The following is a 287465-nucleotide window of genomic DNA, read 5'->3' on the forward strand; positions in this document are numbered from 1 at the left end:
CTCTTTTTGTTGCTAATGTATTCACAGAAACATTTGTTGTTGTCTTTTATGACAGTAGCCAGCTTAAGTTCTAATTGGGCTTTGGAGCTCCTAATTTTCTCCCTGTATAAGCTGATGATGTCCTTGCAGTCCTCCAGAGTTGCCTGATCCCTTCTTGCAAAGGTAATAAACTCTTTTTCGGCCGCTCTGTTCCCATCAAAGCTCCTCGTTCTGGCAGGCTGCTCTGCCTCCCCTCCTGCTCATCTCTTTGCCAGGTGGGAATAGGCTGCTCTTCTGCCTTTAAGATTTCTTTTTTTGAAGACTATCCAGCCTTTCTGGACTCCTTTGCCCTTCAGGAGAGACTGTCTGGTCCTGTCCACTGGGAGTCACACTTCCAGAGGAGTGGTTTATGAATTATTCTCTTTTTTTCCTCGTTACTGCTTTTGGTTTTGAAAAATTGTTTTAAAAGGTCTGATCTTTCAGGCTGGGGAAAGTGACAGCCTTTGACTGGGGCTTTGTCCTGGTTGAAAACAATCATTTTGCCTTGTGGCTGGGAAACAGCAAATCTCTGGGTTTTGAGTTTTGCAGCCTGAATTGCAGTAACGTTAAATACTTGGACCCCTTGGTCACAGTCATCTTGTTCATGAGAGAGTTCTCTACTGCTTCACATTATTTAGCCTGTCTTTAGGTCTTAATTGTTTTTTTTTTCCCTTCATATGCCATGTTCCTGAGATTAGTGCAGCTCTCCTCTTCATGGATAAATAATTCAAACACCTGGTCTGATGCTTTTGAGCTCAGAACAACCATGACTACTGGTTTTGTTTTTAATTGCCTGGCTTTTCTGAAGGGGATTCAAAGCAACTGAAAAGAGCTGCATCACAGAAACATCAAGCATAACTTGAAAATTATTGCTATCATCTCATGGATTCTGGCAGTGTACATTTGCCTTCCCATTAGTTATGTCTCATTGAACAATCAAGGGTTTATTGACAACTCGTTTACTTTGCCTAATTGTATGACTTACTGGAGGGCAGGACTGTCCTTCCTTTGGCAGAGTGCTGGCAGAGACGTCGATGCAAAGTGGGTCTGTCTTGCACAGTCACTTGATTGCTCTGTTGGAGGCTGTTTCCTGAGGACAAAATTGACTGCAGATGTTTCGAAGCAACCTCCAACGTTGGGTTTGGCCATGCATTGCCCCTCTTGCCTGGCGTGGCATGGGAAGACATCAGTGTCCTTTGGGCCAAATGTGATGCTCTGGGGAAGTGGCAGAGCTCATGATGGGTGGGTGGCTGCTTCACAAAGTCTGGCATTGGCTTGGTGGTGCTAGGAGCCGCTGCTCAGGGGTGGCAACAGTGGGTGAAGGTACGAAGAGAGCTGTTGGACAGGTTTAGGAGCCAAGACATGTCAATTCCCCCTTTATTGTTGCTGTTCCCACTGGTGTGGCTCATCTGAGGGTTCATACAGAACCCTTGTGCTGGTGGGGGCAGATGTACATCTTGCCAAGGAGGGTGGAGGGGCTGCAACAGTGTCTCCCTATCTGGGAAGAATGTCCTGCTAACTTTTCCCCAAATGTCTTTTCAAAGAGGAGCAGCTCTCCTGTTTTCCCCATGTAAAGCCATATGTGCTCCACAGCCTCCTGTGGAGGACTGCAACCCAAACCAAGTACCTAAGGGAAGGCATCGTTTTTTCCTGATGTGAGAGAGCCATCTCATCCTGCATCATTATCAGTCAGTGCTCTGCTGTTTCATCTCAGACTGGCTGACAGTAGCACTATCAGATGACTGGAGTTTCCTCTCCCTTTTTTGTAAGAAATACTCTTAGGAACTACCTCTGTAGAGCAACTGTGTATCTATAGGCTAAAGTTAAACCACAGCTGGAAAACATCTCTCATCTCTCACTCAAAACATCTTACATCTAGGGATTTAAAACCTCCTGCCAGAAAGCTGTGCCCTAATACTTTGCCCACAGTTTCCTGCTTATACTAGTGCTCCTCTACAAGAACGTGAATACCTTGGTTGCCTGCATCTTGTCTGCCTTATTCTCAGAGAAGGGCATGGAGAAAAGTAGTGAGGTTGTGAAAATGTCACTTTGCATTTTGATTCTTCCCCTGACTCCTCCCCTTTTTCATTTATTTTTTCAGTAATCCAACTGATTCATCATCACATTAACCCTCTGTCCATCTGACTTTCTACCCTTTCTGAAAAGCACTGTTCAGTCAGCCACTAGGTTTTCATCAAGCCAGGGCAATTCCTGCTTGGATCCAGTTACTGCTTATCTGACAGACCTATGCATTATCATAACAGCAGGCATTTTTTGTTGTTTCAAATGATCTCTTACCCTAGTCCATCACAGGTAAGTTCCCTTTGCTTCTTCTGAAGCAAATTCTATGCTTGCTTTTATCTCTTGGCACGGTTTGGGGAGAGATGTGGGTCTCCTCATTAACCCCAGGCAGGCTTTCTGACTGTTTCCCATCTGATTTCAGCTCTTGCCATCCCCATCTCTAAACAAGGCCCTCTCTTGACTGTATGCCACCTCCTCCCACTCCAGCACTGTTTTGATCTTCCAGGCCATGAAAATCCCCTGAGCTTTGACAGCTTACTGACCTGCTGCCAGCCGTTCCTTCACAATGAATGGCCCTGAGAATGGCACTGTTTGTGCTCTATCCCACCACTCTCTTCTCTGCTTTCCCTAGGACTTGCTGCCCTCAGTCACCAGTGAAGCCTTGGGCAAAAAGCATCTTCCTCCATGTGCCAGCAAAGGGCATCTCCCTCTGTGTCTCAGCCTCAGCAGGGCTCTGTTCAGTTGCATCAGCTCCTCAGCTCAGTTTGCTTACTAAAAGCATGTCTTAAAACTAAGAGTGCTGCTTCCTAACCACCTTACTAGTTCCTGCAGAGACTTGGTGCTGGTTGAAACTTTTATGAACGCTGTAATTCATGCCCCATCTGCATTTCTGTCCACAGCTGCATAACTTGCAGGAGGCCTCCTCCTGGAGCTTGTTCCTTCATCATTGACCTTCCCTAGAGTTTGGGTAGCTGCCTGTGTCACACATGATTGCAGAGGCACTTTAAAAACTGCTCTCCACTGGCTGTGTGACAGGTGATCTGAAGAGCCACAGTAAAAAATGCAGAGAGGGCTGGTTAAATCAAATTTTTCTTCTTCCTATCACATTCTGTTGTCATCATGCTTTTTTGAGACAACAGTGAGTTTTGATCCAGAGGGTTCGATATAGAATAGAATAAACCAGGTTGGAAGAGACCTTCGAGATCATTGCGTCCAACACTATCTAATCAACTAAACCATGGCACCAAGCACCCCATCAAGTCTCCTTCTAAACACCTCCAATGATGGTGACTCCACCACCTCCCTGGGCAGCACATTCCAATGGGCAATCACTCTCTCTGTGAAGAATTTCTTCCTAACATCCAGTCTAAACTTCCCCTGGCACAGCTTGAGACTGTGTCCTCTTGTTGTGGTGCTGGTTGCCTGGGAGAAGAGACCAACCTCTGCCTGTCTACAACCTCCCTTCAGGTAGTTGTAGAGAGCAAGAAGGTCTCCCCTGAGTCTCCTCTTCTCCAGGCTAAGCAACCCCAGCTCCCTCAGCCTCTCCTCACAGGGCTTGTGCTCCAAACCCCTCACCAACTTCACTGCCCTTCTCTGCTGTGCTGGGAGACCGAGAGCTGTTGTGGTGACATAGTAGCATGACAGTTAGCAATACTTGTTCCAACTTGGGAGTGGAAAAAAGTTAAACATCTTCCCTAGAGAGACTTGGCTTCCCTGCAGTATTAGCCAAGACCAAGTGAGGGAGGAAAAATGCAAAACAATGCAGAAAGTGCAGAAATTAGATGTGAAAAACACTGAGCTGAGGTTGTTGGTGTCCCCACTTGGTTAGTAGTTTTCTGTAAGTCACTTCTTGGCTGCTCAGTTACAGCTGAAGCATAAGAGACTCAAAGGGATCTCTGCCACCATTGCTGCCTCTCATACCTGAGCTGTCTTTTTCAGATGAAACAAAGGTTTTCATCCTGGCAGTGTCCTACATTGTGTATCTCCTGTGTCTGTGTCAGCTGCTGTGATTTTGGAGGCAGGAAGAAACCAGAGGAGCTTGGCAGATATGCTTGTTTAGCTCCTGGGAAGGTTTCCCTAGAGTTGTACTGGTGCTGATGTCTGCTTGTACGTGGGGTGAGAGGTGCAGGATGCTCAAAGGACTGATTGATTTGGGCCATGCAGGTCCAAGTTGCTTATCATTTTTGAGAGCTGCTTTGTCAGGATTTTTGTCCTAAAGGTAAGTAGGAAGAAAGACTGTCATCATGAAGTGACTTTTGGGCTTTCCCCCCTCCCCCCACCACATACTTGTCATGTTTTGCTTGTAGGCATTAATGGACTTGTGTAAAAAAACATTCAAGACTTGTTAATGGGGTGGTGGTTGATGAGGTACAGCGTGGTGATAGGGAGTGCAGGAGGAGAAAACCTCCTTTGAAGACTCAGCATGTGGCGGTGACACTCCTACAGCAGAGGAGGACAAATGTATCTTCCACTGACTCTGGGCTATCTGTGTGGCTGTCTTGTGTTTAAGAAAAACTGAACATAAACTGTGCTACGTTTGTTTGCTGCTAGTAAAACAGATTTCCTCGCTCAGTCCTCATTGTCTCCTGGGAAAGCCACACCAGTTGTGTCAGCTTGATGGCAGATCGGCTTCATGGAGCCACTGGGTTTGGGGTTTCACCCCACGACGCAGAAGGCTGTTTATTCTGTTGCTATAGGCTGTGGGGTTATAAAAATGTGATTGCTTCGTGCTGTCAGCTTGCAAAAGGATAGTTGTGAAGAAGGAAACTTGAGCTGACAGAATTACCTGCCAAAATAATTAAGTGCATAGTTAAATGGCTATAAAAAGACCAGACAAGTAAATTGCTTTTGGACAAATAGCCTTTTTGCTTCATTCCTTCTCTTTTTTTTACCTTCTTTTTCCTGTTGAAGCTTGCTGTAGTGCAAAAGACCCCTCTGTGAAAATAAGGTGAGCAATTAGTATTAATTGATTTGGTTTTTAATATTGGTTGGAATGAACTTGGTGCCGATTAGTGTGCAAATGTAGGCAATTTCAGGAGAAATTGATTGCATTTCATCTCTCCCATTTGTAGCTTTCCCTTAAACTGCTGATGGAAGTTCAATAACTAATGAACAGAAGGTTTCATTAAATGTGCTCAGCTCAGAATGGTTACCAAGTGGCTTTTTGGGATCCCTTTTTCTTTCTAGGCCCCTTGTTTGCTGGAACGTGTCTAGAGAAGGGCAGCAAAGTTGGTGAGGGGTTTGGAGCACAAGCCCTGTGAGGAGAGGCTGAGGGAGCTGGGGTTGCTTAGCCTGGAGGAGAGGAGACTCAGAGGTGACCATATTGCTCTCTACAACTACCTGAAGGGAGGTTGACAGGTGGAGGTTGGTCCCTTCTCCCAGGCAACCAGCACCAGAACAAGAGGACACAGTTTCAGGCTGCACCAGGGGAGGTTTAGGCTGGAGGTTAGGAGGAAGTTCTACACAGAGAGAGTGATTGCCCATTGGAATGGGCTGCCTGGGGAGGTGGTGGAGTCATCATCATTGGAGGTGTTCAGGAGGAGACTTGATAGGGTGCTTGGTGCCATGGTTTAGTTGATTAGGTGGTGTTGGATGATAGGTTGGATGCGATGACCTTGAAAGTCTCTTCCAACCTATTCTATTCTATTCTATTCTATTCTATTCTATTCTATTCTATTCTAGCCTTTTGATATATTTTTCTTTTCTTTGCCTTTTAAAGATCCAAGTGGAGATAGTAAGACTTTGTGTCCATTCCTACATTCCTCTTTGGGGAGCATTTTGGATGGAAAGGCTGGGGGTTTTTTTTTGTATGTTTTGCCTGTGGTAGCAATTACTGCTGCTTGCAGTTGTGGCTTCCAGTTCAGAGCAAAGCTCTTTTGTGAGCCTAGGCAGTAATAACTGTTGACAGTTGATAAGGTCGAAGACCTCTCATTGTGGTTAGGATCTGAATTATACCAACTTCTACTGAAGCTAAATCACAGGTTTTTAATTCTGACTTCAATATTCCCATACTGGAATATTCTCTTTCCTCTGGTAATAAACAAAACAAAACCAGTGTTGGTGTTAGTGGTGTTTTCTAAGCCCACTAGGTGAGACACAGACCTGAAGTGTTGCAAAGACTGCCTAAGTTTCCATTCTTACCCTTGTCTGCTCTTTCAGACTTTCCTGCTAACACCTAGTTATTGCATCTCATGGCTTGGTTAAACTTGTTCACTCTGTGTTTAAATCTGCACTATGTATGTTAGGTGCAATATATTGAGCAAGAGAGGAATTGCTGTGGGATTTCACATAGCCAGTTCCTAATGCAGCTTACGGACCACAAGCCACTTAAAAGCCAGCCAGAGCAGCTGAAGAGGAGGGTATCCACTGCAGTGGTCAAGGGTGGCTTGACCACGAGAACCCTGGAGTGGGGGAGCTCTTGGTGCCTGCACCAGCCACAGTGAGTTGTAGACGAGGCCTTGGTTGTGAATTGTTCCTGCTTCTAGCTTTGAATGAGGTAACTGCTGCTACTTGGGCATTTTCCAATTGATTGTTTTAGCTACATCTTCACAAGTAGGATGGCATGAAAATGAATGTGTCCTTAACAAATGTCCAGGAATGCTGTTTGCTCAGAAGTGATTAGGAGATTAAGTAATGGATTAACTGTAATTATTCTGCCAGGACCCTCCTCATGTGTGTAGACACAAGGCATGTGCCCTCTCTGAAGGGGCTGTGCCTGCAGCTTGCTCACGTGGGGATGTGAGAGGGGGTTGTGTTACTTTGGGGAATTCTTTATTGACAATGTCCATTTTCATCCTTGTTTCCCAAATTAAAATGGTTTAGCTTTCACCTTTGAATTGGTCTGAATTTTTTACTTTCTAATGCATGTAGAAATGGGTTGTTGGCAAGGCAAAATGTGACTTCAGGAAGATGTTCTTTTTGCTTTGTGGGAAGGCTTAAAAAGCTTCTGAGAATACAACAGTTTTTCTTTAGTCACTTGTGAGTTTCCAGAGCTGCCTTCTTGGTCATGACATGAAGGACTCAATGCTCATTGCTCAAACTCTCACATCATGTTTGACTTTTTTTCCCCCCCTTCTCCTCCGTGAAATATGCCTGTGGAAGGCTACTAAATAGTGCCAGACTCTGCTGTCATAGGCATAATGCCAGGGCAGGTACAACTGACACTTCTCTGAAGTGCTTTCCCAGCACTGTGCAATTGGAGGATTTCACAGGCCAGCAGCAACCTTTGTGTTCAAGAGCTTTTTTCCCAAGTGAGCCAAGCAATGTGATGTTTTGCCCTTCCTGTGAGTGGCAGTGGCCATGACACCTTTGAGTGGTGGGAGGCCCTAAGGTGCCCTGACTGGCATGACTATGGAGCTCCCCTAGGTGCACCATCAGTCAGGTTGATCCATCCCCAGTCCAGCTGCCGTGCAAGAATGGGTAAAAAACTATGCTTTAGACATGAATGAAAGTTTACTTGTCAACCACCTTGGGTTTTTATGTTTCAACTAGCTGTGTGAGCAGTGATGCTTGGGTTAAACAGCTGCATATCAGCTTAGAATCAGTCATTTTGGTTGGAGGAGACCTTTAAGATCCCAAAGTCCACTTGTTAACCTAGCACTGCCAAGTCCACCCCTAACCCATCCCTATGTGTCTTCTAAGCACCTCCAGGAACTGTGACTCAGTCACTTCTCTAGGTAGCCCATTCCAGTTTTTCACAACCCTTTGGCAGTGCTCTCATCATGTGTGCCATCCATATCAGGTAAAGGTTATGTGCACGTCATATAATGGGCCAAGGAAAGGCCTGGATGGCACTGGCCATCAGTCATCAGTTTATTTGATGACCAAATCCATGGTGTGGGTGGGGTTATTGTTGTGCCTCAGGTCAAGGATGAATTAATTTCCATGTTACAAGCTCAAGCATAGCTGTGGTGGGCCATTCACAGCTTTCTGAAGGCAGTCACCGAAGCATGTGACTGTGGCGATACTTAGTGGTTCACTAATTACATTACTCACTTCAGCTTGCTTGGGCCATCTGTGGCTGATGTACTGCTGGCTCTATAGGACGGTGTTAAATGGCATAGATGCTGCTTATGCAGTTCTCCCATGGCAGTGCTCAGAAGAAGAGCTGGGTTTCAACTGTCTCCTGCTCTCCACAAATTGACATCCTTTGACAGGCAGGTGTGGGACAAGTCTGAACAGAAGATGCTCCAACCTTCTAGGAAGAAACAAAGTATGAAAGAAATCTGCAAAATGCTTCTGAAATATTAATACTTTAAACAAAGGCTGGTGGTTTACTGAGGAAACTCAGTCTCTTTCCTGTATTTATTTGTCTGCCCACAAACAATCCCTCTGTCTCCTATGCAAGTGTGCCTGGATGGGGCCAGCTGTGAAAAAGTAGAGGGACTGAATCATAGTATCATAGTATCAGTCAGGGTTGGAAGGGACCACAAGGATCATCTAGTTCCAACCCCCCTGCCATGGGCAGGGACACCCCACACTAGATCAGGCTGGCCAGAGCCTCATCCAGCCTGGGCTTAAACACCTCCAGGGATGGGGCCTCAACCACCTCCCTAGACAACCCATTCCATGGCTTCACCACTCTCATGGGGAAGAACTTCCTCCTCACATCCAGCCTGAATCTCCCCATTCCCCCTAGTCTTATCACTACCTGATATCCTGAGAAGTCCCTCCCCAGCCTTCTTTTAGGCCTCCTTCAGATACTGAAAGGCCACAATTAGGTCACCTCAGAGCCTTCTCTTCTCCAGACTGAACAGCCTCAACTCCTTCAGTCTGTCCTCACAGGAGAGGTTCTCCAGTCCTCTGATCATCCTTGTGGCCCTTCTCTGGACACCTTCCAGCACCTCCATATTCCTCTTGTAATAGGGGCTCCAGAACTGGAGGCAGTACTCCAGGTGGGGTCTCAGCAGAGCTGAGTAGAGGGGGAGAATCACCTTCCCTGACCTGCTGGCCACACTTCTCTTGATGCAGCCCAGGATCTGATTGGCTTTCCAGGCTGCAAGTGCACACTGAGAGCTCATGTTGAGCTTCTTGTCCACCAGCACCCCCAAGTCTCTGAAGGACAGTCCCTTCACAGGGGACAGGTGAGAAAAGCCCCAAGCAAGTGCAATTAGCAGCAGCTGGGGTGTGTGTGTCTGGTAGGTGAAGTGGGAGTCCTGGATGTGCACTATATAAATAAAGTATTCTGTCAGTGTTACATTAGAAAGTACACTTTTTAACAAAGCAGATCCTGTTGAAGGTGGTGAGTATGGGCACCCTTGAATTAATACAGAAAGAAAAAGTTCCCTGTTGGGTGGTGCTTGGATACAGTTGTGAAGCCAAGTGCTTGACTTAGCTGAGGGGTCTCCCACACCGCCCCTTTCCCTCGCCTTTTCTTCCCTTTGCAGTGTGTAATCACCACTGATGTCCTCCACCTAAGTCCTTGACTGGAGGATGAAAGAGCCTGGGGGACAGTGAGGAGGCATCTAGAGAATGTGATGAATCAAGGGTGAGCAGAAAAAAGCACTTCTGGGTTTGGCCAACAGTGAGTAGGTCTCAGTGATTTATGTATTCATTTATTTGACTAAGAGTGGCAAAAAGGCCTTCCACCTTCTTTTCCCTTCCTGGAAAACAAGGCAAAAACAGCCTTCAGAAGGTAACTCTCCCAGGTGTGATAAATGAGCTGTCTGCATTTTTGTGGTAGGGAGGGATCACCTTCCTTGAGCCCCTACCTCATGCAGGCCCTTGTCTGTTCCCCATCTGAGTCCGTGTGCTCTCTAGTTTTACTGTCATTTTTAAGGAGAACTAAGCTGTTGGCCAAGTCCCACAAAGCCTTCTCATGCAGATGGATATGACTGTGGCAGCTGCCATTGGGGTCCCAAAATGCTTGAAGGCCTCTCCTGTCTTCTCTGGTTTTGTGTAGATCTGTGTTGGGCAGGTATGTGACGAATACAGAATGCTACTGGAAAGAAAAGCAAGTCCTTTGCAAGTGTTTTTCTTCTTGCTGGACATCTGAAACACCAGATAGGTGAGCTTGTGCTCTTGATTACTTGTGGCTGACCTTTGCTGGCTGTTTCTGGCTCTGGTCCTTCTAGTTTGTTTTCTTGATCTGGCCTTCTGTTTCTGTGGAGCTCAGACATGAAATACAGGCTTGCCAGGGGAGTATCTACTCTCTTTGCCTAGGATTGTTCCATTCAAATGGAAGAGTCTTACAAGTTTAATGACTTTTTTTTTGTTCCCCAGCACTTGGCCTGTTGTTCCTTTTGTCCTGCAGTGGGAGCAGCAGCATCAACAAAGATGACTGAACCTTATAGTTAAAAACAACCTTTCAGCTTGGTGTGGCTGTAGAAGTAAATTCGTACTTTTCCTGCAGTGTAATTAAATCATCTTGAAATATGAGAGGAGAGGAAGAGAAATTGTGCTTCAGGTTGCTCCTTGGGTTGAAAGTGTGGGAGGGCATTGTAGAATCATCATGGAGTGGCTTGAGTTAGAAGGGACATTAAAGATCATCTAGCTCCAGCCCCCTGCCATGGGAAGGCACACCTCCCACTAGACCAGGTTGCTCAAAGCCTCATTGAGCCTGGTCTTAAACACTTCCAGGGATGAGGTGTCCACAACTTCTCTGGGCAACCCGTTCCAGTGTCTCACCACCCCTAAAGAACTTCCTCCAAATGTCTCATTTAAATTTACCCTACTCTAATTTAAAACCATTGCCCCTTGTCTTATCACCACATGCCCTTATAAAAAGACCCTCTCTAGCTTTCCTGTAGGCCCCCTTCAAGTACTGGAAGGCTGCTATTAGGTCTCCCTGGAGCCTTTTCTTGTCCATGCTGAATAGACTTAACTTGCTCAGCCTGTCCTCGTGGGAGATGTGTTCCAGCCCTATGATCATCTTTGTGGCCCTCCTCTGGACCCTCTCCAACAGATCCAACATGCCCTTAGGCCTGGATCTTGCCTGACCTGTTTGTGCCATCCTGGGTTGAGGACTCAAAAAACCCCAAAGGTATTAAGAGAGTTCTATGTCAGAAAAAAAAAGACTGTTTTTCTGGAGTGATTTGAGCTGTGCCCTGTTGGCATGCTGTAAGGATCAGTAGCAGTGGTGGAAGCGGGCTCTCAGGATCCATGCCAGCTTAAATCCTAGTTGAGGTTTGTGGAGGAGGTGGAAGCACTCTGTTGGGAATCATCATGTGGCAGAATTGGGAATGGCAGCACATGAAATGCCTTGGGAGATTTGCCAGCTGCAGATGCCTGAGGTCTCTGGAATCAGTGAACAACTGAGTCTCAATCCACTGAGAAGTAATTTATTCCTTCTCTTGATGGACAGGAGGGGAAAGAGCTTGTGCATGGTCCCTGCTGGCAAGCGCAAGAGGGAGCGAGCAGCAGTGTCTTGTGCTGTCGATCCTGCTCAGCAACTTGCACAGCCCAAGGGCTGTGCCCTGTGACAGCTAGCAAAAGCAGCAGCCCTGAGGGGAGCTCCCAGGGCTCAGATTGACGCTGGGAGCCGTGGCCACAGCAGGCATGCCCATGTAATCCCAGGTGAGGGAACAGCACTGGCCCAGGTGGATTGTTGGGTGTGGGTGAGAGGGAAGGAGGCTGCTTCGGGAAGTGTACAGACCTGCTCTAGGATGAGATGTCCTGAGCTTGTCAACTGGACAGGTAAAAAGGACAGACAGCAAACCGACGCTGCTGGAGCAGACAGAGCTGGGTGAGGGGTGGAAGATCAGAGGGATGCCTGGTCTCTGAGCTATGCAGCCCGTGGGCCAGGAGCAGGCTTGTTTATGTCAGCACAGTCCAACACATCTTCAGGGGCTTTCAGTCATGACCGATAGCAGTAGATGTTTCTCTTGGATCTCCCCAATCCTTGTTGACAGAAGGAATGTGCTGGATTCTTGCCTCATGCTGCTTCTGTTCCAGTACACCCTGTATGCACACAGAGATGAGGACCTGTTTATCTACCTTTCCTCTGGGCCACCAATAACCTTTAGGTTTTGGGGCTGGGAAGCCTCCTGCTGCTCTCTTGAACAGGAAAGGCTCATTTGAAGAGGTATCACAGAATGTTAGGGATTGGAAGAGGCCTCTAAAGATGATCTAGTCCAAGCCCGCTGCCAGAGCAGGGTCACCTAGAGTAGATCACACAGGAAGGCATCCAGGCAGGTTTTGAATATCTCCAGAGAGGGAGACTCCACAACCCCCCTGGGCAGCCTCTTCCAGTGTTCCATCACCCTCCCAGTGAAAAATTTTTTCCTCATATTTACATAGAACTTCCTATGCCTCAACTTCCACCCATTGCCCCTTGTCCTGTCATTGGGCATCACTGAGAAGAGCCTGGCTCCATTCTCTTGGCACTCACACTTTACATATTTATAAACATGAACGAGGTCACCCTCAGTCTCCTCTAAGCTAAAGAGCTCCAGGTCCCTCGGTCTGTCCTCATAAGGAAGATGTTCTACTCCCTTAATCATCTTTGTGGCTCTGTGCTGGACTCTTTCAAGCAGTTCTGTGTCCTTCTTGAACTGAGGGGTCTGGAACTGGACACAATATTCGAGATGCAGCCTTACCAGGGCAGAGTAGAGGGGGAGGAGAACCTCTCTCAACCTACTAACCACACCCCTTCCAATCTACCCCAGAACAGCATTGGTCTTCTTGGCCACAAGAGCACTAGGTCTACTAGGTCCCCTAGGTCCTTTTCCTCTTCACTGCTCTCCAACAGCATACAGCTGCAAACATGGGGAGTCTTGCAGTGTTGTTGCTGAGCAAGGGTCTTTTGAAGATACCTGTACTATGTATCTTCAGATATTTGTACACAGATCTGTTTTTTGCCTGCAAGGATGCTGTGTACTGAAGCTGCTGAGAGCACACCCTGTGTTGGAATGGGGGAAAAAAATGATGGGACAGATGAGGATTCAACGTGTCTATGATGGACAGAAGTCTCTCTTAAAGGCTGGTGACTATCCTTAAAAGGATGCATACTTTCTCTCAAGCTGATGCTACAAATTGCTTTTATTTTTATACCTCTGAAAGGTTTCCAAGGAAGCAACAAGAGTTGTCAAGCATGTTGAAAATCACCCGAGAGTGTTGCCCTGCCTAAAATCTACATATGACTTTTCCAGCACCAGTGTGCTCGTTAGCTGATCTGCTAAGCTAGGCATCTCTCTGTGTCACTCACTTAGTTGTTTGGTCCTTGCTGCCAGTTATATCTCAGTGGTAAAACTGCTTCCTTTAGAGATGTGCCCAGAATTGCTTGGAGCTGAATCTGCTGTAAGAGAGGACTAGCCATATTCTGTAGAAGTTAGGGAAAGAACACCACTGCCTTAACTGTGCGGTTACAGCAGGTGACAAACAACAGGCCAAGAGTAAGATTGGTAACCCCAAACTGCGTGCAAGAAGTCAGCCAATGCCAGTGGGTTGCAATGTGGACAAATGTGGAGGCCTTCAAGGGTCAGTACTGGGACCAGTCTTGTTCAAAATTTTTGTTGGTGACATGCACAGTGGCATTGAGTGCACCCTCAGCTGTGTGACACCAAGCTGTGTGGTGCAGCAGACACACTGGAGGGAAGGGACCTTGACAGGCTGGAGAGGTGGGCCCAAGACAACCTCATGAAGTTCAAGGTGACCAAATGCAAAGTCCTGCATCTGGGTCAGGGCAATCCCAAGCACTGATATAGGCTGGGCAGGGACTGGATTGAGAGCAGCCCTGAAGAAAAGGAGTTGGGGATGCTGGTGAATGAGAAGCTCAACATGAGCCAGCAGTGAGCACTTGCAGCCCAGAAAGCCAATCACATCCTGGGCTGCATCAAGAGAAGTGTGGCCAGCAGGTCGAGGGAGGTGATTCTCCCCCTCTACTGCACTCTGGTAAGACTCCACCTGGAGTACTGTGTCCAGTTCTGGAGCCCCTATTACAAGAAAGGTATGGACATGATGGAGTGTGTCCAGAGAGGGGCCACAAGGATGCAGGGCTGGAGCACCTCTTGTGTGGAGACAGACTGAGGGAGTTGGGGCTATTCAGTCTGGGGAGCAGGTGCTCCGAGGAGACCTTATTGTGCCCTTCCAGTATTTAAGGGGCCTACAAGAAAGCTGGGGAGGGACTTTTTGGGATGTCAGGTAATGATGGGAGTAGGGGGAATGGAAAAAAAAATAGAAATGAGTAGATTCAGATTGGATGTTAAGAAGTTCTTCACCATGAGGGTGGTGAGACACTGGAAGAGGTTGCTTAGGGAGGTGGTATAAGCCCCATCCCTGAAAGTTTTGAAGGCCAGGCTGGATGTGGCTCTGAGCAACCTGATCTAGTGTGAGCTGACCCTGCCTATGGCAGTGGGGTTGGAACTAGATGATCCTTGAGGTCCCTTCCAACCCTGACAATTTTATGATTCTATGTGTGTTTCTGAGATGGGGAGAAAATCTGTGCTTGATTTGCTTTGTTTCTAGCCTTGCTTTAGTCTTTGTGAAAAGGAATACTTTAATTGCCATGACCTTAGTGTTAGCTTTAAATGTATTGTTAGTGTAGTTTTCAGGTGTCAAGATGGCCTTTGTTTCTGAAGTGATTAAAAAATACATAAGCTCTTGGGGAGACAAGATGTTTGAAGTGCCTTTACCCAGCTGGGCCTGGCAGCTCTGGATTTCTCCTCGCTGTGGATAGAATGAATAGGTTGTCCCAAGGTGATGGCTGAGTCTCAGCTTTTACAGAAAAGAAAACACTTGTAAAATTATTTTCTCTTATATCTGTGCACTTCAACAAATACCTTGGTAACAGGAAGTGAAGTGTGTAATATCAGAGAGGGTGTTTCACTATGTTTCTGTATGCCAGCTTCCCTTTTGCCTTTCTCTTCCTGCCCCTCCATTTGCCATGGTCAGCGCCTACCATCGTTGCTACATATGTGATGCTGTAAAAGACCTTGCCTTACCCAGCAGCTCCAGCATCCTGAGTTGTTCTCCACTGTACACATTGCATGCTGTGTTTAGTGAGGCCTGTGGTCTGTTTTCACTCATGCATGGTAGCCATAGTCATCTCTTTAATAAATGTAGATATATAGAAGTGTTTATATCATCAAAGTGTTTGGGCAAATATACAGTCTTCTCTTGGCACATCCTTCCTTCCCCTGAGTGCTTTAAAGCCTCCTGGAGATGGTGGGAGGAGCTGTATGTGAAATGCTCTGTATCTTTCTGAGAGATGGTGTCTGAACCTGTTTGTACTTCAGGGGCAGGTACTATACCTCCTCCTCTTATCCTCGTGAAAGACCAGCTTTTCTTCTTTTGCCTGCAGGATGGTTTGGGCTTTCCCTCTGCTTGGTGGTGTCACAAGCCACACAAGATAGGGCAATGCCATAAATGCAGGAAAGGAGAGGCAATTGTGTGTTGGGGGTTGTTTTCTTCTTCCTTGCAGTTGACTGTGGCAGGTAAATTGATCTCTGATCTGTAGCTATATCTGGCCACTAAATGCTTGCCTGATGGATTTAAACCAGCCAGAAATTTGAAGATAACAGGTGTTGAGAAACATCACTTGCCTCTTACCCTGCTATCTGGTGGGGTAAGGGTGGGAGTTACCTTAGGGTGTCCCTGGAGCATGGGTGAAGCACTATGCACTCAGCTTTGTCAAAGGTCGTGGAGCACCCCAACCTACTGCTTGCCTGTTGTTCAGGCTGATGCTTTAAGAAGAAAGCACCGAGACAGGGCAGATTTTGTTGAGAAAGGGGGATGTTTCTGCTGAAATTCACCTCTGTGCCATTTCCAGCCTTGTCTTTGGAGGAAGCACTCTATTTCCTCTGCACTGTGCCCTGTTTGCTAACTGCTTGCTTTCCAGGGATTCTTGGTATGTGTTCCCTTCCCTCCCAATGTTTAGATACCTCTTGAAGAAAATACTCCTTTTTCTTCTCTCTTACCAAGTGCTGGCAGCTGGATGCAGCTGCAACGGCCTCTTTTCTGAGGCATTAAAGGTGTCTGCCTTTCTGAAGGCATTAAATGCCAGGTTCTGACTTGTCTCTCAGATCAAGTTGATCATATTTTGTTCATGTGCATATTTCAAGGCTAGGATGATAATTGTTGCTGGTTTGACTTGGTGGCATATTGAGATGGAGGATTTGGCTGAGTCCATAGACTTTAGTGCTTCAGTGGGACACACCGTTCCTACCTAACGCAAGCTCAAAACTGAGGTCACTTTGTGCGGTGCCATAAAACCAGCCCTGGCTTTGTGTGAGTGAGTAGACAGTTGATATTGATGGAGTTCCTCCAGCTTGGCAACAAAACTTAATCTAGCCTTAAATCTTGTCTTTGAATTTAGGCATAGCAGTGTCACTTGTCAGTGGCTGCTGTCCTTTAAAATTGCTTCCATAGTGCTTGGTGGAAGAAGATAATTTCTGCTCTAAGCTTTTGAAGAGATTGAATCAATTTATCTTTCATTAACCCATGCCAGTGTTTTCTGTATTTGGAACACTATTTCTCCTAGCTGAGGTTAAAATCATAGAATCAGTAAGGTTGGAAAAGACCTCAAAGATCATCAAGTCCAACCTGTCACCCAACACCTCATGACTACTAAACCATGGCACCGAATGCCATGTCCAATCCCTTCTTGAACACCTCCAGGGACGGTGACTCCACCACCTCCCTGGGCAGCCCATTCCAATGGCTAACAACTCTCTCTGTGATGAACTTTCTCCTCACCTTGAGCCTAAACTTCCCCTGGTGCAGCTTGAGACTGTGTCCTCTGTTGAATTTCCCATTCTCCTTGAATGTAAAACCACTCTAGATTTCAGAGGCTGAAAGTGTGCGGCATTGCCAGAGGAGACCGACATACCTGTAGCCTTTGTTGCTGAGCAAGCATCCAAAAGCAAAGTCAAGTCACTTTGTGAAACTTCTTTTTACAGAATAAAATTTGAAATCCTCAAGAGAATTAACCACTGATATCCATCCATCCATCCACAGCTACAGTGATGTCAAAGTGATTGTCAGACCTTGTGTTTCCCCCTTCAGATTCTTCAAAGGTTTGTACTAATAGATGAGTCTGTTTTAATCTCCCTGTCTCATTATCAAGAGTCCTGTTGCCACTTAGGACTCTGTACTTGGGTTGTAATACCTGCTCCCACTTCAGATGCCTGAAGTAAACCTGCTCCTTTTGCTCAAGTAGTCTCTTTAGATGTTGTTTTGGAGGTGAATATAACCTGACATGCTCTCAGTATTTATTTGTACTGAAGCGGTGTCAGGCTGGCGACCCGAAGGCCCAGTGTGCTTAAACATTTCACATGAAGCAACTAAAGAAAACACTAATAAATAAATAAAATAAATCAAAACCTAGCCCTGAGGTTGTGTGGATCACAAGATGCTGCTGCCCCATGGTTCAGTTTCATTGCTTGTGTACTAGGTAACAACCCTGACAGGGATTGCAAGGTCACAGTTCTGTACAAGGAGAATAAGGGAGTCGTCTCTCATGCTGGGTACGTTTGTTATCTGCCACAGTGAGTGAAACTTCTCATAGTGCCTGGAATGTGGCTGCTGCTCCAGGTGTTGCAGCCAGCCCCAGCAAGGGTACAGGAGACAGTTGCCCTGCCTGCAGCTGGTGTGGGTTTACATGACCCCATGGCTGTCATGGCAGTTTGGTGCAGATGAGAGTCTGTGTGCCCCGCAGTGCTGATAGGGCCTCATCTGCAAAAGGAAATGAGATTTGTTTTCCCCACTTCCTCACTGTCTTTTGAAAATGCAGCTGGTGGTTCCTTCAGTTCTGGAAAGCTTGTCTGAGAAAGAGACTATTGAACTTTCTTAAAACAGCTAATTAAGTATGAATTTAAGCTTGTCTGTGTAAGAAACTAGCCAGCATAGCTGTAATAGGATTGTTCTGGCTCGTTTTCATTGTGATGATCTAACTTGCACGGGTGTTTTAATACAGGGTAACATTAGGCAGCAGACTTCTCTCTGAAACCTGCAGTCAAACCATCCTACCTTGACAGTTTGAACCCTTCTTGGATGCCTGGTAGCTTTGAGACCTACCAGCAGTTCTGAGTGATCCAGTTAGCAAAAAATAACTTCCGACATTCCTTCTTGCTAGTTGAGCTGTGGATCTGGATGTCTTTGCACTGCAGATGACCGGTGTCAGGGGTAATGATCATAGTCTTCCATAACTATTTAAAGTCAGGAGTTACTTGTGCATACAGTATTCACTTTGATTTATTTATTGTATTCTGTGTTAAGAGCAGAAGGGTTGAACACTCAGAAGTTCAGAGGAAACCCTGCCTGAAGACTGCTTGTGTGTATTCATCACAGTGGTCTTCAACAGGTGGTATGCAATTGTGTAATGAAATTATTGATTTCTTCTTCCTGGGACTTTCATTCAGGATGCTTCCTTTTAGCAAAGAATTATTATTATTATTGGATTTTTTTTTAAAATTAAAAACCATTCCTTATATAACCTCCACACAATATTTTAAGCAGTAGAGTTTTGTGGTATTTGTTTGTTCGGTGGTTTTTTTTGTCTGTTCCCACCCCTTTTTTATTTCTAAGAGTAGTTTGGCCAGAAATAGCAGGATGTATCCTGAAGGGAGGTTGTAGCCAGGTGGGGGCTGGTCTCTTCTCCCAGGCAACCAGCACCACAACAAGAGGACACAGTCTCAAGCTGTGCCAGTGGAGGTTTAGGCTGGAGGTTAGGAAGAAGCTCTTCACAGAAAGAGAGATTGGCCATTGGAATGTGCTGCCCAGGGAGGTGGTGGAGTCACCATCACTGGAGGTGTTTAGGAAGAGACTGGATGGGGTGCTTGGTACCATGGTTCAGTTGATTAGATAGTGTTGGATGATAGGTTGGACTTGATGATCTCAAAGGTCTTTTCCAACCTGGTCTGGTCTGGTCTGGTCTGGTCTGGTCTGGTCTGGTCTGGTCTCTTCTCTTCTCTTCTCTTCTCTTCTCTTCTCTTCTCTTCTCTTCTCTTCTCTTCTCTTCTCTTCTCTTCTCTTCTCTTCTCTTCTCTTCTCTTCTCTTCTCTTCTCTTCTCTTCTCTTCTCTTCTCTTCTCTTCTCTTCTCTTCTCTTCTCTTCTCTTCTCTTCTCTTCTCTTCTCTTCTCTTCTCTTTGCTGAATTGTGGTTGCTCTGTTTTGGATCTCCTTTGTGCCTTACGGAATCGCTGTTGCTCTCCCTTACTCAGCTTTGAGAGTTCCATTCAGAAATGATTTAGATGATGTGAGAGTTTGGGCTGTACTTCATGTCAAATCTTTGCTGGCCTAAAGAGAAGGCTGTCTGTCTATCTGTTAAATTCCTGCGAGGAGATCAGTACTAACTCCTAGGTCTTAAAGCAAGGAGGATATGTCGCTGAAAGAAGTTTATAGCCTCTTCCCTGGGGAAAGAGCCTGGCTCCGTGGCTGGGACTGCTGCATGATGGAGGGGTCAAAAATCTCCTTCTAGAGCTTAAACAGGACCTCTGTTGGTATTTTTCCCTTTGGGATTTAGATCAAGCTTTTGATAAAACACTGTCACCAACCAGAGAGAATTAAAACAAAAGAAAAAGTGAAAGCCTCAAGACACTACCTCTTAACACTTCACTGCAGAATTATTTTACTTTAATGGCTTGTTTTCAAACTTGGCTTCTGAGCTCCTTTCAATTCAGATGTAATGCTGAAACCAGTTTGCAATATTTATAGAGCTTTGCCACTGAGTTTGCTGTGTGTGAGAGGGAATACCTTTATTTTTCCGCTGCGAATGAATTGCTAGCAAGTCGGTTCTCTTCTTTTTTGATGGAAGAAGGTTTGCTCCACAAGACTAAAAATACAAATTCTCTCTCTCTCTTACTTGACTTGAGTGGGTAGAACTGCTAAAAAATTAATGGACTGTAATGGCCTGGATGATGATTTCTCTTCTGATGTGAAGAAGTTTTATATTCTTCTCTTTCTAATTGCTCAGTGAGGTTTCTTCTTAACTATCCATATATCTAATTTTTCCTTTGCATCCAACTTCCTTTGATTCTTGTGCTTGTGGTGTGGTTAGCAACTTAGTCTGCCAGCACTGGCATTGCTTCTAGAGATCTGACTGGGCCAGCTGCTGATGTGTTTAATATGGTTCTGTACGTTTGATGTTTGTATTGATAACCCCAGGCAGTTTGGAATGCTTCAACTGTATAGAAATGGAGCTGAAATAAAAAGTTTTTATACTTGAAGACAGCTTTCTGCACTGGCTGTAATAGTGATTTCCAGTCTTTATTTTTTCCCCTGGTGTATTGGCTGCCCTTTGGTTGCCCACTGTCACACCATGAGCAGCTGTGTTGGCTTTGTTGTTGTTCCTGTGGGGATGTCCGAAAGCCATCCAAGGTGGCCCCAGGGGTACCTCTGTGACAGGTGGCATGAGCTAGACTGGCCACAGCATTGCTTCTGCCTCCAGCCACACCCCTGGGTGCCCTGGCATGAAGGATGGCAGGCTCCCATAGGGAGCAAAAGGCAGTGTGGCCCTTTGTGTGTGCTTCTGGAGGGAGGTGGTACTTGGCCTGGGAAAGGGAGAAGGGGTCATCATCTCTGCCTGTGTGAGGTTACCCACTGTTCATGTGCACATAGATTTTACAGTCTTTTTCCAGGGAGCAAGCAGGACAGGGCAGAGACAGATTTTACCCTGAAACAAGTGGTTTATGTCCCTTTGCAACATCTATTTCTCATGCATAACTACCTGGTAGATTGCAAAGAAATGTTAATTTCTGTTATAGATGACTCCAGGTAAAAGTTTAGTGCACTCTGAATTTTATACTTTTAACACAAATCACCAGCATATTAATCACAATTTCTGTAACATATTTGTCTCTGGCTCAACTCTTGCCATTTTAAAAGCCTTGAAGTGGCATTTTCCATAGCTTGGATTTGTTTGTGTGTGAAGTCAGAGTTATACAATTAAACCAAACACATTTGCCCTTTAATAAGTACTGTGCATAGCTGGGTAAAAATAAGTAATCTCCATTGAAGTTATTTTTCTTCTTTGAAGTTTCTTTTTATATATATTGTACCTAATTAGCCATTTTCAATACTACTCTTTGCAATTGTTTTGTGGCCATTGTCTGCTCTGGTTTGAAAAGGCTTATTAGGAAGAAAAGCACTTGGTCCCCAGCTGAAGAGTGGTATTTATGATGTGTTATGTGCTCTTAATTTGGTGAGGGTAGTTTGCAGAAGGTATTTTTGCTGCTTTGGGTCCCATCACTAACAAAAGCAGTACTGATGAGGAAATTGTTTCTTTTTCCTCTCTGCTGTGCTGCTTAGAAATGGCAGACTGTCCTGGGTCTGGGCTTCCTGACTTGGAAGGCAAGCAGTTCTGCTGCATGCAGTCCCTTGCTTCTGGAGGACCTGACCAGGATGGCAGTGCTGTTGGTTCATTCAGGCTGAACAGGGAGCTCAGTGGGCTTCTGAGCAAATGGGAGTCCACATGGTTGGGATTATCAGGTATTAAATGAAACAGCAAACGTGCAAATGACATCTGAGTGTTTGGTATTCTTGCACATCTCAAAGGCTTATGCTGTGCCATGGCAGGTCTGAGGTCTGCATGGCATGTCCATGTGAGGCTTGTAAGTAGCCTCCTTAGGTTGTATGTTTGTGCACCAGGAATGGGAGTTGAGGATGTGTTTTGCAGGAGCAGGACTTGTTTTAAACCAGGCTTCACAAAACAGTGTTTTGCAGAAAAGGCTATGTTGGCAGGGGAGTGTGGAAACCTCTTTCTTTCCTGTTGCCTCCTAGGAGGATACAGATATGCCAGCAAGCAGACTGGTTTGGTGTCCCTGGCTGAGGAAGCAACTGTGGAAGGAATAGAATAGAATAGACCAGGTTAGAAAAGACCTTTGAGATGATCAAGTCCAACCTATCTAATCAACTGAACCATGACACCAAGCACCCCATCCAGTCTCTTCTTAAACACCTCCAGTGATGGTGACTCCACCACCTCCCTGAGCAGCCCATTCCAATGGCCAATCACTCTTTCTGTGAAGAACTTCTTCCTAACATCCAGCCTAAACCTCCCCTGGTGCAGCTTGAAACTGTGTCCTCTTGTTCTGGTGCTGGTTGCCTGGGAGAAGAGACCAACCCCCACCTGGCTACAGCCTCCCTTCAGGTAGTCGTAGAGAGCAATAAGGTCTCCCCTGAGGCTTCTCTTCTCCAGGCTAAGCAACCCCAGCTCCCTCAGCCTCTTCTCATAGGGCTGTGCTCCAGACCCCTCACCAACTTTGCCCTTCTCTGGACACATTCCAGCTACTCAACATCTTTCCTAAACTGAGGGGCCCAGAACTGGACACAGGACTCAAGGTGTGGCCTAACCAGTGCTGAGTACAGGGCAGAATGACTTCACTGCTGCTGCTGGCCATGCTATTCCTGATACAGGCCAGGATGCCATTAGCCCTCTTGGCCACCTGGGCACACTGCTGGCTCTTGTTCAGCCTACTATCTACCAGTACCCCCAGGTTCCTTTCTACCTGGCCACTCTCCAGCCACTCTGACCCCAGCCTAGCCACTCTGACTCCAGCCTAAGGAGCTAAAGCAGGCTTACAAAAGGAGTGCTTGGGAGGCATGCACCAGCCCCATTGCTGTGGCAATCTGCCTGCATAGCTAGGGGACAGGGACAGTACTTATGGTGGCTCTCTGGGTTGGGGTCTGTGTTTGGACATGTGTACACCTGGGATATGGCTGCAACTCTTGGGGTCTTCAAGAGAAGATATGTCTGCAAATAACAATAGAGCTGCCTTTGAAGAGGCTTTTCACTTTTCTCAGTGTTACGTTGATGTTTATATGTGGTATACCTTTTGAGGTACACCTCAGCTGTTCCCTTTTCATACACATCTCCTTATTTTGTAGTGTCTTGATGCTGGTATCCATTTGAGCCACCTCTTTGTATGAAATTTTGTAATTCATTCCAGCTGGAAACCGAGAGCTTCATTCACCTCCACTGTGGTAACCAAGCTCACTAGAACCATACTGTATTTGAGATAAAGAGATAAGCTCCTTTGGATGTGGTATTAAAATACCAACTGCCGTCCTGCTAAGATTTAGGCATCTGCTTAACTCTGAAGCTTATGGTATGTAAACACAGACCAGGCATAACCATGTAAAGCCAAACACATCTTGGCCTCTACAGGACTTAAACCATCAAATGCAGTAGGGATCAGCCTGAACTGAAATGGAAAAAGCAGCTATGCTTGCATTACATCTAATGGATATGCATCAAGAAACAAACTGCAGGTCTTAAAATCTGACTATTCCACAGTAGTTGCATTTCTGTTGGTGCAGTTATATACCTCTGCATGTGTGTCTGCAGGCATGATGGAAGTGCTAGCCTCTGAACGGTGTTTATGGAGCAGCAACCCATCAGGAAGTGACCTGGGGTCCTACAGAGCTGAAGGCATGAATTACGACAGCCTGTGAGATAGGGATCCTTAATTGAGGTTTTGCATCCTTTGTGCTCCAGCAGCAGAAGGGGACTTAGCAGTTGGCTGGATTCACAAAGACAGCGAGTTCATGGAGATGGGCACAGGAGGAAGAGAGACCAGACGGAGCAGTTCTTCTTGTTCCTGCTATCCACATTCTCCATCTTTTCAGAGCTTGCATTTTCAGCAACAAACATGCCTGTGCTGTTACTTGGCTGGGTGGTTTATGTCTTGTCAAGTGAAGAACTGATCCTGAGAGGCTCCTGTAGGGTACTGTGGGGAGTGTTCCCTTGTTCCTTCTGTAAGGAAAAGTTCTGCATAGTGTTAGCACAGGCATCGACTCAGGCTCTGCTGTCATCAGTGAGACATGAGGGTGTTCAAGGTGGGGCAGGGAGGGGGGCTGAAATCTAGCCCTAAAACTTTCCTGTGGTTTGTGCATTGTTATTTTTGGCTGTGCAGAATCAGAAAGGTCTATTAACCTTTTCTTCTTTGCCTAATTTCAACATGGCTGTTACACTTTCGGCAGTCTGGCTGCCTGGCTGAGTATGCTAGCGTCTTGGGACACATCTGTTTCCTGGTCTCTTTGAGTAACCTATACAGCCCATCTTCCTACTATCATCTCAGCCTATATAGCTGGACAAACTGGTAGCTGAATCTAAGGGTAAAAGATACTTTTGCTCTCTTATTTTTTTGATTGCCCATTGGAATGGGCTGCCCGAGGAGGTGGTGGAGTCCCCATTACTGGAGGTGTTCAGGAGGAGACTTGATAGGGTGCTTGGTTGCATGGTTTAGTTGATTAGGTGGTGTTGGATGATAGGTTGGACATGATAGTCTTGAAGGTCTCTTCCAACCTGGTCTGGTCTGGTCTGGTCTATTCTTCCAGTACTGACTGCATCAGAGGGCTGTCAGGGATGGGAGAACGTTGCCTTTGAAACTGTCATCATCATCCCAAACACTGATTTCAGATGCTTTTTGCCATTGAAACAGGAAGGAAAAAACCCACTTTCCAGACTCTTTCCCTTCTGAGTTGAGAAAATGTTCCTAGCTGTAGTATGTATCCTAGTGTTGTTGTTCTTTTTACAGCAGAGCTGTGCCGTAGATGCAAGTCTGAATTCAGTGGTAGCGCTGATCTGCTGCTCGCTCATCCCATCTCCCTCCCTGACGCTCAGGCACTCAAGTGAAATATGCCTTGTGTTCAGTGCAGGGCCATCTGTTTCCCTGTATGTTCTCCCTTTTGCTGTAGCCTGATTTGAATCGAAAGGTGAGTTTAAATGCACATGACGAGGAGCAGCTCTGTTGTGCTTCACACAGCTTGTTTCCCAGCAGAGGAGGCAAGCAATGAAAGAAAGGCTGTGTTTTCAGCTGTCCTGCAAATGCACTCCTAGTGCAAGAGCCCAGGGAAATACTGGGAGTAGACCTTAGGGGCACCTGAATTCTGGCATTAATTTGGCACCTCAGAAATAAATGACTCTCGTGGTTGAAAACCTGCTCAAGCCCAAAGATGCTGAAATCTATAGGATGACCTAAAGCTACTGCCAGATAGCCCCCCACCCCCACATGTCCTACTAATTCATGCAGATGAGAGAGTTGTTGATGCTTTTTAGGGTTTTCTTTGCTCTCTGCTTTTGCACTGTAAATGATAATTTAATTTCCACATTTAGACACCTTAATTAATTGTGAACAAAATAATTGGTATGAATTTTAGAGCTGAAAGGTGATAGATGAACTGCTTCCTGGAAACATGAAGGCACTTTACCAGAAGGGATTCAGCACAGGAATAGCTGCACCAGCTTTGCCCTCTTCTGCCCAATGGAACATTGAGTGGGGGGAGAAGGAGGAGGATTTCTATCCCCTGACATCCTGGAGAGGCTGGTGCAAGGGGGAAGACAAGAAAAGTGTTAGCGACCATAGGGTGAGGTGTGCAGGGAGCCAGTCCCTTGAAACCATACTTGGTAGAGTTGATTTTCATCAAGGGCTCATTTCCACCTGCACACCTTGAGCTCTGTGGGTGTTGCATCCAGGACTGCAGAAGGCAGAGTCCAGCACATGAGAATACATACACAGAATAAACCAGGTTGGAAGAGACCTTCAAGATCATCGTGTCCAACCCATCAACCAATCCACCACCTAAACAACTAACCCATGGCACCAAGCACCCCGTCAAGTCTTCTCCTGAAAACCTCCAATGATGGCAACTCCACCACCTCCCCAGGCAGCCCATTCCAATGTGCAATCACTCTCTCTGTATAGAACTTCTTCCTAACATCCAGCCTGAACCTCCCCTGGTGCAGCCTGAGACTGTGTCCTCTTGTTCTGGTACTGGCTGCCTGGGAGAAGAGATAAACATCCGTCTGTCTACAACCTCCCTTCAGGTAGTTGTAGAGAGCAGTAAGGTCACCCCTGAGTCTCCTCTTCTCCAGAAGAGAAGGTGCAGATGGGAGGACTTGTCATCTCTGGCAGGAGTGTGGGCTTTGAGCAGCCCAAGACACCTGGAGTAGCAAGCATCTCCATCTCTGCTGTGCTAGGGAAGTGGTCTTGTGCGCTCATTTTCTACTTTCTCCTGTGGGTGCCCCTGCCTGTCTACTCTGATGTACCATGCAGTCTGATAGACTCCATGGCCCAGTGCCTGCTTGTTTTAAGTAGGTTGAGGCTTCCTTTGATAGTTGGTTTTAGTAGGCGTGATGAAGTAGGAATTTGGTTCCAAATGCATATTGTTGTATTTTATGCATGGTTGGATTTGCTTCCTGCACTTCTCAGCACTGTGTACATCAGCTCTAGTTGTCTCTTTCTGTGCCTTTCCTTTTTGATTTTCTTTCTTTCTTTAGGAATCATGGAGTTCATTGAAACTTTTAGGCTTGGTCCTGAGGTCGGTACAGGCAAAACTTCCAGTGATCTCAGCAGTCACCCCTGATTTTGATGCAAGGCTGGTTGCTTGTTTGATGCCTGCAGGCATCAATCATTTCACAGCTGCAGTGTTTATCATGTGCTGCTTGAATACCTCTCTTCCTCCAAGAAGTGTTTTGTATTGTGGAGATCTTTACAGTTCCCTTTCTCTTTTGTTACCGTTCTGTAGAAGCCAGTGGGCCTAAAATTACTTCTGCCGTCTGTCTGCTGGCTTCTGAGCAGCAGTGCCTGTTTGATGCCTGTGTGCACATGCATATTGCACTGTCCTTCTGTCCTCCCTTCCTGGTCCTTTTGTTCTCAGGGACAGGCAGGGTACAGAGCTGAGTCCAGGTTTTGTAGTCCAGGCACTTCTAGGACCAAAAAGGGTTTGTTGTCTTTTCCTAGAAGCTTTGCTTGCAAAAGTGATCAGTGAGCAATCCAGCTCCCAGCAGTTTTACTTGGCAAAGTTTCCTTCCCTGGGTTGTCTTCAGCTCTTCCTCTGCAGAATCAGTGGAAATGTTATTGTTTAATCTCAGCAGCCTTCCCGAAGTCACTGTTTCGTGTTCCTGGCTCATCACCTTCCCATGTGCTGCGAGTGTTTATCTGCAGTTAGCTGTCCTGCCGGGGGATGCCTTGGCTGTGGGCTGGGTGTTGCGCAAGGTCTGTCTTGTCTGGCGGGCAGATTGCCATCAACAAGCTGCAGTATTTTTTCATGAAACAATACTTAATTTCCAGGGGTCAGCCGGAGGTGATGGTATTGTGCTGCCTGGAGTGACTGACAAGGCAGTGACAAAGCCTTATGCTGCACAACTTGTTTTAGCATCACCAAGTGTGACAAACGGCTCATTTGGACCCAGTGTCGACAAGCTGCGTTAAGATTTTGAGCTTTTTGTTAGAAACCATCAGAAAAATAGTCTGAAGAGCACCATTCAAATTATTCATGGGGCCCCCTGGTTGTATATTACATCTTCATACCTCTTCATTTATTTTCCAAGGTAATAATTTCTTTCACAAGATTTTGAAACAGAGGCTAAGTGAAACAAATGCCAAGGGTTTGCTGAGATTTTAGATGAATGCAGGGGCATAGGTACTACACATCTGTGCCTGAAGGCTTCAGCTGGTGCTCAGGGGACTGAAAATTCACCTTTGGTGAAGCTGGGGCCAACTCTTAGGAGTTCTCCGTCAGTTTTCTTGTTGCCCTGGCTTACCCATCAGGGAACAGTGGTCAGGGAGAAGTCTCAGCAATGGGGAGCCCCTTGTCCTGTTGTGTGTCTGGCTAGAGCCCCACCAGGTGATGGCCACCAGCTCCATTAAGTGTTTTACTCTTTTGACCTCTTCATCCTCATACTTCAGTGCTTTTTTTGCACTTTGTCCCTGGATATCATCTGACTGCCCAAATCTTTTTCACCCTCTTTACAAAATCAGCTTACATTGTTCTTTAACACATCTCACTCCCAGACCATTGGAATTGTCACCCAGGCTACTTTTGGTGAAAGAAGATTCCTGACAATGAAGCTGAGGCACAAAGTGGAAGGCTTTACTGGGTTTGTGTGTATTTACCCCAGTTCTTGTTGAGCTAGGCTGTTCTTAAAGTTCTCTTGAAGGTTTAAAAGGGGGAAAAAAAAGCAAGCAACCAACCAAAAACCCAGGACATGCTTGCATAAGAGTATTGAACTGATAAGCAGCCTGGTCTGAAAAGAAGACAACAAGACCTGTTCAGCTACTGGGGTATCCACTCTAGCATATAGCCATGGCCTCCCTACTGAATTATTCAGCTGCTTTGTGAACCTGATGGTAAAGGTCTAATTTACACTAGTTACACTAGTAACTGTAACTACTGCTATAACCTACACTAGCAGGTTATACTAGCAACAACGACAAAGTCAGAAAAAGCTGAGCTTTGAAGCTTTCCTCTTCCTCTCAAATCCTGCCGCTTTTCCAGTTACTTCTTGACAATTAGAGTGGTTGCTCAGTCTTGTTTCTATTTAAATCTGTAGCATTTTAACCACTGGTTTCTATAGGACAAACCCCAAGTAACATGCCATCGTGGTTAATGAGACAGTGATACATGAGTGAAATACTAAGATGAGAATCACAGAATTGTCAGGGTTCAAAGGCACCTCAAGCATCACCTAGTTCCAACCCCCCTGCCATGGGCAGGGTCACCTCACACTAGATCAGGTTGCTCAGAGCCACATTCAGCCTGCCCTTAGAAACTTCCAGGGATGAGGCTTCTGCTCCCTCCCTGGGCAACCTCTTCCAGCGTCTCACCACCCTCATGGTGAAGAACTTCCTAACATCCAATCTGAATCTACCCATTTCTATTTTTTTTCCATTCCCCCTAGTCCTGTCATTACCTGACAACCCAGAAAGGCCCTCCCCAGCATTCTTGCAGGCCCCTTAAGATACTGGAAGGCCATAATAAGGTCTTCTCAAAGCCTTCTCTCCAGACTGAATAGCCCCGAACTCTCTCAGTCTGCCTCCCCAGGAGAGATGCTCCAGCCCTCTGATTATCCTTGTGGCCCTTCTCTAGACACATTCCAGCACATCCGTATCCTTCCTGTAACGGGCTCCAGAACTGGATGCAGTACTCCAGGTGAGGTCTCACCAGAATGGCCAGAGGAGGACATGCTTCTCTGAGATGATACAGCACAGTAAGTATGGCTCCTCTTTTTTCAAAACAGACAAAAAGAAGAAGAAATGGAGGTGGCGTTCACGGCCCTCTCTAGCTATCTCTTGTGCACATAATGTAGTTTCCTAGAAGACTGAAAATCCCAGAGTTTTGAGGTCACTCCCTGCAGGCCCTGAGGAGCACAGCAAACTCATGAGTATTCAGGCTCCAGCCTGTTGAAGGGAGTAGCAAAATTAGTTTGGCTGCATAGTGGGCCACTTGTTTGGCCCCGGGTTGGGTGCTGGCAGGACGTGCTTGCCAGCATAGCTGCTGACAGGGTTGCTGGGAAGGGAGGGCCGTGGGCTGACATGGAGGCAGAAGCACAGGCCAGACCATTTCTACCCTCTACTTGACTGACTCCACCTGATGATTTCTAATCACTGGTCTGGAGTGCCTGCACTCCTGGCTGGAAGAGTAGTTATATTCCCATTAGCTTTCAAGGAACAGTGTGGTTTTCCCTAATAAAACCCTGTGCGTGTTTCTGAAGGCTCTTGTTTGGTGTGGTCCTTTGTGTGCTCACGAGCATTGGTCTGGAGGACATCTCCTGTCACCTATGGGCTCTCTTTCAGCTGAAGATGTTTGGGCTCATCACCCATGTGGGCACAGAGGGGTATCTGCCTCCTTAAACCTCCTAGACATGGGTGTGACTCCCTGGTAGGGCGACCACCGATGTCTGGTTCCTCATCTGGAAGGTGGTTGTAGCCAGGAAGGGGTTGGTCTCTTCTCCCAGGCAACCAGCACCAGAACAAGGGGACACAGTCTCAAGCTGCGCCAGGGGAGGTTTAGACTCGAGGTGAGGAGAAAGTTCTTCACTGAGAGAGTCACTCATCATTGGAATGTGCTGCCCAGGGAGGTGGTGGAGTCACCATCCCTGGAGGTGTTCAAGAGGGGATTGGACGTGGCACTTGGTGCCATGGTCTAGTCATGAGGTCTGTGGTGACAGGTTGGACTCCGTGATCTTTGGGGTCTCTTCCAACCCTAGTGATACTGTGATCTCTTATCTTCTTGTGATGGCAGTCCCACAGGAGTTAGTTCAGAAGCAGGAGGCAATTAATTTTGCAGTTCAGATGTGTGAGCTGTGTTGAGGCTGCAGCAAGACTTCTTTAAACAGTGTTCATATGTAGCAAAGTGGCACTGAATATTACTACTCTTCTCATAAAGGTGTGGATTAGTCTCACATGCTTCCTATCCTTGCACCTCCACCTCAGATCTGTCTGCAATAGTCTCAATATTCACTTTCTTGACTTAAAAACTGACTTTAAAAAGTATCTGGAGCAAAACCAGGTTGCTTAGCAACCTGCTCTGGCCAAGGGCTGCTGGAGAATGGGTCAGTGATTAACAATTATGTACAGTCGAGGTTAAAAATGCAGGACGCTCTGCAACATTGCTGCTCTGAGGGCTGGAAGTTTTCAGCATTACAATGCTGGGATTTATGGTGGTGGTAAGTAAATTTATACCAGTTGTAGTTGTGACCTCATGAACACAATGATTCAAGACTTTGGTGTTATGAAATTGGACTGAAGTCTTTTCTTCACCAGCATATTACAAAAGAGAAGTGTTAAATAACCATTGTGTGAGTAACAGGCATGGTCTATGGTTTACATACATACTCTTTTCTTCCCCCAAGGCGCTGGGCTTTCCCCATGCTGTGTGACATCTCAAATAAACAGAAATAGGTCTGCATGAGAGAGTGAAAAAGGAGAGTCTATAGAGCAGAAATGTGGAGGGAAGGTGGGTTTCTGGTTTTGGTCACCCACCTGAAGGTTGATGCACTCTTCCTCCCAAGCAAGGAGACAATAAATGCCACGTGAGCTTGATGAATACATTTTGATGAGCCTTATTTTGGCAACCTGATAATTTTCTTAAGTCCTTTGTTGGTGCTTTTGTTTTTGGATGAAGAGATCCTTTGCAGTTTTTTCTCCTTTCACAGAGAGAAAAAGAGGTTGGCTGGGTTGTGATTTCATTTACCCCAATAAACGTCCCAGTACTTAACCTTTCTGTGGGAACATACAGTGAGATTATCAATCATTAAAATGACACTCCATCTCTTAGATGTTTTTATAACTCTGGCAGTGAAATCAAGATTGTTTTGCCAAGTCCTTTACTTTAATTGTCTAATCAATTTCTAAAGGCTGTTGCCCGTTTCTTCTTTGTTTAATTAACCCTTCTTTTCAGCCTTATCCCTTGCCAGTCATCATCTCAAAGTTGAGAAATAAGGATCAGCTGACAGTGCCTCTTAAGCAGTCATGGGAAGTGCTGAATTCCAGGAGTCCTGACTGGAGGTGATTTATATTCCTAAGGACTAATCTTCCATCAGTGTCTGAAGCTGACAATGTCACGAGCAAGTGGGCAGCTCTTTCCTTTCACTCCCTTGATCTTTCTTTCCCCCCCCCCCCCTTTCTTTCTTTTTTTCCCCCCTTTTTCTTCTTCTCCCACTGAATAGGCTTGTTTCCTGCCAACTTAAAAAAGACACACTTATTTCTAAAAGGTTCCTTTCAGGGTAATATTATTAATACCTTGCTTGCCATCACTGGTCCAGGAGAAAAATCACAGCAATGCCCCTTTCCCCAGGAGTGAGAGGATGTCTTAATGAATGCTTTATTCATTTTGATCATTAAACATCTTTACCATTACTGGCTCTTTGTGGCTTTGGACTAAGTGGTAAAATCCATACTTGAAACTTTGCAGATGCTTTTAGGTGTCATTAAGGATCATTAATATGCAGAACAATGCCACGCAACAGAGGCTGCTGGGGTAGGGAGTGAGATCCATTGTCTATTGTTAGAACTGCAGGAGGACTTGAGGTCAGCAGAAGTCAGTTACTTGGACTAGATTTGGGCGAGGATTCCTCATTAGTATACTGAGAGAGGATGGGGATGGAAGAAGGCAAACCTGAGGAGCTTTGGGGTTCTTTTTATCCTTCGTACAGCAATGCTGATCCTAAGCATATTTTGAATCTCATAGCTCTTGCAGTCACTCCAGTGTCTCCTGACTACAGAAAGACTATGCCTAAACTTGATGGCTTGGACTACATTTGTATAAATTGAATTAATATCCAGTTCCAGGCTGTCTGCTGCCTGCTTCCACAGGCCAAAGACTTTTTTTTCCTTCCTGGCTTCTTGATTAATGTCTTAATTTCAGTCTTCTGAGGCTTCTCCTGGTTTTGCTTGTTTGTTTGCCACCAGAGATTGATTTCTACACCCACTTACCCGAGGCAGATGGTTGCATGGGGAGGGCTTGCACATGTTTGTGGTGGTACTGAGACATTTGTGTAATTTTACTGTCAGATCAAGTTGGCAGCGACCACTGCTCACTTCCCCATGCCTGCCAGCCAGTTGTTTGCTCACCTTCCTGGGATGAAACAGAAGTTTCAACCCCAAAAACTCTTTCTTTATTGAAAAGGAATCAATGCTGCTGCTGCCTGCTGTGTTTCCAGCTTGCTTTCAGTAGTGCATCACAGTTTATTGAGGCTTTCCATCTCCTGCAGCACAGGCCTAGTTTTCTGTTGGGCAAGCACTTTGTGGCTTGCAAGCGTAGTGTGGAGCGGGTGCTCGTGATGAAGTGTCTGCTGCCTGTTAACCTGTGGCTTGCTCAGTAGCTGATGTGAGCTTTAAGTCTTTCTTCCCTTGCTCTGAAAGGACTGGGAGTACTGGGGCTGGAGGTGGGAGGGAGCAGAAGCATTTCCTGCAGTCTGTCATGGGTCAGCAAGGAGTGGAGAGTGGCTGAACAATGAATGATTTATCTGCTCTTTATTTACTTCGTGAGCACTTCTCTACCTTGCAAAGTTCAAAAGATTTTTCTGTGTGATGGTTCTGATACTGAACAAGCTGGAAATGTTAGTGGTTATGTTAATGCTGCTTCTTGGTGCTTGGCATGGCAGCTTTGCTTTGAAATGAATACTGTCAGCCATTATTAAAAAGAAGATAAATTACACTGAAAATCATAGAACCATAGAATTGTTAGGGTTGGAAGCGACCTCAAGGATCATCTAGTTCCAACCCTTCTGCCATGGGCAGGGACACCTCACACGAGATAAGGTTGCTCAGAGCCACATCCAGCCTGGCCTTAAAAACCTCCAGGGATGGGGCTTCTACCACCTCCCTGGGCAACCTGTTCCAGTGTCTCACCACCCTCACGGGGAAGAACTTCTTCCTAACATCCAATTTGAATCTCCCCATTTCTATTTTTGTTCCATTCCCCCAGTCCTATCACTACCTGACACTCCAAAAAGTCCCTCCCCAGCTTTCTTGTAGGCCCCTTAGGATACTGGAAGGCCACAATAAGCTCTTCTCAGAGCCTTCTCTTCTCCAGACTGTCCTTATAGGAGAGGTGCTCCAGCCCTCTGTTATCCTTGTGGCCCCTCTCTGGACACACTCCATCATGTCCATATCTTTCTTGTAATAGGGGCTCCAGAACTGGACACAGTACTCCAGGTGGAGTCTTACCAGAGTGGAGTAGAGGGGGAGAATCACCTCCCTCGACCTGCTGTCCACACTTCTCTTGATGCAGCCCAGGATGTGATTGGCTTTCTGGGCTGCAAGTGCTCACTGCTGGCTCATGTTGAACTTCTCATCCACCAGCACCTCCAGGTCCTTTTCCTCAGGGCTGCTCTCAATCCAGTCCCTGCCCAGCCCATATCAGTGCTTGGGATTGCCCTGACCCAGATGCAGGACTTTGCACTTGGTCACTTTAAACTTCATGAGGTTGTCTTGGGCCCACCTCTCCAGCCTGTCAAGGTCCCTCTGGATGGACCCTTGTGTTCATTTGTAGAAGCAGCACATGTAAATAAAAGAAGAATCATTTAAAATGCAGGTGTTTGCCTCTCCTGGCTCTTACCATGCTGTGCTGCACTGTGTTGTCCCATGGTTGCTTTTTGCTGGTGGTAAAGCCACCACCCTGTGTGATGTCTCCTAGTCATGTGGGGCACGGGGCATGGCTGGCAGCAGGGGTTGCCATATTATCCCTTGTGGCCTTTCCCCAGGCTTCCTCCTCTCTTCTGTGCCATGAGGGTTTCTGCAGGCATCCTCAGCGTGTGAGCTCCCTTGCTGTTGTCATGTTGGATTTGGCTTTGCACTATGTCATGGGTTGAGTTGAATCTTCTCATTATCTCAACTCTCTTGTTTCCTGCCAAAATAGACTGTCTTGGTTAAGACAGCCTGCTTTTCAAGCCCCATATTGGGTGCCAGATGGACTGTCCTGGGTTAACACAGCCTGCTCTAAAAAGCCAGAACCCCTCCCCCACACAGACAGGAGGGAAATCAACACAAAAAAGCCCTCTGGCTTGAGATAAGGAATTTAATGAGATCACACACTATACAATTACCTTAGCCAGTGATAAAACAGTTCCCCCCACCCAAGCACACAGAAGCCAGCCCAGTGGAAAAGACCAACTCCCCAAACTGGAAACTGGAAGCAGCAAGAAGAACAGGAAGCCTCTCCTGTTACAGTCTGAACTGCAAGCCCCATGGTGCTTTGCTCTAGCCAGCACTTTCATTTTGAGGCTGGCATGTTGGCAGCATGGTGTTGAGTATACATGAGCAGATTTAACTTCACCCATAACATACTGGTGGTGGCAAAAGCTCTGTCACCAGACAGCCTAGGACAGGGCTGCACCTGGGCTACTGTCTGCTCCCCTGGAGTCCTGCTCTTGGGGCTGTTTCTGCCTGTTGCTGGTTGCTTTATGTGCTCATTGAAAGCAGTGGGAATTCATAGGTGAAAGAGAAGATAGAAAATGTAACCCAAAGTAAGCTGTAATGGATTTGTTGAGGAAATCCAACTTGAGATATTTCTGTGTTTGAGATTTATAATCCAATCATTCCTTCAGCTGCACAGCAGGGACTGAAACAGCATGTAGTTATTTACATATAGGGAACATTAAACAGCCATGTCTTTAGACCATATGTGAGCATAAAATCCAACAGCCACTGCTGAGTAATGAGTATCTGCAAAAATGAGAACAACAACAAAGCAGAAGAGCAGAATGGAAAGGTGTGATTGCAAGAACTAGCTGTGACAGCAGCATTATTGTAGCCCAATACTGAAGTGAAAATATGACTGTGTAAATCTGTATGCACTTGCCTCTTGAATTAACACACCGAACACATGAAGGTGATTGGCTTTGTATTCCTTTCCAACTGTAGTGAGCTGGTGGGGGGTTTGTGATGGATGGCATGCCACATTGGTCCAGACTGCTCCAGACTTGTTGTCATTGCTCCTTTGGGGCAGTTGTGACCCCTCAGGAACCTGAAACCTTTTTCAAATCTACCATCAGCTAACCTCGGGGCTGGGCTTTGTTGCTCAGTGAGCTAACCTCCTATCCAGTTTAATGTCTGCCTGTCCTGAGAGCTGCAGTACTAGGTAGCTGGCTCCTGAAGCAGCTGTGGACCTTCAGGGATTAGGATTAATTTGTCCAGGTGCTGAGACACACTCCTGTGACTGTGATGCTGCCCACAGTGCTGGCATGGACACCTTGGCTTTGCCGTAGTTCCTGTGGATACTTGATGGCTCCCATGGCTATCACCAGGCTGCTCCAATATAAGGGTACATGCTTCAGATGCTTTAGTTTTGAGATTGGCCACAGGACTAGGGGTTGTTAGTGATTCTTCCTTCCTCTTTCAGGAGAGAAGCATGCAGAAGGGCACTCTTGGAGAAATCACTACTCTCTCTATGTCATATTGAGTAAATACATGTAGAGGCTTTCCCTAAAATATCATGGTTTATGTGTTCTTCACATTTGTTGCTTAGGTTCTTGAAACCTATTCTCCTGTCCTTTTCCATTTCTAACACTAATTATGAACAGGAACTTGGAAATAATTCCCTCCTAAAGGGTAGGCATCCCTAGATGAATGCAACTGCATCCTCTGGAAACCGTGCTTATCCCATCGCGTGTTTTGATGGTAGGTCTAGATGCTGGGGTCTCAGCATGAAGGTTAGATTAGAAAGCCATTGTGAGGAATGTATTCCCTCCCAGTAAATGCACATCTGAATCTTTTCATTGCTGGAGTCCTCTGTGGTACTGGTAATGGTGAGCCTGAGAAGAGTTACCTTTTGTTGGTTTTTAGGATAAAAGCAGAAGCTAATTTCTGTGATACAGGGGGATCAGAGGGTGACTTTCTATCACAGAACTAACTCCCTGCTTTCTACTACTAAAGCACTGTTTCTGCTGCAATTCATCAAAATACTGCCCTTTGTGCTTCTCTCATCTTTTAACCCTCTGCATTCCTATGCCCTGAAGGGAGAGTGACTGAAAATGTGGATGACGGTAGGCTTAAGGAATTTCTCGTTCTTAAGTCCCCACTGCTTTTAAGTAGGCTTTTGGAAATCTCAACTGGATTTGAGTTTGGTTTGTCAAAGTATAATTACCGTGAATGAGGTAAGAAACTAATTTAAACACAGCAAGTGTAGTGAGGAATCCAATTTTCAGAAATCAGTGGAAATATAATTGGAGTCATTAAGTGCTGACTTCAGTAATTAAGAGTCAAGTTTTGACGTTTCAGGCTTGCGTTGCTAATCATCTGCGGAGAAGGTGGAAAAAGATTTTGTTCCCTGTGAACCTGGGCTTTTCCTAGACCTGTGTAGCTGACAGCCTGGACACTGCCTGGAGGCTCGGGTGAACCTGCAGCATTCAATATTTGCCTGCTCATATTCTGAGCAACTTGTCCCTCCCTGCCTGCCGCTGGCTACGGCGGGGAACACCTGGGAGCACTTTTGGGGACTTCCCCATGTGCCAGAGCCTGTGTTCCCTACGGTATGGGAGGCTAATGCTGCCTCTGCTCCTGCTGGGCAACATGAGGGCAGAGAGGAGTTGCTGCACCCAATGTTGAGGCATCTTTGGGGTGGAAAAACCTGTCTGTGGCTGGGCAGGCATGGGCTTCAGCTGCCTTATGTCTGATCTCGGCCAGTCAAGGCAACTTGACTATGCCATGGATCTTCTGTGGTCCAGAGTAGCCCCTGGCATGGGAGCTGGACAAGCTGCAGGAGCTAATCTGTCTCAAAACAGGGCCTGGCCACACTCAGCTGAAGTTCTTTGATAGCATGGCAAAAAGCTACTGAGAGGTGGCTTCCTTGATAGATGACACCATGCAGTGCCATGTCACACAGAATATAGAGCAAAAGTGAATCCTTTATGATAATACTCAGGAGAAGATTTTTCTAAGCCAGGGATGGATGCCCAGCTCCTTAAGCTAGCTTGCTTTCAAACTTTGGCTTTGGATTGCAGTCCCAACTTAAACTGCCATCAAAGTTATTAGTTTAAGAAATCAGTGGTGGAAGGGCATTCTTGTTACTCTTTGTTTGCAAAATTATCTCCAAGAAGCCTGGCTGTGTGCATGTTTAGCTCCTGCTGTTCAACCGAGGTGCTCAGCACGCTTTTGTTATGATAATGGGGAAACCATAAAAAAACCCAGCCCTGACATGCTGATAGTTATCAGCACATAAAACAAGCCGTATGTTTACTTTCCTATTAAAAATGCTGATTTTCCAAAGCAATGGCATTTATAAGGCTTTTTTTCCCCTCCCTTTCTTTTCGTTCCCTCCCCCCCAGCCCCTCAGATAATGCTGCTGTTTGGGCCTCCAGCATGGAAGCTGAGCCAATAGTTTTTTGTGCTTTTGAGCTTTCACACCCACAAACGAATTCATTGGCAGCTGGGATCTCTTGCTCTGTGTTTCAGTTTGTAATTACTTTAGGGCCCAGAGGAGGTCGAAGCTCAGATAGGAAGATGCTTAAAACGTGCTTTAAAAAGCTTTGGCTGTGTTCGTTTCTTGGGTGTGTGAAAACTGCTGGCAATTGAAACATTTAACCAGAAACCCTCTGTGTGCAGTTGTAGTGTTTTCCCAGTGCCTTAAAACATTGTCTCCTTTTTTTCCCAGGGGTTCTGACCTTTGAAACCGAATGGATGGTTTCACATGCACTCATTCACGTTTTTGCTAGGTAGGGGGCATCCTCCAAAAAGCACTGGAATCCTTTCTGAGGTTGGGCAGTTGGGTTGGGCACCCTGAGGAAATGCTCATGGGAGCAGCCTCTGCCACCCTGCGATGTTCAGAAGAAGTAGTCTTGGTGTCACTCCCCTGTCCCTTTGCAACCACATGATTTTCTGGGTAACACACCTGGCAGTGGCTCAACATGATACAATAAAAGCCAGGGAAGCACTTTGAACAGCTAGGTTGGAGAAATCAGGACAAGTTTTACTGACCAGGCTGTCTGGAAAGGACTGACTTCACTGCCTGCTCTTCCATACACACAATGAGCAGCAGTTGTGTTTGGTGGCTGGGGGTTTCCAGGCTGGAGGTCAGGCTGGGCTTTCTGTAGCACGTTGTCTCCCTCTCCCAGGCACTGGGTACCCAGCTAAGCTCCTCCTTGCAGCTGCAGATTAGAGGAGTAATGAGGATATGCTTTGCTTTAGGCATGATTTCTTTCTTGTTTCTTTTCCCTTTCCTGTTTCCTTTTGTTTTATTTCTTTAGCCAGGCTGTGTTGCTGCCTAATTGGATTACTAGGTCACTTACCAACTGACTGTGGGCTCGACAGGATCGGGACCGGTCCCTGAGGCTTAGCAGTTTGGGGGACTGATGTGGGCTGGCAGCCTGCTGAGCCTGCTAGAATCCTGTGGGGCCTCAGTGGGAAATGGCATTTCCTGCTGAACCCTACCATGGCCCCATATAGGAGCTGATCGATTCTGTTTCACCTGGCTGTTTGTCGTTAAGGAGGCCAAACTTGAAAGTTCTTTGTTTTAAAGTGTGCCACACAGTGCATAGCCTCCAAGGAGGGCTGGCTGTCTTCTGGGAAACTTATCTAAATGTAAAACCTTGAATGCAGTTCAAATGTTTGCCCATTAGAGATGAACAGCTCTTACTTAAAAAGCATGTAGTGTATCTTAAACAAAATACCTCCTTGCAGTTTCCATGGAAAGCTCTCCTTCATAATTGAATAACAGTCATAAATGGTTACATAAAGCACCAGCAAAATGTCTCACCCTAGCTGAAAGCTGCACTTGTCTCAGCAATGTGTTTGCTGTTTGTGCTGGGGAGTGTGCTGGTACCTGAAGGCTAGGCTTGACTCAGAGTGCAGCCATTTGGTGCATCAGTCCTGCACCCCTGACTGCCAGAGCCCAGCTCCACTGAGAGGTCTCTTGTGTTTATCTCACAGCTGCCCCACAACTTGTCTCCAGATCCTTCTGCTAAGAAGCAGCCAACTGGAGGACCTGTGAAGGCCAAAATCTGTTAATGGGACTACACAGAGGAAAAGCTCAGACCCTCTTCTTTCAAGATCTCTCTCTCTGCAGATAGCACTATCAAACTCTCCCTTCCTGGAGCTGCTACATTCATCTAGAAGCTGTCAGACCTTTGAAAAATAAGAGTCTTGTCAAGGTGAGTAAAAATGTGTCAGACTATGTTTTTCAAACTGTTTTTTGTGGGTTTTTTTAAGTGACTGAGGTGTTTTCAAGAAAGGAAAAAATAAAGCTTTGCTGCTTCTAGGAGATGAACTTGTGTGCTATTCTGCCTCTTAGATTTTTACAGTTTAAGTGTGTGGGTGCCTGACATGTCATGGTGTGTTCCCTGTGTTTCCTTGCCGCTTTAATTATGAGGATTGGAGTTTTGCATACTTCAAATTTGCCACAAGACCCAGCAGCTGTTAAAACCCCCCACAACAAACATCCCCCCAAAACCCCTTGGAAAACCTTTGGAAAAGTAGACCTCAAGGCTTGGCAGTGCTGCATTCCCACTGGTGAACCTCATAGAATCATTTTGGTTGGAAGAGACATTTAAGATCTTCAAGTTCAACCCTTAACCCAGCACTGCCAGGGCACCACCAAACCCTGGCCCTCAGCACCACATCTCCATGGCTTTGAAACCCATCCAGAGATGGAGACTCCACCACTGCCCTGGGCAGCCTGGGCCAGGCCTTGAAAACCCTTTGGGGAAGAAATTGTTCCTTGTTTCCAACTCCAACTGGTGCAACCTGATGCTGTTTCCTCTTGTCCTTAGGTGTAGAGACCAACCTCACCTGGTTCCCCTTTCAGGGTGTTGTAGAGATCCAAAAGGTCTCCCCTCAGCCTCCTCTTCTGCAAGCTGAACATCCCCAGCTCCCTCAGCTTCTCCTCCCCAGCCCTGTTCTCCAGACCCTTCGCCAGATTCATTGCCCTTCTCTGGAGCTGCTCCATCAGGGAGGAGCAGGACAGGTAAAGCCAGGTGCTTCAGAAAGCTCATCACAGCTACAGAGACAGACAGAAAAACTCCCTTCTCTCCCAGGGTTTTAGAAGTCAAGGAAGAAGGGAACCCAAAGACTGAACAGGAGCAGTTTGCTGTGGCAAATTAACCACCCCCAACCAAACCTGCAGCTGTGGGAACTGCTCAGCCTAGTGAAAGCTGAAGTGAAATTATCATCCCCAGAGGCAACAGAGGGACAGCCCAGAGCCACACCAGCTACAGAGTGCAAATGATCAAGGGGATGATATAAAACAGACCAATACTGACTGCTTTAGCCCCAAAGCATTCCTTTAAAACCTGCTCCAGTCCCATTCCTAGGACACCTCCTGGAAAAACAGGACTGGAAACTAGGAGAGAAGCTTTGCTCTAGTGTAGTGCCTCCAGTAGATTGATGTGGCCACAGCACCTTCTCTGATTGAGTAAGCAAGCCCTGGCAGGGGAAGCATTTCACAGGTGGGTCCCTGCCAAAAACGACCATGGTCCCACTTTGGTACAGAAAGTGCAGCCCAGGCAGAGGGAGATGTAGGAGCAAGGGCAGGAGAGGGGTGAGATGAGCCATGGTAAGGCAGAGCTCAAACCAAGCACTGACAGAGAAAGGGACCATGGGGGTGTCACCCTGGCTGATGAACAGGTTAGGAGTTCCCTTTATGCAAGGCAGGCTCCTTCCTTCCAGTGCTGGGGAACTGAAGCTGTGGAGAGGAGCTCCTCTGGCACATGGGTGACTGCAGCCTTCACAAACCTCAATCATGACCCCTTAATGATTTTTCAGGTAGTAATGTCTACCCTGGAGGGCTTGACTTGGTTTACAGGTCTTGTAGTGATGCTCTGGCTCCACCAGGGAGTCAGGGCTGAGGGAAGGAGCCTGACCGCCTGGTGCATCAAGACACCGTAGGGCTCTTCCAGCCCAGCTGACTCCTCTTGGATCTTCCCAACACATCCACATGGGTTTCTCCCCACTTCCCTTTGGTCCTAGAAAAAAACCTGCACCCTCCCCACCTGGCATCACCATCAGTCCAGTCTGGAGGAGGGGAAGAGGAGTCAAGCTGTGAGGTCCACAAAGATGGCATTGGCAGTGGTCTGTCCAAAACTGAAGGCTCCAAGTATGACCACAAACATCCCGTAGCTGACTCAGGCCCACCAGCTGGTTGCCCTTAAAAGGGAGATTTCTTGTCCTAGGCATGAGGATGCTCAATGCACCTCCTGTGTGCATTGCTGGCCACTGCTGAGGGCTCTTCTGCTGGCACCCTGCTCTCATGCCTGGAGCAGGTCCCTGTCCGCAGCAACCCTGGAAACGTGCCGGTGCATTTCCCAGACGGAGGTCCTGGTGGTATCTCTGTAGGCTGGGGGGACAGAGCCACTGTGCTCAGCTGGGCATGGGATACAACCATCAATGTGTACAGTGCCCTTGGGTCTGCTGGCCAGACCTTGCCTGTCACCGTGTGGGATGCTGGACCCTGTGGGCTGCGTGGTGGTGCATGCTGTATTCTGGGTTTATCACTGCCAGTAGTGCTACAGGTGCAAGTGGGTGATGCTAATACGTGCCCTTTGTCCCTGTGCCTTTCATATTGGGCTGGGACCGTGTCTGGGGCTGTTCTGTTCCCTTGGAAAGACTGTGTGTGACAGGTTTCTTGTGGAGGTTGTTTTGCTGCCTCTCCTTCCCCGTAGCACCACTGATCTGCAGGCAGTGGCTGCTGCTCCAGCCCTGTGCTCTTGGCGCTCGCCGATTGTGGTGCATATGGCGTGTGAAATTACCCGGCGGCCCGCGCGGCACCCCCACAGCCACACCAGCCAGCAGCAGAGTGGCAGACTGAGCTCTGACAGGTGAGAGGTTTTGTTCTTTTGCTCATCTGAGTTTGTATCACAAAGCGTGTGGGAGATAAGCCTACTGCCTGTGTGTGGAGGGGAGAGGAAGGGATGCAGGGAGGGTGGCAACAAAGGCGGTGTCCTGCTTTGCTCCATCCAGGGAGCAAGGTGTGGCAGGGTTTCCTAGTTTCCACTTCAGCAGCGGGTGCAAATTGCTCCTGTGCTGAAGGGCTGGGTGGCATCTCTGTGCAGTGAGTCCCAGTGCTTTGGGCCAGTGGTGGGCTTGCCCTCTGACACAGGACTTGGGATTTTCCCATGGGTTTCACTAGCATTCAAGTAAGGTGAAGATGGCTCTTGACAGTCTGCACTTTTTAAGGTCGCTAGTCCCTGCTTGTGGCACCAGGGGCTGGGTGAGGAGTGGGATTCAAAGCAGGAGTTCTGCAGCTTGGAAGTTTCCATGTAACCCTCACTTCTCCTTTTTTGGAGGGCATTAAGAGGAGGAAAGCGAGGAAGGAGGATGGATGGTGTTGCCTCCATCCATCTTGTGGGCGTCGTGTTCCCTCCACAGTGCTGCATGCCTCCAGAACACCAGCCTTGCTCTGGGGGGGCTTCCCTCTGCCAGCTCCCACCCCTGACATGTTCTGCACAGCCTGAAAGTGTGGAAAGCTGAAGCCCTGCTGAAAAGGGAGCATTCTCTGAGAAGGCTTCCTGGCCTCGGACGTGTCTGAGAGGGGCTGCTGACCCCTCCTTGCCCCCGTCCTTCTCTTTTTTCCCTTGGGTTTTTGCTAACTGCAGAGCTGCTAATTTAAAATGAAGGCATGGAAATTTCATATTGTAGCAATTAATCAGCCCCCCCCTAATACTTTCCAGTTGTAAATTGCCAGCACTAACAGATGCGTGCTGTTGCAGCCGAGCAGCTGATCCTGCCAGGAGCCCACGGTGGGTTATGTTTGCTTGGTTACGGTGTCCTAGGAAGCCCCTACCCAGGTATAGTGCTCTGATTAGTTTAACAGAAAGTTTCCAGTTATTGGTTATATACATTTTTACTGATTGATTTATTTTTTCCCTCCTGTGCTTAAGTGAAACTAAAAGAGAAAAGGTGTTGTATCGCCACAGGACAGCCACTGTAAGTTTCTAGGCTTTGACTGGCTCCCTGCAGTGCATGAGAGCTGGTCAGTAAATTCCTGTTTGATTTTGGTAGGTGTAGGATTATTTCTGCTGTGGACCATACACACACAGATCTCCTTGTCAAGGATTTGGAGGAAAGAAAAAAAAACCTGAGGAATTTTCCCTTTAACAATGTCTTGTTGCACAGAAGCAGGATTTCTTGCCCTCTGGCATCCCCAAGTCAGAGACCTCTGAGCAGCAGAGGTCAGGATTTGGGGAAGAAGGGGGCCGTTGGTTGAGGCTGCACCCTGCTGATGTGACTTGTCCAGTGCAATCTGTACCAAGTGGTGCTGTTCCCATCTGCCCCTCTGTCTGCTGGATGTGGCTGGCTGGTTTGTTTTGATTAAAACGTTGCAGGGAGGGGAAAATGAAGCATCTAAGCGCATTTCCTATCTTAGATTTTAAGGAGACGCTTAAGGGAGTACACTTGGGTGAATAAGGGCAGAGGCAAATTGCAGAAAGCACTTACTGAACTTGTCTGGGGATTTCAGCCCTGTAGTTTGTAGTGTGAAAGCTGGGCTTTTCTCTAAGAAATGGCAATAAAAGCTGACAAGCCTGAAGACCCAGATTAATTTAGAAACTCTGCAGCCGAGGGAGAAGGGGTGGAACCAGAAGTGTAGAGAGGCAGACTGACCTTTCCGTCACCTCCACTGCTCTTCTGAAAACTCATGCGGCCTCCAAGCTGTGGTTGAACTGCAGGGTCCCCTGGGCAGCACAGGGCAGGCTGTAACTTGGACACGGGGGTACCTCCTTGCTCCCCACATGGTATTGAACCTCCATATGCACAGCTCTGTGGCCAGTGTGGCTGAGGCTGGCTGTCAGTCTGAATGGTACAGCGCTGCTGAAGCTCTTTTGTACAACTTGGAGAAGCTGGCTGGCAGTGACTCGTGCTGTCTGATGTGGATCGGTACTTGTGATGAAGGATTTAATGAGCCTGGTGACCCAAAAGCAGCAGGCCTCTTCACGTCAAGATGTGATGCTGAGTGTGGTTACTTTACTTCCCTCTTTCCCTCTCCCTCCTCTCCAACATAAAGTTACAAGGTGAAAGATGATACCAGCATGCCTCTTTCCTGGGCTGCTATATACAACTGTTTCTGTGCTCTTTGTTTACATAGATTTAAGGTAGACTAAAGCACCGTTTAAAATGGGAGTACTTGTCAAGACACTGGGTAAGCCTGTGTATGTATCTCACTGAAAATACCTCAGACCTTCTGGTACCTTCCATCCTCCTTCCCTAATCTTACATTTGTGCAGCTGTGCATTTTGTGTCCTCCTCACAAGCTTCCTGCTGCTCTAGGAAGATTTTAATCAGTTATGCAATCCATTAAAACTGCAGGCAGATTCCCTCTCAATATTTATTAAGCCATGTTCCCTTCAGTGGGAAGGAGAGAAGCCAGCTTATCTGTCTGTGGGGCCCTTTGGAGGGAGAAGAGAACCTTAATGCAGGTAAATGCTTATACCCCTGGCAAAGATGAGCCCTTTCCATAAATAAGCTGCCAGCCTGCCTGTAAGGATGACTGGAGGACTGGCAGGGGCTTGGGGGGACGTAGAGGGGTTGCCCAGAAGGAAACAATCACAGAATCACAGAAACATTCAGGTTGGAAAAGACCCTTGGGATCACCCAAGTCCAACTGACAACCTTACTCTACAAGGTTCAGTGCTGCAGGACATAAAAAGTGAAATTCCTCATTTCCTGTCTGATCTTTGTCAATAGGTTAAGTCTCCTGCTTGTGATAGATTTCCCTTGGACTGAAGGTTATCTTCCCCTTCAGTCTTTTCTGTGCAGGTAGATCATCCTGGGACCAAACTCTCTGCTGGAGTTGTTTAAGAAAAGCTATACATTGTGCTGCATGCATGTGTTCATATGGAAATTTCACTTGGGTATATATAATGTAATCTATAATGGCATTTTTTCATCTTTTAATCCTCTTTTACCATCCTATTGTTATTTTTGAGCCAATGTTTCAACAGTAAACCAGGAGTTTTTACTGACAAGTGTCTTGAAGTCTTCTGCTCTTCAGTTGATGATTTGAATAAAGAAAAGCTTTCTTTAGGAGCATGCCAGAGAAATCCTGTTTTGAAAAGCTTTTTGGTTTCTTAGGAGCATGTGCACATGTGTTATTTCCTCTTTATGATCTTAGGTTTCAATGGTATTTAAGTTCTGTTTAAAGAAAATAGTTATTTGGAAGCATTTAGCCTCTTTAATAGTACCTAAGGTGCAAAAGACCACTTTTTAAACTGCTACATGCATGTGCCCATGTGCACAGTATGGTCCTTACAGGGCCTGAGTAGAATCTTTACATACCTACAGAAACTCAGGAGCACCTTACTCTTGCTTGTGCTTTGCCTTCAAGGTGACTGACTGGAGCTCACACAGCGGAATGCGGTATGGGTATGGAGAATTGCCAGGGTTTTGTGACTGGCTAGGGAAATTCCACATATAAAGCAGTCCCATTTGAAGAGGTTTTTGGGAGGCAGCTGGAAGAGCACAAAACCTTATGATGGTATTACACTTGGTAAGGGTGTGAAGGCAGCTGCAGTTTGAGCTCTGAATAGTAAGAGTTGATTTGTTTTCTGAGCAGAGGGGCAAAAGGAGGGCTGCGGCTGCAGCTCTGAGTGGCATTGAAGCTCTGCATATTCAGGGCAGACTTGCTGCCTGATTTTGGTGTGCTGATCTGTCCCTTGGAGACCTGTATCTGTACCTTCTGGCAGGGCTGTGCCACTCTGGGCAGAGATGAACCTTGAAGGTGGTCTCTGTCACACACGTGTGCAAGGAATGTGCAGCCCAAAGGCAAATGAGTCAGATGGACCTTCATCTGAAAACTGCTCTTTCATAAAAGCAGGCAGCTGCAGGTATGCTGTGTTGGCACAGGAGAATGAATTGGTGTCTCACATGTTGCTGGCTTCATGGTTATTCCTGTGAAGAGGGTTGCAAACCCTGTTGACCAGAGGCATGTGAAATGTGCCCAGGACTGCTGCAGAGGTGTTTGTCCTGCTGGATGTCTCTATCCATTGCCTGTGGCTGAGGTTTCTGCTTCAGACTTGGTGGTCATTCTGCTCTTAGCACCATTCCTCCAGATTACAGCAGTAACCTTTTAAGTCTGGTGGCTCTATGAATTCCACTTAGTTCGTGGTCTCTGCAGTGTTTAAATGTCTCATCAGTTTGACCATTTTTTGTTTCAGGAGTTAAAATGGAGGGAAAGAGCACAATAATTCAGTTCTAATGCTACCTTGTGTTGGGAGTACTATCTGTTACCAGTGAGGCATGCTTAAATTTGATTCACTCTTGGTAGACACTGTTCATTTGACTGTGAGGTCTAAGTGACATTATTATACAAGTCTCTCCTCAGCAGCTTATAGCCTAATTAAATATTCTCTGTTCTCACTTGTAAGGGAGATGCTATTTTAATTACAGAGCCTTACTTCTGACACAGAAAGTGCTCAGCTACCAAGAAGAGTACTGGAGTACTGCATCCAGTTCTGGAGCTCCTATTACAAGAGGGATATGGAGGTGCTGGAATGTGTCCAGAGAAGGGCCTCGAGGATGAGCAGAGGGCTGGAGCACCTCTCCTGTGAGGACAGACTGAAGGAGTTGGGGCTGTTCAGTCTGGAGAAGAGAAGGCTCCAAGGTGACCTAATTGTGGCCTTCCAGTATCTGAAGGGGGCCTACAAGATGGCTGGGGAGGGACTTCTCAGGATCTCAGGTAGTGATAGGACTAGGGGGAATGGAATGAAGCTGGAGGTGGGGAGATTCAGGCTGGACGTGAGGAGGAAGTTCTTCACCATGAGAGTGGTGAAGCCCTGGAATGGGTTGTCCAGGGAGGTGGTTGAGGCCCCATCCCTACAGGTGTTTAAGACCAGGCTGGATGAGGCTCTGGCCAGCCTGATCTAGTGTGGGGTGTCCCTGCCCATAGCAGGGGGGTTGGAACTAGACGATCCTTGTGGTCCCTTCCAACCCTGACTGATACTATGGTAAGAGTGTGGTGTTTCCTAAAGCTGTTCTGACAGGCTTTCTAATCACCTCAGTTAATTTCAGTGTGAAGCATAGCAGAGGCCAGCAAGGTATAAACTATACAACTTTTTTGACTTTGCATTGTCCAGAGCTGGTGTTCTTGAGCATTAGCATGTAAATTTCCACTTGTCACTGTTCATGGAGAACATGGAAAATAGTTTATAATGTCCTCCCTCCTCCATTTGTAATTTTTTTACCATCTTTGCCCTGCTAACATTCAAAAGAGACCTTTTGAGCTGAAAGTTTGGAATTTAGGTAGAAAAGCTGCCCTGGTCTTATTTACAAAATCCATAAGACTATCCAGATGTGTAGCAGGTTGATGTGAACTGAGGCCCCAGTGCTTTTGGAAATGAGAAGGTATCCATGCATATGGCTCCTACAAAAGGGATCCATCTCTTATTTGTGGCTTTTTGAGCATCCCCAGTGATGCCCTAATTTTGCAGGAGACTTAGTCTGCAGCTGAGGCCTAACTGCTTCACTTCTGTCTGCCTCATTTGCTCCTTTGTGTCAAAGGCAAATAATATTGATACAAGAGAGCTGTATGAACAAATGCTTGTGATTCAGTAGTGGTATGCCCTGCATAAGGTACTGTTTAGATATAGTTAATCCTGCCTTGGGGGCAGCAGGATGCCTTGTACAACCTTTTGAAATGTCTTTCAAGCCTGTGATCCAGGCTCTAGGTTTGCTTGGCTCAAAGCGGCCAGGCGTGTTTCACGTAGGAGTTGAGCTCAGTCTTGATGGAAGCTGTAGCCACGTTTCTCTACAGCATGGCATTTCTTCTGGTTTCTCTTGTTACCATGGTTAGCCATCTCTCATCTTAATTTTCCTTCCTCTCCTGACTTGCTAACCAGATTCTGTTTGGTGGATGGTGTCTTGTATTGTTAGAAGAATTTGCCCTAGCAACCAGACAGATTTCCAAAAATAGCTTATGGCATCCTTGCAGAGCCTCTCTGAACCTCAGGATGTTGTAGTGCAGTCTCTCAGTGGTTAGAGGCTGTTGTTTTGTTTGTAATGGTCAAACAAAAATGAGCCATGCCATGAGTGGGCTTGACTTTGGGCACAGAGCAGTGCTATTTGAGACAGGAGAGAAATTCCTGCAGTGTTTATGTGTTGAGGAGAAATGCTTTTGAAGCCAAAGCATTTCTTCTGTGTATCCATGTGTGTGATTTTGTTTACAGCTTGTTATCTGAACAGTCATATGCTCGGTGAGCACCTGATCTTGAAAGATGTGTGGTGCCTTGGTTGCCATGCCAGGTTTGAAGTTACCTGCTTAAGTGGCTGCTCTTTGAACTTTTGCTCGTGGAGCAGCCGTGCAGGGCACTTCTTAGACTGAGGAGTGGGATGGCAAATTAATGAGGGTCTCCCTTTATGAGAACATGGCTATATAGGTCTCTACTTCTATTTGTTTTTTCTTTCTGCTAGTTAACACAGGAAGTATTTCACAGTGTGGCCATTTTCTTTGCCCCTCCATTCTAAGAAACCTCCATGATCTGGGACATCATTGCATTTCCATAGCACTGCAGGAGCATGAGAATTTATGGAGCTGTGTTTAACTGCTGATAATCTTCAGCTGTGGCAATGCTTTTTGCAATGATTATCTTTTCATTGCTTTTGGAGGACATTCTGCAGTCTGGCTTGTTGTTATATTCCTCTTCCCTGATTACCAGCTTCACTTCTCATCCAAATCCTTTCCTCTAGCCATCTTCTTTCTCGCTATATTTAAAACTATCCCTTGCAGCTCATACATTTTAAAAAACCTCTTTCCCTAGATGTTTTCCCTTTTAATGCAAACTCAAAATGAGGAATTTGAAATAACTTGACATTATCCCTGTGTTTTATGCATAACTTTTAAGTGCAGTTGCATTGACAACGTAAATGGTCTCCTATAAAACTTGAAGAAATCAGAAATGTTCTCACTGTGTGTGGATTTAAAAGTGGATTTGAATCACAGAGGGAGTAAAGAAGCTGCTCTGGACTTGAATGATGAGCATTGTCTTGGCTGGAAAGTGGGAGCCTTGGGTCTAGATTCCTGCTCTAGTTCCTGAGGCATGTCTGATCCCAAGTGAATGGGCACAGGGTGGATGGATCTCTTGAGATTTCTCTTCTTTAAGAAGAAACTTTCATCCCTCAACTGAAAGACTTTTCATATTGAAAAAGTGAAAACAAAAAATGTAGCTCTTGTTTTCTGGTGTTGTTTTTGAGAGTCTCTTTCTTCTGATGCCAGCTAGTTTGCCTGGAGGAGTGCAGAAACTTCAGCCTTCAGGTGCAACTCAGTCTGTAAGCAAAAAAGCCAAATTGATGAGGGTTTGATGGTAGAACCCATTGTGACATGCACTTCAGAGAGGGTGGAGGAGAGAGGCAGTCATGGAATATACTGTGCTGAAATGCCAAGTGGGAGGCCCTTTATGCAATCACAAAGCATATTTACTCTACACATTTTGCCCTGCAGTTTTCAGGTAGAAGCCATGTTTTGAAGGGATGGTTTCTCTTGTCTGGGCTTGCTTATATGCTAAGGGAAGTGGCTTGCCAAGTAACTTGACTGTTTAAACAGCTTGAATGAGAAGAAGTGCATTCAATGAGAAAATGAAATAAAGACAAGATGTGCTAGGTACCAGCTTTTATTTAGTATCATATGAACCAGTATTGCACTACCATTTTTGATCATGCCCTTATGTTTTGGGTTTTTTTTTATGGCAGACTTTGCTGAAGACTCAAGATGGTTCTCTGGACATTTTGCTGCGATCCCTCTTGTGCTTTATCTGATCAGTTGTGAACTTGAATCTCATGATGCAAAAGGATGTCAGTGAAAAATGACATTGTGGACCTGGGCCAGAGCTACATGATGCCCATGGAAAATTCTTAAACTTGTGTTGGTGGGCTCTGTATTTTGTCCCAAATGGCTTAATTTGTTTCACATTGACTACTGTAAATAGCTTTTAGACAATGCAAAGAATAATGAGTTTGTGCTTGATTTATTTTTTTTCTTCAGTGTGGCAAGTGTGGGTCAGAAGATCATCTGCTGTTAGGAACCAGGAAAGGAAAACATATGCATAGTACCTGAGGGCTTTGCTTCTGATTTGATCAAGCTGTACCACACAAGCTTTTCTTACTCCTCTCTTTGGAAAGTGAAAATGTTCCTTTAATGCCATCTGCCTATTTAATTATCTGTCTTCCTTTATTGTACAGCTGTGATCTGTAACCAAACCAAATCAAAACACCCCCCAACCCCCACACAAACAAAAACAAATGAACAACCCCCCCCCACAACAAAAACCAGTAACAAAACAACCCAGAAGTGATTTGAAAACAGTGGCAGGTAATTCAGTTTCAGTGTGTGATGACATGCACAGTATAGGTTCTCAGGGGCTCAAAGTTCTGTAGATTGTTAGTAGAGAATCACAGAATATAAGGGGTTGGAAGGAACCTTGAAAGATCATCCAGTCCAACTCCATTGCCAGAGCAGGATCACCTAGAGTTGGTCACGCAGGAATGCATTCAGGGGAGTTTTGAATGTCTCCAGAGAAGGAGACTCCACAACCTCTCTGGGTAGCTAATTCTAGTGCTTTGTCACCCTCACAGTGAAAAGTTTTTCCTTATGTTCATGTGAAACAGCCTGTGCTCCAGCTTGCACCCATTGCCCTTTGTCCCATCATTGGACATCACTGAGAGGAGCCTGGCTCTGTCCTCCTGTCACTCGTATTCATAAACATGAATGAGGTCACCCCTCAGTCTCCTCCAAGCTAGAGAGAGACAGCTCCCTCAGCCTTTCCTCATAAGGGTAATGTTCCATTCCCTTAATCATAGAAGATGGAGGACTGCTCAGATTAAAGTGGGATGCCAAACATTGATATACTTGTATGCACGTAGGAGAGAAAAGACAATGAGATGTAAAGTTTACACTGAATGACGCAGAGAACGCTTTCATTCTGTGCATTCTCTAGAGTTCTCTATATTCTCTAGCATATTCTTGCCATGTGTGTTTAGTTTCCAGAAGTTTATATACATTATCTGCTTTTTGTTCCAAACAATATAACATTTATTACTAGTTTCATGAGTTGTTATTTCAAAGGGGGAAAAAATCTGTACTGAGTTCTGCTCTGGCACCATACCATACACAGTTACACCATCTGTGTCGAAGAGGATGATTAGAGAAATGCAGATCAACCAAGTCGCTGTGTGCTTGTCTTAAAGTCATTCAGGGCCATGCAGATCTTTCTGAGGAGTGTTCCTGGTGCTTTGCTGTTGGGTGGTAAGGTGGCTTTTAACCCTTAACCCCTCCATGCACTGTAGAGAGAAAATAAAGCTTGTGTTTTCAAAGTGTTGATGCACACATCCCTGCTTTGCAAGTTGAGTGGGTGACAGGCAGCCCAGGTCTTGCTTTGGGGCTTTGTCCCTCCCTGCCCCCTCTGGAAGGTCCCTGTGCTCTGCTACTCAACAGTCAGTGCCAGAGATGGGGTTCAGCCCTGGAGAGAATCTATAGAGCCAGGGCTGGGTTGTCCCCTAAAGGGTCCTGCAGAGCTGCACCATCCCCTCCCTTAGCACTGTGCTGATGGGTCCCAGGTGAGGAATGGTGGAGATGGTAGCACTGCCCAGGTCATTAGTGTGAAGAAACAGGGGCAAGGGGCATGTGTATGTGAAGCAGCTCAAGAGTTGCTGGGAGAAGCTGGGGTGTGAGGAGATGGGGGTGAGAATCTTGTGTACTGCAGCTTCTATAGGGTCTCTTTTCCAGTCTCCTTCCCTAACATAAGGAGAGAGGACCAAAAATGAAATGACAAGATGTTCTGGAGCATCAATGCAGATGACACCAAGCTGGGGGCAAGAGCTGATCTGTCAGAGGGTAGGAGAGCTCTGCAGAGGGACCTCGACAGGCTGAACAGATGGGCAGAGTCCAACGGCATGAGATTTAACACATCCAAGTGCCGGGTTCTGCACATTGGCCACAACAACCCCATGCAGAGCTACAAGCTGGGGTCAGAGGGGCTGGAGAGTGGCCAGGCAGAAAGGGATCTGGGGGTACTGGTTGATAATAGGCTGAACATGAGCCAGCAGTGTGCCCAGGTGGCCAAGAAGGCCAATGGCATCCTGGCCTGTATCAGGAATAGTGTGGCCAGCAGGAGAAGGGAGGTCATTCTGCCCCTGTACACTGCACTGTTTAGGCCACAGCTTGAGTCCTGTGTCCAGTTCTGGGCTCCTCAGTTTAGAAAGATGTTGAGTTGCTGGAATGTGTCCAGAGAAGGGCAACAAAGTTGGTGAGGGGTTTAGAGCACAAGCCCTGTGACCAGCACCAGAACAAGAGGACACAGTATCAAGCTGCACCAGGGGAGGTTTAGGCTGGATGTTAGGAAGAAGTTCTTCATAGAAAGAGTGATTGGCCATTGGAATGTGCTGCCCAGGGAGGTGGTGGAGTCACCATCACTGGAGGTGTTTAGGAAGAGACTGGATGAGGTGCTTGGTGCCATGGTTTAGTTGATTAGGTAGTGTTGGATGGTAGGTTGGACTCAATGATCTCAAAGGTCTCTTCCAACCTGGTTAATTCTATTCTACTCTACTCTACGCTATGCTATGCTATTCTACACTACGCTACGCTAGTCTGTTCTATCAAAAAGGAAGCTTCTTGTTAAGGAATTACGTAGTTTACAGGTTGTGTGCTTGCAGCCTTGTGAGTGATGGATAGAAAGACTGTACTGGACATAACTGTAAATAAATAGAGGCAGCACTGCAGGGCTGTAACATTGTTTTTCATGCTCACCTTTTTTTTTCCCTTCTGAATTACTTACGCTTGATTGTTGCAATTGATGCAATTGTGAGAGCTAATTTTAGTGCATAAAATTTCTAGTGGAAGCCTGCCAAGTGTTTGTGTGATGGAGGATAACAACAGCACAGGATTTGGTACAGGGTAGGCTGGTCTTCCTTTCTCTACCGAATGCTGGCAAGCGTTTCGTGGGCTGGTACATTTGTACAGAGTGAGTTTGCTCAAAGGGGAAGATTCAACCAGCTCCTGCCTGTGAAAACACAAGAGCTGGTTGGAGAACTGCAATGAGTTTTAAGAACAAGCTGAATCTAATGCTGATAATAGTGAGCATTGGTTCAGTTTTAGAACAAATAGCAAAACCTATTGAGCTCACTTTTAAACTTTGCATGGTGGAGCAGAGGGTAAATAATATTGTTCCAGCCTTAAGAATCAAGTCCAATATGTTTAGCTGATGAAGTTAAAGACCAGCATATGGGTATATAGAAAATGTCATGACAGTTTTCTTAGCAGCCTGGTCCAATTTCCATGAAATTCAGTGTCAGGGCTTGCAGTAAGAGGAGATTTAATTAACACAGGATAAAAATCAAAGCTTTATTTCCAAGCAAACCGTTAACTTGGGAATACATTTTCTTTCCACATCCACATCTTCTTTTAGGTGCATTTGTCCAAAGAGGAGGAAGAAATTTGAAGAGGTGAAAAAGATGCAATAAATGCAGGTGGGTTTGTGGTTTTTTTTGCTGATTGACAGCCGCCTAAACATGAGCCAGCAGTGTGCCCGGGTGGCCAAGAAGGCCAATGGCATCCTGGCCTGTATTAGGAATAGTGTGGCCAGCAGGAGCAGGGAAGTCATTGTGCTCCTGTACTCAGCACTGGTTAGGCCACACCTTGAGTCCTGTGTCCAGTTCTGGGCCCCTCAGTTTAGGAAGGACATTGAGACACTTGAAGGTGTCCAGAGAAGGGCAGCAAGGCTGGGGAGAGGCCTTGAGCACAAGCCCTATGAGGAGAGGCTGAGGGAGCTGGGGTTGTTTAGTCTGGAGAAGTCTGGAGAAGAGGAGGCTCAGGGTTGACCTCATTGCTCTCTACAACTACCTGAAAGGTGGTTGTAGCCAGGAAGGGGGTGGTCTCTTCTCTCTAGCAACCAGCACCAGAACAAGAGGACACAGTCTCAAGCTGCACCAGGGGAAGTTTAGGCTCGAGGTGAGGAGAAAGTTCTTCACTGAGCGAGTCGTTCATCATTGGAATGTGCTGCCCAGGGAGGTGGTGGAGTCACCGTCCCTGGAGGTGTTCAAGGGGAGATTGGACATGGCACTTGGTGCCATGGTCTAGTCATGAGATCTGTGGTGACAGGTTGGACTCAATGATCTTTGGGGTCTTACAACCTTGGTGATACTGTGATACTGTGTTTAAGGGGCAGTTTTTATAGGGATTGAAAATTGATACTAAGAAAGAACAGCAGCACATGTAATAGATTAGCTTTGATACTCAAATTATGAGGTGAGCTCACTTGTAAGGTAAGGTACCCAAAGTAATTGGAACTCATATCCTCTTTCTCCTACAGATTTCTGGTGTCTTCTCTAATTTGTTTTTTCACCCTGTCGTTCCAGTTGTGGTTTGTCTTACATGCTTGTCTGAATACGAGTTACATTCATTATACAAACATTCGTCTTGGTCATCCTTCTATCATTATTGATGTGTGTATGTTTTGGCAAAGTCAGGGCCAAGAATCATGACAGGTGGAGAATCCATGTTCCTGCAACGTTGCTCCCTCTTTTGTGTTGGTTTTGGGAATTTTTAGTTCAGCTCTCTGCCGTATGTGTTTTACTTAAGGAAGTAGTTTGTCCCTGCAAAAAGCATCTTTAAAAAGGATAGAACAGTTTAAATGTGTTCAATATAATGGGAATGAGAGCTTGTGGTGGTGGTGTGGTTTTTTCCAGCCCCCCCAAAATAAAGCTCCAGTCTTGTGAAACATTTTGCATCAATTACAAAGGAGACTTCAGTACATTTTTCTAAAATGAGGGATGAGCCAACTGCATCTGCTAGGTGTGGGAGTGACATTTCAAAATCCCACTGACAGATACATTATCAAACTAGACTCTCTCTTACTGGTGCTAACTGAAGAACTCCCTATGCTCTGGGGCAAAATTGTCCTTTCAGAGAATGCTGCTGGAAGGCATGGGCACCTTCAGGCCTGAAACAGGACAGAGCCTGAAAATCCTACCATGGTTAAATTTTGCTTTCTACAGGACAGCAAACTTCAGAGCACCTTGCCATTAACGACACCCCAGCTGGGGCCAAGAGAGGTTTCTGATCTTAGTTTGCTCAGTCTGCTTGGTGACAGCACCTTTGTCTTCCTGGCACCAAAGAGGCAGCTGTGGTGCTTGGCACTGCAGTGATGATGGTGGACCTGGTAGCCTCAGTCCATCCTGCTCATGTGACCGGTGGGGTGGGACCAAGGGGCTCAGGCTTCAGCCCACAAGCTCTTCTCCAGTTTGTACACATGTCATGGCCAGCTCCACTCTCTTCAGGAGACTGTCAAAATGGTTGTCAAAACCACCTCATTTAAATAGCACATTTATGTAAGTCAGCTCTCCTTACCCCATCAAGGAGAGCTGAAGAAAGGGAAAAGTCTGACATGTTTTTGAGCAGTGAGGAGCTTAACTGTTGGGTTATAGTGTTTTTTCAGGTGATACAATAATGTCATGTTATACACTAATGATGTTCCCTTGCATAGTTGCAATTATCTGCTTATTTACATCACAGTTTTAATTGGTAAATTACTAGGTGCATTGCAAAAGAAGATCTTTGATGTCAGGTGTGCATTAATGGGAATGAACTCTGATTTCTTGGGAAGTGAAATGCCACAGCAAAGGTCACACTGTGGTGGTACAGCAGAACTGTAAGAAGAAGACCTCTGCTGCATGCTGTCAAGTGAGCAGTGCTGTTTCCATTTCGTCTTTATTATTTTGCTTGCAAGAAGATGACAGGATTGTAGAATTGTGTAGGTTAGAAGAGCTCTCTCATCCCACCTCCTTCTCAAGAAAACATTTACAAGCATTTCAATGTGTGCCTATGTGCATAAATAGTGAACATCATGCATACTGCCAACGTGTTCGATGCTGTTGCACGTGTTCTGAGAGGATTTATTTGCTACATTGGTCTGCAAGGGATGTACTCAGTCTTGCAAAAAACTCACATCTCACAGCCCTATCATAAAGAAAGCAGGAACATGAACTGGAAGAAGGTGTCTTTGGAGAAACTGACACAAAGAGTGAGTTTGAAGGAAGAGAGAGGCTGGGTGGGCACAGAGAAGATAATACTGGCAGTTTTGCAAACAGTGTAATAGAAGGTCAGTGCTGTGGACAGGACCAGGAGACAAAAAGAGCAGTAATGAAAGAGGAGCAGTAACATCAGGAAAGGCAAGGAGAGGGTACATTGTCCTCTGATCTATCAGATGCATAGATTCATAGAAATTTGAGACCAGAGCAGTGGCAGTGATCATCTGCACCTGTGGCTTTTTGCCCAGGAATCTTGTTTGAAGTGGGCATCTTCCAGAGGTACTTGTGAAAGCAAGCTTATGCTGCTATAAGCATAGATGAGTTCCTCAGCCAGGAGGTGTTTTTGCAAGGTCTACTCTTGCTCTGGAGAATTGCTTGCAGAATGGAAGCCAAAGGTGAAGACCCTGATCCAATCTGGTCTTCTGCGTGACGTCAATCATAGAGTCATCAAATTGTTTCATCTGGCAAAGACCTCCAAGATTGTTGAGTCCAGCTGTCAACCCAACACCATCATGGCCATTAAACCATGTCCCAGACTGCCCTGTCCACACATTTCTTTAACATCTCCAGGGACAGTGACTCCACCACCTCCCTGGGCAACCTATTCCAATGCCTGATCACTCTTTCTGTAAAGAAAGTTTTGCTGATACCCAATCTCAACCTCCCCTGGCACAATTTCAGGCCATTTCCTCTTCTTCTATCACCTGGTACTAGGATCAACCCCCACGTCACTACAACCTCCTTTCAGATAGTTGTAGAGAGCAGTGAGGTCTCCGTTCAGCCTCCTCCAGACTGAACTATCCCAGTTCCCTCAGCAGCTCCTCGTAAGACTTGTTCTCTGGACCCTTCACCAGCTTTGCCCTTCTCTGGACGTGCTCCAGCAACTCAGCGTCTTTCATGCAGTGAGAGGCCCAAACCTGAGCACAGTATTTGAGGTGCAGCCTCACCAGTGCCAATACAGGGGCATGATCACTTCTCTGGTCCTGCTGGCCACACTATTCCTGATACAGGCCAGGATACTCTTGGGCTTCTTTGCCACCTGAGCACACTGCTGGCTCATGTTCAGACAGCTGTCAGCCAGCACGCCGAGGTCCTTTTCTGCTGGGCAGCTGTCCAGCCACTCTGTCCCAGTCCTGTAGTGTTGTGACTGAAGTGCAGGATCTGGCATTTGGCTTTGTTAAACCTCCTACAACTGACCTCTGTCTATCAATTTAGACTGTCCAGATCTCTTTGCAAGGCCTTCCTGCCTTCCAGCAGATCAACACCCCCTTCCAGTTTAGTGTCATCTGCAAACTTACTGCGGGTGCACTCAGTTCCCTCATCCAGGTCATTGATAAAGATATTAAACAGAACTGGCCCTAGTGCTGAGCCCTGGAGAGCACCACTCGTGACTGGCTGCTAACTGGATTTAATTCCGTTTACCACCACTCTTTGGGCCTGGCCATCTTTCCAGTTCTTAACCCAGTGAATTGTCCACTTATCCAAGCCATAAGCAGACAGTTTCTCCAAGAGGATGCTATGGGAGATGGTCTCAAAGGCCTTACTGAAGTGCAGATGAACAAAATCCACAGTCTTTCCCTCATCCACTAAGCAGGTCACCTTGTTGTAGAAGAAGATCAGGTTTGTCAGGCAGGACCTGCCCTTCATGAACCCTTGCTGACTGTTCCTGGTCACCAGGTTGTCCTGCACATGCTGCATAATGGCACTCAGGGTAATCTGCTCCATGACCTTCCTCATCACTGAGCTCAGACTGACAGGTCTGTCATTCCCTGGGTACTCCTTCCAGCCCTGCTTGTAGATGGGCATCACACTTGCCAATCTCCAGTCAGCTGTGACTTCTCCACTTAGCGAGGACTGCTGGTAAATGATGGAAAGTAGCTTGGTGAGTGCTTCCACCAGTTCCCTCAGTAACTTTGGGTGTATGCCATCTGGCCCCATAGACTTGTGTATGTGTAAGTGGTGCTGCAGGGCACTAACCATCTCCTCATGGACTATGGGGGCTTCACTTTGCTCCCCATATGCCTCTTGATTGTGGTTTGGGGTGGTCTATAACAGACTCCCATTGGGATATCCACCTTGTTTGCCTGAGTCCTGATTCTTACCCATAAACACTCTTGGCACATCATGGTACATCATGTGCTTTCTTCCTCAGGCCAGCAGTGCTGCAGTTCAAGTGGTGGCATATCTCTTCAAATGTTCAGTTATTTTGCCATGGCCTTGTTTGACAACTATCAGCCATGCCCCTGGGTGAGCCCCTCTGGCACCACGTTGCTGCTTCTGTGCTGGGAACTCTTGCTCAGTTTGGCATGCATGGAGTGGCTGCAGTAATGCCAGAGCTGGCCAGAGGAGCTGCCTTTTCAATATGGTAAAAGGCAGGAATCTGTTGAAAGGGTTTATGGCTGCTGCAGTCGCTGTCTTGTTGCCCCGTGCCTGTGCTGTGACCCTCTCAGAGCTGGGGCCACGCAGGCATGCGGCAGCTGCTTGAGGAGTGAAGTCAGAAAGAGTGGTGGCTGGTGGGAGCTATGAGGAAGGCAGGCAGCGTGGGGTGAGCCAGGTGATAGGGCAAGCAAATGGTGAACAGCTGGCACCTTGGTGGGGTGTAGAGGAGGGCACGAGTCAAGCAGACATAATAGTCGAGTGTGGCCAGCGGCCAGGTGAGGGGAGAAGAGCGGTATCTGCAGCTGCTGGTGTCTGGATTCAGCTGTAAGCTGTGCTTGAAGTGAAACTGCTTGGCACACATTCAACAGCTATTTTACTGTTTATTTTATTTTATAATTTATTTAATGTAGTTTTATTTTGTTTTATTCTCTTTTGTTTTATTCTGTTTTTGGTTTATTCAGTTTTGGTTTATTTTGTTTTGGTTTATTTTATTTTAGTCAGGTTTGGTTTGGTTTGGTTTATTTTGGTTTATTTTAGTTAGTTTTATTTTATTTAGTTTTATTTTATTTTTTCCCTCCTGAGCCTTTTGTATGTTCCTAAACATTGCAAAGTTTGAATTAACCACGGTGCAGTTAACAGACCTGGGTGACTAAGGGGAGCAGGAGTGAGGAGGGGGCACAGGGATCAGCGCTGCTTAGAGGAGAAGACAGTGTCTGGGTTTGTAGGCTTGTGGGGAGGTACTAAATGAAAGGCAGAGGGACAGGGAGAGGAAGAGGATGAGAAATGGGTGTTGGAAGTGGTGGGTCAGGGGTGAGGTGCTGCAAAAGGCGTACCTTGGGGTCCAGCTGCAGGGGCAAAGTGAAGCAGCGCAGTTAAAGGAGTCGCTGCTGCTGAGGGGAAATGGGCTGGGATTACAGCAATGTTGTTAGTGAAACTCTGTTTGATTAATGGAAATGGCTCATTGTGGGGTGGGATAGTCTGCTCACAGGACAGGATGGGACGTTTGCCACGGGTGCCGAAGCCAAACCAGCAATCTGCCTTAGAGGCTGGTTGAGAGGAACAGAGAAGAAACTGTTCTGAGCAGCATGGGTTGTGTTAAGGGAGCGTGGCTGAGGCCAACTGCAGCCTGCTCCCTGTTTCTCTTGGCTTTCTTTCCAGGAATAATAAATTATTTTCTTGAGCATCTAGGTGTTAGGGTTTTGTTTGGTTCCCTCCCCATGCTTTTGGATTGAGTTGTTATTGAAGGGGTTGGTATTATCCCATCTCTTCCTTTGCTGGGCCCTATTCCTGCTGCCTTGCCTGTGTTAGTACGAGCCATGTGGTTGAAAAATGGCCTCGTTGTGGTAGTTTCAGGCTATGCCTTTAAAATTTTTCACAGATCTTGAACAGAAAGTGGTAAAATGTAAATAAATCACTATTGGGTGTAAAAAGGAAAATAATCATAGTTCTGAACTCTTCCATTAGAAGAGCTTAAACTAGTTGTACCAAAACAATCTCTCTTCTCACTTCCTCAGGCTGGGAGATACTAATTTGCTTCTGCCTGATCTTGGCTGCATTGTTTTGGCTAAGTCTAATGTCTCTGCTCCTTTCTCTTATTCCCTTTTTTGTGTACAGGGGCATAAGGGGGGGCAGGGAAGGGAGAAGCTATTGGCAGCTCCCCTGGTCCTTGGCCAGGGGGGTTCTTACGCTGCTTATTAATTGTAAATATCTGTAAAGATAGTAAATACTGTATATTTGTACATATTAATTGCATTTCATTGTAGATTGTAGGTTTGCTTGTAAATACAGCTTTCATTTGCTTCCAACTGAGCTGGTCTGGCAAATTTAATGTTGGGGGGGATATTTTCAACTCACCACGCTAGCTATATTAGATGCACTTTCAGGCAGCTTGATTTGACTGACACACAACTGCAGCTGTGCTCAGGTGCCAGTGGGAATGTGAAGCCTCAGGTTGTGCTGTCCCTGTCATGGTCTTGGTCTGAACTAACAGTGAAAATGTGCTTTGAGTGACATGTCCTGGCCTTCAGTTTCAGTGTTGCTGTAAGTATTAAGCTGGTGGGGTGATCAGTGCAGAAAAACCCACCTTACAGATCCCATTTTTCTTGATCCTCCCTTTCCTCAGTGTATGTTGCAGTTAGCATTCCTTGAGTGGAGCTGCTGCAATATGAATCAAAAGCATTTCTAAGTACCCCTGTTACTTTAATACTTGTACATAGAGGGCAAGTCTCTTGAGAGTTCTGCCAGCTCCATGGGCTGTTCCTGGGCTGCAGTGTCAGATGTGCTGAGAGCTGCATCTTTAGAAAGCCAGGCTGATGTTCTCACGGAGATAGAGCTGTCTTCCTGGCAACTGTTTCATACATGAGGTTTAGACTTGCTAATGGTGACTAAACTATGAGTTGTCAAGAATGTGTTGGAAGCATGATATGAGGAAAAAATGAGGTGAGGTAAGAGACAGATCTTGGGCAAGAGGACAGAAACAGGTATTGCAGTGAAAGACAGAGGATATCCCTGGCAGGTGAATGACAAAACAGCATTACAGCTGAGTTTCAGTAATAGAAGTAGGAAATGATGATTCAAGAAATGTATACATGCATCGTGGGGGATAGGGCTGTAGGGAGAGTGCACTTGGAATGAATGAAGCAGAAGTCTTTTAGCTCTGAAGTGTTTTTATGCAGGAGGTGGGTGTGTTGCTGAGACGTGGAGGCAGCCCAGTGGTGGCTCTGTTTGCTGACAAAAGCAGTGAGTTGGCATGAATAGTGTTGGGCAGGGGAAGGGCCACAGGCAGCTGGCAGTGCCCCTGATCTAAGAATGTGCATGCAGTTTGGAGGGATCAGAGGCAGAAGGGAGCAGGATGGGATGATTTCCTCCTGCCAGTATCATAGTATGTTGGTGTGGTTTTATCCCACCACTCCAGCCCAAAGTTTTAGGGAAAGTCACTGGAACATGGAATATGATTTATTTCTATCCATGCATGGGTTTGTGTTTCTTGTTTTCCCTTCATTTTATTGCTTTGCCATCTCTGCTCTTGAGAGCTCCCCTTATGATTACTCTGTCCTAGACAGAGTGCCTTTAGCTTGTTAGGCAGGTTCATACTGCCATCACTCCTGAAGCAACCTCAGGCCCTGTGAGCATGGCACAACTTCCCTCTGCCCTGCACTCCTTGGGAGGGGATTGAGCAGACTCCTTGATTAGGCAAGTTGTCTTTCTGATAGCATCACTTAGAGATGGGACTGAAGGGAGAGAGCGTAACTGGCTCTTCCCACTGCACTTTGGAGGGGTGGCTGTTGAAAGCTACAGTAGGAAGCTTGACAGAGCAGTGCAAGCTACGTGATGGTTGCTTTTTCCCCCCAGATTTACAAAGAGACAGCAGAAGCATTTGGACATGACCTGCCTGTAGCCTGGGATAATTTCTGCACTGACAAACATGAAAAGAGATAAAGCAATGGAGAGCTAAGAGCTAAATCTCTTCTGTACAAATGCTAGAAGCATATGTAATAGGATTGTTGAATTGGAGTTACATGTTTCCAAGGATAAGTACTGTATGATGATCCCATCCTGTTGCAGCCATTCTGAAACCAGGAAAAAAAGAACTGGGCATTTACAGGAGTTGCTGGGGATGCTTGGGTTTCACTAAGAGCTTCTAGAATAGTGAAAGAGAAGAAAAGGCCTTTGCAGGCTGGAGCTCTGTTTGAGGGGAGTCCTTTGGGGGAGAAAACTGGAGCACTGTGACCTCAATGTCATCAGGTGTCACAGATTGTCCATACCCAAAATACAAAGGTAAAGGCACCGTCTGGAGAACTTCTAGCCAAGCTACAGTTAATTTACATGGAAACATTTAACACTTCAAAAAACATTGTCATTTGTTTTTCTGTGGACCTTTCAAAACACACACTAAGAACTGCACATCCTAACCTTTGTGTTAAATACATAGTATTGAAACTGCAGTTTTAGGCAAGTTAAACTCGGGAGACCCCAGAACTGAGGTTTTCTGCCTAATGTTAACTTATCCTTTTACATGTGGGTGTTTCAAGGCAGTATTTAACTGCAGGATGCCTGATACCTTGCAGGCAGCACATTTGCTTTATGACAGGGCTGGTGGCAGCAGCCACAAAGTGAGGGCTGCCTCCAGCCCCTGGTTTTGTTGCAAGAGGGACAGGAGAATGGGTAAGAAGAGCAGGCTTTTTGTTGCTGTTCTCTCTAGTTTGGGAAACCCGAGTTCTGCTTCTCCCAGAGATTTGTTGGCCTGGATGCATGAAGATCTGGTCTGGGCACGGTCTGGCCTGGTCAGTGTGTCTGTCACTTGTGCACTTCAGCCCCTAGCCAGTTGAGGTATGGAAATGCCTCATATAAGAGGGAGGTTCTTGTGGGGCAGATGTCTGTGGTAAGGCAGGGGCTGGCTTATCTGGGATGGGATAAGGATGCTTGCATGCATGCACCGTGAAGGCTGCCACTGTTTGGTGTGTGTGTGGCCAAGGAGCTGGACTGCACTGAGCATGTGGCAGTTGAAACTCTCCAAATCCAACACTGACTTGAGTGTTGGACCAAGACCAGTGCAGCCTCTGGAGGTGGTGGGAAATGGGGGGCCTGACCTGGGCATCAATGCAGACTTTAATTGTAGCAGAGTGACTGTTCTGCCTGTCATTAGCATTGATACCAGCATGTTTTAAGACTTCCAAACTTCTTCTGTGCATGTGGAGTAACACAGATGAATTTCTCAGAAAGGTTCCTGATCTACTACTGGTCCTGCCTGAACTCCTTATAGACACAGTTCCTTTTCTGCCAAGTCCTCCTTGCTCTGCTGGGTGTGTGTGGTGAAACAAGGTAAACGAGACTTCTTAGTGAATGGCTGAATGACTTTGTCTTGGCCCAGCAACCAGTGGGAGTGTCTCAGCCAATGTGAAGATGGATCAGGACCTGGGTTAATATTTGAAGCTGCTGCCTCATGCAGGGTGAGGGTCCAGCTCCAGCCCCTGCTCCAGCCCCTCTGCCTTTCACCCTGGGTGGCATGGTGACAAGCAGTCTGTGATAAGAAGCCTGCCTGCTTTATTTCTAGTTCAGCTAAGGGGATTGCTATGGGTTTTGCCTTTTGTTGTTGCAGTTGCTAATTATTCAGCAAGCTGATCATTCTGGTGTGTTCTTTTATTTTTGTTTACTTTTTGATGACAATCTCTCACACACACCCCCTCTTTTGTGTTGTTGTTGTTTTGTTTCTTCCTTCCCCATCCCTGCCAGTGCTGGTGTGAATAAATGGGAAGATGCCTTATTTTATCTGCAGCATACTGGGGCATCCCTTTACCTGCTGTATAGTGAAAGGAGATGCTTTTGTTTCCATGAGAGGCTTGCAGAGAGGGGGGGGAGGTGTAGCTGGGCATCTGAGACTCAGATCCAGGCTCCACTCCAAAGCTAACTCTGGGCTGAAGTGGTGTCCCTCCGGGGTTGTTGGTGGAGCTTGTGTGGAGTTTGGTGGATCCTTGCAGAGCAACCCCAGCTCAGAAGTTTTCATCTGAGAGCTGCTGCATGGGCCAGTGCTGCAGTATTTGGGCCGTTTGCCCTTGGCAGCGCCCTCCTCTCTTTCTCAGCTGCGTTGCTCTTTGACCGCAGCTGATACATTGTCGACTAGCAGAAAAACTTCCAGGTGGAATTTATTTAGGTGGTGGGCTGTTCATTGGTGGCTGTTCAGAAAGCAGGTGCTTCCTCTCAGGGTTTAAGTTACCAAATTCATCAGGGTATTTCAACTTCTTGCATTTTAAATTCTCTGATCCTAAAGAACAAAGTAATTTTCTCAGCTTTGCAGGCTGACATCTGCTTGCATGGATTAAGCATGTTCCTGTAGCAGCGGGCACAGATTTTCTTTGTGGAAGGGGATACATGGAAAAGAGTGTTAAACCCTGGTGCAAGTTCCCATGCTGGATGGAAATTGCCGTGCAGGTTTGGAGGGAGGCATGTTGGAGCTTGCTTATTTATTTGGCAGGTGTCTGATGGTGTTACATCATCTGCAGCACTTGGAGCCTGCAAGGGTTTTGAAAGGGCTCAGCGCATTGTAGTGAGTTGAATAGGAATGGTAAGCTCTGCTCTTCCCCTTTTCTTATTGTAGGAAGACAACCATTTTAAATAATGAGCCATCAGCAAGCTCTCCCTCCCTCAAACATGTGTTTTAAGGTGATATGAAGACAATAGTTCAGGAAAAAGTGCCATAGGAAATCTCGGTGGGATAATGTTCAGAGAATTGTCAGTCGAGCTCTGTTTCCAATCTTCGTCCAGCGTGTGGTGATGATATTTGCTGGGCAGAAGTGACCTTTTACCACTTGGACAGGTATTCTAGAGATGCACGTGTAAAAAGCACTCTGTTTCACCACCTTAAACCTATATCAGGTCTTCCTGTTTACTGCTTTGTGAGAACTGGGCTAAACCAAATTTGGCCCCCAAGCAGAATTTTGCTGACAGCACGCAGTCAGGAGCCAGGCCTTTTGTAAAACTCAGGATCGATAGAAATGGTACAATTAGCTAAACCCAAGTCCAGTGGAAAGAGTTGCTTTTAAGCAAATAATTGTTCCCTCCAGGACTGGAAGCCCCAGATACCACAGCCCTGAGCATCTGGAGCGGACTGCCTGCGAGCAAAATGGAAACCGACTTACTGTGTTTTGTGGCTCTGGTAAAATATAAACAACAACAAGTAGTGAGAAGCAGTTTGGATTTGAATTACTTCCCCCCTGCACTAATAGGCTGAGGTGATGTTAGTAATAAAAATCTGGGCAGCACTTTGGCTCTCATAGTTTGGCAGAGGTCTGTTGCAGGCACCGAGAGTCGTGCAGATTAACACCAGCTGTATGCATCTGGCTTGATGTTTGAAGCTGACCTGTTAATCTTTCTCTTCCATTCCAGAAGCTACACAGGACAACAAATGTTTCCTTACCTTCCTGCTTACTTCAGTAACACCTTCATGTGAGTAAGCACCACAGTGGCTTTGGTAAAGAATTTTAGTGTCATATGTGCAGCCCCTGCCCACTCTCCTGCTTTGCTTATTTGTCCCTTTGTTTCTCTGTCCTAGGGCAGTGCTTCACAGCTTGCAGAGGAGAATGAGCAGTCCCTTAGAAATAAAAATGTTAAGGCTTCTTTGAGATAAGCAATGTAATACAGAGTGAAATGTTGATGTGAAAAACCATGTCAGCAGCTGCATGTTTTATCAAAGACAGTATATTCAGAAATGTTTGTAGAAACATGACAGTACTAAATATGGGTAGTTGGTCACTGATCTTTGCAAAGATAGAAAACTGATTAAATAAAAATATTCCCCTGAGGCACCCTGCAACATACAATGTATGTATGACCCAGGCTTTTAGAGGGCTCCTTGCCTGCCCTTGTTCTTCTCCACACTTCCTCCATGTGGTCACTCCAAATTGCTGCCAGCTGGCGTATTTGTCCTGTGTGTTTGTTTGTGCTGCTTCTAATTTTTGACCTTTCAAAGAGACAGACAAAATCTGTGGCTTATGCAAATTGTTAAATTTGCAGCTAGCCTAATAGTGGGAAGGAAAAATACAGGGAGTTTAAACCACAGAAGGGAACAGATTCCGTTCTTTAGTGCCTCACTGTTGAGCCTGGAACTAGTGTGTCTATAAATCATAGTATCATAGTAGTATCAGTCAGGGTTGGAAGGGACCACAAGGATCGTCTAGTTCCAACCCCCTGCCATGTGCAGGGACACCTCACACTAGATCATGCTGGCCAGAGCCTCATCCAGCCTGGTCTTAAACATCTCCAGGGACGGGGCCTCAACCACCTCCCTGGACAACCCATTCCAGGGCTTCACCACTCTCCTGGGGAAGAACTTCCTCCTCACGTCCAGCCTGAATCTCCCCACCTCCAGCTTCATTCCATTCCCCCTAGTCCTATCACTACCTGATATCCTGAGAAGTCCCTCCCCAGCCTTCTTGTAGGCCCCCTTCAGATACTGGAAGGCCACAATTAGGTCACCTCAGAGCCTTCTCTTCTCCAGACTGAAAAGCCTCGCCTGTTGTGTCTGATGTTTTCTTACCTCTGTGTAGCCTTCCACCCTTATTTCAGATGTCAGGATAGGTTCCTTCTGGTATGTTTTCAGCTTGACAAATATAATCTCTTTGGTTTGTTCCAGGGTGATTTTTTCTTTTCCAACTGAGTAGTTTCATAGTGTGGTACCTTCACAGAGACTAAAGCAGAACAAAAATTGGGTTTAAAAATATATCAGCATTGCAGGGACAGAGGAATGAAACTGGAAGGCTGATCCATCACCAACCCCAACGTGCCAGCCTGTGAATATGTGGCAGAACAGTCAGTTAACAGAAAATGATAGTGAAATTGGGTGACATTACCGGTTTCCCTAGAGTGAAAGCACATGCAGCTCACAATGGGTAATGTAATGTTATGGTTTTTATGTCTACTATGTTAATTCTGCCAGTGCAGTAATCCACTGCAAGGCTGACATTTATGTTATAGAGATGCACAGACATTTGTTGGGGATGCAGACTGACAGTGCATCTAAAAAAAGAAAAAGAAGAGAAAAATGTGAAAGGTCTCCTTTTCATAGGCCTCCTTTTCATTCTCTCTTCCCTTCTCTCCCAGTCCATCATATCAAGTATTGACTAATGCCAAAGGGCCTGCTGCTCTGAAGGCTGCGTCTCCTTTCCAGGCAAATTGAAACGTTAATTCCTTGTTCTTTCTGTGTGTGAAGGGAATATCATGTGTGAAGTTTTCATGCTTGTGTATAGCTTGGGTTTTGTAAGAGCAAATCTGAAGTACATCCAGCGTGGGCTATCCTGCCCTGTGCATTGTTTGAGTGGTGGTAAATCAGACCAAGGTTCTGATCCAGTATATAGACCAGGCGTTGTTTGCCCAGTTATCTGTAAACTGGCCCCATTTCCCTCCTGTGCTTCACTGCTGAGTGGTGGAGATATGGCTCTGAGCTTGAGCTGTGCTTTTAATCAAGGCTGTGTGTTCCTGCTCCCCCCTTGCAGTGGCAACAGTTCTTTCCTTGTTGCACAAGAAGCAAGTTCTTGGAGCTAAAGTGGCCAGAAAATAAAACTCTTCTCTTTTGACCAACTGCGTTTTGTAAGCCAGGGTGCTGGAAGAGGGCTGGTGTTTGGCTGGAGGTGGAGGCAAAGCAGGACTTGGCAGCCCTGATGTGTAGTAGTTTAATTGGGGCAAAGAAGGGCAGGGATGGGGGTGCAGGTGGCTGCCTGGGAGTGTTGTCCCTTCCATCCCTTCCATCTCTTGGTGGCTGTTGAAGCAAAAATGTGTCTTTACCTGTTATTCCTAGACAGCAAACCTATAAGCATGATGATCAGCTTTAAGCAGGTACCAGAACTCTGATTAAAATCAAGGGTATTTTTTTAACATGTCCCATGGCTAGGTCTTTTCCTGAGGAGTGATGGGCAGTTCCCAAGGTTGCCTGGAAGGTTTTGCTGTCTTGCTTAACAAGAGTAAAAAGGAGAAGTGGAGATCATGGGCAACCTATGGAGCACAACTTCAATAGGATTAAAGACCCACTATTTCCTTAGTTCACTAGCAATGTCCCTTGGAAGCTTTGACACAGAGGAGGAAACTTCTCTTGCAGCCTGGTGTGTCCTACCACTGTCTGCAATCTCTCTTTGCCAGTGCATTGGAATGGCTTATCCCAGTGCTATTGGACTCCCCTGAAGGCTGTGAGGGAAGCATTTCAATGAAACATTATGCAAAACTTGGACCTCTGTGTACTTTGAACCAACCCTAGGTTGCTTCTTCTGGTATGGCCTGGAGGTCTTGGGTGCTGAGCTGCTGTGGAGAAGGCTTCTGCTTGCAAGGAGCCACTACTTGTTTTGCAGCACATGCATCCTCTTCTCAGAGCACCCTGCTTCTGACACGGGTGTATCTCTGAGTGCTTTAGTGCATCCTGCTTTTGAGCTGTGCATCTGTCTGTTGCCTGCAATGAATAATTTCTCAAGTGTTGTTACTGCATAAATATGTAACCACTTGGAGATCTGCCCCTCCTTTCCTTTGTTCTAGGGCACGTACAGCTGGGGCTTTCTGCTCTTTGTCCTTCTGCATCACCTGGCTTTGTCATTTTTGAGGAGATTTGAGGGGGAAAAGGGTGTGTTGGAACCTGTCTCGCTCTTTCATGGCCTCAGCATGGATCATTCATTGGATCATTCACTCCAAAGCTGTGGATTTTAGAGCTTCTTCACTTGTGCCTGCAAGACGATGCCCCAGGAGATACCTGCTTTAAGGACCATCCAGAGATCCATGCTAAGAGAGGTGAAGAATGAAAAAGAGGAGGCACCTTCCTGGAGAGGCTCTGGATCACTCATGTTTAGGATCACCGAATGGGAAGTGTGCAGGAGTCCTGAGGCTTTTTGTGCTTTTTATTCTGCTCTTGCAATAGTCTATCCAGGACTTTCATCCATGGCTGATGTAGGAGGCTCCCTTTCCTGTGGCTGACTGAGTCAATGAAATGGGTGAGAAGATCAGTGCTCCCACCCTCGGTGCTGGCCCAGTTTCAGCTATCCTGACCTTGGCTGGCTTCCAGATAGTTCAGGGTTTTGTGAAAAGTAGCTGAGCTGTGGAACGTGGTCATTTAAGTTTGAAGAGTTCCCTTATCTGCTGAGTGCAGCTACAGTGGAGGAAGTGGGCAAAGTTATAAAAGTAATTTCTTCAAGTTTCTGAGTGCAACATTCTTGCCATAGTTAAGCATGCAATCTCTGATGACTGCTTTTGTGCAACCGATGCATCTGATGGAACATTGCTCTGCAGATGTTTTTCTGTGTTCCCCTTGCAGTTGCCCTATTTGTTGCCCCCTTAGTACGTACCCACTGCTCTTCATACCATGCAGCCATCCCACTGCATGTTAATCATGGGGTTTTTTTTTGGGATGGGAGGATAGAATAGGGGAGAAATAACTTTGGTCACACAGATTATGCAGAGAAGGATCTACCCTGATACGCTGATGCCTCCCAGAGCTTCTTACAGTTGGAACAGTGACAGCAGGCGGCATTGGAGTCTGCCTCCCAAATGTTGTGTTTAATCACAAATCAGGCTTTAATGTTCAAGTAGCAGACAGATACAGAAAATCCTCCCAAGAAATAAAGGGAACAGGCAGGACTTTAAAAGGGTAAAAAGCCCTACAAGTGAGGAAAATTAATCAGCAGTTCTAGGACAGTTACGACTTTGAGTGTGGGACTTTTGTTAGTGAAAGAGACCAGGTCTTTGCCCTTGAGCTTGCTTAAGCAGTTAATCTGCACATGAACTCTTAGTCTTAGGGATCATTCAGAGAAATGATGCATCTCTGAGCATTCAAAACCACATTTGTTCAAGTATAAAGACAAAATTCAGTGTTGGTGGCATTAGAAAGCTGCAGGATCGTGTCAGACCTTAAGGCAGGTTTTCCAAAGGTGAATGTGTACACCACAAATGTGTACTGATGTCTGTGTTGTCTGTCAGTGTAGACACCAGTTTGCAAATACTCAGGAGTAGGCTCAGAGGAGCAGAACCATTGTTTTGAGTATCACAAACCATGTATTCTTTATCTGTAAGAAGCTGTGGCCTTCTTCCAAATGGTAGTTTGAGACAAGATTTGGAGACTGTTTTCTTTTGAATGTGCTGGTATCACAGAAACCAAAGACTTGAGACTGCAATTCAGAGAAGACATTTCTTGTTGCTCCATGCTTTTCTTCTGCTCTTGTTCTGTACCTTCTTTCCTTGCCTGCTAGCCATGAAAAAGCCTGAAACTGAAATGTTGATGCTTTTCAAAGCAAATTGCACCAGTGGCATTTCTCAGTAGTATTCTACCTTAGCGTACCTCTGCCACTCTTTGCTCTTGGCCTCTAAGCAATACACAGAAATCACAGAATGACAGAATGCTAGGGGTTGGAAGGGACCTCAGAAGACCATCTAGTCCAGCCCCACTGCCAGAGCAGGATCACCTAGAGTAGGTCCCAAAGGAATGCATCCAGGGTTTTTCTGAACGTTTGCGAAGCGGAGCCTGGCTCCGTCCTCCCGACACTCCTGCTCCACGTATTTGGAAACACCAGTGAGGTCACCCCTCAGCCTTCTCTTCTCCAAGCTAAAGAGACCCAGCTTCCTCAGTCTCTCTGGAGGTTGTAGTCAGGTGGGGGTTGGTCTCTTCTCCCAGGCAACCAGCACCAGAACAAGAGGACACAGTCTCAAACTGAGCCAGGGGAAGTTTAGGCTGGAGGTGAGGAGACAGTTCTTCACGGAGGGAGTAATTGGCCATTGGAATGTGCTGCCCAGGGAGGTGGTGGAGTCACTGTCCCTGGAGGTGTTCAAAAAGGGATTGGACATGGCACTTGAAGCCGTGGTTTAGTTAGTCCTGAGGTGTTGGGTGACAGGTTGGACTTGATGATCTTTGAGGTGTTTTCCAACGTTATTGATTCTATGATTCTGTGTTCCACTCCCTTAATCCTTTGTGGCTCTGTGCTGGACTCTTCCAAGCTGTTCCCTGTTCTTCTTGAATGGAGAGGCCCAGAACTGGATACAATGTCCCCCAGATTTTTTCATCTGTGGGTTATGAATGAGTGTCTAGATGAAAGTGTGCTCTGCAGAATGTCATGGACTCAGAAGAGGTTACCATTTTTCTGCCACTGGGTAGTACTGTAAATCTGTTGGAAACCAGTGGCTTTCAGGTTTGCTGGTGGAACCATGTTTGTGAATGCCCCTGGCAATTTGATACTTGCTGTTGTCCAGTTTATCAGAGACCTGTTCCTTTCAGTGTGGCCTCATCCATGGGTTGCAGGTGCTGTGGCTGTCCCTAGAGCTATGTTGGTAGGCATGTTTGACAGCCAGTGTGGAAGGTGGCAGGATCCAGGCTTCATGGTCATAAGTATGGTTTGACTGTATCAAAGCCTTCCACAAAGTGTGAGGAGGCTTCAAAGCAGTGTGACAGAGTAGACCCAACACTGATGAAAGGCTCATCTCCTCTTAATGTGGAGTTTTGCCCTCTCTGCCAGGCATAGTCTCAGCATTTGATTTGCAAGTGTTTGATTAACACTTTCAGGGTGCCCCACAGCCTGAGGTCAGTGCATCAGAGTCACTCAGTTGGGAAGGGACTTGCTGGAGCAGCCTTCAGTCCAATCCTTGTCCAAAGCAGGGCCAGCTCTAGGACCAGGTCTGACTCCTCAGGGCTTTTCTTGAAAACCTCCAAGAATGGAGCCTGTACAACCTCCCTGAAAAACATAACCCTACTTTGCTTTTCACCTTGAGTATCTCTGTGGTGAAGATCTCTATCCCAAGGGAGCTGCCAGTGATTCACATTGTGTCCAATGTTACACAGTGTACCTAGACTTGGCATGGGCTCCACCAGTATTTCAGGGGCTGTAGATGGATACAAAGTATGCCTTGAAATTAAAGGTTTGATGCTTGTGTGGAGTGCGGCATTGGCAAACAAGCAGACAGAAACAAAGTTACGTGAGATGTGTCACAGCAGTGAACAAGGATAGTATAAAGAGCAAATGTAGAAAAACAGCATGTACTTGCTGATAAACTGGTGTTTGTCTTGCAGTTAAGTCACTCAGTGTGGATTTTAGAAGGGAAGAAGACCTGAAGTAGCTAGAACAAGTTAATGGAAAAGGAGAAAAGGGGAAGGCATTAAGACATAAACCAGAGACCTGTATCCCCATAAACCTTTGAGACCTCTGATGGTTGGCAAGTCCAGTTGTGCCAGCCGTGGCTGCTAGCTGTAGTGTTTATAACCTTGAGTCATCCTGTGAAAGTCAGTGGTGGCAGCCCTTCAGGTAGAACCTGAAGTCAGGATCTCTGCTCACATTGGAGGGCTTGAAGGACATTGAGACTCTTGAATGTGTCCAGAGAAGGGCAACGAGGCTGGGGAGAGACCTCGAGCACAAGCCCTGTGAGGAGAGGCTGAGGGAGCTGGGGTTGTTTAGCCTGGAGAAGAGGAGGCTCAGGGGAGACCTTATTGCTACAACTACCTGAAGGGAGGTTGTAGCCAGGAGGGGGTTGGTCTCTTCTCCCAGGCAACCAGCACCAGAACAAGAGGACACAGTCTCAAGCTGTGCCAGGGGAAGTTTAGACTCAAGGTGAGGAGAAAGTTCTTCACAGAGAGAGTTGTTAGCCATTGGAATGTGCTGCCCAGGGGGGTGGTGGAGTCACTGTTCCTGGAGGTGTTCAAGAGGGGATTGGACGTGGCACTTGAAGCCATGGTTTAGTTAGTCCTGAGGTGTTGGGTGACAGGTTGGACTTGATGATCTTTGAGGTCTTTTGCAACCTTATTGATTCTATGATTCTATGGCTTTGGATCAGACTGTGAGTGAAGCGTGTCAGGTCAGGGGCCCTCAGAGATATTATTTGAGCAGTGTGATTCCCATGATGTGCTCTGGTCTGGTTAGGCTGAAACCAGGTTGTGGCTTCTTTTCATTAAGCTGACACTGAGGGGAATTTGTTTGCCAGCTGGCAAGAAATTTGAGCTTGTTTTCTAAAAGGAAAAAGACACAGCCAACCAGCATCTTTTATTTTTGTGCAGCACATCTAAAATAGACACAGGGCTGCCTACTGGCTTAACATGGATCCAGTGTAAAGCAGTAGTAGCAGTTTATGTTTCTTTACTATCTCTTTCAGTGAGGGTCTCAGAGTACTTCACAGGGAGTACCAGCTGATGGCAAACCATACTTTTAGCCTGGATCTGCCCAGTCATATGCTCTGCAGCGTGTGTAGCGGTGGAAAGGTAGTGTGAGGGCTTGCAGCAGGAGCTTTCTGGGACAGTCTCATTCCCAAAGCCCAATTTGGGCTGTGCAGGCACCTGTGTGAGAGCATCCTTGATGCTGCTGCATAGTTGTGCAGTTTGGAGAAGCAGAGTACGTGCATTTTGCCTCCATGGCTCAATTCTCCTGCCTGTTATGTTGGTTAGATTGCTCCCTTCCCTGGCTTGCCTGTTCCCAGCACTTGATGGGGAGCCGTTGAGCAAGTAACATGGCTTAAGATGTGTCAATCACCTTGCACCTTGAGGATGGGGTGGCAGTGCAGTGACACGAGGTGGTGTGTGAATGGCATTGATGTTGCTATAACCATCTCCTTCGATATAAAGAGTGAGAGGAAGGGAGCAAGGATGCTCGTGGTAGCCTTCTGTGAAAGGTGAGATTTGGATGCACAAAGAACTGCTGCCAGAACAGAATTACTAGAAGTGTGCTTTCTGTTGTGCTTGGGGCTGGAATGATAACCAAGGAACACCTGCTTAGTGGCCCAAGCAGAGGTCTAAGGGAGAGGAACACTGTGACTCATGGTCTGATGGGATGGTAGACGTAATGAGCAGGCTCCCAGTTCCCTCCTCCTCTTTGATGCCCTATTCCAGTGCTTGAGCAGGTCAAGGCAGGGAACCATTTGCCCAAACTTGGCCTTTTTTCTTTGTTTAATCCATCAGCAGCAGTTTTCACCTCAAGTTGTTCCCTGAACCAGCAAGGCACTGGCCTGCCACAGGCAGCAGTACTAGAGCAGGAAGGAAGATGTTCTTTATAGTGAGAGTGGGAAAAAGCTGGAACAGGCTGCCCAGGGATGTGGTTGAGGCCCCATGCCTGGAGACATTCAAGATCAAACTCTATGTGGCCCTGGGCAGCCTGGTCTAGTTGGATGTGTCCCTGTTCACTGCAAGGGCATTGGACAAAACAACCTTTGGGGTCTCTTCCAACCCAATGCAATCTGTGGGAGAGGGTGTGTGGCTGCAGGGTGAAGTCTCTCCTTAAGGCAGTGGCATGGACTTTGGCAGGTTTAAGCCAGCTGTGCCACCACTGGGCTTTACGCTGAGACGGGTATCTTCTGTCCTCTCATTGTTGTCATCAAAACATAGATGGCAAGTCAGGTTCTCTGGCTAACTTAATATGAGCATATTTAGAAGGCAGGGGACCAGGGTGTCTGCTGACCTCCCTCTGCTCAAGGACTGTGGCCGTGAGCACTCGCTCTGTGCTTGGCTGTGCAAGAAGATGGGCATAATGCTTGCCTCGCAGGGGTGTTGTGAAAGTTAATTTGCTAACTATTTATAAAGCACACTGGAGTGCTGCTTCAGTTCTACATGGTGTTAGGATAACATCTAATTAGTTATTCCTTGTGATGCTTCATTTTCTCTCTGCTATAAACACTGGCTTAACGCAGGGACAGCTCTGCCTCCGCTAGTCATCTCAGTGACTCAGAGGGAATAAACAAGGTGAATTTGGTTTGTAAATGGTCTTTCCCCCCCCACCCTTCTCCCCATCTCCCCCATGCCATCTTACTCATAAAAACAATGTTCCCTTTGGCAACCTGCTTCCTGGCTGGTGTCTCTTGGTGAGTTGCTGCTTGGGGAGAAGTCATCCTTTGAATGGAAATGTCAGCCCTCCAGAAACCTACTTGTTTTTTCTGGGCTTTTGCATTTCCCTCCAGCCTCTTAGCTCTGGGCCCTTCCTTGTTGGGCTGACAGGCTAGGGATGGCAGGAGGGAAAGGAGGACCTCCTACGGGAAGATCTTGTCCCTTACAGTGTGATCTGGGCCAAGAGCTGGGATAATAGGATGCAGGATTTTGTCTCTCCTCTCTTTATTTTTTGTCTTCCTTTGGATGTGTTTGCATGCCGTACTGGGCTGTTCTGTTTCATGTCGTGTGCAGTGTCTTGTCTTTGCTTTGGCTGGTGTTGTTAGAAGATTTCCTATGGCACATGTTACTTTTCCTTCTCAAAATAAACCATGCTCAGAGACCTTTTGCCGAGCATCATGCATTGCTGCTTTCACCTGGCTTTGGGCTCTTCTGAAGGTGTAGATATCCTGTGTGTTTAATACTTCAATGTGGTGAATCCAAAAGCTTGTGATAATCTATTTTTAGTGTTGAACAATGTTGACAGCTAACATAAACTCAGGTTATTCATCCTCACCAGCGTGCAGCTTGTCACCCTCCTCTGGAGCTGATTTTTCCAATGAAATTAAAACTATTGGCAGGGAGGTGGTGGAAGCGTGTCAGAGCACAGCAGGAAAGCGATAGCATCTACCACCTTTCAGAGAAATGAGAAGAGGTATTTAGATTAGGAGTCCTGAATAAGATGTTCCTCCTTGAGCTTTCGCTTAGAAAGAGGAAACAGTCCCTGTTCTGTTCTCTGTTTACCATTGCATCACACGGCAGTTGCGGTAAGGACCAAACAGGCTTGCGGATCACAGGATGTCAGGGGTTGGAAGGCACCCAGTGAGATCATCGAGTCCAGCCCTCCTGCCAGAGCAGGACCATGCAATCTAGCTCAGGTCACAGAGGAGCGCATCCAGACAGGCCTTGAAAGTCTCCAGAGAAGGAGACTCCACAACCTCTTCGAGGAGCCTGTTCCAGTGCTCTATGACCCTTACAGTAAAGAAGTCCCCCTTTGTGTTGAGGTGGAATCTCCTGTGCTCCAGCTTATATCCATTGCTCCTTGTCCTATCACAGAGAGCAAGTGAGAAGAGCCTGTCCCCTCCCTCCTGGCACCCAGCCCACAGATATTTATAAACATTTATTAAATCTCCTCTAAGTCTTCTCTTTTCCAGACTAGAAAGCCCCATATCCCTCAGCCTCTCCTCATAAGGCAGTGCTCCAGTCCCCTAATCATCCTCATAGCCCTCCACTGTACCCTCTACAGCAGATCCCTGTCTGTCTTAAACTGGGGAGCCCAAAATGGAACACAGTACTCAAGATGAGGTCTCTCTCAAGATGAGGGCAGAGTAGAGGGGAAGGAGAACCTCTCTCCATCTGCTGGACACATTCTTCTTAATACACCCCAGGACCCCATTGGCCGCCTTGGCCACCAGGGCATGTTGCTGTCCCATGGGTAACTTTTTATCTACTGGGATTCCCAGGTCCTTCTCCATGGGGCTGCACTCCAGCAGATCACCTCCCAGCCTGTACTGGTGCAGTTTATTTTTCCTCCCCAGATGCAGGACTCTGCATTTGTCCTTGTTGAACCTCATTTGGTTCCTCTTTGCCCAGCTCTCCAGTCTGTCCAAGTCTCACTGGATGGCCACACAGCCCTCAGCTGTATGAGCCAAGCCTCCCAGTTTGGTGTCATCAGCAAACTTGCTGAGCAGACACTCTGTTCCCTCATCAATGTTATTGATGAAGATGTTGAACAGCACCAGACCCAGCACTGATCCCTGGGGGGCTCTACTAGTTACAGCTCTCCAGCTGTGAAGCTTGTTCAGTGCAGGGTGTCACAGTGGTACCCAGTTGTGTGGTTGGGGGGAGCTGGGTTGGAGCCACCGTGTGCAGCCAAACAGCATCAGGCACTTTATAAATTCATCCCAGCACTGGGGAGGTGCAGAAGCTTGTGGTGACTTTGTGTGTGCTTGTGCATGTCCAGAAGAGCTTCACCATTGCAGGTATTTCCTTGAGGCTGGGTGACTAGAAGTAAGCTTGCTCTATAGCGATTAATCCTGCATACACAGAGGTGTGTGTTTTCCCAGCACACACCTGGACAGTGCCAGTAGAAAGAGAAGGAGCTCTGCCTTTGCCTGGGAAGTTGCCTGTGCTGAGTGTCTGCGAGCAAGGTGCCCACATGTGAGCTGCAAAGTCGGTGTGAGAGTTGCCAGCCGCAAAGCAGCACAACAAAATGCAAACCTTGAATTTCAACTTGTGCCTCTTCCAGAGGTGCTTCGTGTCTCTTGCCATTTGTCTTGGTTTCACAGGCAAGGGTGCTGGCTCGTTGCCAGCATCCACTCCCTGTAGCTCATTAGAAACCTTTTTTTCAACTACCCTTGCAATGCAACAAGGAGGATCAGTTTTCCCATGAGCTGATGTATCTGCTGACCTCTCCAAAGGGAAAAAAAGGACCTTGTAGTTCATTACTTTACTTTTGTACAGGCTGAAAGAAAACTATTTGTGCCTGAACAATACTCGCCTTTCACAGCTCCCTTCCAAGTTCCAAATAGAAACATGAAGCTGAGAAAATCTTTCTGCTAACAGTGAGCATGGATACATTCAATCTAGTATAATTTTTCATGGTGTTAATGCTCTTTAATTGTTTAGGATTGGTTTGCAGATCTTTGTTGGGCAAAGAGAAGGCAGTCAGAATTAAATATCGCTTTGAAGGGGTAGAATTGATTCTGATGGCAATGTGGTGGCTTTCCAGCAGTACCTTCTTGTGAGGGCAGAGATCCAGTTTGAAACCCAAGGCTTTAAGAAAAGGAAAAGCATGCAAAGTTAACTTTCTTCCTAAATTTATCACTGAATATAAAGTAACTTGAACCAAACTGTGTCCCCATCTACAGGCACAAGTGTGGGTGATGCTCCCAGGGGAAGGGGCTAACAGGGTGAAAGCCAGTGCATGGCTTGCCCACATTGTCCACAGTGTTGTGAAAGAACTGACTTGAACTTTGAAGCCCAGGCCGTGTTTGTAGGACTGCAGTTTACAGAGTTATGTGAAAAAGGGATGTAATGTTGTAGTAACATGTGCCAGGGTGCTTGCCTGTGCCACCAGATTAGTCTGTGGTTGTGGGATGTTTGGAGTAGTACCAAAGCTGTCATTAGGCTTTAGCACATTGGTGTTCCCTTGGCATCATTCCAGAGCAGGTGGTAAGTGCCTGGTGGGCACTGGATCGTGTCCTGAAATATGCTTGACCAAAGCAGTCAATACTCATGGTAATTGAACCCATTAGAAACTCCACCGTGGCTTTAACATCTTGAAGAAGGACCTGTGTGGCTCCAGTTGTCTGGGGGATGGAGACAGGATGCTTCTCCAGAGCCATCTGTTTGTGCAGGTGGAAAATAAGACAGATGCAATCATGAATTTTTGAAGCACCTTGGCTTTGTAAAGTAAGCTGTAGTTAAAGAGATAAGGTCTGTGCAGCCCTGTGCAAGCAGAACCGATGATCTTCCTATCTTACCTTGCTGCTGTGCTCAGGGTGAGTCACTGTTCTGACGTGACTCACACTTTTCTACCCAAAGTGATAATCCATTGTTAAAATGATATTAACTGATGTGTGCTAATTAGCAGGTGTGCCAGGGTGTGAGAAGCCTGGGATGTTAATTAGGGTTGATAAATACACCTTTATGCAGGATACAGACCTGGCTTGTGTCTGATGGGAATCCCTCTCCCTACTTTTCGTCACTGAGAAGGTGCTATCCTGCAGTAGGCTGTGCTACATTGGGAGTACCTTTCTCCTCTGGGCTCTCTGGTGGGGTCTCCATATCTCAGCTGGACAGTTCAGAGAACTTGTGGACTCCTTGGAGGGGGTGCTGGGATTCTTTCTGCTGATGCTGGGAGGCTTTTCCCAGTGGTAATGTCTTTACTTAGCTAAAGGGAGGGTAATGTGTGCCCTTGTTCAGCTGCAGGGGTTAGCTGATAGCCTCTTCTTCGAGTTCCTGGAGGTGATGACCATCCAGTCTTCTGCCTGATTTGGGCAGAATTGTGCTAGGTTGTCTGAAAACAGGTTTTGGTAGGTCTTTGGTAATTGCTTAGCACAGGAGAGCACTAAGATTTATGTAAGTTGGCTCAGGCACCTTGAGAGGAAGCCCGCATCAAAAGGTGTGTATCCAAATGCATCAGCTGAGCCAGGGTGACGGGCTGGGGCCTGGAAATGCCTGTTCTCCCACAGCGAGCAGGCGTGAACTGACAAGCTGTGGTGCTGCCCGGGAGGACTTCTGGGGAGGCTGTTGTCAGCTGGCCACTCCATGACTTCCTTGAGCAGCCTGGGCCGCCTGCTCTCAGCAGCCCTGGCCCTGAAGGCTCACTTGCCCCAGCCAGGCTTGCCTGAAGGCCTGTCATCTTGTTTCTCTGCAAAGCTTTGGAATAGGGTAGGTTGGTTGGTTACACGTCTGGAGAAGAGGCTTCCCTTACCTTTCCCTCCAGCCCCTCTTGAGGACTGCAGCCACAACCAAGTGCTGTATATACAAAAAATCCAGATCTTGGCTACATGATGGCTCCTGTAATTCTTCTGTGCATTTCTCTCCATACATCAGCCTTGCTATTTATTACTTGCTGTTTCTTATTCTGGTGCTGTTGGTCACGACTGGAAGGGGAATTCACTGCTTTGCTTTTACCTGTCTGCACCGATTAAAAAATCCACTGGTGGCCAGACTGACTTGGGACTTAGGACTTGCTTGTCTGAAACTTTCTGAAAGCACAGAGTTCATGCTTTCCTGGGAGTCCTGGCCATGCTGAGGATTTGCTACAGGCAGCAGCGAGTCAGCAGGGAACGATGTCCCAGACTGCAAATCAAGCCGATGGCGGCGGCAGAAGGGTGTTGCCTCCTTCAGTCATGAAAAACGCTTCAGACAAAAGCTTGCAATCTGTTGTAGTAAGCATATATGATCCTCTTTTAGGACTAGAGCATAATTGCTTTGTATCTATGGGAGATAGTGTGCATGCACACCTGTGTGTACGTACACACCGGCTTCTGCGTAATGGTGAAGCCATTTTGATGGGAGCGATTAGGGGTGGGTGGTGTTGGAGCGCTGAACGTGGCTTTGCCTGCCAGGCTCTTCCGACGGGCTGAAGATGGTGAGTGCTGGCCGTGCCCGAGTGAACTCGAAGGCAGGTAACAGCAGCCCCCATTGCCTTCTGAGTCACTCACTGCTTGCCAAACCTGCTTGCCTGCTTGGGGTTTGCTGGTTACTGGGGCTGAAAACTTCTGGAGGGGATGGTATGCCCCCCTGGGCTTTCTCCTGTTTGTCTGTCCTGCCTGGCTCACTCTGGCTCACGCTGTGCCTGTGCTCATTCTGTGTTTAAATTAACCGTGAGGCTAAGGATTGATCATTTCAATGCTTTCTGGTCCAAGTGGTCCATCTGATCTGACCCATCCATCAGCCCTTTTATGCTGTCAAGGTGAAGGACTCCAGTGCTTATCAGGAGCGCCTGCGGTCATGGGGGGGACCTGGTGCTTTCTAAGCGTGGGCAGATCTATCAGAAACATTTGATGCTGCAAGTAGTCAGATGTCAAACCTGCTGTTTGAAGTGGGCTAAAACTAACTGCTGTACCAGGAAGCTCAGTCTGCATGCCTGTTTGTGCAAGGGTGCATCAAATCACTTGTGCAACTACCTCATCACTAGCTGACCCAAAATAGAGTCGTCTCCTCCCATCCATTCCTCCAGCATCCATAGCACCTGGGTGTGTGGAGCCCCACGGTCTCTCTGCAGCTATTTTAATCACTGCAGTCACACAACAGTCTGTATAGTCCTGTGAGAGAACTGGGCTCCTGTACATACCTCTTGCCATTTCATTTTAGTATTGTATTGCCTTTTTTTCTGAGTGTTTTGTCCTTTTCCCAGTTTGTGGTCATTGCCGGGTTGCAGAGGGCAGAACTGCAGGAATATGATTATTGCTTGATAGTCTGTATCTCTGAAGTACCACCCAGAGTTTTAAATGTTAAAACTGAATTAATTTGACTTCTGTTTGTAAAAAGTACTGTGTTGTCTGCTTCATTCTGGGAGTAGTTTGATTTGTTTTCCTTATGTATGAATGGTGCAGAGTCAAGGTGGGGGAGGCTGGAGGATAAACACAGATGGTTTAGGTTTTGTACTGGTATTTCTTATTTATATCAACAATTAACCAACCCTGATCTTAAGGAGGATGCTGCTCAAATCATAATCCAGAGACAGTTACATGGAAGTAGTGAACTAAGTACAACCAGATCCATGAGTAATTCGTAATTTCCTGTAGTTTCTGACTCTGCAAACACTTTTGCACCTGTGGACAGTTTAGAGGGAGGCAACTGCCTTTGCATTTTTGAACGTGTGTCCTCTGCAGAAGCACCTTCCAGATATGTACCCAGGGAGAAATTCACTGGGATGTAAGGGAGACGAGGGCAGGGGCAAAAGGCATGGAGTGGTGCTGGTGAATTGCTCCCTGAAAATGCACTGGAATGCTGGGAATGCTGGAGTTGAGCAGTGTGAGGAAGGGGACCACATGACTGCTTCATGTATAGCTGATGTGTAAGTTGCCTCCGTGGGTTGACAGGGTATTTTAGTTCTTGGCTCCTCTCACAGCACACCAGGCTGGTGAGTTAAAGTCACCCCAGAGGAGTGTCCTTAGGAATTCAGATTTCAGGAGCCAGCGGGGCTGAGTGGCAGCTCGTCTGAAGCCTGTGATGGGAGGAATTAATCAGGAGAGGGAGGGAGGAAGGGAGGGAGGAAGGGAGGGAGGGAAGGATGGCAAAAACCCAAACCTTCAAACACACCCAATTGACCCATCTCATGTTAGTATGAAACTTGACGAGTTACACCCACTCTGAAGCAGAAGGGGAATGAAATGCTGGCGCTTCCTCCTTTCTTTTACAGGCAGCTGGGTCTTGGGAAATACAACAGGCAAAGATGTTTGTGCTGTTGATGATGAGTGGTAAGCTACTTCACAACATTAACTTCTGCTTGTGCCGTGTGTGCTGGGCTGGGGGAATGAGACCATCTGACGCTTGGGGAAAGTGCGTTCATGGGCTGTAGCACTGTCACGTTGTCTAAGACACAGTGTGCCCAGAAAGCCCTGTAAGGCTTTCCTCTCCTAGCTTCTCTCTTTCCCCAGCGTGGATGGATGTGTTGCTTTCAGGTGGTCAAGTGTTGTTTGCTTTTCTGGAGTTTTACACTGCTCACAGGTAGGAGAAGAAGCACACTGGGTTTCTTGCAGACACTGAGAGCTCAGAGTGATAGCATGGGAGCTGGGGACTTAATAGCTAAATTCCTTAAGAAAGAAAATGTAGTATCATGTTACTTATTAAAGATGCTTCCTTTCTCCAGCTGTCTGGCTTTATTTTCAGTAATTACAGGTTGCCATGCTCTTTAATTGGTGAAAATGAGCCTGTGAAAGGTTTCAACTTGAATTGAGCTCTGTTAGGTGTTTCTGTGAGGTTGCAGGAAGCTGAAACACTGTAAAGGGCAATGTTGTCTTGCTTTTCAATAAGCATGGGAAAGGTGGGTTTGGTGGGGTCTCCCTTGCTGAAGATCTGATAATGTTGCAGAACCAGGGGCTGGGGAAAGCTTTTCTGTATCAGGTTGCTCATTTTTCTCCTAGTCACTTGTGATCACTTACAAAGTTATTTCATATACTGGTTACTATCTTTAAATCTAAATTGCCTAATTCTTTGGTTGGTGACAGGAAATGTGAGTACAGAGCCCTGGCCCTGCAATTACTGTGACTAGGCATTAGGGCTAATAACCAAGTGGGCAGCATTGTCTCCTGGCCCTGCTATTTCCCCAGCAGCTAGCTGATGTTGAGGGCCTGACTTGCCATCCTTTTCTGACTTTCTGTCGCTGTCTTCAGGGCTCACATAGAAATGTCAGAGAAGGCTTCTGCTTCCTGAGGAGCGCAGGCTTGCTTTCCAACGGGCAGGGTTCCGACCTGATTCAGAGCTGTGCTGCAACCCATCAGCCATGAGTAATCCTCCTATGCAGAGGCAAAGCATAACGTGTACCTTTTTGGGGGAATTAAGTCACGCCGTTGCTGTTGGAAATGTGCTTTAATGATTTCATGTAATACAGCAGGCGCCCATTGTCAAGGCAGCTATTAATGCCTTTGACGGCGCTTTCGTACTGCGGGAGCGATGGAAGCGTTCACATGTGATCAGTGCAGTGGAACGAAGCGAGCAAGCAGGTTCTGTGGGTGTTGGTGGGTTGCTTGTTTTTCCCCAATCCTTTTGGAGTTAAAAGTGATCTGTGCCTTACGAAAAACCTGTGGAAAATTGCTGCGTTAATCAGGGCAGATGCGGCTAAGGAGCCAAGGGCCCAAGTGTGGCGTGCCTGGTTGTGCTTCCTAGGGGAACTTGCTCTTTAAAGGGTGCACGTCTGGTTTCAAGAGGATTCCAACTTGTTTGGATGCAGAAACACTTCATTTTTCCAGAATGCCTGTTGGAAAAAATCTACCAAACCGCAAATTTGCATCATTTGAGCGTTTGTGTGAGCTGTGTGCTTTTGCTCTGGGAAATCAGGGGTAGGATTCCTGCTGGCTTCGACAGCGTGGAGAGCCGCTGATTTCTGCACCATTGCGGCAGTGGAAGCAAGCCTACTAAGTATCAGTCTTTGGAGCAGACTCATTTATCTTTAAACAAAGTTATACATTATAGCTTCAGTTGTAGGTAGTGGCTGTTTGGAAAGGAATCCGGAGGAAAATACAGAGAGTTTCCTGCAGGATCAGTGACCTGCACTGGCCCAGGGTCCACTGAATGCCCAGGCATCCTGCTGCCAGAAGTTGGGAGCAAGAGGATGGAGGGGCAGAAATGAGAGGGAGCTCCCTGCTTGGAGCAACATACTAGCTCTAGTCTAAATCATGGACTTCACTCTGTATCAAAGCCCCCGTGGTGTATAGCAACAGCAAGCCCTCTTTCACTCCCCCTTTACTTTGGCTCTGATTTAGTTATCTAGTGTTGGTCTTTTGCCATGCTGTGAGGATTAGTAGCACACAAAAAAAAGAAGTCTTTGATGAGGGAGAAGGGAGGTCAGTAGAATAGTATATCAGCTCCTAACTTATTAAAAAAGTCCAATGCAAAAGTAAAATGGTGGTGCCAGATCTTTAAAAGAACTCAGCCAAAAAGAGGACAACTCTACTGATATGTCTTTCTCAGTGCTAGTTTGTGAAATTGGTGATTGTGTGGTGGTTTTGAGTGAGTTTTATGGCCCAGTAATCCATGGCTGGACGAGAGCAATACATTATTTATAGAGTGTTTTAACATCCTAGCATGGAGTTGTTTCAGGAGGTCAGCATACAGAGCAGTGGAAATGGGATTGGCCCAGTTGTGCTGCAGTCCAGAAGCGGAGGAAAAAAGGGAAGTTACCCTTTTTTTGTTGGTGCCTCACGAAGCATGGATCACATCAGATTCAGGAGTTTCTAGAACCAGAATGTATTGTTCTTTGTGGTCTTCATTGATTGGGACATCTCAAATTTGAATTGAATTGTAAACATCCTTTCTCCCTGGCTCAGCAGTCTTGCTCTCTGCTGCTTGTTTGCCTTCTCAGTGGGATGGTGTTGAAGGACTTGAGGAAGGGGGAGCATTTGTGATGACTAACAAACCCGTCTTCCTTCCAGAGGGAAGCTGTTGTTTTGTACCCATACATGAAGTATCCCTCTGTGCTCAGCAGCCTGTGCAGGTCGTGGAAGTACATCCCCACAGGCTGCTGCTGTGGCTGGTGCAAGAGGCTTGCAGGCAAAAGGGTAGTTAGTTGATTCACTGCAGAGTGTTTTTAATGTAATTGCTTTTTGAGACTTCCAGTTATGCTTTCAACAAGAGTGTTCTCAGGTAACTTGGAAGGCCCTTGTGAAGCAAATAGAATAAATGATCCCAGCAGTGGTCAGTGGTGTGCCATCAGGCTGTGCATGTATGTGGGCACACGGCTGGCTGAGGGGTCCCATGTAGCTACCAGCCCGTGAAGGGTCTCTGTGCCCAGTCCTTGTCTGGGCTCAAATGCAGCCTGCTCACGAGGCTCAGTGGTCTTGCTGCTGCTGACATGCACAGCAGATTCCACACTCCCTTGCTGCCTGTGGTGGTCTTCCACCCAGCAAACTCGGGGATGACAGGTTGGAGGTTAGCTCATAGGACATTAGCAGGGGCTTAACTTTCCAGTTTTCTAGCATTGGTCTAGACAGTTAAGAGCTCACACTCATGGCGGTGTTAATAGAGTTTAACAAATTGCCTAGCATTAGCTGGGCTGCAGGAACTGTGTGCATACTGTTAGGAGGAGCAAAGCAAATGTGCTGTGGTGCAACTTCACCAAGAGTGATACCAGATAAATTGCATTACTGTACATTGCTGTAGGTGCACCTGAGTTACAGCTAATGAGCAGTACCTCCATAAGCTGACGTGAGCCTAATCACTCACTGCTGTAGTGGCATGAGTGTTTGCAAGCAGGGACATTTCAGGAATAGTTTGGGTCTGGATTACCTGGGGACATAGGAATGTGTTGTCACTGTAGGTATGCTTTTCTCAAGATGTAAGGGGATTGAGGTGATGCTGGTAGGTGACTGTGGTGGTGGGAATGATTGTGTTTGTTTCTGAAGAAGCAGAAACATTTTTTTTCTCATGAAGGTTGCTCTGCATTTCTCTATCTATTTTCCCTTCCAAACAATTTGGAGCTATTAGGCTTGGTTTCATATGACTGCTGCGAGGAAACGCCTCCCTTATTGAGGGAATTTTGCAGTGGAGGATAAGTGCAGATACAGCTCTTGAACAGTGTTGGCTTTGTGAAACAGCATTGATCTGCTTTTCCCTATGTCAGTTCTTGAAGCACTAGTATTGTTGCCCAGATGCATTTCAGCTTATGGGGATGGATGTGGGGGGCACAGCTGCAGGCAGGACAGGCAAGGACCACGGCAGCCGTTTGCTAGAAGTGAGTGGTTCTGTTGTGCTTGTCTTTTCCTTTATGGAGCCAAAGCATCCTGTGTGTAGAGGGAAATGTCTCTTTCAGGTAGTGTTGTAGTTACTGCAGTAGTTGCCCTGGGCACTGAGGGTGACCCCCTCCAAAGCTAAGGCTCTCTGAAGTAGGCAGTGTAGGGCCCCAGTGAGTCATAGCTGCAGATGGATGAGTCAGGGAAGTTGCCAGACCTTGTCTGTAGCACTTTGAAGCCGGAAAGCAGTGTTTGGAAGCCTATAAAATAGCAGAAGTGAGAGGAAAAAAGGCAAGCTTGTAGATTTTGCGTTTGTACCTGCCTCCAACATTTTGGAAGGTTGCACAGAGCTCCTTGTGTTGGTCTCTCCTTCCACACACTACATTACCCTGTGGTTGCTGAAACTACCCTAGCAGCAGTTGGGTTATTGGTGAGAGGGGGCTTCACGGCTTATGGTAGCAACTGCTGCAGCACTTTGAAAGTCTGATGCATACTTTCCCAGGTGAGCAAACAGCCCTCTGTGGTCCTGCAGCTGAGTCCCTCTAATCCTCAAGTCTAAGGGAAAACAAATAAGCCTTCTGTTTGCTTCCCAGCTGAAAATTGCTTTTTTTTATTCATTTACATTAACCTGGGCGGGGAAAGTATATTCAGGGAGTGCTCCAGGCCCTTAGACACTGAAAGGGAGACAAAGACTATTGCGCAAGGCCACCGCAGGGAAGGGAGGTGGAAAGCTGCTGGGTGCAGCCGTCTCCCTGCGCCCAGGAAGGAAAGAGGACCAGATCTTGGTCAGGACAGGGAGGGATTTTGATCGTGGTCTGGATTGTGCAGGTGAAGGTGTGTTTAATGGTTACTGCAAAACACAATTAATTCGAACAGCACTGCTTTATGATAGACACATTTCCTGCAGGTTAACTGACATGCTGACTAGCTGCAAAAAGCTGAAATGATTCTAACAGCCCGCAGGGGATTGTGCTAACTATTGCCCAAGCCCCCAGATTCGGTGCCTCAAAGGTCATCAGCTGTGTGGTATAAACTTCCCAACCTGAAATGAGTGAACAGTGAGTGATAAATCTGAGTTTAAAAAGATGAAGCTGTATGACTGCTGCTTGCCAGCTCCTGGCTTGCAGCAGCTGAGAAGATGATTTTTTTTTTCTTTGGTTTATCCCAGTTATGGGAAATCTGCATTTGAGGCTGAAGTCTCATCTCCAAAGGGATCAGACATGTCCTTGCCTGCACCTAGGTTTTGCATGAACACTGGCAAAACCTGGAAGACCCAAACCAGAGGTTGTCCACTGCTCCTCGCCTGCAGAAAGGCTGCCAGCCTCCCTTTGTGAGTCTCTTTCCACCTTGTCTGGTGAGAAGAGATCCAAGCATGAAGCCAGTCTGCAGCTGGAAGAGCTGGTGTGGCACAACATGTGTGGCTGCAGCCCCAGGGTTGCTGGAGAGAACCTGCTGACCAAGCTCCAAGGGATGTGAAGCATTAACTATTCCCAGGGTTCCTGGGGGGGGAGTGTGGGGGTGGTATTATTAAGTAATCATTGCAGGTATATGCAGTGAATTAAAAGGATTACTGAAAACCTTTGACAAGCCTCTGAGGACTTTTACTGTTCATGATGTGTAGTACATACCAAAGGCTGTTTTGGTTAAAAATGACCAATGTGCTTTTTTTGATCAGTAACAAAGGGGTGTGTGTGTGTCCCCAACTTCTCCCCCCTCCTTTTTTCCCCCTCATGTGCATAACTGCAACAATGAAAATTATGAGGGTTTGTTTGTTTGTTTGTTTATTTATTTGCTCCCTTAAATGGGAGGAAAATTGCAATTTTATAGACTTTCAGGGCATCCCAGAGTGGAGCTAAGGAAGTGCTGCTGTAAGATGCAATCATAGGCAGCAGGCACCAGAAGTGCACATAGACTTGGTGTAAGACCCCAAAGCAGAATGCAGAAGTCAATTCACTTGAAGTTGTGGGATGAAACTTTTGACCAAAAAGCCAGTGGGAGTCATTTCCTTGCCATTTCCTTGCCTTTTCCTTGCCTTTTCCTTGCCTTTTCCTTGCCTTTTCCTTGCCTTTTCCTTGCTTTCCTTTTCTGTAATATGTTTTTTTTAAAGCAAATTAATCTCAATGCTTCAGTAACATCTGGATGATTTCTTCTTAATGTTTTTCTGGGAAGCACTATGTTGTGTGTATGCTTTGTTATGGAATGAAAAATCACTGTCATTTACTAGCCTGTTTTGTTGGGGTTTTTTAAGTTTAGAAAGCCACCCTGTTTGATGTATTCCTTCAGACTGTCATTGCTGAAGGCATATGAATGAATGCATGACATTTCAGCTTCTGTTTACTGGTTAAAACAGTCTTTATATCTTTTTTTTCCTTTTTTAAAAGAGAAATTTAAAAGATTAGTAGATTTTTGAGGAGAAGTAAGTGCAGTCAGTTGTTTTGGGCCACTTGGACTGAGTAAAGCCATGTAAATTCTTTACTGTGAGGGCCCATTGAAAGGGATGTTCAAGGTGAGGCTTGACAGGGCTCCAGGCAACCTGATCTAGTTGAGGATGCCCCTGCTTACTGCAGAGGGGGTTGGACTAGATGACCTTTGGAGATCCCTTCCAACCCAAACCATTCTATGATTCTGTGATAAATATGAAGAGCCACAGGAGGATTTTGGACCTATTGGCAAAGTCCCTGAGAGCCCCTTGCCCTTCCTTGCCGGCAGCACAGGCTGCTCTCCCTGGCTGGAGCCTCTCTGCTGAAGTGTGGCCTCCAGCCTTTTTGCAGCGGAGGAGTGGGGCCAGAGGAGGGCTAAGTTGCACATCCATGTAGGTACTCCAACAGCTGGAGCTTATATTTCAAAATAACATTAAGTAATGTGGGGAATAAGCAGAGCACGGATGTCTGCGCGTGTGAGAAAATCGCAGTACCTACCGCAGTCAGCTTTGGATTGATGCTTCTGGGCAAGCACGAGGAAAGAAATTGAGGGTGTTTTGGGGAGTTTGGTTTTGAGAGTAAAAACATCTGCAGGGTTGGAGGTGCTGGAGCTGCGTCTTTGGGAGCTGGGAGCAGTATTATTTGGAAATTGATGCTTTGTGGGGAAGGCCTACCTGGAGCCTCCTTTGGGATCATGGAGCCTCATAGCTAATGAAGAAATCTCATGTTTCCAAGGACCTTACAGCTGTCCTCATTGGGATCTCCTTTTCCAGGGAAAGATATTTGGTAGGGGGACAGGGAGAAGCCTGTGGGAAACGGCAAGGATTTGGGATGGGGCTGGAGGAGAGAGATAGAAAAAGGGGTTGGCCTCTCCACATTGGGCATACTGAGCAGTGCTGCAGTCACTGGTGTCTCATCTGGTGTATGTTGTTTAGTCCTCCTGGAAAACAAGAAGCTGAGCCACTTTACACCAGCTGATAGGCTCATCTCTGTTGTCAACACCATTTGGGTGGCTCCCTCAAAGTGTGAGGTGAAAGAGGAGCTGGAACTGCTCCTTTTGCATGAGGCACTGTATAGCTTTCCCTTCCAGCACCAAACCTGAGTCTCTGACAATGTAGAAAATGGCCACAGTTCTCTGTGAGCTCCTGACTGGAAAGTATCTGGGAGATCCAGTTTCAACCCACACTGGAGATTTCAGATACAAAGACACTGGGTATAAATGCTGTAGGATCCATGAGCACTTCTCAGGGGTAGATGTTGTGGTAGATGGTGTCTCAGAAGAAAAGCATTTCAAAATAAGGTGGCCCTCACCTGTGTAGACCACAGATGTAATAACTTGCTGAACGTGTAGGAAGTACGTCAGTGGTCAGGCTGGCAAAACTGCAAAGCAGCCTATTGAGAGAGAGAGTAACATCCTCTGCACTAAAATGTACAGAGCTACAGAGATGGCATGGTAACAAAAGGCTGAGGACATTGTAGTTGGTTGACATAGACTAGCAAAGAGCTATGAAGTTGCTATCAAGGGATGGCATCTCATACCTCAGACTCTGGCTTTCCTGCTGGAGACACGGTGGAGGCTATTGTTTGCTCAAGTCTTGAGGAGGTTGCTTTTTAACTGTAGTGTTATTTGGGGAGGTAGAGCCTTCTGCCCTTGAGACAAGAACATAAATGTAGTGAGTGACATTATGCAAGTAAATCTTCAGGTTCCTGATCTGCATGCATGGCTTTGCTGGATTCATGGGTTCATAGAATACCAGGTTGGAAGGGACCTTAAGGATCATCTAGTCCAACCTTTCAGGGTAGGAATACAGTTTAAATGAGATGGCTTAGCACCTTGTCAAGCTGGGCCTTCAAACTATCTAATGTAGGGGAATCCACCACCTCCCTTGGGAGTTTTTTCCAATGTCTAATAGCTCAAATAGTGAAAATATTTTTTGGGGCATTCAGTCTGAATCTCCCCAGCAGCAACTTGTGCCCATTACCCCTTGTCTTTGCCATGGGACTCTTGGTAAAAAGAGAGTCTCCCTTCTCATGATAGCCACCCTTTATGTACTTCTACATGGTTATGAGGTCTCTCCTAAGCCTTCTCTTCTCAGTGCTGAATGAACCCAGCCTCAGTGCCTCTGTAAAGGAGGATGGCTCCTCACACATGGCTTTTGAGATTTAAGGAGCATTTACAAAGGTTTTCTGATGTTTCTTGGATATACTTTGCACATTTCCAGTTTACCCTAAATTGTTTTAGCCTAGAGCTGCTGTGTACAAGAGGAACAAGAAGTCTGAGGAATTGCCTTTGGTGACAGATTTTTGTTCAGCTGACCACATGTCCAAGACCTGCCTGCCAGCTTGTGTAAATATGTGCACCCTTGCACTGGAATGGGGTCCTACTCAGAGCTCCAGGGTTTCCTGGGGTCATAGGGGCTGGATCCTGCTTGCCACCAGAATCTGCTCTGACTTTGCTGTGTTTATCACAAGCCTGAGGGTTGATCATTCTATTTTTGAAATGGTTCCCCAGCCTGTGTGGCCTGAGATGGCTGGATATCCCCCATCTGACTGGGATTTTCCTCCACATAGTGGGTTTAGGAGGAGCACAGCTGGCCATCCTTAGCTTGCCTGTAATTTAGACAAGATTAGAGGCAAACTGCAGATAGCTAGCTTTTCAAGAGCAATCTCAAACCTGCTCATCAGAGTGTGCATCTCACTTTAAACTTACTGAGAGCAGCCAGCTGTGGAGAGCTATTTCTGTACAGGAATCCCTTTAAAGTTTAATGCACTTTTTTGCTCACTGAACCCCAAAATGAGTCACTTAAGGGAGTGGCATCAGATTTTTAAAACCTTTGCCCACCTGTTGCTTCCATTGACTTTTCTGTAACATGCTTTGGTCCTTTTCTGTAACATACTTACTCAGAGAGAGAAGTAAAACAAATCCAACAGAGGCTAGGTTTTGGCAGCATGTAATATTGATGAGGAGGAGTTAAGGATTAAAACCTTTTCAGCAGGTATTTAATGTTACAAATTTACCAAATTCTCTTAACAAAACCCAGGAGCATGTATTTGAATATGGCAAGATAAAAGCCTTTAGAAGGTTTTCTTCTTCCCAGAGCTACTGATTCATTCTCTAAATTGCCGTGCTGTAATCTGCAGGGAGGTGTTAGTCACGTCTTAGTGCTGCTCAGAACTTGGTACAGCAGGGAGAGACGTCAGCTTCATGCCTTCCCGATGGTGCTTTCTCGCTGCTCTCTTCACACCAGAAGGTACCTTCTTGCCTCAGGGATTTCAGCAAAATTCACTGGAGGTCTCTGAGATGATTATGTTTGTGCAGAGGCCTGCCCATCCTCTCTGCTTGCCTGCTTTCTCAGCTGCCTGCTTGAAGGGCTTTCAAAAGCCAAAAGGGATAGCTGGGTTGAGCTGGTGGATGCTGAAGGCAGGACCTGCCCCACTGCTGCCTCCATGATGCTGTGGATGCTCCTTAAGGTCACCGAGGCTCCCAGATGGAGCTCTTGAGAGCCAGAGGGTTTTTTTATTGCTAAAGCTGGACCAAATTTCACATTTAAAGTCTCAACTGGTAAACCTGATAGAACAATAAGAGGATTATCTGCTTCTGACCTCCCTTTTTAAACCTAATAGATGAATACCAGAGGCCAGGGATTCATATTCCATCGTGCCTGACCTACAATTTATTGCAATATTATCTCAAAGTAATCGAGCGAGTCCTACAAGTCTGTATATCAGAATAATTCTGGTCATCTTAAGGAGGTGCATATGGTTCCTTTCACTTCATTTTAGAGAGTCTTTTCATGTGAAGTAAAGTGACATTGTGCTCTTCGATGCTTTGATGAAATTATGCAGTGTGAGCATAGTCCCTTCTAACCAGGTATTTGTCACCACCACGTCACCTGCTTGAGCAGCTCGCTTACATAAATGGATTTACTCTGACTTTATTTCAGTGATGGAGAAAAGTAATTTCTCCATCTGTAAAAGGAGATTTGAGATGCAGGGAGACTTAAGATACTTGCCAGTGGATCTGTGGAAGTTGCAAGTGGAGCCCTAATCTAGTACCTTTGCTGTAAGGTCAGCCTTTGCTCAAGCTTCACAACTGAATAAACTAACAGACCTGTCAGAATGCCCGGGGGCTGCATGCTGAAGTTCTTGGTTTGTGATTGAACAGAATCATCTAGAATTTAAAAGTTTAGAAAAAAAAGGGGCTTCAGATCCAAAGGCACACATGCCCTCCTTTGAAAAACATTCCCCCCACACACACTTAGGTGGCTGTTCTGAAATCTTGTTGAATATGTGAAAATAGGCAGCAGTGTTAAGGGTAAAGAAAACAACAGGAAGGTGAACTGATGCAAGTACTGAAGGTTGTTTTCATCAGGCTAATAACAGAAAATAGGTCTCCCCAAGGGGACAGCATTCTATAGCATTATCAAATTTATTCAGCAGTACAGAGTGGGATCTGAAATGCTACCTGTTAGCATTAGCTGTTTCACTGTAAATTGTGGATTTGAGGACTTGAGCTTTCTGATTGTTTCTGGCTGAATGTGATTAGCTCAACAGCGGCACTTGAAAGCTGTTACTTTATTTTCATTGGCACATTGTAATAGTGCTCAAAAGATTAAACATAAATGTATGTGAGAAGCTGGATCTCTAAGAGTGTGAGGCATAGAAATCACATGCCTGGGCTGGGTTATCATGATTTTGTAGAGAAACTGAATGAAGGTTTTTGACTAAACAAACATTTATGCTTCCAGCTTCTCCCAGACCAGTGGGCTAGTGTCAGGGACGTGAGTCTATATTGGACTGTGCCATTGGAGTTGGGCAGACAGCTCCTGAAGTTGTGAGGATGCTCAGAGGGCTGAGCCAATGCTGTGTCCCTGTGGAAATGCCTGGAGAACTGTAGGCTTCCTACGTAAGAGTTTCCCTGCTTAGGGTGAGGTTTCCCTTACCTTCTTCAGCATGATTGTTTTAGTGATACCAAGGACACCAGTAGAGTAGATTTTCCTGTGCAAAGGGGATTCAGGTGTAGTAGTAGAGGTCACCTGTACATTGATACCACTGCATCTGTCTCTCTGCAAAGTCACAGTAGAACTGGCTTTGGTTTTGTTACCAAAAATGTTGTGCAGGGACCAGAGTTTAGGTTTCTTCATGTCTCTAAAGCTGTGACTAGCTGGCAAGAGTTTGTGGTGTGTGCCAGAGCAGCCACAAGGCCATAGGATCTGGCCAAGGCAGCAGCCACATGTGGAGTGCTCAGCCCTGAAAGCGCAGGAGAAAAGGTAGCTAAGAGTGTTGTCTTCTGTAATAGCAAATTAAACTGGGCACTGAGTCAGTGACTGCCCGCAGCTGTCCCTACTGGTGCTCTACAGGAGGTTACCACCCCTACAGCTGCAGTGGTGAAACACAGCATTAAGCCATTTGGCTCAGCCTGGATGCCCCAGTTAAAATCAGAGCAGTGCACTTGGGTGCACCCACGGGGATGGGCTTAGCTGCTGCACCCTAACCAGCTCTCCTGTGATCTTTATGATCCCTTGCTAACAGGTGAAAAGATCAAGACAATGCCATGAAATCATTAAAAAGTAAGAGTGAGGGGAAAGAAAATACTCTATCATCTTAATTTTATACTAGTGAAATTTTATACTTGCAGCATTTTGAAACTCACTTTGAGTGATGTGGTGAAGTTCTAGATTACTTGATGGAGTTAGCACTGCAGTGTTTCAGCTGGGTTGCCATAACAGTTGGTTTGTAATTAAGTTTGCTATTTTTCCTGATTAAAAATGGAATTATTGCTCTTCTGATTCTAAATCTAATTCTGTTTACCAAATGGGCACGTAGAATAGCTTCTTGGCTTCTCTCAAGAAAGGCTCTGTAACCTCCTTGGAAAAGCTGGCTGGCTGTTGCATCAGTGTTTCTTCATCTGAATGGGTTTGGAAAATATTGGTAGAATTTTGATTCCCCCCCTCCCCCCTTAAGGCTCATTTAACTAACAATATCTTAATGTATTTAAGCCTGGTACCAAAGGATCAGGTTAATTTGTGTGACCTCAATCACAACTTTATGGTCAATCGAGTTCAGGATGTTTGGTATCATGTCAGCTAAAGGAAAATTCATAGTTACCTGTTGTTACATTGAACATGATTTATCCTGATTTATTCTACTCTATATGTAAATGCAAACCCATTCCTGTGTGCATAGTGTGCACTTTGTGCAGTGGCTTTTGTTCAGTAGATCCCTGAAATTCAATCCACCAGAGGTGTGAATCCCTTAGAAGAAGCCTGTGGGTAGCATGCTGTACACTGCAGCAGCTGTAAGCTGTGCTCTCCCCACCCCCTGGGTGCCCATGGGCTGCTGCAGTGACCACAGCTCAAAACCCCCAGGAGAGGCTGCCTTGGCATTTGAACACATGGGCTTGAGATATCACCCCTGTGCTGTGGGCGAGGGTGACTTTAGTGTTTCAGATTCTCATTTGCCTGCCTCCGGGTAGTGCAAGAATGGTCCTTGTGAATTACATAATTTCTGGAGGAAGTTATCAACCTGTTAGACTTGGTGCAGCAAAGGAATCACCAAAATGATCTCATTTTTGGTTTTTAATTTGACGTTAGTACTAACTAGCAGCCTTCACCGGGGTTCCGCTGTGTTATTTAATGCTTGCCTTAAATGCAAGCTAAGTTAGAAAATAGGTACAGTGGGATATCTTATTTATCTGTTCACACCATGTGGCATTCTTCTGAATATTGCCCTCAAAGCCCATTAATGGATTAATTGGGCAAAATCACCCAGGGCAGACAAAACCATTATTTTCTGTCTAATTTTGATGGATAGCGCCTTGAGCGATGTACACTGCAAGAAAATGTCTCCATAACAGCCCATAACGTTCTTATGGGATCAACAATTCATAATTCAATTTAGTACAAAGTCATTAGCTGACAGGTTAAACTGAGAACTGGGGGCTGGTCTCTTCTCCCAGGCAACCAGCACCAGAACAAGAGGACACAGTCTCAAGCTGTGCCAGGGGAGGTTTAGGCTGGAGGTTAGGAAGAAGTTCTTCATAGAAAGAGAGATTGGCCATTGGAATGTGCTGCCCAGGGAGGTGGTGGAGTCACCATCACTGGAGGTGTTTAGGAAGAGACTGGATGGGGTGCTTGGTGCCATGGTTTAGTTGATTAGCTAGTGTTAGATGATGGGTTGGACTCGGTGATCTTGAAGGTCTCTTCCAACCTGGTTAATTCTATTCTATTCTAGTAACTGTTCTCATGTCTTCATTAATCTTCATCTGAGAGTCCCCTGGAAAAAATACTGCCTTGAGGATGACTTCATTGCCCACAGTTGTGCTAGCAAGCCTTGTCTCACATTGATCTGTGCCTTAAGCTGCTTGGTTGAATTAGGGGCTAATTCTGCCTGGAGTCTGATGGGAACCAATTTCATAGAATCTATCAATAAGGTTGGAAAAGACCTCAAAGATCATCAAGTCCAACCTATCACCCAACACCTCATGACTACTAAACCATGGCACCAAGTGCCATGTCCAATCCCCTCTTGAACACCTCCAGGGACAGTGACTCCACCACCACCCTGGGCAGCACATTCCAATGACGAATGACTCTCTCAGTGAAGAACTTTCTCCTCACCTTGAGCCTAAACTTCCCCTGGCACAGCTTGAGACTGTGTCCTCTTGTTCTGGTGCTGCTTGCCTGGGAGAAGAGACCAACCCCTTCCTGGCTACAACCACCCTTCAGGTAGTTGTAGAGAGCAATGAGGTTACCCCTGAGCCTCATCTTCTCCAGCCTAAACAATCCCAGCTCCCTCAGCCTCTGCTTGCAGGGCTTGTGCTCGAGGTCTCTCCCCAGCCTCATTGCCCTTCTCTGGACACATTCAAGAGTCTCAATGTCCTTCTTAAATTGAGGGGTTCAGAACTGGACACAGTACTGACCAGTGCTGAGTACAGGGGCAGAATGACTTCCCTGCTCCTGCTGGCCACACTATTTCTGATTCAGACCGGGATGCCATTGGCCTTCTTGGCCACCTGGGCACACTGCTTTGCCGAGACCTTGTCTTAGAACCTTTACATGTCTTCCTTGTGAATGGGAATCAGATTGCTGTGGGGAAAAAAGAGGATGGATTCTGGAAATCTTGCATAAACAAATGAAACTTGGCAAGCAGGATGCTTCTGTGTTTTCCCTGCTTTTTTTAAAAATTCCAGTAAAAGGATACAGAAATATTCCAGAAGACAGTCTTGGTCAGGAGAAACTGGGAGCCAAAGCAGGGCCCCACCTCTTCCCTTTGAAGAACCATCCCACCTGTGTTTGCATTTTCTGCATTTTTCGTGATGCAACCTGACAAAGAAATGTCAGGATAAGTTTCCTGAAAACAAAGGGGTGAATGAATAAAGTCTTTTTCTCTCCTATTCCTCAAACTGATTATGGGCTTTTTTTGTCTCTCTAAGCCTGTTAGGTTGGGCTTTAGAAAACAGAAGTCAAACCCCAAACAATACAGTAGAACCGAAAGCGCCGGAGCAGGTGCTGCCTGCTTGTTTAGACAAGTACAGGACTCGTTTCCTTTTCAAAACGTGGTTGGAAGTCAAGATTTAAGGGTGAAGATCAAAATGGAACCATTGAGCATAAACTCACAAAGTTGGCCCTGTGCCCTTGGAGTGTGTATTTACATGCAGCGTTGTAGGGAAGGCAGGTTATTAACCTTGGTGAGCTCCTGCAAGAGTGTATAAATCCCCACACAAAACCTTCCCAGAGTTTTCCCAGCCTTTTTGCTCGTTAGGAAGATTAACTGCAATCCCTTTCCCTTTCCCTCCCATTCCAATATTCTAGATCTTGTTAGCTGCCTCATGGTCTGGGTTTTTTCTCAATGCTTCATGCCTCAGATTAGGCACCAGCTTTTATGAATGGCTCCCAAAAGCATGGCTTTCTGCCTACCCACAGCCAAGCTATTCTTGTGAAGATTTTTCCCTGCCAGTGTACACAGCTCTGTGTTGTAGTGTTTGAGCCATCCAGGTAGACTTGCCAGTGTTTCAGTAGATGGTAAAAAATGGTTGCAGCATGTTATGTGTGTGCCTCCTGTGGGTGCTGCAAGAAGTGTTTGACCAAATGCCTGAATCCAGCAGCCTGGGTGTCCAAGTTTGAGCCAGGAGCTGCCCAGGGCAAAAGGACAGAAAGGTATTTTACCCCCAAGGGAGTAAGATAAAAGCCCTCACATAGAATCGGGTTAAATATGACTGCTATTTACAAGTATATACAGGAATACAGCAGGTATTCAGGGGAAAAGAAATTATATATATGTACACATACCATAGCTGTGCAGCTGGAAAAGAGCTTGCCAGCCAAGGCTGCAAACTCCCCCATGAACCACAAGAGATAGCAGCTGCTGCGTATCTGGAGAGAGGAAGGAGAAAAGAGAGAATTAGCTGTGATGTCTGGTTATATGGAGATCGAAGGGTGATGGGATGGGATCACAAAAATTGCAATATCCTGTGCCTCCCCCTAGACTGTCTAGCCCTTGGAGGACTTTCTATCTCTATGGTAGGACACCCAGTCCTAAACCCATAGCACTGGGATGCACTTGGATGTGCATTCAGCTACTTCAGCTGCTAGCATCTCCTGTGTAAGCAAACATTTCTATTAATTTGACCTCTGTGTTCAAATTTCACCACTGGTTTGGGAGCCATCAGCAAAGGCCTCTGCCTAAGTTGCCAGTGGTGCTGGAGAAGTTTATTCCCTCGATAGCTCTAGGTGCCCATTGTAACTTTGCACTAGGAAAAGTACATGAAGGGACAGACTCTGCAAGCTGGAGTGGAAAGGTACTCTGCACAAATTATTATACATTCCTTTTCATGGGGTTTTTTGTTTATTTGTTTGGCCTTTTTTTAAGAGGCAGGAATCTGTTCAGGCGTGTTAAAACCTGTGTGTGAAGTGATAATCGAGTGCCTCCCTTGTTTCCCACAGCTGGGCGTAGATACAACGCAGCAGACCTCATGCCTGCCTTCTTTTGTTCACAGCCCTCTCCTGTGGGGACTGCTCCATGGCCTCTGAGATGGAGAGGGGTGAAGTGTTTGCCTCTTTCCCTCTGGCTGTGGCACAGAAACAGCAGGGGTATTCAGGAGCAGCAACAGTGCATACTGCTGTCCCTAACTTGGAGGTCTCATCATAGTGCTTGCTGTTGACCCCTTAACTGCCAGGCTGGCAATGCACAGGGTCTTTTCCCTGCCCCAACAACCCATCCCAGGGAATGAGATCTGGCCCCAAAGCCACATTTTAACACCCCCTGCTCCCCCCGCTTCTGTCTGATGAAATCACTCAGACTTTTCAGATTAAAGCAGTGCTCACAGTGAATGGGGATGGTATAAAACTGGCCTGAAACCATGTTTCCAGCCCTTGCTGTAGTAGTTTATTTGTTTCATTTCAAAACCACTGGAGACACAGCTGGTTTAAATTACCTCTCCCTTGCGACCTGCTGTGCAGTAAGTGGTCAGGCTAAACAATATCCATCCCACATATTAATCGGTGCCGTGGGATGTTGGGTGGTGCTTGGAGGAGTGTCACTCTTGTTTGAAACATTAAGTTACACTTCAAATGTTTTTATAACCTTTAAAAGGGACTTACTGCATGTATGCATTAATCTAATAATCAAACCTGAAATAAACTCAGAAAGTTGGTGGATCTGTCTGAAGGGCTGCAAACAAAGGAAGCAAACAAAGGTTTCTGTATCTTTTATAAGTATAAGCCTCTGGAGCAAAGAAACCAACAGAAATTCCACAATTGTCACAGTTAATGAACTCACTGTTTGCTGCATTGTATAAGATTACACAAATACTGGCAGCTAATTGTAACCTTGCAGATGCTGCTGGAAGGATGGTGTATGGGATGCTGCAGCCTGTGAGATGGGCTGAAAGGAGGGATGATTTTTCTCCAGCCTGTGCTGTATTGGTTTTGACGCTCAAAAGTTTAAAGCAAGTAACATTTTTGGCAGAGGAGTGAGGGTGTTTGGTTGCTTTTTGGGTATCCTGCCTGAATGTAGCTGTGGTGGAAACTTCAGGTATTAAAACAAAATGAAATATATAAGGTGTTAGCAGGGATGTTTTCAAAATACTTGCTGTGAGTTTCTTTTGAAGGACACTTTGCTTTGTTTTGTTTTGTTCTGTTTTTCAAATGGAAAAGGGAGTTGGGCTAGCCTGAGACTGCTACTGGTGTGATGCTAGGAGCTGCATCTGGGAGAACAGCAGCATTGCCTCTCACTGCATTTGCTTCTTTCTCCTCACTGGGGCTGTCTGGTGTCCTGGGCCAGAGCAAGGAGAAGGGGAGGAAGCGAAGGAGCCTTCAGTGTAGTGTGGGGGCAGCTTTCAAGGCTCAGGTGCAGCCCAGATGGTGAGGTGACTGTGGGACAAAGAAAAGGCTGCTAAAAATGACTGCTGAGGAAATGATTTTTAGAAAAGTTGGAGAAATAATAATCTTGTTCCAGAGATAATTTTTTTCCTTCTGATCTTTGCTCCCTTTTGACTTCTCCATTTTGGCATGAAAGTTGTGTGCCCAAGGCAAGGAAGAATTTCCTACTGCAATTCGTAAGCCTTTTGGTTTTGTGTGCGGCTCTTCAACCCTCAATACTTCTTTGGGGGCCTGATCCAAAGGCCATTGCATTACTTTTCCACTGATTTCACTAATGCTTTTGGGCAGGGTGTTCAGGAGAGCTGTTATCCTGCAGGTGGGAGGCTTGCTGGATTGTTCATGTGGTGACTTGTTCTGAGTGCGACTGATACGCATAAGCTCGGCAGTATCCTTTTGAAGAAACGGATGGTGTCAGCACTGTGGAGGGAGACACTTTTCTTCCCTTGACAGACCTGGGGTTTCAGCCCACCCTTGGCACAGCCAGAAGCTGGCAGCCTCACAGATGAGAAACAATCAGCTGCAGTATGGCAAAAAGAGGAGCGTTTCTGTTGCTGTGTGTTGCAACAACCGGAGGCTGCTAGGAGTAGCCCAAGTTTTGCACAACAGGGACCAACAAAGGAAAGAATTACTTCCCTCTCCTAGCAAACTGAAAGAAACAGGGCTGGTGGAGGAATGAAGAAAGGCATTGCCTTGTCGAGGGCAGGTGCAGGAGCGTGGTGCAGTAAGGTCAGATATGTGTTAACAGCACATCACCAGTGCAGCCTCCTTGCAGCAGTACAAAGCCTTCCTGAGGTGGCTGGCTCTTATGCCATCAAACCAGCACTTTCGCTGGAAGAGCTTATTCTAAGCTTGTCTTTCTCTCTGGAAAAAAAACAACTCATGTCCTATTACAGGTTTAGCCCTAAAACTGTGTTTCAGTGGCCTTTGCAGGTATAATCAGAGGTTGTGCTCCATCAAATTTGTGACTGACATAGCTGTGCTGGTAAATAATTGTAATGTAGGTCTGGCCTCAGTTTTAAGACTACTCTTAGATTCTTGCACTTCACAGTGTTCTTTTAACCTTTTAACCTTTTTGAGCAAGATTTTATAGGAGTTGGTTGAAAACTGTAAATGATGAAGTACAAAATACTGGATTTTTTTCTCCCCCACCTTTTTATGTAGATGAGACAGCTCTGAAAATTAGTGGAAAAAAACCCAAGCTAACAAGTGGAAGGGAGAATTGCAACTGAAATACTTGTATTTCTCTCTTGAGTGACTTGAAGGGATGTAGGGCCCAACAGCGCTGAGTGATAAGGTGATCTTTTAAGGTGGCAAGACTGTCTCTGATGGCAAAACATCCAGAGATCACCAGAGCATCAGTAGGGCAAAGTCAGTACTACCAATCTGGAAACTTGAACAAGACCTCTGAAGCAGCACAAAGAACATTGCCTTCTCAAAAGCAAAAGCAGTGTGAAGGCTGGTACAGCACAGCAAAACCAAGGAGTCTTTGTTTAGCTCATTTGTAAAGGTGTCCTTTGTGTTTCCCTTTTGGTCCCTCTTTAAAGGTCTTTCCTTTAAAATTCTTCTTTAAAATGGCAATAGTCTTTTCTTTGTCTTTGAGATATATACACTTCCTGCCAAAATAAGTTACTCATTCTGCTCTGGGTCTGTAGGATCAGCCAGGATCAGGCTGTAGCTGCTGGTGGAGCGGAAAGCACAGTAGTGTCACCTCTCCTGGTGGCTTTCAAGAGGCCTGGGTTTAACGCTCCCTGATAGTGTTTTTAACATCTATTTGAGTAAAAATTACTTCAGCTGGTAACACAGTGAGGACTACACATACAGACAAAAACAGTACTGGGAATTTGTTGGGAAAGTATGATCTTTCCTGAAGCTTGGAGATCACTCCATTCGTTGGACAGATGCCAGTCACATGAATTCAGGAACTGTTACGAGCTCAGGTGGGCTGAATAATTCACTTGTAACGTGGGCATAGGTGAATGTGGTCAGTGTGTCTGCAAATACACTGTGTACACACTGACTGCAGCTTTTATTTTCGTTTGGGCTGGGAATGACGCCACAGAAAATACCAGTAGCTTTCTCAGCTACTAAAATCATCTACCACTCTTTAAATTTGAAGAGGAAACGGGTTCTTTTCCTTTAGGGCTATTTTGGGCCACATACCAACTTGTAGCACTGAAATGATGGAATGACACTTACTACTGCTGAACATATCAAGTGCTGTGTGGATTTACTGTGTCTTCATTTGATGGTGTGGCTGATATTTCACTAGCCTGGCATTATTGAAGAGGTGCAGCTATTGTTGCATGAGAATTTTGCATTCCTGAAAAAATCCCACTTAATGCTTTAGCACCGGATAATGTTTCATTTATGTGACTGTGCCCTGCAGCAGCTCCTACAGGTAAGAAAAGTGTTCTTTTTATAAATATTAAGGCAGAACATTTTCTTGGTGACCTTCTTTTATAAAAAAGGCATTGAACCAGAGCTGACAGTAAGCAGTTTTTCACCAATGCTCTGGTTGTGCTCCAGTCAAGCAGCATCTGTACCACTCACTCTAATAAATAGATCTGCTGGGTGACCTTCCAGTAATGTTTCACTTCAGGCTAGGCAATCAATTTTTCTTCTCTGGTGAATGGTTTATTCACTGAAATGTGGTGTGAGAGTTTGGGACAGCTAAGAAATTCTGGAGCTGATTATGAGCTTTGGAGGGCTGCAAATCAGTGATATTGTGTCATTAGAGCTCCCAGGTGGGATTAGACAAAAGCACAAGGTTCCAAGTGATCACTACAACTGTGGATCTGACTTGAGCTCACTCAGTATTTTCAAGTGAAAACTTTATTTTCCAGACAGACTAATAAAACAGAGAAAGAGGGTGGCTTCTCCACCCTCACTCCTGCACATGTGCATGCTCTTGCATGCTGCTTTCTATCCTATACCTGAGAGGATGTCACTCCTCCAAAACTAGGGAGGTCCATCTGAAAGTCCTCTCTCTGGTGAGCCTAAACTCTTCATTTTCTACCTCTCCTGTGGGAGACACCTTCATGGAAGGCTTTCTTGATTTGCTACATTCCTGGAAAAGTTGTCCTCAGTTTGTCTTGTAATGAGTTGCTTCTGCTTTTCATATGATTTTTAAATATTGAGACAGTAAGCGACAGTGAGAAACTGGTGCTGGAAAATTCCCACCTTGGATTTGGAACACCTCTCCTTACTCCTTGTGTGGTGATACCTTTTCAATCGTTTTCAAAAGAAGGAGAAAACTGCAGCTCTTTTTGGCAGTGTGCTCTTTGGGATGGTAGCAGCTCGAAGGTTCAAGACCCGTAGATTAGCCATCTGGCGAGTCTGCCTTTTCACTGACTACAGGTATCTTGTGTGTGCCAAGAGTAACATTTTGCCTTTATTGACCATAGCTTGCAAAGCCAGAGGAGAGCTTGAGCCACTGTGCCTGCCAGACTATGGAGAACTAGTTCAGCAACATCAATACATTACTTCTTTTGTATTGCTCAGTACTAGCTTGAGTTTCACATCACTGAAAGGATGAACTCTCTCCCTTGATGCAGCTGTTATCCATGGATCCCACCAAGATTGGTCAGTTCAGGAAATCCAGAGCAGTAATCATATGAACAAGTGAGCTGGATCCACTGAGGTTGCTTCCTGCATAAAGCTGCCTCCTTGCTGTACACTTGTTTGACATTTGACTACAAGTTTGTTACACTAGAGGCAAGGTTTAATCTGTCTAAGAGAAACTATTTTGCAAATCCTGTGTGGTCTTTGATCCTTCTCCATTGCAGTGTGTCTGAGAGAGGTATCACCCTGGCTTGCACCTGCAGCTCTCAGGGTCAGCACCAGTCATACTGGGATGATGGGGACCTGCCTGCTGTGTGCCTCTTGGCCTGTGAGATCCCATGTGCGTGCTGCTTGCTGGCTGCTTTTTAGGTCAGCTCTCTACTTGAGCTGTGTACCAGGGGCTGCAGCTTGTCCTAGAGGTCATTTGCGAAGAGGAGAGGGAAGAAGGCACAATCTATTTTAATCTTGCCTTGCCTCTTTGTCAGGATGAAATCACTGCAACTATTTGAATTTATGATTTTTTTTTAACCTACCCCTTTCTGCCTGTGGACATAAATCATGTCCTTTTGCAGCCTCTTGTTTTGCCATATGAGACAGTCTCGTCTTGTTTTTGCTTTGAGAGTGAAGCTCTGTGCTTCATTGTGTCTGCCTTTTTCTTGAAGGTAGCCTGGCCTGCATTAACCTTTGCCATGGATGACAAAGATTGCACATGTTATTCCAGATGAGGTCAATGGCTTCTGTGGCAGCATTCAGTCCTGGTTCTGCTGGACAAACCATACTTGGTGCATCTTTTGATTGCATTCGCTGTTTTGTCATTTTTCCCCCCACATCAGGAGCTTATGGTCCTCTGGGATCAATACAAGACAAAAGGACTCCTCGGTATTGTGATTTCTTCTAGCTTTTTGTCATCAGGACAAGTCACTGATATATTTTTTTTCTTTGCATGTCATCATTGAAAACATTAAAAAACCTGGTCCCTTGAGCCAGGTAATTTTGCCTTTCAGCACGACCTCTTTGCAGAAATTTTTGTGTGTGTCGTAATTACCATGCCAGTTTTCAGAATAGAATAGAATAAACCAGGTTGGAAGGGACCTTCAAGATCATCACATCCAACCTGTCATCCAACACCACCTAATCAACTAAACCATGCAACCAAGCACCCTATCAAGTCTCCTTCTAAACACCTCCAACGATGGTGACTCCACCACCTCCCTGGGCAGCCCATTCCAATGGGCAATCACTCTCTCTGTGTAGAATTTCTTCCTAACCTCCAGCCTAAACCTCCCCTGATGCAGCTTGAGACTGTGTCCTCTTGTTCTGGTGCTGGCTGCCTGGGAGAAGAGACCAACCCCCACCTGGCTACAACCCCCCTTCAGGTAGTTGTAGAGAGCAATAAGGTCACCCTTGAGCCTCCAGGCTAAGCAACCCCAGCTCCCTCAGCCTTCAGCTTCACTGGTAGCTTTCTGGAAAGATGTCTTCTGCCCTTTCTTGCCCTGGAAAATGGGTCATCTTGGAGAAAGTGATCAGAGTGCCACAATCCATATTGCATTTTATTCAGTTTCTCATTTCTTTACGTGTTGCTCCCTGTTCCCTCTCTCAGATGTGCTCTCCAGCCTTGCGTGCCGTTGAAGCCAGGCAGACAGGTATGTCATTGCTGGGACCGCTTGTTCCCCAGTCCCAGGCAGGATCCTGATCCACTGGTTTTAATATCAAAATTCTTGTACATACCCCTGTAATTGCTTGCACTGCTTCTCTCATAGTTTTGGGATGCACATTCCAAACTCCTGCTGACTGGCACATTTTAAACTCTTTGCATTTTGCTTCTCCAGAGCCTCAGATGTGGGGATTCACATGCCTCGCTCCCCTGTGCCCTTACTGAAAATGAAGGCAAAGCATCCCTTTTATTCTGAGGCCATGCTTAGAGCTGATGAGTTTCAGCTTTCCATCACAGAGCTACCTTAGCCTGCCTTTTGTAGTTTTGACTTTTTTCTCTGAAAAACATTTACTGATTGGTCCATTTCCCTGCTCCATGGCAAGGCTCAGTGCTCCCTGCTGGCTCACCCACTCAGCCCCGAAGGTGTCTTCCCCTGGATTTACCGCTCCTCATGGGCTTTGCCCCCTTTTAATTAAAGAAACAACACCCAACATGCAGCCTTTGGTGTTGTGTGTTCCTCCCTTGGGGAAGAGCTATCAGCAGAGCTATGTCAGAGGTGTGATGTATGAGCTGTGACTAAAACCGGTAAACCCAGATAAACTTAACTGCGGTGTGGATACATCTCTGTGACGATGTTTGAGTGATCAGGTTCTGTCAGGACGTGCAAGATGAAATCTGAATGCTTAATTTAACTTTGACAGTGCCAAGCTGGTACAGACCAGGTGAGTTTTGCAGCAATCTTTTCTTTCTTTCTGTGTGCTAGAGAAGCAGCAAGGGCTATGATAATGCTAGGCTGAGAAACCTGCTTTGTTACAGCCGATATCATCACACGAGGTGAAAATGGCAGCCATTGGTCATATGCTCACTTGCCTCTCCTTCTGGACTCTGATTAAACAGTAGTTAGAATTCCCAGTGTTGGATTTTATGAAGCAGGGCTGCCTCTTCACAAGAGGTTCCTTTTTTCTTTCTCCCATCCCTTCTGGCAGCCCTGGTGGGAGCCCTCAGTAGACATTGAACCTGATAGTCCTGTCATTTGGCCTGGATGAGCTGACGTCCCAGGCATCTCCACCTGGCCCAGCTGCACCAGAGCAACTTGATGTGGAGTTGCCGACACACCAGGCAACAGTTGCCAACACATCAGACAATAACCTTTCTTACTTTCAAGAAGTGTTGGATGTTTAACACGTGCTTTCTGCTGCGGCCATCTTGGGTCTTTTTGCGGTTGATGAGCGTGCTGTATTCATGCTTCACAGAGAAGAAAAGGAACTATGGGGAATCTCCCCTGCTTGCTCAGTCTGCGAGAGGCAAACAGGCTGCCAGGCAGGAACTGAGCCCTGCTGTAGCTGCTGGCCTCTCTGCCCTAGCTCTGGCACACTGTCCCTGGCAAACAATTTCAGTGCAGGCTGAATCTTGCTGGTCCTGATTTAAAAGTAGGAGCTCACGGAGAGGGTTGCCGGTGCTGAAACTTCATCAAGGCATGCTGTAAACTTAAAAGGACATCCTCTGCTTCAATGCTTTCCTTTATTGTGCTTCACTTGTGGCCTCATTGCGGAAGTTGTTGTTACTTTTACATCCTTTCTACTAGTTATAGAGCATGCCTTGAAATGCTTTGGTACCTCAGTGAGGTACTTCATTCTTTATCAGAGAAAGTGTGTCCAACACATGAAAGCTGCTCTGGTCGTGCATTTGCCCAAGTTTAATTTGCTGCCTGTTTTTCTACAGACCTCTGGAATCTCTCCCCGGTACTTAAGTCAGGGTATCTAAAATTAGATACTTCATATCTCAGGCACCATCTTAATGATCTGTGTGAGGTCTTTGGCATTGCTTGAAAATCAGCTTACTTACCTCTGGGCTTAAACAAGGATATAAACTAACTGCTTCCTCTCCAAGTCCCCCTCCCTCAATTATTTGCCTTAATTGTTTTTTGCAACATTTTTGCCCTTCACATCCTGTGTCAGTGGCTCCCTGGTCACTCAAGACAAAGGTTTCAGTTTATATTGCTGGAGACTGTAGCACTGAGTGTTTCTTCTGTGCATACACAGTCTGCCGTGTCCTGCTTTGTTTCTCCCTCCTCCATCTTACAGCTGCCCATCCTCTGACGGATCCATTCAGGGCTCTGTCTCCTGGTCTGAACTTCTTTTATCACTTCTTTATAGAGAGTTTTTTTAAAGCATTTGGCATGGCCCATCCTCATTGTGTACCAGCTGTTCTCTGCTCATTTGGCACAAGCAGAAAGCTGTTTTCTAGCAAAGTTTAATAATAATGTGTAACCCAAAGGTAAATAAACAAAACACACCTTATTTTTATTCCATCTGCATTTCAGCCATTCCTTTTCAAAGAGACACATAAATGCATACACAGTCCTCATAGCTACCTTTCTCACTCCTGTCCTCCATAGAGGCCAAGTGGGCTCCTTCTCCCTGCAGCTGCCCTGTGCCTCAGCGCTGGCTGCAGCTCCACAGAGGGGGATATAAAATCCCTCCGCGTCCCGGGGTGCAGTGCGCAAGCTGCCGTTCGTCTGCCCCACAGGCTCCAGGGAGTTGCCCTCGTGGCTTCCCATAGATTTGCTTATGTCTGATGAGCTGAAATTAGAATCCTTTCCCTGCTTTGCCCTTTTCTGTAAACGTGTAAAAACCTTGCAGATTTCCCTTAGGGAAGAAAGGGGGATTTTCCCACCATTAAAAATAAGAGTGAAGGGAAGGAGAAAGACTTAAAACCTGCTCAGGTACTTGTAAAAATTACTAAAAACCAAACAAACCTGCAACTGTGTCGGTGGTTCATGTCCCCTTGTATAAATATAGAAACCCTGAAGAAGGGGCTTTCCCTTAGGCTACCTGCTCTTCTCTTCCATTAATTTATAACCAAGGCCCCACAGTGCTTTGTCAGTGCTGTGTTGCTGGTTTTCTTTCCTGTAGCTGTAGTTTGGGGATGACTGACTGTCAGCTCTATGGAGGGTTTAGGTCTCCCGGTGGATCTTTCTCTCTCCCTCTCTTTCTGCCTCTTCTTGAGCACCCTTAAAAATTCTCAGAGGTGTGGTGCTACAAATAGAGGGAAAAGGCTTCCTACATCTTCTCTTTATGACTTCTCCACAAAGGAGGTTTTTTTCTTTCTTTCACCTCCTCCTCATCTAGAGTGATCACTCAGCATTGTTCTCCTGACTGTGACAGACTCCAAGATTGTGTGTTAGTGAGATGGCTGCAAAGGGGTTTTGCAATTCTAGCTCGGCTGGCCAATTCTTGCAGATGTGCAGGTATTCCCCCAGCCTTGTCTGTTGGTCATCATCATTAGACTCCAGTTTCAGGAGCAGCTGTTCCCTTTGGCAGGTAGTGTAAAGCATGATTGCTTTAAAATACATTTTTTCACAAATGAAAGGTTTCTATGACATTTTGTATGTTATAGGAAGAAAACACAAGAAACAGCATGTTTGTAATATATGCTCACTGGTTTAAAAGTCAACCAGCTTCTGAGCTGGTCCTGGACTTTGTAGTCATATGTAGTTTCAGTGACTGCACTGAGAACAAGGGTGCTTGGAGCATTTCTAAATTACACTTCTGAACTCATGTGTGCACCCAGCCCTGTCATGAAAAGCCCTCTCAGACAAAGATCTGGGAATAGAACACCCTTCCTCCTTCTCTTCCTCCCTCTCCATCCCTATCCTGTGGGTTGCTGTGTAGCATTTCGTTGAGGGCAGCCCAGGGGTGTGGGATGGGGAAAGCCAGAGTTGTCAGGGCACCAGGACCCTGAAGCATACTAAGAACATTTACCTTTTTCTCAGGGTAGGTAATTTGATAGATTGATTTCAGCAGCAATTCATATTAACTAGAGGTAACAAAGGCTAACAAAATGTGGCCTCCAGTTACAAACAAAGGGCCTGATTCTCCATTTCAGGAGGCAGGTTTGAACACTAGAGTTACAGTGGTGTGGAACTGGGATCATGGATGGGGAATACAGCCCAGAGGCACTGTTAAATATTAAATAGTTTCTGTGTGAAATGACTACTGTATGAAATATACATCCTGATGGTTTGTGATAGAATTACCAAGGACTTCTCAAAGCTGGATGAACATTTGCTTAATCACCAACTGATCTCACATCTGCAGCTGGATTTGGAATCTGAGAAACACGATGCATCATAAAATCCAAAAGTAAAAATAGAATTTAAAGAGAGCTGTATTTCTTCTGGCCAACTCTTCATGTCCACTGGACAAAGGGCTATACTTGCATACTAAAGGCAGGGCTCTGCTTTGGAAAGGAGGCTTTTAGAAAATGACAACTTCCATCTTTTTCATGCATTACTGTTAATGTCAGGTGTCCGCAAGCAGAAAGAAAACTGGTGTGCTGGTTTTTTCCCCCTGATCTCTTGGGATTGCAAACTGCTCCCACCATGTGGAAGTCCAACCTCTCTTTTCTATACCTGGAATCACAGGTAGCAGATGTGATGAATAAAATGGTGCTCCTTTAATATATTCTGCTTCCCTACCATGCCTTCATTTAATCCATCCATGGTGGTTTGCTGTGAGCTTCCTCAGTTTGGATTGACTTGAGTTGCTGTGTGATGAGCCCTGTGGGAACTCCTTGGCCTGATTTTTCAAGGCACTGTTTTGTGGCTATGAAATAAATACAGCTGTGCTACTTCCAAAACTTCAAAGAGCAAGAAGGGTTGCATTGATGTATGTAGACATTGGCATACATGCATGGATCTCTGGCTGTGTATGTGCGTAGTTGTACATGTGTGTGCGTGTGGCCATGTCTGCAGGAGTCATCTCTGAGTATTTTGTTGAGAATGGAAGTTAGAAAATGTTTACCTGCTGCTTATTTTTTAACAAGATGAACTGTTGCATGTGTGAGTGTTTACAGCTGTCCATCTCCCTTAGAACAGTTACTGGTGAGTTACCAGTGGTCGGAACACGCATGGTCAGCTTCTCCCTCGGTCACAGCGTGTGTCCGCAGGAGCAAATATGTCCTGTGCAGAGAATGGCTCTGCGCTGGGAAGTGAGCCATGGGGCCGTGCTCATGTTTTCTTCTGCCTTTCTTCCTGATGGAGGAACACAAGCAACCCTTTTTGTGAAAACCTTGTCAGAGGAAAGTCCTTGTCCCAGCTGCTTCAGCACTGTGCAGACCCCTAGAATTTGTGTTACGGCAGAGCTGAGGCTGTCAGGGTGAACTGGGAAGCATGGGAGTGAGGACTGCTTCAGCATGTATTAATGGGAGATAAAGCAAAGTATGAAAAAATTATGTTCTTCTTGAAAGGTATGTCTTGGCTTCATTTGGGTAAGCCTCTCCAAGTTGTAAAAGTTAACAGGAACAGACCTTTTCAGGAAAGAATCTGCTGGTAATGATAAATCCTTCTCTTCTGAAGGAGCTGTGTGTGCAAAGTACTCATCTGTTTGTGGCAAAGGATTTTGCTGTCTCCTCTGATGTACTGGAGTGTGGTGAGCATTTGGATAATCCAGTATCCAGCTGTAAACATTCATTTGGATCTTCCTGTCATTTTAACAAATGACCACAAGAGAAAGAATGATTTTTGTCAGAGGATCACACACAGTGTGTAGAAAGGAGGTGGCGTTGTAGTTGGTTTCTCAAAGAAGTGTAGAGTTTGCTTCAGCCTGGAGCAGATTTTTCTGAGTTCTGGACTCCTCAAAAGCCCCTTCAGGGTGGAAAGGTTGATAAAATACTGAGCCATGTCTGGGTTTTTTCTTCTTTTGGAGAAGTTTTCTGTGGCAGCAGCTGTCGGATCTGAAATAAGATAGCCACAATTCATTTTTCTTGGGAGGTGAGGAATGCACATTGTAGAGTTCCTTGTTGTGTGGTGGATGCAGGTGGAAAGACTCTTGCCTATAAGACCTTGTTTGTCAGTGAGATTCCCATCTTGCAAATTATTGGCAGCTGGCATGATAATGAATCCATTTCAACATAAATAAGCTTCAGTTTATTGATTTCTGTCAGCTCCCAAGCAATTAATGAACTGCTTTTCAGATCTCAACCAAGAGCTTTGGGAAAGAGGAGGTGGGGAGCAGAGACAGGAACATGAAGAAGATAGAAAATGAAAATGTTTTTCCTTTAGATAGGAGCTGGTGACTCTCATGTCTTTTGAGAATCCAACCAAGAGTGAGAATCACCATTTCCCCACCAAGCAGCTCTAATAACATGAAGGACATCAGTAATCTCTTTCAGGGCTTTTGTTCCTTGAGCCTTTTGAGAAAAATGCATGACTCTGAAAAGTCTGTGTACAAGTTGAGTTGATGTTTCACTGCCAATCTTTGGCTGGGAGAAGGGGGACTTGAGTGACTTGAGAGATTGCTCTTTTGGTGTGTTTGTGGGTTTTGGTGTCTTACAGGACTGAACTTTGAGCTGATGCACTTGCAAGGAAGCTTGCCAGTGGTATTGGGCCAAGAAAGGGCTGGGATCTGTTACCCACAAGAGTGCACATTTGTGTGTAACTTGACTATTCTTATGACTTAGATACAAAGAATTGCAGAGAGGCCTCCTGTATCTGTGCCTTAGTGAATGCAATTAAACCTATGATCCTTTCAGTGTGCACAAAAATGCTTGCAAATGCTCTGCCCTACACATCTGATTTGCCCTTGAAAAATGTTAATGAAATCCCTGCTTGGATAACAACCCTTTTGTAAATTAGACAGTCTGCACAGTCTCCTCTGAGGTCTTCTCGTTTTGGGCCTCTTCCCTGGGTAGTTGGGTCCTTTCCTGCTGCTGGAAGTTAAACCTTGGTTTATTGGCCGGTGACTTTCCTGGTGTTCATCTTCAGATGCAGGTGGTTTTTGGAGCTGAGGTTTTCTAGCACTGCCAGAGCAGACTGTCCTCTGCAGTGGCATGTTCATGTCTGTGGGGAATTTGTATTGTACAAAGTGGTGGAAGGAGGAACATTTCATGCTCTGTAGCTCAGGCTGTTGGTGCAGGACCTGGTTTTTCACTTACTCTGCCTATTCAGATTTCACCATTCAAATTTAAGCACAGCATTTGCGTGCTATATTGCACAGTGTTTCCTAGGTAAGTGATGATAACAGGACCTGGCAGAAGATGCCTTCCTGTATAGCCATTCCTGCTAAACCTTTGTCTGATTTTTTTTTTCTTCTCCCCTCTTTCTCCCCAGGTTTTTGGCATATAGTCATAGACTCTGACGGGAGAGTAATGGAGTCGCTGAGTGGCAGGTGCTGACAGCTTCTGCAGTCCCCGTAACTGTTCATTTTGGTATCATTTGCAATTCTATACCTCTAAATGCCACAGCTCTCTTGGGGAAGGTTGCACTGGATACCAGTACTGCCTTGGAAGGTACATGTGTGTCCATATATATATATATATTACTTTTTTTGAGGAGTTTACCGTGTTGTGCAATGATTCACAGGAGGGGAGAAAATAAGCTGCATGTGAATAGACTAGACTAGACTCGACTAGAATTAACCATTGCAATGGCCAATCACTCTTTCTATGAAGAACTTCTTCCTAACGTCCAGCCTAAACTTCCCCTGGCACAGCTTGAGACTGTGTCCACTTGTTCTGGTGCTGGCCACCCGGGAGAAGAGACCAACCCCCACCTGGCTACAACCTCCCTTCAGGTAGTTGTAGAGAGCAATAAAGTCTCCTCTGAGCCTCCTCTTCTCCAGGCTAAGCAGCCCCAGCTCCCTCAGCCTTTCCTCATAGGACTTATGCTCCAAACCTCCTTAACTGTGCACGAGAAGAACTGGCCTCTTAACCCTCTCCAAGCCAGGAGTTGCTTGAATTATAGTCACAGCATCTGGGAAGATCCTGGACAAAGAAGCAAGCCATGAGTCCCCTGCTCATTTGCTACAGGATCCCCCTTGTGGGAATTTCCAGTTTGAATTACCATATTGGAAATTCTCAGATTTGTGCTTAAATTGTTTAACTGTCTTCATTTGGTTACACCTATTTAGCAATACAAAGGCATTTGAATGGCTGTCAAGCAGCTACTGATGGCATCCCTTTCTCCCTCCTCTTATTTGAATTGCCTGAAGGGCCTTTTTGGAGTCCATGCCTTGCTTTAGAGTAAGTGAGAGTGGTTAACAAAAAAAAAATATAAGAAATGGTTGGTTAAAAGGTTCTGATTGTAAATAACTGAATATACTGCTGGAGTTTCTGAGAAACTCAAAGGCTTAGTGTGGAATTTCAGCCTCTTTCTTGCCCTTCTGAAAAAGTACATTGCAATTATAATAAACTGTGTATATTCACACTTGGTTATTAGTCTTGTACGTTTTCCTGCGTGGTTCTTGTGAGTTCAGTGAAAATCTTTGTTGTTGGCTGGCAGATTTTAGCAGAGGTTTATTTCTGTAGGCTCATTGCTCACTGTGGTTTTAGTCATTGTTCAGGTTCTCACAGCCTTCGAGCTCTGCTCTGGGAGAAAAATACAGATTTGTCACCAGGGCCTCCCACTAGAATCTAATTTTACATTTGCAATCTGTTGTCTTGCGAGGTGCTTCAGATTGGGTCGGAAAGCTAATGTATTTCAGATTTTCTGCTGCGATTCAATGGCCCAACTTGCTGCAAGTTTGGGAGTTAGGAGCTTTAATTGAAATTAGTATTTTGGTTTTGTAATTATTATAAGGAATAGTTAATATTAGGGGAAGATCACTGTTTTCAGAGAAAAATTTATGTTCTTCAAGGGGCTTGTGATCAGTGATCATCTAAAATGTGATCATCTTCGTGCGTAACTATTTCATGTAAGACTCATGCAGCAAAAATGCAGTGGTTCATCTAGAGGTCAGCCTGCCTGTTTAGGGTAGCTGATGTAGGGAATACCGTTCTTTCCAACATTTGTGTTCTCCTTCCTAATGTTGATATCAGACTTAAGTTTTGGCTTTGAAAAACCCCAACGACTCAACCCCCTATACTGTCTCTGGACATGCAAGCAGGATAAAAGGTGACTTTCCTGGCCCCTTGAAGACTACCACAGTTTTGACATTTTCCCTGATCTGAACTAGGAAGAAGCAGATCTTCTGGGATAGCCCTTTCCCAGAACAGCCAGTAACTTGATGGTCAGGCTGTCTCTTGAGGATGTGGAAGAACGAGTTGCCGCCCCTTGTTTGCCTGTCTTGGGCTGCAGTTTCGAATCTCGATCTTCGGCGTCTTCAGCAAGCTACTGAGTCACTGAGCTGGTGCCTCTTCCAGGAGACGTGCTCGTCTCCCTGCTTCAGTTTTCAAATCTCTCCCTCTTGGAGCAGAGGAGCCTTTTATCAAAAGCAGTCTATTCCCTTGAAAAGTTTGGGCTTTGATGAATCGACATTTTCTGCTGATAAATTTCCAGCTCGTTCTGCTTGCAGTGCTCGGTCTGCATGTGCTAATCTCTGCTAGCTCTGGAGAATAATTCAAACCAGATTTTTGACACTTCACAATCCTTGGTTGAGCACGACAGACCTGTTTAAAGCTTCAAGATGTGTCACACTTGATTTATGTTGTATCCTGGTGGTACCTTGGTAGGTCTTTAACGGTCACCTTTGGATTTGGCGAGTGAGCTAACAAGGGGAGCCTTTGTCCTAGCAGCATTTCCGTGCAGCTCCCATTAACATTACTCATTTTCTTAATTTGATACAGATTTTTTTTTGTTGAGTGTGCTAAATTCAGTTAAGCTGCAGACAGGCAGCATCTGGCAGTCATAGCTTCAGCAGTTTAAGATGTTTCTGCCCCAGGGTGTCTGCTGCTGCCCCTGGGAGTGGAAGGCTGGATTTTTCCCTCCCCTGCTCAGTGCCTGCTCCTTCTAGCTGGGGATACCAGTGTGAATTCCCGTTTCAGGGCTGCCTTTCCACTTCTCCTAGCAGCTCACTGCTGCCAAAAAACAGTGGAGGTGCCACTTGCTGTCCCCTCTTCTCTGTGTCCCCAGATAGGTACCTTTGTGCTGCCAGTTGAACTCACTATCAGCAAAATAAGTTAATAAAATCTGTTGCCTTTTTTGTTTGTTTGTTTTTTTGGAGTGCTGTTTAAGTGGACTCAGCTGCATGAGCACCTGAATTGGGTTCAGGGTAACTGGTAGAAATAGCCAGGAATGGGCGGGGAGGCAAAGATGAGGATGAGAAGGATGGAGGTCCATTCCAGGAGGAGCCACTGGTCTTAGAAATTCCACAGATGGTCACCCTTAGCTTGACTCAGTGCGTTTGTCTCCTGTGGGATGGTGACAAACCATGGGGGTAGCACTGTCTTGCATAGCTGCAGCTGGATCAGCTGCACCATGCTCGCCTGCTGACCACTTGCACCCCCCACGCGGCATTGGTGCAAACCTGCAAAGTAATGCCAGGGCAATCAGTTGGATTAGGGCAAGGACTCTTCCTGGATGCAGGAGGGAGGTATGGACTAATGGCAGGATAGATAGCCGTCTGCGGGATTTGCAAATGCCTCCTCACTGAAAGTGCCGATCCGCGGAATTAAAAAGGGACAGCTCTTTACTTTGAAGTCTGACACTTCTTGCCGGTATCTAGCAGATACTTCTCATTGTGTGAAATCGCTCAGTAAACATTCCTGCGCCTCTGCAGAGAAAAGACTTTCCTCCTTCCGTGAGAGTGTCGTTATTTCCTCACGGGATGCCGCCTGAGCTGCTGCTCCGCTCCTTGCCGAGTCACTTGTGGTTCTGTTACTTTTTGGCCGGGTGAAATTTTGCCCAGCGTGCATGGAGACTGCGTCGCGGTGGTGGCACGGGGCTGCTTTCCGTAGCCGTGTTGCTTGGCGTTTTCATCAGCAGTTGTTCCTCAGAGTGTGGTGTGAGGGGGATCCTCCTGCCCTTCAGCAGCTCTGTTTCTGAAGGTAAAGAGCCACTCTTCATTCATTCAATTTTTCAAGAGGACTTTTAATACTCCATTCTATTCTATTTCTCCTTAGATACTGAAGTGATGGCTGTGTTCTCTGATGGGCTTTGCAGCCCATCGAAATCCTATTGAATTAGTGTGTTTAGCAAGATTCTCAGACTTGGCAGTTAAAAGCATTACCCTGAGAGAGTTTCTTTTGCAAGATGGGGAGTGCTGAGGTTTGGTTTTAGGCATCAGTGTAGAAGACAAAATGCAGTTTTGTACTTTTAAATGTTTTAGAATCAAAAGCTGGCTGACATTTGTTTTTCAGGGCAGTCCATATCAAAGGGCTGGAGCTTTTAAGGAATAACAAAGCTTCTCTAGGGGTTTATAATGATGCCATTTTTTTTTTAGAGCAGAACCCTCTCTTCAGTGCATTTATTGTTATAAACGATGCATGATAACCAAGTTTCATGGTAGGTCAGCCACTAATTTCAGTAGACACAGGGTGTTTCCTGGTATAGTTTACTTTCCATGTAATTATTTATCTTGGGTACAGAAATGCCCAAATACTAATGGAGGTGCCTGTTGCACTGGACAGATCTTTAGCCTCAGACATGATCTACTTTGCTGGGTACAAGACTATTCTCTATGCTCAGCCCTCTGACTGTGGTCAGAAGTATCACTGCAGAAATTCAGGCCTACTATTGCACTGAGGGCAGCATATGGTAGAAGTGGTGTGCCTGTGTTTAACACAACTAATTCCTCACTTTCTATGTAATTTATATAGGGCTAATTCTGTGCAGCAGCAATAATGAGTATTTAGATAGTGAGGGAAAACACATGATCACATTAATTCTGCCAGCATCTGGCTCAATACCTGTTGGCACATCATGTTAAAGGAGAGGAAATTGCCCCAAGGAATGAAAACCTCTAAATATTTTTACTGACAGGGCAGCTTTTTTTTTTCCAACCAAGACTAATAGAAAAACCTCAAAATAAGGAAATTTTGTCTTGGAATTTCTGTTCAAGATTCATGGACTGTTTATCTAGGTATAATTGTGTTATGTGTAATTTGGGATCTCCTATTTAATTTGAAGTGGCCATGTACTTTTAACATTTACTTTTGTTGTTCTTCTTGCTCTTTAGCAGAAAGGAGCCAATACTACTGATAAAATATTCCTGACATTTGTTGAGTGAGATCACAGACCTCAGTGTTTTCCAAGGTAGAACCCAGATCAGCACTCCCATCTTCTAAAAGGGAAACCTGTTTCACAGCAGCATGTGTGCAACTGAATAATGCAGGAGGCTAGATATGAAGATGGGGACCGAAACCCAGTCCTGTGCACCAGCTCAGTTTTACCTTTGCCAGATCAAAGCACTTAAATCTATCTATCTGCTTCAGAGTGAGTAGGAAGGAGAGGTTATTTTTGTACAGTCTGAGTCACTCATGCTAATTTATTTTTCATAATATGGCTTTCTTGTGTGGGGCTCTCTGTACCTGTGCTTAATGTTGTACTGGGTTTTGTTCCAGAAATCAAGCCTATCATTAGCTTGCTGCAGAACAGCTGAATTGGTACTTTGCCATTTGGTGCTTCAATTCACAGTTCCTAGAGGAAGAAAACAAAACAAGTGAAATGTCAGATAAAGGTGTATATCCATCTGCTTTTTGGCATCTTGTTACATGCAGATAAACAATAGCTGTTGATTTTTTTCAAGTTGAGAAAGTAATGCTGGAAGTCAAGGGAACGTATACAGAATGGACATTTCCACTTCACAGTTCACACCAAGCTTCACAGTTCAGTCCTTTTCTACACTCTTCATTTACACCAGCATAGCTATGATCTGAATGCTTCCTATGCACTGAGTTACCTGTGTTGTATCTGTAAGTTGGGTAATATCAGTCACTGACTCAATTAATTCTGTGGGATAGTTGATGCTGTTTAAAACACATCCTGTGAGACCCTGTGGAAGCTGCTGTGCAGGCGTTAGAGCAAGGTCATTGAAAAAAACCACCCAGTTCCTTTGGGTGCTTGGGGGCATCCATGTGTCTTCTTGCCTTCATTTTTGGTTACTGCATTTAACGGTCTCCCCCTGTCTCCCCGTGCAGACTGTGACGCCATGGGAAACGCAGAGAGCCAGAGTGTAGAGCATGCCTTCTATGGAGACAAGCACACCAGCCTGGGCCGCAAGCACACTTCCCGCTCTCTTCGCCTCTCCAATAAAGCCTCTCGCCGGACGCGACACGCTTCTTCTGGAAAAATTATCCACCGCAACTCAGAAGTGAGCACCCGCTCCAGCAGCACCCCCAGCATCCCCCAGTCCCTGGCAGAGAATGGCCTGGAGCCCTTTGCCCAGGAAGCCAACCTAGAGGACTTTGGAAGCCCAATCTGGGTGGACCGTGTGGACATGGGATTGCGTCCTGTTTCCTACCACACTGATTCCTCCATCACTCCCAGCGTGGACAGCAGCACTGTCCTCACTGCTGCCTCTGTCCAGAGCATGCCTGACTCAGAGGAAAGCAGGCTCTATGGGGATGAGCCACCATTCCTGGTGGAGGGTGACGGGAGGTCACATCGATACGCGGCCAACGGGACGAACTTCATGGAGACAGCCAGCTTCAAGAAGAAGCGCTCCAAATCGGCTGACATCTGGCGTGAGGACAGCCTGGAGTTTTCGCTTTCTGACCTCAGCCAGGAGCATTTAACAAGCAACGAGGAAATCCTGGGCTTGGCCGAGGAGAAGGATGCTGAGGCCACTCGGGGGACGGAGGCCAGCGGCAGCCCCCAGGCACTGGTCACCTGCCAGCGCGCCAACTCTATGAGCGACTTGTATTCCCCCAAGCCCCCCAGCGCTGCCATCAACGGAGGCCCGCGAAATGCCTTTGGAGGGTACTGCCGGAATTTAGTGTCTGACATCCCGGATATCGGAGGCCATAAGATGGCATCGGTGACTGCCGAGGACGCGCCTTCCTACAGCAATTACAATACGCTGCCCTGCAGGAAATCCCACTGCCTTTCCGAAGGGGCCACCAACCCACAAATCAGCCACAGTAACAGCATGCAGGGCAGAAGAGCGAAAACTACTCAGGTAAGGAAGGCGGTTTGCTTCCACCTAAACCAGGAGCATGTGGTATTTACTAAGCTGTGTCTGTAGATAAAGATGGTTTAGGTTCTTCCAGGCCCTGTTTTCCTTTAACACCCCCTTTCTACAGAGGGGGGCTGTATTCAGGAGAGAGATGAACTAACTGGTCTCTGGAGCTGACTTGATCCCATCACTTCTCCCTTCCTTATCTGCAGCTCTGGGGCTTTTCTGCTCTTCATTGCCTCTGGAAAAAACAAATCTGCATTTGCCAGCTAAAGATTTTCCTGCGTGTTTTGCAGTGCTGAGAGTGCTTTTTTTTTTCCAGGGTAGCTGCCAAAACTGATCACTCCACTCAGGGAGCTCGCGCGCGTTGGTTGTGTCTCTCCTCTGCCCTGCCCGCCTTGTCACCCTCCCCTGCCTGCACATGTGTAAGCACTCCTCAGCTCTTGTGGCTCTGAGCAAAGAAGAAACCTGCGAGTGTTTCCTCTCCTCTCTAGGGTAAACATTCTCTGGGCTGAAATTTCACTCTTCTGCTGAGCTGAGCTGAGCTGATACTCTCATCTATGCAAACTATCAGTGCTGTCCCCTTGCAGGAGACTGCCAGTCCTGCAAGCTACAGTACTCAACCCCCTCTAAATTGGAAAATGATGAGAGATGTAGAGGTATGGAGAAGATGCTGCTTCTCCTAGCCAAGGAGGATGTCATACCCTTCATCCTTCATTCTTTTAATAGAAAACACAGAGCCAAGATGAACTTTTCTGTCTGGTGCCCTTTGAGTACTCCAAACACAAGTCCTGTGATCTTGGCTTTGATGGCTGCTGTTGGGTCTTTATTATGTTTTGCCCTGCTTGTCTTGGCTGTGTTTTGCCTGATCGAGTTACACAGCACTGCCTTGTGCTGCAAACTGCAATTCTGCTTACAGCTGAGTGGCAGACTGCTCTTAGGGAGGGGGAAAAAGGAGCTGCAAGTCCTGTACAAGCCACATGTGGCATACACGTGGTGGGCACATTGCACTCATTTTAAGTCATTCATGTGGCTTGCTGGGTCTTCTCAGATCAGTGGTCTAGCCATCTAAAGGAAGAGGCTAGCTGTGGTGTTTTCTGTAAATGCTATTTTCTATCTCTGAGCACCAACTTAGAAACATGGCCAGGGGACACAGACAGAACAATCTGATGGCGCAGGTCAGAGCTGTGCACCAGATTGCATGCTTCAGCAGCTCCCCTGATTTTACTGCATGGTTTCTCCTACATACACCATGTAGTATACACTCTCCATGCTGCCTGACCCAGAAAAAGAAAAAAGCTCAGAGGCTGGCCTGCCCGTGCCCTGCCGCCAGGCAGAGCTGCTGGCAGGACAGCAGCGTTGGAGACACCAGGCTGGGCAGCATGAATCAGGCTGATTGCAGCGTTCGGCAGCAGAGGTGCAGGGCTGCAGAGGTATCACAGTCCATTAGAGGTTGGAAGGGACCTCTGGAGATCATCGAGTCCCGCCCCCACTTGTAGAGGGCTGTTAGAGGGTGAGAAGAGCGTGTCCCCCTCCTTGACTGAACTGGCTTGTGAGAGCTGATGGGAAGGGACTGCTGAGTGACTTACCGGCTGTGCTTGATCTGTGAAGATGCGCAGCTTCTAAATATAAAAATGACACGCTAAAACAGATGCTGCAGTGTCCCACAACAGTGGCTTTGTACTTCAAACCCAGCTTTTTGTTCTTGGAGGTGTTTTTACGGTGCAAACGCAAATCCCCTTTGGTGCTCCATCAAGGCAGTGCAGGATGAAAAAAAACGAGAGAACAACAAGAAGCAGAAAGAAGAAGGGAAAAAAACCAACAACAGGATGTTATTTGGCAGCCTTGAGCGTAACAGCTTTCATGGAGATTGTTAGGTGCAACTGCTGCCTCCAGCCCTCTTTCAAGTGCATTTAAGAAAAAGAGAACAGTGGCACTGGTGAACAGCAAAGCATTTGTTTTTCTTCTTGGTTGCCTATCTTAGCATTAAGATTCCTCTGAGGCACTTACTGAAAGTCACGAATTTGCGTAGCATTTTGTGAGGCCTCAGCCATACACAAGGAAATCACTCGATGGGGCTGGTTTCACTAGGTGCTTCTCCTGAGCTTGGAGACAGTGGCTATAAGGAGTCTCAGCAGTGATTATTACCACGTATAAATTCAACAAAATTAAAGCTTTGGAAAGGTCAAAATTTCTTCCAAGTCTTTAATCCTAGCAGCGTACAGTAAGTATAAGATACTTGTCAGCAATGAAGTCATGTTAGCCCAAGCTTACCTTTAGCAAGCTTAGGGAAATGACTGTTATTAAGTGTTTGATAGATGGGGCAAAAAGGAAATCCAGATTTGCACACAAAGTACTCACTAGTTCCCTGGTGAACCCAATTAGGTAGCTTTGGATGGGGTGAGAGGAGGGAAGCTATCAACCTGTGTCTGTACCAGGTCCTCAGCCCCACAATGTCTTAGCACTTTGCTCATCTTTACTTGACACCTCTGATGTGAAATAGAGCATGGTGATTACCCTACCTGAGATGGTAGAAGCTGAAATGTTGAGCTGATGGCCTTACTGCTTTTTTCATAACATGCTGCTTAGCACTGTCTTGGCCTGTGCCAGCTGGTACTTGGTCACAAGCTCCCTCTGCCCTTCTCACTCTTTCAACACTGTCTCAATGGGCTTCGCACTCTTGATGACCACTTGGAGCATCGCCTGCCATATACATCCTTAGAGAATAGAAGTATAGAATTATTTTGGTTGGAAAAGACCTAAAATCATCAAGTCCAGCCATCAACCTGACACCACTATGGACATTAAACCATTTCCCCAAATGCTGTGAAACATTTTATGCTATAAAAACAATGTAGTAGTCCAAGGCATGTTTCATGATTTTTTCTGGTGTGTTGAACTGCCTTCACCTATCCTGATCCCACAAAATTATAGTTATGTCTTTGGCCACAGCAACACTACACAAAGGTGACCCAGGGCCAAGTGTAATATAGTGTTGGACATAGTTTTACCTCTTAATCTCCAGGCCAGTGACCTGTCACTGTGTTCTTTAACAGGGCAGGGGTAGCTCCCTTGTTCAAAGTCATCTAGTTGAACCTCATAGTCAGGAGTGAGGTCTCTGCCTAGATTACTCTTTCCCATCCTCACAACAATTTGGTTTTGTATTTGTCTTCGAGGGCTTTTTCCAGCTTTTGCAAAGTCATAACTGGGATATTTTCTTGGCTTTTGAGTCTTACCTACCATACTGCTAGAAACACTGAAGAATCCTGATGGCCACTTGTAGGTAGCTTTTGAGCAGTCTAGTTCCCAAGGAGGTCCCTAAAAGCAGGAGTCACCAAGTGCAAGGTAAGTGAGACCATGGCCACTGACTTGTGCCCTTGTGTTTTGATTCCTAAATCCAGCCATTGTGACATGCATGTTCAACTATATGTGCATCATCATATTTTCTGTACAGGCTAAACTTAGTAGAAGTTGTCAGTAACTGTAATTTTTGTGGTGTGCTGACCACTGTTACTGAAGAAAACACATCCTTGATTGTACCACAGAACGGAGATGCTGCAATCACAGCTGTAGGTGTTTTGTTACCTTATCCATGAGTTCTTTACAAGTATGTGGCTTACATTGAAGAAAGGGGGAAGAAAAAGAGAAAAGAAAAGAAAATCTGTCCCTTCCAAATTTAAACTTTAAATTGAACTGTGGGAGTCACTTTCCAATAATTGCGAAGGAGAGCTTTTTCATACTGGAGAGACAATTATATTCAGTATGCACAAGTGATTAATATTCACAGGGTGGCTTTGGGTCACCCACGCAGTGGTTCTGGGTTTTTTTGTAACATTTTAATATTGAGGGTTCAGATCTGCTGAGGTGAGACTTCCCAGAGAGCTCTGCTGGGATCCTCTTTGGCTTTTTGAGCTAATGTGATGTGGGCAGAAAAAGCTTAATTGGCTGACATTTTCACCCAAAGGGAGACAAGCCCTGGTTGGATACAGCTTGTTCTGACTGTGGGTTGTGGGATCCCCAGGATTCTAGAACCTGCTTGTTGGGATCCAGATTTTGTGAAATGGCCCTGTTGTGTCCTTGCAGCTAAACATCTGCCTGTGGCTGACTTTCTCTTCCTCCTGGTGGTAGGTGTTCAAAGGCACCACATGCTCCCCTGCTGTTAAGAGCCCTAACCTTGAGGTAGGGTTTTGTGCCACTTCCAAGCCTGTCTTACGGCTTTCTTACTCTGCATTTCCCCTGTGTGGATAATTTCTGACTGCTGTTTTCACTAAACCATCCAGTGTGAGGATACAGCCTCACATAGAGCATGAACTTCTTTTGATATTTCATATTATAAGGGCAGTCAAGTGCAGACATCTTGCATGTACCGAACATGTTCTGGTCACATGGCAAAATCTGCTTGCCCTGCTGTAGTGCCAGCAGCATGTCTGTTCATGGATATCTGCTGCAAATTAGAATAGAATAGAACAGAATAGAATAGAACAGAACAGAATTAACCAGGTTGGAAGAGACCTTTGAGATCATTGAGTCCAACCTATCATCTAACGCTATTTGGCACAAGCCAGCTAGCTAATGCACTGCAGGTTTCACTCTGCTCTTTCTCCTAATGGTTGAGGTGGTGGGTGGCTGTGGCCATTGAAGCCAGAGACCTTCACAGGCTTCCAGTCCTGGTATTTGCTTCATGGGGGAAGACATTAGGAGTACTTTCTTGTAGGTGTGAAGCTGTGGGTGGACTGTCTTTTCTAGAGGATTCATAGTGTTTTACAAGGAGTATTTAGAGCATAGTGTGACACCTGTTTGCATCAGAGGCTGTGGCCCAAGCATTTCTGCATGGTTAACCACTCACATACAGCAAAGGTATCTCATTCCTCTCTGAGCTTTGTTCCTGATTTCCTCCAGAAAGCTCGGTTCCATCATCAGCATTACGGTGGCACAGTCCAGATTTTTTACATAACTTTTGAGAAGGAACAGCAAGAAGATGTGCCTCAACTCTAAAGGAAAAGCAAAGCTTATTTTACAGTGTCGTTGGTTCAGTGTTTGTTGTGAAACTGAGCAGGGGGAGAGTGAATAAACTTCCAGCCCAACTGCCTTGGAAACTGCACTTCCTTCGGCACCAGCCCCAGACTGTCCTCGGTGCATTAAATCCCCTTTTGTCTGATTTCCAAGTTTACTGCTATTTTTAGGCCTCTGTAGGTAGCCTGAAGGAATGTGGGATCTCAACCCTTAAAAAAAAGTTCTATATTAAAAAAAAAAAAAAAGCAGTATATGCAGGAGATGAAACCAAGGTTTTTGTGGGAATTAGATCAAGACTTACTTGCAGAGAAACTAGTCTAAAATTAGAATACCTTTCCAGTCCATATTAGCTTTTTTACTATCTCAGGGGATTTTATGACAGGTTATAGTGGTTTATTACATTCCTGAGGATGGCTAAACTCCAGAGAGCTGATGCTTGGTTTTAGGTTGTGTACAGCTTTTTCACAAATGGATTTATGGCACAGGGAATATAACATCAAAACAGAAAAGAACCACACTGGGTCAAGTCACATGAAAGCTCCATCCAGCCCTATACCTTGTTCCCCAAATTCCAAGTGCTCAGAAAAAGAAAGGAAAAATCTGGGGGAGTACAGGGTGAATTTTCCTTCAGGGAATCCTTGATGCCAGAAGATCAGTGATGTGAGTCTTCCTGAGTGAGGAATGTGTCCAAGGCTGTTGGGTTGGCCTGTCCCCCGTGAATTCTCTTTTCAGAAATGATTTTCTGCCTTTGGCTTCTACTGCATCCTGTTCACTCTCCTGCTCAACACTTGTGACCTTACAGCCTGCTCGTGCAGCTCTCCTTGGTCATTGCCTTTAGAGGCAGAGTATCTTCAGCATCTGAAGCTCTGCTCCTCTTAAAGTAATGCTGTGCATCTCACTCTATAGTCTGGAAATCATAGCTATTTTCAGCCTCAATATGATTCTCAATCAGATTGACCCAGATCTTTAATCTTAGTTGTTTGACTCCAGATGAATTGAGGAAAAAATGAAGACTAAGTTGTGTATCATTAAATTATAATTAAATGACACATAGTTTAGTGAGTACCTAGAAGTGAGATGTTTCTGGTGTGCAGCTGGGGAGTGCATCCCACTGAATCGAGCCCCTCTTCATGTAGTCCCATAACATCTTACAGACACAGGTTGGGAGGTTGTTCTCAGGGTCTTCAAATATAGCCTGAGCTGCATGCACTCCAAATCTCCTGAAGCTGGAGGTCTTTGATTTGGATGGTTTGGCTTGAGTGACTCAAAGAGCTGAATCCTGCTGGAGAGCACTAGTCAGATGAGCACTTTGCTGAGCCTCCAGGCAAACAATCCTATTAAAATCAAGAATTTCTGTTTTCAGCTACTAGCCACAGGGCAGCAAGTTGAAGGAAGGGCTGGAAATGGGCTTGGAGTAGACACTTGGTCTAGTCATGAGGTCTGTGGTGACAGGTTGGACTCGATGATCTTTGAGGTCTCTTCCAACCTTAGTGATACTGTGAGATACTTGTTTTGGTTGCAGCCCAATCTTGCACCAGCATAAACTGCTTGCAAATCCACACATGTGTCCTGCTGGCTGCTGGTGTGGCAGCTCTCTGTGGGTCTAAATGACCAGACCCATTTAATGAGCAGACCTAATGGGCTATCTACAGCCTAGCTAACTGGAAGTGGATTCAGTGTGAGCCTGGAGGAAAGCTCAAATAAATAGAGGGCTCCAGACATAAACTCCAAAGTCTTTCCTGTTCAGTCACCAGGCTGCCCTTCTCAGATGGATGAGATTAAATCAGGTATATTGCTTATTCAGGATATTTTAAAGCAAACAGCAGTCACTCCCTTCAGAAGAGCACACAACTCTACCCCACTATTTTCAGGAAAAAGAGCATGTGAAAATGAGTGTTTTGCTCTTTACTGGCAAATATTTTGATACTTTTTCAAGATCCTAATTTGTTTTTCTTCCTTCGCTCTTGGTCTGAAGCCAATGGAAAGCAAATCAGCAGCCCTGATATCTGATCTCCCTCCATTCAGGCATGTTTTTTTAAACAGTAGGACTTTGTAATTTATGTTTCTAAAGTTCTTGTACCTTTGGCACTAATTGTGTTCTCCGTAAAGCTGTATACATTGCATGGTTTTAGTTTCAAGTACTTTCCACTTAAAAATCACAGACAGGTTGCTGCAGCTGGTTGGTTGCTGGGCTGTGCTTACTTAGATGGATGCAATTTGCAGTTTCACTTTCCAGTGAAGAGCTCCAGTGAATGTTTCTTTTCAGAGAGCTTCAGCATGTGATCCTGTGACTAGTGGTAATCCCAGATGGCAGACATTTCCCCGCTCCCTTAAGTTAGATGATTGTTCAGGTGAACACCTCCCAGGTGACATTTTGATTTCAAGCTCCTGTTCTAGCAGCTTTCCCCCTCCCTCACTTCTTTCCCCTCTATTATGTTTCTCAGTAAGAATTGTCTCTTCTTGGCACTGAATGAACAAAAAGTAACCTAACCTTGTGTTTTACTTCAAGGATTTTGGTTAGGCATGTTGCCATTTGCTTAGCTCGCACACAGTTGAGCTGCTTGTGTTAGCTTATGGTTAGCTCAATCCCTCTAGAAACTTCCTTCAGCTGGGTGGTCCATTGGGATGAAAGCAAAACCAATTTTGAGGACTCCTCATCATATCTTTTGAGAAGAGAGGGATTAAACACCTGCGTTCAAGCACTGAGACTTCTTCCCACTTCTGCTGATGGAAAGTGGATGTCCACCCCAGATCTGCACAGGTTTCAAGAGCTGTGTGCAGGGACCTCACTGCAGGAAGCTTTATTATGTGCTTTAACACCCCTTAAAAGCCAGGGAAGAGCCAATGGCAGTGCTTTGTGCTGTTTCCTGCTAAGGGTCCTGTTGCCCTTTATGTGTTCCCTCACAGGCTTGGATTTCTCTCATGTTATCAAAAAGCAAAATAAAAACCCCCCATGTTCTCCTTCCCATTATCAGATACCTCAGCTCTTAAGCTGAACTAACTTGAACTAACTTTCTGAACATGGACAGTTTACAAACTGGTGCCACAACTTGAGACACACAGTTCCTTGGAGAGAAGGCTAAAACTGTCCCATGTGTTTCCCTGCAGCTTTCCCCTGCAGGGGATAGTTTCAGTTTCAGTATTTTCTGTCTCACAGCTGGCAAACCCTTCAGAGATGTACTTTCCTGAGGGCTGCAGGGAAAAGAGGGGCCCACATATTATCTAGGAGATGTATGCAGTGAACCAAAAATATTCCCCTGCCTTAGAGGCACCAAGCTAATGTGGTAGCTTAACATCGAGTGAAGGTACCAAGTGTAATACTGAGGTAACATCCATGTATATCAGTCTGAGTTGCCTGCAAAGGAAACAAGGTTGTTAGATGCTCGATCCATTGGGGTTTACTGCCTGCCTGTTCCACAGAAGCAAAGTGGATGCACACACATCTCCTTCCCATATTTGAGTATGTTATGGGTGCCTGGCACCCAGTGCCTTGTCTGTCTTTCCAAGGTGCCAAATTACACTGTGCAGCATTCACCTAGACAAGTTCATAAAGGAATCCTGGAACCAAAATCTGTGCCTTAAGACTTTCCCAGGGATTATTGCCCAGAAACCTGTGGCTGTGATTCATCCTTTCATAATAAGAATGAAGCTTACTACTAGGAGAAATACCTAGGGGTTTGGGCTAGTACCTTTTGGTCAAGAGCGAATTTGATTTGAAGAGCCATGGCCAAAACCTGCTTGCTTATTGAACTACTCTGAGCAACATTAATAGCACATGTGAGGGTTGGGGTTTGTTTTGGATTTTGATTCTTTACAGACATCAGAGGAGCTGCTGCCACAGTATGATGAGTGTACAGATGTAGGAACCAAAGCTGCTTATACATATAAGTATCTGATCTCTTGGAGTTCCCAAAGGTAACAAGCCCAGCATTTCACTATGATATGCACATACAAATTGGACTTGGCTTGTAACTGTACCTCACTGGACTTGCGAGGCCTCCTAGGAGATGTGAACAAAACCTGTCTAATTCAACAGAAAGCTGCAGTTGGTCCATGTTGGTTTGTGGCTCTCACTTTAGTTCTCCAAATCAGTGTATTGTGGCTAGTTCTGAGAGATTACTGTCCTGTTGCATGCAGGCCTCTAGATGTCTTCAAAACATTCTTTGATATCAACTGCCACTGAGGGGCTTTATTCATTGCTGTGGTAGGACATATCCTTCATGTCATTAATACCTTTGAGTCTACAGTGAGTTATGTGAACATGGTTCTTCTGTATGTTTGTCACAGTCTTTAGAACTATATTCCTCCCAGACAGAGCAAGCTATGAAGTTGCTTTTTTATATCTGCCTTGCAGCTTTAAAACCACTTCTCCCACTCAGGTTTCAATTGCAATTTATGATTTATCTTTGTTTCTGTAAGTGTTTCGACTCTTTTCAAGACAGATCAATCATTTACTGCATTAATTACCAGGTGTTCAGGTAACTCTGGAGAAGGGATTTCAGTTTGATTTGGAGTAACTTGGACCTTAACTGACCACCTTGACAATCAAATGATAGTAAAGTCAGTACTGAAAAGAAAGTAAAACCACTTATCAGGCCAATCTTTTTCTACATAGGAGCTTCAAAGAGACACCAGGCACATAAAAGCATGCAAACCATCAGGCTTCTTATCCATCTATTTTAAATATATTCCATGATGCTTGCCTAACTAGCATCCAGACAGGTTATGTGCAATTTCAGGATGCTGCTGAATATGAACATCTTATTCCTCTGTTGCTAAACAGGATGGGGAGCAGAGGATTTGCATTCTTCTGGGAGGAAGCCCCTTCCAAGGAAAAACCCTACTCAGTCACCTTTTACTAATGAGTACTTTTAGTCTAATGGTTAATTTAGAAAGAAGTTTTAACCATATAAGTAACTGTTTATATTAGGGAAGTCAGAATTTTCCAGCTAAATCAATCCCATGTGCCTAAACTGCCAATGAATCACTGCTGTCAGTCAAGCAGGAGAAAGTGATTCATGAAGCCATTTTAACAGTGTCTGTAACATGGCTGTTGGTGGAACGTTTGGTAAATGCATCATTATTGCAAGTGTTCTGAATGTGTCAAGTTACAAGCTGGGGAGTTGGGCAAGGTTTATCCCATCCACTGGCCTCTTGCTAGGAGAGGCCAGTACCAAATATGTTCAACAAAGGTACATAGACACTTGGACTCTGTACTTCTCCTGATTTTTCTAGCTGAAGGTAGGCATTTCTTCTGAAGCAAAAGGAATTTTTTTGTGTGTCTTCTAAATCCAATAAGAGAATTTTAACAAATGTAGCTGTGGCATACATATGGATGTGTGACTCTCACGTGACAAATACGCAAAACCAACAGCACCGGAGTGCATTAGCTGGATGTAGCTTGCATTACAGTTTTATTCCCCTCTGGTTTGCTTTGTGTGAAACACAGCATTCATGTGAGGAAAAAAACCCATATATTTAAGTGGGTTGCTAATTCTTTCACTAATATTTTACCCAAATGGTTCATCAGTTCAATTGTTCTCTGTGTTTGATGGGGCTGTGATAATTCCACTTCATTACGCTCGAATGCTGTTGTAGCTATCTGGGCACGTGGCCTGCTTGCTGGGCCCCACTGTGTCCTTGTTGGTAACAATGGCACCATTCAGTCTGTCCCTGGCTTCTCGTTCTGTGGTGAGTCAATCTAGTGTTGGACATTCCATCTTTCCCTTCTCTTTCCCTCCGCTAGTCTGCTGAATGTCCTTTCATAAACTTTGGATATTTACAAACTGATGTTGTAGCACTGACAGTGCAAGGAATGTCACTGCTCCTCCATTATATTCAACAGCAGCAGGAATCCCAGATCCCCAGAGGAAGCTGTGCTACTACTGACCACCTCTCCATCAAGGCTCACAATGCAACGCAGTTGCTAGAGGCTGTTTAGTTAGTTCCTTTCTCAGCCGGTGGTCTTTACACAACTTGCTACCTGCTTTCCACAGAGCACTCTTAAATTGAAGGGACAAAGCCCCCTGTGTATTCTGCTTGCTGTCTCTATGGTCTAAAGACCTGTTGAGTTTGCAAAATGCTAAGAACCGTGATTCTCACGACCTCCCCATGTCTCTTAGAGGAAATATGCCTTCTTCTTTGCTACAAGCTCTTTACTTGGTGTGACCAATTTAACGATTTCCACCTCCCTCTTGTGTTGCCCTCTTGTCCACCCAGGCCCAAAGCTAGGTAAACACCAAATGGCTAAGTGGGCAGCACAGATTTTGGTTCCAGTCTTGCATTTTGTTCCTGGGATGGTCTATCCAGGCAAAAATACTCCTCTGTGTGGAGGCAGCTGTTTGTCAGCCTGAAAATAGAAAGCATGAGATCTCTAGTGAGGTGCAAAATATTCATTGCGGTGTCCTAAATCCTACACAAGCTGAATGAAAAATTGGGGGGGTTTAACCAATGAAATAAAACACAACCCCATGGCGATAGCAATTACAAGTCCAGAGTAATGTGCTGGTGATTTGTTGTAATGTGTGTATGATGTCCAAATCTATGGGCTTCAGAAACATGCATTTTACAATCTTCAGCTGTCTCCCAGCTCCTGCAGTGTGCCTGGCACATGCTGGCACTATGATGGAGAGCCTGCACTCCATAGGGAAGGTGGAGCTGTGCCTGTAGTTCACCCCCAGTCTCAAGAGTCTTTGCCTAGGAACTCCTGACAAGGAGTGAAACAACTGTTTTGTTAGCAAGCCCCTGTGGCACATCCCAACACGGACCTGGGATGATAATAAATCTTCCTCAGAGGAGGGAGATGTTGCCATGACCCATGAGACTCTTTGAGAACCTGAGCAGGAAACGTGAGTAAATTTTTATAACTCTTATGAAAGTTGCTCAGTGTTCACTTTGCTTCTGCCCAGTAGGCTATGGTGACTATATCACCAGCAACTTTGAAGCTGGACACCAAAGCTGGGGGCCTATGTATCCACATTGATCTTATCAGTGGAGAGCCACGCTGTTGAGATGCTTAATTTTCATCATCCTCATTTGAACATTTTCAGGAGTATTTTTGTGCCCCCAGTGATGCCTTCATCAAAGATAGGGTTTGTTATCTGGCTTGAGAGTGTTACCCCTTTGGCCTTGGCACATTTCTGCAGAAGCACACATAAAACCTCTGTGCTTTCTGCTGAACTCCTTATTGAATGCCCTTCAGTGTGCAGCCTATAGCACTGTGAGTTGGCCAGAGCAGATGCTGGATGCTTCTTGAGAACTTTTTATACCCTTCAATGAGAACAAGCTGACATTGCAGCTGGAGCTCAGAAGTCAGAGACCTGTGCAATGAATGCTCTTAACCCTACTAGCCCTGAGACCAATGGTCTCATACAGCAGACTTCCAATAGTGCTCAATGCTGCGTTTCATAATTCATGAACGTGAACAATATTTGCAGGATGTAGGTTTTGAACTGATCTTTGTATGTTCAGACCCTGCTCCTGCCAAAAGGCTTGCATTGGTTGGCTAGGTTTTGATAGGGCATATTTAAAAGAGAAAAAGGAGTGTAGGGAACAAAGAGGGGTTAGGGGCAGAGCTTCATCATTACACTGAGAAGATCACTTGACCTGTCTAGCCTGACACTTGTGTTGAGGTAAAGATTATAAAGATGTTTGCAAAATGTGTTACGATTCAAGCTCATGACCATGTGTAGCATTCACTCTGAGTTTTCCAGCCTTTCAGTTTTTTATCAGTTGCAGAGTATAATCCCCATTTAAGGACAGGGAAACTGAGGCAATGTGACTCATCAAGGTTACACAAGAAGATGGGCACGAGGAACCTTGAGAGTCTGCGTTGCAGTGTTGGGCTTGAACGTCTCTGTGTACACTTCTGGGTTTGAAAAAATACTCCATCTGGACCAAGAAAGTTTTCTGTGTACACTGGTTGGCCAAATTTCAAATCCTGTCTCCATCAGGCTGGTGGTCTGTTTCAGTAGCTCTTTAATTTTTTTAAACCAACTGATTCTAGTTGAGGCATGAAATATATTTCATAAACGTTCCATCAGCTTAAAATGTTGGGAATGACTCTGCTTTGTGTGTAACATGGATGAAATAGTTGAGAGACATATTTATGAAATGATCAACATAAAATAAAAATCTCAAAGCTTTAATCTCTGAGGCCACCATTATCATAGAATCATGGAATCAATAAGGTTGGAAAAGACCTCAAAGATCATCAAGTCCAACCTGTCACCCAACACCTCATGACTACTAAACCATGGCTTCAAGTGCCACGTCCAATCCCTTTTTGAACACCTCCAGGGACGGTGACTCCACCACCTCCCTGGGCAGCACATTCCAATGGCCAATAACTCTTTCTGTGAAGAACTTTCTCCTCACCTCGAGCCTAAACTTCCCCTGGCTCAGTTTGAGACTGTGTCCTCCCTGCAGAATGCAGATTTGTTTGTAGGGTATGAGTGGCACACTTTTGTCCTTTAAAAAAATTACAGAGGAAGAAGGGCCCAGAAAATAAACACAGACCCCTATCATTCTATGGGAATAATTATCCCACTGAACATGGGGGCTCAGGTTCAGCTCTTTGGTGCTCTGCTTTTACGCTGATGTAGCACTGTTGGAAGAGAGGTGGTGCCTTGGGCCTGTGAGCATTGAGCAGCCGTGCTAGTCCTGGCTCCCTGATGCACAGGGTTTCGGATGGAGCGCTGTCATCAAAAGCTGCACTAACCAGCTTTTCATGTTGGAGTGCAAGAACTCACTCATGACAGTGTTTTGTAAACATTGGTTTCTGAGCAGCGCCATTTCCACTCTCCAGATACTGCTCCTTTGCAGTGCCATAAGAATGGGAAGGTAATTGGCTTCCAGAAAACAAGTGTATTGGAACAGCAGGAAAAAACACGTGTGGTTATGAAAACTGCTCTGTATGGGCAGATGACTGCATTTACAGGAAGCCTTCTCAGCTCTTTCACATGCAGTGGGAATAGAGGGATATTGGCCTGTCCAGAACAGCTTGTCTATCATTGTGTGCTGCATTAAATAACCAGGCTGAGTAGGATAACTGTGCTCATTGAGTGGGGAAGGAAACCGCTTATTCTTCCAACTGGACTCCATGCCTCCCTTGAGAGACAGCATTTATAAAGAACAAGCCCATCCGTTACAAATTAATGCCTTAAAAGTTAGTGGAATTCACCAACACCCCTCCCCCGAAGGTTTCCTCATCCAGCTCTTGCTCCACAGGAGGGAGGTTTCAAACAGAGCTCAGTGGAGGGTTTCTCCGTTTTCGCAGAGCTGCTTTTGGCTGCATAGAAAACTGATGCTTGAAGCAGTACCTAGAAGCTTGTTTTCTCTCAAAATAAATAGCACATTCTGCCACCTCTTCTCAGAGACTTCCCCTTCATTTATTTTTTCTTTTAAACTTGTAAATCAAGCACCAGCTGCTCTTGCAGGAGAGAGAGAGGTTGAAATTCCTGTTGTTTTGGCCATATCCCCCTTTGCATCTTCTGCCCTGGCTCTGTCTTTCCCCCGTTACCTAAAGGGCTTGGCCTTTTTTTGTCCTCCTTCAAAAACTGCCCCAGATGCCTTTAGATGCTGGAATGGTAGTGGTTAGCCCCTTTTGGACACTAGTTTTGTTGCAGGGGACAGGCTGAGCCTCTAAGCCTTTGAAACCTGAATTCATCACGTTTCATGTTTTGCTCAGGCTGGCTATATTCTTGTCTCTCCTGATCCTTCAACTGCAAGCTCTTGGGGACTGGGAAGGGCCTTCTGTGGCGCTGTTTTGGCAAGGTCTGTCACTGTGGGATTCAGCAAGGGATATAACGTGGCCCATCATTAGTTTTGTGACACGGAGGTGACATGAAACAGAAGTAATCTCAAATTCATTAACTTCTCAGGAGAAAAGAAAGTGCCTTTTTGGTTACATAATCTGCAAATGACAAACTTGGGACGTCTGAAATGTCTCTTCAGCGGTAGGTGTGAATGTACAACATCAATGTTTTCTTCTCAAAACGCGTAGGTTGATTACTGCTTTTCTTGACACTGCCAATTTTTGCTACCATATGTTCTCCTTTTGCAAAACCTTTCGCACTGTTCAGTTAGCTTGATGTAAACAGAGGATGCTGGATCTCATGTTTCAGAAATGCTAAGGCTATAGAGGCACCACCTGAAATTGTGTGTGGATGGTCTTTCTGAAACTCTGCTCCAAGTTCTGCCTACCATACCTTTTCTTCCAGCTGTTTGTCTTCAGAAGAAGAGGTTTCAAGTGCCAGATAAAATGGGGGGGTGTGAAGCAATGCGGTGCTACCTGGGCATTTCAGGTTCTGTTGGTGTCTCCAGAAGGCCAGGCACAGCCAGGCTCTTCATCTTATGCTGTGTCTCTCTTGCAACTAGGATGTCAACGCAGGCGAGGGGAGCGAGTTCACTGACAGTGGTATCGAAGGAGCAGCCACGGATACCGACCTCCTTTCTAGACGATCCAACGCTACCAACTCAAGCTACTCCCCAACGGCCAGTCGGGCTTTCATCGGCAGCGACAGCGGGAGCAGCTCCACGGGCGATGGGATTCGCCAGGGGGTGTACGAGAACTTCCGCCGGGAGCTTGAGATGAGCACCACCAACAGTGAGAACCTGGAGGAGGCCGGCTCTGCACTTAGTGATGAGCAGAGCAGTGGCACCCTTAGCTCCCCAGGGCAGTCAGACATCCTGCTGACGGCTGCTCAGGGCACGGTACGGAAAGCTGGGGCTCTGGCAGTGAAAAACTTCTTGGTGCACAAAAAGAACAAGAAAGTGGAGTCGGCGACGCGCAGGAAATGGAAGCACTACTGGGTTTCCCTGAAAGGTACAGAGCAAGTGTGCAAGGGTTTAGCCAGATGAGTATTCTCAGTGTCCTGTGGGTTGTGTATTGCTGCAGATGAAGGAATCTATAGTATAGACTCTTAACAAAAGGTGCCGTGAACTTCACTAAAATTAACGTCAAGTGTGAGGAGTCCTCCTGATGGTTTTTAAAGGTGGCTTTTACTTGACCTTTATTGACACACTAATGTTTTGACATGCATGTAGACCAAGACACGTAACTGCAGCACTGAAGCGGGATCATACTCTGCTTTGAGTCCTGCTGGCACCACCTGGGGTGGCTTCTCCAAGCACTGGGTATTTTCCTTAAAACACAGGCCTATGGTTTGCTGATAAATTAAATACCTGGGTGCAGCCATGGGCTCCTGACAGTGAGAGTTTGCTAGTGATGATGTTGGCTCCTGGCATGCAGGGACTCCATCTATGCATGCATTCTTCTCATGCTTAGAACCGTGGCGTCTCCTTCTCCAAGATGTGCTTCATGAGTTGAAAAACCCTGAGAGTTGCAAAGCATTTGTGGTGTGGATGAGAAGTCATGGTTTGGTCATTGATGCTGGCTTTTGACTTGGGAGACATTGGCTCTGGCTGTGTCACTCATCTTGCAGCATGCAGCCCCATAGCAGCTGGCTGTCCTGCTGGTTGCCTGTGCCACAGACTTTTTTCTCTCTGAATTTTTACAGTTCCTACTAGGAGCATGTTTCAACCCTTTTTTGGGTCTGAGTGCTTATAAATGCACATAAATGTTACCAGAGCAGTGAAACTCAGGAGTTGGCCTCCAAAAGTGACCTCTGACTAATCTTCATGGAGTTGCATTAGCAGCAAAATGGAAAGCAGGGTTTTGGGACTGACCTCACTCTCTGCCACTGTAACTGGCCCTCCCTGTGAGCCAGAAGAAGCAAAACCATGTCCCCTGCTGTAGGTTTGGTTACCAAAGTACAGCTGCAATCCTATTTGGCCTGCAGAGCACTGTTTTTGAAAATTGTGTGGCACTACTTTAAAACCAACAGCAAAATTAGGTGCCAGCTCTTCCTTGGGGTGATTAGAGAGACTGGGGAAATGAGAGAGAGGGAGGGCTTAGGGGCAGTGGGGAGCCCTAATCTCCTGGAAGGGAGGCCCTGTGGCAGGAAGGTCTTGCTGTGAGGAGCAGGCAAACAAAGGGCCATCTGGGAGGAAAAAGGGGAAGGATGAGCACAGGGACGATGTTATTTTAAAGTGCTTTGACTCAAGTGGAGTGTTTGCTCCTTAGATTGCAGTGCTTTAATAAGGTTAGTGTTTAAACGAGCCTTTGAAGTTAACAGCTGCTATTGTTTGGCTGCAAATAGTTTTCTGAGAGGCTGGGTAACAGGGCATCTCTTTGCACCAGAGGGCTGTTCCCAGTGGCAGAGAAACAATGTGCCAGTTTTAGTCTAAAATAATTGTAGACAACGTGAGAAGGTGGAAGGGAGAGGAGACCCTTTTTTGAGGGTCTCCCAAATTGCAGGCTTTTCTTCGCAGCCCTAGAGAATTGTCGAGATTGTTTGGTAAAGCCAAGCAGGTTGTTTGCTCTCCCCAGCTAAAGTGCAGTTTCCATTTTGGCCGTATTACCATTGAGTCAGAGATGAAATGTTAATAGTGGAATAAGGATTTAGTTTATGCTCTTTGTTTATTTGTTGGTGTTTTTGTGTACATCAGTCTTTCAGCAAGCACAGCTCATTCCAGGCCATTTTTCTTTCAGTTACTCATCTGCATTCAGTAATTAAATCACTCGATCTTTGCCTTGCAGGGACTACAGCAGCTAACAGCTGCAGGAGGCAGAGGAAGGACCATGGAGGTTTTGCCTGGGGGCCTGTCTGCTCCAGAGTGCCAGCTGACTGGCTCACAGCTGTCTGGGCACAGCCAGAGGAGACAGCTATCATACCTGTGTCATCCTTTTGGTCCCCTCAGTGAGACAGGATGGCTTTAAGTCCCCACTTCGGGACTTAAAGTGATATTTCTTATCTGGGGCTGTATTTTACCACCTGTGACCCCTTCTCTGCTCTTGTCTGCGGCTGTTTCAGCAGTCATAAGGCAAATAGAATGGCCCTGCTAGTGCACAGCTTGGTGCACCACACAGCTTGTGGCATTCCCCCACAGTCTAAAAACCACTGTCTTGTCAGGCCAACTGGGTCACTCCTGGTGCTCTCTGCTGTGGGGCTGAAAACTTGAACAGGCCCTGGCAAATCCTCCCTCGTCCCTGTGACAGTTTCACGGATGATTTATGGTCCCAAGTATTAGCGCTGCATAGATGAATCGTATTAGCACTGAACAGAGAATGCTGCATTTAAATGTGTTGCTTGCTAATATACAATCATCTCTTCTAGGATGCACGTTGTTTTTTTATGAGACTGATGGCAGATCTGGCATTGACCACAACAGCATCCCAAAGCATGCAGTCTGGGTGGAAAACAGCATAGTGCAAGCTGTGCCTGAACACCCCAAGAAGGACTATGTCTTCTGTCTCAGCAACTCCCTTGGGGATGCTTTCCTCTTTCAGGTTGGTTTGATTTGAGGGTTTTACAAAGTGCTTTTTTTCTCTCCTTCATCCCACCAGCAAAGGAGGATATGTTAGCTCTGGCTCAGATCAGTGAAGAATCCTGCTGAACTCCAGTAGGTTTGGGATTTTCTTCTGGCAGTGCAAGAGGAAGGACACAATATATCCAGTAACAGACACTCAAGAGACCCAGCTCCCCAAGTGAATCACTTACAGATCTGCTCTTTTTATTGACTGACTGGTCCCTGTTTGTGTAGATGGTTGGAAAAAAACCTAAGAATTAAGAAAGATTGTTACATCCCTGTAAAAACTGAGAATTTTGCATGGTTTGCCAACATGCTTATCACATACAGCCCAGGCCAGTTACCACACAGGACATACAATAGTGCATTAAATGTGCTGTAACACAGCCTGTGTCTTGTAAAAGACATATCAAAAGTGGGACCTTATGGAGAGGCTCAAGGGGTTTAGAAAACCAGGAGGAGTTTGAAGTGCAAAGGGATACTTAGACCTCCATATATTCACCCAGTGGTGCTGCAAAACCTAGTTCCCCCTCCAGTATTTGTACAAACCTTAGTCAGCATCTTGCTGTTGCCCAAGAGGAGGCTAAAATTGTGTGTTTCATTTTTTTTAGTCAGAAAACAGAAATTGCATAGGGCACATTAAAAAAAAATAATAACCCAGTATGTTATTCAAAGTCCATACATTAGCTGATGTGTTTCATTGAGAGAGATTTCTGTATTTTGGTAAACTACTGCTTCCCTGAGTGATTTTTAGGATTTGGCGTTCTACTTCCTTACAGCAAGTTGTCACTAATCAAGGTGTCACACGCTTTTGTTTGTACTTGTCAGCCTGTGCTCCAGTGGTGCCATTTCTTCCTCTTTTGATTCAGTTTTATTCACCAGAAGAATCCCTTAATTATTTCCCTTTCCTTTGACAAGGTATTCAGAGTGTTTTGCCTTCTTAAACCTGAAACTACTCTTTGGTAGGATATACACCCTCCCCCTCCCCCATCATCACTACCCTGTACTACAGAGCACATCTTTTAAGTGACATTGTCTTATAGGTCCTTGTGGCTGTGCTAAACAGGAGGCTAGAGTCTCAAACTAGTGCAAAATAAAGGAAAAAACAGCAAACCATCCTGACTCCAAGGAAGTGGTGCTGGCTTACCTCCTGAAGAGACTGAATATCTGATTGCATATTGAAAAAAACCCAAAACAAACAAGCAACTTTTTCTGCTTTTTCTCAGACTAGCTTTTCTGCCACCTTAATCTGAATTTTCCTCAGCTGTTAGTGTAAGACTGCACTGCTCCTTTCTGCTTTATGCCTTTCATGGGCAGGGCATATGCGTTTTGCCACTTGGATAAGTTCATCCAGGTGGTAAGTGTGGTGCTTGTGCTTGAAAGGTTGTGGAGCACCACTTCCTCTCGATCTAACGATCCGGGCTGTAAAGTCTTTCCCATGCAGTTTACTAAGGAAAAACCTCAATTGTCATAAAACTAATGCCAGGGGATGGCTAAATACTGAAAAGTTCACATTCAGTACGTTATTTCTTTTGTGGCCACACAGGGTGCTATTGATGAGAAGCACTCTGTCATTATGCCATGGGTAGATTTTCATGTAACTTTGTGGGAAAAATAAAAAATGAACCTTTTCAATGAAAATAATTTAGACTGCCTTGCAGGAATTTTTCCTTGATGTATCTCTTCTGCCATAGAACCTATACATTGCTAGTGAAGCAGAAGAGAAAGGAGGAATGGTTTTGGGGAGAAGTGAAAGAAACCAGCTGCCCTGGTGGAAGTAATGTGTGAGTGACTGTGCTGTAGGGCTTGCTCCGCTGCGCTCAGAGCAGCTGACCACGTGTTACTTAACTGCTCCTGTCATACACATCCATCCACACATCACACACTGCTGTAGTAGTGGTTTTGATGAGAAGAAACCAGGAGACTATTTCTGTCCTATGGAGACTGTGTGCTTGGGGAGAAAAATAGGGTTGCTTTGTAATGTGTACTGATATTGGACATCTTTTAACAAGCCTTCCCACTGCATTGCACCTAGAGACATCACATACCTCCTACACGATGATTCCTTGCTCAGTCAGTTCTTATCATGCCTACACAAATCCATTACTTGCAGATGTCACATGCATTTTCCAGGAGCTTGGAGCAACATGTGACACCATATACTTATGTATCAGATGTTTGCAGCTTGTTTATGTGGTCCCTTCTGTTGAGAAGTGGAGTGATTCCCCATGCCTACTCATCTATCAGGAGAGCCTTCAGTTCCTGAAATTCTTTCCAGATTCTTTTTTTAAACAAAAAGGGAAGTTGATTCTAATGGTATACAGATAAGATGTTGAAATTTAATAAGAGGAACCTTTTGCTATGATGGTTTTGCTAAGAATTATCAAAACATACCATCTCATTGTAAGCCCAGTGCTACTGTCTGCTCTGTTGGGGGCTAGGTTTCATGACCTGGCTGTAGGCAATGGGTCCCCCATCTGCAAACAGTTGTTTTTATCAGAAATGCCTCAGCAAGAGGGCCTCAACATGTCTTCAGCAGTGGCAATAAGACGTTGTAAGACCCTGTCTGTGAATGAGAGCTTGGTGATGTTATTACCACGGCAAAGAACCTGACCAGTTGTGACCACCAGGACAGCAGCAAGAGTGACCTTCTTTGTCTATCCTGGCAACTGGAGAAGTCATACTGTGCTGTCTATTAATAGATAGGTACCATCAGAAAGTTTAATTAGAGCAAGGTGGTTTGGCACCTTGCTGCTTTTTCAGCCACAAGCCAAATGCCAGTGTGGTTACTGCTAAAAGCTGACACTCAGAGAAACTCTGCTGTGACTCTATGAGTTGGCTGTAAATTTAGTTTTACAACCTACTGTAAAAAGGAATAAAGTTTAATAGGACAGCTAAGATTTGCTTTTTATGTTGAAAGTCTGGAAAAGGAACACTTTGAAATATTCTTTGTTCTTTGTCTCTAATGGGAATGTACTCATGTGCCATGCTCCAGCCTTGATGATTCTCATAGAATTATAAAATCACAGAATGGGTTGCACTGGGAGGAACCTTAAGATCATCTGGTTCCACGATCTAGATCTCCAACAGTTGCTCAAAGCCTCATCCAACGTGGCCTTGAACATTCCTTATTCCTAAACTGTTACAGGATGCACAGGAAGGGACAGTACCACAGTTGTGAAAACTATGAAGAACCTGCCTTTAAGGATAGCAACATTTTTGTCCAGAGTGATTTGGCACCATCATAAGTGGCAAACTTGTTTGTCAATGCAACATAATAAAGCAACTCATAAGTATCATGGTCACATTTTATGCCATCAGTTTATTACTAACTGATGCATGCTAAAAAAGCTCTCTATGCTGTGAAGAGCACAGAGGCTGGTATGTTCCTTGACTTAAGGAATTAGAGGATTTAGACAATGTCAATAAGTCTTGGGCTACAAATTCCGGCAACATTACACTGAACAAGGAAGGTGATTCCTAAGACCTTGCTTGGAAACACAGACAGATACAGGTGCAATCCTAAGTGCCGAATGCCCAAGTGCTGACTTAAAAATGGCCTGTGGTTTTTATCACATCTCTCATCAGTCGATTTAAGGCTTTGAATCATAAGATCAAAGGGAAAGGAAACCCCTTTGAGTTGCATTTGTTAATCTCCAATTCATTTTAAAGAGGATGCTGACTTCTTTTTCCCCTCTTTCCCTCTCTCCAGACCTCTAGCCAAACTGAACTGGAGAACTGGATCACAGCAATCCATTCTGCTTGTGCCACAGCAGTGGCAAGGCAGCACCACAAAGAGGACACTGTCAAACTTCTGAAAACAGAGATAAAAAAGCTGGAGCAGAAGATTGATATGGATGAGAAGATGAAGAAAATGGGTGAAATGCAACTGTCCTCAGTTACAGATTCCAAAAAGAAGAAGACCATACTGGATCAAGTAATCTCTCTTGCTTGTGTGAAATAAATCCCTAGCAAAGAGTGAAGGCATTCTTCAGATTGACAGTATCCCTGTCTCCTCCCACTATGCTGTGTGTGTGTGTGCTGGCTGAGCTCCCCAGGGCAGGCAGGACATGTTTGCAGGAGAGCTGTGCTGGCTTGCCCTGGCTGCACCATTTCTCCACACAGCATGTACTAAGGTTCAGTGTGGGCTGCCCTGGCCTCCATGCAAGAGATTTGTCTAGCCACTCAGAGGCTGAGTGAGGGCTTTAGGGGCGTGAAGAAGCTGCCAAGCCACGGCAGTAGTATGCCTTAGGGAGGAGCTGGTTGTAGACCAACAAATGCTGCTTTTGCTGTTGTCTTAGGCATGGAAGAGGCTGGTTCTTGTGCTGTTTTCTGCCTGTTACAATGACCTCATGGCTGCAGCCCTGGCTGCCCCTTGAGATCGCTCCTTCTGACTTCAAGTGGACAACATAGCTGTATTTCAGAAGCAGAGAGCCTAGAGCAGATGTCTCTCCTGCTGCTGCAGTACCACCTTATTTTAAGAAACTAACATATGGCTCCTGTTTCATTAGTTTGTAGCTCTTTACCACGGCTGCCAAATGCGCCTGTAATGCAAACCATAGGGAATGGCTGGGGCCATCATGCACTAAGCTAAAGAGATTTCCTACCTCGTGCAAGCCCATGAAGAGGGGGTGTAAAAGGGGAAGATACTTGTCTCCATTGAAGGGGCTTCACTCAAAGGCTGTCAGTCAAGAGTGAGGAAGCAGAGCAGTCTCTCTCTTTATATTACTGAGTTTTTCTGAACACTGAAACTGTTTCCTATCAGCAATTTGAATTATTTAAAGCCCTTACATAGGCTGATTATAGCACTCATCCACTGATAAGATTAATTATCCCCAGTGTACTATGCTTGTTCAAGTATGGCAAGCTCTGTTGATGCTTACAGCAGTGCTGCTGCTGCAGCTGCTGGTTTGGGGTGCTCTGTATGTAGAATTTGGTAGGGTTTGGTCTTCTTGTTTCTCAGACGCCCTTGATGCATGAAGGAAGTCTCTTAAGGGACTGCTTAGAAAAGAGTCCTAGAACACAAAGACATTTAAATCCCATTAATTAACGCTGTATCAAAGGAGCAGTTGTCTCAGGAGAAGACTTCTGCCATGAATGTATAAAAAAGTTGTTTTCCATCTAATGAAAACTATTTTATTACTTGTGTCCTTTTGGGAGTTGAGAGGGTTGGGGAGAGTGGGAAAGAAGGGGGATCAAGGGCTCTTGAGTGAGATGAGCATCGGTGACAAATGTGTGCTACTGGAAACAGTGGAATTTTTTGAAGGTATTTACCTGCCTTTTTCTCCTTCTCTCCACTTCTCACGTGTCTCAATCTTCACTGTGCATAGATCTTTGTTTGGGAACAAAATCTTGAACAGTTCCAGATGGACCTATTTCGGTACCGCTGTTACTTGGCTAGTCTCCAAGGAGGGGAGCTCCCAAACCCTAAAAGACTGCTCGCTTTTGCCAGCCGTCCAACAAAAGTTGCAATGGGCCGCCTGGGAATCTTTTCAGTCTCCTCGTTTCATGCACTGGTAAGTTTGAATAGAGGCCAGGGGTCAGCTTTGCCAACCTGCAAATGGCTTCATGTATCTGATGCAGAGATCATGTTGACAAACAGCAGTCTGTACCTGGGAAGTGAGCCCTTACCTTAGCGTGCAGAATATTCTGCTTCCCGAAAGAGGCGTGCATCTATAGATTAAGAAGCAGATACTTTGCAAGCTGTAGCCTTATGGAAGTGGAGCACAATGTTTCTCCTAAACACATGACTTTTTAGAATTTCCAGATCTACAGTATAAACATTAGTTCTATAAACAGATGTTCTTATTACAAGACCAGGCTCATCTCATGTCTAATGTCTGTCCATGGACTTGGTCCAAAAATCCTGTGAAGTCAATGGGAATTAGTATGATGCCCTTAGCATGTGTTGTTGGCTTACACCTTCTTGAACATGGCTTGCTTTCTACCATATGGATTAAACCACTAACCTAATAGAATAGAATAGACCAGATTGGAAGAGATCTTCAAGATCATCGTGTCCAACTTATCATCTAACACCACCTAATCAACTAAACCATGCAACCAAGCACTCTATCAAGTCTCCTCCTGAATACCTCCAGTGATGGTGACTCCACCACCTCCCCAGGCAGCCCATTCCAATGGCCAATCTCTCTGTCTGTGTAGAACTCCTTCCTAACCTCCAGCCTAAACCTCCCCAGCGCCAGGTCAAGCGCGGGCCAGGGCTCGGCGACGTTCAGCCCTAAACCATCTGCACACAGTTCCTCAGGTGCCAGTTTTAAGCAAGAGGGAGAGCAAAGGTGATGAGATCAGTGGTCTGCTGTCAGGGCAAGCAGCCATTACTACCTAATATCCAGTCTCCTGTTGTCAACATCTGATGTTTTTGAGGGGGGAGGAGGGAAAATGTTCTTCTATGCTACTTACGTGGCAAATAATGTTTAAAAGGTTTGCTTAAGTTCGTGTAACAGCCCAGTCTGTAAAAATCCAAGGAAATGTATTGCACAGTGATAGGCTTTTAATGAGTTTAAATCAACTTCCTGTAGTTTCTGCTTGGACTCCTGAAGCTTCACAGAAATAGCTGAGCTCCACTGTTGTCTTGTAGATGTCAGCTGTACCCTTCAGTTGAATCCAGAGCTGTAGTTCAGTCAGGGGCGTTGTTATTCTTTTATACTTGAAGAGACGAGCGTCATCATCCTGATAATTGCTGGTGGATTTATGTGGTTTTTTTTTTTAAGTGCCAGGCTGTAATTTGCATTTGTGCTTCTTTTTTTGCATCTAGCAAAGCGCTGAGCGTTGGCCTGAAAAACAGTCTGCTTCTTCATGCTGGTGTCTCTTGAGAGCCAAATGAAAAAAAACTGTTTTGAATGCGTTGTGTTTGAAAAGACACGTGCTTTCTTCTCTTCTGTCGTGTCCTCCTTTGCCCTCAGTAGCGTGGAGATGCTGCAGTGAGTCTCAGACTCGAGCTGGGGGCTGCATGGAGATAGCATGGCATCTCTAGCTCTCCTGAAGATATTCCCTAGCATGCTAGTCAGAGTTCGTGCTAAGTCTGCCAGGTGCCTCTGCACAAATGTCCCAGGTACAAGTAGGAAATATCTCACAAGTCCAGGCTGTGGAAATGGAGGTGCTTGCAGTAGTGTTTAAGTTCTCCTTTTCCTTGGTTTCTCCATGTTTCTCAAGGAGGACCGCCATTATTTGTACAGCGACAGTTCCCTGGGTACACCAGCGGCCAGCCTTCAGCTCATCCTGTCTTTATACGAGTGTTTTTATCTGCTGCACCCAAACAACCAGTTTATCATCTTTATAGCTTGGGGCATCACTCAGAGATTCAGGTGTTCCCACTGGGGTTGCCAAATGACAGTCACACTTAGCTGGTTTCGGTTGTGGGAATCCTGTACAAAGGTGTTCCAGGAAGTGTACGGCCGAGTCGGTAGGGTGGGTCTGTCTGTGTGTCTGTCTAGCTTCACCTGGTGCTGATGTTCATACTTGCCATCTCCTACCACTCCCTTTTTTGCAGGAGAGGAGCTTACTCTCCTAAGGCTACCTCCACTTGGGAAACCTACTTAAACTTCAGCTTAAACACTTCACCTCTGACTAATGTTGCACTAATTTCTAGCAGAGGTTCCTCATTTTGGAAACGCTCCCCAAATATTTGGTCTTGGTAAAGGCAAATATCTTTAAGTTCCAATGGGGTGGCCACAGGCCATTTTTTAAGTGCCCAGGCAGTTAACACTGCTCTAATCAAAAGGGTCATTGAAACTCCCTTATTTCCCCCCCCCCCCCCCTTGTGTTTTGCTCTCTCCTTCAAATGTTGCTATCTTTAGGGAAGTGCAGGCTTTAAATACCTTGAGCTATTTGCAAGCCTTTATCCAGCCCTGTAGGAATTACAAGTCAGTTCCAGGATGCCCAGAGTGCTTTCCATGGGAAACAGGAAAGAGAGGTATTTCAGAAGCAACATGCAAGTTTGGAAGTCTCATGCTTTGTGTGTCCAGCTTTGAAACATTGTTAGGAAGGGGAGGGGAAAAAAAGAAAAGGAAAAAAGCAAAAACCCAAAACTGTTTCTGTTGCTGAGGCTTTACTCTGTGATGATCAGGTTGGTTCAGAATGCCTCAGATTCAATGGCAAAGAATTGGGGGAGTGGTACTATCCATTTAATTGTTGATATTTGATGTTGGCAGAAGTGAGTTAAGTGGCAGTGAGAAGGAGGTAGCCTGGCAACATCACCATTGTCCCTGTTGTGAAAACACATCGTTGCTGTAGTATTTGCCTTTTTTTTTTCCAAAGCAGATTCTACTGTTGGATTATGTAAGCCATGGGGCAGTGGGATGCTGCAACCTTTCAGTTTAAAACCATGTGGCTTTGACAGGTGGCAGCTCGCACAGGGGAGTCGGGAGTGAGGAGAAGGACACAGGCCATGTCCAGGTCTGCCAGTAAAAGGAGAAGCAGGTTTTCTTCTCTTTGGGGGCTGGATACTACCTCAAAGAAAAAGCAAGGGAGGCCAAGCATTAATCAGGTAAGTGTGTGGAAGTTTGTGATGTTGTTGTTTTCAAGGTCTGTTTGTTAGCGTGCAGAAGGCAGCTCCTGGAGAGTCACTTGCATCAGGCACTTACACAGCTAACCTTGGCCTTGCCTGTTTAGTCTTTCATGGCCTGTAGTCATCTCATTCCACATCCTCTTCAAAAATCAGTGACTGTAATTACAGATAAATATACAGCAGCTCCTAGCAAACAAGGTTTGGGACTGGCACCTTCTTTAGCCAAATTGATTTGATTTCTCCTGTTGTTTGGTTTCTGCTGCTACTGCTTTTGTTGGCATTACCTTCCCTAAACTCAGGACTAACAAAGCAGAAATGTAAGGTAAATATGACTTTTGAAGGGGGAAAAAAAAAGGTGCAGACTTGTTTGTTTCTTTAACATTAGGAGTTTGTAGAAGATTTAAAATGTAGCTGAGTTAGGGGAAAACTTGCTCAAGTAACAAAAAGCTCTGCATTTAGTAGGAACAGTCCTTGTTTTGCTTCAGATTTCTAAACTGCAAAAGCTGTACTGTTTCCAACAAGTCACTGCCCAGATCTCTCTCTAGAAAACGTGGTTTAATGTGGTGGGAAGGTGCTTCCCTGTTATTCTTTCCAAACATCCCTAATTATGGCTTTCAGTTTTTGAGACTCATACCTCATCTAATTGCAGGAAATGTAGGCTTTTCTTTCTCGTCTTTCACTTTTTGAGGGGAGAAAGGATTGGGACACATGTTGTTCTGTGCCCTGTGATTTTTTCCTTCGTTCTGTTAGAGCAGCAGTGGGTGTTTGTTGTGTTTAGCAGAGGATGAATGCTGAAAATTTGTTTATCTTGTTTTTAATGAGACATTAAAAGCTTTGTACTTATGTACCTCAAATCAAGCACAGTCCCTTGTCTTGAGCTAGGATCCTGCCCATGCTGTGTCTTCAGACCTGTCTTCTATTCCTGAACTCATTTTTTTTCCCCCACCTCTTTTACATTCCCCACCCCCCACCAGTAGCCACCTCACTCCCCAATAAGCAGAGGCACAAAAAGAGATTTTGTTCCAGTTTAAAGAAAAGTGATACTGGAGAGAGTCAAAGAAAAAGTGAAGTTTTGAGAAAGCAGCAGAATGTCTAAATGTAGTGCCTGAACACATTTCTCCTGCCCATGCATAGTAGCATGCAAACTATTGCCAAATTAAAACAGTAAACTGTAAAACCTTAAAAGGTCAGTGACCTTCTCCTGTCCTGCATTGTCTCTGCTTCATTTTAGGTACAGAATAGTTAACAGCCAAACCCAGCAACTTGATCATCAAGCTGTGCTGATGTGGAACTATGAAAGTGAACTTTTCAGTGTCACTGAAAAGCTTGTGCTGCACTAACAACTGTTTGACTGTCTGATGCAGTCCTGTGCACATCTGGGGTGGATACTGTAAATAATCTCAGTTCTCACTCTGTCATTCCTCCTGCACAGAGTCCTGTTGATTTTGGCTCTCTGGCTTGTTCTGGGTTACCAGCTCTTATTTCATTAGAGAAGGGTAGCACTGACTTGGGGTACTTGAATGCTTGCAAAGTACTTTTTGAAATCTGTTTTATTTCAAAACCAGCCAGAGGTGGAGCCCTTCTGATTTCTCTGCCTTAGGAGAGGTGGAGAAGCCTTCATTTCCCCCACCTTATAGGATTGGAAACAGCACAAGAGAAGATAAAATTTGTCCAGCTCTACCAAGTCAGTTACAGACCACTAAGAAAAATTTGTCTCTATTTTTTCAGCATGATGCAATGTCACCAGCTTGTCTTTCACTCCCCCTTCCCTTTTAACAAGCTGATATTTTCTTTTTCTGTGTTTGAGATTAATGTTTATAGTTTTTAGCTTGGTTTCCATGCTGTGTGTGAGATAGACAGTGTGTGTGCTGCAGGCGGTGCAGAGGTGCTTTCATGTTTTAAAGCAGAGTCACTCTGTTTCTCCTCAGGTATTTGGTGAAGGAGCTGATTCAGTAAAGAAGTCTCTTGAAGGAATCTTTGATGATACGGTCCCAGATGGCAAGGTAAAACAGCAGCTCTCCAGCTGCCTCCTTCACCCTGCCTTTGCAGCCAGCCTAAATGCAGCATCGACTCTGGGATGCAAGGGACGTGGAGCCTCTGGCAGAGGAGAGGCTGCAGCTCCTCTGGAAGGGTTTGAGCTGGTTGCATGTGATCAAAAGGGTTCACTGTATTCTGGCATCTGGGGGTGCCAGCCCCAGAGGGGTGTTAGCACTGCACACTAGGGAAATGTCTGCCCACAGGAGGACCTGGAGGCTGCTGGTTCTGGAAGATACCTCCTTGTGGCAGCAGTATGGGGTTTTCATAATTGAGGGTTGGCACAGCTATGAAGCAGAGGACTTTCTCTGTTTGTACTGATGTGCTTCTGTGAGCTTTTGCATCTGCAGCCATAATTACAACTGCTTTCTCTTTCCCCAGAGAAAGTTGGCTATGAAACAGCATTAAGACAGTGCTAAGAGACACATTTTTCATGTAGTGAATATGGGGTTTGCTGTGTGAGCCCACTTGGATTCTGCAGCTCCATCACTTCCTGGGGATTTAAAGCTTGGGATGCAACTCAGATGTGTAAAAGCCTGGAAATTCAAATTAAGTGCTAAGATTTGCTGTTTTAACATTGCTAGGTAGAGGAACTGTATTATCTATGACAGTTTTGTTGGCCTTGGATTGGTTTACCCAGAAGCACAGTGCATTTAATGTGAAGTCTTTGTTTTATCACTATTATTTTTCATTGAATTCCTGGCTTTCCCAACAGCCATAGGATGAAATCCCAGGAAAAGTGCCTTGCACCAGTGTAGCTGTGTGGGTGGCATGGGAAGGCACACTTTATACTGCTCAGGTAAAATTGCTTGTCTAGACAAGCCCTCAATCTAGGCTTATGAATAAAATGTCTTTTCTGTAAGAGGGCTTTTTGATACAGCACATAAAGTTCCTTACACTTGTTACTGATGAAGAGGGAGATTGTTTTTGGCTGGTAGAGTCATAATGGATTTTGTCTGTTTAGAGGGAAAAAGAAGTGGCGCTGAGCAGTGTCCATCAGCACAACCCCGACTGTGATATTTGGGTTCACGAGTATTTCACGCCCTCTTGGTTCTGCCTGCCGAACAACCAGCCTGCCCTGACCGTCATCCGTCCTGGGGACACCACACGGGATGTCCTGGAAATGATTTGCAAGGTAACAGCTGTGAGCGTGCTCTGGAGCCCGGTAGAAGTGTCTGCAGCCCAGAGCCCTGAAATTTTCATGCTAGCACCACACAAGAAAAGTTCCTAGAGCTGGAGCTAAGTTTGGCATGGTGTAGGGAGAAGAAGGCAGGCTAATTTTTGCCTTTTCCACTCTGGCCACTGTGCATGAGCCTCTGAAGTGCCTTTACACCCTGACTCTGCCTCTGCTGCCACCTCTCACAAACTCACCCACCCACTTCTCCTCCACTGGAGGCCAAGCTGTGTGCAGGACCTTTCTCCTGCCTCCCAACATCCTGGCTCCCAGCTTGCTTCCTTTCACTGTACGTTCCATAGCATGGTAGTGCAGTCACCCTGTCTAGGCCTGACCTCTGCCAAGTCCTTCCATGGGCCTGTTCCCTCCTCTGCCAGGCAAGTGGGGTGATCTCACCCTTTCCCAGGTGCCAGGTTGTCCTGCTTCCAGGTGCTGTTCCTCCTTCCTTCCCCTTGCTGCTTCCTCCCCTCCAGCTGGTGCGGAGGAGGAAGGCATGGAATAAACAGTGGTATCAGGAGTAGGAGAAGGTGCCTGTGTTTGCTGTCTGTATTGTGTAGTCAGACTCACCTCGTGTAGGTGGCAGGAGGGATGAGAGAGGAAAGCTTTTATGTACATTTGGGGGAGTGGGAGAAAAACCACCTGGATTTCTTTTCAAGATGAAGCATCAAAGGCATCTGGCCATTAAAAAGAGCTACATCTCAGCAGTGAAGTTGAAATCTTTGACAAATTAAATACAAGCTTTTAGTTCTGGCAGCTCCATAATGTATGTTTTCTGCTAACTGGCTGACTGCAAGCTAGACCAAACTTGTGTCATGTGCTGTTCTGAAAAGTGAGTCTTTTGTGCAACCACCACAAAAGAAAAGAAAACATTTATTACTATTAAACCCTTAACTTCAGGGACTTTTAGAACATGTTGCACATGCTTCCAAAGAGAGGGAAGGTGAGAGAAGAGCATTTGTTTGCAATAATTATACAGTCTGCTCATCTCTCTGCCAGGTGCACTACTAAAGAGTGCTGTAGCTTGTGAAAGCTCTTCATTGTATTTAGGAAAAGATGACATTTTTGTGAGAGAGGCAGAATAAGGAAGCTGGATGATGCATTATTTGTAATGATTTATTTTTAGGTTTTATGTTTTCCTTTGGATAAGAGTGATTAATTCAGTGGGCCAGATCCTTAGATTGAATAGATTGGTGTAGCTCCCCTGGTTTCAGCAGGTCTCTCACTGTGTGATTGTTGTGGGTGGTGGTGTGTAAAGAGCAGGGGAGGTGGGTGAGTGTTTGTTTTTTCAAGAGCTGTTATCTGTTTCTTTTCTTCCTGTAAGGATTTTCAGTCTGATCAGTTTCACTGATGGATGTCTTCTTTTCTGTAGCATTTAATAATCAATCTCTTTCTTCTGTCTCTTGCATTCAGCTCATTTTCCCCCCCTTTAATATCTGATCCACATCATTTCACATCAGTTTGCCATCTGCCATCTGAGAACCAGTCAAGTTCTGGTACAGTAAACATTTCAAGATCTACATTTCATATAAACCTCTTCATGTTTGTAGATGTGGTAAAATCTGTCTGTGCTATTAAACTGAGCTTGGTTATTATGTTGGAGAACATTAAACGCACTCAAGTCATTGTAGAAAATGTGTTATTTTACTAACATTGTTGCTTGTTAGCATACAGCAAGTTAAGTTTTGGAGGCTGCTTTGTGCCACTTTTTAAGATTGGAGGAAGGAAAGATTAAAGTGTATTTTGAAGTGGTTTCTCAATGATTTCTCCTAAGACTTAACTAATAACATCACTTGGAAGGCAGGAGAAGCCAGAGTGTATGCATCAAATTGTTTCCTCTGGACAATACTGATCGGTGTGAACATGTGTGTACACATTGCTAACATTTGCATAATAGTATGTCTTAAAATTGAGTAGAAACACACACACTGTATACAGATTTAGGCAGAGCCAGTGAGGAGAGAAGAACGTCAAAAATCAAGCATAGAAACTACATGGTGGGGAGAGGTGATTCTGCTGCTTTACTCTGCTCTGGTAAGACCTCACCTGGAGTTCTGTGTTCAGCTCTGGGGCCCTCAGCACAGGAAGGACATGGGCCTGATGGAGCAGGTCCAGAGGAGTGCCATGAAAATGATCAGGGGGCTTGAACACCTCTCCTACGAGGGCAGGCTGCAGGAGCTGGGGTTGTTCAGCCTGGAGAAGAGAAGGCTCCAGGGAGACCTAATAATGACCTTCCAGTACCCAAAGAGGGCCTACAAGAAGGCTGGAAAGGGACTGTTTACAAAGCTCTGTAGTGATAGCAAATGGGCCAATGGTTTCAAACTAGAGAAGAGAGATTTATAGTGGGTGTTAGGAACAAATTCTTTAGCATGAGAGTGGTGAAACACTGGAACAGGTTTCTCAAGGAGTAGTTGAGGCCCCATCCCTGAAGAAATTCAAGGTCAGGCTCAACATGGCTCTGAGCAGCCTGATGTAGTAGAGGATGTCTCTGCTGACTGCAGGGGGTTTGGACTAGATGGCCTTTGGAGGTCTCTTCCAACCCAAACCATTCTAGGATTCTATGATTTTATGAATTTTAAAAGTTTTGTTTTCTTGCTATTTGCATTTTTGAAATAGACTTGTGTGAGAGGAAAGAACCCTTAGGTCTCTGGGTCTGTGCTCAGAGTTTCTGAGAAGTTACTTACACCTGATGCTCTGTGGGCTTACTTTGATTTTGAGCTGGTATTGACCCTACTGAAAATTTTGAGCCACACAAATGTGAAACCAGAGTAATAGAGAGTGATGGCTAGCACGTTTCCATGGTGCTGTCATTTTAGTACTAATGATGTTCTCCCCTGCCAAGGTGAGAGAATATGTCTGTCCCTTGCTTTAAGTAGAAAGGAGAACTGAAATGGATGAGTAGTCCGAGTTGTGTGCCGACTCAGTACACCATGCAAAGCCTGTTGAATTGGATCACACCCCAGGCTGTAAATTCTTCTTCAAGAGCATGTTGGTTAAGCTGTCACGTTATGCTTTAAAGGGGTTTAGCTGTCTGATTTAGGCCAGACATAGCCAGAGTTATTAGGAAAGAAATAAATAAACCAAGAAGCTTATTTGGACTGCTAAATTTGTTCAAATACCTTTTAGCAAAAAAGGTAATTTGGGTGGGCTTGAAAGGAGGTTAGTATCATTAAAGCTGCCCTGCTTCTGCTTCTGCCTTCCAGCATAGGGATGCAGCTAGACCAGCAAAAAGGAAAGAAAAAAAAGTGGGTTAATGGTAGGGCTTTTAAGGCAGGCTGGCTGTGTCCGCTTTAAGAGGACCTTTCCTTGCCCCTGTTTGAAACAGTTTAGCCAATGTAAAGTTTTAAGGTAGCAAAGCCATGGTGTTGCTCAGGTCCTGTGCCATCACAGCTTGAATGGTGATGACTCTCATTACCTTGGATGGGACTGTAATGTAGTGGAGAAATGGCATTCACCCGATGCCTACAGTGTTTCTTGGAAGAAATTAGTGGCTAAAAATGTATGTGACTTTTATCCAGTGACCTCTTTAGATGATGCTGTGCTCTGGCAAAGTTCAGGGCTTCAGTGCAACATTGGTCAACTTGCATTTGGCTTCTTTCTGCTCTCTGAAATGGCCAGCACACAGGATTTTCTCATAACTCCCTGCAAAGATGTGTGAAAATGGAGGCATTGGTGGTCACCTCCACACCTGATGCCATGCCCATATCAAAGCAGGCAGAAGCCCTGTCATTGATGGCTGGGGTGGAAGATCAAACTACTGCCTTGGGGAAAAGTTGCTCTTTTAAGATGTTATCAGGGTTCAGGCTGTAGAGTGTGTTGCAGGCAGGTGTGAGTGCACCCTGCCCCTGCCCGAGGGCAGGTGATGACTCTGAACTGTTGGTGGTGGGATGCCCCTGGCTCCACAGGGAGCCCAGGGTGGCTGAGCATGAGCTCCCTGCCTCATCACTGCAGCTGAGGCAGCTCTTGGCCTGCTCCCAACAGCTGGAGGCCCCAGACTGGATAATTTGATGTCCTTCTACAATAGGTTGTGATTTCTGCTGACCTGGGGCAGTCTGGAAAGCATCCCTTTGGGTCTCCTCTGCAAAAGGAGGATTTTCAAAGTCACTGTTGGAAGCAACATGAATAACCAGCTATGGACAAGGGCTCTCTCCCAATGCCTGGCTTTAGTCAATGACATACAGATTGTCAGTATAGGTCTGGAGGACAAGCATGGCCTCATGTTGCATAAAAGACAGCATGTGTACAAGAGCTTTGCCTGAGGAGACCATGAGAACACACATCATGGTGGCAGAAGGAAGCTACCAAGGTTGCCTACCTCCTTATGTTTTTTCCACATAGAATTTTTTCCTAACCAACTTTGCTGCAAATGGTTCAAACATTTTCCCTCTGGATGTGGGGTATGCAGCCTGTGTTTTTGTTTAATTGGTGTGCAAGGTGCTCTTTGGTTGTGTCAAGGGACAGTAAAGTAATCTGACCAGAAGCTAATCTAGGACTCCTCTGTGTGATTTCTGAGCCATTGAAGCCAGCTCTGCTTCCCTTTAATTTCTGGGATGTTTGTATGTGTCTGCCTTGTAAGAGAGAGAACTAGTGAAAACAGTCTGTAAACAATGAGCAAAGTATGCAAAGAGCTTATCAAAAAAGAAAAATGGAGAGAGGGCAGGGACCTTCACCTCTTTTTATTTTGGCCCTTGATAGACTTAAAAGTCTTGATTTAATTTAGTAGGTATTTGACTGGATTATGGAAGTTATTCCATTTCAGATACTCAATTTCATATGAGGGTAATTTGGTCTTTGAATTGGATATATTTGACCGTAGCACTGATGTAGAGTGCAGCAATAGAGTTGTCTTTTTGTTATCTTCTTCATTCATGGGCTGATCTAGACTTACAAAAACATTCACTGTTCTCTGAGAATTTGCTGAAGGATTTACTAGGTCAGTGTGTGATCTTTTCCACAGGACACTCGGTGTAGGTTACTCATCATCCGTACTGCGTGATCAGTCAGCTGAGTCTTGGTGTATCATCCTTTTGGCTTGAACTGGATAAGCAAGGCTTTAAAAGAAACATAATAAAAAGGCAGCAATGATATATTTGCATGAATTTTTCAGATGAGCCATTGTTTTAGGTACAACCTAGGTAATTTTTTTGGTGTCAAATGGAAAGGCCAATGCATAAAGCATTTAATAATGGGATTTCAAAAGTGACAGCAGGGAGAATTTACCTCCTGTATTTGTGGAACCACTGGAGTTTTTCATTAGCTTTAGTCAACAGTTTGAAAGTAACTCCTGAATGACATCCTTTGTGTTTATCATAATTCCAATGCATTTTGATTACACACTATATTAACCTCTGCTTAAATCAAGCTTTCTAATCGTGCTGAGAAAAGGTCATTAACATCTCCCAGACCAAATGCTGTATCCTCAGCTAATTATAGCTAATTCATTAAAATGGTATGACCTGTTTCTACTGGGATATAATCCAGTGTGCAACTCTTGGCTTCTTTTTGGCCTTATAAAGCAAGTGCATCCTGAGCTGGTTGGAATTTAGAGGACATACTTTTTCTTCTCTTTTGATCTATTGACCTTGCTTGCAATTTATCACCTCATACTTACCCACTGAGTTACTAAGTTGCTAAAAACCCCAAAACAAACAGAAAAAAGCTTTCCTGTTATGTTTTTCTCTGCTAGCAGAACCTTTACTTTCTTTCTTGTGATTTTAAATTTCCCATGATTACAAAAGGTATTCTCTGAGTCTTCTGTTCTAATAGTGTTTGCTGATTTGTGCAATAGCATGGGAGGGAACAGAACTGCCAGATACGCAGGACCAAAGAGGCTGCGTAGAGTACTAGCACTGCCCCTGACGTCCTGGTCAGTAGTTGTTAAACGAATGCTTATTCCTGGGGAAGAGGAGGAGATTCAGGTTCTTGCTCAGGTTAGGAGATGATGGGCCTCTTAGGTTGGGGCATATTTTTCCTGTGAATATCAGGCTGTTCTGTAATTATAGATGATGTGAGCCATTGCATTTCTGTTCTAAAGCCTCTTCTCCTTACCTTGCAGACACACCAGCTGGATTACTCTGCTCACTACCTGCGTCTTAAATTCCTGATTGAAAACCAGATCCAATTTTATATACCAAAGCCAGAAGAGGATATCTATGAACTGGTAATGCTACCTACTAAGCAAAATTAAATGACATTTGGTAGGACACTATTAATTAGTGTTTATCTGACATTTGTAATATGCAGAGCTATGCTTTTTAGCTTGCAATTAAGATGCTTTGCAAACCAGAACAAATTGGCCTACAGTAAAGTAACCTCTCCAAACATTTCATCTTGATGAGAGTGTTGGTGTTCAGTGTTGTGTTTGTGCACACATGTGCCTGTGTGGAAGGGAGACAGAAGGAGCAGCCACAGCTAATGTGTGAAAGCGACCATAACATGCTTTTAAGCTCAGTTTCTCTCAAGGTTGTCTTTTTCCTGTTGTTCATATTGTCCTTGGCAGCTTTAAAGACAACCTTGAGGACTTTTTGTTTGGATCACTTTGCCTGACATTGGAAGAGGGGAAGACTGCACAAGCAGTTGACTGTTTTGGTTTGCTGTTCTGTTGGTGGGTTTGTTTGTTTGTTTGTTTGTTTGTTTGTTTGTTTTTCCTGAATGGGAAGGTCAACGTTGAGGTCAAAAAGCTCTGCAGTTATGTGTGAGAATACACTTCCCTAATTGCTCTAGTTGAAATGGCTTTTTTTTCCCAATATCATTCATCTCAAAAGCAGACTTCAAAGTAATTTTGAAATGAGAGATTAAAACAAGCAACCAAACAAAAAAGACCAAACAGATTTAGTGTCATGCTTTAATTCTGTGATTTTACACATGCACGCTGTAAAGCTTTTAAAAATCCTTTTCACTGGTGGCTGTTTTATTTATGCAAAGTAAAACTTTGAAAGTTTTGGCTGCTGCTGTTAATTTAGAAAAGAAGTTCTGGGATTCGCCACTAATGCTATCAAACAGACAAAAAACAGAAAAAAGGGGGAGAGAGAAAGTGCTAAGGCTGGGAAGTGAAATATAGTTGGGGAAATCTAAACCTCAGAGGAGGCAGATTTTAGCTTTCATCGCCTGGGATGACTGTGGTGGCTTGTCTTGTAGAATAAACCAGGTTGGAAGAAGCCTTTGAGATCCTCGCGTCCAACCTATCATCCAACACCACCTAATCAACTAAACCATGCAACCAAGCACCCTATCAAGTCTCCTCCTAAACACCTCCAATGATGGTGACTCCACCACCTCCTCAGGCAGCCCATTCCAATGGGCAATCACTCTCTCTGTGTAGAATTTCTTCCTAACCTCCAGCCTAAACCTCCCCTGGTACAGCTTGAGACTGTGTCCTCTTGTTCTGGTGCTGGCTGCCTGGGAGAAGAGACCAACATTTGCCTGTCTACAACCTCCCTTCAGGTAGTTGTAGAGAGCAATAAGGTCTCCTCTGAGCCTCCTCTTCTCCAGGCTAAGCAACCCCAGCTCCCTCAGCCTCTCCTCCTAGGACTTGTGTTCCAAGCCCCTCACCAACTTTGTTGCCCTTTTCTGGACACGCTCCAGCAAGTCAACCTCCTTCCTAAACTGAGGGGCCCAGAACTGGACACAGTACTCAAGGTGTGGCCTAACCAGCGCAGTGTACAGGGGCAAAACGACCTCCCTGCTCCTGCTGGCCACACTGTTCCTGATGCAGGCCAGGATGCCATTGGCCCTCTTGGCTGCCTGGGCACACTGCAAGCTCATGTTCAGCCTACCATCGACCAGTACCCCCAGGTCCCTCTCTGCCTGGCCGCTCTCCAGCCACTCTGACCCCAACCTGTAGCACTGCATGGGGTTGCTGTTGAAAGGTTATTCAGTTGACATGGTCACCAGTTAGTGTTCATTCTGGAAAAATGAAATTAAACCCAAAACCTCTACTGTAGTCAGTGGGACTATGGAGCATGCCAAGAGGTTATAATATAGATAAGTGCTGCAGGGGTGTATCTAATGTAGTAAAATTGGAACAACACACATTTGTGTGTTTGCTTGTGTGTGTGTATGTGTGCATGCTTGTTTCTATCCCAGTTTAAAGCTATGCTTAAATTGTAAATAAGATTTAGCTCCTTCCAGAGAATTCGGTTAAGGGGCTGGACAAATTTTTCTAAGAGGCTAAGCAAAGTAAATAGTGATAAATGTATTTCATTTCATTGGCTCTGCAGATTCCTGTAGAGTTTAGGAACACAAAGTTTTCATTCTCTTTCTCTTTGCTCCTTCTTGTCTGCTTTGCTTCTGCCTTATCTTTGACCTTGCAAGCTGAACTGTCTTCTGTTTAGACTGTAAGGTACTGGGGGGAGGGAGAGGAAGCAAGAGCAGCCTGATTTTTGATGTAGACCTCTGGGCTGCCCAGGGGGGTTTGAATCTGTACAAGGGGGTATTTCTGATTGGTTTTGAATTGTAACTACATATATATGTGTGTGTGTGTATGTGTGTATATATATGTACACATATAAATATATATGTACATATATATATAGGTACATGTTTTATTACCTTTTATAATTTCATCTTTGGTCCATTTTTGTACATATAACTCCACTTTTGCTTCCAAGTTCTGAGTTTGTCTGGTAATTTACTCCAGAGGCAAATTTTCCAGTTTGTCCAAATTCAACCCACAACAGTTTCATGAAAAATCTGAGTTACTGTATTCAGTGTGTTTTGTTAATATGTTCTGGTGCAGTATAACAAAACTGATGCCTCTATTTTCCAGACTCCTGAATAGGTCTTTATAATATTATCTGCTGTTGATGTCACTTTGCTAGAGCTGTCTGCCATTTGCTGAAATGCTTTTATAGGCATATGTTACTGAAGAAAAGGAATTTCTGAGGATCATGCTCCTTTTTCTTGCAGAATCTATCAGATGTGTTTAAATAAGAGATGGAAATTCATATCAGATACATTTAAATAAGAGAAGGGAATGTAATACCCATGCTCCATTCCTCTCCAAAACATTAACAGTGACACTTTGTGTACAGACAGTCTCTTGAAAACACACAAAAAATGTTACACAGGGTTCTGGGGTTAGTATTTAACATTAGGTGCTGTAGCAGGCAGCTATACTTTTAAGCACCTTTTATTGTTTAAGTGTTAGAGTGTTTTGGCTGAAGTTTGATGTGCTAGTCTTTTTGCTTTGTGTAGGATGGCACTTTTAGGTGGAACCAGGGGACTAGAGGCATCATCAAAAAGTCTTGCAGGTAGAATGAGGTGGGGTTGAAGGCACTTGAGCTGCTGGAAAATGTAGCCCTGATAAAGGGTGCTTGGATGAGACCAGAAGTGCAAGAGGAAAAAAGGGCAAGGAAGGGAAAATCTTGAGAAAAAGAAATAAGCCCTCCCCATCTTCCCCCTCATAATAGTAATAATAAATATAACAATAACATCTTTTAAAATTTGGGTTTGGGTTTTGTAAATAATATTATTAGTATCCAAAAGCTTCTAAAAGAGACACTGTGAGGGATTGAAGTAGCTCAAAGGAGCAATGCTGTTGTCAGGAAGAAATCCTGTCCTCAGGCACTCCCTGGGATGCTGGTATTGCTATCAAATGTCTCTGTGCAGGGACCTGGGCCCCACACTGGGTCCAGAGGGGACTTTCCCCAGGAGCCCATGGCTCCAGCTGGCAGCTTCATGGTGAGAGCTGCCACAGCCCAAATATGCTGCCTGCCTTTGGTGTCAGGATGGCAGATCCACAGGGCACAGAAATGAAAGCAGTACCAGGGGGCTGCTGTCGGACAGACTCCCTGATACTGACTGAGTGAAACAGATGCATCCTTGCTTTTATAATGGTGGCAGTAAAACTCCTTCTTCCTCTCTATCTGCGTTCTACTAGTAAATCTTACTGACATTACCAGTACATCTCACACATACAGAGAGAAACTATTTGATAAATAATAACCACAGTCCCTTTCTCCTGCCTGTAATGGAAACAAAAGAAAAAAAATAATAAATCCATTTACAATGATTACAATTAATGTGTCCTCTCACAGTAACAAATTTCTGTGGATTTTTGTTTGCAGCTGTACAAAGAAATCGAAATCTGTCAGAAAATCACGCAGCAGATTCAAATAGAGAAGTCTGACACATCCTCGGATATTTATGGTGAGTTTCTCCTTGATTTGTTTTTATTTTTCTACCCAGTCAATTCTGTTGTGAGCAGGTTCTTGCTTGCTATTCATTTGGTCTACCTGAAAGGCCTGTTGGAATCAATAAGAAAAGCACATCTGATTCCTGTGCCACGCACAGAAAGCTCGCTCCCCTGCCCTGAAGCAGGACAGTTCTAGTTGTAATGCACTGAACGCTGTTTTTCCTGGTGATTGAGCTGTAGGATGTGCAGCTCTATGATGAGAGCTATGATGGCAGAAAGGACAAATGTTTTCCTGTTCTTGTAGTTTCTCAGAACACCACCCACAGAAGTTGTGCAGCTGAGCATCAGTGGAAAACAGGATCCTTTGGCAGTTGTCATATCTTACATGAACACCTGCATCGTGGCATTTGTGGGGGCCCTGCACTGGGGCTTGGAGAGGGCTGCCACTGTAGCTTGCTGCTGCTAGCAGGCTCTAGGGGGCTTTCCTTCTCATCACTCTTTCCACCAAACGTGATGGTGGGGATGCAGCCAGGCAGCTGACCCAGAAGAGGCTGCTTGATCTGTTTTCCCTCCTACTGGGGACACACAGGGTGGGTCCCTGTCACACCTTACCATTTTTGAGGCTAGGGGAACGAGGTCACAGCACACACCCAGCCCTCGAGGATGCCCCTTGGACTCCTGGAGCTAGAATCTGGTATGTCATAGAGATGTGTGCATAAAACATAACACAGGGGAAGTCCTCCCTGTGTAATTTCAGCAAAATCCCTAATGTTTGCATGGGGGGTGGTCATACTTCTTAGTTTTCAAGTATTTCAAGTTACAGGCCTCCAGCCTGGTGAGTTTGCCCTTTGGACTGACAATTACAGTTCTGTAGTGTATTTTAAAGTTATTTGTGCAACCTACCCTGCAGGAAGCCAATCTGCATCTTCTCACTGTTTATCTACATATTCTGTTTTAATGACTAGAACAATTCTGAATCCCCAAAGTGCTTATTATACAGCTGCAGGCCATTTGAGTTCTGCTGCAAAGCAGTGGTGGTGTTGACTGCGGTTTGAATATTGAAGGCTTAAGAAAGAAATACTAACCAGCACAGCGATGGCCCTAGGTTCAATAATTATGCTGTGCCTGAAAGCACTGCAAGAGTCAGGAGTATTGTGGCTTTCCCTGTCTATTTATTTTCCTTCTGTTTAAGTGATAGATGGGCAAGGCCATGTTATGCACTGTCATGTCTTGTGAAATGAGATCAGCTGTGTGAGACGTGGGCTGTATCTGTTTAGTGGCTCTGACCCTGCAAGGAGTGAATGCTAAGTGCACCCCAAAAAAGCTAACCTTGCTCTCATTGAAATGCAATGGCAAAACTTATTTTGACTCTAATTGGTATCAGGATTTCTGTAGCCTGTATGTATGTGTCTTGTATAAACAGCACAATGTGTTCATACAGTGACAAGTGTGTGTGAAATACATGTGTGTAGGGGAGCGTTGATAGAATCATAGCATGGTTTGGGTTGGAAGGGACCTCTAATGGTCATCTAGTCCAGCCTCCCTTGCAGTAAGTAGGGACCTCCTCTACTCCATCAGGTTGCTCAGAGCCCTGTAGAGCCTCACCTTGAATATCTCCAGGAATGGGGCCTCAACCACTTCCCTGGGCAACCAGTGTTCCACCACCCTCATAGTAAAGAACTTGTTCCTAACATCCAATCTGAGTCTACTCTTCTCTAGTTTGAGACCATTACCCCTCATCTACAGGCCTTTGTAAATAGTCCCTCCCCGTCCTTCTTGTAGGCTCCCTTCAGGTACTGGAAGGTTATTAGGTCTCCTGGGAGCCTTCTCTTCTTCAGGCTGAACAACCCCAGCTCCCTCAGCCTGTCCTCATAGGAGAGGTCTTGGTGCTGGGAATGTTAAAGATCCTTTCCTATCCTGCATGTTAGGTACATTTGAGATTTTAGTTCTTTTAGTCTCTGTAATAGCATCATCAGTATGGACTTTTGCAATCGAGAGAGAAAGCTACAGCAGAATGGCAAGCTACAGCAACACAAAGATCAGAGCTTTTGACATAGGTTCTTTTTAACAAGGTGGCTTAAGGGTTCTTGCTACTGGTTTTGTTTTGAAAAGAACCTAAATCAATAACATGACCACACACTCTCCATGCATCTAAGCATCAGTGTAAGTCTTTGTGTGAGCAGGGCTGTCTTTGAGAGTGGTTCTCAGTCAGATGGGCAGTGCTGGAGGCTGCTCTGCCCCTTACACTTTGGCAAGTGCTGGGAACAGTCAGAGCAATAATGAATGCCTAGAGTGCTTAGAGACTTTTTATTCTAATGATGACTTATTTTTCCATGCAGCCTTCTTGCCCATTCAAAAAATACATGTCCAAATTCCCTGTGCCTTGATTTCTCCAGAAGAATTAGAGAAGTCTTCATTTTGAAAATGGATGAGATTATGAACTCCATTAGTAACATTACCTGTTGCTGTTGCTCACATTCCAGCTATAGCAGTAATAATACTTGTAAATCACCTTGAATTTTCAAGGTACTTCCCAAGCAGCTATTCATTAATCCTGACAAAGTAGACTTAGTGTTGTTGACTCCATTTAACAGACATGGTGTCAAAGATAGGGAGATGAAGTACTTTCAGTACAGGTGCAGTTATGTCAGGCCAGTTCAGCTTACTAGCCTGGCAGAAAGATAATAAAAGAAGTGAATAGCCATCTACTGTCTCTGCAAGCTGTTTGGGCAAGCTAAGAGATCCTGGTGCTGGAATGGGGGCAGAGCTGCCCCTTCAGGCATTAGCAGGTCTCTGGAGGAGCTTCATCTTTGTGCCAGAGCACACCAGGGGTTCAAGTGACATAACGAGGATGAAGCAGAGTGTTTCAGGGAAAGATTACTTGGTGTTTCCACTCCCACCAGCATGCCTCTGGTAAGAGGCAGTCCTGGAGTGCCTCCAGTGTGTTGGACCTTGGTAAGGCTGAATCTGTCAGTGTGATGCTGTTTCTGATTCCTGAGCACATACATTCATGCCTCTCTCACTGGAACCAGCCTCTTGTCAACGTTTGTGCGGGCAGCAACCAGGGCACACCAGCAATAATGTTTTTTACTTCCAGCTTCTGCATGCACTGGGAACATGCTGGCATTTTTTGTGAGCAACAGTCTGTCTCAGGGGGTTGAGGTTATTTTCTGGAGGTGGATTTTTTCTGATACTCTGCTGGTTTGGTGGGGCCATGTGCACTCATTGATGCAGACTTTTGTCCTCCTGTCATCAAAACTTTGCAGTGAAGAAAAGGCTCTGTCAGGTCACCACCCGTCTCTCCACACCTGTGTTTCAGAGTCCATGCAGAGTTTGATAATAATCTTTTTGGCAGTGATGCCATCTTATGCAACTGCTGTTGCTCCCACCCACTCCTGCCCATCCTCTTATGCAGTGCTAGTGCACGTGCTTGTGTGGAGCACCTGCAGAGTTCAGCTTGTTGGAAACTCTGTGTTCATACTATGCTTCTGTGTATACAAGCTACACATACCTTCACCCATATATGCAAATGAGTATGTATATGTGAGCATATATTTATACCTGTATCTGTACACACCCCCACACCCTGACACCCCCACTTGACTGAGGTATTTCCCAACTGGATGAGTTCCCTGCTCCGCATGGCAGTGAAAGCATTTGCACCAGCACAGGGTGGGGCAGAAATACTGCTTCAGATTGTTTACCAGATCACAACTGTGGAGATAAAACTTGGCCTATGGCCACATACCCTTGTCTGCCGAGGGGCTAAGTGTGTTTGTGAGGTGACCATTTTGAGGCTGTTTCTAATTGCCCATTGCTCATCTCTTAAATTTGATGGTTAGCATATCCAAGCAGTCCCAAGGTCCCATTCTGCTTTGTCAGAAGACCTCTGTCTCCTTCATGCTGTTAAGGCTAAGGGCATGAGTAGTTGGTTTTTAATGAACACAGGTAATGCTCCTTATACCTGTTCTGTTCTGGATTCTTTTAAAATAAAAGCTGAATTAAAACCCAACTACCTCTGCCCTTAGTCCTCACAGGTTGCAAAAGGTGAGGTCTTCTCACAGAGCAGAATGCAACCATGGGACTGCTTGCATATGTTAATCCCTTCACAGCTGGCCACAAATACAACTTGAGGTGCAGCTCAGCCTAGTTTTAACTGTGTGGTAGCTGGCTGCAAAACACCATTTCAGTTGCAAAAGTGTGATGATATTAGTAACTGATAATTGTATGGAGTCAAACTACAGTCTTGGATATGCTCCACTGTGCTTCTGGTTAAGGGTTTTCCAGGTAGGCTTTGCAGTGATGGTAGCCAATAGCTACTACTTTCTTACAGCTGAAGTTTTTGTTTAGTCAATTCTTTTCAGAGTTGATGTGTTGAATGAGCTTCACAGTTTTCATTTCATTCAGGCTGAGGAGCTCACATATAGATTCCAAGTAGCTCAGTAAGTCATGAAGGGCCATATGCCTCTTGCCTCTAGGCTGCTGCATTCTTTCCCCTCCTTTCTTTTTTTAGTAAATGATTGATGAAAAAATAACTTCTCGTCCATAAGCAGCAACTTGAAGGTAGTCTTAAAGTTGGAACAGGCTCCCAGCACATCTGTTTCCTCTTGGCTGGTGGCTGATTCCATTTCAAACAAACATCTCCCCCCAGAGGTTTGTAAATATTTTTCTAGTCAGAAAAAGGGCAAATGGTTGCCTGCACCCATTTAGGGAGTAATGAAGTTTCAGAAAGGCAAATGTTCTACTTTAGATAACTCTCAACACTAAATAAATGGACCCCATTTAACCAACCACATTCTATTTGCTTTGCACACTGTTATCTTACACAGTGTTGTACACAAATGGCAGGAAAATCACCAAACCCAAACGCTAACAGTACCATTTGCACTGTTTGAATTACTCTGTAGATTCATCCATTCTAAGGGTAGTCTATGGGTCTCTAACACAGCTATAAACTGTGCACTGAGCTGAGACTTAGAAAATAATAGGTCATGCCAGGAACAGCTGAGAATAGAAAGGGGGTTGTTTTACAAACTTGTCCAGTCCAGGAATGAAAAAAAAGTAAAAGCTGGCATTCTCTTTCAGCAAGCACTGTTGTGCCTTGTCTGAGTTCAGGATGTCATATCAGCCATAGCTCTCCATTTCCTGCCTTTTGTCAGTTTGGGTCACAAACCGCATCTCTGTGCAGCTTTTGACTGCAAACAGCAAAACTTCTTGAAGTGACCTTTTGTGGCAAGAGAATTGAAAGCCTGTGCCAACATTTTGCAGCTGTGGTGTCCTCAAATCTGTAGATAATTTATATGTAAACTCAAAAATTCAGTTCAGGGTTTTTGTTGAAGCCAGTGGGTATTTTTTTGACTTGGTAAAGGTTTATGGGAAAGGAGAAGGAAGGAATTCCTGACTACTTGCTGCTGGGCCAACACAACCTTACCTGTAGTGCATGCAGCCTTTGGGACATGCTGGAAGTGGTTAGCTCTTTCTAAACATCTCACTGGGTATCTGTCTCCTCAGGTTTCTCTCTGTCATCTGTGGAAGAAGAAGGGGTTCGTCGCCTGTACGTGAACAGTGTCAAAGAGACAGGCCTAGCTTTCAAGAAAGGTAAAAGACTTTCCAAACTCCCTTTGTTATTGTCTGTTTAATCCTGATATATAGTCCTTGAGCTTGTTGGGATAGGAGCTTTATGAACATACCAAACCAGGGTTCCAGCACAAAAGGCATCATGGTCTTTTGGGAAAGATCTGAGGTACTGAACACATTGCTGTTCTGCTTTTGCAATCAGCTACGCTATGTAGTCAATCTCTTGTAATTTTGAGTTGCTATATATCTAGCAGGTTCAGCATGTCCCTTGCAGCTGGAAGGAGGAACAGGGGCCCTCTCAAGTTAGTCATTGCAATAAACAGGAACAGTACAAGTTATCATAGTGGTCTCTGTGGTTGGAATTACAAATTACTACCCCTAGTTTTGCTTCCAGCCTTTGCAGGGAGCATGGCAGTACTTGGACCGAAAACCAGCAGAGATGACTAGGCTGCTAGGCTTATCCCAGGGCAGAGCAAGTTATGGTTTAACTGCAGTTTGCCCAAGTTGAGGTCAACCTTGACACTGCTGTGCTCTTACTGCTTTTCCCAGTCACTGCCCTTTCCAGTATCCTGGCACTGCTGCTCATGCAGTCATGGGATGGGCTGTTCAGGGAGCTGGTCACCTGAAGCCTCAACAGATTTTAAACATGGGATGCATAAAGAGTGAGAAGATTCATTTCTTCATAATTCATCAGAGCTCTTAAAAACACCTTCAGAGTTCTCTTGGCAAGTTTTTATATCATCTAACAGAGCTCATTGAACAAAATCAGTGAGTGTTGGTCTTCCCCCAAGTGCTACAGCCCTTTGCCTTGTGCTGACTCTGGCACTCTGCTGTCTGATTCACCTCGCTATTTTGATAGAAAATTGTCATGGCAGAAATGTGTGTCTGACCCACCAGCAAATAGAGTTGGCTTGAGTTACAGTGAAGCAAGTGCCAGAAGAGGCACAACAGAAGGGCAGGACCGCACAGACAGAAAGTGGAAAGGAAGAAGCAGGGGCAAGGAAGGGGTACCAATTCTGCTGGCAGTGAGCCTGGAGTTCTGCTTAGCTGTAGCCTCTAACCCTAACTTAAGAAAACCGCAGGGGTGATTCTGGAGGCTGCTGAGTATGTCAATTTAGCTTGAAAAGCCCATCTTTCTGTTTCCTGTCCCTCCTCAGTCTTCCTCAGCCTCATATGACTGACAGGATGGGTATTCTCCCAAACACCCTGAACAGGGGCTGGGGGCAGCTCTCTGCCAGTTTGCCACAGGGAAATAAAACCCTCTGATTTCCTGTGAGGAGCAAAGATAAGTTGAAGGTGAGAGTGGGAGTGTTTCAGCAGGGCTTCCTTGTTTTGCTTTTAGTTAATTTTTGAAGAACAATTTCAATGAATGCATGAACACAGACTGCCTCCTGTGGTGCTGAAATGCTAAAACATGCTTTCAGTGGTGTGTTGCTCCTACTAACTGATGTGAAAAGCCACTTCTGTAGGAGCAGTACTTGACAAGATATTCTGACAAGATACCCAGAGTTAGCAGAAAGCAGGGGGGGGAAAAAACCCTCTATCTTCCTCCCATTATTTACATGCCTGTTTGCTTTTGACTTCACTTCCTATAGTAAGTCTAACCAGAAGAGACACTGTATTTAATTTTCAATCTTTTCTCCAATTAGAAAATTTAGATTTTATTTGCTTCTAATACTGTTTGATTTTTTTTCCCCCTGTGGGTCTGCCTCAGCTAGTCGATGGTTGGAATGTAAGGTGCTTGAGACAGAGATGATGTTTCATCCCAAATGATTCAAAACGAGGATTACAAAGAGTAAATGAAGCCCCTGGTACGATGTTTATAGTTGCAGGCACATTAATGTGATCCTATTATGACATGGCATCACTAAGTAGAATACATAAAATAATGTGAAATGCTTGACTTGGTTTGTCCTTGTTTCAAATACAATTTTACAGTCCATTTACTTTGCAGCTATTCCATCTAGTCCATTTCATCCTCTCACCAAAACTGCACGCCACACTACAGTCTCTGGGCACAATTACATGCATTTAGCCAGATCTCAGCTTTCCTAAAGAAGTCTGAAGCTCTTTAGCCTCCACCCTTCCATATTTGTTTCTTGAATTATCTACCAAGTAATCTTCTCTGGGAGGAGGCATCTGAGCTCTGCTTGCATCTTAGTTTCATCAAGTCAGGTCTTTCATCTGGGCTTTAAGGGTGGGAAAATGGTCTTTTGCTTGATTGCCCAGCCAGAGGACTGCATGGCATCAGAGCAGGTCAATTCCATAAAGCATCTCTTTTGACCCTGTAAATTCCGGCTTTCATCCCTGTAAATGCCAGGATGGTGACTGGGATACCATGTCAGTCCTGTTGGTGGGTTGGTGGCCATTACACATTATGTGTTCACACTGGCCATGCCCAGCAGGCTGGCTCCTGGACAGATGCCTGCGAGGGTCTGCCAACATCAGCCTCAAATGGAGACAAAAGCTGCAGCAGCAGCAGAAGCTTCAATGATCAGGGCTGCCAGCACTGGTGTGCTCTGGCATGCCACTGTCTGCCTGACCCTAAAGGGTATTTGGAATTAAGCCCTGGTCCAGCTTGCTGTTGTTAGTTGGAGAGCAGACTTGACTGGCAGAGGGGAAGGTCAGGTTTCCTGCAGCACCGCAGAGGGCTGCACATCATCTGTCAACATCACTGTGAGGCCCCCTAAGCGAGTGGGAGTCAGATGTTTCCTCTGCAGATCCCCTTATCCCTTGGGCATTGGTGCTATAAATAGCTCCTGAGATCAGATTGAAGAAAATCCATGGCTAACTTACCAAGAGATAAAATTTGCCTTTTGAAGATCTATGTGACAGGATGTGGTTCAGACAGGGCCAGAGAGGAGACCATCTGAAGTCCTACACCATATGCCCTGGCTGGGTGGGAAATATTTTCTCTCCTCATAGGTATATGAGTAGGTGATCACTTCCAATAAAACACTTCAATGGTATGGAAAGTTAAAAGCAAAAACCAAGCCAGCCCAGCTACTCTGCTCCATCCTTCCTGTGTCCTGTGTGCAGCAGCTCAATAGTCTGATTCTGCCCTTCAGAATATGTTTATTTACAGGCAGCATGTTGTGTAGCCTGGCTTTCTGTAGAGCTGCTGTTCCCTCACAGTGATGTGAAGAAAAAGGGACTGCCTCATTGCTGGTATGCACTGAGGGACTTTCTGGGCCCCATGCTCTTCAGAATGGTGCTGAAGTACCAGCCTGACAGCAGATCTCACAAAAGTGCATCAAATTTCAGTATCATTTGCAGTCATAAATGTTTACTTTATGTCTAGACATAACACTGTCTGGCACTTCATAAACACCCACTGAGCTCCTTGATGTCTGTGGGTAACTGAAATGCTACTGCGCAAGTCTTACCTGTTCCTTTCTGTGTTGCAGGCCTGAAAGCCGGTGATGAAATTGTGGAGATTAACAAGAAAGCTGCTGAGGATCTGGATTCAGCTTTGCTGAAAGATGCTCTTGTTCAGCCTTCGCTGTGTCTGACCGTGCGCACCTATCCCGAGATAGAGGAAGGGCAGAAACTGGTGCAGCCGCCACGGCGCTTGGAAAACCCGTCCGACGGCAGTGACAGCGCGCTGGCATTCCCTGGAGGCAACCAAGGTATTGGGTTCAGTGTAGAAATTACCAGGAGAGGGATTCATGCTTAAAATGTAGTGCTATAATCCCACTGGTCCCTGTGTGTAACTTCCATGTTGGGAATGAGAGGAATTACAGTCTGAATGCACTGGGCAGATAATCTGTGAAAGCTCTGGAAGCTGTAAAGAAGGACATTGAGACTCTTGAACGTGTCCAGAGAAGGGCAACGAGGCTGGGGAGAGGCCTTGAGCACAAGCCCTGTGAGGAGAGGCTGAGGGAGCTGGGGTTGTTTAGCCTGGAGAAGAGGAGGCTCAGGGGAGACCTTATTGCTGTCTACAACTTCCTGAAGGGTGGTTGTAGCCAGGTGGGGGCTGGTCTCTTCTCCCAGGCAACCAGCACCAGAACAAGAGGACACAGTCTCAAGCAGTGCCAGGGGAAGTTTAGGCTCGAGGTGAGGAGAAAGTTCTTCACAGAGAGAGTTGTTAAGCATTGGAATGGGCTGCCCAGGGAGGTGGTGGAGTCACCGTCCCTGGAGGCGTTTAAGAGGGGATTGGATGTGGCACTTGGTGCCACATAGTAGTCATGGTAGTCATGAGGTGTGGGGCGACAAGTTGGACTTGATGATCTTTGAGGTCTTTTCCAACCTTATTGATTCTATGAAACGTGTGCCATCACCAAGTGCATGTCACATCACCTTACTGTGCCTACAGTGAGCTGCAGAACTAATTCCACGCTTCTGGGCTGAACAAGAGGTGCCTCTACCTCTGAATTTGCCCACTGGATATATGCATGGCAAGGTATGAAGAGGGAATAGGCATTCGTCCTCTCTGGGATTAGCCAGGAGCATAGGATCCCTGTGTGTCTGAGAAGACACATAAAAACCTCATGAGGACAATCCAAAACCTCTAAAGGTAGGGACTGACATTATGTTAAGTGTATCTAACCAGTCCTACAGCAGAGTGTGGTGAGAAGGGGCATTCCTGCCTGCCACACTGCCCTGTTCAGAGGGCTGAGCTAGCAGCAAACTACCCCTAGCAAATGTGAATCGTTTGCCAGTAGTTTAGCTTTGTGAACCAGCCTAGGACAAGCATCCATACTGGGATAAGAGAAATGGCTTCAGAAGAGCAGGACCTTGGTGGTTGTTAGCTATTACCTCTGCAAGGCAACGGTGCTGGGAATTGCACTGAGATAGCAGGAAAACTCCTGCCCCATGTCTCCTCTTACTTGCCTACTTAGTCAAGTGTAACTTGCCAGCTTCTAAAGTGTCCTTCTGTACTCAAAAGAGCATACTGGATGTACCTGCTTGCTTAATTTTTTTGGAATGATATAAATTACAGGAGAAGTTAATGTAATGATGGAAAAAAATGTAGTTTCCAGATAATCAAAACTGTTCAGAGATGAGGGAAATTGTGACTTTTAGTTAAAAGTAAGTGATGCCTGAATATATAAAAAAGCCTTTGTTTTCTCCCCAAAGCAGAGGTTTCAGAAATGTCAAAATAGCTGTTTTGACAGCTATGAAGTTGTTTTGCTTGGGGCATTTGGAATAAAAAGCTGGAGTAGGAGCAAGGCTGTTAATGCACTTCACTGGTGCTGAAGTCAGCCTTCTCCATGCAATCACGAGGGGTCTGTGCAAACTGGAGATAATCCAGGAGCAGTGTGAGTGCATGAGTGTGATGCTGAGCTGGAGGAAAAGAGGTACAGTGAAAGACAGTTTGCCTGGGCTCAGGACCAAGCTGACTCATGTCTGCCTGCAAAGGGTCAGGGAGGTACACTCTGCCTTTCACCATTTCTGGATGCCACTCAGGCTTTGCTTATAATATTTTTTGCAAGTGATCTAGCAAAAATGCCATTGTTCAGGTGGTGGGAACACACAGTGGAGAAAGGTGAAGCCAGAGCCCTCCTCTGACTTTGGGGAGTGTGATATTCATGGCAACTAGAATAGCATGACCTTATTGTGGCCTTCCAGTATCTTAAGGGGGCCTACAAGAAAGCTGTTGAGGGACTTTTTAGGGTGTTAGGTAGTGATAGGACTAGCGGGAACAGGGCAAAAAAAGAAATGGGTAGATTCAGATTGGATGTTAGGGAGAAACTCAATGGTGAGACACTGGAACAGGTTGCCCAGAGAGGTGGTAGAAGCCCCATCCCTGGAAGTTTTTAAGGCCAGGCTGGATGTGGCTCTGAGCAACTTAATCACCTGATCTAGTGTGAGGAGTCACTGCCCATGGCGTGGGGGTTTGAACTAGATGATCCTTGAGGTCCTTTCCAACCCTAACAATTCTATGAGTCTATGAACAGGAAAAGGTTTAAAACAGTTCTTTGCGAATACCTCTGAGGGGAATGATGAAAGCAAACTCATGTATGATGTGGGATAAACTCCCCAAAGCAGTTAAAATTAAGCATTTTCAGGAGATCTTGCCGTTTTCACGGCACTTTTCACAGATGGGCTTTTGTGCTGCAACATCGAGCTCATCTTGTGCATTTTTATAGCCGGCCACAAGATGCCCCCATTTCCTGCTGAACTCGAGCTCTCTGCAGGCCCCTTCCTTTGTTCCTTGCCTGTGCTTTTGCAGCGAAACCTGAAGTGCTGAGTCTTCGTACCCCAACTTTTCATTGGAATGTGCGCCCTGACTGCAAAAAACTGGCAACCGGGACTTGTGTATTTATGCAACATAGTGACTTCTAAGGCAGAGAAGTCACATTGCATAAAACAGTCTCAACAGCTGATGTCAACAAGCTGTTCCTCTGCTGCTGTCAGTTCTCTGCAATGTTATTTTTGAGGATCTTTGAGGGGTCCTTCTCCTCGCTGAGGGTGAGGTAGTGTATGGTTTGCCAACTGTGAAATGAGGATACAGGACGTGGCTGATGGATTTGTCAAAGCAAAATCAGACCTCCCACCTCTGCTGCTTTGTAGACACAAATTCCTTTGTGTTTCTTTCAACTGGAGTCACATCTGTCCTCCTTTATAACAGAGATGGGGGTTTTGTGGTTATCACAGTGGTGTGGAACAGCTGCTTGATTTTCTATGTCCTGCAGTGAGTATGTGAACTATTGGGTGGGCCAAAGCACCTCCCTCTTAAATAGCTCCCCAGAATGGGGGCTAAGCTTCAGGGCTTCCTTTTCCTTTCAGATTTCTCTTGCTACAGCTGCCCTTCACATTTGGTGTGTTGTAGTCAGCTCCTTCTCTCTCTCTCAGACAAGAAGCCTGTCTCTTCACATTTGCTTTCCTTCAAAATGGAGCAAATGTTTGGATGGGAATTGCCTTCATTCCTCCTTGAAGGGCAACAGAAGCAACACAATAGCTCACCAACAGATGTGCAGGTGTCTCTGGCAGCTTCTGAAGGTGCCTGTAGTTGCCATATGAAATATGCCTCCGAAGAACGACACTGAGACTGTGTTTAAAGCTGAACAATGCTGATGCTCTAATTTGGGATGAGTTAGCCTCTGGTGGGAGTGAAATCAAGGATCTGCACCCAAGTGTGTGATTGGGAGACAAGTTATTTGATATTTCCTGTAAAAATTTCTCTGTTTAGGTGTTTGTAAAACACACAGTGTTACTGAAGCCTTTCTTCTCCTGGCCCCGTGCCTTCCCAGGGTTTTGTTCCCTAATTTGGGATCCCTATGAAATTTAAAAAAGGAGTGCATGCTTTCGTTTGGGAGATTGTGGCTGCAGTTTGGATTTCTGGTCTCAGCTCCACAGCTTCTTCTAGAAAGCAGTCACATATGAAATACCCACTGACCCATTTATTTGTGTCCTTGTTGATTACTGGCAGTTTGGCTGGCTAGGCAAATCAGCTCAGTGATTTCTGTTTCATGCTTTATTTATAGCATGCAGTTTTTTCCCCTTCAGTCCTGGAGTCGTGTATCTGCCCTTTCTGCAGTGGGGTGAAACGTTGCTGGGCCAGAATGCCAGCAGAAATTCAGGGTCTGGTTGACAGATCATGCTGATGTCCTATCATTATCTTTATCACTAGCAATTCTTCACTGATAGACTGTGAAGGCAGTAAAGGATAGATTTTTTGTGTGTGTGAGGCAAATCATATTGCCTGTTTTCAACAGAAAGATGCTGGGCTACTTATTTTTCTTAAGGAAGCTTTCCTACCACCTTGTTACTCAGTGTGAGGTCTATTAACAGCAAAGCAAGGCTGTGTTTATAGGAATCCACCTCGAAGTGACTGCCAGTGCTCCTGTTAAATATGACATCCCAGAGCTGGCTCAATATCTGGAACTACCTTGTGTATACTGAACAAGAGGACACAGTCTCAAGCTGCACCAGGGGAGGTTCAGACTGGATGTTAGGAAGAAATGCTACACAGAGAGAGTGATTGCCCATTGGAATGGGCTGCCTGGGGAGGTGGTGGAGTCACCATCAATGGAGGAGTTTAGGAGGAGACTTGATAGGGTGCTTGGTGCCATGGGTTAGTTGATTAGGTGGTGTTGGATGATGGGTTGGACACGATGATCTTGAAGGTCTTTTTCAACCTGGTCTATTCTATTCTATTCTATTCTATTCTATTCTATTCTATTCTATTCTATTCTATTCTATTCTATTCTATTCTATTCTATTCTACTGAGGCTGGGGCTAGAGCTGCAAATCAGCTCTCTGGCAGCAGTCACTTCATTGTGTTTACCTAGCGAGCTATTATTAAAATTGCCTTGGATTTTATATTTCTAATTGATGTGGAAAATATAATCTTGGGTATGAGAAATACTTGCCCCTAGGAATTTGCACTGCATCAACTACAAGTTTTGTTCCTTTCTTTCCCCCCCCCCCTTTTATTTTTTTCTGGCTTTCCTCCTTTTTTTCTGGCTTTCTATCTTTTTTGTCTGGCTTTCCATCTTCTTTCCTGCTAAAGAAGCCTGCATAAATCTGGTTGAAGAGGACTAGCTCTCATTCTGTCTGGAGCCCTGCTGCATATCTTTCATATTGCCTAAAAGGATCTGTGAGAGCTGTCTCCCTTTCCCCTGAGAAGTGCTTTGTCTCCTCATTCTGCTCCACTCGGCTGGGGAATGAGAAGCTGAAAGCTGGAAACGCAGCACTGCATCTTGCCAAAATCATAAACAGATATTTTGGTTTTAGAACTGGATTTGGGTATGGGAGTAGTATCCCTATTTGCTTGTGCTTTCCCCACAACTCACTACCTTCTTTAATTCTTGGGCAGAGTTTCTGAGGTTTAGGCTTTGCACGCTTCAGTGTTTTAGAGACCTCTAGTGCGAGGGCTAACTTTGCAGGCAGAACTGCGAGCCACTTTACTTACCATGCAGAAGGTGTAAATGATAAAAAAAGTATAGCCCTGTTTTGAATGAGTGTATTAATCTTCTAGATACGAAGCAGCTAGCTATTTCTAAGGAGTCTATTATTTTGTCATTTTCTCAGCAGGAGAACTGGAAGCTGAAGTTAGCATGCACTCTAAAGACTATGGTGTAAAACTGAAACAAACTTTGACTGCACTAAAAGAATGGCCACTGTTTTTCATTCCATTCTCAGCTCTCAAGGGTCCCCTGAGGCTAAGTAATTTGTATTTCAGAACAAGCTGAGAATAGCAGCAACCTTAATTTCTTTGGTGTTACTTTCCTGAGACAGACAACTAATTCCATACCTTTTGTAGCATAATCAAAGATAGTGTTATCATTCAATGCTCGATTTAACAATTCCAGCAGCGTTTACTGCAGCAGCAGTCTGAGGGTCTTGTATACAATTAATAATTGATCAGAGATATGCAGAACTGTAGTTCACAAGATCGATTTTCTAAAAGCTTAAAGGCCAAAGTGCAAGGAGGTGGCCTCAGTCAGAACTGCCTTCAGAGGCCTCATTCCTGACTTTTCTAAAGGCGGAGGGAGCTGCTGCTGAGACAGCAGCGTAGCTGCCGGCATCTGTTGGCACCTTGGTGTTTGCGGAGCGGTGCTGGGCTCCTGACCCGTCCCACCGAGCAGCGCCCGCAGCGCCCGTACCTGCTCCCGTGCTCTCTGAGCCCCGCGCTTCCCCTTGCCGCTGGGTTGCCGCGCCCCCTGCCGGCCGCGCCGGCCCACTGCTCGCAGGCTGGCCTCAGCGCAGTGTCCCTGGTTTCCACCGTCCCTCAGCACACACTTTCTTTTTACATTTATGAGAACTCCTTTTTATTTCAAAGGGACTGCTTAAGCTTATTACAAGCTGTCATGGGCCAGCCACTAGACGAGTGGTGGGTGCTCTCTATTAACCCCTTTCCCTTTACAAAGGGAAAGAGAAAGGGACTGCGGGATTGGAAAAGAAATCACAGCTTTAATGAAAATGATAACAAATTAAATATATAGAAATGGTAGTAACATCACCACTGAAGCTGTGGGCAGGCACTGGGAAAGTCCCATACTGAACTCAGAGGCAGTCAGAAACTGGATTCAGGAGCTAGATTCAGGAACACATAGATTGAGATCAAAGGCAAACAGACAAAGTCCTTCTCAGACACTGGCCATTGAACAGAGCTTGACCCTTGTGATCCCTCAGTTTTATACTGAATATGACATATAGGGAATGGAATCTCTTATTGGTCAGTGTCATTAAGGTTAGAAAAGATTGTTGAGTCCAACCATAACTCAGCTACCATGACCACTAAACTATATGCTGAAGCATCGCATCTACAGGCTTCTTGAACACCTCCAGCCATGGTGTGTCTACCACCTCCGTGGGCAGCCTGTTCCAATGCCTCACTAGTCTCTCAGTAAATAAGTTTTTCCTCTTGTCCTATCACTAGTTACTTGGGAGAAGAGATAAACAGCAGCCTCACTATGAGTTCCTTTCAGGTAGTTGTATGGAGCAATAAGATCTTCTCTTAGCCCTCTCTTCTCCAGGCTAAACAACCCCAGCTCTCTCAGCCACTCCTCGTATGACATGCCCTCCAAACCACTCACCAGCCTCATTGCTCTTCTCTGGACATGCTCCAGGTTCTCAATGTCTTTCCTATACTGTGCCACCCAGAACTGAACACACTACTCAAGCTGTGGCCTCACCAGGGCTGGGTAGAGGGGCACAATCACTTCCCAGCACTTGGTCTTGCTAAACCTCATTCCATTGACCTCAGCCTATTGATTCAACCTCCCCAGATCTCTCTGCAGTGCCTCCCTACCACTGAGCAGATCAATGCTCCTGTTCAATTTGGTGTCATCTGCAAACTTGTTGACAATGCACTCAATCCTTTCACCCAAATCATTAGTAAAGATATTAGACAAAACTGGCCCCAGTACTGAGCCCTGGGGAACACTGCTTGTGACTGGCTGCCAGCTGGATTTAACTCTGTTTATCACAACTCTTTGGGCCTGGCTGACCAGGCAGTTTTTAATCCAGGAGAGTCCACCTGGCTATGGCATGGCTTGCAAGTTTCTTACAGAGAATGCTGTGGGAGATATTGTCAAAGGTTTACTAGAGTCCAGGTAGACAATGTCCACAGCCTTTCCCTGATCCCTTAGGCAGGTCACCTGGTCATAGAAGGAGATGAGGTTGGTCAAGCAGGACCTGCCTTTCATGAACCCATGCTGGCTGGGCCTGATCCCACTGTTATCCTTCATTTCCCATGTACCCAAGATGAACTGCTCCATAATCTTCCCCAGTACGGAGGTCAGGCTGACAGGCCTGTGGTTCCCCAGATCCTCCTTTTGGCCCTTTTTGTAGATGGGTGTCACATAGGCAAGCCTCCACCTTTTCTGTTAGCCAGGACTACTTGCAGATGATGGAGAGTGGCTTGGCAAACTCCTCTGCCAGTTCCCTCAGCACACTTAGGTGAATCCTATCTGGCCTCCCCAAGCAGGGACCTCTTTCCACTCCCCTTTGTCTTTTAAGTCTTCTCCTGTTTCCTAGTGGCAGGAGGGGAGGGGATCCTCTGCTTCTTGACAAAACTCCTCCTGCTGCCTTTGCATCAGGGTGCAGCTCCACCAGTCTATTCCTCTGTCACACTCCCTGATACTCCTCACCCTTCCCAATCTCTGTACCAGCTCTGCCAGCCAGTGTGGATCACTGACCTGCTCACACTGCATACAGGCATCCTCTCTCTTGTCCTCAAGTACCAATGCCAGGCTCACACACTCCCTGCACCTGGACAGTTGGACAGTTGCATGTTTGGGTTTGCATCCCCACATTCCTTCTGGCAATGGCTTTTACCTGTGTGGTCACCATGCTGGGCCTTCTTCTGGGGAGGGACCAGTTACAGTCAACTGGGCTCACCTCTGTGCTCAGTCTCTGCCCCCCTTGAGACTTATCCAGTGTGGCTGTTTACGCCTCAGGGGTGCTGCCTCTGCCACCATCACCTGAGCAGCCCACCCACAAGCTGCCAGCCCTTAGCACAGGCATGCCATTGTTCCAGCTTCAAAAAGCCCCCAGAAGGTTCCCTCTCTCAGTGTGGCTTTATCTATGCAAGATCTGTTCTCCTTGGCAAGTGGCTGTTAGTCACAGAATCACAGAATGTTAGGGGGTGGAAGGGACCTCGAAAGATCATCTTGTCCAATGATCCTGCCAGAGAAGGATCACCTAGAGTAGATCACACAGGAATGCATCCAGGCAGGTTTTGAATATCTCCAGAGTAGGAGGCTCCACAACCTGCCATGGGCAGCCTGTTTCAGTCTTCTGTCACCCATCTCAGTGAAAGAACTTCCTATGCCTCAACTTCCACCCATTGCCCCTTGTCCTGTTGTTGGGCATCACTGAGAAGAGCCTGGCTCCATCCTCTTGGCACTCACATTTTACATATTTATAAACAAGAATGAAGTCACCCTCCAAGCTAAAGAGACCCAGTTCCCTCAGTCTCTGCTTGTAAGGAAGATGTTCCACTCCCTTAATCATTTTTGTGGCTCTGTGCTGGACTCTTTCAAGCAGTCCCCTGTCCTTAAAATGAGTAGCCCAGAACTGGACACAAAATTCAAGATGCAGCCTCAGCAGGGCAAGAGTAGAGGGGCAGGAGAACCTCTCTTGACCTTTTAACCATACACCTTCTAGTGCACTCCAGAATGGCATTGGTCTTCTTGGCTACAAGAGCACATTGCTGGCTCATGTTCATCCTTCCACCCACTGAGACCCCTCCAGGTCCCTTTCTGCTTCCCTGCTCTCCAACAGGTCTGTCCCCAATCTATACTGGTACCTGGGGTTGCTCTTTCCCAGGTGCAAGGCTCTGCACTTGCCCTTGTTGACTTTTATTACATTTCTCCCTGCCCAAGTCCCCAGCCTGTCTCAGTCTCACTGAAGGGCTGTGCAACCCTCCGATGTGTCAGTCACTCCACCCAGTTTTGTGTCATCAGCAAACTTGCTGACAGTGCACTCTCTGCCCTCATCCAGGTCGTTGATGAATGTATTGAATAGTCTCCTGCCTGCTCCTCCCTGCAGGTGCAGCCTTTACTTTCTGCACCCACAGCATGGTACACAAGGTTTAGCAGTGACCTTAGTCTTCATAGCAGCAAGTATAAGCAAGAGCCTTCCTTCATACCAGTCCTTGGTAGTAACTGTAAAGACCAAGTGTTATCACTTCTAAAAGCAGACACTGTCTGCAAAAATATGCTGTTAGCTTCAGAAAGTGCAGTTACTTAGAACAGACTGAGCTGAAAATAAAACCACTGAACAGAATTATTTCTGTTCTAACTCAAACTCAAGTGCTTGACTAGGCTTCTGACCTGGGGAGGGTGAAAAGCCACTGTGGTGCAGGAGGTACAGGGAAAGGTTCACTGAATCTGCATTTGCCCCAAGAAGAGTGAACGAACTGAACGAGTCAGCACAGATTTTTCTATAGTTGCACAATTTATTACCTAGTTGAAATGGAAAGGGAGGTAATAGAGTTCTATCAAAAGGGAAAGAGAAATATGGATCTTGTTCTGTAGCTCTCCAGGAAAGGCAGAATTCCCCAGTTCATTCCTATGTGTTCTCTGGTTGCCCAGCTAACTGTAGCTGTGACAGTTGTTGGGTTTGACAGGTCTTTGGAGATGCTACCAACTCTGTGGGTCTTCCCAGTGGGACAGAATGTTTTCTTCTTTTATATTTCAGTGTTTCAAAGCTAACCAGAATCCTTCTAAAACTAGATAGATTTCATGCTTACCTTTTTTATGGTAGATTTCTAAGTGCCTGCAAAAAAGACTGAATCTGAGAGACAGGTCCTTATAAAATTGTCCCATGTATGATAGATTCCCTTTTGAAAGGTTCTCTGTTGTCATAATGGGGCCATTCCCCAGCAGCATTTAGAACTTACACTTTCTATTTAAGGAAGGTGCTGTTGAGCTGCCCAAGTGATATCCTTTCTTTAAAAACTAGAGTCAAACATGAGCTGCTGAAAGCACCTAGCTACTGAAACACTTGCAGCATTTCTCACTGAGGCACAAATAGGAGTGTGCTGGTTGGGATTCAGCTAGAGGAGTCACATTCTACCTGGTCCATGCTTCTGCAGTTTTACCTTGGATGGGATCACTTCTTATTTCCTGATGAAAGTGATTAAGCAGTCACCATATTTGACTTCCAGTATTGATGAGTTTCATTGGTGAAGAAATATGGAGAAGCATGACACAGGTTTTGCAGAGAGCAAATGGTAGCAAGCAGACAGGGAAGGACATGGAGCTGAGCTTCTTGCTGGCTGCAGCAGTCCCATATCTTTTTCTCAGTCACACAGCAGGGTGGTGTGTGGAGCACTGAGATGTGTAAACCAACCTGCTTGGGAGACTGAAGCATCTTAAAGGTACAAATCAAAGTTTTTAACTGTCCAAGGCTGCTGTTGGTTCTGGTCCACAGCACATTACATGCTGGCAGATGGCTGCCCTTGCCAGCACTTCCCTGTTGCTGCCACTGAGAAGGATAAATTCAGTATTACCCATTCCACTTAGAATTAAGATGCAGGGTCTTCTGATTTATATGCTGCTTTCTGTGTCAGTAAGGTGCACACTTGTGAGCTTTGCATTGCAGCTGACAAAGCTTGGCTGGGAATATTTATTTCCACTTCATTAGGGAAAAAGAAGAATCTGGCACCAAGAAATGGGCTTTAAGAGCAGTGCCAAATATTGTGGAAGTCTCATTAAAATCCTGAGCAACAGCAACTCTGCAAATTGGAAGCAGCAACCATGGAAAATTTTAGCCAAGTGTTGGCATTCTGCTTAAGCTTTATGTGATTGTCCAGGCCTTTAAGGCCCAGCACCTTTGCTTCGGTGATATAAGACTTCCTTTTATTTTGTTAGTTCTAGCCATAAGTAGGAGTTATTTAATGGGCATTAGTCATAATGTCACAGATATTACACTGCTGAGGCAACTTGGAAGCTCTTGTGACCTCCATCTGGCTGGCAGCCATGTGGATTTGACCCCCTTTTCTTGCTGCTTTTTAGATTTCCCTTTCTGATTGCTTTAATGTCAAGTAAAGCCCGTGCATTAGCATCCCTAGCAAATGGTGGCGGTTGGGTGGTGTTCAGGTGCTGCAGAAGGAAAGGAGCACATTGTCCTCAGAGTTCCTTGCAGAGCTAAATAAAGATTTACAGGGCAAAAATAAAATGATGTAATGAGCCTGACAGAAATGGGACAGTAACTGGAAGGTATTAAAAGGCAGGAACGTGCAGCATTACTGAACTGATTGCCTGCAATTAACAACGAGCAGATAAACCTGCTAAAGTTGACGTTGGCTTTGGCAGCTTAAGACATTTGAAATACCCTGAGCACATGTACTGTGTGACTGCTCATTAAGGCATAAGTGAAAGATTGCTGTCTGCTGGGTAAAAGTGTTTATCCTGCAGGAAACAGATTAAGTGGTGTTTTCATATACAGGAAAAGAAAAAACGGTAGCTTAAAAGCAAACCCAAACCCCCTAAACAAACATTGCTTGCCTTGGCTGGGGTGAGAAACAGCTTTAAGTTCTATTTCACGCAGCTTATAGTGGGAAATTAACTGCAGTGAAAAAAATGGACTGCCAAAACAAATTACGACGTGCAGCGTATTTTTTGTCTCTCTTTTGTTAAGAGATAGCACAAGGGCTTTACATTTTTCATGTGCATTAGCAGAGTGACCGAAAAGCTGACAGTCCAAGATGATAAAATCTGGGTGAGGCTCAGGATACCTAACTTCTTACAGAAAAAAACCACTTCTTCAAATAGAGTTTGTGTCTTTTTAAAAGGCAAACCTTATCTTTTCAGGAGAGCGTTCTATCACGTGGCACTTGGTGCCATGGTCTAGTCATGAGGTCTGTGGTGACGGGTTGGACTCGATGATCCTCGAGGTCTCTTCCAACCTTTGTGATACTGTGATCTTCCAGAAGCTCAGCTATGAACTTTTGATTTCCTTTGATGGCCCACCTCAGTATGCAGAATATGTTCAGAATTTATTTCCAGATTTCTTTATTCCAAATTTCCCAAATTATTTCCAGACTCCACACAGTGAAAATCTTGTCCTGCAAATAGTGTTAGGCAATGATGGCTGAAAGCTTGCAAGAGCAGCCACTGAAAGCTGGGTACCAAGGAAGCCAGACCTGGATCAGATTTGATGTAGAGAACCTTCCTTAGTTAGGATCTGTTCGTGAACCAACATTGTATGTTAACATAAAACTCCTTGAAAGAAGAGCAGTGGCTTTTCAGTTGCAGCAAAGGGGCAGAATCCTTTTTGTTATTCATGTAGGAAATCTATTTCTTAAAGGGCTGTCATTTCTATGTCATTAAATGTATTTCCAGTATGAGCATAAACATAAAGAAATATACTAGATGTGTGTAATCAGGGTTTGTTCTTTCAAAATCTCTTGATTTTAGTAAGTTTTCCATGAGACAACAATGTGCTCTTGTGGCCAGGAAGGCAAATAGTGTCCTGGGGTGCGTTAAGAAGAGTGTGTCCAGGGGGTTGAGGGAGGTTCTCCTCTCACTTTACTCTGCCCTAGTGAGACCACATCTGGAGTATTGTGTATTGTGTCCAGTTCTGGCTTCTCTACTTCAAGAGAGGCAGAGAGATACTAGAGAGAGTCCAGTGTAGGGCTCTGAGGATGATTAAGGGACTGAACATCTATCTTATGAGGAAAGGCTGAGAGACCTGGGGATGTTTAGTCTGGAAAAGATTTAGAGAAGATCTTGTTAATGTTTGTAAATATTGGAAGGATGGGTGTCAAGAAGAAGGTGCCAGTCTCTTTTCAGTGGTGCCCTGTGATAGGACAAGGGACAGCAGACACAAACTGGAACACAGGAAATTTCACCTTGACATGAGGAAAAGCTTCTTCACTGTGAGGGTGGTGAAGTGCTGGAACAGGTTGCCCAGGGTGGTTGTGGAGCCTTCTTCTCTATAGATCTTCACAACCTGCCTGAGTGTGTTCCTGTGTGACTTCTCCTAGGTGATCCTGCTTTGGCAGGGGGGCTGAACTCAGTAGTCTCCAAAGATCCCTTCCAACCTCAACCGTTCTATAATTCTTTGATTCTGTGATTTTAAAGCAGCTTGTCATTTTATCTGAATTTAAAAGACCATCCATTCTATTATAGCCTTTTTAGCCAAACCACACAGTGTTTAACTAAAATATGTCTGTTTAACAGATGTGTGTTATCATCACCATGGCCTTTTTACTCACAGCATTGCTATCTAGCCAAATGCTCCTTATAGACAAATGCAATGTGACTTACACAAATTGAACTGCCTAATTGAAAAATTGCAAGTAACATGAGAGGCAGCATGGGACCAGCACAGAAATGGTGTTGCATCTGATGTGCTAAATCACTGCTAATCTTGGTAAAATGTCCATGTTACAACCTAGTAGCAAATAGGAGGGGATGGCTGCTGGACCACTGGGTACTGACAATACCATAATGTGTTATCAGGCTGCTTCTCTTTGTAAGGGCTAGCAAACCAAAAAAACCCAACACACTTTGAAAAAAATTCTGCCCTGCTAGAGAAAAGCATCATTTTCTCCCCAGAATATTTAAATGCTGCATGCTAACAATACAACCCAAAATTATGCTAGTGTAGTCTCTGGAGTCTTAGGTTTTAAAAAGCAGGAATTTGCTTTGTTGCTGGATCCTTGTATTTTGATTAAGCTTTTCTGCATTACCCGAAGAGAAAATGTGATGGAATTAAAGGTATAATCTCTGGGGGAGCATTCATGGTCCTACTGATGCAGGCAGGGAGGCATACTCAGAAACCACCCTTCCCCACCCAGCTCCAGAAGTGGCAGCAAAGAAAACACTTTTTCTTGTGGGGCTGACAGGAGAAGAGGGACAAGGTGTAAGTAATTAGTGTCTTGACTCTGCTGCTGTAAATTATCCCTTTTGCTGGCTTGAAGGTCAGTTGAAGCACACAGGAGATTCTTGGCAGAGTTCAGTCCCTCACTGGTCCTTACAGCTTGCTATAGCTAGAAGTTGAACGTCTATGAAATCTATTTTTCTGTGAAGACTGGCTAAGGTTTAGTAATAATGCTTCTCACATCTATTTGGATCACAGAGCTCTCAGGCTGGGATTAGCTCCTTCCTTCTTTTTCCACTTGCAGGTGGCATCATTTACTTACAAGAAATCACAAAGAAGTTATTAGCTCTATCAACAACATAGTCTCCAGAAAAGTGCTCAGGCATAGGGGTGCATAGTTGTGGCCATGTACTGCTGGAAATTTAGTTTTCAGTTAATTTAATATTCTCCTAAAAACTGCTAAACCTGGGTGTGTTTCCTTAAAAATCAAGATTAAAACTCAGTAGTGAGTGTGTTAGGCCAAAACTGCAAGCAATCTAAAATTGTCTGCTGAGAGGAGGGGCTGACCAGGACTTGCTTATTAGCACAGCCTGTCGTTTCACATGCTGCAGTTTCCATTTGGAACCACTGAACTATAAAGGTAGGCAATTGCTTGGCAGCCAAGAAATTAACACAACTTATCTCTGAATCAGCTTTCATAGTTTCCAACTAAATAATGTATCTGGCCATAACCTGTTTGTTTTTACAGCTGTAGTTAAACACGGTCACTCCTGTAAACTGAGGTAGTCCTTTGAGGTCATTAAGTGCCTCTGGCATAACGTCTTTCTGGCATGTACTTGTGTGCAGGATGGAGCCTAGCCCTCTATGGGAATTCCACATCTGTTGTATTCAGCTTTTTGAATTTTGGGGCATTTTGGTTGGGTTTTCACACACATCTTATTTTCAGCAGGGCACTCGCTTTGCGGCGACCCGGACAGCTCTGTTGAGACAGCTCCCGAGGAGGCTGAAGCGCAAGACTTGGAGTCATCAGATGAGGCTGATAAGATGAGCAAGGTGAGAAAGTTATCATTTTCACATGACAAGGAGCAAAAGCACAGTACAGTCACAGCTGATGTGCTGACTTCACAGCTGCACACAACTAGAGCATCTTTCCTGGGAAAGATGTTAATCTTACTTTCTAAGGTGTTTATGGATGATATGAATGCAACCAATTGCAGTTTGGATTTTGGCACATCACTACCTTTAGGCAAGACTTGTGCCCTTTTTCCAGGGTTGGTTCACATCTTCAGTATCTTGTGATAGTCTTCCTACATGGCTTTCAAATGGGCTTGTTTGTTATCTTTTTCACCAGAGCATGTCAACTAAACCAAAAGCTCAGGTGGAGTATTATTATTTCTTGTTCTTTCATGGTTTCTAGGCATAGGAGGAATGCAAGTTAAACAGTAGTTCCTTAAATCAATAGCAGAGCGCACATGCTAGTTTTTAAATGCAAACTAATTATAGCTAAATCTACCTTAGATTGAGGGAAAAACTCTCCAATTATAGCTAAGAGGTTGTGCAAATGGATTCCTAATTGCCATCTATTAAGGGATGGGTTTCACAGTGGTTGGTAGTTTGCACTTGCTCTGGTGCTGAGGAGCTTTACACAACATTAGGCATGATGATTAGTGGGTTTTGAGGCAGAATCAAGTGAGATAATTTTAAAGATGCTTGATTACTTTTAGGTATTTGATACACAGGTGATGGGGAGAGTTTACAACTATTTTTCTGCAGGATTAATGATCTAATGAGAATCAGATCTCAGTTTGTACTTGACGTACGGGCATGTTTTTCTCAGCTCTTGTTTTACCTAAAATACGTTGTGAGTGAGCTCTGAGCTGGTTCCTGTGCTATTCTACTCATCATTGTAGTGAAAGGAAGGAAAGGACCTTGGCCTCTTGTTTCCTGATCTATTATGTCACACTACCCTGTAGTTTTGCCCTTAATAGCCAGACAATGGAAGTGAGATAAGAGAAAACATTCCTGTGCATGAAATATGCACAGAGCTTGCATGCAGAGAAGGTGATTACTTGTTTAGTTTGTTTCCAGGCTTTATGACAGAACTTTTTCGTCTACACACATAGAATCTCTTTTTCAGTAAGTGGAAGTGTTTGTTGATACTTTGGGATTTTTAACTGTAAATATGTGGGATTTTCATGTTCTCTGAAAAGAATCTTTTCTGTTAAAACGCTGAGGCTGTGGAAGAGCACCAAGCATAACACATAGCTGCTTGGGGAATAAATGTTCTCGCTGTGTTTTCTGTTGCTTTCTATTTCTGAACTGTGTGACAGGCTGTGGGGCTCCATTTTGCATCTTTCTTCCTGGATCTTCAGAGCCATAATTGCCTGAAGCAAGGCATAAGGATTACATGATTAGCCCTGTGGCTCAGCAGATTGAGTTGAACTGAGAAATGTGCATTAGCAATTCTAATCCTTAATATTTCTATAGTGAAAGAGTAATTGGTAACTCTGTCGAGCCCCAGTTTCCAGTGAGAAGAACATCAGTCCTTCTGTAAATGAACTATTGACAACAGTACATGTTTTCTTCTAGAATTCAAAAATATGTCTTGATTTGTTTGTGTGATATGGAGGAGAGTGAAACATTTTACTTGGCATTCTAAGTGGTTTTCAATGAAAAGCAGCATGTACATAGAGTATATATAGAGCATGCTCAATTTGGCAAATTCATGAATGCCACTGTCCCTTTTTAGGTGGCTGTGTACTAAGTCAGCTTTCTTTGTGGTATTCTGCAGTGCCTAGAGACAATTCCAGTAGATGGAGAGGAGAAGGAAAAAAATCTCCATTAATAAGAGGGTTTTCCTAATCCCTTTGCTTTTCTGTGTGCTTGGAAAAGCAGTGTGGGGAGTAAGGAGTTTGCAGTGCATGTTTTTCCAAGTCACTACTTGGCTGGTGTGATGAGATTAAAAATCAAAGGTGTTTTCCTGTCCATGCACTGCCATACCTTTCCATGCTCCTCGGATTATGGCACAGAAGATTAAGCTGATGTCCTCAGCTGTGTTTTACACAGGTTATTTTTGTATGTGGGAAGTGAAACACTTTGCCTTTCTACCACCAGGAGGGGCATGTTCCTTTGTATTGCCATTACTTCCACAGCTTCCAGGCTCAGTCGGAGGGCAGAGTTGAGGGAAGACTTTATCTTCTGCCCTTCTTTGCGTAAGCAGGGCAGAAGTATTCTTACCCATTCACCACTGAGCACAGAGGAAATCCATTTTAACTGTGCTGGAGCCTCCCAGCTAAATGCTGAGTTCCCCTTCTTTCAGCACAGATGCAGCATTAGCAGCTGAAGATCTGAAAATAGCGTTTGGGTTGTCTTTTGACTTGTGATAGCACAATCCCACGGCAGGGCTTAATCCTGCAAACACTGCTGCTCTGCACTCTGGTGCTGGGGGTCTGCTGCTGCTCACAGAGCACTGCAGAGGAGGAAAGCCCTGAGCTTTTCTGAGGAAACTTGTCGGCTCTTCAGCCAGCAAAGTGATCCTAGGGGAGAGTTAATAATTTATGGGAAAAGGAGAGGAACGCAGCACTGCAGCTCTTCTTCATCTGCTCTTGTAGCAGAGCCCAGGTAGGCTTTTTATGAAGGTAAGATGTGTAAAATCCTACCAAAAGCTGGGTTTGGATGCCTTCTGACTGACTTGCAACTTTCTCATGTAGGTGATAGGTGGATGTATAACGTAGGAGATACTTGAATGTGTCTTCCCTTCTCCTCCTCCCTCCCAGCTGTCTTTTTCCCTTCCCCCAGCCTAGCATGTGTGCACGTGGGTGTGTGTTTCCTTAGTAGTGGTGCATTTGTTTCTTAATCTGCAAAAGCCTCCAAGGTGGTGGTGGTGAAGGATTTGGAGGGTATGCCAGTACCTCTGAGGTTTCCTCTCTTTTCTGAAAATCTGTATGTCTGAAAGACCTGATGATATAATGGTTACTTCTCCATCATTATTTGCAAAGGAATCATTATAATAATATGCAAAAATCAGATGTTTATAGAATGATGTTGATAAAATACCAGAAATCCATTTCCCAGGTGAGTTGAGGCATTAATAGTGCAGTAGTGTGGGACAGCAGTTGTATGTGCTTGCTTCCTATCTCCTTTCATTATGCCTTCCCTCTGTCAACCACCCTGCTTGGGTTGAAATCTGTGTAAACAGCAGCAACCAGGTATACTTTCTGGATGCAACTCTTTTCCTTTAAGCTGTGCAACTGGCAGTGCCCTGAGTTGTTCTGAGTTGCTTCTGTTCCAGGGTGGGCTTTTGCCTTACTTTTCTCTCCATATTTCATGTAGGTGCTGAGAGTAGAAGAGAACTGGGAGGGAGAAGAATGGGGGAAAGCAAAGCTACTCTCTGCCACCTCTTCAGGGTTATTTTCATCTAGCATATGAACAAATTTCAGGCTATTTATGAAACCTAGATGATAGCCCTCTGTCAGTCCCCAGTTCAATGGAATATCAGGAATATTTCATACCAGAGCAATTTCTTAAATGGTTACTTGCCTCTGTGGTGACCTGAATGTTTTGACCTTTCAAATGTTGTACAAGAAACTGAAGTTCAAAGCAAGTATCCTCAAAACTGAGTATATGTGTGACTTCTTCATGTCACAGGTTACCAAAGGCTGAGATAGGTGCTGTGTTGCAGATGGGTGCTGTTGCACCTCAAGATCAGTCTTTGTGCCTATTTTTTCCCATGATGGTCCTTTGAACTTAATTGAAGATGTGTTTTAAAAACTGTCATCAGTTCAAATACTGCAGGGCACTCCTTTGTCCCTGCTTGTAATTAAAGACATCTACCCCTTGAAATGAAGCAGCACTTGTGCTTGGGGGAGTGTGCTGCAATGTGCTGTGCATGTATGTGCTTATACCATTTAGGGGTATTTTTTCAGAGAAAATAGGTCATCTTCTCTCTGTAGCATTATTCAAGACCAGAATTTAGTCTCAAAGCCTTCAACGTGTTGCGGGAGATGTGAAAGGATTAAAGCAGGGATTTGAGGAGTGGGTTTTCCAGGAGTGTAACTGGCTTTGTAAAGTTCTTTTAATTCTGTGCCTCTGTCCCTTCAGACGTTTAATATTCTTCAGCAGTGCCCTCCATAGCCAATCCGCTCCTGCTCAGCCACAGGCAACAGTCATTTATATTCCTGAGCTGCCTTCACCTCCGCTTTGCTGCAGTTCAGCCTCTCTGCTGAAGTTTTCCTCTTCACAAATCTATAAAAAGCAGCATTGAATTCTCAGCTTCGACTGGTAGCAGGCTCTTAATTCCAGCTGAAGTGCGGAGCGAATGAGGCTGGCTGCAAGTGACACACGCAGAAGGGCTTTGCTTAGAGAAATATGGTCACTGCCCTTCCTTATTAAGATGCAGCCATCTTCCATGTTGCGTGCCAAATAAGCAGCACAGAGTGTCTGTCCGGAGTGGGAAAGCCTTTTGGATCAGCTGAATATGTGGAGACCTGGGATTTTCCTCCTAGATGACTGACAGCTCTGTGCAGTGATGTCGGCTCTTCGGAGGGTTAACCGTAAACTCAAGAATGAAGGCGCTGGGCGAGCCGGCGACTCTCTGTACCGTATGCTGTATTTGGTGAGCAGATCTCCCGTGCGACTTGGCTGCTCTGAGCAGTGAGCAGTCAAACAAATGTTCACGCTGGTTTAATTTTCAGGTTATAAATTCAGTGCTGAGCTGTAATGTATATACTCTGTAGAGGCTTTTCATTGTTGTGCAATGTTGTTAGCAGTCTTGGCAATGCATGAAAGGATGCAATTTGCCTGGATTTTGTTTGGGAGAGCAAAACTACTTTAGAGCTTGCCGTCCATGGTGAAACAGAGGTGCTGCATGCTGTTCAATGAGGTAATTTTCTTAATGCCCAGGTGTCTGTATGTCTTTATACAGTAAGTGCAAGAGGAAATGGCACTCTGCTTTCAAAACAATAAGGCAGGCAGCCAAAACTCCCCACCGTGGGCAGCATTAACATGCTTGATGAGTTTAAAGGCTTGCTCCTTGTGCATAGGAAGGATGTGAGCTTAGCTCCTGTGCTGAGTCCCCTACAGAGGAGGGTTTAATGTGCTTGCAGTGTAAACTTTACCAGCCCGGTTGTGCCAGCTCTTCATCTCGTTTTAAGGTTGCTACATAGGACTGCTCACAGAATTGTGCCTGAACAGTGATGCCATCATTCTCTTGGGGAAATCCTGATTCAGTGCTATCGCTGTCACAGCCGGTGAACAGAGAGATAAAATGATCTGTTTCACTTTCAGATCTTCCAAGCTCTATTCACTTTCTCTTGGAAAACAGGGACAGAGATGCCTTTGTTAATACTGTTTGAGGGTTTTCAGCAAAACAGCTGTGTGCTGACCTTCCTTGGGTGCAGTGTGCGTCAGCTTTCTGTCTAGAAATTGATTTTTGTGAAGTAAATATAAAGGAGACAGAGTTATGTTCATTGAACAGTTTGTTCAATGAACAAGCAGGAGAAAAGGTTTGTGAACATTATTGTGCTTGAGCCTTTTTGTTTGTTCAAGGAATATTGAGCGAGTGGTACTTGGGAAATGCATGAAAAGATGAGAGGCAGGGAAGTGGCAAGGCAGAGCATGGCTGCTGCCAGCTGAAGCTGGGCATGGCTGAAGTCAGTAAGGGGTTTACTAAGGGTGCACAAGTAGAGATAAGGCTTCTAAAAGTCTTTTACACTTCCTTTCTGGTCATATGAGTGTAACTATTCCTTCTGGGGCAGGCTGTGTTCCTGTATGACAGTTATCCAGTTTTCAGCTGCTTGCTAGTGTTTAGCTGGTGTTCAATGGTGTAAGTGGAATTTTGCTCTTCCTCAGCGACCCATCTTTTCCTGCGACTTACTGCAAGTGGATGCACAGGATGGTGAGCTGTCTGCAGAGTATCAAGATGAAACTGCTTAAAACACTTGGTTTATTTTTGGAGCTTGACTGTCATTTTATACATTATAACTGTTTTAAGGCTCTTGTAACAAAATGCCACTGAATAATGTCTTCCTCAAATATAGTCAAGGAATAGAATAGAATAGAATAGAATAGAATAGAATTGAATTGAATTGAATTAACCAGGTTGGAAGAGACCTTTGACATCATCGAGTCCAACCTATCGACCAACACTATCTAATCAACTAAACCATGGCACCAAGCACCCCATCCAGCCTCTTCCTAAACACCTCCAGTGATGGTGACTCCACCACCTCCCTGGACAGCCCATTCCAATGGCAAATAACTCTTTCTATGAAGAACTTCTTCCTAACATCTACCCTAAACCTCCCCTGCCACAGCTTGAGACTGTGTCCTCTTGTTCTGGTGCTGGTTGCCTGGGCAAAGAGACCAGCCCCTTAGCTAAATACTTCTGAGCAAAACCCTGTGTACTCTGGGTCTCTTCAGGCTCAGATTAACATATTGATTGCCAGTTCTTTCTCCTTTTCCTGCAGTGCAGGTAACTTGGGCAGGTTTGTTGTTGTTGGGTTGTTTTGATTTTGGTTTTGGTTTCTCCTACACTGAAGCCAGGCTTCCACCTACTCTGCTTTATGGATTTGGGGCTGTTGGGATCAAGACTGCACCTATTGAAATCTTAATGCAAACTTAAACCAAAAAGTTTGGGTATGTTTTATACTTAAGAGTACAGTAAGTATAGATGGAACCTTACTGAGAAATAAAAGGGATTTCTTTGTCTAATGAACTCAGTAACATATGTAATTACCAGAAGCTTAGTTCAACTCACTGCTTCCTTCTGAGCCCAACTTAACATTTTTTTCCTTTTTTCCTCATCAGAGTTAAGCCTCAGATACTGAAGATGAGTATTTTTCCTTTAATAAACTCTGTCTAAGAGAGATTTTTGTATAGGCAGTCAGTTACAATTAGTTCATTGCTTACACTTGTGTTCTGACAAAAATAATCCTTTGCATAATAGGCATCTTAAGTAATATGCCTTGCAGTGGTACACTCAGGAGAGCATCCCCAGCTATAGGACACCTTTAAGGAAAACCATATTATGGCAGGAAATCTCTTACTTGTCACTAGCGTGGGTAATGTTCTTTTTAGGCTTTATGGCGTAGTTGCACTGAGAGGGAAAAATAACTCTCTTGAGCAGACTGCTTGACTTAAAAAATACAGATATTTTTCAGCATGGGGGCAACAAGGCTGGAGAGAGCCCTTGAGCACAAGCCCTGTGAGGAGAGGCTGAGGGAGCTGGGATTGTTTAGCCTGCAGAAGAGAAGGCTCTGGGGTGACCTAATTGCCCTCTACAACTATCTGAAAGGTGGTTGTAGCCAGGAAGGGGTTGGTCTCTTCTCCCAGGCAACCAGCACCAGAACAAGGGGACACAGTCTCAAGCTGTGCCAGGGGAGGTTTAGACTCGAAATGAGGAGAAAGTTCTTCACCGAGTGAGTCGTTCGTCATTGGAATGGGCTGCCCAGGGAGGTGGTGGAGTCACCGTCCCTGGAGGTGTTCAAGAGGAGATTGGACATGGCACTTGGTGCCATGGTCTAGTCATGAGGTCTGTGGTGACGGGTTGGACTCAATGATCCTTGGGGTCTCTTCCAACCTTAGTTATACTGTGATACTGTGATCTTGAAGGTGTGGAGTAATGCAGGATCTGGATGGGGTTGTTGCTACCAGCTGGTGGGAGTAATTTCCCTGGGGCCAGGGCTTTGTCTCCAAAGTGCAAGGTGGTGATGTGCTTTTCTCTCTCTCTTTTTTTTTGATTAAATTTTTTCCTCTTCTCTTTGCATATTGTCTGTTTGAACAGGTTAATTTTGGGTCAGTTGTTTTAATTTCAACTGGAGAGCTATAGAGGTAGTACTGGGAAGCCGCTAAATCTGGATTAAGATACCATGGCAGGATTAGACACAGAAGGTTAAAGGTGTGATCAAGTGCAGCAGCTTTTATCCCTCCCATGCCTCCTACAGGACTCTGGGAGGGATGGAGAGAGAGCATGCTGCTGCTTTGGTAACCCTAGAAGCCTTGGGCTGTCATCACTTACACCAGAGACTATACCTGCTCCAAACTTGTCAATGTAACAAATCAGGCAAGAGGATGATCCAGCATGAGGAGGGGAAGAGAGTATAACTGTCTTTGCATAGAGACAGCAGATAAAACAATGAAGAATCCAGCTAGATATAGCAGCTTTGAAAAACCTGAGTTATGAGGAAGAAATTCACTTTGCAAGGCAGGTTTCCAGGCACAGACATACAGTTAACTTCCCCAAAGAGCTTGTATTTGAGAGGCTTTGTTCCCCTGAAAAACAGCTTAAGCAGTTTCTGTCTCCATATTGTCTCCTTGGTTGTGTTGACACAGCTATTCACAGGGCTGCAAACTAGGTTAGGGAATTGGCAGAGAGTTAGGGGCGTCTCTTAATGTTTGTGCAATCATTCTTGGTTCCTGATTTGTGGACCTTTTTGTTTCTTTGTTGTTTAATCTTAAGCACTGGACGAGCCTATTTAATTAATGTTGGTGCTTACTGAAACCAGGAAACTTCACTGAACAGCAACTTCAATTAACTTGAATTGTGCAAATGTTTTTTTTCCCCAGCAAGTGAGAGGCAGACAGATTTATGAAATAATGTGTGCACTTCTGGTAGCTGGTGCCTGTTAAAAAGTCTCCCAGTTACAACAGCTTAACCACAAAAAGCTTCTCAGCTGCATCATTCTTAGAGCTCTCTGAAAATATTACCACTGGTCTTTCCTCTTCCCTTCTTTTTAAAGAGTACAGAGCAGGTTGCTGCTTTCTGTCGCAGTCTGCATGAAATGAACCCTTCTGATTCAAGTGCTCATCCTCAGGAATTCACAGGACCCCAGCTGGCCACCATGAGACAACTCACAGATGCAGATAAACTGCGAAAGGTTATCTGTGAACTTCTTGAGACAGAACGCACCTACGTCAAAGTAAGGCTCTTGATGTGTTGTTTCGGTCTACAGATATTTCTCCTACTGCTGGAAAAATTTGCTAGTTTCCTCACTAATACTTCAAATGATGTTTCCTGCAGGTCTCTCTTAGTTAACTTGCATTCAAGTCTACAATCTGTCCCTAGAATAGTAACTTAAACCTCTGAAATAAGTAGGCTTTCCAAATTCTTGTGCTGTCATTTTGAAATCACTTAGCTGGTGTGCAGAGGAACCTGGCTTGGCGAGATCTGGTATTGATTTTGTACGTAGGACTGTGTAAATGTTTCCTTTTATTCTCTAATATTCTGTATATCCAACTATTTTGTCCTACATGTGAAAGGGAAAAATTCACAGAGCGAGTAAATGGTGATCATTACCACCTCAGTAAATATTCAGAGGCTGTTTGGGGAACCAACATGTGCTCCTTTTCTGAATTTTTAGGACTTAAATTGTTTAATGGAGAGATACCTGAAGCCTCTACAGAAAGAAACGTTCCTCACACCTGATGAGGTATGTTAACTCTTGTCTTTTTTGCTAAACAGCTTATGAACACTCCTCCTCTCTGCCCTCCCCAACCTACCCCATCCCACCCCTCCTGAACTTCTTTGTCTGAGCAAGAGCTGTAATTTTGAATTCCATGTCTTTAATGGATCAAGTAGATTATAAAGGTATGACTCAATAACATATAGGCTGTAGGGTTTTTTGGTGACATCACACTGGTTATACAATTGGCATGAGATTTACTGATGTTCTAGAGAAGGTGATTTAGCTGCAAAGCAGTATTTTCAATGTCTTGGTTTGTTGGGTTTTTTTCTCTTACTAGCTGGATGTTCTCTTTGGGAATCTGACCGAAATGGTAGCATTCCAGGTAGAGTTCCTGAAAACTCTCGAAGATGGAGTAAGGCTGGTTCCAGACCTGGAAAAGCTTGAAAAGGTTGAGCAGTTTAAGGTAATCTCATTGCTTACATTCTGAGTAGTCACAGAATCACAGAATGTTAGAGATTGGAAGGGGCCTTGTAAGATCATCCAGTTCAACCCCCCTGCCAGAGCAGGATCACCCAGAGTAGGTCACACAGGAATGTGTCCAGGTGGGTTTAGAATGTCTCCAGAGAAGGAGAATACACAACCTCTCTGGGCGGCCTGTTCCAGTGTTCTGTCACCCTCACAGTGAAAAAGGTTTTCCTTATGATCACGTGGAACCTCCTGTGCTCCAGCTTGCACCCATTGCACCTTGTTCCATCACTGGACATCACTGAGAAGAGCCTGGCTCCATCCTCCTGACACTTGCCTTTAACATATTTATAAACATTAATGAGGTCACCCCTCAGTCTCCTCTTCTCCAAGCTAAAGAGACCCAGCTCCTTCAGCCTATCCTCATAAGGGAGGTGTTCTACTCCCTTAATCATCTTTGTAGCTCTGTGCTGGACTCTTTCAAGCAGTTCCCGGTCCTTTGACACTCTTTATCACATTTGTCAATGTTCATGTAAAAATCTGCATCTACTTAAACCTGACATTAATTTTTAGGTAGTACTGGAGGTGTTTGAAAGCCATCCTTCTGTGGTTGTATTTTATGCTACATTTAGCCATATAGAGCGCTGTAGATCTGTAATGCCACGTTCTTTTAGATGCTATTCTTGCACTTCTGCCAGATTTGTTGTTTCAGGCTGTCGGAAAAAGCTAGAAATGGAAAGTTACATAAAATCTTTGTTCTGACAAGTCTGATGTAGTAGTTCAGAAGCCCACTAGGGCTGCAGATTAAAACTGTACATTAAATTCTGTATTTGGGCTTTTGCTGCTCAGCAGAACTACATGGAGAATACATCCAGCTATCAACAGATGTGTGGTGAAGGCAGAAATGTAAACTGAAAATATAAAAGCTTCATTAAAAAAAAAAAGGGGGGTGAAAAAGGTGGAAACAAATTCTGGTTTATTTCAAATGCAGCCATTGGATATCTGGCAAGTAACTAATACAATCTTTTGTCTTTGGGGAATTTTGCTTTTACTTTGAGCACTCACCTTGGTAGAGGACAGGATGTCTTGATGAATAATGATTCCACTGGGATTTCTCTTCAGCTAACACACAGCCCTGGGAGAGCTACTCAAAGACTTTGTCTTTTTGTGCATATGTGGCTTTGCCATCAGGTGCTGGTTTAGAATAAGTATCAGTTGTGAACACTGCCTTCACATAACTAGAACACAGGGTTTGTTTTGTAGGAAACGTGCCCTAAATGGAAAGCACAAAGACACTTTTTGAGTGGAGGAAGCCTCTGTGACCACTCTGTGCTCTGAGCTTTAAGAGTGGAATCCAGAAGAAACTTTCTTATGGAGAGAACTTTGTATTCTGAATGCTGATGCTTCCTCCCCTTCCCACAAAAAGCACATCAGCTTCACTTTCAGTTCTGTCCTATAGGCATAATTTGAAAGCAGTGTGCAAAATGGGACTTCAGCACTTCTTTTCTGCTTCAGGGTTTCAGTTCTGCAGTTTGCTTCCCTCTGCTGAGTGTAGAGCTGCCTTTGTGTTGTCTTACCTACCTCCCCTCTCCCACTCTGTGTTGTCTTGTTCCTAAGTGGCTAGGAAAGCAAATGCTTGACCATGGTGTAGACATCTTAGGGAAAGTTTGGCCCTTAGCACAAACTCATTTTCTACAGAATGAAGACCTTGGTGTGTCTGTGCAGAGGGATAATAGTCTTGCTTTCAGCTCCTTAGTGTCTTGATCCATTACAAAGTCAGATACACCTTGTCCTTCCTGTGGCTTCTGGACATTACTTAGATCAATAAGGTGTTAAACTCAGGCATGTAAATACATTTCTGGAGCTGTGAAGCTAGTTCTCTGTATAGTCAGTTATGTGTCCAGATCATCCTAACCAGATTTTGGCTAATTATGTTAGTCACATAGCCTGAATCCAAGCACCAAAGCTGGACATGTTTCTTGCTAGATGGTGTGAATGCATTAAAAATGTGTGTGCTGTCAACTAAAAGCTGAATGGGAAGTTCAGGTGGCCAGACAGAAGGGAAACTAACTAACTGACTTTCATGTGCCTTCTTTTTCTAATACCTTATTTTTCTTTCTATTGAACCCTAGAAAGTGTTGTTTTCCTTGGGTGGATCCTTTCTTTACTACGCTGACCGGTTCAAGCTGTACAGTGCCTTCTGTGCCAGCCACACAAAAGTCCCCAAAGTACTGGTGAAAGGTAAGAACCATGTGCTGGGCAAACAAACCTGGGCATGCAGGAAGAGAAATGTTGCAGCAATACATTGGTTTGGGCTGGCTCAGGATGTCCTTGTGAATGGTGAGGGGTGATCCCTGCTGCCCAAACCATGCAGGGTAAGCTGTGATGGAGAAATAGAGGCATACATGCCTGGTGGCTTTGCAGGAGCATTCACAGTCGGAAGGTGTGTTTGCCTGGCCTGAGAGGCTCATAGACAGCTCTGCCATGGGTATTTTTAGACCACCATCAATGTAATGATACCCAAGTAGCGCATTACAAGCAGTTGTTAACCTCCCATGTAGTTCCCACACACACACTCAATTTATTCTCCCTGACATGCTGAGTTTCTTTGCAGCCACGTGGGGAATGGGAAGGTTTCATAATTGGGCAATGTGATGTGTGCTGATGGATCACTGTATGCTTTGGAAATAGTGGTGATGCTTGTAATGACTTCTGGATCCTTCTAGAGTTTGTGCTGTGAATCCTTCCTAGAGTCAATCCCACTGAAGCTCTGGCCAATGTGGTTGAACACTGACAGCCACTAGGAAAGGATCAAGCCTGGCAGTATGTTTTATGGAAGCTGTCTAAATATTTTAACTTCACTGTGCCATTTTTCGCCTCTCTCCTTCCTCTCACCTTCATTCCAATTTGCCTGAGAAGTTTCCATGTGTGAATTCCCAGTCAGCTTTGGCTTGCTGAGATGGAGATAAATGAACTGTGGTGTAGCTTATAAATGCTCATGGGCCTCCTTTCCTTGGAGTGATGATTTTTTCCCTGTGAAAGTGTTAATCTCCTAGAATTAGCAGTGCCTCATCCAATTCATTTTTGGCCAAGGCATTAAATAAACAAATGGTTCCAGTTGTAGGAGCAATGCCATTGAGGGAGGAGCTCTTATTTTCCAGAGAATATCTGGGTGCCTGACAACCAGAAGTTTTTTGTTTCTTGGTTGATTTGGGGTTTGTTGGGTTTTGGAGGTTTGTTGTGGGGGGGTTTTGGTTGGTTGGGTTGGGTTATTTTGTTGAGTTGGTTTGTTTGGTTTTGTTTGGTTGGTTGGTTTTTCCCTTTGTACATTTTAATTCATTTCTGCTTGTAAATTCTTATTTACCATGCTGCAAAGAATACTTGGCAGCTCTGTGGAATACATGAATAAATGGTTGGTTGGTAGTCACGTTTATGCTATCTTTTGGTACCGTTTTGTTTGACCTTAATATTAAGGCCAGAGGCTAGGTAGATCTGATTGGGCTTTTTTGCTTTTGTCGTTGATGACTGTATTTATAAATGAGAAGTGGCTGTCCTTGAGCTATGACACAAACAGAATTTGCAATTTTATTCCTGTGATAAGTCTCTTTAAACCCCTAGGAGTGTAGTTCAAATGTAGTTTGGTCTTTCTCTTTCTAGGAGACCTTATTGCTGTCTACAACTACCTGAAGGGAGGTTGTAGCCAGGCGGGGGCTGGTCTCTTCTCCCAGGCAACCAGCACCAGAACAAGAGGACACAGTCTCAAGCTGTGCCAGGGGAGGTTTAGGCTGGATGTTAGGAAGAAGTTCCTCACAGGAAGAGTGATTTGCCATTGGAATGGGCTGCCCAGGGAGGTGATGGAGTCACCATCACTGGAGGTGTTTAGGAAGAGACTGGATGGGTTGTGTGGTGCCATGGTTTAGTTGATTAGATAGTGTTGGATGGTAGGTTGGACTCGATGATCTCAAAGGTCTCTTCCAACCTGGTCTCGTCTCGTCTCGTCTCGTCTCTTCTCTTCTCTTCTCTTCCTCTTCTCTTCTCTTCTCTTCTCTTCTCTTTCTCTTTCTCTTTCTCTTTCTCTTTCTCTTTCTCTTTCTCTTTCTCTTTCTCTTTCTCTTTCTCTTTCTCTTTCTCTTTCTCTTTCTCTTTCTCTTTCTCTTTCTCTTTCTCTTTCTCTTTCTCTTTCTCTTCTCTTCCTCTTCTCTTCTCTTCTCTTCCTCTTCTCTTCTCTTCTCTTCCTCTTCTCTTCTTTCTCCCCTCAGCTGAGGTGTAGGTGGCTTTTGGATTTGAAACTGAAGTTGCTTTATTGAAATCAAGTGACTGACTGCAAAGAACCCACCCAACCTTGGCAAGGGACATGACTCTAATAAAAGCAATTATGTGGAAGTGTGGAATTGTTCCTGCACTGAAAAGCTTCCATCTCTAAAAATGCCATCTTTTCCATACATCTTTCCCTGTAACAAATCTATGTTCTAGCAGCAGTGAAAATGGTAACTTTACAAAGTCAGTAGCAGTCAGATAGAAAAGATGATAGCAGTCCAGTCTGCCTGCACTCTCAAAAGGTGGTTTACAGGTTCCTGCCTCCTTAGTAGGTCTTAATTGTTGTTGTTGAGTACTGCATTTTAAAGTTTAATGAGTTAATGATAACCAGAGTCGCCAATAGTACAGGTGTGCCTGTCAGACTAGACTCATGAATAGGAGCTTCTTACAAATAGCCAGACTGAGCCTTTCTTTAAGGAAACAGATGATTACAGCAGTGTATGCTGCTCTAAATGAGTTGCAAGGCCAGAAATACTGTGGACAGTGAAATCAAAACCTGCATGTATTGGTATGGTAGGTGGATGGCAGTTATTGAATCATAAATAGCACATCTGTGGTAAAAAGAGTCAGTGACTCAGGATGTGGAGTGCCTAAATCTAATACTGTGGGCCTGATAAATATGCATTTTCTTGCAAAATGTCTCTGGACAAATGAATTTAAATCTGGAAAAGTCACTTTATCAGGGCAGCTGTTATGATTTTAATTTCATCCAATTGCTTCATTTCAATCTCCCAGCCAAGACAGACACTGCTTTCAAGGCATTTCTGGATGCTCAGAATCCCCGGCGGCAGCACTCCTCCACGCTGGAGTCGTACCTCATCAAGCCTATCCAGCGGATACTGAAATACCCTCTCCTGCTGAAGGAGCTCTTTGCTCTGACTGATGTAGACAGTGAAGAACATTATCACCTAGATGGTAAGGACCTGACCTACATCACTCTTCCCTGTTTAACCTCTGATCTGGAATCCTCTTCCTCCTCTTTCTGCTCAGAGGCTTAAAAATACCAATTGTCTCTTCCCCTATCTCTCTGTCTTTCTTATAGTGGCCATAAAAACAATGAACAAAGTTGCCAGCCACATTAATGAAATGCAGAAAATCCATGAAGAATATGGGGCAGTGTTTGACCAGCTCATAGCAGAACAAACAGGGGAGAAAAAAGAGGTAACAGATGATCAAACATAAGAGAAAAAGGCTGCTATTTTGGTGTTTGTACCAAATATTTACCTTGCATGTAGTGTCATTCAAGTGGATCCTGTTGAAAACAGATAAATCCCAATCCAAGAACCACTTTTTCCATGTGTGGCTCAATGAGTGGGACCAACATAAAGAAGAGGTGGGTTAACTCACCTTCTCTGTTGTGCTTGGGTCACAATCATATCCCGACCTGCAATTCACTATTTTCATGTCCGTATAAATAATCTTGGCCCACCAGTCTGAGTGGACTAGCAGGCTGATGCAAGATTGTTAGCTCTTTAGTTGCTTATAAAAGATCAAAATATGAGCTGCACTGTGTGAGAAACAGCACTTTCTCTTTTAGAAGGTGTAGTAGTGGGCTTGATAAATGTGGTAGACCCTTGGGCTTTGGTCCAGGTATCTCATATGGTGTGTATATAAACATGTGATGATCCAGTGTGGCTCAGTCCTGGCTGACCACGTCAGAAACCTGTGGAAGGTATCTTGAAGTTTCAGACTGAGACCTGGGCTCTCCATTTACCAATAAAATGTAGGGGTTTTATAGAACCATGGAATGATTTGGGTTGGACCTCCAAAGGTCTTCTAGGAATGGGATAACATGGCCCCCAGACTGGGGATAGACCTTGGATTTGTCACTCTGGAACACCACAAGTCAAAGATCCAATCTTGCACATTCTACCGACACTGCATCTGTGGTATTGCTAGTAAGCAACTCCAACAGTTGTTAGGAACTCCTTTTTATGAGTCCATTTCCAGAACTGTGGTTTCCACAGATCAGCCTTTGGGTGAAATCAAGAGCCATAGCAGCCGTGGGGAGGAAGTGCTTCGACTGCTTGGCATGGTGCAGTGTCTAAGCTTTACTCCAGACAGTGTATCTGATGGGGGCTATGCTTAAATGTTCAAACAAAATAGAAAATAAATGGCAGGGAGAAAGATGGACACAGGAGGAGGAAAAAAAGGCAAGAAAATCATCTGTATTTTGCCCTGACTTCCCATCAAGTTACAATAGCTGGGCTCTGAGTTTGACTTGGAATTTATGCTCACCAATTAATAATTTAATCTCTTCTATTGCTGTCACAATCTGTTTGTACATGCTTGCAGTCAGCTGATGAAACATTGCAGAAGTTTACTTGGGGGGCAGTTTATGTTTGTTTAGGAAGAAACTTCCAGCAAGTATTCTTGAACTGAAAACTGAAGTAATAATCTTTCTCGAACTGATCACACGTTGTGTTGGCAGGTTGCAGACCTATCAATGGGGGACTTGCTTTTGCATAATACAGTGATATGGCTGAATCCTCCTGCTTCACTGGGGAAGTGGAAGAAGGAACCTGAGCTGGCAGCATTTGGTTTGTACCTAGTAATTTTATTTTGGAAGCCTAAAAGACTGTCGGCTATGCCTTGACAAATATTTGTTGAAGCATTGCCTTCTGCAAGGTTGGATGGAACTTAAAACTATACTTGTCTGTGCTGCAGTGTCATATTCTGTTCTCTGTTGATCTAAAACTGGTGAAGAATTTGGAAATGACTGCTGTAATAGTGCAAAAGTTTGATAAAGCCATATCCAAGGCTGTGATTTGAGAGCTATGTAGAAAAATGTTTCTCTCATTTCAATTGTCTGATCTATGCCAACTCTACTTCACACCTTCTAGAAGGGGTTGGGGGCTCGCAGAAGTTTTGCCTTCTTTCTCTGTGCCTTTTGTCAAAAGTAACTTCTACATCTAAGCTTTTAAAAAGTGCTTAAAAGCTGAGGCAAGCCTCCCAGCACATTGCTCTGGAGTTGTCTTTCTCCTGCCGAGGAGTCTGTCTTGGGCTGCCAAACTAGAAACTATAACTGCTGTTGGCGTAGATCTGAAGGTCTTTCTACTGCATTGAAGTGGAAAGGTACTTTTGTAATGAAGTAATGAAGACTGTACTCAGTTCTCTTTATTTGTTCCTAATTTCTGGATTTCTGTATGCACAACAGGCTTTTTCTGTGCTGCTTCCAGAAAGTGATGCTGATTTTTACTTTTGGTTTGGAGTTTTATACCAAACAGATTATGAATGAAAACTCTCTCATTCATAGACTGGTTTTCCTTTAAGGTCATACCCTGAAGATTCATGGCCACATGAAAGCTGCTAGGAATATGCATAAACTCTTATTTACACCAAAAATCTTTGAATTGCTTTCATAAAATGTCCAAAATCAAGTGTCTGTGCAAATCAGCCTGAAAAGAAAAAGTACATTTGAGTCTTGAAGAAAGGGGTCACAAGGGAAAGTGGTCCTGAAAGACAAACTCGGTCTCCATGTTATGTGGCAAAAGAGTAATCAGCTGACACCTCTGCTTGCCAGTGGTGCCAACTTTTTGATTCAATGTAGACCACTGTCCCACCTGGGAGGGGTGGACATTCTCTCCAGGCACAGTCTCATCTGCAGACTGGCCACATGTAGCTGGATGCTGCTCATTTGTCTGAGGTGAAATTAGCCAAGGAGACTGAAGTTTGGAGGTTTTTTTACATATAGGACTGTTGCTGTTTGAATAGTTGGTGTGATAACTGGTAACTTAAACTCTCAAGTTCCAAGTGACTTTGAAGTCACCTGTTTTTGTATGGTAAAAGCTGTTGAGCTTGGGTTTTGGGGGAAGAATATGCAAGAGGGCTGGTAGATTTGCTCCTACCCTACCTCCTTGACTCAGGTGAGGGCTGTCAGAGGAGTTTAAAGGTCTGTGTGCTTGGGCATAGAGGAGACCCATTCCCAACCTTACTGACTACATGGCTTTTGTTTCTAACTTTCTTCTGTAGTGTTCAAAACTGCTGTGGTCCTTGTATACAAAGATGGTTCCAAACAGAAGAAAAAACTTGTAAGTTGCATAGACTCTTTCAGTGATGCTGTTTGCATCTGTGGTGCTATGATCCAGGTTTGCTGTCCATAAAACTGTGGTGCTAGAGTGTGCTTTTGCATATATGATCCTTGTTCTCTGCCACACAGCTGAGGTTTTGGGCGGTGCAGAGTGGCTTGCTGTTCAGCCTGGGTGCAGTGGACCACAAGCATTCATTTAATTTACCCTTTGCTGTCTGCTGGACTAGTCAGTCATGTTACCTGTCACATCCATTCCATGCTGTGGAGTGGGCTGTCATGAAACAAGGTGTCACCTTGAACATCTCTGTTGTGTTTGACACTTTGGTCAGTGTAAGAGCATGTAGTGAAATACGGGAGTTGCTGTCAACTTTCTTAGTGAAACACAATGCCCTGAGCAAGTGCTGGCTGCTTGTGACTAAATTTGGTGTGCCTGAAGTATGTATCAGGGGATCCTACTGGAATTTGGGATGAAAAGTTAAAATTAAGATTGACAATAAACACATGCCTTGCTACACTGTTTATAGTGGTAAAGAAAACTTTTTGATTCCCATGTATGGCATAAACTGAAGTGTGATTTGAAATGTTAGTAAGGTTGAAGTCAACTGGCCACAACATAACTTCAGAGTGATTAAGCAAAACTAATACATGTTGCTGAGTGTATGTGTGCTTGGAAAAGAGAATGCAGCATTAGTCTCAAATGGCATTTGAAGGCATTGATAAGAATTGATTAGCCTGATGGTTACTTTTGTCTAGGTTTTAACAAGATCTTCACAGATAAAGCACTTCAGAGGCACAGGTTACTAAGATGTAGTGAGAAAATAAGAACTGCAGCAAGTCTCTAGCTGGACATTCTCAGTGCAAAGCACAGGAGACTTTTGACTGTTAAGAAATGAGGTGTCTTATTTCCTAACAGTATTTTGAAATCCTTCCAGGGAGGATCACATAGAGCTTCAATTTATGAAGACTGGGATCCGTTCCGCTTCCGCCACATGATACCTTTAGAAGCACTACAGGTTCGGGCGCTGGCAAGTGCAGGTAGTGTTCCTGCTGCATGAATTTGGCAGAGTTCTTAACGTTTGGTTGGGGTGCAGATGGGGAATTCACTGAACAGTATTTGTGCTTAATATGTGTGTATGTACTTTTGGGGTCCCAAAAGAGGACCCCCACAACCTCAACATCCGTAATAGCCCTGGAGAGAGACGAAGGGGCAGCACGTCCAGTTGTCTCCAGCTTGTCAGTAAATTTCTGAAGCCAGGTTTGGTTCTGGAAGAACAAAGTAAAGTTGTTGCTTGGTTGACAACTTTGTGTGAAGCTTATAGTATTAAAAAATTCATAATGTTAATTCATTTCTTCCTTTTCTAATGCATAAGTGGAAAGAACATAGGAGGTAGCTGTGAAATGTTAATAATGCTCTATGGGACCAAGTGAGTGCATATAAAATACTGTGAGATTTTGGCAAGTTTAAGAGCGTTGTTTCATTAGTTACTTGCCCACTGCTGCCTTTCAGCCATGAGGTAATACTATTTCCAGTGTGTTATCTGTTGTCCTGGATGGTCTTAAACTGTTTCTTCAGGATGACAGCATAAATACTCCATACCTGCCTGAATGGAGGTTGTAGCAAGATAGCTGTTAGTCTCTTCTTCCAAGTAGCAAGCGGTAGGACAAGAGGAAATGGCCTCGGGTTGCGCCAGCAGAGGTTTGGGTTGGATATTAGGAGAAATTTCTTCACCAAAAGGGGTGTCAAGCACTGGAACAGGCTGCCCGTGGAAGTGGTGGAATGGCTGTCCCTGGAGGTATTCAAAAGATGTGTAGATGTGCTTAGAGATGTGATTTATTGGTGAATTTGGTAGTGCTGGGTTAATGGATGAACTTTATGATCTTAAAGGTCTCTTCCAACCAAAACAATTCTATGATTCTCTAATTGAGGTTAACTATGAGAAAGTGTTACATGAAGTTCTGCTTATTTTTCACTTTAGATGCAGAGACCAATTCTGTCTGTGAGATTGTCCATGTTAAATCTGAGTCTGAAGGCAGGCCAGAAAGAACTTTTCACCTTTGCTGTAGGTAAGTGTGTTTCTGTATTTTCAATGGCAGCTGCATCCCTGGATCCCAGCCTGCCTATGTCTTTCCCTTAGGGCAGTCTGCGAACAAGCCAATAGGGAAAGTGGGGAAAGGGTGTTAAAACCTTGCAAAAGTCTGCCTTTCAGAAGTAAAATGGATTAAAATAAAGGCATATATTTGATCTGCCTTGCACCTTGATGGGAATGTCCTTATTACAATTTTTCTTTCCCAAATTACATCCAATTAAATTCCAGCATTGGCTCTTTATGCCCGATAGCTGCTAACACTCCATGTTCAGCTGGTACTTTTCATGCCACCAAGTTCCAACTTCTGCTGTTAGGGCATTGACTTTTCCTTAAGTAAACCATGTCTGTCTTCATTGTGATGGTTGCCCTGTGGTGGTTTAGAGCTCAAATAAAAGTTTAGTACACAAATGCATCAGTGTCCAACAAAGCTCATACTAAGGCAAGTGCTACTGTGAGGTAGTAGAGTTGCAGGACTTCTGCTTGGTGTGTGTTTATAGGAGATAAACTGAGATTTAATTAGGCACCATAGATCAGCTCAATGTGTGTCAGACAAAGTGAAGTGCATTGTTGCTATTGGAAGAGAAGGAAGCCTCAAGAGGGGTGAATGGCTAAATGTGTTGTTAATGAGCTGTGTATTTGTTTCCTTGGATGTCCATTGCAACAACTCTAGAGTTAGCTTTGCTTTGAAAATACTGTATCAAATTGAGTCTTCTCTGGGGGGAAATGCATGCCAGTTGGTTTGCACTGACTTAAACTGCAGAACTGGTCATTATTTATCTCATTTACAGTGATCTTTTACTAATTCCTGGGAGATGACACCAGCTTTTGCATTCTTGCCTGTTTTTCAGTTCACCAGAGCACAGGAAGGACTTTCTGAAGGCAGTGCACTCAATTCTGCGGGATAAACACAGAAGACAGCTTCTTAAAACCGAAAGTTTGCCCTCATCCCAGCAATATGTTCCTTTTGGTGGAAAAAGATTGTGTGCTCTAAAAGGTGCAAGGCCAGCCATGAACAGGGCAGGTACTGTAGGGCTACAGACTTTCAAGATCCCAGTAACCCCAGCACCATTTTAGGACATGTGGTGGTGTCTGTTACTTGTATATTAGGATTAGCATTCTCTCCTGTGTATGTAAAAACTGCTGGTTTTCCATGCTTTACTTCCTTGAGAGCCTTAAATTGCCTCTAGTTACCTTGCTTTGCACTCAAGGCTCAGCTTCAGAGTGGTCCTTCTGGTATGGAAGGAAGAAATGGGATTCCCACCAATACCGATTGGCTGTGCACTTTTACCTGGAAATGGGTTTCAGCTGAACAAAGCAGAAGCCTGCTGCATATTTCTTAAAAGCCTGTACAGAATTCTGAGCTAACCCTAGCACTTTTAAAACTAAAATGCACAAGGAAAATCAACTCCCCCAAGCGAGTGGCTTAGGTTGAAGAGATAGCTTTGTTTGTCCTTCCTTTTTAGCCTTTTCAGCTCTGTTGTTAAATAATGGACACTACTTCTACTTCTCACATTATGAGAGGCGTGTGCTTGAACCTGTTATTTTTGTAATGGCCTGTCCTAAACCATGGATTTTTATTTTCAGTTGGCTTCAGGCAAAAAAGAATGAGAACATGGTCAGGGAAAGGCAGGTTTTCATTTGCAGAACAATAGATGATGGAGCAAAGAACCTTTTGCTTCCAACTTCAAAGCACACAGCATTGCTGCGTGTTTTGTTCTGGTCTGGTTTTCTCTCTTTTTGGTGTTTTTTTTTCTGCTCATTAGATCCAGCACTGTAGATAACCAGGCTTTCTGTTCCTCTTTTGTACTGGGCAGGCCAGACCAATGACATTCGCAGCATGGCTTCTCACTCAGGGTGTTGCTAGCCATCTGCCTCAGAGACACTTAAAATCATAGGGGAGAAGAGTCAAAGGAGGGCCAAAACACAACTCTCTTACCATAGGGCTGCTTCAGTCAGCCTGTGGGGCTAACCTGCTGTAGGTGTGCCAAACCTTTCAGTTTGGCTCGCTGATGAATTTGGATGGTGAATTCTGCAGGGATGAAAATTTCCTCCTAGAGTCCAGACCTCTCACTACTGTTGAAATTTGCAACTGCTGAGCTGTTTTTACCTAATGCATGTTTCGAGGCTCAGGGATGTTAAACTGTAACCCTGCCCCCGAGACCAAGTTTAATAAAATCATACTGCAAGTGCTAAGGTCCTGTTTAGTAGAGGGGGACAAAGTGTAACCTCGGAGTTCACCTGCTTGCCACGGACCTACGTGTGTGCACGTAAAGCGCTGGAATGCCTGCAGATCCTTCAGCTGCAGGATTCGTCCCATGCTTTGCCTCACAAGCCTCTTATGAAGATGTTCCAACAGAGAAGATGTGAATTTGCTAATTGGGCCAGTTGCAAAAGCTAGTAGACCAGCTGATGATGAGTAAGGAACTTCTGCAAGTTTGTCTGGTTTGGGGATTTTCGTTTTGCCTCCAGTAGTGTGGGAGCGGGGAAGGGAATAGCAAAGCCTAGACAGGGAACTTACTTCCCCATAAATAACACAACAGTTGCAACATCTTCAGCACCGAGGTAGCTATCTGGAAATCTGTAGTTTTGCTCTTCCCTGAGACAGAGTAATTTCCCATACTGAGGTGTAAGGCTAGCTGGTTTTCATGGTGTGCTGACAGCAGGTCACTGCCTGTGAGAAGCTGAGCTGAACAGATGCACTTTGTGCTGGCTGGCTGCCTGCCTACCGCTTAGGAGGAACAGTAATTGTGGGCCATTATTCCAACTGCGGATCTTAGTAGCAGAAAGTCCTTTTTCAGCTGGAGAGAGACCTGTGCTGAGGAGCTGAGTGAAGTGTGACTTGCCAGCAGGGAGGATACGGAATGACCAGGTCATTTGTGGGAGTCTGTCTGCTTTGTGCCTAGCAGTGTTAAATAAAGGGCCTCTGGAAGACTTAACTTTTAAAAGAGAGTTGTACCATGTGTAAAAAGCCTGTGGGATTTTATCTTTGTGTGTGTGCAGTGTCAGCCCCAAGCAAGTCTCTTGGGAGGAGGAGGCGGCGGCTGGCCCGAAACAGGTTTACCATTGACTCAGATGCCGTCTACACAAGCAGCCCTGAAAAAGAGCCCCAGCAGCCCACGCACAGTGGGGACACTGACCGCTGGGTAGAGGAACAGTTTGACCTTGCTCAGTATGAGGAGCAGGAGGACATCAAGGAAACGGACATCCTCAGCGATGACGATGAGTACTGCGAGGCCATGAGAGGTGCCATGGCTGACCAAGATCTCCGGGAGCGACTGCAGGCGGCCTCCATCACAAGCAGCCAGCCATGCCGAGGAGACCGCTCGCGCCCAGCCACGGACACGCATGCCTCCAGGATGACCCAGCTGAAGAAGCAGGCGGCCTTCTCTGGCATCAACGGCGACGTGGAGGGCCATGGCGAGGAGGTCATCTGGGTTAGACGGGAAGACTTTGTCCCCAGCAGGAAACTGAACACAGAGCTCTAAACCGGTCCCCTTCCCCACCTGGATGCGTAGGTCTCCCCGTCCCACCCTCCACCCCTCCCTCCTGGCCCCGCACACTGCGGAGAGCTGATACAGATAGATTGCACACTTGCACACACCATTTCGGCAGCTGAATTGGTCCAAAGCCATGCCGCCACACTTTAGGCAACTGTAAAACGCTCAAAACCTGGAACAGAATAAGCTTAAGGTCCTGTCTTACGTTACCAAGGGCTTTCACACTATTTTATTTATTCTAAAATAATCAGGGGCTGAAGTTAAGTATGGGGAAAATATCATCACTGGAAAACAAATTACTCTGGAGGTCTTAACCTACGTGCAGCAAACTAGCTTGAACAATAGCACAACGAACAGAGGGTTTTATAGCCGTAAAACATCAGTCGTAGGTTCATCTCCTTACTGAGGAAACTGCCTTTTTAACATGTACAGTTGCAGTATTCTTATTGCTTTCTCTCTTTAAATGTAAGAGAATATACATGTATTTTAGGAATGCGTGAGGAAAGGCTTGGGATTTTTGTTGTGTTAAGTCCTTTTGGTCTGTGGCTGGTCTAACTTAATGTCCATGTTGGAAGCTCTAGTTTTACATAATACTATAAAGATGCCAAACTCTCACTAAAAAGAGACCCAAATTTAACACTTGAAGAAATATTTTTTTGTATTCTACCTGAGATGCAGGGGCACAAAGGGATAAGAATTTTACAGCAGTAGCGTAGCTCCACGTCTAGGATACGAGGCTAGCTTTTTTGCAGAGGGTTAGGAATGGTGGTTTTATATTAAAATATGAACTGGAAACTCTTATTTAGGTATAACTTTCTTCAGGAAAAGGATTATTGTATATGTTTGAGACTGGAGTTTAGTTAGATAATGAAAATAATAAAATAAAATGACATGACTGAATTGGGAGTGGACCAAACCGACTCATGGTGTAACCCCGCTGGAGCCAGCGTAGCGACATCACAGGATCCCTTTGGTCCACTCTGTCTGGCAAAGTTTGGGCTTAGGGGAACAGGAAAGTCATGGCCAAAAAACTGACCTCATCCACTCCCCTACTGTGGGTGAAACTAGTGTATTTTAATTCCTTTATAAAAGCTTTTCCACTGCAATGGAGTATGAGCAAGCTCTACACAAGCAAACCTCTTTCAACATTTAAAATCTTTTATGTAAACGCCTGAAACAGGGTAAAATATGACTAAAAGTTTGCCATTTTTAAGTAGACTTCCAAACCCAAAACACAGCACTTTTTGTTTTTAATTTATGTTGCTTTTCCCATTTCAATTTCATCTATAAGAAAAAAGGAAAATCATATGAAATGTTCCTTTTTTTTTCCTCCCCCCACCCCGGTTGGTTTGTTGGTATCTATTGATGTTTGACACATTAGTAGGTACTGTGAAAACCTGAAATTTTATAATAGCTTTAGGATTATATTTTATAAAATCCACTCTGACTATATTTTAAAACATGACAAAAATTATTTCCCCCTCCCCAAAATCCATCACTGTCTTTGTGTCCCAGCTAACATTCTCCCCTTGCTCCCCTACCCCACCCCTTTCTGGTTTCTGGTGCACTATACTTGATCTTATGAAAGCTTTCTCTATTAACCTTTTGCTATCTTCTGATTTCTTTTCGTACAAGCTCTAGAAAGGTTTCTATACCCTTTGTATTATCACATCATTGTTTTGTATCACCTACTTGTCAGTTGTGTCCCAGCATATTAGAGAAGTGGAGGTTTTAGCTGTCCTATGCTGTACCCAGCGGAATACAGTCAGCGCTGAAATACTGGAAGGCTGGTACTGGGAAGGTACCATTGTTCTTGTACATAATGTCATGACATGTCTATGTCAAAGGTTCTTATATATTTCTTTTATAAGCTGAAAGAAGGTCTATTTTTATGTTTTTAGTTCTATGAATGGAACGTTGTAAATGCCTGTCAGAAATAAAATACTGGGAAAAAAAAAAGGCAAGAGACTGGGGTGTGTGTATGTGAGTGCTCCAACAGAGGGAACTCAAGCAGTAGAGGGAAGCAAGGAAGCAAGTACTGCAGTAGATGAAGTTGTTGGAATCGCTCTCCTAGCTTTAATAGCCTGTAGGCAGACTCCAATTAGCAAGGTTTGCACCCTTAGCAGTGTCTGCCTTGTTGTTGTGTGCAGATACTCCCTCAGAATGGGTTCAGTTGTCTTGGCTCTGCTTTTCGGTGAGCTGTGAGGTCTGAGCTCTGAGGTAATTCGTGTCTCCCTTGGCCAGCACATGCTGAGTTTCAGCCTGTCCCACATGAGAGGCTGGAGCAAGATTGTTGGCTTCCCCTCTCTCCTATTGAAACCTCACTTTTAGGTCCAAGCCTGGAGCCTTGCCTGTTACAGAATGAAAACCAAGACAGGCAGGAGATCAAACGCTAGATGCAAGTATTTGCCCAGTGTGCCTGTTTGGCATGCACTGTGGCACAAACTGAAGCTTTCCCTTGGTGGGACCACCAACTTCAATGTGGCATGGTGAAGTCTGTAACCAGCAACATGCTCCCCAGATTCCTGAAATTGCACCAACCTCTACTGAAACATGAGTACAAAGCATGTTAATACTTGCTGGTGTGCTCAGCAGAGAACAAATTAGAACAAGTAAACCTTCTACTTTAAATGCCACAGTCTTTCTTTAGATGGGTGTTTATCTTCTCCACAGTTTAGTTTTCACTAACTACTGCAATGTTTCAGGCAGCTGACTTCAGTTTGCAGGTTGTATGAAGCTGCTTGAAGAGCTTGTCCTACTGTAATAACACCATGCCTTGCATTAAAAAATGATATTATGTAGCTCAATTATCACACATCAAGCCTTACACAGAAGGTGTGACAGCTGCAAAGTGTAATGCTATGGGGGAGTTCTTTTATTCTCACCTAGCAGTCACTGTGGCTTAGGAAAGAGCCCTCAGGGTAGGGCTCAGCTTATATTTTGCAGAAGTGAGAGTTGCCTTACTACATCCATAATTAGGATTGCCTGTTTCTCTTTTTCTCTGCTGGTCACATGGAACCTTAAGTGTGTATTTTAAAAAGAGAGAGGAAAAAAATGGCAAATACCAGAAGAATGTGGCCCTGTACATCAGGGAGGCTCTAGATGCCATGGAACTACAGATTAAGGATGATTGGGTTGAGTGTCTGTGGGTGAGAATCAGAGGGAAGGCCAACAAGGCTGACGTCCTGATTGGAGTCTGTTACAGACCACCCAACCAGGATGAAGAGGTTGATGAATTATTCTATAGGCAGCTAGAGGCTGTCTCAAGATCACCAGACCTTGTTCTTATGGGCAATGTTAACCTGCCTGATACCTGCTGGGAGCTTAACACAGCAGAGAGGAGGCAGTCTACAAAGTTCTTATAGTGTGTGGAGGATAGCTTCTTATCACAGCTGCTGTGTGAGCCTAGCAGGGGTGAGGCTTCACTTGACCTTTTTACAAACAGAGAAGGGCTGGAGGGAGATGTGGTGGTTGGAGGCTGGCTGGGGTCCAGTGACCATGAGATATGAGTTTTCAATATGCAGTAAAGCTAAGAGGGGCATCAACAAAACCTCCACTCTGGACTTCTGGAGGGTGGACTTCAGGTTACTTAAGGAACTAACTCAGAAGGTACCTTGGGAAACAGCCCTTAAAAACAAAGGGATCCAGGAGGGCTGGGACTACTTCAAGAAAGAAATCTTGAAGGTGCAGGAGCAAGTTTTCCCAGTGTGCCAGAAGATGAGCCAATGGGGTAGATATCCGGCCTGGATGGGCTATGAGCTTTTGAATGAATAAAGGGGAAAAAAGAGGGGGTATCACCTTTGGTAAAAAGGAGAGGTATACCATCAAATGTTTAAGTATGCTGCTAGGTCATGTAGACATTGAGACCCTTGAACATGTCCAGAGAAGGGCAGAAAGGCTGGGGAGAAGTCTCAAGCACAAGCCCTATGAAGAGAGGCTGAGGGAGCTGGGGTTGTTTAGCCTGGAGAAGAGGAGGCTCAGAGGAGACCTTATTGCTCTCTATGACTACCTGAAGGGAGGTTGTAGCCAGATGGGGGTTGGTCTCTCCTCCCAAGCAACCTGTGACAGAACAAGAGGACACAGTCTTAAGCTGTACCAGGGGAGGTTTAGGATGGATGTTAGGAAGAAATTCTTCACAGAAGGAGTGATTGGCCATTGGAATGGGCTGCCCAGAGAGGTGGTGGAGTCACTGTCCCTGGAAGTGTTTAAAATAAGACTGGATGAGGCACTTGGTGCCATGGTTTAGTTGATTAGGTGGTGTTGGGTGATAGGTTGGACTCGATGACCTTGAAGGACTTTTCCAGCCTGGTTAATTCTGTATTCCAACATTGGAAGAGCTGTCCGGTCTTGCCACGGCTGGTTGTTAGTCCAAACCCCCTCCCTTTGTGGTGCTGAATTTTAGTCTGACTGTAAGGAGTGTGGGCTGGTGTTTTGCAGCCCAAGCAGGAGCTTTCCTGGCAAGCGCATTGAGACTCTACCACTTTTGTTTAGTGGAACTAGGACTAGTGATGCTGGGACTAGTGATGTAGAGGCAGTTGGATTCTATGTATGGATTTTGGCAGATTGTCCCTAAAAGGTGAGCTGGTGGACATGAGTGAACTATTGGAAAACAAGGTTGTTATTGCCAGAGCTGTGAGAAGAGCGTTACACAGCCCCCTTGGTCTTGCCTGCAGTGGAACAGCAGTTGTCTTCTGCAGGAAGAGCACAGGAGCCCTGTAGCACTGAGGCTTGTAAAGTGCTTTTCTTAACTCTTCTTTTACCAGTAAATTGTTGTGTTTGTGTTTTCTCTAGCAGACCTGCTTTGCTTGCACCAGCTTCAGGACAACACAGGAAATGCTTTGTTCTTGAGGCAATTGTCTCTGCAAATAACAAGTCAAGAATGTGACCCCACTCCCCCTGTGCAGCTATTTTGAATGTGGCCAGATAATCGTGGAGACAGCAAATGGTGTTTCCCACAGCTCATGTTCCCACTCCTGGTGTTTTCAGCAACTTGCTTTCCTCTTAATTTTACTCTCAACAGTTGCTGAGGCACTGCTGCTGAACACTGGACTTTTAAAAACCCTTCCAGTCACAAGACCTGTCGTGTGTGTTGATTGAAGACCGTCAGCATGTCAGCATTACTCAATGAATCCAGTCCAGCTCTTTGGAGGCTTGCTATGGCTCTGCCTTATTTTGGGGGGCAAGTGAGGGGAAAGATAGCCTTTGAAATTTTGCTTCCTCTGTTTCTTCTTTCCTTCAGCCACATCTTGTTAGTACCATATAGTGCCTCTGTGTTGTACATGGGCATGAGCTTGAGTAGATTTCTGCAATAGTGAAACTTTACAACAGCCTCAGGGCTTGAGTAAATGGTTCCCATTTTAAGCTTGATAAATGAAGGCAGGTGGAGGAGTACACACCAAGGTCATGCAGTGAGCCTGTGGTACTGGTGAAAGGCTTACAGAAGGCTGTTTAGCCATTAGTCTGGACAATGGTTCCTTTTTGCTAATGTAAAGAAGTAATTAGCTGTAGTAAGGAATCCTTTCTTGTGGCAGGGTAATAAAGTGATCAGAAAAATCACACAGACTGCCTGGGCACTGGGGGTTTGTTTGCTCATTATGTGCAGCTGTGCTATCCAGTTTGCTTTCTCCTCTCCATTCTGTGTTTACAATCAATTTAATAAGAGAAGTGGGGATAATGATGAGTCAGGGAATAAGAGAACCAATGAGAATTGGGGTTGTTAGCTTGCAGAAGAGAAGGCTCCAGGGAGACCATTTCAATATCTGAAGGGGACCTGCAGGAAGGCTGGGGAGGGCCTGTTCAGCTGGGTATGTAGCGATAGGATGAGGGGCAGTGGTTTTACAGTGGGGCAGGCTAGATTTAGCTGGACATTAGGAGGAAGTTCTTCATAATGAGGGTAGTGAAATACTGGAACAAGTTGCCCAGAAAGGTGGTGGAGGCCCCATCCCTGGAGACATTCAAGGTCAAACTTGGTGGGGCCCTGAGCAACCTGATGTAGTTAAAGACATCCCTGCTTACTGCAGGGGGATTGGACCCTTTGAGGGTCCCTTCCAACCCTATGCATTCTATGATTCTAAGTATTTTCCATGTGACCTTCCAAATAAAGCCATGGTTTATGTAGCTGTTCCCCTCTGTGCACTGATGTTACAGGTAATGTTGACTCCTCAGTGGAATATACCTTAGTGTGCCTGCAAGAACAGCTTGTTTAGGCATCATCCCATTCCAGGAACCATGTGGAGAAAGTCCTGAGCAGTCTGGTCTGAATCTGCAACTGGCCTTGCTTAGGGCAGGAGGTTGTACCAGAGACCTTACTAAGGAGCCTTCACATCTGTGTTATCCTATGGTGCTGTGACTCCTCCTCTGCACCCCTCCATACCTGGTCACAAAGGATGAATTTCAGTTTAGTATGGGGGTTTTTGGTTATGGTGGTGAGGGGTTTTGTGTGGTTTTTGTTGTTGTTGTTTCCCCAGTCAGGAACAAACTGTAAAATTTACCCTGAATTTTTTTATCAAAAGATGAAAATATCACAATGGAACCACAAAGGAAAACTCTCAGGAGATAAAGCTTGGTGACAATCTTCCAAAGGAAATTGCAGGAGCACAGATTTCCTGGGGCAGTAGGATGACTGAAGAGGCCATCAGTCACCTTCACCTGATCCTCTCATTCCCAAGAGAAGTGTTTGGTGCAGATGTGGATGATTTCCTGCCCCAGGTCTACTAAACACAGTAAATGACCAAAGTGCCTGGTTGGCACTAATCCTTGGGTCCTTGCTGTAAAAATGTCACTGGACTTCTATCCAAATTGTGTCTTCTCCCAGCTGAAGCAAAATATTTGAAACGAGAAACTCTCCCCTTAAGTCACTGTTTTGGCACATCAAAGCTACTACTCCCTCTTCTTCCAGAGCTCAGCAAGTGTTTGATGTCAGCATTCTACTCAAAATGAGGCTATTCTGAAGAAGGGATCTCTTGGGAAAGGTTGACTGCAAGGGGCAGTGGAGATTAAAGTATACCTCAGGGCTCCCTTCCAGCCGTGCTCAGTGCTCTGCCTCAAACAGCACCCACAGGCATATGTCTAAGAAAGAACAATAGTTCAAACATTTGTAATACTTTGACTTCTGTGCTCCCAGCTCCTAAACACAGGTGCTTAGTGCTGTTTCATGGTGTAGTGTCTTAAGGCACTTCAGAAGATCCCAAGATCAGTTCAGCTGCCCAGATATAGTCAGTACTTCAGAGGTGGTCTAAGAGGTCCAAGACATCTATCTGTGTAGGGGTGCGAGAGTACAGAGGTGTTTCTGGTGAGCTGTGCTGTTCTGGAGGGGCCTCTGGAGTATGGTAGGTAACAGGACAGCTCAGTTGTCATTAGAGGTCACTGAATCTCACACTGTGAGTTTAGTAGCTCTTCCATGACTTCTGCTCCAGGAGGCTGTCCAATGTGCCCTTGAATCCAGGTAAGCTTTATGCATCCAGACATTCTTAAACACGGAGTCTGAGAGGTTAGGTAGCCAGACAGGGATGTGCCACCTTTTTTTGGCTCATTCTGAATTTTGATCCCATTAGTGTCATTTGGCACCTGCTAATATTTTTACATTGGAAGAAACTATGAAGAGTCAATCTCAACTGACTTTCTCCACACACCCATAACTTTAGCAACCACTGTCACATTCCTCATAGCCAGATGGTTTTTTCTTTCCAGACTGAGCACTTTCAGCTGGTCAAAGAGCCATTCATCCAGCTCACTGGTGCCACAGGACTTCTTTCCCATCCTCAAGAGATAATAAAAATTATGAGCATCCAACAAGAAAAGGAAGTAGAAATTAAACTTCTTGAATGCAGCCAGCAAGCCTGGCAGGGATTGCCAGAGTGATTAAATTTTGCAGAGCTCCATGTTCCTCTAGAGGATGGCAATAAAAAGCACAGAAAGGAAACGGCATGGAAATGGGGTAAGGTATGTGCAGCAGCTCCTACAGCAGTGGAAGCTCTTGCAGCAAGTTACATTTTGCTATGTAAGGCAGGATTATTTTCAGCACATAGTACTGCCAGGCCAAGCCAAAGCTTTGAGGAAGTCTGAGGTAGCAAAATGAAGACAGACAGGGTACCAAGCAGAAAACAGGACATATGTAGAAGAGCATGCACACAAGTGGTGACAGGTGGCTCATGCATGCCAGCCTGTTGTGCACTTCAGCACACCAAGTCTGAAACCCTTCCCACTGCTCTGGCTTGAAAGCTCTGTTCTGCTCCGAGCCAGCCATCTCTGTGTGGCACAGAGGAAGATGGGGGGAAGCTTCCGTCTGCAGTTCCTTGCACAGTTTGGAGATGTGAATAGCAATGGTGGGTTTGAGTGCTAGGGCAGCCTCCAGTAGACAGTGCTAGAGGGGTGCTGGGTGCCTACATCACATCTACGCAATTCGCTGGTGACCCATAGGCATCGCACGCTGTTACAACAGCCAAGGAACCTGCTCCTAGGGAAAAAAAAACCTGTTTGAAATGAAATAGGTAACCTGAGGAAATAAGAAATAATTAGAAATAGCATATTTTAAAAGAGGGGAGATTAATTAATGTTGCAGCAACTGGATCAAAGCCAGGAACTGCGATTCATAAAGCTGCAGACAGGCATGAATAGAATATTAAATATGTGTTACAAGTGAAAACCCTAGCACCATGCCCAAGGGCCAGCATGCAACTCTGGTTTTAAAGCAGCACTGAATGAAACTTTGCACTCACTGTACCTAAAAGGCTGGCTCTAGGTACCATCTTGCACCAGATGAATCAGAGAGTGGTTTGGGTTGGAAGGGACCGCCAAAGGTCATCAGTCAAACCCCCTCTGCAGGGACATCCTCAATTAGATCAGGTTGCCCAGAGCCCTGTCGAGCCTCACTTTGAACATCTACAGGAATGAGGCCTCAACTGCCTCCCTGGGCAACCTGTTCCAGTGTTCCACTACCCTCATGGTAAAGAACTTGTTCCTAGCATCTAATCTTAATCTGCTTTTCTCCAGTTTGAAAACACTGACTCTCATTCTATCACTATAGGCCTCTGCAAAAACCCTCTCTGCATTCCTTCTTGTAGGCTCCCTTCAGATACTGGAAGGTCATTATTAGGTCTCCATGGAGCCTTCTCTTCTCTAGGCTGAACAACCCCAGCTTGCTCAGTCTGTCCTCATAGCAGAGGTGCTTCAACCCCCTGATCATTTTTGTGGCTCTCCTCTGGACCTGCTCCATCAGGTCCATGTCTTTCCTATATTGAGGGCTCCAGACCTGGATGCAGTACTTCAGGTTAGGTCTCACCAGAGCAAAGTGGCAGAATCACCTCACTTGATCTGCTGGCAATGTATCTTGATGCAGCCCAGGATGTGATTGGCTTTCTGGGCTGCAAGTGCACACTGTCTGCTCATGTCCAGCTTCTTGTCCATCAGCACCCCCAAGTCCTTTGCTCTCCTGTTTCTCAGGCCCTGTAGGCTTCCTCATGTTGATTCATTCACAGGGTAGCACATGGGCACAGGAACATTTTGCCTGTGGCCATGGTGCTGGGGAAAATCAGATAGCTCCACAGCACAGAAGTAGGCTCTTCTGGAACAGCTGTTGTCAGTAGCAGAGAGTAGGCTCTGGTGCTATGTTTAAAATCTAGTTGCACAGTCATAGGTTCCTTTCAATTCCTAGTAAAAACACCCTTGTACAGTTGCTGGGTTAGTCCTTCAGGAAGTCATTACTCCTCAGGTTTTCTCCATGGAAATTCAGTGAGCTTGGAGTTTCTCCTTCCACTGCATGGAGCCAGTCCTTTGTGGTTTCCCCAGGCTTGCTAAAGGCTGTGCCCCACTCAGCTGAGGCCATACAGACCTGCTTGGTCCTCCAGGGTGGTTTTTTAGCTTAGATACATCTGCCATGCCTCACATGCTTGTTATAGAAGGGTCCAAGAAGATCCTCTTCTCAAGTCATGAGGTTCAGAATGGACACCCTTGCTTTCTAAACGTCCTCTCAAAGTGGAGTCTAGGTGCAGCTGGATTCCAGTCTTAGCATTCGACTGCAAAGATGAGTTCAGATCCTAGGTTCTGCCTCAGGGTCAGTTTATTTCAGCTCAACCCCTGGGCAAAATCCCTGGGCAATTGTGCCCTTACATTCTAAGCTCCCCTCCCATGATGGTTTGGTCTAATAGTAGTATTTGGATATGGGGTCTCTTTGTTCTTCACCGGATCCTTTCTCTGCCTCCAGGCTGGTCATTCTTTCTCTTATCTTGAGGATACAGCTTCTGCTGAAAATGTGGCTACCTTATTTTTCACAGGATGCAGCCTCTGCTGATGGATGGGCTACCTCATTCTTCACAGGATGGAGGTTCTCAAGACCTCCCAGTGTGTAAGTTCAGTGTAAGTTTACTGCTTGTGTCCTCAGGCTTCAGTAAATCTCAGTGCTAATCAAAGTAAACCAAGTTTCAATTCAAACTAATGTTAAGTGATTACAAAATTAAATCTAATGTTCTACAAGTGAATAATTTAGTCTCCAGCAGTGCTTCAAATGGTTCATGATGGGCAGCTTGTGAGAAGCTAGGCTGACAGTTATAGAATCATAGAACTGTTGAGATGGGAAGAGACCTTTGAGATCACCAAGTTACTCACCTGGAGCTTATAATCCTACCCCTACTGCTAAGCTACTACTGCTACCCTCAGCGCCACACAGCGACCGAGCAGGAGCCCATGGTCTGCTTGCGGAGTGACTGCTGCAGTTGGGACCTTGTCTGTCGCTGACGGTCAGAGCTAAGCAACCGGGGGCAGATCGCTCCCACATCAGCTCCAGTGGAGCTGGAGCCCCGCGCAGCGTGGGCCGGCTGCTTGCAGACCGCCGGGCTTCTCACGCTCCGCAGGGAAGGGCAGGGACTGGAGAGGAGCTCCGGCGGACGGCGCAAAGGTAACACCCAGCGCTTTCCCAGGGTACAACTCCTGGGCTCACTCGACTGCTGAAAGACCCTGGCCCCCCGCCCCGGGGCGAGGCAGTTCTGTCGGGGGAACGATGGGGTCACCGCGCAGAGGCAAGAACGGCAACGAGCCCGGCGGCTGTAGGGCAGTGGCAGGAGGGCAGAGGAGTCTCTGCTATGCCACACGAGCCTTTTCCTCCTCATCCTCCTTCGCACAGCTTCTGGTTGGGCTGAGCCGCCCCGGGAGCGGAGCCCGGCGGGGCATGAGCTCCTTTCGGGCGGTGGCCAGCGGGGGTCACCCTTCCTCCGCGAATGCGGCAGCGCCTCCCTCCCTGGAGCCCAGCTTGTTCCGCTCCTGGAAAACCCGGGGCATGTCTGCTTTAGTCAAGCAAATAAACAAGAGATCGATTAGAGGCAGGCGATTAGAGCAGGCGGGCACGCACCATCTCCTTCGCTCGCCCTACAGGAGGCATCCCGCGCTGTTGCAGAGTGGCCATCGACCGGGTGTGGGGTGCCGCCTAGTTTTTATGTCATTTCATTAGGGAAAGTAATTTCCAGGGATAGATTCTGATTCACTTCTCAGTGGAGATTAAACCCCTCCAATTAACATCTCAGTGGGTATTAGAGTGTTTACTATCTTTGTAGTTATTCAAGCACTAAATGCTGGGACCGATGCTCCTGGTCAGTGGGTACATTCTCCCTGAAGCACGTCTGGTATTTTGTATTTACTCCCCAAAGTGACCCAAAGTGTCCTGTCAGGAATTTAGGAAGGAGGGATGGAATGGGCATAACAACTCCTAACAGGCAAAAGCATCCAACATGGAGAGCTGCTCAGCACCATCACAAGGCTTATGTTGGTGCTTTAGGTGTCACAAAAATACTGTGTAAAGGAGAAACAGATGTTGTGCATGCAAGTCTGCAAAGTGTATGTCCCACCTCTCCTGTTGCTTTTGCAGGATCTGCAGGGCAGCTTGGGAGCCAGCAGCCATTCACCAAGACCATTTACAGATTTGTAGAAGAGTCTTCCTGGCATGTCCTGGCTGGGTAGTGGCTGCGTGGGTCAAGATGACAGCCCAGTATCAATGAACTTTGCTCTGACAGCTGCTGCACAGTGCTTAAAAATGGCAGGTGAAGAACATTCAAGAGTTGTCTATGATACTAGAAAGTTTTGGAGAAAACCCTGTTGTTGGAGATGGGAGAGGACGTGGAAACAAGCTATGGTAGAAAAGCAGTTCAGAAGAATTTACTCACTCTTCTCCCTCAAAAGGCCCTTTAGATCCCCAGTAAGAAACTAAAAGACTCAACTAGAGGAAGAGTGTCAGCTTTCTTCGAGGTCACTGCAATAGCAAGCTATTAGCTGAATTATATAATGGAATACTTCAGGAAAAGAAGATAAAGACAGCAAAAAGAAAAAAAAAGAGTTAACTTAAAAGGATAAGAAAATCCATTCCTCTGGCCCCTCAAAACCTCACAAAGCATGAGCAAATGAGCAGCTGGTAATTAGGCAATCTTTTTAAAATGACCCTTTCCCCCCCCTGCCTTTCCTTTAAGAAGTAAGTGTCGTTAAAAGTAAAATAAAACTGAGGGTGCTGGGATAAAAACCACACAGCAAACATTCTCTGAAAACACTGGCTGGGTCAGGCAAGCTTTACCTCACCATGGTACAGGCAAGTTGGAGCTGTGGGGCTCAGCTCTCTCCATTTCCCCAGGAAGCTGAAGAGTCTATGTCAAGGATATACAGGGGCAGGCCCTGAGCAGTGAGGTACAAGTGACATTATTTTTGTAGGTGGCCCAAGTAGCTGTTTCCATATGTTGGAGCAATATCAGGGGTTTGGAAGGTCATAAATATTGGTGTGGAGAATTAAGATCAAGGGTGGGAGTGAGGGCAATGAGACAATGTTGTTGGGAACTGAAGAGAGAAACAAAGAGAGACTTTCAGGAAAAAGGAAGCCACATGCCACTATCTAATTCAACTGTGGGATGGTTACTACAGGGAAAGACATTGTTGTTGGAACTGAGTACTCAGACTGAATAGGTTGCACCTGCAGAGTGCTCCCCTTATCTTTGATGAGGACTGTGGGACATGGCAGCACAGACACACACCCTGTACAGAGTCTTTGTTGGCAAGGGAGTTCATTGTCTCCAGAGAGGCTTTCCATTTTTCCACCTGCCATACCAGGTTCTCAGAATCTCATGTTTTAACCCTGTGTTAGGCTGAGGTCTGCAGCACAGGGTAAGATCTCTGCTTGTTCAAAAAGATCTGCAAGGACACTTCTGCTTTCATCTGGCTAGCTCTATGACAGGGCTCAGAAATAACATATTGTGGTACTGCTTAGGTAGCAGTTCCTTTCCTCTACACCTATACCTGCTTTTAAAGACTGTCCATACTTTAAAATGCTGCTTTTTATGACTTTACACTAATAAGCAAGTATAAAATGCAAAGCAGAGTAGGTACCACAGATAGATGTATTGATTTAAGCTGACTGGCTTCTCTAGAAGGGACAAGGGGCGGAGGACAGAGCTATCCTCCCACCTCTGGCAGCGGTGCAGTGCAAGTTGGATTGCCATTCTACACCATGCTAACAGCATGCTCACTGCATGACAGGAAGGGCTTGGCTGGGACTTAGGGGTCTTGAAGTATATTCTATGGCTTGTAAAGTTTCCTGTTCTGTTTTTGTTTGTTTGCCTTTTCCCCTCAGCCTGCAGGCAGGGGTGTGTCCCTCTTTCTGGTCCCTCGGAACCACGGACAGTCCACGTTTTGCCTGTTCCCCCGCTGATGCACACGCTGGTATCTCTGTTGTCCTTTGTGTAATCGGATAGCCCTGCAACAGCAAATTGTCCTAACAGCTCTGCCTCCTCGGTCCTTTTCCTCCTTGCCTGTCTGGAGTAGGGTAGTGTGGCGAGAGAGGGGGAAAGAGAAACCCTTATGTCATGAGAGGACTGCCTGGGCTTGGCTGCCGGCTGAATTCAAACCACGGCAGTCCAGATTTGGAACCCAACATGGGGCCTGAGCCTGAGTGTCAAGTTGAGATAACTATAATTCAATTCTGCTAGAGTAAATTTGTTCACCCTGTATTTGCTTTAGTATGCTTCCCTTCATGTTAAGGTGTTCACTTTGCTGGTTGTGGCACCTTTTCTGGTTACTCTACCTAAGATCTTCTGCATTTTATGCATTGGTATTCTCATTGAGACCAGCTGCACTGTAGGTAAATCCACATGGGAGAGAGAATTGTGTTGAAAAGGGTGAAGAAGGAGCTCTCTGGGGGGCTTTGTGGAGTCAGAAAAGTGTCATGCCTGTGCTAAGGGCTGGCAGCTTGTGGGCAGGCTGCTCAGGTGGTCTGGTGGAGCCAGCAGCGCCCCACCACCTCACACCCTCCCTCTCCCCCACCCCCTTTCTCTCCCCCACCACCTACAGCACATCTAAATGAGGTGTGGGAGGGCAACAAGGGGTCACTGCCCACTGAGCACAGAGGTGAGCTCAGTTGATTGTAACTGGTTCCTTTGCAGAAGAAGCCCCAGAATGGAGACCACATAGGTAAAAGCTGTTGCCAGGAGGAATATGGGCACCTAAATGGAGTTCACCTCCCAAGCATGTCGAAGTGCCCAGTTGCAGGGAGTGTCTGAGCCTGGCACTGGTACCAGAGGACAACAGAGAGGGTCCCTGTGTGCGGGTCAGTGAGCTGAGAGCTGGAAAAGAAATTGGAAAGGGAGGACTTCAATTTACTGGACATCTGCTGGAAATACAACACAGCAGATGAGAAACAATCTAAGAGGTTCCTGGAGTGTGTGGAAGATAAATTTCTGACACAGCTGGTAAATGAGCCTACCAGGGAAGATGCCTCACTTAGCCTAGTGTTTACAAACAGAAGGACTGGTGGGTGCTATGGTGGTCAGAGGATCTCTTGGGCTTAGTGACCATGAAATGACAGAATTCTCCATTCTTTGTGAAGTAAGGAGGGGGTGGTCAGTAAAACCTCTACCATGGACTTCCAGATGGCAGACTTGGGACTGTTCAGGACACTGGTTGAGAGTGTCCCTTGGGAGACAGTCCTGAAGAGCGAAGGAGTCAGGGAGGGTTGGATGTTCTTCAGGAAGAAAGTCTTAGAGGCATAGGGGCAGGCTGTTCCCACGTGTTGTAAAATGAACTGTCAGTGAAGACGACTGGCCTGGCTGAACAGGGAGCTCGTCAAGGGCTCAGGAGAAAACAGAGAGTTCAACACTTTTGTAAAGAGAGGCAAGCATCTCAAGAAGACTACAGGGATCTAGTTAGGTCATGCAAAAGCTGAGCTGGAACTCAACCCGGCAACTACCACGAGGGATGACAAAAATGGTTTTTACAAATACATTAACCACAAAAAGAAAGGCAAAGAAAATCTCCCCCCTTTATTGGAGGCAGGGGGGAACATTGCTATAGAGGATGCATTTCCAATATCCCCTCTCTTCAGTGTGGTAGGGGCATTCCAGTCTGATTTGGTACTTATGGAAATGACTGATTTCTCATAGTACAGGTTTGTGCTTCCTGATACTATGTTTAACTTTCCCTTCTTGCAGAGGAATATCAGTGGGCACATAGGAATTAGCTATGGCTTAGTTGCATTGCTGAACGATTGTGACTCAGTCCACAGTGGTGTGATAAGCTCTGAAGTTCTAGGGAAGCTTTGTTATGCCTTCAGATAAAATGAGACCTGGATTGCATTGTCTCCTGTAATAGCTTATTAAGAGGCATAGATGTACCTGCTGGACAGTGAGATCTGTGCCCCTTGAATCTGGTTCTCTCCTGCTAATGAAGGTGATTCCACATCAGTTCTCCTGGTGGCACCACAGCTCTTAGGGTTGCTAATGCAAGAGGAACAAGGGAGAAAAAGTCTTGTTATCACAACAGTGCCGATGTATGAGCTTTTGAATGCTGAGCACAAAGCTCTGCAGCTCCTGGCACAGCGTACCACAATGCTGTGAGGCTCATGATGTCACATTAGTGGGGTTTAGCATTTCCATCTAACTGTTAGCGCTGTGCTATGGCATTGCACTGAGTATGAAGTGCAATAGGATGACGAGTATTGCAGTTTTCATCCATGAAAGTTTTGAGAGAATGATTGGTGACTGCTGGCTGTGGTGTCTGGCAATAGATTTCACAGTCAAATATCAAGCATTCATCTCTGGAAAGCCTGTCTTCAAATGATAAACATGAGAAAGTTGTAAAAAACTCTTTCTTTTATTTTCCATTTTCCCTCTGGACTTCAGCTCTGAGTCTCAAACTGCTTGAAAAAAGCCCCAACACTGCCCTGATGGATTCCACAAGCAAGTATCTTTTGATGACTGGTGCTTTTAGTGAGTGTGTAAGTCCAGTTTCACTTAAAAGCTGATCGGCTCCATCAGTGCAGTGAGAAAGAGGTGCAGAGCAGGGTCCTCAGTGCACATTTGCATTAGCATTTCAGCTGGCTCTGGGGTGTGCTTTCCAAGACAATGTCCCAGCCATCTGCTGTGACCCTGCCTTGGTTCACATCACAGGATCTGCTTCAAGGAGTGCACCACATGCACTGTGGCCTCAAGCAGGGATGTGAGAATCTGAAGCAATGACTCAGCCATGCAGCTGCTGAGACGCCCAGGACTTGCTGTGGGTGCATGTGGAGGCTCAGGAAACACCAAGAGGCCACAGAGTACTCTGAAGTGCTTCTCATGTAATATAAAGGTCAAGTAGAACTTCAGGTTTGCTGTAAGCCTCCTACATCATAGAGGAGGAGGGATGGAAAAGGTGCCCTGCCTCTAAGGCTTGACCATGCCCTCTTGACTCTGCTGCACCCCTGGGCCTCAATAATGGTCCTTAGGTCTTCACATCACCAGCAGGCTCTGGCTCTTTTTGACTATGAGATAAGCCCCATGCCTTCTGCTTCAGTTAGATTATGTGGCCAGGTTTTATTACTGCTGGTCCCCACTGGGATGTGCCAATCCACTGAGTGATGCTGGTGCTGTTGTTCTGGTTTGACCTCTTCCCTCCTTGCCAGCTTTCCAGAATGGTCTTGCCTTGTCCCAAAAGGCCTTGGGTGTCCCCACCAGCCCTACTCATCTTTTCAACATGTAGGGGCCATATTTGCCCTTCTGTGGAGTATGGTTTTGTAATTGGGACCATATTGACTTCCCTGTAGCTTTCTCACTCCCCTGAGCTGTTCATCCATCTTCCCTTACCCACAGTCCCCAAGCCTCCCACCTTCATCCTGGGAAATGGGGAGAAAGCAACCCTCTGAACTTCCCTCCTGCCATACTCTGTGCAACTGCTTGTAAGGTGTGATTTTACCCAGTCATCTACCCATTGTATGAGGTCCCTTGGGGGTAGTGAAGGCCATGCCTGTGGGCATACCATGGTGTTTGGGAAGGGGCAGAGAGGGCCACAGGGACATGTAAGCAAAGAAATGTGGTGGCCCAGAAGGCATCATGACCAAATGCTGCTGGAGAGAAAGAAAAGAGGGTGAAAATATAAACCTGATAAGCCATGTAGTGCTTTTCAGTCATCTCACATTTCCCACCCTGCAGAAGAATGTGTGTCCTCATGCAGCCCATCCATCCGTGTGCAACCAACGTGGCCATGCTCCCATCCTGTGGCAGCCAGGGTGTGGGTGGCCTGTTTGCACACTGTGGGGATGGAAAGCAGGGCATGTGGCTGCCAAAAATACCCAATGCTTGCTGCCCTGATCACAGTGGAAAGGCTCATAGGGGCTGCACAGAGCAGTGTTGGCAGTGCTGATTCCAGCTCCTGTGTCCACAGTAAGAGGATCAGACATGCTCTGCCAAACACCTGCTGTAGGACCAGTGGGATCAGTGCCACATGGCCCATGTAATAACAGCTAATTTGGGTTTGGGAACCTCTGGGAAGTGGTAGCTCAGGTGATTTCATTGTCATCTTCTTGTCACCTTGTTCAAAGTTCAAAGTTTGGAGGAAGGCTCTGGAGAGCTCTGTCAGGCACTTTGTGGATGTGCCCATCCCAGCATGGTCATCTACTGACTGGTGAGCACAGGGAAGTCACCAGTCCTCAGAGTGCAATAGCTACCTTCCTGAATGCAAGTATGGGCTCCCAAAACTCCATCTCACAATGATAAAGTTGCATCAGCATCTTGTGCCTTGTTTGTGCCTCTCCATCCAAAGGCTAATGGGGTCTCCTGTTCCTCATGACTTACCAAAGATAATGGAGAGTGTCTTAGCAATGACTTCCACCAGCTCCCTCAGTACCCACAGGTGCATCCCCTGAGAATCCATGGATTTATGGATGTCCAGACTGCTTAACAGGTCCCTAACCCAGGCTTCATCAACCAATGCACATTCTTCTTTTATCCCAACTGCAGGGGCAGTGCAAGGACCCAGGGAACAAGCAACCTTGCTCTGCTTTCCTTCTCAGTCATCAAAACACCCATGAAGGACAGTGATAGGCTATCTGATAGACTGTCCTGATGTGCCTGCCCCATCCATGTGCAAGCAACTAAGCCTGCCATATACCTCAAAGAGATATTCATGGGGCTGATGACCAAAACTGGAGTTGAAAGGGTGTTCAGGAACTTGGCACCGCAGCAGCAATTTTCCTTTCCATTTACCCTGAGATCATCCATTTGTACAGAGCAGCACCTCTTGCCAACCCCAAACTTTTACTTCACAAGTGCTCTGCCAATTCTTATCTTACATGTGGCCTACAGGGACTGCACTGTGTAGTCTTTCATCTGTGAATGCCATTTTCAAATATGGGAGTTGACAGGCAAGCCCTGGTCATATTTGCTAAATGGCTTCAAAATATAACTGGCTGTCACCCCTTTGGTCTTCCTGCCTGTGAGCAGTTGCATTTACCACTAGAGAGTCAGCAGTGGGGAGTAGTTGCCTGCAGCCCATTCCTCCACTCATCCTAGCATAAGCAACATGGGAGCACCTTAACTTACTGATGGGATTTTTGCCAGACCTGGTCTGCCAAAGCCTGGGACAACCTGAGGCAGGACCATGCATTAATACTAAGGCAATAGTGATTGTGCTTAGCTGTGTCAAAAGAACCATTGCCACCTTCTTATTTCACTATAATTTTGGGTGTCTTTCACTCTGATGTCAGAGTGTCACCCTTTTTTGATATTGCAGTTGTGGCTTGCTGGTGGCCCGAGAACACTTCTGACTGCCCTCTGTGAAAGACTGCGACTGGGTATTTTCCCACTGTACAGTATTCTCTTTAGAAATTAGGAAGATTCTTTTTCTGCTTGAAAGTTGATTGATGCTGGAACTGGTTGCCCAGAAAAGTTGTGTAGTTTCCATCCTTGGAGATATGGAGTTCTGTAATGGCTGGATTCAACAGTCTTAAAGGTCTATTCCAACCGAAATGATTCTATGAATCTATGATTCTATATCCAAAAACCAGATGGGCACAGTGCTGGGCAATCTGCTGTGTGTGACCTTGCTCTCAGCAGGAGAGGTCCCTTCCAGCCTCATCAATTCTCCTGTGAGGTAATGAATATTCTCCCAGCAGCACACATAAACAGGAGGTCCAAACTCTTAAGTATTTGCACACTTTTGTGTTATGCTCTAGGATTTTATTTGCTACAAAGCAAGAAGTGTTTCTCTGTTTGGAAGGGAAATGTATTCTGTGTTGACAGTTTAACTTAATGTTCCTGTTTAGGAAGAGTGTTTGTGTACAGCAGATTTAATACACTGGGCAAATAAATGGAACAACCTATCAGAGCAGCAATATGCAATCGAGACTATTTGTTTTTAAGGAACCTCTATGCAGATGCTATCTAAAATATTATGACAGCCCATTAGACAGATTGACTTTGACCATGAAATGATCTTGAGTAATGTTTTAATAAGGCTTCTCAGCTGATTTCAGTAAGCACAGCTTAGGAAACACAGCAAAACCCCAGAGACTGTGTATTGAGGCATGAGAAATTACATCAGAAAAGTTTAAAACTAGAGACAGAAAATCCCTAGCCAATTATCTTAGTTCAGCTAGGTAAAACAGGATTCCTTCCCAGTGGCATCTGCAAGTATGCTGACCAGAATGTTTTCTGAATTCTCTTTCCAGAGATCTAGTTTCCTCTCTGTGCCTGTGTGTATAGGCAACATCTGTCTCACACTGGAAAAGCATCTCATTAATCACATCAGAAAAACAGCTATCACGTATTTGATCCTCCTGGTAACTTCTGAACTACCTGTGATGTTCAGAGAGCAGCCTACCTTAGCTGACACAACAGATGAGGTATGTGGGAACATTGAAATGATCACTCAAAAAAACCCCCATCACAGCAAATATGCTTAGGGGGCAGTGGCTACCTAATAAATGAAAAAGAAAAAAAACCAAGTTGGCTGTTAAATTAAAAGTGTAACAAATCTGAAGATCACAGCACTCATCCACCAGGAATTCAGCACTGTGGATCCTGAACACTTCAGTCTCAGCCCAGCAAAGCCCCTAAGCATGTACTTAAACACAGCATTATTGATCTTGCAGGGATCACTTGTCAGCTTAAAGGTAAGCATATGCATAAGTACATTAGAAATTCAGCTCACAACTGTGACTCATAAGCTGCTCTAAAATGATGTATGACCATAGCAGAGGGCCAAATCACAGATCAACTGAAACATTATTTCCCAGCAGAACAGAAGGAAAATAAGGAAAAAAGTTGTCTTAAGAAGTGGAAGAAGGAGCTGGGTGTTTCTCACTCACTGCAGGCACATGTGGAAGAAAAAAAAAGAATCAATTGCTAATCAGGAATCCATTGATAACCACATTTACCCATTGATACCATCGGTACCATTGATAACCGATTTACAATCATTCTATTTGCCTTCCAGAAATCGTAACGAAGGAGACCTAGCTCCTGGGAGTTTGCAAAAGAAAAGTAGGTAAGTCATTTGAAAGGGGTTTAGATGTGATGGGCAGCCCTGGGCAGCCCATTCCAATGGCCAATCACTCTTTCTATGAAGAACTTCTTCCTAAATTTCAGCCTCAACCTCCCCTGGTGCGGTTTGAGACTGTGTCCTCTTGTTCTGGTGCTGGTTGCCTGGGAGAAGAGACCAACCCCCTCCTGGCTACAACCCCCCTTCAGGTAGTTGTAGAATAGAATAGAATAGAATAGAATAGAATAGAATAGAATAGAATAGAATAGAATAGAATAGAATAGAATAGAATAGAATAGAATAGACCAGGTTGGAAGAGACCTTCAAGATCATCACATCCAACCTATCAACTAATCCAACACCACCTAATCAACTAACCCATGGCACCAAGCACCCCATCAAGTCTCCTCCTGAATGCCTCCAAAGATGGTGACTCCACCACCTCCCCAGGCAGCCCATTCCAATGGGCAATCACTCTCTCTGTGTAGAACTTATTCCTAACATCCAGCCTAAACCTCCCCTGGTGCAGCTTGAGACTGTGTCCTCTTGTTCTGGTGCTGGCTGCCTGGGAGAAGAGACCAACATACGCTTGTCTACACTGCACCAGGGACATGCAGAAAGGTGGCCTGCAGCAGCAGGTCTGCTGTTGGCCCAGGCTAAGAGCTTCTCTGCTCATAAATCCTAACTGTAGGAAGGTCTGACAGGTTTCTGGGAAAAGGGATTTCACCTTTGCAAGCAGGGGTCTGTGGGAGCATATGGTCTGTATCAGTAGGACTTTGCTCATCATAGAAAGCCACAGGAACTGTAAAAATTAATGCATTTTTTTGTGTACTTCTTATGAGCACTAATGCCTCTGGGCTATTGACTCTTTGTTCTCCTTCATGTTCTCTTTTACACTAGTGGCCTTATATCAGTTTGATAATTCAGCTCTATAAGAATCCCCTGGTATCAGCATTAGTTTTGTCACATCCCTTATCAGCTGCATGAAAATAGACAGGCATGGCTTTTTAAACAATAAATCCATTATGTCAAGGCAATTAATTCTGTCCACTGACTAAAACATTCTGTCAGGGAACAAAAAGCATTAACCTAATATCTTCATCTAGTCGACAAAAACCAAATTAGTTCAGAGTCTGTGATGTCATTGTGGTTTACAGCAGGTAAAATCCTTGTCAACATACCATCATATCATCATGCCTGGAGAAGAGGAGGCTCAGGGGAGACCTTATTGCTCTCTACAGTCTCAGGCTGCGTCAGGGGAGGTTTAGGCTGGAGGTTAGGAGGAAGTTTTACACAGAGAGAGTGATTGCCCATTGGAATGGGCTGCCCGAGGAGGTGGTGGAGTCACCATCTTTGGAGGCGTTCAGGAGGAGACTTGATGGGGTGCTTGGTGCCATGGGTTAGTTGATTAGGTGGTGTTGGATTAGTTGATAGGTTGGATGTGATGATCTTGAAGGTCTCTTCCAACCTGGTTTATTCTATTCTATTCTATTCAGTGAACAATAGGCTTTGGTGGTGGTGGATAGCCTTCAAAATCCAGCTGAGAAGCACAATGTGTACAGTGAGGAGGATTTCTTCAGAGGCAGGACAGGAAAACTGATTATACAAAAGTCAGATAGGCTGTAGCCTTTCAGACAGCACTCCTCAGACTTCTTCACTTGTGTCCAAGAAGAGGATGAGTTTTGTTTATGAGCTAAGCAATGCCTGTCCATGCCACACACTGCCCTGAACTCTTCTGTCCCAGTTCTGAGCTTCTGTCAGCCCTAGGCTGGAGGGAGGCATTGGTGATATGCAGGACCAAGGAAGACAAATATAAGGGGAGAACACAAAGGGAAGAAAAGATTAAAAAAAGACAGAGAGGTAAGGATGAGAGAAAGAAAAAAATACTAAAAGATGAAGAAGCAGAAAGCCACTCTCATCTGATTTCTTTGATCAAATCAAAGTTGAGGTCTTGAAATGCTAAGAAATGGAGTTTCTTATTTTTCTTTATGCATAGAACTTGTTAGAGCTAAGCTTCCTTTAAAGGAAACTAGGTAGTGCAGAATAGTTTTTCTGTAGTCCCTAAACACCTCATGTATGTACAAAGTCAGTAGGTGCAGGTGCATAGGAGGCCAGCTGACCTGCTGCTGGCACCTCCTGAACTAGTTCAGACTAGGTGTTGAGGAACATCATTGCTGAAGAGCATGTTGCATTTATGCAAACAAACCCTGTTCAGTAGGTGCACTGTCTCAGAAGCAGAACATTCAAAGCAGAATAGAATAGAATTAACCAGGTTGAGATCATTGAGTCCAACCTATCACCCAACACTATCTAATCAACCAAGCACCCCATCCAGTCTCTTCCTAAACACCTCCAGTGATGGTGACTCCACCACCTCCCTGGGCAGCACATTTCAATGGCCAATCACTCTTTCTATGAAGAACTTCTTCCTAACATCCAGTCTAAAACTCCCCTGGTGCAACTTGAGACTGTGTCCTCTTGTTCTGGCACTGGCTGCCAAGGAGAAGGGACCAACCCCCACCTGGCTACAACCTCCCTTCAGGTAGTTATAGACAGCAGTAAGGTCTCCCCTGAGCCTCCTCTTCTCCAGGCTGAGCAACCCCAGCTCCCTCAGCTTCTCCTCACAGGGCTTGTGCTCCAAACCTCTCCCCAGCTTTGTTGCCCTTCTCTGGACATGTTCCAGCAAGTCAACATCCTTCCTAAACTGAGGGGCCCAGAACTGGGGACAGGACTCAAGGTGTGGCCTAACCAGTGCTGAGTACAGGGGCAGAATGGCCTCCCTGCTCCTGCTGGCCACGCTGTTCCTGATACAGCTGCCCAAATGAGGTAAACAGTAAGTCCTTAATTCGGGCAGGCCAAGAGAATCACACATGTTGGGATGTATGAAGAGATGAGAGTTCCAGAAATACTGTGAAAGGGAGAAATCTTTCTTCCTGGTGAACATGGGGTTTCTGACATAGCAGCAGTGCTCCAATCCTGCAGTAGTTGGATCAGCTGCCAGATAGATCACCAAGGCTGATAATAGGCTGACCTGCATTAGCTGACTGTGTTTTCTGGGGAGACTCTTATCTTTGCTATTCGGCCTACATTGCCACAAAACATTCACCTTATTAATTGGGAAATAAACCACAGAACACTACACTGGATAAATGCAACAGCAAAGCACATTTTTGCAGCCAGAAGTGAGTGGTGGGAACTCTTGTTCCTTTTTTCCCCCCCCTGTGTTGGCTGTCTTTCTCTCTTAAAACCTCCGTTCAAAAGAAACCATACGTGCGTGAATAGTGTTCCTTCTCTTTTCCAGTCAGTCTCATTTGTGCTGTTGCTCAGGGGAGTGGAATTGTCAGAAATAAACAGAGCTCATTTACTAATCTGCCCTTCAGAAGAAGAAACACTTGGCTGCAGCACTGACACTGGTGGTAAGTATTGCTAGGGGTACTCGGCCGCGCAGCGCTGGGAATTTGATAACTGACAGCAAAGGGTTTCTGTGAAAAGAAATAATTGCAGCAGCTGATAGAATGAATTGAAGGAAATTAAGTCAAAGTAACCACATGTAGATGAAAGAGCTCTTCATTTTCACCCACAAAAAGAGCCTGCAAATAGTTTTGGCAGAAACTGTGAATATGACCAGGATATGGAATTTTCTTCTTTCTTAAAAAGAGTCCTCTGGCATGACGCCAGTTTATGACTTGCTGTAGACAATGCTCTTCCCTAGCAGAGAGGATTAGGGCAAAGACATCTCAACATTGTTCTCATTTGTCTTTATTTGTGGATAGGAATGGAATGGAATGGAATGGAATGGAATGGAATGGAATGGAATGGAATGGAATGGAATGGAATAATAAAATAGAATAGAATAGAATAGAATAGAATAGAATAGAATAGAAGAGAATAGAAGAGAAGAGAAGAGAAGAGAAGAGAAGAGAAGAGAATAGAATTAACCAGACCAGACCAGGTTGGAAGAGACCTTTGAGATCATCAAGTCCAACCCATCATCCAACACCATCAACTAAACCTTGGCACCAAGCACCCCATCCAGTCTCCTCCTAAACACCTCCAGTGATGGTGACTCCACCACCTCCCTGGGCAGCCCATTCCAATAGCCAATCATTCTCTCTATGAAGAATTTCTTCCTAACATCCAGCCTAAACTTCCCCTGGTGCAGCTTGAGACTGTGTCCTCTTGTTCTGGCGCTGGTTGCCTGGGAGAAGAGACCAACCTCTGCCTGTCTACAAACTCCCTTCAGATAGTTGTAGACATCAGGAAGGTCTCCCCTGAGCCTCCTCTTCTCCAGGCTAAGCAACCCCAGCTCCCTCAGCCTCTCCTCATAGGGCTTGTGCTCCAAACCTCTGCCCAGCTTTGTTGCCCTCCTCTGGACACATTCCAGCAACTCAACATCTGAGGGGCCCAGAACCCAGAGCCTTTTGTGGGTTTTAGTGCCTGTTTGGCTTCCTCTTTCATGCAGAAGTCATGTTCCTCTTTCATGTACAGAAGTCATGCAGGAGGGGACCTGTCTTATACAGGTCACCTTCAGCTTGTGGGGAGCTTTGAAGAGAGAAATCTGCCCAGCACAACCTAACAAGGAATTTTTTGTTATCCCTGGGAGTCTTTCTTGGGACTGGCAAGCACAGACAGGGCAGGGCTGGAGGCAGAAACAGCATCAGGCTGACTTTGAGGGGAAGTATGGTTAGGTTCTGGGAGGTGAAATATTTGCCAGGCTTGGATGACCATCTGGGATTTGTAGCCTGGGTGGAGGTAACTCATGGAGAAGGCACTCTTCTGGTTCCCCTGTGCTTCACAAGGCCCTGGGGAAGATTTTGAGTTGGCAAAGTACTTTGCTGCTCCCTGGTTTATTTGGAATTGTGCAGTCGACTGATTTTTTGAGACACTGCATTATGTTTATTTTTGCTTCCCCCACGTTTCCCCAGATAAAAGGTACTTTTCTTGTCAAAAGCTCTTAGTGTCCATGAGAGAGAGGGCAAGTCATGCCTACTAAGGTGACAGGACAGATTTATTTTCATTTACTGGAGCCAGAAATAGACCAAGTGTGATAAAAGCTACCTATTCCATTTTATGTTATAATGGGTTGGAGCATGCATATGGTCAGTTCACTCATCTTACATCTACAAGGAGGGAACTTTTGGCTGAGGGAACAATAAATTCAGTCACTCACATTGGATCAGGAGCTTCATTAACCCCAAACACAGATTTCACTTTATTTCACAGAACTGAGCAGCTGCACAGAATCACAGAATGTTAGGAGCTGGAAGGGACCTCAAAAAATCATCTAGTCCAGAGAAGGGTCACCTATAGCAGATCACACAGGAATGCATCCAGGCAGGGCTTGAACATCTCCAGGAAAGGAAGCCCCACAACCTCCTTGGGTATCCTTTTCCAGTGCTCAAATCAAAACCTGTCATTTTGTGATTGCTATGTTGAAGGCAGCCTTCAACCATGACATTACCCACAAGTCTTGTTGGCCTTCTTCCTGAAGGGTACCCTTACGGCTTACCCTTAAGGATAAACTCTTAAACACTTAACCTTGTCATCACCATCATTAAGCTCTAGACAATTAAAACACTTCCTAATACACAGGGCTATCCCACCATCTCTCATTCCTCAGAGAGAAATAGATGTTTTGAAGACTTGTGCCACCACAAAAGGCAAGGAAGAGTGTGGGCAGAGGTTAGGAGGGGATGGTGCTGCGCCAGTGGGCATGTTGGCTTAGCTCTACCTTTCCCACAGCAGTGGCAGCAATTTGGGTCTGTCTCCTTTGCCTGACTTTTATTTTCATGAAACATTGTTTCTTGGTTTTAAAGGGTTTTCTGTCAAATGTCACTGCAATTGGCTAAGAACTAGCACTTGTTTAGGAGGGGCTGAGGAAACAGGCAGATGGATAGACAGTGTGGCTGCAAAACCTTATTTGTGCAGGGAAAAGAGAACAGCGATAACGGACAGATGTCAGTGTTAAAGAGTTGCTGCTAATGTTGCAGCAGTGTGCAAGTAAGAATTCATACTGTGGATGGGAAATAGGATGCCCTGAAATAATAAGCCATTGGAGATAATATGTTTATTCCATATGGTGGAATCTCTTGACTTTTTACTCTGCAAACAGGAGCAAGACTATTGTAGGGCAAATGCTCAGGAAGTGAATTAACAGGAATATGCTTTGTCACAGTGAGTTCTTCACTCAGAGGTAAACAAAAGAAATCTGTAACACTGACTATGTAGCAAAGTGTTAAATTCTGCCTCAAGTGTCCTAAACTCTGCTCTTAGTTACATCCTGGAGATCTGATTAACCTTGCAAGATGCTGACAGGAAGAATCTGACCCAGGTTATTTGGTCCAACAAATTGTATGGATTTCTCAGCTATAGATAGCAGGGAGGTGAGATAGGAAAGATTTACAAATGCTACTGGTTTTGAATAGTTTCCCAAAAACAGTTTCTGAGGCAAAATTTGGAGGGAAGTCATGAAGGAACACTCAAAGCTTCCACTATTTTTTGCTCACTTTGTAGAATCAATACAATGTCACTTCCAAACTCTGAAGTATAACTAGAGAGAGAGAGAGAGACTTCTTTAAAACACCAATTGACCAAGTGAATCAAAGGTAAAATTCCAAGCAGACACTGTGTTCTGAGGAAATTTATGCAGCCAGCCTCCTTTTACTAGGTATTACTGCATCAGCAGAAGGAAAGAGCTTCCACTGTGCTGGAACCATGCAGGAGCTTCAATTGCCTCCTGATTCAGTCCACTCCTGTTGGCACACATCTCCAGAAAATGTTACCTGGCTTGAGCTGAAATGTGATGATTCTTCAGGAATCATTGATTTTTCTTATTGCTGTCCATACCCTCAGTACACAAAGAAGGGAAAATTAGAGTTCAAATAGGGAACAAGAGCACTGTTAAGAGCTCAGCTCACTGCATTGCTTCCCTTGTGCAACACTGTTATAAAACAGGACAATAGAGCCAACACACACTGAAGCAGTTCCTGCTGTAGTTAAGGATAAATAGAAAGATTTATTTCAGACCTTAACAGCTAATAAAATGTCTGTTTTCTGTACTCTCACATCAACACATTTACTGAGGGGGTTTTTAAGTGAAGAACTAAGGCTAAAAATTTGCTTGATGAAATCTGATTTAACATCTGATGTTTCATCTTTCGATTTATTGCCCTTTTACATTTTTCAGGGTGCAGCCTTTCCCCTAAGAGTCTATTGTGGCTGCAATCTATCTGTAGCAAAAAAAAACCTCAAGTCTTCTTGAAATTAACCTGGACAGGTATTGCAGAGCCTTATTTTACCACTAGCCTACTCATCCAGTTCCAATCTGTTGCTTTAAAAAGCTAGTATGTGAAACATGTAGAAGGCATAAACTTCCTTATTTTTTTTTGAACAGTGCTCTTGAAATCCAGGTAGGTTTCATTCTTTATGATCAAAAAGTGACTTGGAGAGGCTGGGGGAGCTGGGATTGTTTAGCCTGGAGAAGAGGAGGCTCAGGGGAGACCTTATTGCTGTCTACAGCTACCTGAAGGGAGGTTGTAGCCAGGAGGGGGTTGATCTCTTCTCTCAAGCAACCTGCAAGAGGACACAGTCTCAAGCTGCACCAGGGGAAGTTTAGGCTGGAGGTGAGGAGAAAGTTCTTCACTGAGAGAGTTGTTAGCCTTTGGAATTGGCTGCCCAGGGAGGTGGTAGAGTCACCATCCCTGGAGGTGTTCAAGAGGGGATTGGACATGGCACTTGGTGCAATGGTTTAGTCATGAGGTCTGTGGTGACAGGTTGGACTTGATGATCTTTGAGGTCTCTTCCACCCTTGGTGATTCTGTGATTCTGATCCTGTGATTCTGTTAAAGAGTATTTCTTCCATCTACCTGCAGAAACAATTTTGTATCTTCTCCTGAAGGGTGTGAGGTCACTGGAATGATGGCTTTCCCTTGTCATAATAGGATCCTGATTGCATGTGATGGCCTTTTTTTATTTTTAACCTTAATAAAGTTGCATTTGGCAGCAGTGATTTGATGGAAGTCCTCAAAATTTCAAAGCTGTGACTTTTATGGCTCATACTAACAGCGAATGTACAGACCGAAATGGCTTCCTAGCATGGTCTTTTACTCATTTAGAGGGAAAACTCTCTACAGGCAGAGTACACTACAGTTCAGTATTCAATCCCAGCTCTGGAAACAGGCTGAACTTCCTTTGGACATATTGCTTCCCGTGAGCAGAATGCTCCTGTGTTTGAGAGAGAGTTTAACATCTCTCAGAACTTAAACATGTAGCAGTGGTACTAAGAAACAGAAGGGAAAACTTGGTTTGGAAAGAGAAGGAGACTACTGTGTTGAAAGCAGATCCACAAACTGATAAAAACAAATCTTAAAAATCCTTGCTCACCTTTTGAGAGGAGAGATACATTTCTGTGTACCAGGTCTTTCCCAGTGGTCACTGGGGTGCTTAGGAGAAAGATAGTGTAAAATGACTACCTGTTTCCCATCTCTGTGCTTGTGATGATGAGTAAATGACCATGTAGGAAAGAGCTCAGAGTTTCTGAATCTTAGAGGGAGGCTAACAGCCCTGAACAACTTCAATTATCATGCTGGTGCTTTTGTTTACACCAGTGAGTACTGTGGTCCAGTGGAAACAGATGTGCAATTGAAAACACTTGGTGCTGGGAACTTGATATCCGTACTGTGCATTTTGGAAGGGCTACATCAGATAAATTTGATTCAGGCCCCATGAACTGAATAACATTAGCTATCAAGTACATTAGTTGCAGTCCTGGAGTGCATCCTTGTGTTAAGTCTGACCCTTTGTTAGGAAGCAGGTCTGCAGATCCAAGTGCAATATATGTACTTCTTTCCCTTGAGACTGAATAGGAGGATGCTCACGTGACTCATTCTGAGTTGTGAGCTCATTGACAGAGGCAGACACTTGCAAGACCAGGCCAGCCACAGCAGAATTGTTTCACCAACATCCTTCAGTTGGTCCAGTCCTCTCTTAACAACCATTAACTGAAAGAGCTCCCTGGGTCATGGAAGAAACTATCTTCACATCCCAGTGGTTGGCTTATCTCAGAAGATAGGTCCTGTAACAATTATTTTCTCAGCATAAAGTGCAGAAAACAAAGTAGTGCATCAGTGAGACAACCAAGCTGAGCAGCTGCAAGAGTGATTTCTCAGTGGGATAAGAGAAAGGACATGGGACAACCAGCTGCATCAGGCTGGTACTACTAGAATCTGCCATTTGCATCTCTGTCTAAGCCCACAAGAAGCTGATGCTAAATTAACTTGCCATTTCTAAGGGTGGCTGTGCTGTGCAGTGGCTTCTAATGCGTTTTGTGTCTCAGTGCTACTTGTTACCATGCATAAGCAAACAGGAAAAAAAATGTATGCCTGTAAAAAGTTGCCTTTTAAATATGTATTATATGGCATTAAATTTCTTTAGACTGTCTTCCATTATCACAATATACTGATTAGGGGTTTTGTTTTCTCTTCTTTTTTGGGGAGCTCTCATCTCCCAAGTCTCATCTCATCGCCTTTGAGTTCAGATTTCATATTTTTGTAGAGCTGTGCAGCACCAAGAAAGAAAGTGCATGAGAATTCACATAAGCTACTCAAAATAAAAGGGCAGAGCAAATAACCCATCATTAGTGGCTCATGGAGAAAGCAACTTCAGAAACCCACAACCATAATCTTTTCTTAGCTGATTCAAAACCAGAAGTGAATGTAACTGAGGCGTGCTCTGAACCACAGAAAATTTTAGGCTAGGTCTCTGAAGACTGCTAAAAATCACTGGCTCCTGCCTACCAATACTGTGTGCCAGTCAGGGTTTGAGAGAAGCAGCATTTCTGTGCAGGTGTACACATATGGGAGAATAATTTGTGTTCTTGCCACGTCCTTTGCCTCAATTTAACTTGCAACAAGCAGTTGGAACCATCCTCAACATGTTCTGGCTTCATGCCTTTAATGGACACCTGGCTGTCTTCCTGTGTGATCTGGTATAGGTGATCCTGCTCTGGCATGGGGGTTGGACTAGATTTTTTTGAGGTCCTTGCCAGCCCCTATGATTCTGTGATATATTAAATTTGCTTCCTGACAAGTGAAAAAAACCAAACCCAAACTCTCAACAAACAATCTTCCTCCAATCCAATTAAAACACAGTGATATTTATTGTGATCAGTGTAGCAGGGATTCAAAAAACTTGAACAATGCACAGTTTTGAATGTACCTAGCAGAAATGGTACTTCAGAAATGCTGCACTGGAGGCATAAACTGTACCATGAGCATAACTGAACTGGTGCATTGCACCACATGCCGGAAGACAACCAAAAGCTACACGTAATTCAGGCACAAATTCATGGCTTGGAATGGATAGGACACCAAGAAAAGGGACCCATTTTGCTGATAGGATTTAGCCTGCTCTGCTACAAATTGAGATTGTGCTGCCTGGGAAAAAAACACAACCAAACCCTAGCATTGTTTTCCTGAGTGAGTGCAGGTTTTGTGCATGAGGACATCCATGATTTGAAAAGGGCCACACTGACAACTGACCACTCTTTTGCATCTGGCTTAGAAAATGAAAGGTCACTGACAAAACATCTCTCACACACACCTCCTGAAATAGCAGCCATTCAAATGCCTTAGTGATGCTGGTAGAAAGTTCATAAACAAGAAGTGTAAAAAGTAATTGCCATAGGCAGGATGATCTCCTGCCTCAGCACTAGCTAAACAGGTGTGAGCAGCTGATTCCTATTCTAGCCTTAACCAGGTGTGAGAGGCTCTGGATCAAGTTATGGGATGACTGCACAAATAGTATGTTGCCTCTGAGGAAAGCAGTGCAGCTGGTGGAGGAAGGTTGGACAAGGGATGCAGCGAACCTGTGCTGCAGAGATTCATGCAGTTATAGCCCGTGGCAGAGTGAAGGGATGAATGCATTGATCTGCCATGTGGGTAGGGAGCTACTGAACCTCTCACAATTGATGTGGGTGTATTCCAGAAAAGACATTTATTCTAGTTGGGATGTAACTTCTGCTGTTTACAGCTATCTGGGGTTAATACAAACAAACATACATACATTTCAAACAGTAAGTCATTACTAGATAGATATACAGTTAACAGAAATATACAGCTGTCTTGTGTGAAATGTACTTTCTACTTCAAAAGCGTTTCATTATGTGTAGCCAGACATAATTTAACTGCTTGCCAGTGTAGATGCAGTGCAGGAAATCTTTATAATTCTGGGCCCCTCAGTTTAGGAAGGATGTTGACTTGCTGGAGCGTGTCCAGAAAAGGGCAACAAGGTTGGTGAGGGGCTTGGAGCACAAGCCCTATGAGGAGAGATTGAGGGAGCTGGGGTTGCTTAGTCTGGAGAAGAGGAGACTCAGGGGTGACCTTATTGCTCTCTACAAGTACCTGAAGGGAGGTTGTAGTGAGGCGGAGGTTGGTCTCTTCTCCCAGGCAACCAGTACCAGAACAAGAGGACACAGTCTCAGGCTGCGTCAGGGGAGGTTTAGGCTGGAGGTTAGGAGGAAGTTTTACACAGAGAGAGTGATTGCCCACTGGAATGGGCTGCCTGAGGAGGTGGTGGGGTCGCCGTCGCTGGGGGTGTTCAGGGCGAGGCTTGACAGGATGCTTGGTTGCATGGTTTAGTTGATTGGGTGGTGTTGGATGATAGGTTGGACACGATGATCTCGAAGGTCTCTTCCAACCTGGTTTACTCTATTCTATTCTATTCTATGATGCACTGTCCCATTTGAAAACTACATGCAGGTTTGTAAGTACTTTAAAGATATCTCTTTGTTCTTTTCTGCAGATAGTGCTCAGCAAAAAAAAAATTCAGTGCCTGTATCAAGCCATCATGTCCCAAAGTTCTTCCAGTTCAGTGAGTTAAAATCTGAACTGTGAAAGTCAACAGCATGATTTAAAAAATCAGCAGTTAATGGAAGTCCTAAGAGTGCAAATCCTTTGTGCAAGTTCATAGGCAATTTGCTTCTCTAGTCGTCTGGCTAGATGCTGTGTTGCTATTTCTACTTTTAGAAGAAACTGACAGAGAAACAAAAACCTTAGATGATGATTTTTAGGTAAGTTTGATACAGAAAGAACTATATCCATTGTCAGTGCCAGACTTACAAAGCTAAAAGTCTACAGAAGCTGGTATAACTGGGGCATCACAGCATCGAGCAGATCATGAAGAATTATGCTCTATAATGTTCTTGTACACACTTTGTGCACGGGGAAAAGCGGATTTTGGTGCAGTAAATTCCCTCAAACCTAGGAACGTTACAGTCTTGCAAAGCTAAAGTAGCTTTGCCTGCATCACATAAAGACTCTTAAATTAATCCTTAGCCAAAACCAAAGCTTTTCTGTGGATGGCTAATGTAGGTTCTATATAGCTTGTCATGTAATCAATACAGTAAATGATTCATAGAATACATAGAATAAACCAGGTTGGAAGAGACCTTCAAGATCATCGCATCCAACCCATCAACCAATCCAACACCACCTAAACAACTAACCCATGGCACCAAGCACCCCATCAAGTCTCCTCCTGAACACCCCCAATGATGGTGACTCCACCACCTCCCCAGGCAGCCCATTCCAATGGGCAATCACTCTCTCTGTATAGAACTTTTTCCTAACATCCAACCTGAACCTCCCCTGGCGCAGCCTGAGACTGTGTCCTCTTGTTCTGGTATTCATCAAGAAATGGGCAGTTTAATGTTATACAGGGCTGTTTCATTAGGGTTTAGGCTGTTTTCTGCTCAGGATTCATGACAAGTTTGGTGTGTATAGTGCTGTCACTGACTTTTAAGGTATGGTTTAGAAAACAGGTATCTGGTATATATGGGTATGAATGTGTGCATAGGTATATAAATTTTAACACCCTCCCCAGCGTTTCAGAAGTTGATTCTTTTACTGTTTCCTTGTGAAGACCTATAGACAAGGATTGCCTCTGTGCTCTGTCACTCCTATGACACTCCTAAGCAATGCTTCCCACACAGCCAGCTACTCTCAATTTTCTGCTGGGTGTTTAATCTCTCCTTTCCAATTCATATACATACCAACTACATGGGTTTCAGGTATGCAAGTCAGTGATTCGACAGGTCCCGATGATTCATATGAAGGAATGTGGTTTGTTTTGTTTACATGCTTTTCAAACTGCTTTTATAAAGAGAGCAACAAGAGGGGGATAAAAGGGCCAATTTCCTTGCTCTTGTAATTTGGAGGGAAAATCCCCTCCTCATTTTTTTTCTAGAACAAGAGCAGAAACTAATACTGCATTTGTCAGACTCGTATTTGTCCAACGGACAGCTACAAGGATGATTAGGGGACTTGAGCATTTCCTCTATGAAGAGAGACTGAGAAACCTGGGGCTATTGAATCTTGAGAAGACTGAGAAGGGATCTGATCAATGTCTATAAATATCTGGGGGGTGGGTGGCAAGTGGAAGGAGCCAAGCTCTTTTCAGTGGTGTGCAGTAATAAGACAAGGAACAATGACAAGGATACGAAGTCACACACAGAAGGTTTCACCTCAACATGAGGAGAAGCTTCTTTACAGCAAGGGTGATGGAACACTGGAACAGGCTGCCCAGAGAGGTTGTGGAGTCTCCTTGTCTGGACACGTTCAAAACCCACCTGCATGCTTTCCAGTGTGGACTACCCTAAGTGATCCTGCTTTGGCAAGGTGGTTTGGACTTGATGATCTCTGGAGGTCCCTTCCAGCCTCCAACATTCCATAATGCTATTTTTCAGGCCACATGTGCATCTTGGAAAGAGTCATTCACTAGTTTCAATAATATTTAATTTTCCTGTTCATGCTTAAACAGAAAGCTTCAGCTATTTTAGTAAATCTATGTAAATCTGCTTTCTTAGCAGCAGTGGCTGTGCAGTTCCATTTTATTAATGCTTTGAGACAGAAGAGCTGTACTGCCACGTTGAAAGTGCACTCAATGTTATGTGAGTAATAGGTCTAGTTTTTCTGTTACTGTACTAGAAATAGAGCTTTTTCATTCTTATTGCTTAGATATCACAAAGTTACATAATTGTTTTTTATCTCCTCTGGATACTTAAGAATTATGTTAGCTGGGGTGCTGTGGGTAGAAATCAAAGAGAAAATGTTACTGTTGTGAATAATCACTGGAAACACATTAAGTGAATGGAATTTTCCATTTACTAAACCATTTTCTCTTTCTCCTTTGGAACAACAGAAGGCTTCCAAGAGCCCTGGTGTGCTAAACCCTGTGGACTTCAGCTAGGGCTACATCCCAATGGTGGCTGTACCCAACAGTGAGAGCAGGTGGCACAGGCAACACAAGGCTGTTGGAAGACACATCTTTGCATAATAGCTGCCCTTGTCTTGCAGGGTCAGGCCAGCTCTTGGCAGTAAAAACAACCATATGAACACTGCAAATTCTTTCATTTGTCTTAATAGACTTCTACCAGCTGCTGTGGCCTCTCTTTTGACCTTGTAGGACACAGTTTCTGGAGGTGCAGTAAAAGTAAATGTACCATATGCACACCTTTTCTTTGCTTTATATTTGTTCTTTTTAAACAGGGCCTAGGTGAGCAAATGTTGTGGTTGCTAATGACAAGGCATAGCTTGATTAATCACAGTCATAACACAATGGACATGACACCATTTTTCTTAGGTCTAAATGGCTCATCATCTTTCCTTACATTTTTAGAAGAAGAAACAATGACTGTGTCTCTAATTCTGGAGTTATGGCGGTCACATAAGCATTGTCCAAAAGTGCTCTGCTCCCTCTCCCTCTCCCTCTCCCTCTCCCTCTCCCTCTCCCTCTCCCTCTCCCTCTCCCTCTCCCTCTCCCTCTCCCTCTCCCTCTCCCTCTCCCTCTCCCTCTCCCTCTCCCTCTCCCTCTCCCTCTCCCTCTCCCTCTCCCTCTCCCTCTCCCTCTCCCTCTCCCTCTCCCTCTCCCTCTCCCTCTCCCCACCTCTCTTCATGTTTCATGAGTTACCTTGGAGCACCCTCCCTGACCATATTAGAATGAAATTAAAGGCTTTTTCTTAAAGGAAGCCCACGTTATTATTCTGAACAAAACTTTTCACCTTACTGGAAGTCACTGGAACTGCAGACGAATATTAAGATCTAATCCTTTTTCATTTCAGCTGACAGGATGAAACCTCACCAGGATAATAGTAATAATACAGATTTCTGAAGTGCTTGGGCTGGCTTGTGTTTTTTCCTCCATCTTCTCACATTTATAATTTGGTTTGCTTTTTGGTTCCCTTTGGGCCATGCACTTCATATTAAGTGAGCATTATCCTGGCCCATGCTTACTTTGGGATTTATCTGAAGGCAAACTGTGTTAAATTATGGTGCTGCATTATTAACAGGCCATATGGGCATGAGGCTTGAGAGAGAGAAGCTTAACAAGAACACAGGAAAACAATCTTCCAGAGCTTTCCTTCCTTTTCCTAATACATAATCTTGAGTGCAGGAAAGAGATAAAATATTTAAATACCATGGTGGAGGACCACAGGGGACAGTGTGTTGCTAAACTTACCTGAGAACACTCCATGGCCAGTCATCACCTCTGCCAGTCTTGCCCAACACTCATTTAAAGTAAGAATATTTTTAAGTATTCTCTGGCCTGAAATAAACAGTGAAAAGCAAAATTCTCTGCTTTCTCTTAAGTTTATACACTTTGCTACTGCTTAGTGCATCAGTTTTATTCCTGTTTCACAGGGCATAGTAAGAGCCTGAACAGCAGGAGTGATAGAGGTGAATACCTTCTCAATGCATGTGAGCCCACCCTACTGGTGTCTGGGGGACCTTGTAGTGTTGTAGCCCTGTCCCTCAGCCACCTGTGCTATGGTGGCAGCCATAGGGTCAAACTTGCTGCCAAGCTATTTGTGTGGAGGGGAAGAGATACTTTGTTTAGCCAAATCACATTAGAATAGAATAGAATAGAATAGAATAGAATAGAATAGAATAGAATAGAAATGAATTGAATTAACCAGTTTGGAAAAGACCATCAAGATCATCAAGTCCAACCTATCACACAACACAATCTAATCAACTAAACCATGGCACCAGGTGCCTCATCCAGTTCTATCTTAAATGCCTCCAGTGATGGTGACTCTACCACCTCCCTGGGCAGCCCTTTCCAATGGCCAATCTCTCTTTCTGTGAAGAACTTCTTCCTAACATCCAGGCTAAACCTCCCCTGGCGCAGCTTGAGAGTGTGTCCTCTTGTTTTGGTGCTGGTTGCCTGGGAGAACATTCTCTGGGATATTCCAGCCCTGGATGGCGGTCCTGGGGACACCGAGCTATCATGGCATCAGAGGTGGCTGTTTTGCAATGGATTAATTAAAAAAGCCTTTCTAGCTCCTCTGCCCTCTTGTTTTGCAAGCATCTTCCATACCCCTGAAATGTTCCCCACACAGTTGCAAGGTTTATCCACTCAGCATGCCATATTTGAGATTTCACAGTAGATGTGATTTGTTGCCTACTGCAGAAACTGATTCCTTAAGTTCAACTGTTTCTTTCTTTGAGATACAGCTGAAAAATCAATGGCAAGGTAAAGTTTAAGGAATATCTTTAAAACTGATTTCACAATGTCAGACTTGATTATAAGGTAATAATATAAAGTAGCCTATTTTTGATGCCAGTGTTCCAACCGAAAGGCTGGCTGCTGCTCTGGCACATGGTTACCGACTGGCTGAGGTGCCAAATAAATACTGACAAGAGTGGTCTTTTCTGACAGTAGAGGGATTATTTTTTCATTTCAGTTTATTCAGCTCATTGAGGTCAATGCCTGGTTCACTCACAACATTGCAGCCAGTTGGTACTGGAAGAAGCAGACAAGCTTGTTTTTCACTCTTTTAAGTAATGGGCAGAATCCGAGCCCTAGAGTTTTGTGAGCTTTAAAATCCTCGAAGTGCTGGGTCTACAAATCACCAGTTCAGATCCTTTTCTTATGTGCTTTAGAAAAGTTGTATTATTCCCACTTATGATTCGCCTGAACTGGTATAAAAAGAGGTAGTTGTCTAAAATACACGACCTCAGACTTTGTGATGGTTTTATTGAGCCTACAGAAATAATCAGTTAATTAAGAAAGCAAGTGAACCACTCTCAGTGCAGCAGGAAGGCTGTGATAAATGCACTTTCAAAGATACAATATTTTGCCAAACAGGAATGAAAAATTCAAACCACAATGGCAAATATCAGCTTTGGCATAATTTTTTTTTTTATTTGCAGGCTACAGCACTTGTTCTCAGTTATTTCACAGTTTATTCCTGTGTTTCTTATGAAAGTGGCTCTTTGGAAGCGCCTAGATAAGCAAAAACCGTGCTGAAGATCAGGGATTTGTTCTGCGGTTACAGAATCTTCTGGGCCCCTCAGTTTAGGAAAGATGTTGGCTTGCTGGAACGTGTCCAGAGAAGGGCAACAAAGCAGGGGAGGGAGTTGGGGCACAAGCCCTATGAGGAGAGGCTGAGGGAGCTGGGGTTGCTTAGCCTGGAGAAGAGGAGGCTCAGGGGAGACCTTATTGCTGTCTACAACTACCTGAAGGGAGGTTGTAGCCAGGAGGGGATTGGTCTCTTCTCCCAGGCAATCAGCACCAGAACAAGAGGACACTGTCTCAAGCTGTGCCAGGGGAGGTTTAGACTGGATGTTAGGAAGAAGTTCTTCACAGAAAGAGAGATTGGCCATTGGAATGGGCTGCCCAGGGAGGTGGTAGAGTCACCATCACTGGAGGTGTTTAGGAAGAGACTGGGTGGGGTGCTTGGTGCCATGGTTTAGTTGATTAGGTGGTGTTGCATGCTAGGTTGGACTTGATGATCTCAAAGGTCATTTCCAACCTGGCCTATCCTATCCTATCCTATCCTATCCTATCCTATCCTATCCTATCCTATCCTATCCTATCCTATCATCTTATCCTATCTTATCCACCATCAGCTGTTGCAGCACTGAACAGCCATGGGTAAGGTGAAAGGCCTGCCTGTGGGTAATTAAGAGGAAACTAAAGCGAAAATGAATGGCCATTTTTCACAGTGGAAGAAAGTCATGAGTGGAGTCCTGTGGGAATTTGTGCAGGGTGCTCATCCTGTTCAATGTGTTCCCAAATGATGCCAAAAGGGGAAAATAAGGTGACGATATTCATAGATCATACTAAGGTATTCAGAGCAGTGAATGTAAGGCTGATTGTGAGAATTACAGCAGGACATTGTAGGAGTGAATGATGAGCTGATGAAGTGGTCAGTGAAATTCATTGTAGGGAAACATGATGTGGTGTACATGGGAAAATCAAGTCTAATTTCATATATAAAATGATGGCCTCTAAGGAGATTGCTACTTCTCAAGAATGAGCTCTTAAGTTCTTAATATTTTGTTGTGTGAAAACATCTACACAGTGCTTGTAATTGATCACACCAGCACAGTGGAAATTAGAGATGGTTAGGAAGGGCAGAAAGATCAAAACAGAAAGCAGCATGTCACCATCACACAAACTCATGCTGTGCCTGCATCCTAAATGTGAATTCACATCTGGCCCTCTCAGTTTGGAGGGGGTGCAGCTGACACAGAAATAATACCAAGAAGGACAACAAGGATAATCAGACATATGGAGTAGTTTCTGTGTGAGCAATGATTCTCCAGATTGAGAAAGAAATGACAACAGAGGGATATGGGAGAGGTGTATTAAATCACTAGTGACAAGGTGAGGCTGAACAGGGAATGGTTGTTTACAGATTCTTCCAACAAAAGAGCTAGGAGAGGTCAAACCAGGGAGCCGTCTCTGGAGCTCCTTCAGAAGGAGACAATCCAGAAGGAGACAATCCTTCACACAGGGTAGAGTTCAGATGTACGGCTGAGCTGCACAGCATTGTAGCTGGTTACGTTGGCTCAAAGTGTTATTAGATGAAAGCAAAATCCATTGAGGGCTATAAAGCACAAAATACTGAAAAGAGACTAATCTGAAAATTGCAGAAAGGGGATTTCTGGGAATGTTCTGGGGAAGGATCTCACTTGGCACACTGTTACAGAACTGTATCGCTTAGCCACCAGTTGCTTTGGAAACTGGACTCTTTACTAGATGGACCATGCCTGTATTTATGTATGCAGAAGGATGTAATGCATTTGAAGAGGGCCTTTCCAAGACAGACAGAAAAGAAATGCTTCTCTAGCAAGCTACTTTCCCTTCTCCATTTTCTCCTGTAGGGGCCCCGGAAGGAAACTGCAGCGAAAATCAGAGTTACGCTTTGAAATCCGCAGCCAGTTATTTTGTGTGTGGAGCAGCTGGTGGCACTAAAAGAAAATCAGATCAACTCACAATGAAAGCAATGAGAGATTAAAAACGCTTGGGGGAAATTCAGTGAAATATCTGGATGGAAGTGTGAGTTCTGCTGCTGCCCACGTCTCAGCTGCAAGAGGGGAAGTCAGTCTTCCTCATCAGCAGTTCCTGCGTAAATGATGTTGCAGTGGGCCTTGAACTGTAAAGATGTTCCTTTCCAGTTGAGGGCTGGCTTTTAATGCCTTCTTTCCTTGCACATGATCCAGCTTGCAATAGCCCTGTGTCACATACCTCTGGTTCCTCAACAACATTCCACTCTCCTCTTTGGTACTTCACCTCAGCCAGACTGTTACTCCTTCACTAAGTCTTATCACAGTATCACAGTATAACTAAGGTTGGAAGAGACCTCGAGGATCATCGAGTCCAACCTATCTCCACAGACCTCATGACTAGACCATGGCACCAAGTGCCACATCCAATCCCCTCTTGAACACCTCCAGGGATGGTGACTCCACCACCTCCCTGGGCAGCACATTCCAATGATGAACGACTCACTCGGTGAAGAACTTTCCTCCTCACTTCTAGTCTAAACCTCCCCTGGCACAGCTTGAGACTGTGTCCTCTTGTTCTGGTGCTGGTTGCCTGGGAGAAGAGACCAACCCCTTCCTGGCCACAACCACCTTTCAGGTAGTTGTAGAGGGCAATGAGGTCACCCCTGACCCTCCTCTTCTTCAAGGTTACCTCAATTAGCAGCTACTTGTCCATCCTTGAAAGCACAAGGATTCCATCTGAAGGCAAATACCACTTTCAACCATCAACATTTACATCTTTACCTTTATATATTACATCATATATATTATATATTTATATATTCTATCAGCTTGAAGAGGGCTCTAGGGAGACCTTGGAGTAGCTTTCCAGTGCCTGGGGCAGCCTATGGGGAAGATGGGGAGGGACTTTTTACAGGGGCTTGTAGTGATAGGATGAGGGACAAGGGCTTTGTGCTGGAGGAAGGGAGATTTAGACTGGAGATCAGGAAGGAATTTTTTTATGAAGAGGCTGGCTTGACTTGATGATCTTGGAGGTCTCTTCCAACCCAGTTGATTCTGTGATATTAGAAAGGCTGATCCCTTTTCCTTAGTGTCATGGGTTTAGCCAGTTGAAACTACTGGTGAGAATTTGATACCATGCTGACATCATGCTAGCTTTAGAACAAAAATGCTGGCTGGAGCAAAGTATCACAGGGCTTGAAGTTCAGACTCTAACATGAGAGACGTCCTGTTTCCGGCTGCTGCTCCTGGTTTTTGAGGTGTTGCTTCTTTTCTGCTGGGCTGGCTGTGGGCTTGGGGGTGTGGGGTCATTTTTTGCCTGGCTTCTGCTGCTGCTTTTGCTGTGCTTTTCTGTGAAACAGGCTAAGGTGATTGTACATTGTATTATATTCATTAAACTCCTTATATCAGCCACAGGCATTTCTGTGTTACTTTCCCTTCCAGTGCTTGCTTCTTAGAGCAGACTGCGTTTCACCAGCACACATGGCTATTAATTACAATTTTGGTCTACACATCAGTTTATGCTGAGAAGATAGAGGAGGAAGTATGGCTTGTTCACACTGGGAGAAAAGGTACAGAAACCCCCTAGCATCGCCTAACATGAATTAAAACACCACTTGACACTTTGTTTAGATACAGTGTAATGCCTTCTGCACGGTCTTATTGCTCATCTTTCTGCTGTCTACAGATCTAGCTGAGAAGACTGGTGGTAGGATTAATGTTTCTGCAGGTGCCTGAAGACAATATACAGCTGATAAGCACTAAGAGACAGATGGATCGAACCCAAAAATCTCAGGGCAAGACTATTTCACATTGTCAAAATTCTGGACTATTTGAAAGCAACACCACCCTGCTCCTCCCCTTCTGTGGGACTCTGGTTTGTGCAACTTTCTTCATTATTCTGCACTTCCCCTGAAGATTTAACCCCCTCGTCCCTTTCTGCAAAGTCTTGCCTGCTTCCTGGCCATATTCTGGCCTCCTCTCACTGCCAGTTTTCCTCTGCTTTCCTTACAAATTCCTGCACTTCTAAGTTTTCTCAAGTGGTGATTTTTTTTCCCCCTTTCCATTTGTTCTTTTCTGTTGAAGAAAAAGAATCTGCATTCTGTGTTGCTCCCACTCCCCAGCATGGAGTCCCTGGGAGGCAGTCATCCATGTGGAGGACTTCAAGTCTCCCTGTATTTCCAGCATACGGACACAGCATTTACTTTCATTTTGACTTCCCAGATGAGTGGAATGAATAAGTTTTGATTTGGTGGCACCATGCAGTCTGGAGAAATACATGGTGGCTGACTCTTAACCTGTATTTTGAATGGCTTAATTGTTTCCTTTATTGATATTTTAATAGATGTTTTATGCTTCACCATGTCAACTGGAGCTGACCACATCCTCTTATATCCCTTGGGCTGATTAAATTGCTCCCTGTACAAACTGTTCCACAGTTTCCTATTCATTACAAAGTCACATTAGCTTCTGGAGTCAGGTGTCTTCAGTAAGTACTATTTGTTATGAAAGACATTTCCATTTCCATTTGGTGCTAATTATTACATTTAAGCTAGATCTTTCCATAATTCAGAGAACCAGTTGTCCATCTTTTATGACAGCAGTGGCATTTCTTCCCAACTGTGCTGTCATTCTTTCCCTCTCTTGCACAGTAAACTGGGGAACAGTGTAGTCTCAGATCAGCCTTTCTTCTTTTAACCACAGCTTGGCAATAGCATGTAGTTCTGTAGTGTCTTACCCTCCAATGTCAACTGGCTACACAAAAGCAAAAAAGAACAGAGAAAAAAAAAAGAGCTGGAAATGGATTATACTTCCCCAGGGAAATGTGGAGTTTCCCTCTTTGTTGTTCCTGCTTTGAAATGGACTCACAGTAAGGAACATCTTGTCTGTAGACCCACGATTGTAATGAGAGAGAGGTGCAACATCTCTCTTGTAAATTTTGTTTCACATTTCTTGTTAACAACAAGAAGTGGAATTATTTGTTTGGCTGATGTGGTCTTTGAGACTGCAGCAGAGTTTAACTGTCTTTTAAATTTGCTTTATTTTAAACAATGGGTGGTAATAAACCAGAAGTTGCATCCAATGTGCTTTTCCTACTTATGTGCAGGCTCTAGGTCACTGCTGAAACATACTTGGAGTTGTTTTTAACTTCCCAACATGCACACACCTTTATTCCACCCTACAACTGCTCCTAGCAAGACAGCCTCTCCTGGCAGCTTTTCTGAGTATCATTTGGCACACAGTGGTCCATGCAGCCTGGGCCCATGCACTGTTTCTAAGGAGGGAGATATTTTGCTTCTTACAGCTTCAGCCTTTAAAACTGTCTTGATCCAGAGGTTAGGAAGGAGATGTGGTTGTTTTTTGAACATTCCTGTGAGTGAAAATAAGGTACAAATGAAGTCACATATCATGATGAGACTGTTTATTAAAGAGAGAATGTAGCCAGCAAAACAGGGAAAGAAAGAAAAGAGAGAGAGAGGGGGAGAGAGAACATGGAGAAAGGGAGAGCAGGAGATACAGTTACCACCCCATGGTCCTTCTTTGGTGAGGGGGGGACAGGTGGGAGAGATGTTCCTGGGCTTCTGCTTCCAGCCTGAGATGTCCCTGGTGATCTTCCCCCCAGTAAGATGGCATAGTCCAGGGCTTTTATTATTCCTGGTTCATTCATTTTAGCTCCTCCTGGCCCACAGCCTTGTCACATTCCAGGAGGTCTTTCCTGTGTGCTTGCAGGGGTCTGCACTGAGCGACCTCCACCCCTCTTTGCAATCCACTGTCCACCACACTGCCTGGGCAGTTGCTGTCTCAGTGGGCAGAGATGACACATCAGGCAGGTCATTCAGGATAATCTTATCTTTGTTGAGACACTTCTCAGTTATTAATGCAATCATCACATCACCAGGTGATTTGCATGTTCAAGAGAGGATTCTCTCAACGGCCTAAAATAGAATCTAAACAGCCTAAAATAGAATTCTAAAATAGAATCATTCTGATGCTCTCTCTGTTCTGCTATGCTGGATGCTCATGGAATAGATGCAGCCTGATGCCTTTGGTTGGCTTTGGCTGAAACCCCTTTGGAGAGATAAGGTTTTCCAGGAAGATGGGAAGTAGTCTCAAGTTCTCTCAGGTACTACTGATCCTACAGGTTTAGGAAGGATGAGGCTGGAGAAAGGACCGTCCCACCTCTCCTCCTGCCTCCAAGGCCTGTATGGGCTTCAGTCACCAAGGACCACCAGCCTGGTGGTGTCAAGAGAAAGAGGCTGTTTTCAAAGGAGCTGCTATCCCTGCTATCCCCCTGTCTAGCTGCAGAATTCTTTTTTTCCACAGTGGCTGTGAAAAGAGTAGAGAACAGACTGATGTGCAGCTGGCAGAGGTGGTTATGAATGCCCCATATGAAAAGCACTGGAATATAAATCCTGAAATAATGATTAGTTTGTTGCTGGCATCAATTAATCAGAACAAACTTTATTTGAAACAAATCACAGCACTGACCCAAAGATCAGTGATCATTTTGTGCTCACTCTACATCAATAAAAATCCAATGATTTCACTGAAGCAATTCTGGCAATAGCTGGTGTGATGTAGTGCATTGTCATGTATCATCCTTTAATGAGGGTCTGCATTAAATTTTTTGACACTCACAGATAGGAATTTGCCTCAAATTCTTGAGCTACCTTTCACATAGAGGTCATTTTGTCAGGTTGTACCCCAGGGCTGAAATCTAGCAACTCCTGCGTACACAGCTTTGTAAGGAATGAGGTCTGTGGTGACAGGTTGGACTTGATGATCTTTGAGGTCTCATCCAACCTTAGTGATACTGAATACTGAATTCTTTCCAACCTTTGGCTGGGCTGAAAAAACAAAACCAACCAACTTTTCTCAAGTCAGAACTGTTTGAAAGAAAAAGCATAACAAACAATCATTAAAAAAAAAATACATATAGTAAGCTCAGAAAGTATTAGGGTGACAATGGCAATAAGAGGTGTCATTATGGATGCTGGAGGCAAGAGTTTCCAGTGCAGATCCCTCATGGTCCATGTGGGAATTTCTCTTTCCATGCACTGAACCTTTATAGAAAACAAACTAGGGACTAGGTGGTGCTATCCAAAGCAGCAGAGAGAGAATAAATAGAGCATTTGACAGACAGCACTGTAATCAGGAGACAGATGGACTCCCAAGAGCTACAAGTCTATAAGCAGGTTATCTGGGGAACCAAGCCAGGACAAGCCCAAAAACTAAACAAAGCGGCATGTCTTCTTTTGAGAGAGACTATGGGAGTCTTCTTTTCTGGGAGAGGACAGCTTCCAGACAGCTTACCACAGCAGCAGCCTTTGCACTCCATGGCTGCAACCCAAGGCACTGCTGGGAGTAACAGGGCAACAAAGCACTCAGGCTTGCAGGGTGACACAGGGGAATTTGAGGCTGTTTTGTAGAAAAAAGAGAGCAAGGCCATCAGCACAAAGGAGTCCTGGACGTAGGCTGTCCTGCAAGGGCTGGCTTCAGGAAGAACAATACTGTGGGAATAACTCATTTTGTCTTTTCTATACTAGACAACGGTGCAAGATTGAATCATACTCATGAGTATTGCATTCCTGCCCTGAACCAGTACGTGACCAAGTGTTCTAAGTACAGACTGGTACAAACAACCATATTGTTAGATCTAAAGAAGAGACTGAGTCCTAGGAGCCACGTGTGACAAGATGAAGGCTGACTTATTAAAAGAGACTCTTCAAGCAGTGTCACTATGTCTGAGAGTTTTGTATTAACTTTTCTCTTTCAAGAAAGGAAAACAAAGGCAGCTGTTAACTGAGTTTGCCAAAATATTGCATTTTTTATTTTTTTTAAAGCAGCCAAAACCCCAATGTGAGAGGCAGTTTTACCTTGAGTTTGTCCAGTGCTTGCTTCTACTTTAGCTCCATGTTTGTGCTTCTGGGCCCCTCAGTTTAGGAAGGATGTTGACTTGCTGGAATGAGTCCGGAGAAGGGCAATGAAGTTGGCGAGGGGTTTGGAACACAAGCCCTATAAGGAGAGGCTGAGGGAGCTGGGGTTGCTTAGCCTGGAGAGGAGGAGACTCAGGGGTGACCTTATTGCTCTCTACAACTGCCTGAAGGGAGGCTGTAGACAGGCAGATATTGGTCTCTTCTCCCAGGCAGCCAGTACCAGAACAAGAGGACCCAGTATCAGGCTGCGACAGGGGAGGTTTAGGCTGGAGGTTAGGAGGAAGTTTTACACAGAGAGAGTGATTGCCCATTGGAATGGGCTGCCTGGGGAGGTGGTGGAGTCACCATCATTGGGGGTGTTCAGGAGGAGACTTGATGGGGTGCTTGGTGCCATGGGTTAGTTGATTAGGTGGGTTGGATTGGTTGAGGGGTTGGGCGCGATGATCTTGAAGGTCCCTTCCAACCTGGTTTATTCTATCCTCTTCAGGAGTGCAACACCTCAGCAATTCAAAAAGACCTTAGAACATCAGTGACAATTTTTATCACACTTAAAAAAGACCAAACAAGAAATTTGCCAATATTATGACATGAACTCAGGTGGTCACCGTTTCATTTTGGCATAAGTAGATAACCTGTGGCCACCTCTCTCTGCTTGAAAACCTGGGTACGACCACAGTACTGCAGACTCAGCAGGGCTCAATTTGTGGAGCTTTTAGCTAATTAAACCCCACAATCTGCACTGGTTGAAAGCAAACATTCTGTGTGGGTTTGTTTGGGTGTTTAAAAAGAGAAAAAGTAATAAATAATGAGGCTGAAGTCATCACAGCAGATTTCCCCCCCACCCCCTCTCATCTATGCCTGATGTTGATATCTTCATTTGCTATCTGGATTCAGAAAAATTCAGACAGCATGATGTGAGGGTGGCTAAGTGGGAGGAGGTTTCTATTATAATTATGAAGCCAGTAAACCCAAGGCCAAGTTCTAGAAACATAAGCCTAAGCACTCATCATTCACTGTAAATATTTTGCACAGCTTTTGCAGATGATTCTGCAAAATAGACATTGCCATGTCTACTCAAATAGAAGTGTGATTAAAGCACAAGGACACATCCTGAGTTTTCACTTAGCTAGCAAAAGTAATGTCAGTAATGTCCTGTCAGTGGCTTGCACTTCAACAAGAGCTCTCAGACCGAATACAGAAGCATAGAATCACAGAATGGTCCTGGTTGGAAGCGACCTTCACAGGTCATCAAGTCCAACCCCCTCTGCAGTAAGCAGGGACATCCTCTACTAGATCAGGCTGCCCAGAGCCCTGTCAAGCCTCGCTTTGTGTATCTCTAGGGATGGGGCCCCAGACACTTCCCTGGGGAACCTGTTCCAGTGTTCCACTACCCTCATGGTAAAGAACTTGTTCCTAATATCAAAACTAAATCTGCTCTTCTCTAGTTTGAAGGCACTGCCCCTCATCCTATGACTACAGGCCTTTGTAAACAGTCTCTCTCCATCCTCCCCTGCTCCCTGATGACTGTGGGGAGGTTGGAGTGGATGTCCTTTGGAGGTCCCTTCTGGTCTGGACCATTCTATGATTCTGTGATTCTTGTAGCCCCCCTTCAGGTACTGGGAGGCTGCTATTAGGTCTCCCTGGAGACTCCTCTTTTTCAGGCTGAACAACCCCAGCTCCCTCAACCTGTCTTTGTAGCAGATGTGCTCCAAGCCCCTGATCATTTTTGTGGCCCTCCTCTGGATCCACTCCATCAGCTCCATGTCCCTCCTATATTGAGGGCTCCAGAGCTGGATGCAGTACTCCAGGTGAAGTCTCACCAGAGCAAAGTGGCAGGACCACCTCACTTGATCTGCTGGCCACAGATCTTTTGATGCAGCTCAGGATGTGATTTGCCTTCTGGGCTGTAAGCTTACACTTCTCATCCATCAGCACCTCCAAGTCCTTTTCCTCAGGGTTGCTTTCTATCACCTCATTCCCTACTTTGTATTGATAGAGAGGATTGTTCTGGCCCAGGTGCAGAACCTTGCTCTTGCTCTTGTTCAATGTCATGAGGTTCACCTGGGCCCACCTCTCCGGCTTGTCCAGGTCCCTCTGGATGACATCCTGTCCCTCTGGTGTATTGACAGCACCACTCAGCTTGGTGTCATCTGCAAACTTGCTGATGGTGCACTTGATCCCTCTGTCTATATCACTGATAAAAATATTAAACAGCACAGGTCCCAGTACAGACCCCTGAAGGACACCACTTGTCACTGCTCTCCATCTGGACTTCAAGCCATTGAGCATCACCCTCTGGATGTGACCATCCAGACAATTCCTTATTCACTGAACAGTCCACCATCAAATCCATTATCTCTCCAAGTTGGCAAGTAGGATGTTGTGGGGGACCATGTCAAAGGCTTTGCAAAAGTCCAGATAGATCACATCTATAAGGTTGTCCCTTACCCACTGACATAATTACTTTGTCATAGAATGTCACAAGGTTAGTCAGGCAGGATTTGTCTCTAGTAAAGGCATACTGGCTGTCTTGAATCACCTCCCTATCCTTCGTGTGCCTCAGCTTGACATCTAGGAGGACCTCTTCCATGATCTTCCCAGGCATGGAGGTGACGCTGACAGGTCAGTAGTTCCCAGGGTTCTCCTTTCTACCCTTTTAAAAAATGTGCTTGATGTTCCCTTCCTTCCAGTCACCAGGGGCTTCACCTGACTGCCAGGGCTTCTCAAATATCATGGAGAGTGGCTTGACAGCTACATCAGACAATTCCCTCAGGATTCTGTGATGCATTTCATCAGGTCCCATGGACCTGTATACTTTCAGGTTCCTAAGATGATCACACAGTGGGAGGGACTCTCTGGTCTCCATCTTGCAGGCCATCATCATGAGAGCCATGAGGAGAGGGGCTGCCAGTGAAGACTGAGACAAAAAAGTTGTTGAGAATCTCAGCCTTCTCCTCATCTGTTGTTACTAGTCCCCCACTGTTGCTCATCATGAGGTATATGCTTTCTTTAACCTTCCTTTTCTGGTTAATGTTACCTGTAGAAGCCTTTCTTGGTTTTCTGTACATCCCTTGCCAAGTTCAGTTCCAGCTGCACCTTGGCCTTCCTGACCTTGTCCCTACACAACTGAGCAATGTCCCTGTACTCTTCCCAGCATGCCTGTCCCTTCCATCTTCTGTGTAGTTCCAACTTGACCAGCAGGTCATGACTCAGTGGTCTCTTGCCTTCCTTGCCCAATCTCTTACACGTGGGGACGGAGATCTCTTGTGCTCTATAGAGAGAATCCTGAAATATCTGCCAGCTCTGTTCAACTCCCTTGTCTCTGGGGGCCATTTCCCACGGGGTCCTATTTACTAACTCACTGAAGAGCTGGAAGTTTGCTTTCCTAAAATATGAGGCCCCTGCTGATCCTACCTATCCCATACTAAAGTCCATGCTTGCATTTCTGTTATTTTGTGGCATCCAGGGTGACAATAGCACGGCTTTGCCTACATGCTCTACAGTTGCAGGGGAGCTGTATTCCAAGTGCAGCTTTTTGGTATATCGTGGTAAGGTCAGACTAAATATGCAGCATTTTTTTTTCCCAATGCTTACATTTATTGAACCCACACCCTGCTTGCTCTGAAATATGTGAGTAAAAAGAAAGCTGGTTGGGTGTGCAGGCTCTCTTGGCAATGACCTTACAACACAGAAGGCCCCCCACAAACCCCAGTATTTTGATTCTGTCCTAAAAGGCACAGTGGTGAATTACCTCCAGCGTTCAGACTCAAGCCTGAAAAGGAGTCCCTCATCCACCAGAAGAAACTCAAGTGGAAAGAGAAAACATGAAGCCTCGAGGAATTTATGACTGAATGAACATTCTGTTATTTTGTGATAATGAGAATGAATATTCATCAATACTCTGACATGAGAATTCGTAACCACAACACAAAAAAAGGGGGGGGGGGGGGGGAAAGAAGAGTGTTTGAGAACTGTAATGATAATGTTCTTCCACAGCTGCTTTTGTGAAGGGGGAATAATTCAGCAGCGCTACAGCTGATGTCAACTTTCTAGTTGTTGGTGAAATGATAAAGTAAATGCTGCCTCCAAAGAACTCCAGGGTTGTTTATGGGAGCTAGAGGCACACTCCTGAGACAGCAGGCTGGGATCTGATGCACTGCAATACTGTGGATTTGTGTAGTTTCCCTGCGCTGCCTTCAGCATCCCTTCATCTTATGGAAAATATCATTGTAAGGAAAAAAAATAATGTGTGTGGCTTGGTTTTAACTTTTAGGAAAATGAATTCATTTTAAAATGTCCACATCTCTCCCTCCCCTCACACAACATTAGATTCTACGTGCTTATTTACCCACAGAAACAGTCACAGTTTTTTTTCCTGCTCCCAATGGTAAAATTCTGCAGAAAGGAAATCCTTAAATGTGAAGAGGCCAGAGGCTGGCACGTGCTAAAGAGAAGAAGATTAAGATCAAATAATAAAAACATGGTGTAAAAGATAAGAGACAACATAGTTTCAGTATAAAATATTTAGATAAGGATTATTTGGAGCACTGCAGAGGGGGGAAGAGAAGAGATTAGAACTAGAGAAGTCTGCTTTCCATCACACCGAATTCTTCTCCGTGTTTTTCATTCCCCTTCATCCATCTATCTCACGTTTATTTGTTTAATGAATGCGTCTGTCACTTAGTAAGGACTGTTCTGCAGAAAGCACTGCTGCAAAGAATGCTAACCTGGCTCATTTTTCACAGTCATAATTGTGCAATTGTTTCCTGCAGAGGGCAAGTTCTGACTGACCGACCGACACTTGCTTGAAGTATTCATTGTAGGAGTACAAACCCCAAGACAAAGGAGAACTTTCCAGCAGTGCCACTGGGAAAAGGCAGATTTGTAGCATGGTTTGCAGCATTACCTATTCAATATTTAATTTCTACCACAGTATCACTAAGGTTGGAAGAGACCTCAAAGATCATAAAGTCCAACCTGTCACCTCAGACCTCACAACTAGACCATGGCACCAAGTGCCACATCCAATCCCTCTCTTGAATACCTCCTGGGACGGCGACTCCACCACCTCCCTGGGCAGCACATTCCAATGACGAATGACTCTCTCAGTGAAGAACTTTCTCCTCACCTCGAGCCTAAACTTCCCCTGGTGCAGCTTGAGACTGTGTCCTCTTGTTCTGGTGCTGGTTGCCTGGGAGAAGAAACCAACCTCTTCTGGGCTACAACCACCTATCAGGTAGTTGTAGAGAACAATGAGGTCACCCCTGAGCCTCCTCTTCTCCAGGCTAAACAATCCCAGCTCCCTCAGCCTCTCTTCATAGGGCTTGTGCTCAAGGCCTCTCCCCAGCCTTGTTGCCCTTCTCTGGACACATTCAAGTGTCTCGATGTCCTTCTTAAACTGAGGGGCTCAGAACTGGACACTCAAGGTGCAACCTAACCAATGCAGCGTACAGGGGCACAATGACTTCCCTGCTCCTGCTTGCCACACTATTCCTAATGCAGGCCAGGACCAAGACTATTTTGCTTCAGGTTTTGGGTTAAAAGGTACACAACTGTTTGGGTGGGTTTTTTAACTACTCAGAAAACTGATTTTTTTGGAGCTGTTTTGTTTTGTTTTGTTTTGTCTGTGTGACAGTTCAGGCTGTGCCTTTAAGAAAAGACAGCTGCAGAAGTCTCTAGCTGAACATTTAGGTGTCAAAAGGAAAACAAAGATTAATTCTAAACAAATTTCATTGGTCAGATGTGAGATGTACCACGACAAATATTCACTCACATTCTTCCTCTCACTCACTCCAGCTCCAGTTTCAGCCTGTCTGACTTTTCGTTTCTTGGCCAGCCTGCATGCGTGCCGACCCTGGAATGAAACTGATAAGATAAGAATAACTAACTTTCTTAACAACTGCTTTGAGCCAAAGAATTTCCCTTAATACCCTTTTTTCTCTCTTTCTTTTTTTTCACCTAATTAACTGCTGGGGGAAAATGGAGGAGGGGAAGAGAGGTTTGGGGAGAACCTGAGGGTGGATTCTCCTCGGGAGGATCGGTGTTTGTGTTAGTCCCTGTAAATTCTTGTATAATATTGTAGATACTGTGTATTTTGTATATATTCATTGCATTTCATTATTGCTTGTAAAACACAGCTTTCCATTCACTTCTCCAGCTGAGTTTAGCTATGCTTTATTGTTAGTGCCTGTGGGCTAAAGCATCACGCCACTACCTTCTGTAATCTGAACAGAATTTGTTAGTCTTTGTTGGTAGAAGAGGTAATCTTATTGTTGTTTGATAATCCATTGTGATAGCAACATTTAAAGATGTCATGAGTTTAGCAATACTGATGATGTAATGCCAGGTTTAAAATGAAAGTGCTGACTGCAGCAAAGTATTATGGGTTTTGTAGTTCAGATTGTAACATGAAAGGGTTGCTGTTTCTGGTTGCTGCTTCCAGTATCTGGTTGGAAGATATCAGTCTTTTCTTGCTGGGATGGCTGTGGGCTTGGTGGTGAGGGGGTCATATTTTGGCTGGCTTGCTTTTGCTTCTGCTTCTCTGTAAAATAGATGAGGTAATTGTATATTGCATTATTTCCATTAAACTCCTTATCTTAACCACAGGGCTTCTTGTAATACTTTCCCTCCTTATTTTGGAGGGGTAAGGGAAGGCTTGTTTGTGAGAGCCAACTGTGTTAAACCAGGACAGTCTATTTTGGCTCCCAATGTAGGGCCCAAGAAATGTTTGAAATAGTAAGTGAGATAAAGAGAAAAATCAGTTAAGATTTGGTAAAAGAATTTTGTAAAAGATTTTTTTGTTTCTTTGGTTTTTTTCTTCTCCATGTTGATGCTTTTGCTTTCCAGGGGTGGCTGGGGCTGATGTGCCTGGCCCTGGTTATGTTACCTAAGATCTTATGCACTTGTACTGTATGTGCTCTTTCTGGTGGTTCTTATCTCCTCAGGGACATGGGTCAGTGCTATCATGTGGCTGCACTGGATACTGTCATATGGTTACTCCTCTAGCTACTTAGTTTAGATGTAATCTCACCCAGCTGATGGACCAGGTTTTGTCCAAATAATACAGGTCTTTCCCAAGTATATCATCTGAAGATCTGCCCCAAGGCTGGATGATTATGAGTAGCAAGGTGAGTGAGAGAGTATGGGCAAGTGCCTAGGTCAGTGGTCACCTCTTATTTCCTGGAATTTCACCCCTGAACAACTGCAAAATCCCAACAAATTGGTAAAATATTTGGGAAAAAAGTATGCTGTCAACCTAGAAGGTCCCAAGAAACAGAAATCACTGTGATGTGTCAGGGCCTGGCCCATACCTATTGAACCCTTCTCATCACTGTTCAGTGCGCTCAGGGACAAAAGAAGGTCTCCAAACCTACAGGCAGACCAACAGGCTCTGTGGCTACTCATGCCCCAACAGCAGGCATGGCAGCTGCACCAGAGAACCAGCCTCTGCCAGTATCAGTCACCCCTGCATGAAAAAAGAAATATTCAAGGGAAACAGCTCATCTTGCAAAGGATGATGGTGAACCAGGGTCATTAAGGCAAGAAGAGGAAGAGTCAGAAATGGTCGCTTGGTGTTTATCCCTTGCTTTGAAAGATGGCCAAGGACAAACAGTGGATTAAATAAGTAGCAGGCTCTGGTAATATGAGGGAAATCTCTCTCCCTCTGTACAGGCCTGTGTTTCACCTGTGAAGGAACTGCCCCAGAAGACTGAGAGAATCCAAGAGAACATGTTCCATTCCCCACCTGTATGGTCCTATGTTTCAGTCATGAGGAACAGGTGCTTCCCTGTCCAATGGAGAGAATCTGGGAAGCACACACCACAGCATACCCTGTGGTTTTACTTACATGACCTTGGGGAGGACATAAGGAGGTGGGATGGAAAATCCGCTTCAGTCCTCAATTCATGAGTACGTGAATTACAAGGAAGCTCTTCCCAGACTGCTGCCCCAGTTTCCAGTGGATAAATCTCTCAAAACCAGCAGAAGAATTGTACTGATTCTGACCCTCCTGAAGGAACCTCCAAACCTTCACAAGATTCAAGTGATTCCAGTCAGAATTAGAGGAGCCCTGAGTACAACCAGATGGAGGAGAGGGACAGATGGATTTATTGGGCTGCATGGATGTGATGGCTTGGCAAGTTGGACCTGCAAGAATAAAAAGATTTAGTAGATACAGCTGCACTGTATACTCTGATATGATCAAACTACAAGGGCTGGAACCCATCTATATTTCTGGTGTGACAGGGGGATCCCAACAGCTGAGTGTGTTGAAAGCTGGGCACAGAATGCTGGCCACGTTTTCTTTTTTCTCTTGGAGGGCTGGAAGGAGTCACTGGAATCAACTGCCTCAGAGGTGGAAACATGGCCCCACCATATGGACTGATCCAGACTGTACTGGAACAGGGTGGGTCTCCAGACCATCTGCAGTAAGAACTCTGTTGTGTACTGCAAGGCAATCTCATTTGGAATGAGAATGGACAGTGAATGATGTATGATGTGTGTTGTTTGATGTTAATTGCTGCAGGACATGATGTAGATGTTATGGAATAAGGAGTGGAGAATGTCATGAGTGTAGTCAGTTGAATATACTGATGAGTACTCAATCCCATGCTGACATCATGCCAGCCTTAAAATGAAAGTGCTGGCTGTGGCAAATTATCATGGAGCTTGTGGTGCATGTTGTAAAACAAGAGGCTTCCTGTTTCCAGTTGCTGCTTCTGGTTTCTGGTTTTGGGGTCTTGGGCTGCTGGGCTGGTTGCAGGATTGGCAGGTGAGGGGGTATTTTTTTGGCTGGCTTCTGCTGCTTCTGCTGCTGCTTTTGCTTTTCTGTGAAATAGGGTAAAGTAATTGTACATTGTATTATTTTCATTAAACTCCTTGTCTCAACCACCAGCCTTCTCCTGTTACTTTCCCTCCCAATCTTTATGTGGGGAGCTTGCCTGTGAGAGTGAGCTGTCTTAAGCCAGGGCAAAAGCATAGGAATTATTACTTGTAAGATATTAGTGTGATGATCAAAATAAAAGCTAATTGTAATTTTTATACTTTCAGTTTAATCTCTTCCAAGAGGTCAGTAAGAGTCCTGGTACAAGATTTAGGACATTGAGCTGCTGGAGCAGGTCCAGGGGAGGCCACAGAGATGCTAAGACCAGATGTGCAGACAGGATGCAAAAGTTTGGGCTATTCAGCCTGGAAAAGAGAAGGAATCCTTATAGCAGCCTTCTGGTACCTGAAGGGGGCCTACAAGAAAGCTAAGGAGGGACTTCTTTCAAGGACTTGTAATGAAAGGATGAGTAGGAATGGATTGAAACTGGAAGAGGGTAGATGTAGGCTGGATATTAGGAAGAAATTCTTTACAATGAGGGTGGTGAGACACTGGAACATGTTGCCCAGGGAAGCTGTGGATGCCCCCTGTGTGCAGAGCCAGGCTGGACAGGGCATTGGCGGACAGGTCTAGTGGGAGGTGTCCCTGCCTGTTGCAGAGGGTTTGGAACTAGATGATCTTTAAGGAAGGTCCCCTCTAGCCCAAACCATTCTATGATTTATTTTTCCTTAAATGGTTGTGTGTATGTAGTAAAAATGGGTGCAGCTATTAGAAGGTTTAGACCAAATCAGCTAGAATAAATAAATTAAAAAAAAAAACCAGACAGAAAATCTTGTTTGAATTATGAAGCATAAGCACACAATGTAGTTCATGGATTGCAGAGTGGACCCTTGAAGTATTTGCTCACATTTTAAGCCAGCTTCTCCCAAAGACACAGTGTCTAAACCTGGTAACTGAGTTACCTGGGCTTTTTTGGTGTTGATTCCACACCTACATCCCCGCCCCCTCCCCCTTTTTCTTTTTCTAACCAGGTTAATTATTCATGCTGACAAAGATTCTCATTGCTATGGCCAGAGGTAGCCAAGCCCTGCCGGATGAGCAAAGCTAGGGCAGCTCTGAGCTGATTGCCCTCAAACACAGCTGCATGCCACATACCCTGGCACAGGGCAGCTTCTGGCTGTGGATTAAAGACATTGGTGGGGGACCTGAGGGGGACTGTTGGCACTGTTTTTGCTGCCTGGCTGCTCAGGGAAAGTGCACTGGAGATTTTGCCTGTAGGACAGATTTTGGCAGATCTGGCAGTGGCCATCAACATGATGGTGGAAGTGGCCAGATCCTCTGTGTTGACTCCAGCTGTATCAGATCCCACAGCTGGAAGGAGCTGCTGGGTTTCTTGCTGGTGTCCAGAGGGAGCAGGGATAGGTGTGTTTGCTTCATCCTTCACAGGCCTGTTTGAACCTCTTGTGCCTTGGCACAGGAAGCTCAAGCTACATTGTGATGCCAGGAAAAGATGTAAGTGACTATGTGAGCCCTTCCAGGCTCTTGTTGAGGGAAGGAAAAAGGTTAGCTTAAATCACTGCTGCAGGCAGGTTCTTCACTCTCCCATCTTTGAGACTGTATGTGAATGCTATTCTATCTTAGATGAAAGTAAAGACTTTTCTCCTTTCAAAGCTCACTTCTCTAAATGATCCAACATTCAGCCTTGTATCGTCCTGAAGCTGCTCAGTGCCTTGCAACAGTCAGAACAGGAGAGGTATTCCAAATCTGGAGATATTTCAGCACATGGTTCCTAAGACTGTTTTTTCCCCTTCCCCCCCAAAACCTGAGGACATGGAACAGAAACATGAAAACCCAAACAAAACCCAAGCAAACCCAACCCCCCATAATGAATTGCACCAATGTGTTTTGTGTAGGAAGCAGGAATCAAGTAATGCCCCTGATCATGCCCTAAATAGTTTGTGTTTCTCAGTGGGTGCCCTGTTGGGTGCCTTACTCAGAACCAGCTTGACTGTTACTGAAGTGCATGTCCCAGCAGATTACCCTGCACACAGACACTGACTTTATGCAGACTTTTGGGCCTATGTGCTAGCTATTGCCTCCAGACACGTGCATTCCTGTTCTTTACATGCACTCCCCATGTCAGACCCATAATGAGGGAGCTCAGCAGCCACAAGCTCTGGTTTACAGTCTCCATGGAGGATTTAGAAGCCAAGTGTGGCAGAAACTTTGTAAGAGTATCACGGCCCTGCTCCCTACCCCCCACATAAAGGGTTGAAAATGTTTTGTCAACGTGCTCAGAGACCATGCACCCAGCAAGCAATTTCCCTATCCTAATGGCTTCTAAATTGCCGATGATTTAACGGGAAGGGAAAATGAGCTGGAGATGCTGACAGTGCAGATATGTATTTCAGGAAAGCACACAAGAAAAGAGACTTCTCAGTCCTTGAAAGGATGATAACCATGATGCAACAGAGCATAATTTTCTGATGGTTGGACAGCTGTAACTGCATTAGTGGCTTTTTGTCACTGTACAGAGATAACCATACTGTACTTAGCAACCTGCATCTGATGAGTATCATGAAGTCTAATTAATAATGGTAATGTGCTTACAGCTGACAAGGGCTGTCGATGAGTGCTAGGTATTGTCATGCTTAATTGAGGGGTACCTAATATTATAGCCATAAACTGGAAGATGCTCAGATACTACTGAGGTGAGAACTGTGTGAAGAAAATAGACAGACTGCTGTCACTTACGTACTACTGCAACAGCAGCTGTCAGAGAGAGAGTGAATCCTTGGCAGGAATGCTCTCGTGACAGCAACTGATGGATTCAGAAATCTTTCACCTTTATCTCCAGGGACATCAGTTGATGTATGTCCTTTCTATCAAAATTGTACTGGTCAGGGATGTAATCAGCACTTTAGTCTCTGTCGGTGTGAGCATCAGAATATCACTATTCTGGGGCTGAAATAGCTTCTGTAGGCAGCTGCAAAGCTGCAGCTTCATCTTTTTATCACTAACATCTACCTATGGTGCTCCCTGCCAGCAGGGATATTGTGGCACAGCACTTGATTCATAGATCATGGTAGATTTTCTTTTCACCTGGAGGCATAGACATATGAAGTGTCCACTTGGATGGCTTTTTGCATGGGTTCACATCTATGCTGGAGGAAGCTCCTCCTTGCTCTGGCATTGCCCTGGTTGAAGGCCACTTTTGCTTATCTCTGCAGTCCCCAGGCATTAAAGTGCAGGAGTGCAGGGGGCTGGAGAGGATGCAGTGCCTCTCCACTCCAAGTGTTCTCCTGGGTGACAACATTGACGTGCTCTTCTCAGGTGGGCTTGAGGAGATGTCCTCACTTGTCACTGTCATGCTTGTTTCCATACAGCTCCAGGGTAGCCAGGCAAGTTTTTCAAGGATTAAAAATGATTCAGTCTGTTTTCTGGTCAGAACTTGAGAAGCCCCTTATTTTACTTTCTGTGGAAATAAAGACTGCTCATATTAAAATAGGACAATGGTTTTTTTACATATGTCTTCACTAGCAGTGGCAGCAGGACCAAATATGGCACTTGGTATTGGAGAGGTTCTGCCATAACTGATCAGTAACACAGTGTTTGATGCACTAATTGAAATTCTACTGCTTATTCTCACTTGGACTATTGCAGAGATAGACTGTACACATATTCAAAGTATTTATTTTGAATAGATTTTTCTACATCTCTTTAGATCTTTATACATGAAAATATTAAGAAGAATCATAGAATAGTTTGAGTTGGAAGGGACCTCTAAAGGTTATCTAACTCCATCCTGTGCAGCGCACAGGGACATCTTTAACTAGATTTGGTCACTCAGAGCCCTGTCCAACCTGGCCATAAATGTTTCCAGGGATGGGGCATCTACCACCTGTCTGGGCAACCTGCTCCAGTGTTTCCCCCAGAGACGCTGCCAGTGAAGACTGAAGCAAAAAAAGTTGTTGAGTACCTCAGCCTTCTCCTAATCAAGGATACTTGTCCCTACTTCCACTGCCTGTGCATTTAATTCTTGCCTTTTAGTTTAACAAGCAGGTCTTGATTCATCCCCACAAGTCTCTTGCCGTTCCTCACTTTTTCAACCTTTTTTTATAGGGCAGAAAGAATGATGGCTCTGGGTGGCTAATATCAACCAAAGGCTCAGACTTTGCCACAGGCCTGTGCAAGGAGTAGGAAATAGATGAATGCCTTTTTCTTTCTTGCTTTTATTTTTTTCCCCTTCTACTTACAGCCCTGGAGATGCACAAAGCTACTTAGAATTAGATAAATGGTCCATAGTTTCAGGCCTGGGGCAGCTGTCTTCTCTGTCAGGTCTGCTGCACAAGGCAGGAGGACACGGCTGTGGTACTGTGTTGCTATTTTCCTTTTCCTTTCCCAGAGAAAACCATGAGACAGCTCTTACAGCCTGTCTTTCCAAAGGAAAAAATGTGTCTGTGTGTTTATGTCAGGAGCAGGGAAAACACCGTGTTGGCACATTGCTTGCCTCTTTGAAAAATGGCCAGAGCCTCATCCAGCCTGGTCTTAAACACCTCCAGGGATGGAGCCTCAACCACCTCCCTGGACAGCCCATTCCAGGGCTTCACCACTCTTATGGTGAAGAACTTCCTCCTCACGTCACAGTGTCACAGTATCACAGTATAAACAAGGTTGGAAGAGACCCCAAGGAGCATCAAGTCCAACCTGTCCCAACAGACCTCACAACTAGACCATGGCACCAAGTGCCACGTCCAATCTCCCCTTGAACACCTCCAGGGACGGCGACTCCACCACCTCCCTGGGCAGCCCATTCCAATGACGAATGACTTGCTTGGTGAAGAACTTTTTCCTCACCTCGAGTCTAAACCTCCCCTGGCACAGCTTGAGACTGTGTCCCCTTGTTCTGGTGCTGGTTGCCTGGGAGAAGAGACCAATCCCTTCCTGTCTACAACCACCTTTCAGGTAGTTGTAGAGGGCAATGAGGTCACCCCTGGTCACCACGTCCAGCCTGAATCTCCCCACCTCCAGCTTCATTCCATTCTCCCTAGTCCTATCACTACCTAAGATCCTGAGAAGTCTCTCCCCAGCCTTCTTGTAGGCCCCCTTCAGATACTGGAAGGCCACAATCAGGTCACCTTGGAGCCTTCTTTTCTCCAGACTGAACAGCCCCAACTCCCTCAGTCTGTCCTCATAGGAAAGGGGCTCGAGCCCTCTGATCATCTTCGTGGCCCTTCTCTGGACACGTTCCAGCACGTCCATCTCCCTCTGTAATAGAAGCTCCAGAACTGGATGCAGTACTCCAGGTGGGGAACTCATTCCAACCTATCTTTGCCAGCTGGAAAAAAAAAAATATTAAAATTACTTCCTTTTTATTTATTTATTTATTTTTTTTCGTGGGGAATTTCATCTAAAATGAAATAATGCTTCCCTCATCATGCAGAGGAAACTGTTTTGGTTTGTGAAATAGATTGCATGGGAAAAATAGTAGGTTTTTATTTAACTCATTTTTAAACTTACTCTCACTGGTGAGACTTCTAAATTAAATATTTAGAATTTCTGTCATTGTTTAAATATTTCATTTGGAAATTTCTTCTGATAATGAATTACATTGACAGGAAAGAACATTTGTTGCAGCATATGTTGTTGGTAAAAGCCAAACCCTGCTTGGATTGAAAAATATTGTCCTTGGGAAAAAAAAAATGGCATTCAACTCTTCTCACATTCCATGTGCACATCCCAATCTCACAGTCTGGCAGAACAGGTCACATTGCTGAACAAAGAAACATTGAACACTTTCCCAAGGAGGATAAATTTAACATATCAGAGGAAGTGCAGCCTCACAGCACTGTTAGTGTTTCAGGATGAATCTCTGTAAAGTATTTTTGTTCAGTACTTTCAGGAAAGTAAAAGTGCATTGTGCCAGCTGAACATGTGCCATCTGATGGTTTACACTTTAATAGACCAAACTCCAATGTGAGGTTTCTGGCATACGCTTCTAGCACAAATCTGAGAAGGTGATGATCTAAAAGACACAGTTGGGAAGGCTGCAAACAATTACAAAACCATCACCAAATGCATTCTGTATTGCTAGGTGGTGTTCATGGATGCTCTGTAATATTGTAGGTCTTGACTCACACCAGGAGGAAATAAAGACAAATTTGGGCACAGCCCCTCACCTCTGGCAGAGTGTCATTTCCACCTTGTTATGTCGAGAGCAGCTGGGTCAGAGAATGCAGGAGGTGGGAAGCTCTTAACAGATACATATAGTCCAATAACAACAACAACAACAACAACAATCCCAAACTTCTAAAACACCTAAGAATATATATTCCAGTATTTGAAGGCTGGAGAAGGACTTTTTCACAAAGGTGTGTAGTAAGAGGACAAGGAGTAATGGTTTCAAAATGGAAGAAGCTTGATTTAGATTAAACATTACAGAGAAATTCTTCCCTGGAAGAATTGGAACAGGCTGCCAGAGAAGCTGTGGAGCGCTGGAAGTGTTTAACACAAGGCTGGAGGGGGCCTTCAGCAATATTGTCTAGTAGGTGGTGTCCCTGCCTATGACAGAGGCTTTGGAACTAGATGATCTTTGAAGTCCCTTCCAGCCCATATCATTCTGTGATGGTATGGGGTAACAGCTGTATATTGAAGCACGAGTGAGCCGAATGACAGTTTGGGTAGGTACCTGTAGATTTCTCAGAAAGAGAAAAGAGTTTGGACAGGTAAGAATGGAAATCCAAGGACCTGCAGCTCCCAAGGAGCCACAGCTTGTAAGCAGTCCCCAAAGAGAGGGCTCCCTGGGAGCTAATTACCTGAAGGGAGGTTGTAGCCAGGTGGGGGTTGGTCTCTTCTCCAAGGTAACCAGCATCAGAACAAGAGGACACAGTCTCAAGCTGCTCCAGAGGAGGTTTAGGCTGGACATTAGGAAGAAGTTCTTCACAGAGAGAGTGACTGGCCATTGGAATGTGCTGCCCAGGGAGGTGGTGGAGTCACCATCACTGGAGGTGTTTAGGAAAAGACTGGATGGGGTGCTTGGTGCCATGGTTTAGTTGATTAGATAGTGTTGGATGATAGGTTGGACTCGATGATCTCAGAGGTCTTTTCCAACCTGGTTAATTCTATTCTATCCTATCCTATCCTATCCTATCCTATCCTATCCTATCCTATCCTATCCTATCCTATCCTATCCTATCCTACTCTACTCTACTCTACTCTACTCTACTCTACTCTACACTATTCTATTCTAATGATTTCCCACTGTGACTCAAATGAAAAAACCCTTCAGCTTCTTCAGGCGCTTTCTTTTCCTTTACTTCCATGTCTTGGTTTCTAGCTGTTCTACTTGCACATGGTTTCGTGGTTTCTTGGGTTTTGGGTTGTTGTGGGTTTGTTTGTTGGTTTTTTTGTTTTGTTTTTGTTCAGCAAACAACTTTGCTTTGGATATGGTGATCACTTTGCCTAAGCTGTTTTTCAGAAGATTTCTTGGGTTAAATATTATGAACAATACTGAAATGTCAAGAAAGTTCTTCCTTCTTCTTGCCTCCACTCAGCTGTTTCATATAGAGCTTGTTTCATTTAGTCATGCAGGGATTTCATGGCACGTTTGTAAACATTTACTGTGCAGCACCCCAACTAATTAAGTAGCATATCAATCTAGGAATAATATTGCAGATCAAACACTTCTCCTTCATGTTGAAGAGTTTTAGCATCATACATGAACTGGCATTACCCAGCCATGAGTGGATCTCCTATAGGATTCAGGAGGAGTCTGCCATGGGAAAACCTGGTTTGTATAAACATTGTCTGCCCCAGGGGCATGTTAATAATGGATGCAGTAGTAGAAAGCCAGCAAACAAGGGGGATTTGTAATGAAGGAGAAAGTTTTAACCCAGAAGCAAATTAAAGCATATGGCTCCCCAATAAGATAGGAAAAGAAGTGGGATAAGGAGAAAATATTGAAATTTCCCTTTAGATGATACTGTGACCTTTCCTCCAGTTTTCAAAGGCTTCCTATTTATATATACCTACTTTAGATGCCTTTTTCTAGGGTGCCACTGACAATTACAGTATTTACAAGGAGGATTGTCCCATTTGACCAGTGGAAAGTGCCTCTGGTGGGGTTGCACCCACATATAAAGAGTAGAAAACTAGTCTAAGTTTGTTCCCCTAGGCCAGCACTCAAAGTAAACCCAGCTGTGCTCTCATAAATTTACCTAAGCCTGGATTCCTGAGCTGGACTATTTCCTGACTGTGTTGTGTCCATGTAAAAGAAAGCAAATGGCTGCTCCCCCTTTATTTTTGCAGGTGATGGGTGCCCATGTGTGGAAACAGCAGTTTCTTCCTGCCTCTGAAACATGGAACTCTGGACAGAGTAGGGAGTGAGTGAAAAACACTTGCAAACAGCAGTTGCCTCCATCATCTCTTGCATCCTAGAGTTCAGGACAAGACTGCAACCAGCATGCACTTGATAGGAGTGGACTCCATGATCTGTAATGTTATTGTAGGCTCAGGGGGTTTGCATCTGTGCACTGTCTGGGTGGGTTTAACACACAAGAAGAGGTAAGATTTGGACAAGAGTTGATCCTGTTGCATCTGAGGCTGAAAGAGCTCAGGCACAGCTCCTGAGAGCAGCAGCAATGCCAGCAGTGCCAGGCTGTGCTTTGAATGATTTGTGGGAGCACTGTGAAAACCTGCCAGCTGCTTGGGCTCTGGCACAAAATGTGTATCATGTTACACTGATTGCCCTGCAAAGGCTGAAATTCTAATGCTTCTCTTGGCCTGCTTGAGGATATTTATTGTGTTACTGATTTTTCTGTCGCTTTTCCAGAAATCATGCCAGCCTGTGATAATCTGGTTTGGAAGGCATTAGTTTGGTCATCCACAAAACTCCATTAGTCCTAAAGCCAGGCAAGCTATTGCAGAAACAAAAGCACGTTAGAAAACTTTTGGGATACAAGTCTGGATTTTTTTCTATCAAGAACAAAAAAAGGGAAGTAAAGAAAAATAGTAGGGAAGCCTATTCAGAAGACAGAAAAACAGAAGTAGGAAATACATTCTGTTTGTATTTGTGTGAAGTCTTGACACCCCAACAGTATCTCTAAAGCATGCATGTGCTGATTCTGTGGATGGCAGGTTAACTGCTCTGCTGCAGAAACATCACTCTCCCTTCAGTCTTGTTCTAACTTCACATAACACATAATTTGAATTTGTGCATTTGCTTGCCTGAGTCCCCCTTTCATCCCCTTGGGTGCTACAAATAACTGCAAGGTTACTGTTCTGACTCAAATATTGCCAGTTTCTACCACAGAATCGTAGAATCAATAAGATTGGAAAAGACCTCAGAGATCATCAAGTCCAACCTATTACCAATACCTAACACCTCGGGACTAACTAAACCGTGGCTCCAAGTGCCGTGTCCAATCCTTTTTCAATACCTCCAGGGACGGTGACTCCACCACCTCCCTGGGCAGCCCATTCCAATGGCTGACAACGCTCTCTGTAAAGAACTTTCTCCTCACCTTGAGCCTAAACCTCCCCTGGTGCAGCTTGAGATTGTGTCCTCTTGTTCTGGTGCTGGTTGCCTGGGAGAAGAGATCAACCCCCACCTGGCTACAACCTCCCTTCAGGTAGTTGTAGAGAGCAATAAGGTCTCCCCCGAGCCTCCTCTTCTCCAGGCTAAACAACCCCAGCTCCTCACAGGGCTGTGCTCCAGACCCTTCCCCAGTCTCATTGCCCTTCTCTGGACACTTTCAAGTATCTCAATGTCCTTCTTAAATTGAGGAGCCCAGAACTGGGCACACTACTCAAGGTGTGGCCTAACCAATGCTGAGTTTCTTCCCCCCCTTTCCAAAGGTGATACACCCTCTTCTTTCCCCTTAATTCCTTCAAGACCTGCTTGCCCATCCAGGCTGGTCGCCATCCCTGCCAGCTCATCTTTTGGCACATGGGCACAGCCTGCTCCTGTGCCTTCAGGAGCTCCTGTTTGAAGTAGGTCCAACTGTCCTGGACCCCTTTGTTCTTAAGGGCTGCTACCCAGGGTACTCTCCAAATTAGTTGCTTAAATAAGCTGAAGTCTGCCCTCCAGAAGTCCAAAGTAAGGGTTCTGTTATTGCTCCTCCTTATTTCCCTGTGTATTGAAAACTCCACTATCTCATGGCTGCTGCACCCTAAACAGCCTCCCACCCTCACATCTCCCACCAGCCCTTCTCTATTTGAGAACAGCAGGTCAAGCAGGGCCTGACCCCTGGTAGACTCACTTAACAGCTGCATCAAGAAGCTGTCCTCCATATGCTCTAAGAACCTTCTGGACTGTCTCCTCTCTGCTGAGTTAAGTTCCCAGAAGATGTCTGGTAGGTTAAAGCCATGCACAAGGACAAGGTCTGGTGATCTTGAGACAGCCTCCAGCTGCTTATAGAATAATTCATCAACCTCTTCATCCTGGTTGGGTGCTCTATAACAGACTCCAACCAGGATGTCAGTTTTGTTAGCCTTCCCTCTGATTTTAACCCACAGGCACTCAATCCTTTCATCCTCTTCCATATACACATTATCACCACAATGATGCTGTTATACAAGATTAAACATTATTAATTAAATTGAAAATTATCATTGTCTCCTCTGAACATTTCCTCTTCAAAACTCATAATATAGATTCCAGGCCACCAGATAAAACTTCACTTTTTCTCCCCTTTCCACCTGTGAAATCCTGCTGCAGTCATCAAGGCATCTGGGGCATAACAGAAGAGAATCACTGGGCAGTTGTTTTTATCTTTAATGATAATCATGCCACACTTGTCAAAGTCTTATGCTTCAGGATGGGCAGCCCTTCACAGCAAGAATGTTAGGAATGCTAAAAATAAAAGCCTGGGGAGCTTTTGGAGAAGAAAATTAAATGTAATATGGGGATGCTTCAACTCGGCTGGACCACAAATGATAGGTATTGTCTGGAGAAGCAAAACTTTTAATCAAATCAGCTTAGGCAGGATTTCATTTCAAGAAGGTCTGGCATCTGTAAATTGCTGGCTAATTGCAGGAGATGCTAAAGAATTCTACTGAGGCATCCACCTGAATGGGATAAACTGGGATTTAATTTTTCTTTCAGACACATCAATCGTGGAGCCTTTCCTAAAACAGTGAAGAAATATATCCATCCCAGACCTTCATATTTAGTGATCAAGCCTATTTCTGCACGAAGAAAAAGAGTGACTTTATGCAAAATACTTCATGTTCCTACTCATTTCATAGCAGAGGGGTTTCCAGTGAGTATAAGCTACGTAGTGGAAGTTGTAAGTCAGCTTGCCTGTATGTGACTCTGTGCTTTCAGATACAGAGGAATTCAGATGTAGGAATTCAGACTCTTTCATGCTATATTAGAGTACACAGTTTCTACATCAATACTATAGGGGTTAGCGTGGCATATCCAGATGAATGTATTGGGAATTTATACATTGTGCCCAAGGAGAATCAAACAACCATTTATTGCTAGCCAGAAAATGACACCCTTCAACAGGAAACCATGGGTTGCAAGAGGAAGAGAGCTATTACCCCCCAATGCCCTTGCATCTGCTGTGCACCTCAGCCTTGTGAGGACAGCACTGCCTGCTCTGCTGTTCATGAAGTCAAACAAGGAAAGAAGTGCAGCAGGGTGCCAGGGCATGGGGCTGTAGGGTGTAAAACTCAGGGAAAGTGAAAAATCACAGGACACTAGGGGTTGGAAGGCACCAAGCCCCTTGCCAGAGCTGGACCATATAATCTAGTACAAGTCACCCAGGTAGGCATCCAGATGGGCTTTGAAAGTCTCCAGAGAAGGTGACTCCACAACCTCTCTGGGGAGCTTGTTCCAGTGCTCTGTGACCCATACAGCAAAGAAGTTCTTCCACATGTTGAGGTGGAACTTCCTGTATTATAGTTTACATCCATGAGTCATCACTCACACAGCAGTCATGGTCTGTAACTCACAAAGCTATAGGGTCCCTCCATTGCCTTGCTAACATACTCAGGAAAAAAGGGCTCAAATTTCCAGAGGAGGCTGATTGATGGCAAGCATGAGCCAAAAGGGCAAATACAAATACACGTGACAGGAGAACCGCAGAGCAGCTAGTGTAGTTGTAGTGGGATCAGAATCTCCTGATCACCACAGCAGTAGGAGCACCCCCTCAAAAAAACCCAGACTCCTGCTTGGCTTCTCAGCCTTTGAAATGATTTTGGAGCTGGCATCAGACTAACTGTGCTTTTCAGGGGAAGGTTCTCGGTGCCTTTGGATTACAAAAGTCATGCAGGCAGCAGGTTTGATTTCAGAGATATAAACAAAAGCAAAGGGCCATAATGGAAAATTGCCTGGCCGCAAATCAGGGCTCAAGGGACTAAGAAACAGGGACAGGATACCTACCTTTACCATGTGAGCATGGTTTTTTACACAGCAGCCTTACAGAGGTTGGAAAAGAAGGTGGATATGAAAGCCAACATGGATACAGAGAGATTTGTAGAGTGCTTTGCACTTTGCCTTGCCTCCTAACCATAGTTTCATGTGCACACATACAAACACATTTAGAGAGCATAAATATTATATGTAAGGGGGACTTCTATCTTGTGTTTATCTTTGATACGCCAACATGCTGGAGCATGTCCAGAGAAGGGGCACAAGGATGATCAGCAGGCTGGAGCACCTCTCCTATGAGGACAGACTGAGGGAATTGGGGCTGTTCAGTCTGGAGAAGAGAAGGCTCCAAGGAGATCTTATTGTGGCCTTCCTAGAAGAAAGCTGGTGTGGGACTTTTTAGGGTGTCAGGTAATGATAAGACTAGGGGGAATGGAACAAACCTAGAAATGGGTAGATTCAGGTTGGATGTTAGGAAGAAGTTCTTCCCCATGAGGGTGGTGAGACACTGGAGGAGGCTGCCCAAGGTGGCGATAGAAGCCCCATTCCTGGAGGTTTTTAAGGCCAGGCTGAATGTGGTTCTGAGCAGCCTGATCTAGTGTGAGGTGTCCCTGCATATGGCAGGGGGTTTTGGAACTAGATGATTCTCGAGGTCCCTTTTAACCCTAACAATTCTGTGATTCTATGACAGCCTTGGCCATATCTTCCCAAAACCTGTTGGGATCCTGTAGCCTCACCTTGAACAGGGAGCCTGTCTTCCTTTTTTTCCAAATCATAACCAAACCTCACCCTCAGCTGACTTATGATTCTGGCTTCTTTTATTTATCTGCTTTATTTACCTTCTTTATATTATTGTCTTTATTTATGAGATAGGACTAACACACACAAAAAGGGAACTGGATCATCCCTGAGGTCCCATCCAACCCTAAAAATTCTGTGATTCTATAGAGCTGCACTTGTCTGGTTTTCAGTCTTTTATTTACTTTCTGGTTTTGAAGGTACATAAGTGTCAAGAAATAGAGACCAAAAAAAGTTCAAATTAATAGCAGGAGACTGGCATTTCAATAGGTATCTAATTATATCCTAAATTGATCTTTTATAGTGTAACAAATTAGTTCCTGTTTTAACATATGGTGTACTACCTTATAACAAACACATTCTAATTTATGCTTGGGTTTTTTTCTCATGTTAGGGCATATGCAGAGATCAGGATGAATATTTTCTGTATGCATTCATAGGTTCCTGAGTTTGTGAAAAGAATCCACTGTTACACGCCTGCATATTTTCCTTTTTTTACCTTTTTCTTTTGGTTTTTGTCTGTGATTTCTGTTGCTCTGACTTTTGCAAATGTCTTCACCCAGTGTTTTCCAGGACTGTCTGCTGGCCACATCACACAAGGTCCTGCTCTCCCTTGTTGTTCTGTTTTGCTGTTTGTTTAACTGAAATGATGTTGTTCTAAAGTGGATGGCACTAATAGGTGTTTACTTGGAAAGGCAATGCTGCTACACTTCATCATAGGGTAATTGGGGGGTTCACTTTAGCACAGGAAAACAATTTGCTATGTAGCTTAAATTAACACTCTCTAGACTGGATTGTGCAATCATTGAAGTAGGTGGATATCTCCAGAAGCTTGCCTATTCCTACTTGCTAGAGCAAGAGAAATGCATGTGTGCACAGGTATTATAGACTACACTAGACTAGACTAGACTAGACTAGAAAATAGAGTAGAATAGAATTAACCATGTTGGAAGAGACCTTTGAGATCATAGAGTCCAAGCTATCATCCAACACTATCTAATCAACTAAATCATGGCACCAAGCACCCTATCATGTCTCCTTTTGTTCCATTCTACTTCTTAAATTGTCTTTTACAGCAGAACTGTTTCAGGTTCAGAGTTACTTTATCCTTTTGATTTGTTTCGTTCCTAGATCCTGCCATTGTAGTACTCTCCTTCAAAGTTCAGAACAAAAGTACTTTGGGGAGCAGAGGCTCTGTGGCAGGGAGTGCATCTCTGCTTTCCTCCTGGCAATTTACCACAGAGCTGATGAATATTCTTGCTTGCTCTGTGCAAGAGCTTCAGTAACTGCACCAGCACATACCTAAGCCTCCCTCGCCACTGAGACCAGTCCATTTCCTTAGCGCAGGCAGACCTGTAGACAATATCTAGAGTTGAGGGTAGGGCTCTCTTTTTCAAATGAGTGTTTAATAACTGATTTCAACGCAAAGCATTGTTCTCAGAAGCTGCATTTATCCTAAGTGGCTCTTGCTGCTTTATACACACCCTCTCCTTTCTCTTGCTTGGGAAAGTTGTTCCACTTGATCGCTCAGTTTGCCTCTTTGTGTCAGTGGTGGCAGGGGAATTATAAAGGCGATGAAAGTGCAGCCAAGTCCCAGACAGTGTGTGCCAGATTGAAGCTAATTTAAAGTCGTGCAGACTGACTGTGCTTTTCACAAGGGGCAACAACCTTTGGAAAAAGTTGTGCATCTTCTTGCCAGCAGTATTCACCTGGCTTAGAGAACCTGCTGAGGTGTGCTCACCTCGTAAAGGCAACATGGTTGGTAGCGCTTTGCAGATTGTTGGGCTGCTCATTGGCGGCACTGGCACGATTGGAACATTTGCTGTCATGGCAATGCCTCAGTGGAGAGTGTCTGCCTTCATCGAGAACAACATCATCGTGTTTGAGACCATTTGGGAAGGGCTGTGGATGCACTGCATCAGGCAAGCAAACATCAGGATGCAGTGCAAGGTCTATGACTCCATGCTGGCCCTCCCACTGGACCTGCAGGCATCCAGAGGGCTAATGTGTGTTGGATCAGTGCTCTCCTTCCTCGCTTTCGTGGTTGCTGTTATTGGCATGAAGTGCACTCGGTGTGCGCAGAGCAGCTGTCAAGACAAGGGTCATGTTATTCTGACGGCTGGGCTCCTCTTCATCCTCTCAGGTATAGTTGAACTCATTCCGGTCTGCTGGGTTGCCAACACCATCATCAGTGACTTCTACAACCCCCTGGTCAATGCTGCACAGAAAAGGGAGCTTGGAGAGGCCCTCTACCTGGGCTGGGTAGCTGCTTTGTGTCTCATTGCTGCTGGAGCCATATTCTGTTCCTTTTTCCACTGTTGTGAGAAAACAAGAAGCTATGGATACTCTGCACCAAGCTACTCTTCTACTCATAGCCAGCACAAGAAGACTGAAAGCTCATACTCCAAAAGCCAGTACGTCTAGATGTCTCCTGCCTTCTCCTATTTTTGAAGCAGTCTCTCTGGATGGATTTCAGCTCTGCACAAAAGGACAGTATGAAAGCTGCCTTTGCCTTCTGCCTTGTAATTGGGATTGCATTTTGGAGCTGCAGCCACCCTCAGCGGGTGCCACTGTGGCTGACATGCAGCACAGACAGTTTTAATGCATGGAAAGGTGGATGCTTAATACTGTTGTAATAGTAATTTCAAATAGCTTTTGGGCTGTCAAGCTTTGCTTTGGGTTGCATGTTACGTGTAAAGCAGTAATAAAGAGCTTAAAGTTTCACTGCCATACAAAATTCTAACCTACTGTAAAGAAGAGGGGAATTAAGCAGCTCTGTGGGGTTTTTTGTTTGGTTGGTTTGTTTTGTTTTTCCTGCCTGGGAAAGAGGGAATAACAGTGAATAAGGACAAGATAACAATGGCTTAAAAGTATTCACTAAGGGCTTGTTTTACTGTTGGTTTAGTGGAAGTTTGCATGAGGAATTTATTCAGCAGAGGCAGGTAAGCTGAACTACACAAAAGATAGCTCTTTTTTCACAGAATAAACATAGCTTTATGTTCACCCCAGATAGCATAATTTTGGTGAAAGCTAATATTTATTTTATTAATCTTTTTTTTTTTTTAAATCCATATAGGTCAAACTCACTCACATCCTTCTTTTTTAGAAGCAGCAGTATTTCCTTGCAAACTTCTTGTGGCTTAAAGCATTTTGCAGTATTGCACAAATCACACCGTGTTGGTTACCTGCTGCAGGACCGTGTGATCTATACATTTTTAAATATGGAAGTTTATCAGGCCAATATTTTTCATGACACCCACTCACACTAGCATAGTTTAGAGGCATAAAGAACATAAATAGAGAGAGCATTTTCTCATGGTTCCCATTAAAACAAGCTAACCGATATTTTAAGAATAGAATCATACCCCATGATAAGAAACTACGTAGACAAGACAAGCCTACTGAACAATGAATAGGTCCATACAAATTAATATGAAAAAGACCCAAATTAATCAATACTAATAATGTTTTAATAGAATTTTGCAACCAATGAATAAGTTGTAACTCCAGACCCATAGGAATTAATGGAATTGTGCCTTTGAGCTGAGAACACAACTAAATTTGTGGTGTTTAATGGAGAACGACATTCTTGTTCTAAAGCTTGATTGACCACTTTAAATACTTTCTAGAAAGTTTATTATGTTATCTGTAGTTCTCTAGTAAATTCCTTGGGCTTTTACTGCTGGAAAGTTTGGAAGCAACATCTTCACTTCATAAGAAAAACATCTAAAGAAGCTAGAAGAAACAAAAATTTGCTTTAGAACTTGCTTCACAGCGTTTGTAGAATACAGAGTAAGATGTGCTTGATTATGTAATTTTGTTTTTCCTCCTTTCTTATCAAATTATTTCTACATATGTACATGTGTAATGTGCATGGCCTTTCTCTAATATAGCAGTGTGTGGCTGTGTTTCCTTTGTATTTCTTCACTAATGTTTACACAGCAGTCGAATCTCTTTTTTGTGGGTGGGGGGGAAAGAGATTGGAGGAGAAAACCTGTTGTCAGAGACACTTTTTCAACATCCTACACAGAACTCATGGCTATAACACCAGGCTTTATAATGATGTCTACAATAAAGTCACCTTCCTAGTTCACCCCTCTAAAAGGTAGGGTATAAGATGCTACTCAGAAAACCACTGGTATAGGTACTGGTGTGCCGAAGTTGCCTCTGCTGTTGAAACACAGTGCAAGTCATACAATATTCATCTATAGGCCTGAGGCAAGCCTCAGTAAAAAGTAAGATTTGCTCTGTAAAAGTCTAGTGTACATCAACTGCTACTGCTATGTTGGATAATGTTATCTGCTCCCAGTAAAGCACACACTGAGCTAGTTGTGCAAAAGAAGGCAGAAGAAAACTAAGAAAACTTCCAAAACTATTTACAGCACTAACAGGAGCACAAATTGAATGAACTAGGAGAGAGACCCTGAAGCTTTTGAAAATCTCCCTTTAAGATCCTGCAAACCCTTCACCTTATTATAACATAAACATATTCTCCCATAACTGCCTCTCATGAATGTCCAGCCATTTCCTTCAAACTGTGGTTCCAGAAGTTTTGTGCAGGCAAGGCAGATCTATAACAGAGCCTAAGTGTATGTGAGCTCCTGTTTTGCAAATGAGAATGAATCCTCTGAAGGGAGACCTTATTGCTACCTGAAGGGAGGTTATAGACAGGCGGATGCTGGTCTCTTCTCCCAGGCAGCCAGTACCAGAAGAAGAGGACACTGTCTCAGGCTGCACCAGGGGAGGTTTAGGTTGGATATTAGGAAGAAGTTCTATACAGAGAGAGTGATTGCCCACTGGAATGGGCTGCCCGGGGAGGTGGTGGAGTCACCATCATTGGAGGTGTTCAGGAGGAGACTTGATGGGGTGCTTGGTACCATGGCTTAGTTGTTTAGGTGGGTTGGATTGTTGATGGGTTGGACACGATGATCTTGAAGGTCTCTGCCAACCTGGTTTATTCTATCCTATTCTATGTATGTAAATGTCCCTAAGATGTTAGTCTAATTGATAAAGAATAACATGATCAGGATAGGAAGATGTTCTCTCCCTCAATGCTCCAAGCACTTTCACCTCATTGGTGATGGTGTTTTATGGAGATACAAATCCTCTCATCCTCATGATCCTTCACATACCTTTTTCTGCCTCACAATGTGAGCCCTGTTCCATTTCAACATAAAAGCATTAGATTTGCTTGAGGCCTTTCCCTCTTCCATCTTGTAATTAGTTTTATGTCAGTCTGCACATACCAGACTGTTTTCTATCTGGTTTGCTTTCCCTTCCCTAACTTCCAGCCCATTAATTCCCAAAACTTCATTAGTAGATATAGCTATTAGACATTCTTTCTTCTTCTGGAGTATTTCATTCTGTGCTAAACTACACATTTCAGAACTGGACTTAAAGTGTCTACTGCTTGATTCCAGACCAAGTTCATATTTTGACTGGCTTCATAGTATGCTGCAATTAGGAACAACACTGGCTTCTCCTGAGGGGAAGCAATGTGCCCGCACTGGTGAATCATTTTTACCCTTCCAGTCTGTGGGCTGTCACTGGGCAGAGACACATCAGGTCTAAAATTACAGACAGTGGTGCATCCTTGGAGCTGCTATGATTCACAGTTCTGGAAAGGGTATTCTGACAAAAATTAATTGCATCCTGCTGAATACTCCTGCTTTGGTCTCTGTGCCAGCAGAGAATGGATTTATGACTTCTAGGAATAGGTTCTTTTATGTGAGTGCAAGAATAACTGTTTGTCAGGGCAGGGTTTCCTTTCTCCACATCTTCTCCTCTCCCTCTATTTGAAGTGGAACAGAGGTAAATCAGGAGATGAACTCTGCAGTTATGCAAGACCTAATGCCTAGGAGCAATGCTACTCTTTCCTAGGGGATACCTCACTTGCCACCCATGGAAAATTAGTCAGAGTGTCCAGGGAAGAGGTGGATCCAAGTCCTAAAGAGAAAAGAGTAATGGAACATCCTGTCCAGAAGTGCAGAGGTTTGATAAACAACTCTGGATTTGAGTAGAGAGAGAAAAGTGATACTGGGAGGTGACCCTGCCGCATACTGAGCTGAGGTGTCACTGGGTGCACAAATGAGGCTTAGTGGTGGTGAAGGGTTTATTACAGAGGTGGAAATTAACAGTGTAGTTGCTTAGATTCAGAGGGTAGGGTTTGGAAGGCAAAAAGTCAGTGGGACAGACTTGACAGAGAGAAGCTCAAATTATGACTGAGAAATACGTGGACACCCCTGTTCTTCACCATTTGAGACTTGTTTGTTTAGTTAAAAACTTGGTTAATGGAAAGCTAGTTCAAGGCTGTATTATTATGCTGTGCTCCAAAAAGTATCTTTCTTGGGATTCTGAGCCTAAGATCCTGTTTCTAAGTGTATCAGGTAGTCTAGTAAAAGCTATTACCTCTTTCTGGAAACCTTGCCTCTCATCTATCCCTAGGCCATCACTGCCACAGTATACCCTCTCCTTCCCTTTACTCCATGATAGTAAATCATGTAAATAAAGGAGTTCCCCTGGGGAGTAATAGCCTAGCTGTGTACCCTGCTGCTAACCCTTATGGAAACAATCAATATTGCCTTGAGAATTTGCCAATGTTACAGTTCCAACAGCTTAATGTGAACTAGGCAATCAAATGCCCCCAGATGCTTTGAGGTCTTGTCATTAAATAGCAAAGCAAGATAATATTTTCTGGCAGGTTGTATTTCTATCAGGATGGCTTGCTACTCCCTGTATGCAAGTACTGAGGTGACAAATACCTTGTAAAAGCCTAAAGCAGTTTAGATGGATTAACTACTCACAGCAGTATTTAATATTTTATTACTGTAGAATTTTCTTGCATTAAGGTTGAGTTCATTCACAGTGTCCAGGAGATAGGCTTCCTCAAAGAGGGAATAGCATTAAGAGTTTGGCAGTTTATCAGGCTGTGAATTTCAGGAATACTGGAAAATAAATATTAGTTCTTTCCAATTCAACTGCCAGTCATGGATTGCCTTGAAGGCAGGATTGGAGGTCAGCACCCACCTACAGTGCCTGTTATTTGTCTGGGGGAAATACCTTTCTAAGATACAGTAAGCAGATGTTCCTCTCACTCCAAAATGTGCCATTCTTGAAGAGAGGGGGAAGGAACTGCCTTCATATTTTAATATATGTGCAAGCTGTCATATTAAAATCAGAAAAAATAAAAAGGCCTCTACTGGCTTCTGTCCATTTTCTCCTGAATTAAAACAGAATGAAAGTAACATTTTGCTTTACCTAAAGGCTCAAAATACAGTAGTCAATGAAAATACCATAGAAAGTAATGAAGCCATTAACTCAACTATGATTTCATTGACCAATCCTTGTAATATTTGGAAACAAAACAAAGTGGCTAGCCCAGCATGTAATGAATGGACTAGTGGAAGCCACAAGCAGGGAGGAACTGATGCCATTCACAAGTGTTTCCAAAACAGACGATCAACAGACAATTCTAGCACTATGTGTTGTATGCTTAAAGCAGATTTTGCATGTAGAGGATGACCTAGGTCTGCTTGGCTTCACCTGGCACTTCTGCCCAAAGGGACAGGATGAAGAATGACTGCAGAACCATAGCCTGCTAGACTTCCCACAGCCAGATTCTGAAGGTGGTTTGGTAGCTTTGCAGCCTTTCTCAATAACTGCAGCCTCTGGGAGGTTAAAAGACTTAACTGCAACTCTTAGTAATCACTAATCTAAAGTGTGCTTTTGATAAATCTACATATTGCCTCTTCAAAAAAAATGTTACTGAACCTAAAATTTAGTTCATTAGCCTGTAATGTAACCAACCTACTCTTGAGGAGACCTCATAAAGAGCTATGGACATTATTGTTGCACATTTGTACAACATTATAGTCTATTTGTCTATATATAGGTGCATGTGTATGTGTGCAGACCCTAAAATTCAATGCACAGAGAAGATAATACAAATAGGAATCAAACCTGCTTTCTGGGGGGCAGTAAAGTGTTTACATTATTGATGTCTATAATTAAGCCTTGGAGATCATTGACAGGTTCTGCTAATCATGTGGACTGGAGATGCTCTAATTCCTCCTTTTCAAGGGACATCAGCATTTTAAAAGCTAGGGAGGGAACAGAAGAAATCATGCTAGGAAAGAAAGAGGAAATGTAAATCTGAACAAAGATCCAGGGAAAGATTGGATGTAAAGGATAAGTGCTTCCTCAGTTGCCTATTTTCCTCTTTGAAGGCAAATTTTGAGGTGGACATATTTGCATAAGAACTGGTATTCTCATTTTGTGTCAGGTAACCTTCCAAATAGCATAACAGATAGAGGACACACTGAATGAGGAGACTTCTAAAATCTAGTCAGGTGGAAATGGGGTTTTACATACATTTCTTCTCACCTAACACTAAAGCTGTTGCCTTTGCCATGCCATGTGATGATGTATTTAATTCTACATTAATAGCTGACTGCTGTTCAAAATGGTTTTGAAGCAACTCGGCCAATGAAACATTCCCTTCTGAGAGGTAAGGTGAGCCTTTAAATGGAGGTACAGTTCTCTAGGTTATACAAGGGCATAAGAGCTCCCTTCAGGCTGATTCAAACAGAGGACTGTGATGCTAGAGAGAATTCTTACAGCTGTTCGTAAAGCCAGTGACTTGCTGGCATTGATGAGGTTGTTGAGACTTTCCAGTTCTCATGAATTTCCATGATAATGGTAGTGTTTGCAGATTCCCACCGCCCCAAGCTCTCTCAAATAGCTAATTTTAATTTCTGAAATTTATCTTCACATTTCAAAAATGTTATTTATTGATTTCCCTTTTCTGGTTCCTTCCCTTTAGGTTTCTGTTATGAGAACCATCCTGGACAGTACATGCAGCAGTACAGCCTGAGTGTTCCTCTCTTATGCCTACACCTACACTGAGTGTCACTCACCATAGGTACTGCTTCCAATTAAAGATAAAAAAACCACTCAACCATTTAGCACTCTCTGGATGTATTGCTGCATAACCAGCATATGATGCATTCTAATACACTTTCTGCCAGCAGTTCATCTTCTTCACAAACCATGCCCTCACTGTCACAGAGTGTAATTTTATGCATGACCTCAATGGCTGATTCTTCTAGAGTCATGTAAGGAAAAATTATTTCAGAGCAATCTTGCTAGGTAAGTCTGTCAGATAAACAGATTCAGGGTATTAGGCATGGTCTGTCCTTCAGCTATGTATACTTTCAAAAGGTGGCTGGCTGAAAATGTTTCACAAAGAGTTCTTCTGTCAAAAAAAAAGACATTTCAATGCTAGTTTTGAGAGTACTTTCCCATGAGTTGGTTTCTTTTTTTGAAGTTAAAATAACAAATAAACAGTTTTCAGAATTCAGAGTTTAAAAAGTCCTATGTGATGAATGAAGACTGTATTGAAGTTAAATAGCAGGTCTTGTGTTCAACCTGCTTCTAAGGGAACTGTCTTCTGCCAGGGAAAGGAGCTTCTTTTAGACAGATAACCATCGATGACTTCTGATTTCATTTCTACCACTTCCTTCTTTGAGATACTGAGTGAAGTTCCTTAACTTTTCTTCATCATAGGAATTTATTTATTTTTTTTTAAAATAATATCTGCAGAAGAGCAATGCAATATTAATATCTCTTTATGGACAAATCTGATAATCTATTGAATTTCTAAAGGTTACATTTCGTATCTTAGCTGAAAAAAGTTTTTACCTCCAGCTTCCTGCTAGCAGACTTGAAAGCAAAACCAAACTTCCTAGATTCCTTGGGTACATTTTCCACATAGTCATGGAGCATTATGTGGTACAACCTGAATTATTTGTCACTCCTTCCTTACAGTTTGTAACTGTAGGAAGAAGGGGATTTTGTGGGCTGTGAGTGGTTTAGATGGGCAACTCCCTTTTCACAGGTTTTGTTTTGAATATGTTGTGTAGGCACCTAAGCTTTTAATGACATTAAGATCATCCAAGGCAATGTCTGATGTTGCCAAACACATAGAGCCTGCAGCACTACAACACAGAAGCAATCACCAAACTTTTCTTTGACAGAAATTCTAGAGGTCTTCATGGTCTTTAGTGGGCCAACTAATGTATGTATGTATGTATTTATTCACTAGGCCCATTGGTTCAAAGGCCAACCAACTGGAAACACATCAGTTTCAACAACACCCATGAACTGTCATCATATACTGTTGTCTCAAGGTAGTGAGAAGAAAGTAAAAAAAAACCATTATGCAACAATTATTCCCAACTTGCCTGAGGCAAATCAGTCTTTGGTGTGCATTTTTGTCTAGGCTTGTAGCTCTCTGTGCAGGCAGAGATACATGCTTGTGGGAATGAGCTCTGACTTCTTTCAAGGTTCATTGTAAACTGAAAGTAAATCTCATATTAGACATTTGTCCACAACCCCTCCTAATGGTACATCCTTCTAATGGGGAGTCAGACTCATAGAGGATTGTTTCTTAACAGAGACCTCACTTGTGGATTCAGAGGCAGAAGCTGTGAAACTCTGCCAGCTGTATTCTTCGTTGTCCTTGTGAATTATGCAACTGGTAGAGGGAAGCTTTGATGTTGATTGGAATACTTGACTTTCCTGTACCTGTCTAATATCATGATTATACTTTTGTACTTGATCAAAACAAGGATTCTGCATTGAAGAGCTACACCAAGTACCTCCCGGCTTGATTAAAAATATTATAAATCAGATGTTTTCCCAGGACTTTAGCACTTAGAAAGTCGTCTCAGACGAAGTCCAAGTTTACCTTTTGTCATAAGAACAAATGTAATGACCTATTTTACATAATATTTCAACAGATGGAAGTTCTACATTTCAACATAGCTGTAATCCTGCAGTTAAGAAATTATTAAGCCCTGCAACTAGGTACCTTTAATTGAATCCCTCACACTTAATTATAGCATCACTACAGACACATTATGAGAAGCAGTGAAATCAGCTATGACACTCCTCTTCTAGTTTTCCATTGGCTGGAAACTTGTCAGGCTTGATAGGTAGGCGCTGTAGTCAGAGAGTATTTCAAAGGAAATAAATAGCAGGTCCTTTCAGCCCGTCAGAAATGGATTTCCACTTGTCTGAACCTCAGACTGAAGCAAGCTGCTTAAAAAACCCCAACAAAAGAAGGACTTGCCATATAAGGAAATTATTGGAGAAAATATTCACTCTTGTGTTTCTTCTATGAAAAAGCAATTTTGGAAGAATTTCTAGGCCACCTCACTTGAGGTGTCTTTTTCAGAAGAAACATGGCTTGCTGTGTGTTACAAATCACTGGTCTAATATTTGGAGGTATCGGCATGGTTGGGACTTTGGCAGCCACAGCTATGCCACAGTGGAGAGTTTCTGCCTACATTGATGTCAACATTGTGGTATTTGAGACCATCTGGGAAGGACTGTGGATGGACTGCATCAGTCAGCTGGGCATCAGGCTGCAATGCAAATTCTACGATTCTCTTCTGGCTCTTCCTTCACCCTTGGAGGCATTCAGAGCCCTCATGTGCATTGCAGTGATCCTATCAATCATTTCCTTTTTGATGGCCATTGTTGGTGTGAAGTACACTCATCGGACTAAGGAGGATTCTCAGGACATCAGCACCTTTCTACTGGCAGCTGGAATCGCCTTTCTCCTGACAGGCATCCTTGTTTTGATCCCTGTGTCCTGGACTGCAGGTAGCATAATTCGTGACTTCTATGATCCAGAAGTCCCTACACCACTGAAACGAGAACTAGGATCTGCTCTCTATGTGGGCTGGGCAAGTACTGCACTTCTCATTGCTGCAGGGGCAATGTACTGTAGTTTCTGGTGCTGGGCTGATACATCCTCAAAATCCAGGTATCCATTGCTTTCCCACCACAGACTGCACAAACCTGATTTTGCAGGAGGACCATCTCTAAGTGTGCATGCCTATGTGTAGTTGTTACATGCTTAGCCTGATGATATGTACTAATTGACTTCAGCAACTGATTAAGTCTGAGTCTGTACTGGAGGAATGATTTTGTTCATTTGCTATTTATGATTGATGTGGTTGGACTCAACGATCTCTGGAGGTCCCTTCCAACCCACACCATTCTATGAATCCATGGTTCCATGACACACATATCTGCTTTCTAACATGCTTACAGATAATGTAGTTACATGGGCATTATATTAGAGCACAGTCAGAAGCAAAGCCTCCCCATTTTATGGGAACGAAGAATGGCATGGAAACAGAAGCAGCCAGGAGTCTCTCAGAGGAAAAGAACAGCATATGGCTGGGCTGGAAGGAAGGCAGATGCTGTGTAACAGCACTGTTGCCCTGCCCCATAATCCTTAATACACAAAGGAAGCAGTGCATTTTACTCTAAAGTAGTCTTCATAAAGACTGCTCCAGGACATGGCTGAAGCAGGTGCTGAATGAACAGAGAAGCCACCAGCAATCTAGTTTCCAGTACCGGCACACAAATTTTCATTCTCTCCCATTAGAGACCTCTGTGATTCACTGTCAATTTCATTGATGCTTGTTGAGTTGGAGTT

General features: G+C 45.0%; 3 protein-coding genes across 4 annotated transcripts; all 3 read left to right on the forward strand.

Annotated features, from left to right (window-relative positions):
• The first annotated feature begins 82032 nt into the window (after positions 1–82032).
• Positions 82033–208214, forward strand: TIAM1 (TIAM Rac1 associated GEF 1). 2 transcript variants are annotated; one of them, XM_054166128.1, is made up of 26 exons: positions 82033–82050; positions 117641–118620; positions 134008–134455; positions 136809–136981; positions 140714–140938; positions 142332–142517; positions 145364–145510; positions 147460–147534; positions 148530–148700; positions 154792–154896; positions 158804–158885; positions 164383–164469; positions 167856–168077; positions 183125–183228; positions 191913–192092; positions 192534–192602; positions 192916–193041; positions 195176–195284; positions 198096–198275; positions 198403–198521; positions 199792–199900; positions 201333–201391; positions 202323–202425; positions 203367–203454; positions 204326–204498; positions 206478–208214. In XM_054166128.1, the coding sequence occupies exons 2-26, from the start codon at positions 117652–117654 to the stop codon at positions 206960–206962; spliced, it is 4794 nt and encodes a 1597-aa protein (XP_054022103.1). In that variant the 5' UTR covers positions 82033–82050; positions 117641–117651; the 3' UTR covers positions 206963–208214. The 2 variants fall into 2 exon arrangements, with proteins under 2 accessions (XP_054022103.1, XP_054022102.1); XM_054166127.1 differs by lacking the exons at positions 82033–82050; positions 117641–118620; positions 134008–134455; ... (9 more) ...; positions 167856–168077; positions 183125–183228 and adding an exon at positions 187209–187789.
• Positions 208215–276698: 68484 nt separating this feature from the next.
• Positions 276699–277448, forward strand: LOC104306420 (claudin-8-like). Its single transcript, XM_009907385.2, has one exon. It carries the CDS (start codon positions 276710–276712, stop codon positions 277376–277378), a length of 669 nt encoding a protein of 222 aa, XP_009905687.1. The 5' UTR covers positions 276699–276709; the 3' UTR covers positions 277379–277448.
• An 8749-nt stretch (positions 277449–286197) lies between these two features.
• LOC104306441 (claudin-8-like) lies at positions 286198–286866 on the forward strand. Its single transcript, XM_009907405.2, has one exon. It carries the CDS (start codon positions 286198–286200, stop codon positions 286864–286866), a length of 669 nt encoding a protein of 222 aa, XP_009905707.1.
• The last annotated feature ends 599 nt before the right edge of the window (positions 286867–287465 follow it).

This window comes from Dryobates pubescens, chromosome 12 (genome assembly GCF_014839835.1).
Source record: "Dryobates pubescens isolate bDryPub1 chromosome 12, bDryPub1.pri, whole genome shotgun sequence".
NCBI lineage: Eukaryota > Metazoa > Chordata > Aves > Piciformes > Picidae > Dryobates > Dryobates pubescens.

Bases quoted from the DNA above. Each gene is read 5' to 3' on its own strand.
- TIAM1 (XM_054166128.1), top strand. From the start codon at position 117,652: ATGGGAAACGCAGAGAGCCAGAGTGTAGAGCATGCCTTCTATGGAGAC. The intron at 147,535-148,529 runs GTAAAACAGCAG...TTGTCTGTTTAG, and splicing joins ATACGGTCCCAGATGGCAAG to AGGGAAAAAGAAGTGGCGCT. The intron at 198,276-198,402 runs GTAAGGACCTGA...TCTTTCTTATAG, and splicing joins AGAACATTATCACCTAGATG to TGGCCATAAAAACAATGAAC.
- LOC104306420 (XM_009907385.2), top strand. From the start codon at position 276,710: ATGGTTGGTAGCGCTTTGCAGATTGTTGGGCTGCTCATTGGCGGCACT.
- LOC104306441 (XM_009907405.2), top strand. From the start codon at position 286,198: ATGGCTTGCTGTGTGTTACAAATCACTGGTCTAATATTTGGAGGTATC.